The sequence below is a fragment of the Lepidochelys olivacea genome (genome assembly GCF_965140295.1).
Source record: "Lepidochelys olivacea isolate rLepOli2 genome assembly, chromosome: 13".
NCBI lineage: Eukaryota > Metazoa > Chordata > Testudines > Cheloniidae > Lepidochelys > Lepidochelys olivacea.
The window spans coordinates 5813149-6079609 of NC_140423.1; the positions used below are offsets into that span (position 1 = coordinate 5813149).

Here is a 266461-nt window from a genome sequence, read left to right on the forward strand (position 1 = left end):
CGAAGTGCTTGCTGCTGAAGCTTCATTGCTCTGACCTGCAAACAAGCTACGTTATCGCTAGCTCTGGTATGTCTACTCAAGCTCCAATCATACCACATGATTGGAGTATAGACATACCCTCAGATTCCTCCTCTCCAACATCAGGTGCTTATTTGTCTTTGTCTTAATAAACTAGCACTCCTGTGTACATCTAACAAGAGTAGGGCAAGCTACAGAGGAACTACACCAGGATCATGCCATCAGATAATCTTTAATTTTACTTAATACCACCACTCAGCTCAACTCTTATTTCTAGAAGTTATCACACTCAGCCTAGAATAAGTAGACGTTTCAGCCAGAAAAAGAACAGGTTAAATTCTGATTTTGTCAGCTATAATAGCGTCCGGAAGATTCTTGCTAAGAAGCTGAATACCACTGACTTTAACTGCCAAGTTCTGTATTCCCCCCGCCCCCCCCCCCCCAGCTTTTAATTCAAAGTAGAATCCTGACAATGAGACGTGCTAATAGAATTAGTCTTCAGCTACACACTGTGCAGCTGGGCTTGTTAGCTCAGTAGCTGTTGCTACATTCTTATCAGAACCACCTAAAAGACTATTAATCAAGAATGGCTGCCCTCCCTGTATGGATCTCAGAAATGTAATTAGACTCCAGTAAAAATGGGAATTCATGTTGAAAAGAGGCAAGAATAATGCGAGGTGATTCTGAACTCATAGATATTGAGCTGAATCATCAAATCCGTGCCCACTGATATCAGAAAGAGTTTTGCCTGAGCAAGGCCTGAGTAAAAACGGAGACAATCCTTCAAGACTTTCCGCAGTGCCTCCTTTAACATGGTAGTTAATATTAAGTGTCAGGTGCTCAGCTAGTGTAAACTGAGGTAGTTCTGTTGACTTCAATAGAGCTATGCTGATCTATACAAGCTAAGGATCTGGCCCTAAATATTTAAAGGAACAGGACTGTTCACCAGATAAAATAATACTGCCGTTGAAAAGACATTGTGATGCATGATTTATGGCTTTAGATTTGTTTGTTCAGCACAACACTACTGTGTTGCCATGCCTTAGATCTGTGTTTAAGTGTAATTTCATTCTTTGGGGATCTACATTCAAACACTTGCTACGCTGTGATTGCTGCTTATCATGTTGTCTCGTAGTTTCTTTGTTTGTTGCATTTGCCTATTGCCTCCTAGCTTATACTTAGACTGTAAGCTCTTTGGGACAAGGATTATCTCTCTGTTTGAATATTGCTGAGCACAGTGGGGTTCTGGTCGATATCTACGGCCTCAAGGCACTATTGCAGGAATCGGCAACCTTTGGCACGCGGCCCACCAAGGAAATCCGCTGGCCGGCCGGGACAGTTTGTTTACCTGCCGCGTCCACAGGTTCGGCGGATCGCAGCTCTCATTGGCCGCAGTTCGCCGTGCCAGGCCAATCGGGGCTGCGGGAAGCAGTGTGGACCGAGGGATGTGACCCTTATGTACTTGAATAGTCCTTACTCAGAGGTGCTCAAACTAGGGTGCTGAAGGTGCTGTCACACCCCCTGGCTTGAACTGGTTTCCATCATATCCAGGGTTTACAGTTTGGTTCAATAGCTCTCAGCACCCCCACTATACAGATTGTTCCAACATCCCTGTCTTTACTCCCAGGAGTCGTCCTAGTGACTTCAGCAGGACTCTTTGTAGCGGTAGGGACAGGATGCAGACCAGCTTGGCTGACTACAATGGAACCACTTGTGTAAGGATTACTTGCACGAGTAAAGGAAAGGGATTGGGTCCTGGTTTGTGCTTATTCACTCCCTTAATATCAATGTCTGCACTAAGAAAAGGAGGACTTGTGGCACCTTAGAGACTAACCCATTTATTTGAGCATGAGCTTTCGTGAGCTACAGCTCACTTCATCCGATGTAGCTCACGAAAGCTTATGCTCAAATAAATGGGTTAGTCTCTAAGGTGCCACAAGTCCTCCTTTTCTTTTTGCGAATACAGACTAACACGGCTGTTACTCTGAAAAATGTCTGCACTGATGGTGACACCTTGTGGTAAATTTCCAACAAAATAAATACTCTGATTTAAGAGTATCACTCGGCCATCTTTATTTAGCTCTGGACTGGTGCTTTGGAAAGACCTGTTTTTTCCAGTGTCAGAAGCTGACAGGACTATTTAAAAGCTGGGAAGAGAGGGAAGGCTTCCTGGATGCACATGCAAACAACACAGACAAAGGATTTCATTAACACTGTACTGCGACCATAACTCACGAATAACAAAGCCCCAAGTGAGCTATAAGGATGCAGGCAAGGTCTTTTTAAAGTGCGTGGAAGGATGTATCTGAAAGAATCATCAGTTTTAGAAGCATGAAGTCAGAAACGTATATAAAATTCAACATTCTGGCCTCTTAAATGGTGTTTTTAAAGTGATAGTAGCAGTCTTTGCTTGTGATTATCTTTTTTCAATAACTGCATAATAAACATACTAAAGTACATGTGCTGTAGCCTGTGAGGAATATTTGGGAACGGGTCAAAAAGAGCCACAATTCCAAAGGAAGGTGTAATGAGTGGACCCCAAAAATGCAGCTTTTTCACTGGGGAAAAGAACAACACATGAATATACAAAGCAAATAATTGACATAGATGATGCTTAAAATTCAATGTCGTAAAGGCCTATAACAGGATCTATAACAATGCACAGACATGCAGGGCTCTTTTGTTAGCCCTGTCTGTTAGCCCCTGAGTGTGTTCTCTGAGCCAGGTTCACAGCATGGACCTTGGGAGTTAATATTGCTTCATGCCTGAAGTGCAGTAAATAACATGTTTCCTTTGGAAATAAACTTGCTGTTCAGTCTGGCTCCTCCCCATGGCCATGCTGCCCACTCTTGCCTGCACAGTCTAACGACCTTACAGCTCATTTGTAGAGGGGAAATTAGGCGATGACCTGAAGGCGGTGAGTATCCTACTTAGTTGTCTTCACACTACATGTTGCCCTGGCTGAATTTCAGTGGTTTTGCTCCCCTCCACATTGTGCAGCAACTTACCTGGCATGCTGATGAAAGGCTGAGAGAAATAGGTAAATAAACCCAGGAGTGTTCCCAGATGGGGTCTCCAAACTCTTTCTGATTCTCCCTGTGCTGCCATAAGAAGAAGCAAACCATCTTATCAGGATAAACCTCTTTCTCTAGCTCAGTGAGTCATGGACTCCGCTGGGGGGCACAGTGGTAGGTAAATATCAATCTTTGCATGTCCACATTGTGACATGTCATTCCATATTCTTTATGAATATATGCTTATATGAATATGACATAACTGAGATATACTTTATGCAAGATAACTCATGTGAGATATCATTGGAAAGGTTATGATTTACTGAATGTGATTATCCTATTTGTACGCCTGTATCATTTCTGTATCTGAAATTAGGAATAATTGATGATGTATCTGTATTTCAACTATGCTTCTTTGGGTGACGCCCACTGCCAATACTTCAGGTACAACAATGGAAAAGCCAGACAGGGTGGATGGCCCATCAACAAGGACAATGGACTCCTAAAGAGCTTAGTCTTCCTATGAACCCTGTGGGTCAGCCTGTGAAGAATGGCTACAGGGGCCCTACAGAGGCAGGTGGTCTTGTCACCTGATACTAAAACATTACCTGGGACTTCTTGTAACTTTCCACTATAAGGGAAGGGGAGTCAAACTAGGAAACAAAGGACTCCCACCTTATGCAAATCCTATTTAAGAGTGGGGAGTGAGGAAATCCAGGTCGTCAGTTCTCCCGTGTTACCCCATGCAAGATGACTGCTAGAAACAACTAAGACTGAACAGGGGGAAAGAACTGGACCCAGGCTGGAAGGGCGTCTGGCCTGTGAAGATTATTAGAACCACATTTAGGGTGAGAACTCACATGTAACCAGTTTCTTTAGTGTATTAAGCCTAGTTTGGGTGCTCTGTTTTATTTTCTTAGTAATCAGCCCTGTTCTGTCTGCTACCTCCCTAACTACTTAAAATACACCTGTTATCGTTAATACATTTATTTCTGGTTTATAATACAACCCCGTTTAGGTGCTTTCTAACTGGGAGGGCGAGAAATTGTGCATACCCTCTTCCACATTGAGAGAAGAGGTGAATATAACATATCTTTGGGTCTGTACTCCAAGGGAGTGGACATCTGAGTGCTGGAGCAAGTCCCTTAAACTGAGTTGTCCAAGAGCTGATCTGCAGCTGGGTGTGGCTCTGCCTGTGTGTGTGTTAGAGGAGATTTTAAGAGCCTGGCTCAGCAAGACAGGTTAAAGGGGGCCCATGCTGGCAGAACAGCTACACTGGGGTCCAACCCGTCACACACATGAGTTCCACTCTGTCTACATCTCAAGTTCTCAAAACACCAAAAATGTTTTTATGAGACATTTCTACCCAAATGAAAAAAAAAGTGAAATTTTCTGTGAAAAATAATTGGCATTTTTCACCCAGCTCTAGTGGGGAGGGAAACAAAGGTTCAGAAAGGTGAAATCATTAGATCATTCATTAGCTGGTCACTAATCGTAAATGAAAGAAGCTTGGTATCTGATTAATGTTTACAGGTTTCGACTGCATTGCCCCTCTTCTTGAAAGCAGCCACTAGTAAACACAAAGAGGCAGCGCACAACCCCTGTGTGCTATTTTGGTTGAATCAGCAACCAGGAGTTTCACTGTTCGCAGTACACAAATAGTCCCATTCTCTCAGGCAGCTGTCTTCTGTGAAATGAAAGTGCAGACATCTACAGTATTACCCTGTGCATATTCACACAGGATCTGCTGTTATAATGATAATGAAGGCAGCTAGGATAATCATCTTAAAGCATAAATACATCCCAGATGCTGACTCACTTTCTCTTGTTCAAATCTCACTTTTGGGAGGTATTTCTTTTTGCATGCCGCTTCCAGTGCGGGTTTGTTGTGTCTGGAAGTAGCAATATTATTCTTTTTTGGTACAGGTCTCCAAGCTGCTTAAATCAATGTGTGTCTTTTCCAGACGCTGTAGTCCCTCCAAGTACAGATTGTAATTAGTTGCAGTAGCAAATATGATCAAGGCCAGTTCAGACAATGCTGCCACAGCTGCAGCCTCAGAGGTCGCTCAGGTCAGTTTATGCTAGTGTGATGTCAACTGCTCGTGTTCCAGTATGGGTCACTTTGTGTTGACGGAGAAATGAAGGGGGATAGAGTCCCCAGGGGAATCAGGATATTTCCTACGCAGATCACCATCCCTCACTTTTAACAGGAAACCTCTATATTCTATTCCCTATTTAGCTCCACAAACCTGGTCTACTTATTCCCTCCTCCGTTGGCTCAAAAAACCATACTTACCCAGCCTAACCAATCTTCATTACATTGTTCATGGCAAGTGGAAAGGAAAAGGCACACATGCATTGACTCTTGCCCTGTGAAGGCAAACAGACAACTGACAAAGTCCTATTTGCTGGAGGTTCCAGAGTAGTTTCAACTGGTCCTAAATAAGGCCTTTAGCTCCAGCAGGGATGAATTTGGCCCATAACATCCAGTAATGCTATGGTTTAGTCCCACTCCTATTCAATAAGCCTCAAAAATCTCTTTAGAAATTCTAGACCTTCCACTATCTTTATTATTCTTATTTATAAAGCGGGGTTTATGGCCAAGAAACTTGAGTAGCTGCTGGTAAATTTGGTAAATTGAAACCTGCCTGCCAGTGGTACTACACTGCACAAGTATCCAGAAAGGCTATGCAGGAAACACACAAAACCAACTGAAAGCCCCTATTCAGTGGCAGAACAGTGTGGGCAGAGATTAACTCCACGGACATGAATCACAAACAAACCATAGGGCTCCTGTTAGCACCGGCTATGCGAGCCATTCCAGAAACGCCTGGGGATGAACTTTCAGCATAGCAGGCTTGGCTCAGTTTAGCCACACAATCGTTTTTTATCACCATGTTTGCTAATTTTATTACCCCAAATTGCCATAGATGGGCCCCAGCCAACGTGCACATGGGGCAGCCCCTCAGACTGAAACTCAGCTGCAGCCGAGACCTGAGCAACTAGCCCTCATGCTGGCTGGATGGCTGCCTCCAGCTTCAAGGGGGCAATGCAGTTCAGCAGCCAATGCCCAGCAAGCACCACGCTAAACGGAGCTGGGCAGGGCAGTGTTGCCAACTCTGGTAATTTTATCATGATTTTATGATTTTATCATACCTAAACTTAATTTCCCCAATACTAATTTCTCCCTACTGTTACTCACACCTTCTTGTCAACCGTCTTCTAATGGGCCACTCTCTTACCACTTCGAAAGTTATTTTTCCTCCCTTGGTATCCTGCTGTTAATTGATTTATCTCATTAGACTGACCTCACACTTGGTCAAGCAACCCCCATCCTTTCATGTATTTATACCTGCTCCTGTATTTTCACTCCATGCATCTGATGAAGTGGGTTCTAACCCACGAAAGCTTATGCCCAAATAAATTGGTTAGTCTGCAAGGTGCCACAAGGACTCCTCATTATTTTCATCATGAGTCTGGTGATCTTCGATGTTTGCCTTGCAGCCTCAGTTCCTGCAGTCACGTGTCTCAAGGCTTCGTTTTGTTTTTTTTTAATGTAAGATTCTTTCCAGGCCTGGTCATTGCAGAGAAAAAACTTGAACCCGTGACCCAGGTGCAGCCTAAAATCTCTAAAACCAGAGCGCAAACAAAATGAACCCCAGAAGTTCTAATTTTTTTTATTATTATTTTTTTTAAAAAATCTCTTGATTTTTTAAGCCACGCTTGTGCCTTTTGAGGTGTGTTGTGGTGGCAGAGTGCTGTGCTGGGGGCAGCCGTGCCCAAATCACTGTTAAGAGGGCCCAGCAGAGTTGGGATCTGTGTTCCCTATATTTTGGGTGGCGCAGGGACAGGTGATGGATGAATCTCTGTGTGTGTGTGCAGCTCCCACTAAGGCCCTGCTAGGGCCCTTTCTACTAATGCAGTAACCCCAGAGCTATTGGTCCGTCTGTCACAGGCCCTTAGCCTCCCCCCCCCCCAACTCCTCAGTGAGACACTCCCACACGGGACTCCCCCTTTCTGGAGTGGTACATTCCCACACCTGTCACCCCACGCTGGCACCTCCGCGCTCCGTTCCCCATCACGGTGCTACAATGGTATATGCCATTTCCCCAATCCGTCGTCCCCGCGGTGGGCGCGCCGTTGGTCTGCTCCGCGACTGCGCAGTGGCGCTGCCCGGGGGCTCTCAGCTGGGTGAGTGTTTACAGCTGCCCGCCGGAGCCCGAGGGCTGAGGAGAGCCGGGCCGGTGTGGGAGGGGGCTGAGGAACCGCTGCCCCGGCGCCCAGGTAGAGCCCCTCCCCCACCCCGCCTGCTCCGCCGGCCTGAAGCGGCCGCTCTCGTTGGACCGAGCGCTGCAGGCCCCCAACCGCCCTGGCCTCACGGGGGCCCCTCCCCCCCTCAGGCCCCGGGTGGGGGAGGGGAGGCCGGAGCCCCCAGCCCCTTGCTGGGGGAGGGAGCGGGATGGAGACCCCCCCCCGATACTCGGCGGTTCCCTCTCAGTGGGGCAGGCCCCCAGAGGCCTCAGTAATGGTGGAGCCACCCCTCCCCCCCCCCAGCGCCCTCTAATGACACGGCCCTGCGCACCTCGCCAACGACCCTATAATGGTACGGGGGGGAGGGCTGCTGGGGTTCCCTGCACAATGTGGGAGGCCCCCCCAGGATAACCTGGCAACCCCCCTGCTCCCCCCCCCCCCATATAGTGTCTCTTCAGTGCTGAGTCTGGCTGCTGAGTTGATCTCTGCTTATTTAAATTGCAATCCTGAGCTGTGGAGTAGTGGAGCAGGGGCACAGGGCTGTGGGTACGAGGGAGGGCGATGCAGAGCAGTATTTATTACACACACGCACCAGTGACCCGCATGGGGTCTTGTAGTGGAAGTAACAATGGGGGGGCAGAGTGAGTGTTTTGGGGAGGGTTGTGGGAGGATCAGTGAGAGGGGCGTAACTCAGTCTGACTTTAGCTACCTTTTAAAAAAGCGTGCTGTGGAGTCTGTGGCAGTTGTCAAAAAAGCTGAGTTTACCTCTCTTGTGTTTCTTTGTGAGCTTACTAACAGTGCATTTAACTCTATTTGCTTTGTAATAAATCATTAAAATATCATTGTTTGTTCCTGGAATATGAACGTAGCTTCTCACATTGTAAGCTCTTCTTTTTCTCAGAAGAGGTGAGCATGGCACCATATAAATAGCGGGTGGCGTAACCATTCCTGGAGTGTACACAACTCAGTAACTACGCTGTTCTGATAGTGATCATAATTGTGGCATGCACACTCCAGAGTAACGGCCAGACCTGTAACACTGTGATCTGTAGAGAAGTCTGTACTCTGCACAAGAACTGCAAACGAGTGCAACTAAAGTATTAAAAGATGCGGGGGAGTACCTTTGATTATAGCTATCAGTTTAGGAAAACAAATGTGTAATTATTGGAAAAGAGAAGTTTCAATGGGGTATGTTTTAAAATTCTGCATATAAAGCAGATGTTTTCCATAAAATGAAGACCAGTCTGTGCTACAGAAATAACCGTTTCAAAGTCTCATTGACACTACCAGTATAACTTAGAGGACCCTGTTACAACTTGGTTGTCCGCTGTCTGGGTTACAAAATGACTGTTGCTTGTAGTGTGGATGAGAACCGTTGATGTCCCTACAACTAGGCTAAAGCCTGGTCAGAGGACAACAATGTCTTATGTCAAGTTTCAGAGTAGCAGCCGTGTTAGTCTGTATTCGCAAAAAGAAAAGGAGTACTTGTGGCACCTTAGAGACTAACAAATTTATTTGAGCATAAGCTTTCGTGAGCTACAGCTCAGAATTGAGCTGTAGCTCACGAAAGCTTATGCTCAAATAAATTTGTTAGTCTCTAAGGTGCCACAAGTACTCCTTTTCTTTATGTCTTATGTGAGACTTGTGATTTCATGATGGTTTTTAGTGTATACTGGACCGTAAAGCCACGGTTGTGGTGCTTGTGTGCACAGGAAGGAAAAACGAAGTTTGTTTAACCTTGTCAGGGAGCCACAGCAGAGCCCTGGTAGGGCCAAAACCATACTTCACAATTGTATTTAAACATGGAGATTTTAATAGTGTGAAGAGGATCTGAATGGAGGGAAGGAGATAAACATACTCAAGAAAATAGTGTGCACAAACAAACATCAAGAAAAACAAGGTCTTAAGGGATGGAAGGAATTTTCTACATTTAGTAATTAATCTGTGAAGAATACTACCCAAAGGCACCAACCAAACTATAATCAAGCAATCACAAGAAATTGATAGGTATTTAAGAAAAAAACAAAATTGCAGGATAAGACCGGCTGATGTACATATTCTAGATTCTGGGCACTCTCACTAGCAATATAGTGTAATGGTGTTTGTTTTTTTTAAACTGATGAAAAAGGGATGGTGGACAATTCTTATTACCTGCCAATGGGGGAAAATATCCAAGACACTATTAATGGATTACTATACTTGGAGGCATACATTTATTAAACAGACTAAAGGTCCTTCCTAAGAACTTGATGGAGGTTCATCATGCCTCGTCTGTTCACAGACAGGACGGTACGCTCTGAGAATACATATGTTGAGATTTTCTTGCTGCAATTTCTTCTTTATTTCTTTTGAAACTGGTAAAGTATATAAATTTTCTCTTGCTGAATGTATAGAACAATTTAGCTGTGGGCAGATCTACTGAATCTAGAAAACAACACTAAAGCTACTGCTTCTGCAGTTATTGTTAGCACAGCATAGCAAAGCACTGCAAATAAAAATTCGCATTGTACTTTCTGGAATGGAACTTTTTAGTGGGTGGGAAACAACTAGATTAATTTGGAATTATAAATGAAGTGCTTTCCCTCTGTAACTCATTCTTTAAAAGATGAAGATGTACTTTATGAACTGTCTCTCCTAAATAGAGAGTAAGTGGTTTGCTTTCTTTTCCCAGAATGAACTGTGAGTCTGTAAAAGTGACATCAGCAGTGTCATTATTTTGTAAGGGCTGGATGGGGTTGAAATAGTTTCTGAGGGGGATGATCTTTCTAAACTCTTAGAAGAGACCATGAGAAATTGCACTCACTTCTGAGGAAATTTCTTTCCAACAGTTGCTCTCTATTCTATTGCATTCTCCACTGAAGGTGATGCTTGGAGCTGCAGAAGCTTGAGCCACAGGAAAGTATGTATTCTACTGAGGAGGTGGTGGATACATTTAAAAAAAAAAAAAGATAATCAAGGGGCACAGGCAGAAGTGGAGGAAAAAAAAATGTATGTCCTTGGATTTAGAATCCTGTTATGTTTTCTTTCACCCTTCACTGCAGGCAATTTGGGAGGCTCCCTGTTTCTTTTTTCTGCCTGTTTCTTTTGAAGTCTATTAATCCCCTTCTGGTGTTCTTGCAAACAGAGTCTGGATGTTCCTTGAATTTTGGCAAACACAGGCCATGTTTTTATGACTTATTTTTTATTATTATTGCTTGGACTCCATAGTGGAAAAGGGACAATGAATGGAGTGGAGTGCCCCAAGGGTCGGTCCTGGGGCCAGTTTTGTTCAATATCTTCATTAATGATCTGGAGGATGGTGTGGATCGCACCCTCAGCAAGTTAGCAGATGACACTAACCTGGGAGGAGAGGTAGATATGCTGGAGGGTAGGGATAGGATACAGAGGGACCTAGACAAATTAGAGGATTGAGCCAAAAGAAATCTGATGAGGTTCAACAAGGACAAGTGCAGAGTCCTGCACTTAGGACGGAAGAATCCCATGCACCGCTACAAACTAGGGACCGAATGGCTAGGCAGCAGTTCTGCAGAAAAGGACCTAGGGGTTACAGTGGACGAGAAGCTGGATATGGGTCAACAGTGTGCCCTTGTTGCCAAGAAGGCCAATGGCACTTTGGGCTGTATACGTTGGGGCATTGCCAGCAGATCGAGGGAGGTGATCGTTCCCCTCTATTCAACATTGGTGAGGCCTCATCTGGAGTACTGTGTCCAGTTTTGGGCCCCACACTGCAAGAAGGATGTGAAAAAATTGGAAAACGTCCAGCAGAGGGCAACAAAAATGATTAGGGGACTGGAACACATGACTTATGAGGAGAGGCTGAGGGAAGTGGGATTGTTTAGTCTGCGGAAGAGAAGAATGAGGGGGGATTTGATAGCTGCTTTCAACTACCTGAAAGGGGGTTCCAAAGAGGATGGCTCTAGACTGTTCTCAGTGGTAGCAGATGACAGAACAAGGAGTAATGGTCTCAAGTTGCAGTGGGGAAGGTTTAGGTTGGATATTAGGAAAAACTTTTTCACTAGGAGGGTGGTGAAACACTGGAATGCGTTACCTAGGGACGTGGTGGAATCTCCTTCCTTCGAAGTTTTTAAGGTCAGGTTTGACAAAGCCCTGGCTGGGATGATTTAGTTGGGGATTGGTCCTGCTTTCAGCAGGGGGTTGGACTAGATGACCTCCTGCGGTCCCTTTCAACCCTGATATTCTATGAATGGGAACCAGAATCTATAATCTTATTTAGCAGTTCAAGGGTGGTGCACTGGAGGAGAATATTATACAACTAAAAATGTGAATATTATGACCTTCCTACCCCCCTCCCCAAAACATGTATGTAATTCTGAAACTCCAGGTACATGATTTTGTTTTTAATATTTTAAGTCAGCTTTTGAGTATATGTTCTGTTCTAGTGTTTTTACATTGATATCTTTGCAAAGAAGTTGTCTTATTGTTATGACTTTAAGTTGTTTTATGTTTAACAGCCTTAGCGCTTATAATGATGTTACATGTCTTCTGTTGCTCATCTTCCCCCACCCCAATTGAGTTTTAGAACTTGCTAAAAATTGTTGAAGAAGATGGGAGGTGCAGTGAGTGCAGGAGAAGATAATGATGAATTAATTGATAACCTGAAAGAAGCGCAGTATATCCGGACAGAGCTGGTGGAGCAGGCATTCCGTGCCATTGATCGAGCAGACTACTATCTTGATGATTTTAAGGACAATGCTTACAAAGACCTGGCGTGGAAACATGGAAATTTTCATCTCTCTGCACCGTGCATTTACTCAGAGGTGATGGAAGCTTTGGATCTACAGCCGGGACTGTCGTTCTTGAATCTGGGCAGTGGCACCGGTTACCTGAGTTCTATGGTCGGACTCATCTTGGGTAAATAACTTTGTCATGTTAATTACTGATTAAATTATCATCTGTTTTCATGATCGTAGGAAATATTCCTCAGTTTAATTTCAAGATTTTAAATTCGGTCTAAGTGCAGATAAAGAATATGTTAATCAGATTTGGCCAATTAAGCAGGATTCAGGGGAACCTAGTGATGACTCAGAACAGACACTGATGCAGTGCACAGCTGATTGTCATGGCCTCCTACTGGCATGAGTCTAGGCTTGCTGGGCCCTCACTTGAGGGGAAGATCAAGATGTCAGGAGTGGAGAGAGACGAGTTTGTGTGGGATGGTGATTGAGTTTGACCAGGGAGAGCCCTGAATCTTTAGATCTATGACCCATTTATTCTTAATCCCCTGCAACCAGCCTGAAATACATTTAAAAGATCTAATTGTGATTTATTCCAGTGTAAGATCAGTACCTGGTATCTAGTTCTAGTTACTTCCCGAGTGCAAGCAAGGAGATGCTTCAAAATACAATTTAGCAAATAGTCTTATGTCTTAATATAAGAACAGTGGCGGTGGTTGCCCACAGTTAGCAACTTTCTTTTTCCCTTACCTTCCTCCAGACAAACACACAGGAGTAAATGTGTAAGTAGAATAGCTCTTCCAGGATGTAAAAGCGTGGCTGATCATACAGAGTTAAATATATGAAAATGCAGGAAATCACCCCTCAATCTCATGGTGGTAATAATCACTCTGTGTGGAGAAGTGTCAAAATAAATTTCAAACTGCATTGATCCTAGTGAAATGCAAAGTCAGTGTTTACACACTGCTTCTGACTTCCAGTACAGCTTCTAATAGCAGGAGGGTCCCCATTACCCTCCTGCCTGTGGGTCAGAAATTTTAATTGTTTAAATGTTTGTGTCATCAGAGCTGAGACTTAGTCCCACTTCTAGTGAGCGGGCATGAAGCTGGAACTTGTTTATTGGTTTGCAACAAGCTTTGACAAAACTAATTAGAATATGAACACTTATAACTTTAGGTGCCTTTGAACTATTTCTCCCTTAAAATGAGCAAGCCTGTCTCATATCAAAATAATAGAGGGGTTTGTGTAGCCCTAGTTATAATGTAAATATGGCTATTGTCTTCAGTGCTTAATAACAGGACTCCTAAACTGTGCATAACTGTAATTCTGCAACAATTTCCTTTCAGATATTTGAAGGCAAATTGCCATATTATGTATTTTTCTTTGTTATACATGATCATGTTATGTAAAGTCACATGATATAACTGCATTGAACTTGTTATGACATTAAACAAGGATTCGGTTTATCAAAATATGTAGGGACTGTTCTGTTTCTAATTCAGAGGAGTCAGTCTTCAAAACAAAAGTAATCAAACAAAGATTAATTCCCTAAACTGTTAGAATCTTCTGAAAGCTGTGGTACTTCCTCTCTTGTCCTCTGGTAGAATTTAGACTCTCAGCACTTCAGAAGAACCAGAATATTGCTAATCAATATTGCCTCTGTAGTAACTTCTGGAATGCAAATGTGTTATAAGCCCTGTTCAGATTCCTGTAATGTTCAAGTTCTTTCAGGTGTAACAGAGAATAATAAATCTTACTCGTGGCATACTAAGTAAGTGTCTTTCCCTTGTTTTTATGGAACTCAGCTGCACTCTTAGTATTACTCTAATATATTAAAGTTACAGTTCAAAGGGATGTTTCCAACTTATTAACCATGTTTAGTCTGAAATTTTTTACCTATTTGTTACTAGTAACATCTAAGATTATTATAACTGAAAAGTAAAACATAAACATCTTTTTAATTTTGTGGGAATTGTTGCATTTGGCAACACATCTTGTGGTGTTTTTAAGCCAACCCGCTTTCCCTTGTTGAAAAGACCCTTATAAATATGCTAATACGAGCAGAAAAATCCTTCTAAAACATTTTAAAAGACTTTATTTAAAAAAAAAAAAGTTCAGGATGTATCTTTTAAGGGTTGTTCTGTCAGAAGCTTGAACTTTTATATATTGCTCAATTAAAAATAATTCAAGCACTGTTCCTGTAATAGTAGTGAGTCTGATTTCTAGAGCTAGCTAAAATTGCCATGTGAACTGTAACTCTTGCCAATTTTTGATTTTTGGTCACTTCCCATAGCAATAATCTTTAGTGATTTACAGTGGATTCTTTGTGTTCTATAGCAGTGGTACATCTGAAACATCAGCATTCCTGCCTCACCATTTTCTGTGTAAGTAGGAGCACCCTGGTCACAAAAGGTTGCTGTACATCAAGGCATTAGCCATCGCTAGTAGTAAATGGTCCTGCACTTCTAAGTGCAGACCTCAAAACAAACATTTTAAATTGTAGAAACATTCTTAAGAAGTAGTTTATCTGAAACACATTGAGAAAGTAACAGGGATCAGTTGTGCTTAGCTTTATCCAGTTGCCCTTAAAACCATTTTCTTTGCACTCTTTAAACTTGCAGGTCCTTTTGGTGTTAACCATGGTGTGGAGCTTCATTCTGATGTTATAGAGTATGCAAAGCAGAAATTGGACTTCTTCATCAGAACAAGTGACAGCTTTGACAAGTAAGAGTAGAGAACACCTGTAGCATCCTACTTCATGATTTTGAATTTAATAATTACTACTACAAAACTACTAGCTGTTTGGGTAGCTCTCCCTATTCCCACACAAGAACTGCAGATTTAAGGGTGATTTTAGGACACTAGCTCCTTAGGCTTGCTGAGCTGCAGTGTGTGACGACGTTCTAAGCTGATGGGTATGTGGGAGGAGAGATGTTAAGAAATTTTTGCTATGTTGTTGTACTCTTAGCTGTTCTAATGCCACACCAGTTGAAAGAAGCCAAAATTGGGTATTAGCAATAAGATTTAATTACAGCCAATATATTTGAGGCTGCAAATGGTGATGGTCATCTATCTAAAAAATTATATTTGTAACCTCTCAGCCTGAATCCCACCAAAGAGTGTAAAGTAATTTCCATGCTGCTTTAATAGAGTTTTATTGGAAGAAAAACTTTATTGGTTAAAATGTGAAACTATTTTTACGATGACTAAAGCAAGATGACTATAACCAGAAGTTACCTTAGCAATACGAGTTGTAGCTGTCATATTTTTGGATTTATTTTGCAATTTATTTGTGGGAAGTGCTTCTGATCACCTGGCACTGTCACAATGCTAGAATGAATAAAATGGGTACAGCAGTCTTTAAACAAGAAGAGCTGAACTGCAGCCACTTCACCAGTCACTATACTGAGACGCTGATGGTTAAGTAGGGAAGAGGTAACCCCCCCCTTAGCATGCAGTCTTTTGTTGTAAGCAGAGAGGTAAGAGTACCTGTGAATAGGCAACCAGTCCCCTTCATTACTAAAATAAATAAGCCTATCGTTATTGTTCTCGTGCCATCTCACTTTACAGAAATGCAATAACTGTAGCTAAATGGCAAAGACCAACGTAAGTAGAAAGTTTCATATCTAGAGACCTGTTTGAAAAAAATCAGTGACACTGCAGTGCAAGTACAAAAGGAGTGGTGGGGGCTACAGTATTAAAGATGAGATCCTTGCCCATCTGTGGTAGATAGAAACTGGTATATCTCATTTAAACTATATCAAAAAGAATAGGTGGTCTAGTGTCTCATCAAAATCTTTTTAATAAAACTCTCCTAATAGCCAAGTCTCTGTACAAACTACTGATGAGTTGATAACAGTGCAGCAATTATGTTGGCAAACAAATTGGCCAATAATTCATTGTTTGTAAAATGCTTTGGGATACCTGGAGTAAGAAAAATAGTATAGAAAACTACATTGCTCTACAGCTGACCAATTTGTACTTCAGAGATTAATACGGTCATAGATAAGAAGAAAGTCTTCGTTTTTTAAATGTTTTTGAGTATAAATACAGGTATGTGAAAAGGGGAAAATAGCTGCTAGGATATATGGCATAAACACAGGTAAGGACTATTAGCCAGTTGTTACAAACATATCATGTTGCTGCACTTCTTGAAGTCTTTTGCTTTTGTAATACTAATACCATATTTTAGTAGGCTGCCTCTTTCCAAGGGCCTCAGGTGGTATGTGGATATCTTGGTACAACTGTATATTTTAATCGCAGTTAACTCACGCAAATAACTCAAAAAAATTAATAGCGATTAAAAAAAATTAACCATGATTAATCGCCGTTTTAATTGCACTGTTAAACAATAGAATACCATTGAAATGTATTAAATATTTTTGGATGTTTTTCTACATTTTCAAATATATTGATTTCAATTACAACACAGTATCCAAAATAGACAATGCTCACTTTATATTGGTTTAGATTACAAATATTTGCACTATAAAAGTGGCAAACAAAAGAAATAGTATTTTTTCAGTTTCTCATACAAGTACTCTAGTGCAATCTCTTTATCGTGAAAGTGCAATTTACAAATGTAGATTTTTTTTTGTTACGTAACTGCACTCCATAACAAAACAATGTAAACTTTAGAGCCTATAAGTCCACTCAGTCCTACTTCTTGTTCAGCCAATCGCTAAGACAGACAAGTTTGTTTACATTTACGGGAGATGATGCTGCCTGCTTCTTGGTTACAATGTCACCTGAAAGTGACAACAGGCGTTCTCATGGCACTTTTGTAGCCAGCATTGCAAGGTCTTTACATGCCAGATATGCTAAACATTCATATGACCCTTCATGCTTCAGCCACTGATTCCAGAGGACATGCTTCCGTGCTGATTATGCTCGTTAAAAAAAAATGCATTAATTAAATTTGTGACTGAACTCCTTGGGGGAGAATTGTATGTCCTCTACTCTGTTTTACCCGCATTCTGCCATATATTTCATGTTGTAGCAGTCTCGGATGATGACCCAGCACATGTTCATTTTAAGAACACTTTCACTGCACATTTGACAAAACGCAAAGAGGGTACCAGTGTGAGATTTCTAAAGATAGCTATACCATGTGACCCACGGTTTAAGAATCTGAAGTGCCTTCCAAAATCTGAGAAGGACGCAGTGTACAGCATGCTTTCAGAAGTCTTAAAAGAGCAACAGTCTGATGCGGAAACTACAGAACCCGAACCACCAAAAAGGAAAATCCGTCTTCTGCTGTTGGCACTGACTGACTCGGATGATAAAAATAAACATGCGTCGGTCCACACTACTTTGGATGGTTATCGAGCGGAACCATCATCAGCATGGGCGCATGTCCTCTGGAATGGTGGTTGAAGCATGAAGGGACGTCTGAATCTTTAGTGCATCTGGCACATAAATATCTTGCGACGCTGACTACAACAGTGCCATGCGAACGCCTGTTCTCACTTTCAGGTGATATTGTAAACAAGAAGTGGGCAGCATTGACTCCTGCAAATGTAAACAAACTTGTTTGAGCGATTGGCTGAACAAGAAATAGGACTGGGTGGACTTGTAGGCTCTAAAGTTTTATGTTTTGTTTTTGAATGCAGTTATTTTTTTGTACATAATTCTACATTTGTAAGTTAAACTTTCATGATAAAGAGATTGCACTACTGTACTTAGGTGAATTGAAAAATACTGTTTCTTTTGTTTTTTACAGTGCAAATATTTGTAATCAAAAGTAAATATAAATGAGCACTGTACCCTTTGTGTTCTGTGTTGTAAGTGAAATCAATATATTTGAAAACTATTTAAATAAATGGTATCCTATTATTGTTTAACAGTGCGATTAATCGTGATTAATTTTTTAAATCATTTGACAGTTCTAATATTTTACCATTATTGCTGCATCAAATTTAGGGATTATTATAGTCTTCATGAATTCTGGCTATTCTGCAAAAACAGAAATTAGCATAAAATTATTTCTTTTCTCTTTAAATTATATCAGAAGTACTGTATTGCATGAATTTTTGTCTAAACTATGAATTCGTGGTGTAATCCTGGCTCAATTGAAATTGACGATAAAATTCCCATTGACTTCAATGGAGGCAGCATCTCACTCTTAGTGTTGAAAACCATTTAGCAGTTTATGGGAAAGATTATGGAAAACTAAGCCAAAGACATTCTAGTTCAGTCTTAAAAGGGCTTAGAGTTCAAATTGTACTTGTAATATTTATGCAAAGATATTGTAACTGGGCCCACAAATTGGGTAATTGTATGACAAATCCCCAATCCTGATAATTTGTGTAAGCAGTTATTCAGTGTGTGTGTTCAGATTATGTACCTAAGATCTTTGGAAAATCTCATGTATGAGTAATTTCAGAATCACTCTAGTCTGGAGGGCCTCAAATTGTGGCCCTTTGTGGTAGTCTGTAGAATGAAACTTTTTGAGATCCAGGAAATTGGGGGTTGGGAGGGGAAATGGCCAATGAAATTTCTTTTCTTATCAAGTATGTAGTGTTATAATTGGACTTCTTCTTTTTCAGATTTGAATTCTGTGAGCCCTCCTTTGTTACTGGCAATTGTTTAGAGATCTCTCCAGATTCTACTCAGTATGACCGTGTTTACTGTGGTGCTGGGGTACAGAAAGAACATGAGGACTACATGAAGAGTCTGCTGAAAGTTGGGGGAATTCTCGTCATGCCACTCGAGGAAAAGGTTGAGTGCCTCTTAAACTAGGATTTGATTTCTTTATTCTTATTTAGCCTATAGGTGCAGTTCACTACCTTCCTTATAGGTAACTATTCGGCATATCAGCTCTTACACTAAGTGTTTACTAGGAATAAAGAGAGCAATTTCCAGAAACTGAACTATACGTGTCTTAATTATGTTACAAAGTATGCATACTTCTACCAGACCCTCTTCAGGTGTTTTGTATTTAACTTTTTAGTGAATTGTGAGAGGTACTCCCAAGTTAGTTTAACGCTTCATTTTTGTACTTCTTCAAGAATGCTTCTGTCAAAATTTGTTGAAGTGAGGTACCATACCACACTTTGCTTTCCAGTGGTAAATTAGACAGTCCATAAAAAGTTTTTCATAGTAAGTACGTGGAAAAGGAAGATAGTGGTGCAGGGTTCGGTTGAGTTGTAGCTATGTGAATCTTACATCTCTTGATATCTTTCATTTGAGGCTAGGAGAGGGAGAAAATACTGAATTAATAATTTGATTTCAAATTAGCTTGAATTTCTGATTGTAAACTACTTCATAAATAGACTTGCAAGTATATAGTGCAGTGTCTTGTTATATTTATTGCAACCAGAAAATAATTTTTAAATTATAAGTCAAGAATACTTACTGCTTGATCATTTCTTTAAGTGTTTAAGAGTCAACTTCACAAACTGTCCTCTAAAGAGGCATCCAAAATACCGACATTCATGAGTGCCAGTGAGCACTTTGTCCCCACAAATTGGGTAATTTCTGTGTATATGAAAATACAAATACACCTAACTTGTATATATAAATATTACAGATATTAGGAAAGTCCTTTTGAAAATTTGAACCAAGGAGGTAAAGATTAGCTAAAACTTTCCTTCACTATTAAAGAAACAAAAAGATTTTCTGCAAGAACAAATCTGGGTTTAGTTGGGTTTTTTGGAATTTCTTTTTCTACTTATCCCATACATTGTTGAAGTGTTCTCTAGCAGGAAATTTTGTTCAGGGTTCCAGATACAGCCAGTGAGAATTGGGCAAGAAAAAGTGGCAGCTTACTTTGCCAAACAGGAAGCATTCAAAATAGTTGCAAGTCATAGGTTAAATAAACAGCAGAGTCCAACAGCCTTTAGCAAAAACTGCAACTGATATAAAAAGAGCTTTCTAGGCCTACCCTCTTTATATTGTGGAAAACTAGCAAGACAGTTATTAGACTACTGTTTCCTTATCAGTGTGCTTCAGCCTTCTTTGTGGCAGCAACACTCTATGGACTCTACTTTTCCTAGGATTGTGGTGCTGTTATTTACTGGCCCAACAGGCCGGATACCAATTTTTCTAATGGTCTGCCATTTTTAATGGTATGCCACAGGTCACGGTTGATTTCAAAATCTGAATAACCATGCCCGAGCTTTCTAAACAAATATATCTTCATAATTCTGGCGTCTCTTGCAAGTAAAGATTTATTGTTTCAAGGAACTGCTTGGTTTAGGATTGGAAGTGACATATGGAGCCTTTCATCTCAAAGTACAGTAGTTAGTTTCGGTCAGCAGCTCACAGAAATTATTACCATTCAGAGGCTCTTAGGTCACCTACAATATGTAAAATTAATTGGTGATCCCATTCACACAGCAAAACCCACCAATATTATTTGCAATAACTTTCTCTCAGCCAAGGAATGAATGTCTATTGAAGATTGAATTACCCTCGGAACTCTGAGGCAGCCCCTATAGTTCAGAATGGGGAGAAACTGGGAGGGCAGTGTGATGAAATCTGGTATTGCCACTGCACATGTTCTGTGTTTAGACAACTTTGTCCATTAGGGCTGTAAATCTGGTTCTCTTCATGAATTCTATATTCACTCTTTAAAGAGAGAATTATGATGAACCTGTGTATTACTTGGCTTTTCACCTTGTCGCCACTAATTCTCTGTATTTCAAACACTTTGCCTGAAATCCAAAAGGCAAACAGTAGATTGTTCATTCTCGGCATAAAAAATTAACTATAGATAACTGATTTCTACTGTTTACATAGTAGACAGCACTTTCTCTCTTTGATACAGCTGACGAAGATAACACGCACTGGTCCTGCTGCCTGGGAAACCAAGAAGATCCTTGCTGTTTCTTTTGCTCCTCTGATTCAACCTATTCATGCAGATTCAGGGAAATCGAGACTTGTTCACTTGCGTAAGTATAAATGTTTATAGATATGCTTGCTCTTCTTTCTGCGGTCCCTTTGGCTGTTAGTTTCACCTTGATCCAAGCATGATACTCATACACAGCGGAAGTACAGCTTCCTTCTTTTGGAGAAAACTACTCAAGACGTTTCATTCTTTTGACAGTTGTCCAGTTTTGTCCATCCTATGCTGCATACAGGTTTCCAGTATTTGAAGAGGTGTGGTATTAGGAAAGCAAGTTGAAAAAACAAATCCAGAAATGTTAGTGTCTGCTCTGTGAAATTGAAAGTGCGTATCTTTGTATTTTAAAATAATCTGCCTGCATTTTCAGTTTCCTGTTTGTCAGACTGTACTGGCTTGCCCATGTGGATCCATACATGGATTCTTATAGTATTAAGGGAATATATTACAAAGTGAAAAATGCACACAGCATTTGTTTCAGTTGTGACATTTATCAATTTATATCAATAGCATGGCTATGCAGAGTTTCCTTCAAACATGATACCCTTCCGGAGGGGAGTTGCATTATTTTTATTTGTATTGCAGGTAGTGCCCAGTGGTCCCAATCTAGATTGAGGCTCCATTGTGCAAGGTCCTGTACAAACACATAAGAACACAGGGTCCCTGCCCTCAAGAAATTACTACTTAATCTGTTTCTATTCTTCTTTGGTATCTGTTTATCACACTGTACAGAGCATATTAACTGTCCATCTGAGTATACCTTGCATATTGTGTCCACTATGAGGAAGCCTGCAAGTATTTCCTACTTTATTTTTCCCCTTCTTTGCTTAGAAGAATGTCTGTAAGTGTTTGTAATCCAAACAGAGTTTTCAATTTAATTTGATGCTTCTCAGTGCAGGGATAGATGTATGCAAATACAGGTTTTATTTATATTACGCGAGAGACATGGAATTGTGCAGTAGTGACTGTTGCGCACCTTGGATTGGCTGAATAGTGCTGCACAAAAGCATGTAGACTCCTCTAAACCAGTGGTTCTCAACATTTCCAGACTACTATACCCCTTTCAGGAGTCTGATTTGTCTTGCGTACCCCCAAGCTTCACCTCACTTAAAAATTACTTGCTTACAAGAGCAGACCTAAAAATACATTTTTAACCATATCATTATAAAATCAATTGGAATATAAACATTGTACTTACATTGCAGTGTGTAGGCTATAGATCAGTATAAACAAGTTATTGTCTGTATGAAATTTTAGTTTGTACTGACTTCGCTAGTGCTTTTTATGTAGGCTGTTGTAAAACTAGGCAAATATCTAGATGAGTTGATGTAGTCCTGGAAGACCTCTGTATACCACCAGGGCTACACATACTCCTGGTTTGAGAACTGCTGCTCTAAACCACTGAAGAGGGTTGGTATGTACCCTATATAATACACAGTCACATGCTTCTAACTCCTTCTATCCACAGATCTTGAAACAGGTTTCATATGCTAATGATGTTAGCCTACACCTTTTGAAGTAGATAAGTATTGATGAGGAAACTGACAAAAGTTAAGTGATTTGCCCAAAGTCTCAAAATTAATCAGCAGCAGAGCTGGGAGTGGAATCCAGATCTACTCATTCTGTTTTGCGCATTGAGGACTGTTTCCACACTACTGAGAAGTCCGGAAACAAACTCCTCCACTTTATTGTACAGTTTGAATTGCAAAGTCTTAAGATTTAAAACTTAAAACACGGTTGCATAAAATAGTTCATTTGAGTATAAAATACCAAAATTCTATTTTAAATATTATATTTAATGTCTGCTGATTTGTGTTTTGTGCACAGTGGGTTTGTGCGTTTGAACTTTTTCTCTCAACTCCTTCTCTCAGTGATCAGATTACAGGAGAAGTGCATAATACAACATGTTTTTTAGGGAAAAACATTAACTTTATCCGAGCTGACAGAGTTTGAAATAAAGTTGGGTTTTTTTTATAAACATAACAGGGAATTAAAATAGTTATCCTCACTCCATTTCAGACAACTTTTCAGCCTGTGCTGCCAGTTTTTTTGCTTCCATACCTGTTCATATTTTTGTTCTGTGTTATAGCACCAATAAGTGTCCGCAGCCTACAGGATCTGGCTCGCATTGCCATCCGAGGAACTATTAAAAGGATAATACATCAAGAAACAATGAGCAAAAATGGAAATGGTCTGAAAAACCCTCCAAGGTTTAAACGAAGACGTGTTCGCCGTCGTCGCATGGAAACCATTGTCTTCTTGGATAAAGAAGTCTTTGCCAGTCGTATCTCAAACCCCTCAGATGATAACAACAACTGTGAGGAGATTGAGGAGGAGAGGAGAGAAGAGGAGGAAAAGTGTATCTCTGAACTGAAGCCAGATCCCCCTGTAAACTTTCTGAGAGAGAAGGTCTTGAGTCTGCCTTTGCCTGATCCCCTGAAATATTACCTGCTTTATTACAGAGAAAAATAAGTATCTTGTTCATAGAAAGCAGAAAGGTAGACATAAAAATAAAATACTTCTTAGGGCTTGACAAATGTGTACCACTTGCTTGCCTGTTAACATGACCACACATGGCAGTAGGCTGGCTAGCTGGGGAATGTGGCTGCTGTATTCTTAAACATCATAGCTTTTTTTAAGTTTCCTCTCCTTCTTGGTTGTATGCTATAGTTTTATCCTGCAGCAGTGTTCCCTTTTAAAAAGCAAGCTGATGAGGTGCTCAGTTGCTTAGAGAGAGAAGGATATCATTCCCTGAAAACTAACTACATAGAGATGTCTATTGAAATCTCTTGGCTGCACTTTCACCAAATTGCAGTTTTAAATATTCTTAGGCAGTGCTCTAAAGACTTCATTGTCCATGCTGTCCTACTAACTTTGACACAAATGGAGTACACATTTAGTTTCATTTTTAAACAGAGATACTGGTAAAAATCTGACCTGGTAAACCTTGTTTGTTCCAGTAATCTGCAAAAACACACAAACGTACGAAATCAGACTTTGATAGTACTTTGAGGTATCCAGGTTTTGAACACTGAAGCAAAGCACTGGCCACCTTTCAATTGGTGGGTCTCAGGTTAGCTATAAACCTTACATTTTTTTAAATTTTGGGGGGAGAGGAATGTTTGGCAGGGAGTTGGTGTTTCCTTCACAGAAAACAGCTTGTTTTGTAAAATCCAGTCTGAGGTGAGATGCAAGCTACGTAAGGTTTTAAAAAAAATAAATAAGGAGAGCAAATTTAACTTAGAGTTGCTAAACTGATCAGCTGACTTTCAAAGATTGCTAGGGCGATCAGGTTTGTGGCTGTTTCCTCTGGCACCACTTATAAAGTAATTCAGAAAAAATGGGTGGGAAAAGGACAAACCTAGCAAGGGGTTAATCTAAGACTGGCGCTGATAGTGCAATCAACAGACCTGATATGAGTTAATGTGTGACTGCTGTGCTGGACATAGTGTAAGGCAGGTAGTCTCAGGCATTCCTAGCCTGAACTAAAGGAAGTAGCCAGTGTCCTGGGAAATGAACCAAACTTTGTTTCTCAGAGGTTACACAGGGAAGTGGAAACAGTCTAGGAAGCCAAAGTGAGTGGTTATGCTACTGACACATAATGCTTAAGTGCCCTGTTTGGGGCTATGCTGTAGCAAGGAGACTGCAATGCTGTTCACGTATACCTTGTCCTTGTAGATGAGCAGGAACTAGATTTACAGCCTTACTAGTTCATTTAATTTTTGTTAGTTTCTTTAAGTAGCTTGTGTAGAAAGACTTCATAACCTGCAATTTCATGGAATATAAATTCTAATCTTTATTCTCAAGTCTTCCTGTAATGATGGTAGGAGGAGATTTATATTCATGTGTTGAGGGGAAGATTGCTTGATTATTTTGGCCTGTTTGAAAAATCTGTGTACAATATTGGGGGCTAGAAGGAAACAATTGAGGCTGCATTGATTTGGATCACTCAAAGGCTAACTAAATAATAACCCTATCAGTAGATAATCCAGCGATGTTAGAAGGGTATTTCCTCATCAGTTGCAGTTGGTGGGCTTGATCTTGATCTCATTTGTATGGTCTCCTTAACTTGCTAAGAGGAGTGAATGAAGTTTGTCTTGCCAAAATACATTAACCTGGACTTTGTTACATGGTACTGAATCACACAATTTGCATTGACCGAGTTGTGTGTTTTAAATCTTGTGCAACATTTTGAAAATGTAGGAATTAGTCTAAAATGTCTAAGCAATGCTTTTATGCTCGCTCCCTTTTTAAAAGTCTCCAAATACCCACTCTGTACTTGTGACAACTAACGTCTTTTTCTATAAAATACGATGTATGGATGACCAATAAAATCCCTATGAACTGCATTTTTTGTGACCTCCGAGGATATTATTTTTAACTGTTAAACATTCGTGTTCCATGTTTGTAATTGATATATGCCTTTCTCTCCAGCGGCATGACAATTCCTCACCCTTCGAGCAGCCTCTTTATTTGGGCTACTAAGTCCCCCTCCTATTTATTAATTGCAGGCCTTTCCACAGATACCGTTTAGAAGTCTCTTATTTTTAAAATGGTCAATAACAACTTGAAGTGGATATTTATATGAATAATCCTATTTGTTGCTTCTGTTACTTTATCTTTGCATTTGGCACTGTTTGATGTTTTTTCCTGTAACTATAAAAGATATTTTGTCAGATTTTCACCAGATTTGCCTTTTTTATTACATTTGCTAGATTTTGTAGGGCTCTTTAAGATGCATAAAAAATATTTTTCCTGTGTATGCCTGAATACAGTAAGTAAATACACAAGCAGTTTGGGTTCTAAGTTGTCGGTGTCCCATTGTCACAATGAAAAACATGGTAGAAAGTCTATGTGTAATATAACTGTGAAATAGTGTAGTTTATAGCCTGTAAATAAAGGGGACTTGTAAATATGATTTTCCCTGTGCACAAGCACTTGCACTGTAGTTTAGTACAGTAGATTTGTGTGTTTACTAGATTAACTGTAGCATACTGTTTTTTTGTATAGTCTATAAATTTTATGGAAATATTACCTGCTTTTCTGATGACTATTTTTGTTTTCCAGATAGTCAGCATTTTAAATGTCATGTGACTTCTTTGTAGATTTTGATAGAATAGTAAGTACATAAGGAAACAAGCTTCAAACTGTTGAAATCTTAAGTATGCAAGTTGAAAAATAAGTGTGTAAAGCAATTTTTATTGTCATTTCTAATCTCATGAGGCATGCAAAAATGTCAAGCAATTGAAAACAAATTTTATTAAAATGAGTGTTTCTATATCAATAAATGCAGTAATGACTTTTTAGCCTTGCTTCTGCATCATGTTGTGTTAAGAATACTTTTCAAAAATAGGTATTATCAAACCTGCAGGAAGAAATTTCTGTTCTTAGAAAAGACAATTCTTAATGCGAAGCAATTGTGTAGTTTACATTGATTTCATCTTAACTTGGAACATCATCTTCCAAAAGCAGCCCAATTGGTGATGCGCAAACCAGTAGCTAATGGAATAGTGGAAGATATGGTTGGCAGATAGGAGGGACATGGAATTGGTATTGGTTTAATAGTACAGCAATATATACTGGCAAGCCAGTTCCCTTAGCGAGATCTTTAAAATGTGAACTTAATGGTTACCATTCAGGGCTTCTGTCTCATTCATACTGTGAAAACTCCTTTTCAGCTTCAGCTGAAATTGAAAACTAATCTTAATGCAGCAAGAAGAGTCAACTGCAAGTATTCTTCATTAGCAATAGCTATATCTATTGACCCTTATCCTGCAATATGGTGTTGTATAGATTTTCATCTTCATATCTTCTGGGTTAGTCCAGACGTGTGTGGGTGTGGGTGTGGGTAACATATCCTTCTCCGAATCAAAACAGTAGGGTAATATGTAAATATACAACTAATCCCTTCCATTTCCATCCACTGCTTTCTAGAAAAACTCTTGATACTTTGAGAAGGGATGAATGTGCCACGTTCCACCTAAGGAGACCAATGTAATTATTATTTGTGTCACTGAATTAATTAAAAAAGAAAGGGTCCTGTTTTAAAAGACTGTCATTAACAGGTAGGAAGAGTTTCTGATAAGCACCTGTTGGTTACAAGTAACTGATATTTGCCATTTAGCCTACTGTATGTATATTAACTTTAAAACTTGCTATCAATAGGAGTGTTTTTATGGTAGTTGCATTTACAATATATCCCAAATCTACATTTGACTAGAGCCCATGAAAAATATTTCAAAAGGCATTGGAGGGAATCTTTTAACAACTTGCATGTGCTTTAACTCTGCTTCTTCACTATGAAACATTGTCATCCAGGTAAAAAATGCATGCTATCACAGCTCCCTGGAAAGTGTCAGACTCCACCAAGATGTTCTTAGTAAGGTGGAATTTTTGTTCCCTTCTGTTGAGTGAAAGTGTCTCTGGCTTAAAAACGCTCTTCTTTTTCTTTTTCAAAATTGTAGCGCTATGTCATTGGATGACAATTGAATATCTATTTGTGGATATTTATCTATACACACTGTCTCAAAGCTGTTCCTTTTTGTGGTGTCTCATGTTACAAAACAACAAGTACAGTATTTCATAATGTCCCGTGGAGTAAGTGTATATTGTCTGAATTCAGAGTAGAGCTTCATGAACAATGTTTTATGTTCTAGTTTGTTGCTCTGCCATTGTATCTGTTCTGGTCTCTGTGAGGCATTTAGGTGTGTGTAACCATATACTGATTAGACTGAAGTTTTGTAAGTAACTTCCATAATTAAACCAGAAAAGCTATGTTCAAATATCTATAGAATCTATTTAACTTTCCAAGCTTCAAAGTTCATTGGTAATACCTGAAACTCCACTCAACCCAGAAAGATGCTCAGGATTTTGCCCTGGCCATGGTGCTTGACCCAGAATTCTCAAACTATTCCTTAATGTGGACTATATCTTAATCGAGATTGTCTCATGTAAATCTTTGATTCCATTCATGATCCAGAGGACACGTTCTCTCTCATTGGCAATTGAATAACATCCAATCGCCATATTTGGGGTCAGGAAGGAATTTTCCTCCAGGGCAGATTGAAAGAGGCCCTGGAGGTTTTTCGCCTTTCTTTGTAGCATGGGGCGCGGGTCACTTTCTGGAGAATTCTCTTCTCCTTGAAGTCTTTAAACCATAATTTGAGGACTTCAATAGCTCAGACATAGGTGAGATGTTTATCGCAGGAGTGGGTGGGTGAGACTCTGTGGCCTGCATTGCGCAGGAGGTCAGACTAGATGATCATAATGGTCCCTTCTGACCTTAATATCTATGAATCCCCATGGAATGGAACGTATAGAGCTATACCATTCTCTTGTTATGTACCTGCAACTGCTGTTGATATTCATTTGAGTTGTGTTTGCTGCTCGAGGTAACCAATAGTATATAAAATCAACCAATGTCTTGGGAATCTGATAATACTCAGGCTCAGCTGGGCTAAGGTCAGAATGTTTCAGGCTTACCCATTGATTTTTGATTTCCTTTGAGACCTTGAGGCAGACCCTTAATATCATTTGAACATACTTCTTGTGGTTTAATTTCTTGTCTTATGGTACAGTACTATTAAACACGTATAGGAAAAATATGGGCCTTTTTCCGAGGTCTTGGTATGACTTAGTGGTTTGTGTGTAATATGAATTACAGTGTACCCTTTAAATGCACGTTAATAATAGTATGTGTCTGCATGCCATGGATTTATAAGAGCCAATGTTGCAGTAATTATGGTTATGAAAAACAAATGCAAACATGCACAGTAGCTACTCCCTTACCAGGCTTTTATAACTGTATGTAGACGATTGTATGTAGTGGGCCTAGTTCACACTTTCTGACTGATAGGACTGTAAAATTTGTAATTAACAAAAATAAGTGTTAACTGGGGGGGGGGGGTTAAATCTCTCAAAACACGACCTTCTCTGTGAAAACCTGATCTGAGTGATATTATTGGGTGCTAATATAATAAATAATAGTTGACAAACAAAAAGTAATGTTGTTATTCTTATACTGTTGGTAAACTTGTTTTCCTCTTCAGATTTTGATTTTAATTTGTTAAAATATAACTCTCATATATTAACAAGAGAGCTGGGCTCATCTCACTTATTTAAAGATGCTGCATCCCTGCCTATTTATTGATGTCAAAACCTATTGATGGATTCCTTTAGAATTCTCAAAGTTTTGGTTTTTCATTCCTCATTGTTTTTTGAGATGGCATAGGATTATATAGTGATTTATAGTCACAATAGCTGATTTCTTCTCTTGATATCCCCAAAATAATTTTCATTGTTTACAAGAAATAATGTAAAATATTAATTTGAAATCAGATCTTTACTGCAGAATGTACTTAACACAGACTAGTAGGTGCGAAAATTATTTTTTCCCTTATAACCTCTCCTGCTTTGGTCTTTGTAGATGAAATCAATTTATAAATAAAGTGCCTATAGATTTTTGATAATTACATAATTCTTTTTGTTTTTCCCCCCCCTCTAATTTTATTTTAAAAAAGAGCAATATATTACATGACTGATTTGTAGGTATAGTAATTATTTTTGCAATAAATATTGTTTATGAAACTAACTAATTTCACAGTTGGTTACATACAATAACAATCATGTATTGTGTCAAGACAATATGAATGGGAGCTCAGAGACATAAAAGGCCACATTTTTTTGTGCTTGTAAATTATTGTTGCATAAATTGGTTGTACATTTAGGACCTGATCCTGCAAACGCATCCAATGAGACAACTTGGGCATGAATGGAATAATGCCAGTACTTTAGGCATTTGGAGACTCAAGCCTTCGTTTTACATGTTCAAAAACTCCCCAGCTCTGGTAGCTGGATGTCTAACTGCTGCTTAACATGTGCAACCTATTCTGCTAGCAAATGTGGTGATTCAAAATCTGTGCTCTTGGGACTGAATTTTCAAAGGGTGACTGAAAATGTGCCTGCACTGTTTCTGGATAGTTGTCTTTGTGGAGTATGCAGAAGCCAGTATTTGTGTGCCTGTTTTTGGCAGACCCTTGCAATTGTTATCCATTCAAATTGTTCAAATGCAAAGGTTAATGTCTTGTGGGAGGAGAAGAGAGAGAAGTCCTCAATCTAAGCACAGTAAATTATATATACCACTGATTTCAAAATCTCTTTATATGGAAGATGGGTTTGGGCCATTATTGGGCGTGGAGTACAAATATGTGCATTAACTCTCTTCTGTCACTCCCAGCAGCTGTTAAGTTTCAAACCTTGTTTCCAGGACTGCACAGTTATTTTGAATATCATTTGATGCTGAGGGACAAACAGGTAAATTTAAATACATAAACAAAAGGGAGCTATGCTGGCTAGTGTTCCATACTAGAGACCTCAACAGCAACCTGTTTTCCAAACAGAAAAGACAAAATGAGTAGGAGAAGATACCAGTTTCAAACGTCAACTTCATTTTCAAATGAAGGTTGACTTTTTTTTTTAAAGTAACTGTATGAATAGAATCTTCCTATTCAGAACTGTTCCCTGTGTGTATAGTTGTCATATCTGCTGACTTTATTAATGGTCAGTTCTGCAGATGATAGCAACTGGGTGGACTGGTATGTTTGCATATTATCTATTATAGGATCAAGGCCCAAAATACGTTGTTACCCAAGCCAAGGCAGCTATAGGGAAATTGCACTGAATTCTAGTCTGGCTTTCACATTAGCAATGGAATTCATTAAACTTTGATTGCAATGTCTTTGGGAGATATGTGAGCCAGGAAAATTTATTCATAAATGATCTGGAAAAAGGGATAAACAGGTGGCAAAGTTTGCAGACAATCCAAAATTACTCAAGATAGTTAAGTCCAAAGTTGACTGTGAAGAGTTACAGAGAGATCTCATAAAACTGGGTGACTGGGCAACAAAATGACAGATGAACTTCAGTGTTGATAAATTTAGGGTTGCCAATTTTGATTGGACATATTCCTGGAAGTTTCATCACATGACATCTTTAAAGTCTAATTGAGACTTCAGGGCAATCCTGGAGGGTTGGCAACGCTATGATAAATGCAAATACATGTTGGAATACATAATGCCAACATTGTATACAAAATAACTGGGTCTAAATTAGCTGTTACCACTCAAGAAATATCTTGGAGCCATCGTGGATAGTTGTCCGAAAACATCCGCTCAATGTGCAGTGGTAGACAGAAAAGCTAACAATGTTAGGAACCATGAGGAAAAAGATGATAATAGAAAATGGCATAATGCCACTCTATAAATCCATGGTATGCCCACACTTTGAATTCTGCATGCAGTTCTGGTCACCCCATCTAAAAAAAGAGGTATTAGAGTCAGAAAACTTACAGAGAAGGGTAACAGAAATTATTAGGGATATGGAACAGCTGCCATGTGAGGAGAGTTTAAAAGACTAGGACTATTCATCTTAGAAAAGAGATGACTAACGGGGGGGAGGGATTATGATAGAGATCTATAGAATTATTAATGGTGTGGAGAAAGCAGAGGAAGAACTGTCATTTACCCCTTCATGTAACACAAGAACCTGGGGTCACCCAATGAAATTAATAATCAGTTGATTTAAAACAAGCATAAGGAAGTACTTCATACAATGCGCAGTCAACTTGTGGAACTCACTAATAGGGGATGCGTGAAGGCCAAAAGTATAACTGAATTAAAAAAGAATTGGATAAGTTCATGGAGGATAGGTCCATCAATGGCTGCTATTTGCATCCTGGGAACTACAGGCCAGTCAGCCTCACTTCAGTCCCTGGAAAAATCATGGAGCAGGTCCTCAAAGAATCAATCCTGAAGCACTTGCATGAGAGGAAAGTGATCAGGAACAGCCAGCATGGATTCACCAAGGGAAGGTCATGCCTGACTAATCTAATTGCCTTTTATGATGAGATTACTGGTTCTGTGGATGAAGGGAAAGCAGTGGATGTATTGTTTCTTGACTTTAGCAGAGCTTTTGACACGGTCTCCCACAGTATTCTTGTCAGCAAGTTAAGGAAGTATGGGCTGGATGAATGCACTACAAGGTGGGTAGAAAGCTGGCTAGATTGTCGGGCTCAATGGGTAGTGATCAATGGCTCCATATCTAGTTGGCAGCCGGTATCAAGTGGAGTACCCCAAGGGTCGGTCCTGGGGCCAGTTTTGTTCAATATCTTCATAAATGATCTGGAGGATGGTGTGCATTGCACTCTCAGCAAATTTGCGGATGATACTAAACTGGGAGGAGTGGTAGATACGCTGGAGGGGAGGGATAGGATACAGAAGGACCTAGACAAATTAGAGGATTGGGCCAAAAGAAATCTGATGAGGTTCAATAAGGATAAGTGCAGGGTCCTGCACTTAGGACGGAAGAACCCAATGCACGGCTACAGACTAGGGACCGAATGGCTAGGCAGCAGTTCTGCGGAAAAGGACCTAGGGGTGACAGTGGACGAGAAGCTGGATATGAGTCAGCAGTGTGCCCTTGCTGCCAAGAAGGCCAATGGCATTTTGGGATGTATAAGTAGGGGCATAGCGAGCAGATCGAGGGACGTGATCATTCCCCTCTATTCGACATTGGTGAGGCCTCATCTGGAGTACTGTGTCCAGTTTTGGGCCCCACACTTCAAGAAGGATGTGGATAAATTGGAGAGAGTCCAGCGAAGGGCAACAAAAATGATTAGGGGACTGGAACACATGAGTTATGAGGAGAGGCTGAGGGAGCTGGGATTGTTTAGCCTGCAAAAGAGAAGAATGAGGGGGGATTTGATAGCTGCTTTCAACTACCTGAAAGGGGGTTCCAAAGAGGATGGCTCTAGACTGTTCTCAATGGTAGCAGATGACAGAACGAGGAGTAATGGTCTCAAGTTGCAGTGGGGGAGGTTTAGATTGGATATTAGGAAAAACTTTTTCACTAAGAGGGTGGTGAAACACTGGAATGCGTTACCTAGGGAGGTGGTAGAATCTCCTTCCTTAGAGGTTTTTAAGGTCAGGCTTGACAAAGCCCTGGCTGGGATGATTTAACTGGGAATTGGTCCTGCTTCGAGCAGGGGGTTGGACTAGATGACCTTCTGGGGTCCCTTCCAACCCTGATATTCTATGATTCTATTAGCTATGATGGTCAGGGATGCAAACCCAGAGATGCTCTGCATGTCCCTAAACTCCATCCCAGCTTCTGGCAGTCAGAACAACAAGGAATGGATCATTCAATAATTACCCTGTCCTATTCATTCCCTCCTGAAGCATCTGGCACCGGTCACTGTCAGAAGACAGGAGGGCTAGATGGACCATCGGTTTGACCCAGTATGGCCATTCTTACTTTCTTTTTAAAAAAATACAGTTTGACTTTAAGGTTCCGAGCTCATAGCTGATAGAAAAACCATATTGCATCTTCAAACTGAAGAAATTTGATCTGGAAGATACAGACAAATGTGGGACATTTCATGGCCTTTTTACAGTAATTTTTCAGAGTAGAACTGCACCTAAGTTCTTGTTATAATGCTATACTGCTCCAACAGATTTCAGTCTGATTGGAAAGAGGAGCTGTGGAGTCCCCACAGAAAGTGTCAGAAGAATACATGCCATTCATGGCTGCAAGACTTCAATCAAAATCTTGTTGCCTTATTTTGTAAATACCCAGACAGGAAGGAACTGAATTTAACTCGTTTCAATTAGAACTTCAAGTTGTCATTAAGCTGAGGCTCTCTGCTCTTTGGATGCTAGCAGTTTGAATTACAGGAAGACTGAAGTGGGTATTTTTTAGCCTTTCACAGTATGTAATCACGAGGGATTTTTGTTGGCCACTAGAGGTCACTCTGTTCATAACCAAGAATCAAGTCTACGGAGTAAAGGTGGGAAGACTTCCAACAAATTTGCCTAGTTTTCAGACTGGTGCCAATGTAAACAGACAGAAAACTGCTTGAAGGTTAGACCAGAAACCTGGTGTACAATGTCTCTCTTTTCTGGCTGGGAAGTGAATGACTTTTAACATCAACTATAAGATTACCACCTAAAAGATTTGGTCATATGTAATGCAGCAGCCGCAAACTATTACAGTACGGTTGGTTCATTGTACCTCCCCGAAAAGAATTACAAATAGTGTGTATGTGTCTGGGGGGAATTATTTTGGTAACGTATTCTGGAATATAGTATCTAAACTCTGGTTTGGGAGGTCATTAAGGGAAAATGGCTTTAAAAAAAAAAAAGGCAAGTCGGCAAAAAACCACAAATTTAAAATGCTCAAATAATATAAAAGGCTTGGGGGCCAAAGAGAACCACAAAAAGCAAGGAAATACAGGATGAAGGCTAAAATTCCATTAACTCATTCTGGAATGCTTACACTGTACAATATATGTTTGTAGCCTAATGTTGAGAGAATCTGTTCTGGCTGGTTTCAGAGTAACAGCCGTGTTAGTCTGTATTCGCAAAAAGAAAAGGAGTACTTGTGGCACCTTAGAGACTAACCAATTTATTAGAGCATAAGCTTTCGTGAGCTACAGCTCACTTCATCAGATGCATATCGTGGAAACTGCAGCAGACTTTATATATACACAGAGAATATGAACCAATACCTCCTCCCACCCCACTGTCCTGCTGGTAATAGCTTATCTAAAGTGATCATCAGGTGGGCCATTTCCAGCACAAATCCAGGTTTTCTCACCCTCCACCCCCCCACACAAATTCACTCTCCTGCTGGTGATAGCCCATCCAAAGTGACAACTCTTTACACAATGTGCATGACAATCAAGTTGGGCTATTTCCTGCACAAATCCAGGTTTTCTCACATCCCCCCCCACCCCCATACACACACAAACTCACTCTCCTGCTGGTAATAGCTCATCCAAACTGACCACTCTTCAAGTTAAAATCCAAGTTAAACCAGAACATCGGGGGGGGGGGGGTAGGAAAAAACAAGAGGAAACAGGCTACCTTGCATAATGACTTAGCCACTCCAAGTCTCTATTTAAGCCTAAATTAATAGTATCCAATTTGCAAATGAATTCCAATTCAGCAGTTTCTCGCTGGAGTCTGGATTTGAAGTTTTTTTGTTTTAAGATAGCGACCTTCATGTCTGTGATTGCGTGACCAGAGAGATTGAAGTGTTCTCCGACTGGTTTATGAATGTTATAATTCTTGACATCTGATTTGTGTCCATTTATTCTTTTACGTAGAGACTGTCCAGTTTGACCAATGTACATGGCAGAGGGGCATTGCTGGCACATGATGGCATATATCACATTGGTGGATGTGCAGGTGAACGAGCCTCTGATAGTGTGGCTGATGTGATTAGGCCCTGTGATGGTGTCCCCTGAATAGATATGTGGGCCACCTGGATTTGTGCTGGAAATGGCCCACCTGATGATCACTTTAGATAAGCTATTACCAGCAGGACAGTGGGGTGGGAGGAGGTATTGGTTCATATTCTCTGTGTATATATAAAGTCTGCTGCAGTTTCCACGATATGCATCTGATGAAGTGAGCTGTAGCTCACGAAAGCTTATGCTCTAATAAATTGGTTAGTCTCTAAGGTGCCACAAGTACTCCTTTTCTTTTTGTTCTGGCTGGAACGCCATCCTCCGTTCCTAGTTTCCTGGGTTTTGAAGATTTAAATCAGACTCTTGTTAATTATGTTGTTGTCATTTTAATTGTATTTTACTGTTTACAAGGTGGAAACAATTACTGACTTAAAAAGAACTTTCAGTTGATCCCACAGACAGAGAAGCCTGGAAATTTGCCATGTTCAGTGTTCCTGAAATAGCCCTATCCACTAATGAACTTTCATGCTCAATACACAAATTTAAAACTGCACATCACTTTTAAAAATTATTATGAAACTTCCAGACTCAAAGTTTAAGCTTTTTATAAAAGGCTGGATGTCCAGTATGGAGAACCATTAAGTCTTCCCTTCACTTCTGAATTTTCTCATACAATGCAAAGCATGGGCGCAGGGGGTTGAATTTCCATAATTTAGATAGTATCACTATTTCCAACTCTGGGTTCCTTGTTTGTTTTACTATATACAATAAATAAAAGGAAATTTTAAAAAATGCCTTTATCCATAATTCATATTTTTCTACATGTAGGGCATGGCATCCCATCAACAAAGCATTCTGTTAGTTGATCAAATTAGTCCATATTGCAACAATCCGAGAATCCTAGAAATGAGAGATGAGAATTACTAGTTAGGTCATTTAGTCCATTTCATTCTTGCCTTTCTAGTCTGTGCTGGATTGCTCCTGATAGTACTCTTTATCTGCAGGTTATTTATCTTATTTAGCCACTAACTGTACAGAACAAACCCACCCCTATCTTTAGCTGAATATTGCTGACTTATTTGTAGCACCATATGAAATTGGGGACCCGTTGCACTGTACTCATGATGCTGTGGCTACGCTTTATTTTTAGCGTGCCAACTCAGAGGTCAGAACTAGCGCAGTCTCCTCGAGCTGGAATTTACATCTCCAGCTTGAAGTGTAGACCTACCCTAAGAGACAGAGGGCTTGGCTACACTTGCGAGTTAGAGTGCATTAAAGGAGCCCCGGGTGCACTAGTTCACTGCCCATCCACGCTGGCAAGGCACGTAGAGTGCTCTGACTATGTGGCTAGAGTGCTCCTGGTACTCCACCTCGGCGAGCGCCGCGGCATCAGCGTGGACGCCCTGGTCTGTTAGTGCGCTCTGATCGGCCTCCAGAAATGTCCCACAATGCCTGTTCTAGCCACTCTGGTCATCACTTTGAACTCTACTGCCCTGCTCTCAGGTGACCAACCATCAGACCTGCCATTTAAATTCCCTGGGAATTTTGAAAATCCCCTTTCTGTTTGCTCAGCCAGGGGTGGAGTGCTGTCAGCAAATCTTTCCAGGTGACCATGCCTCCCTGTGCCAGGAGATCCCCAGTATGGAGCAATGACGAGCTGCTGGACTTCATCAGTGTTTGAGGGGAGGAAGCTGTCCTGTGCCAGCTGCACTCCAGCCACAGGAATTATGATATCTTTGGGCAGATATCAAGGGCCATGCTGGAAAGAGGCCATGACCGGGACGCACTGCAGTACAGGGTTAAAGTGAAGGAGCTGCAGAATGCTTACTGCAAAGCCTGTGAGGCAAACAGCCACTCCGGTGCTGCCCCTGCGACCTGCCGTTTCTACAAAGAGCTGGATGCAGTACTTGGGGGTGACCCCACCTCCACTCAAAGTACCACCAGGGTCACTTCAGAGCGCAGTTCAACAAGGCAGGAGGAGGAGCAAAGCGGGAGTGAGGGTACTGAGGCAGAGGAAGACACCCTGGCATCCCTAGATACATACAGTCAGGAGCTGTTCTCAAGCCAGAATGAAGGTAGCCACTCACGGCAGCTGGTGCTTGGGAAAGGACAAACACCAGAGGAGGTTCCCGGTAAGCAGCTTTTATTTTGGGAAGGAAGTTATTCGGTGCGGGCTCTTGGGGTGAGGAGGGTTAGGGCCACATGCATGCCTAGATGCGGAATAGGGCGTTGATGTGCTCTCTCACATCGCAGTAATCGGCCTCAGTGATCTCTTCAAAGGTCTCATCCAGAACTTGGGCAATGCGCTTGCGCAGGTTTCTCGGGAGAGCCACTGTGTTCCTTGTCGCAGTAAGGCTAACTTGTCTGCACCATTGTGCCGTGAGGGGCAGGGAGACCATTGCTGCACACAGGCTAGCTGCAGATGGGCCAGGGCGGAAGCCGCACTGCAGTAGAAGACCCTCCCCTGTTTCCCAGGCCACCCTCAGCAATGAGATATCTTCCAGGATGAACTCCTGTGGAAAATGTGGGGACTGTGTTCAGTATAGGGGGCCCCTGCTGCTGTTCGCTCTCCCCAAGGCACAGAAACCCAGAGGACAGCCGTGAAACAATCAGTCACGCTTGACCCTGTGCTTACTCACCATTTTGGGGCTCCCATGGGTTATGTGCACTCGGTTTGGGACGGGCAAATTATGTTGTTGTGTAGACTGTGCTTACCCTTAAATACAGGGGAATCATTGCTCTGTCTGGTGTGAACAATGCTGCCTCTGTTAAGTGTTGCATTTTGCCTTTACAGATGCAACCTTGAGATCTCAGCAGTCTGTGTTATCACCGGCCGAAAGACTCCAATGAATCAGAAAGCGGCCACATAGAAGCAAGGAAGATGTTGCATGAAGTAATGCAGCATTCCAGTAATGAAAATCAAAAAGTGCAGGAGTGGCGGGACAGTGAAAGGAGGATCCGCCAGCAAAATGAGGAGCGCCGACACAAAAGCGCAGTGCTCCGGCAGCAAAGCACGGATCGACTGATAAGCATCATGGAGCACCAAGTGGACTTGACGCAGGTGCTCATAGCCATGCAGGCGGAGCACTACCGTGCCTGTCCCCCCTGCAGCCCTTGTCCCCAAACTCTTTCCCTTGGGCCCCCATGTCACCTCCAACCCACTTTCCCCGACATCCGGGTTCTTACCGCCACCAGCTGCCTCCAACACCTGTAGTTTCACCACCCAGCCCTGAAAACTACAACCCTTACCCACTGCACTCAATCCCCATCGCCATGCAGTATAGCCACCCTGAGGTGCAGCACTCATTGCACAGCACTCCAGACAGGACATACGCAAATCTGTGATTGTATCATTCCCCACCCCACCCCCTTGACCTTTCTGTTTCCCAATGTTTCCCAAGCAGTTGTTTCTTTTCAATAAATGGGTTTTTTGGCTTTGAAAACATTCTTTCTTTTATTTTATGCAATAATACCTTAGCCCAGGAAAGAAACAGGTACTGCACGTCAGCGTAGCAAACACAGATTCCTACTAACATTGGAACTACTGCACTTCACTCCTGTGCAGGACACCAGATGTTACTGGTGGCTTTCAGCCTCAAATTGTTCCCTCAAGGCATCCCTAATCCTTGCAGCCCCGCGTTGGGCCCCTCTAATAGCCCTCCTCTCTGGCTGTTCAAATTCAGCTTCCAGGTGTTGAACCTCCGAGTTCCATGCCTGAGTGAATTGTTCACTCTTCCCTTCACAAATGTTATGGAGGATACAGCACGCGGATATAACTGTGGGGATGCTGTCATTGGCCAGGTACAGCTTCCCATACAGAGAGCGCCAGTGGCCCTTTAAACAACGAAAAGCACACTCCACAGTCATTCTGCACTGGCTCAGCCTGTTGTTGAACCACTCTTTGCTTCTGTCAAGGCTCCCTGTGTAGGGTTTCATTAGCCATGGCTTTAAAGGGCAAGCAGGGTCTCCAAGGATCTCAATTGGCATTTTGACTTCCCGTATGGTGATCTTCTGGTCTGGGAAAAAAGTCTCGGCTTGCAGCTTCCTGAACAGGCTAGTGTTCCTAAAGATGCATGCTTCATGCACCTTTCCAGGCCAGCCTGCATTAATGTCAATGAAATGCCCACTGTGATGCACAAGATCCTGGAGAATCATAGACAAATACCCCTTCCGATTAACGTACTAGGAAGCTAGGTAAGCTGGTGCCAGAATTGGAATGTGTGTGCCATCTATCGCCCCTCTGCAGTTAGGGAAACCCATTGTGGATGGCTTTGCACAAATGTCATGCATGTTACCCAGAGTCACGGTTCTTCTGAGTGGGATGCGATTAATGGCCCTGCAAACTTGCATCAACAGTCGACTTTCCCACTCCAAACTGGTTAGCAACCGATCGGTAGCTGTCTGGAGTTGCAAGCTTCCAGATTGCAATAGCCACCCACTTCGCCGCCGTCAGGGCAGCTGTCAATCTTGTGTCCTTGCACCGCAGGGTGGGGGCAAGCTCTTCACACAGTCCCATGAAAGTGGCTTTTCTCATCCGGAAGTTCTGCAGCCACTGCTTGTCATCCCAGACTTGCATGACAATGTGATTCCACCACTCAGTGCTTGTTTCCTGAGCCCAAAAGTGGCATTCTACAGGGGTGAGCATGTCTGTGTATGCCACAAGCAAACTCGTGTCATATGCGTTACTCGAGTCGATATCGTCGGAGCCCTCACTGTCACTTTGGATCATAAGGAATAACTCGACTGCCAAACATGAGGTGCAGGTGAGACTCATCAGCATACTCCTCAGCAGTTCGGGCTCCATTCCCGCAGACCGAAAGGGAAGACAGAGCGCGCAGTACAAAAAACGTTGAAAGATGGCGCCAAATGTGGATGGAAGCACAGGGATTGCTGGGATGCGAACCGATGCATCACGGGGCGTTGGGACAAGACCCAGAATGCCCCGCACCCGCTTCCCACAAGTCATAGTGCCAGAATGGGAAGAGGTGCTCTGTGGGATAGCTGCCCACAATGCACCGCTCCCATTGCCGCTGCAAGTGCTGCAAATGTGGCCATGCCAGTGAGCTTGTTCCTGTCAGTGTGGACAGACTGCAGCGCTTTCCCTACAGCCCTCTCCAAAGGTGGGTTTAACTCAAAGTGCTCTACATCTGCAAGTGTAGCCATGCCCAGAGATTAATAAGTGACTTTCCCAAGGTCAGGTAGAATAAGTAAAACTCAGCTCTCCTGAGTCCTGGGCCAGTGCTTTAACCACAAAGCCATCCTTTCTTTCGCCTCTACAAAGCTGACTTTACCAATGTCAGAGAGCTGTTATTTGCACTTTTAAACAAATGTAGAAATATGCCAAAGAGGAACATGAGGAGTTAATTTCCTATTCCAGCTGGGAGCCAAGGCGGGAATAAGTCAAAATCAATTGTGGGTGACTGTGTACAAACTTTTAAATGAGGGTGGGGGAGCAGTGTGATCTCAAAAATGTACATTATGGCAGAGGGGGTGGAAGGTTACACTGTCAAACTGCCTTAATTTAATTGAAAACACATGCTGATGAGTCCCCTCCTCCTGGACCTCAAGGCTGGGAAACTTTTGTCAGCTCCCTGCAGTTCAGAATCAGGGAAAGTACACTCCAGCAAACACAATGCTGGTCAAATCTGCAGTTGTTCCCGGCTTCTTGCTTTTTCTTCTCTTGCCTGATTTCTCCTGCTCCTGTCCTAGCCGCTGCTTGTGCTTTAGGACTACAGTAAGATGCATGCATCTGATGCTGGAAAACATCCCTGAAGTCCCACCTCAGACAAACATATTGTAAGTAGCTGATTTCATTTTCCTGGTTATTTTGCATGATCAGCCTTTGAGGAGAGGAAAGAAAAGTTATGCTTTCTACGCCTTGCTTTTTCTGCAGGAATGCCTGTGTTGCAAAAGCCTCACCTCTTCAGAGACTGTCTCACTTAGCATCAGTTAATGATCTTTAACTGGACACCTACAGGAAACTAAAAAACAACTAAGATCACAAGAAAACAATGACTTTTGAGTCTCCAAAGATAATCCCTAAACAGAGTTTGTTTAAAGGAAGATGATAGATCACCTTTTACTATTGGAGAGACAGCTTTGGGGAAATGGGAGAACACTGGGTGTTTTAGTTTTGTGTATGCAAAGAGATGGTGGTTTTGTTTCTTGCTTATAAATGCAACTCCATTCCCTTATCTACTCTTCCTGTAGGTTCTTACTTTCCAGACCCAACTGGGGGAAGGGAGAGGGGAAGAACTGAAGGTTTATTTGGGGTGCCAAACAATAGTGACAAACCTTATACATTCTTAAAAATCCACTGGATTGGTAGTATTTTTTTTTTTTTGGAAGGTGGGGTTACAGTGGGGAAGACTATGCATTGTTGGTTGTCTATTTCAATGGAAGATCTGAGTAACAAAAAGAGAGGGATTTCATGTAGCATTTTGGGGCCAATCTGGGACTTCTGTAGAACTTCTGGTAATAGATCTGGAAGAGCAAACTTCCTATGCTTTTAAGGAATGGTAAATCCTAAAACTGCAGAATGGCTTTAAGACCTATCTGGCCCATTCCAAAGTACCTTTACACATGTTATCCAGACATGATTTCTTGGTTTGGAGGAGTTGGGCAGTGTCAAAAGCAGACAGGAATTGTTAAAGATGTATAAATAGTTTCGTTCTCAGTTGAGTTGCTGTTGATTATGGAATTTGTTCAAAATTAACTAGCTGAGGATCGCTTCCATATGACTCTAATGGATCAAATTCTGATCTCAGCTGGGATGTCTGTCTTAGCTTTTTCTCCCTAAAATTTTTCCACTGTTGTTACTAGTGCAGCTTTTCTGTTGGCAACAATGGGAACACTGCAGGAGACAGTCTGGCATTTTAACTACTATGGCATCTTCCTGCTCTGAGAGCAGTTAGATAACACAGTGGTTCAAATGCTAACCGTTCACACTGCTGCTTCTCCTGGGCTACCACTGGTACTCTTTGCATGTCTAAAAGTTCGGAAAATGTAGTTATTTGGGTTAATGTGAAAGGCAAAGGTAGCAAACTACCGAGATCTGAATGGGATTATTCGGGGTTGGGCCCAGATGTCAAATTAAATAAGAGCCATCACATTTTGATGTATATTCCTGCACTGCGTTTAATATTTCAGACACTTTCTTAGGAAGATTTGTGGCTCATTCTAGTCTAATTTTGGTCCACCTAATTAAAAGCAAGGCTCATACTGATAAATCTTTATGGATCACCTGAGCCAAGTTAAATATTCTCTGTTGTTCATAGATCACTGCAAAGATATACAAATAGAAAAGGTTTCAGAGCAGCAGCTGTGTTAGTCTGTACTCACAAAAAGAAAAGGAGGACTTGTGGCACCTTAGAGACTAACACATTTATTTGCGCATAAGCTTTCATGAGCTACAGCTCACTTCATCGGATGCATGCAGTGGAAAATACAGTGGGGAGATTTATATACATAGAGAACATGAAACAATGGGTGTTATCATACACACTGTAAGGAGAGTGATCACTTAAGGTGAGCTATTACCAGCAGGAGAGCCCGGGGCGGGCGGGGGGAGAGGGAACCTTTTGTAGTGATAATCAAGGTGGGCCATTTCCAGCAGTTAACAGGAACATCTGAGGAACAGTCTCTACGTAAAAGAATAAATGGACACAAATCAGACGTCAAGAATTACAACATTCAAAAACCAGTTGGAGAACACTCCAATCTCTTTGGTCACTCGATTACAGACCTAAAAGTTGCAATTCTTCAACAAAAAAACTTCAAAAACAGACTCCAATGAGAGACTGCTGAATTGGAGTTAATTTGCAAACTGGATACAATTAACTTAGGCTTGAATAAAAATTGGGAGTGGATGGGTCATTACACAAAGTTAAACTATTTCCCCATGTTTATTCCATGTTTCCCCATGTTTATTCCCCCTCCCTACCCCCCACTGTTCCTCAGACTTTCTTGTCAACTGCTGGAAATGGCCCACCTTGATTATCACTACAAAAGGTTTCCCCTCCCGTCCCGTCCCCCCCCGCCCGCTTTCCCCATCCCGCCCGCTCTCCTGCTGGTAATAGCTTACCTTAAGTGATCACTCTCCTTACCGTGTGTATGGTAACACCCATTGTTTCATGTTCTATATGTATATAAATCTCCCCACTGTATTTTCCACTGCATGCATCCGATGAAGTGAGCTGTAGCTCACGAAAGCTTATGCTCAAATACATTTGTTGGTCTCTAAGGTGCCACAAGTCCTCCTTTTTCTTTTTACAAATAAAAAACACACTGTGGCTTTGGCTGTCCTGGGGATTTTATAATCTAATTGAAATAAATAGTCCTAAGAGACAGCTTTCTGTTTTATCTGTTATAAAAATGTTTAATAATTCACATGCTGTTTAAAAGTTGCCAACGATCAAAAGGTACATCTTAAAAACGCCAACTGTTCCAGATTTTTATGACACAGTCGTACTTCTTCCTCTCAGGAGACGGCACGCTGCATCTGTGTGAGCATCCAGAGGTCTAGCAAACTTAAGATCCAGGTCATGAAGTTCTTATTTTGAGTAAAAAATATGGAATTATGGTCCTATCTCATAAGAGTCATCATTTGATATGAACAGAATGTACTGGTACAAGATACAAATACATACACCCAGATCCTGGGCCCCAACTCTGTCTGTGCTGCTATAAAATTGAAAGCAGCTGCAAGTCCCCAGATGGGCATTCCTCTGATGGAGGCAGTGATGGGTGGTGTAGAGCCAGTGTAGCTGGCTCCAGTGGCTCTCTCTCTCGAGCACCCAGGATTGGGAAGGGGGAGGAATTGTGGCCAGCCCAGACTGTGCTGCAGCAATCTCCTGCTACAGGATGGCCCTTGGGGGTGGGGGCTGTAGCCAGCTGGTGTAACTTAGAGCAGTCCTAAGCCTGATCTAGGTGATCCCAGGACTGGCTTAAACCATCCCTAAGCTGTTAATGGCTCCTTTTGATTCTCATTCCCTGCAGCTGGATGCAGCTGAGGATCTGGCCCCATGTCTGGTTTTAGCAATGGAATATTTATCCTTGGTAATGAAGTCTGTTCATTTTATTCTGAGTATGGAACATGATGGCAGTAATGGCTACATGTGTACAGATAAGTAAGCTATAAAAATGCATGATGTATAACTGCAAATGTATTTTGGCTGCCGTCCATTCCACTGGAACAGGATTTGCCAGATGTGATTTGTTGGTTACCGCTGGGACTAAGGCAGTTCATTTAGCCAACAGCCCAAAGAAGGCAACAGCTGTGAAACATACACTCTGAAAATTTCAATAGGTCTTTAACCTCCAAAGCCATTTGTTTTGTAGCATGACATTTCCAACCATAAACTCTGAAACATGTTGGTATGGGGAGAAGCCACCAGTGGGAAGAAGCTCCCTGTAGTGGAGGCTAATGGATTCCAATCATGTTATACATGGATTATTCTCCTTTGCATTATACATAGATCTACTTCTGAGTTATGGGCTAACTAAACTTAACTCCGGGTACAAGAAAAGAACATGCAGCACCTGTGACCTGAACTCATTGCTGGCATGAATTGAAGATGACCCGGTCAGTCCACCTCCCTTTCGCTGAGTTTGTCACGGATTATGCATTTTCTGTCTGTCCAATCTGACAAATTTTGCCTTCCCTCGCTGTTTTGCAGCATTGTCGGGGTTCCCTCCCCATTCTGAATTCTGGGGTACCCGCATGAAAGACCCCCTGAGCTTATTTCTACCAGCTTAGGTTAAAAACTTCCCCAAGGCACAAATCCTTCCTTGTCCTTGGAGGGTACTGCTGCCACCACCAAGTGAGCTGGACAAAGATTCAGGAAAAGGATCATTTGGAGTTCCTGTTTCCCCAAAATATCCCCCCAATCCCCTTCACCCTCTTTCCTGGGGAGGCTTGAGAATCATATACCAACCAAATAGGTAAACAAGTTGAGCACAGATAGGACACTAAAAACCCAATCATGTTCTTAAAAACAGAACTTTATTATAAAGAAAAAAGTAAAAGAAGCGCCTCTGTAAAATCAGGATGGAAGGTAATTTTACAGGGTAATAAGATTTAAAACACAGAGGATTCCCCTCTAGGCAAAACTTCAAAGTTACAAAAAAGAGGAATAAACCTCCCTCTTAGCATAGGGAAAATTCACAAGCTAAAACAGAAGATAATCTAATGCATTTCCTTGCTATTACTTACAATTTCTGTAATTTTAGATATATCATTTCAGTAGAAGCTGGATTACTTGCTTGGTCTCTCTGTCTCGAGAGGGAACAAACGGAGAGCGCAAACAAAACCTCCCCCTCCCCAGATTTGAAAGTATCTTCTTTCCCCATTGGTCCTTCTGGACAGGTGCCAACTAGGTTAATGGAACTGATTAAACCCTTACAAGTAAGTGATTCTGTACCTCTGGCCAGGAGGGATTTGATGTTACTGCATATATAAAGTTGCTATCTTTCCCTTTATATGTATGACAAGCATACTGTCTCAGCTGCTGTTCTCCTCCCCAGACATGGCTACATTTAGTGGGCAAATCATGTATGTATTTAGTTTGTGAAACTCTGTGGGATCACTGGGGATAAAAGCTGTGATATAAAAATGCAGCATATTAGCCTTAAGAAACCATACTGAGCAAATGTGTTCTTGTTGGAAGTGCTTCTCCCTTCACGTTGTTTCTACCCACTTGCCCAAAATTTCTGTTTTACAGGTGAACTGGGGGGAAGGTGGGGAAATTGAGCAGTTAACTTCCTCTCTGTGTTAAACATATATGTGTAATGTACCAACAGTTATCTCTTTCCAGTTCATCCTCTTTATTTAGGCTATGTAAATAGCCCTCAGAATTAAACCCTTTCATGTTGGTCAGAATATTCTCTCTGAAAACCTCAGTTTATCGAAAGGAAAATAGGAAAGATTTTGAATAATCACCCTTTTCCCTATTTGGGGAGCACTTCTGCATCTTTCAAATGAAATGGAAAATCTTCCCAGTGATGAAGGTCCCAAGATGCTCTTTGTAAGGGCAGTGGTTACCAAATTCTAACTTGGGTACTTGTATTCTGCCTCACTACTCCACCTCTGCCCTGCAATTCCAGCAGAATCTTCTTTCCTCTTGCTGTCCAGAAACGAAGCATCAAATTTCTGTGCGCTGTTTATACAGCTGCCGCATTTCCTCAAAGAGGTGGCAGTGGTACAGTAGTGGGTGGGTGACGTGAACCCATCATCTTTCTCTAAGCAAATGCCTCTATTCGCATGTGTGCGCATACGCAGAGTAAAGATCTATGGGCTGTGGCTCAAAACAAGCTGAACAGATGCAACTAATGAATCAATATAGAGGCATGCTGCAGCGATTTGTCTTAGACTGAGAAAGTCTGTCTCCTTGTTGGACACGTTGATGGGGATAAATTTACCTTTGTGCTTCTGAAACTTCCTTTTGTTGTTCCTGGATCAGAGTCGGTGCGTGTTTTCATGAGCTCAGGAGGAGGGGAGAGCTGTCTTTATTTGATCTGGGCAATGTCTGAACAGTCAACATATGGGCAAGATCCAATGCATTGAGGGAGCCCTGCTGCTTGCTGACAAGAATCCCAAGAAGGGATTAATTAATTAATCTGGTTTAATTAGGATCAGATTGTAATCTCCTCCCTGCAAAAGAGAGCCCCTTGCTGCTGTTCTCACTTAATAGTTCAAATTATCTGGGATTGCTTGGGTCAGCAGTTGGCCGTGTAATTTGCCAATTTGAAAATCTGTCTCAGGGCCAAATATTTATTCTTCAGACATCTTTTCTCCTCCCCATTCTAGGCACCACCAATGAAATTGTGGCTCTCTTGCCAAAGGTGCAATCAACAGAAGTGTTGGGTTAAGAGTAGGCTTTATGCACTAGCCCACCTCAGGTTCCCAAATGATGATTCACATAGTCTTCATGCATTTAGCCATGGAAGGAGCAATGCAAAGGGAAATCCGCACACTATCACAGGTGGGAATAAACAGAGAGGCACTCAATTTGCAAACCAGCAGAGGAATCATCTGCTTTCCTTGTACATAATAGGCCTATCCTCATTCTGTCTCTGTGGCATCTGTCCACCCCCAAAATAATTGGGGAGATCTCATACATTATTTGCTGTATTAGTGTTTTATGTGGATAAAATTCAGGGCGCGATGCAAATAATTTCTTCATCTGCTGTCACTAGAGGTAGGCCTGAACTGTAACCCCCAAATCTGATCGCACAGATGGGCTCTGGGCAATTTCAAATTTGGGTCTATGCTTCATTCCTCGGGCATATCTCTACTTATCACATTATGGGGCAGTATCACTTGATTTGGTCTGACATGCTGTAAACCAAGTCAGATCCCGATCTAATTTCCATAAGCCAAAACCCAATTGAAGTTTTTGTGCCATAGCTATGTAGCATGCCTCACAGTTAACTAGCACATCTGCTAGTTAAAAGGCACTGGAAAATGTAGGGTTCTCCCTACTGGAACCTTCTGAATGTTCCTGGCTATTGGCCTCCACTCTTAAATACTCTGTATAATGTCAAGTGTCTCCTGTGATGCTAGAAAAATGTATTTCCAGGAAACAGGGTTCAATATAAATAGCCAGATCCTCAGATGGTGTAAACCAGTGTGATCCATTGATGTGAATGGAGCAATGCAAATTTGCACCAGCTGAAAATCTGGGCCATGATGCATATGGCATCCTTAGGAAAAACTCTGTACTAGAGATTGTTCTATTAACCATGTTAGAGCTGCACTGCAGCCGTGTGGTGAGTAGCTGAGTGGGTCTTTCAAGGGTGAATTGTGCTGTGGAGACACCGTGCTTTTATGCAGATTCATCATAAATCACTGAAGTACGACATAAATTAAAAATATCAAGTTGTCTTTATTCAAATGAGGACAAGAGGACTCCATTATCCTTAGCACCACTGGCTGTATCTCAGATGTGTTCAGTCTAGGGTGCTGAAGACAAAGGCAAGCCGAAGTGTTAATGGTATGAAAGGGAAATGACATACATTTTTAGTTACTACTGAACGAGCTCCTAGAAATTCTGTGTTGTGCGCGAAACTGAGTGTGGTGGTTATGGCCTGAAATGCCATCTTCTGTTTTAATGGCTGCCATCTCATCACACCAACATCCACAGACTGGGGCCAGATTTTCAAACGAGTACTGCATATTGGCTGCTGAGTTATGAAATTCTTGTCCTAAGTGTCACAATGGGAGCTGCTGGGAGAATCTGGCCTCAATTGAGGGTGCTGAGCACAGAAAATCTGGTGCTGAGCAATTTGGAAAGACTGGCCTCAGGAATGGCTCTGGATTTTAATTAAAGTGTTACCAGAATTCCCCTCTCTCTCTGTGTAACCTTAAAGTTAACCAGTCCAGCAGTAAATACAGAAAAGAAGAACAGCTGGCTCTATAGCGCAAGGCTGTCAACACTGGCTCTATTTGATTTTTCCTGCATTTTCATCCTTAAGTGTAATCTGGTTTACTGATACTTGCTAACCAAAAATATGTCCCCTTGTCTCACAGGCCTGATCTACACAAGAAAGTTGCACCTGCCTAACCTCAATCTGTTCTTAAGTTGATTTAGATACACTGGTTCAAACCCCAGCATGGACACTTATTTTGGTGTGAGGGCCTTATTCTGGTTTGGCATAAAGAGATTCTTAATTGACTTAAACTAAACCACGTTAATCCTGGTGTAAACCAGAATGAGTACCCATGCACCCATCTTACTGAATGGGTTTAGATTAGCCCTGTTCGGTAAACCAGTGCAACTCGGCAAGGCCTTGGATACTTAGGGTGTGTCTACATCAAAAGCTGTGCACAGGACAGCCTGCTCAAGCTAGCTTGAATCCAGTTGAGATAGGCCAAGTTGCAGTGCAGGTTCAGGTTAGCAAGCCAAATATGTACCCAAGGTTCACGTTGGGCTTGTTCCACCTACAGCAGGGGTCTCAAACTCAATTTACCTTAGGGCCGGTGACAGTCCTCAAATCCTCCCAGCGGGCCAATAACGTCGCTGAGGATGGTGTTCAGAAAAGAAAATAGAAAAGGAGGACTTGTGGCACCTTAGAGACCACAAGTCCTCCTTTTCTTTTTGCGAATACAGACTAACACGGCTGTTACTCAGAAAAGAAAATGTTTATATTGTATCTTTTATTTTGAATTTCTGAGACATAATAAAACTGTCTTACAACTTTATACAGTTCTTCGCCTGTCAGAGTTTTGAGTGTTTGCCAGACACCTGACAACACTTCGGTTCTGTCGGTTTGTGGATGTTTGGCCTCAGTGAAGTTGAAACCTTCAGGATTGCAGCGAGGTGGGCGTCAGAGAGCTGTGTTCGGGATTTTGACTTGTTTATATTCATTGTGGAAAAAAGTGATGCTGTCTCCGTGGCTGACTCTGCCAGGCAACTAGGGATGGTATCTCTGCCCCTCTCCCCCAGCCAATGGGAGCTGCCGGGGGGCGGGGGGGGGCACCTGCAGTCGACATTGCCGGCAGTGTGTCTGCATGCGTCTCTCCTCCGTTTGCGGGCCGCAGATGGCCCATGGGCTGGGACTTTGAGACCCCTGGCCTACAGTGACTTCACTAATACCATGGTGTGAGCTAGCTGGATTCAAGCTTGCTCAGGTAGACTAGCCTGTGCTTAGCTTTCACTGTGCAGAGGTATCCTTAGAGGGACAGGTCCTTAGCTGGTATAAATGTTCATAGCACTAATGAATGTTAATTAAGATCTCTTCAATGCTGAGTAAAGTTCAGCCCTGTGCAGAGGGGCAGCATAAGGACTATACAACAGGTAGGTCTTGTTGAAATGGTACTTTAACTGCATTTGAATCCAATGGAGTCCACAGGTACTTAGCCCCTTGGATAGTCAGGCCCTAGGTATCTCAAATTGGGCCACCCCACAATTAGCAGCCATTTTGGAAAACACAGCTGTTAACCTCCCTGTGCCTCAGTTTCCCTAGCTGTAAAGCAGGGATAGCAATGTCCATCCACCATTGTAAATAACTCTGAACTCTAGAGATAAAAGTGAACTGCTGCTATTTATCAGAGGTGTGCAAGTGGCAGCTTGAGCTGAGAAGCCAAGAACCGAATGAATCGTGAAGACTCCGTTTTTCTCTGGCCTAGCTTGTTTTCCCTTCGTGGCAGGACTAATGCCCACTGGCAGGTCAGTGCAAGCCGCACTGCTGTTGCTGTTGTCCTGGGGGTTAATGGAAGAAGTCAGTATCCAGGGTCATCACTCTGCCTCTTTCTACCACCAGGAAGTTCATTTAAAAGCAGTGCTTAATTGACCCCTTCCCCAAGGAACGTAGGGGATAACCCCCATGTCCTAGCCATTAACTCGGTTGGTAAAACAGCCTCTACTGTCATGTCTCTGTTCATAATATATGGGCAGCTGACATCTGCTCAGCCAGTTCTGGCGTGAATGGTCCCAGAACTACCAAAATCTAATCCATTGCTGTGTAAAGCACCTTGTGAGTGAAAGATGTTACATTAAAGTAAATTAGTGCTAGCAATAATTTCTGTGGCATTGCAATATTCTTTCAATAAATGACTTGCAGTTGATTGCTTGCCGAGGTAACATAGTGATGTGCATGTGTCAATGCATAAATTGGCTAAATACAAATGAAAACTGATTCCAGAAGCCACTGATTGCTTTGTATGCTCTCACTGATTGCTTTGCATGCTCCCATTGTTAATGATTCAGCATACTGATTTAGGGAAGGGTTATTCTGCTAACAGCTGACAGGGTCAGAAACACTACAACAAAATTCCCCAGGGTGGACTGTTACTATCTGATTTCGAATCCCCTTGTTATCATGCACCATTCTTCATGCTTCCCCTGGGTGAACTTCACTGGGGAAGGTGTGGTGATATTTCTATGGCAAATGCTAGATTATGCACGTATTTCAGCCCAGTCTCCCTGCCCTAACTACAGCCCTTTACAGTAGTAGAGGCAAAATTTGCCATAGCACATTGGACAATCAAAGGCGCCAAATGGATGCACATTCCCTGTAGAATTGTTTCTACTTGTTTACTTAGCTCTTATTTTATTATCCAATAAGCAGTCAAAATATAATATTTCAGGGTCCAAGTCAGTGCAGTTACACAGAGAGCTCTTTAAGTTTGCCACAATGGATTCTGCTAATTCTAAATGAAATGGAACTAACTGAAAATGCAGAACGGGAGAAGCCTTTGAGTCCCTGCAGCATTTTGGAGCTAATTGGAAACGGTGACTGCATGAGACTATTCAGCAAGATTTGACCATTTTAGGGCCAAAATGTTGGCCCTGAACTTTAATAAGAGTGTCCGCAAACCTGTGTGCATGCCTGTATACACCGGCGTGTGCAGCTCCATGTCCGGCAATGTGTTTGCAAGGACAGTGCATGCGCACATGCAGGAGTCTGTGCCTGCAAATCTAGGGTTTCATGTGAGCTCCGCTATGCACCTGCAGCTGGAAACTTGGCCTCAGTGCCCATGTGGAAATACCAAATCCTTGTTATGAGTCCATAAAAATACAGACCCACCTGCATTCTGGCAACTAGGGGCAAAGTTTATACTTTAGTTAGGTTTGCCCAAGTTGCATGCGCAGTTACCACATTTTGTGCATGCAAGTTAGGTAATTGCACAGCTAACCACTAGCAATCAGAGCAATAGTGTGTTACAAACTAGTGCAACTGATCACTTGACTCCTTTCAAAATGTGGCCTCTATGTATCAGGTTCTTAAGAATGAAAGTGGAGTTCATAAATCTAGGGAGGCTCAGACTGCCTCAGCAAACAGTGGTAGCCACTCTATCATCCCAGAATGGATTCTTCATCTGATGTAGTTTCTCAAGCTCCTTTAGGCCTGACATGCTGAGGTCTAAAGCACCAGGACAGCTAATGATCTTTGTTGCTAATGGATAATCTTGCTCTCAGATGTACGCTGACTGATATTCTCTCACTTTCAGGGATTTACGCTTCAATCGCATCAAAGAGATTCAACCTGGAGCCTTCAGGAGACTGCAGAACCTCAACACACTGTAAGTTGTCCCCATCTTAAAAGGCGCCCAATTGTAGTGTGGTCGTGGTACAGAGAATGGAAGGAATCAGAAACATGAGACCACCTTGGTTTTGCAAGGTAACACTCACTTATAGAAATTAAAGGATTTATTCGAACACTGCAAGTAACAACTCCAGCATGTGCAGTCACCACTTAATTTCCTCCTCGCCCCCATGAACCAAGACAGCAACATAATATCAAAACCAAGATAACTTAGCATGAAAATAAAGATGCAGGTCCACCTGTTGGTGGAGGTGCTGTCTGCACTGATCATTACGGGAACCAAATGGGTAGTTCACTGCCAATGTGACAGGCACCATTCTCTGGGTTGCGGGAGCTTAGGCATATAATGGACTAAAGATGTTTGGGTTAGATAATGAGTATGTGCCATAAGTCTAACTGCTATATGAATGCATTGGCCGCTCCCTCTAATGGCTTAGCGAATATATCCGTCCTGTGGGTTTGTTCAGCTGTGCCTGGAGCTGTCGGATGCAACTAAATTCTCTGCATAAAATTTTGCCCCCAGTCCAACCTAGGCAACGTTTCTTACCGTTTTCAGTGAAACCTGGAATTTTATGACTTCTATTTGAGCAGTGAAACCCTTTTCTCATGGGGCATCCTGCCAGCTGCCTAGGACGTGTACGGCCAGTAGAGCTTAGAGAAGCCCCTAAGGACAGTTTTGGCCTTGGCTGACCCAGGAGCAGATGAACAGAGCAGTGGCTTAAAGCTATCTTTTTTCCCCCTTGCCTGCCTCAGCCACATAGCTGATGCCTAGGACACCCTGTGCACACACCATGCTTGGGTGGTCACCCTCCCGTTCCTCTGTGCGATATTCTGTAACTGTGGTGTGCGATGAAGAAGCAATGTCTACATATTCTTTGCCTTCACTACCTGCACCAGAATGCGTTCTGCCGAGCTGCTGGTGCTCACTCCAACTCTAGCGTTCCCCTTTGCTCTTCCTGTGTCGGTGGGAATTCAAGCAGACCACAATCCCTTCACTGTATTCTTACCTCTGAGCCAGGATAGACCTTGTTCCTTTCTATCAGTCAGGATAGACCTTGGACTGATCTTAATTTGGTTTGGGGGGGCCTTTATTGTAACAGAGCATGTTTTGCATAGGAGAGATCTCTGGTTCCTATTAATAATTTGACCTTTTGTACTTGCAGCATCATTCTGGGGCTTGCTAATTTATAACATTCAGGAAGGGGGACTCCATATTCTTTGGCCTCTGACAATGCCCATCGGTTTATTACAGCCTGCAGCAAGATTTGCTACTGAACCATCCGCGAACAACTTCCCCCCCTCCCCCCATACTTGAATTAAAGGAAATTATAGAAGCCTTTGTTGTAGTTGTACCGAATACCAGAAGGAACGCTCCAAGTGCGTTTTTTCGGAATGACTTTGTGGCCAGGTTTTTGTGTTCTTGGACCTAAACTTAAAAAGAGAACCTCAGTCAGATTCCCAGTCTGGCTCTTGAGAAGCCTAAAGTCTCCAGTCTAGAGAACAGGGTAGTGAAAGGATTGTGGCAGGAAGACCCATGTGATAAGGATTTCAGTCTAGTTTGTGAGTGGAGGCTGCTTGTGTTCTTAGTGTCTGGTGTCTTTATCAGAAAGAACCACTTCAATTTTGATTACCTAAAAAAACAGGGTTTCCCTTGGTTTGTTCCTCTTTCACTGGAGCCAGCTGGCCAAACCACATGCATTCTGCAGAAACCTTCCTCTAGAGGTTCTGAGCAGGAGCAAACCAGGTGGAAAGGAAAGAGGTTTTCAGCCAGCCTCGGATTACGGGCATCAACCAACTCTCATGATTTTATTGTGAGTCTCGCAACTGGTACTTGCATCTTTCCTACAGCCCCATCTTGTAGATTCAAGGGATTATTGCCTGAGAATCCAGGTCTCTCGTTTCTACGATTCTATGAATCTCGGCTTTTTTTTTTTTTTAAAGTTTCTATTCTCATGGTTGCATAAATAATCTGGAACCCATGAAAGAAATGTATTTCTGATTGTAGTGTGGCCTTTGGAAATTCCCTTAACCTCTCTCTACCTTAGTTTCCTCATCTGCAAAGTGGGGACAGGAATTGCCATTTAAGTACCACTCACTGTGTTGTGGAGGATTCGTAAATGTGAAGTGCCCTACAAGTGCTAGGAAGCTTTTAGTGTGGGCAGTCTTGGCTAGAAACAAGTCCTCAAATCCTTCATCCGACCCCTCCTCCCACAGAGAGTAACACTGGTAGAATCCTGAGAGGATTTCAGTCCAGGGGAGGCAGGCAGGGTAGCAGCAGGAGTGTGTGTGTGTGGTTGTATAAGGACGTGGGATATGGCTGCAGGCACCAATGGTCACCCTCCACCTTGGAAGGTGAGATGACCGCACTGCAGAGGATGAGCTGCAGCCTGCACCTTACAGTGGGCCCTGGGTTCGCTTGCTGGCATAGAATCATAGAATATCAGGGTTGGAAGGGACCCCAGAAGGTCATCTAGTCCAACCCCCTGCTCGAAGTAGGACCAATTCCCAGTTAAATCATCCCAGCCAGGGCTTTGTCAAGCCTGACCTTAAAAACCTCTAAGGAAGGAGATTCTACCACCTCCCTAGGTAACGCATTCCAGTGTTTCACCACCCTCTTAGTGAAAAAGTTTTTCCTAATATCCAATCTAAACCTTCCCCACTGCAACTTGAGACCATTACTCCTCGTTCTGTCATCTGCTACCATTGAGAACAGTCTAGAGCCATCCTCTTTGGAACCCCCTTTCAGGTAGTTGAAAGCAGCTATCAAATCCCCCCTCATTCTTCTCTTTTGCAGGCTAAACAATCCCAGCTCCCTCAGCCTCTCCTCATAAGTCATGTGTTCCAGTCCCCTAATCATTTTTGTTGCCCTTCGCTGGACTCTCTCCAATTTATCCACATCCTTCTTGAAGTGTGGGGCCCAAAACTGGACACAGTACTCCAGATGAGGCCTCACCAATGTCGAATAGAGGGGAACGATCACGTCCCTCGATCTGCTCGCTATGCCCCTACTTATACATCCCAAAATGCCATTGGTCTTCTTGGCAACAAGGGCACACTGCTGACTCATATCCAGCTTCTCGTCCACTGTCACCCCTAGGTCCTTTTCCGCAGAACTGCTGCCTAGCCATTCGGTCCCTAGTCTGTAGCCGTGCATTGGGTTCTTCCGTCCTAAGTGCAGGACCCTGCACTTATCCTTATTGAACCTCATCAGATTTCTTTTGGCCCAATCCTCCAATTTGTCTAGGTCTTTCTGTATCCTATCCCTCCCCTCCAGCGTATCTACCACTCCTCCCAGTTTAGTATCATCCGCAAATTTGCTGAGAGTGCAATCCACACCATCCTCCAGATCATTTATGAAGATATTGAACAAAACCGGCCCCAGGACCGACCCTTGGGGCACTCCACTTGATACCGGCTGCCAACTAGATATGGAGCCATTGATCACTACCCGTTGAGCCCGACAATCTAGCCAGCTTTCTACCCACCTTGTAGTGCATTCATCCAGCCCATACTTCCTTAACTTGCTGACAAGAATACTGTGGGAGACCGTGTCAAAAGCTCTGCTAAAGTCAAGAAACAATACATCCACTGCTTTCCCTTCATCCACATGTTATGGAAAGTTTTTAAATAAAAATTGCTGAGTTGTTTAATACAAGCTCCCATTGCTGTAATGCAAAGAACAGTGTCTGGCTATCATTTCCCCCTGAGGTGGAAATGGTGGATTTTGATTTGAGTAAGTCTTGTGTATATTACTTAGAAGACATAGGCCAGACCAAAAACCTGGGATCCCAGCACTTGGACAAAATTTGGATCAGGGTCCAGGTTTTCCAGCCTAGCTTTAACTCTCTAATGAGCCAAACCAAAAGCCCTGGATTCAAACAGCCCCTTCAAACTTCCTCCAAAATTTGGACTGATGGTTAGGGCTTTCTCCCATCTTTACTGTAAATAAATTGTTACGTTACTGGACTGGGACTCAGTCTGGTAGCGGGGGCCCCCATGTGCAGTGTACTGTGTAAACACGCACTGAGAGAAAGTCCCTGTCCCCAAAGAGCTAAGTCTATGCAGACAAGGAATGGGAAGAGACACCGAGAGTTCACCAAGGGCCACAAGGCAGGTCACTAGCAGAATCAGGAATACAGCCCAACTTTCCTGACTCCCAGTCCAATCTCCTAGCCGCTGGACCACTGAGCTCAGTTCACTTGGGGTGACATTGACTTCAATGGAGCCAAGATTTCACTATTAATCTCACTCTGCCTCAATCCTTACCTTGTAAAAGGGGGATAATCTGATTCCTTTCTCCAGCCCGTTGTCTTATCTATACAGATGGTAAACTTTTGGGGCCAGGGACTGCATCTGCACTGCAGCCAGCACAATGGGGCCTCAGTCCTGGTTGGACTCTGTAGGCACCGCTGTAATACAAATACAAAATAACGAGAGACTGTAATTTTTTATTCCTATGTGCTGAGTGCTCTGTGCTAAGCAAGAGAAGTTGTTCTTTCTTGTTCCAGTTCAATTGCACTCAGTACAAAGTATTGTCTAGAGGCTGCTTTCGCTTAATTGAGTCATCTTGTTTATACTTTAATATAAGATCTTCTGTTATCTAGCCCAACCAAGAAGCCTGCTGTACATAGGATGAGGGAGATCCTGGCAAGATAAGACAGTTACATAGCATGTGTTTGCTCTATTTTTCTGATTGAGGCAATCTGCCACATGCTTCCTCCCTTTGAGGAGCATTGGGAGCTAGTATGTTTGGAATTAACATGATGCAATAATTAAATATTTATATATCCTAGGACTTTGTCCAAAGGCCAGAAAGTCAATGGATAGACTCCTGTTCACTGAAGTGGGCTTGGAACAGGTTCCTAGAGTATCCATAATTGTGGGTGGGTAGAGAGAGCGCAATGTATCAGCAGTATCTCTGAATGAACAGTGATAGGGAAGAGGCTATGCTGGTACCATGTAGCTATTGTACCCAGGCCTGTTCCTAATGGGAACTGGACCTGAGTAGCTGGCTCAGGTTTCTGGGCTCTTAATAGCCCTGGATGGGTGGATCAATTGTGCGAATGACAGGGTTGGAGGAAGTGAGCTCTGATAGCCAGAGCCAAACACAGTGCAAGGTCACATCCCACCTTACGCAGAGCTCGGTTGTACTGAGTTCTGCCCTGCGCTGTTCCAGTCCTTGGCCTTACCAAGAAGAGCCTGCATTGCTTGGAGCCAGCCTAGGTACTGTGGAAGCTTCTTCTATTCAGTTCTACCAGCGTGCCAGATTTCAGTGCTTTGTGGAGAATACTGGTAATCCAGCCCTGTGCTTGAGGACCTGTAATGGGGCACCAGTTAATTTCACACCCATCACATGACACTACTTGTGAGCTACCCACAGTAGCTCTCAATGCTGTACTATTATTCTTTGGAGCATCTAGAATCCCAATTAATGTCTGGGGCCCACATTGTAGAGTCCCCTAATGAAATGGCAGTCCCTGGTCCAAAGAGCTTATAGTCTGGCAAAAGACAGCAGCTGGTTACAGCAAACAGGTGTGGGAAGGACAAGGGGGCACTGGAACAATTATAATTAGAGTATTAAGCAGTGGTCACAGGAGGCTTTATGGTGACATGCGATATTGCCACAATAACTTGTCCTGATGGGTTGGGCAACAGAGCTGTGTGCCACCCTTCAGCGGTGGAATAGACCATGTGCTGTACGTGCCCATCTAGCTCCGGCACATCATACGTTCCAGCAACTTTGTCTGCTCTGCTCTCAGGCCAACTAAAACTTCAACCCCCCCCCCCCCGCCCCCCAGGCATGGCTGTGGGTCATTCTCTCGCTTCCCTCCCTTTCACAGTTTTAAAATTAAATTGCAGCTGAATTTAATCCTCCTGGAAGTGAGGGACTCATAATTCTAGCTAGAAATCAGGCAATGTGTGGGCAGGCGCTATTAGGATGATGTATTGATTTTTATATAGCACCTTTCAGAAGGTCACATACAATGTGCTTGTGGATCCCATGCAATAACCAGTGCACTTTCTGTACTGCTGAAATTCAGCTACATCTGTGCTGATATGGGGCAGCTGTGATACTAGGCCAGCAATAAAATGCAGCAATGAAAAGGACAGGAAACAAAGAGGTAATACCTATCCAATTAAAGTGACTGGTAAATTAAGGTAGGTAAAATGTAATTGCTAAAGCTATTACTTGTCTAGAACACCAGGACCGATATTCCTAATCTTGCAAATAGCACCTTGGGATATGTAAGTACCACGAGCAATCAGGAGAAAAGGCCAACATAGATCTACATGGTGAATTCATGTCATTTTGCAAGGGGCTCAGATAGGGCAAGGAGGGTGGAATGAATGCCTAGATAGAGACAGAGAGACCTTAGACAGACAGGTGTGCATCTTATCACAAAGCCACGCAGACTTTTTCCACACAATCCTGCCAATACACCTCAATCTAGGTGTGATGAGCTCCCTGCTCTTCCAGCCCTGGAGCTGTCCCGAGTAAAGAAAACAACTCATTCCAAATTAGGTCATGGTTTTGCGATGTGGACAGATGTTTGGCAGGAAGCAAAATGAGACAGCCAAGCTACTTTCAGAGGGACAATCTGCAGGCTGGCAGGCCTAAAATTGGAAAACACACCTCCTCTTTCCTTTGGTAGGCTTGCGTGCAGATCTGCTCTACCTGCCTGACCAGCTACTTGTGACTAGACAGGGCAGTGAAATGTACAAGAATTCTGCTGTTCCAGTCCCTGATTCCTTGGGTTCTCCTTCAGGCGCCGATAAATGAGGACATGTGGTCCAGCCCAGATGGAGAGGGCTAGGATGGCTGAACTGGTCCTCTTATCTTTTTGATTGGTAGCAGCCTCTCAGCTACCTCCTACTGATAAAAGGTTGCTCACCGGGGCAAACTTTTTAGAAACACGTTAGTGATAAAATATCAGGCATTAAGTGAAAGTGCTGCTAGGTAGGCTCCCAAATGAATTTTCCTTGGCTTAGGGAAAGAAGATAATGATTTCTCTGCCCTCTAGGCAGCACGACTCTGTGTGCATGTACGGGTACGTGTACACACACACACTTTTGCACTGGGGTGCCGATGTAACTGATTGCCAGAGCTGGGAAAAGCTACTGTAGCCAAAAGAAATATGAGCAAGCCCTGGAACTGCACATGCGAGTTTCTCTCTGGGACAACCTTACAGCTCACTGCTTCCTATCAAACAGAGGAATGGACTTGCAAATTTCGCCCACTAAAATACACACTGTGGCCATCTGAAGCAGCAGAAAATGACTAACCAGACCGAGTGGAGAGTAGCTGACCAGCACCTTCACCAGCATCCAGGTAGCACTAAGGGGGAAAGCGTTCAGATGGGAAAAATAAACCCAGGCCAGCAACAGATCCAACAACTTACTGAGGAAGGGGCCCATCCATGTTTCAGCTGCTTCCAGGGTCTTCCTCTGTCTGCCCAGTCGCTTGGAACAAGTTGCAAGCTAAAAGGGGCCTTCATTTCTCTTCGCTGAAGTGCGGGCTGGGATAAATATTTCTTGAATCCAACAGCTGGTTTTCAGGTTACGCACCCAACACAGGAGCATAGTGTGTGTCGTGTCTCCCTCTAGTGGCTGGTCCACCTGAGAGGTTTAAGGGTGGCATTGCTACCAAAGACAGGTGTTACTACTTTAGTTCAAGTGGCAGAGACCCCTACTTTTAGTGTTGCCAATCCGAGGTTCGGAGTCCGCTGGCATCCCATGTGGATGGTGCAGAGGAGTGACTGACTTTGCGGACTGACACTGGCCTTTGACCATAAAACCCACTATATGGCCGTTTTCCCCATCACGCTGCAACAGCCGTGCCTTCCTCTGGCTGCAATGGAATTTCCCAGGTTTATATAAATTAATGGAAACAGACTTCTTGAAACAAAGAAACAAACAAAGTCGGGGTGGGAGTTTAGTAGATCAGAGCTCTGTGTTACCTAGGCACCCTTACAAAAGTGTGTCTTAAAAATATACAACAACATTTGACAGGAGGTTTTCAGGAAAGCATTTAAGCACATGCTTAAAACCAGTTGAAGTTCTGTGCTGGGGCTTTAGGCAGGAAGAATGGCATACATGCAGTAAAATCAAGGTGTAGTAATTACGTTGTTGATTCAGCTATTGTGTCCTGGGACTACAGGATAAGAATTTTGGTGGAGGCTTACAAAGGGCAATTAGGTGCCTAATTCCCTTTGAAAGCCAATGGGAGTTGGGTGACTAGCTCCTGTTCCTGCCCCTTCATGACACTAAAGAATTTGGGATTGCCACCATTCCAGATTGGTATGCACAGGTCTGATATTTAACCAAACTGTAACCTATCCTGCTATAGGACTAGCCTGACAGTAAAGCAGAGCGAGAATCTTTTGGGGTTGACATTAAACTAGAACTGGGTGCAATTTTTCGTACAAAACTTTTTTTGGGGGGGGGGAGCAAAAACTGCAGATTTGGTGACATACAAATGTTTCCCGTATTTGTGTCAGTTTCACTGGATTGTTCAGCTGGGAAAAAATGTGAAACAAATTCTAAAAAGAATTGAAATGTGTTGACGTTTTTGAAACAAACTGTTTTGATTTTTCAGATTGTTTCAACACGTTGTTTTGCTTCAATCCTATTTTTAAAAAATCAAAACCATTTAAAAATGGTTGTAATCAAAACAAACCATTTCCATTTTTGTTGAATTGAAATGTTTTGTTCAACCTGAAATGAAAAAGAATGGATTTCCTTTTCAATTTTTTTCAGAATTGCTGGTGAAGAGGAAAATCAGATATTTGCACAGTTCTAATTGTAACATCCTGTGGTGGTGGTCAGGTTGCAACTTGCCACAGAGAATGGGAGACCAGGAGCCAACAGCCCTACACAGTTTGGGTGTTTGTCATTTATTTAGTCTGTTTCCTGCAGCAAAACTGAAAGAAGCTGTGGAATTTGCTGATGGCTTGTTACAGGGCAAATTTTTGCCCCATGCATCTTTATGGGTTTTGAAGTCACAAAGAAAATGACTTTTTTTTAAAAAAACCCATCCCCTGTGAGATTTGTTCTGGATTTTTGATTCTTGCTAATGTTCTTGATGCAAACATTCTCAAGGGTTTGAGGATGGGTCATGGTCCATGTGCAGGAGTCCTGAGCATGCAGTGCAAGGCCCAGAGGCTATGTGAGCTGGAGAATTAAATCCTGCTTCCCCACTGTTAAATAAATACATAAAAACAGCCTTCCTGTAGGCTGGCAGAGGAAGGGCAGCAGATTGTGTGGTGAAGTCTCCGCTTTACGTTTCTTTCCAGGCAGGGCGGCTGTGGAATATCGGAGCTGACATTTGTAAACCCTCCCTGCTAAGGAAACCTTTGTACTCAGAATCTAACAGGGAGTGAGACAAGGAGGTGGGCTTTGAAACTGCCACGAAAGGAGCACACTGCAAACGTACTGAGGGTCTTTTGGGGCTTCTAAACAGCCTGGGCTGAAGTAAGATTTCCCTGCTGGCTCCAGCCTCTTGCTTTCTTTCCCTGAAGCAGGAGGTTTGATAAACTGCAGTGCTTTAAAAGAAACAAATCCAAGTTAGACTATTGAAAGGCTGCAAGCATAATATGCTCCTAGAAACCCTGTCTAGTGTTCTCGGTAGGGTCCTGCAGTGGCAAAGAAAGATTATCCTAAGTTTTCCACCTTGGTAAGCTTTTAGGTCCTGTCGGCTAGCTGGAACTCTTCCAGCCCCGGCTCTTCTGGTCTCTGTTGCATGGCCCATGCTGATCGTTAATGAACTTGAGTCAATACAGAGCCATTCAGCCTCGCGATCTCTGCCTTGCGGTGATGAGCTTGTGGACGGAGTTCTCCCTAACACAGCACAATGAGTCTTGAGGGTCTCCCCCTCCCTCCTCCCCGTGCCCCTTTCAGTAACCAGTGCCAGTGTCAGGAAGTTACTACCCCTCACCTACACTAGCCTTTCACCACAGAAGATCCAGGACTGCACTGCGGTTAGGTTTAAAGTTAATGCGTTTGATCGCACCTTAGCTCTTAGGCTCTAGAAGTGTCCGTGCCACCCCTCCCTTATATCCTTAACCCTCCCGCCTCGACAAGCCACTACGTGCCACATCCAGGATGACTCGGAAATCAAAGGATTGGGGTGCAGACCCAGTTCTGCTGTGCTGGTTCTGCTGCTCTGCCATGCCCTCAGCCTCCCATCCTCCCACTCACTTCACCCACATGCCCCAGCCAGCTGGCACACTGCTCCTCTGCTGGATGCGGCCCACACACAACTGCAGCTCCTCCCCTTGGCCAAGGCAGCTGCAGCTGCTAGACAGATGCAGGGCAGCCATTCATTCAGGACCCCCTGCACTCTGAGGCCTGCTCAGTCTGCCTCTGCAAAAAGGCACCTGGAAAAGCCCTGCACCCTAAGTCCAGGCCTCATAGACCTGCTGGATAGAATAGTCACAGCTGGTAAGCCTCAGAATCATTGCCACGTTTGCAGCTCATGACTAAGGTGCATTGACAGCTGGGCCTTGAGCTGGAATAACAAGGAAGCTGAAGACGATGCAACAGAGAGCTGTATGTGAGAGGTTTCTGCAATTCCCACAGACCGTGCCCGTGGGTACGTCTTTACTTCAGCGTTAGCCCAGGTGATCAGCACCAAGTCTGAGCACCTGGGTTAGCCTAGCCCGGGTGTGAGAAAAGCCCCTACCCACGTTATTTTGTCCTCAGTGGTGCTGCGCTCACTCGTGTGTGTTGCTGGGATGTCTGGGGGCATATCCCAGGGTTCTGTGCATTGCAAGTCAACTGAGCCACTCTGAGTCTTTCCCAGTGAATTGTGTGAGACCTTGTCTGTTTTTCTAGGCACATAGGGAATGGCGGGAAGGCACTGGAGGATGATCAGCACTTGAGAGGTTTAGCCTGCATCCTCACTGGGAAGTAGGTGGGTTACCAGCCACAGTGAAAGTGGCCCCGGGGTCTAACCCTCAGCATGGCCGGGCCAGCTAGTCCACATTGAAAGCACCTCCAAACATGGGTGAGGGGTTTTGTGTGTGGATGGGAGTGGGGGGAGTTAGAGGCAACACCCAAGTAAGAGCCTGGATTAACTGTGCAGTGACAGCACACCCTGTAAGGACTGGGAGTTTGCTAACAAAAGGAACATTGGGTATGTAGTCAGTGCTTAGAAGCTATGGTCCAGAGAATCCTAGGGTAGATGCATAGAGCGGAATGAGAAGTGGGCAAACACCTCTGGGCAAATGGCAAACTTTTGCTTTTTGCCAGGTTTTCCAACAGGCAAATAAAAATATTCCCCACTTTGTGGAAGGTGGTGACCCTCGGCCAGTGTTCCAGCATAGTGTCACAGGGCTCTGTGCTGTGTCACAGGGCACTGCCACCTGCTGGATGCAATGCAAAACTGAAGACTTGTGCTCATCAGAGCAGGTTGTAAGAGCTTGTGTTGCAGAGAGGTTCACCTCGGATCATGGATTAATTCTCCCGAGGAGGATCATGCTCTGCCTGACTCAGTCCCTTTGCTTTTTCAGTTGCACATATGCGGCTTCTGCGCTTTCTGCTCCAAACTGTTGCAAGCTGATCATGGTAGTTAGTTTCCTTTCGCTCCAGAGATGGCTGCGTTTCCAAAGTGAGCAACACCTAGTGTTTGCGTCTATGTTGACAAATTTAAAACCCACTTGTGCATTTCATCAAGAAAGATTGCTGCTCTAATGAGAGCTGATATGCTTATATACATGTATAAGTAGGGGCATAGCGAGCAGATCGAGGGACGTGATCGTTCCCCTCTATTCGACATTGGTGAGGCCTCATCTGGAGTACTGTGTCCAGTTTTGGGCCCCACACTTCAAGAAGGATGTGGATAAATTGGAGAGAGTCCAGCGAAGGGCAACAAAAATGATTAGGGGACTGGAACACATGAGTTATGAGGAGAGGCTGAGGGAGCTGGGATTGTTTAGTCTGCAGAAGAGAAGAATGAGGGGGGATTTGATAGCTGCTTTCAACTACCTGAAAGGGGGTTCCAAAGAGGATGGCTCTAGACTGTTCTCAGTGGTAGCAGATGATAGAACGAGGAGTAATGGTCTCAAGTTGCAGTGGGGAAGGTTTAGATTGGATATTAGGAAAAACTTTTTCACTAAGAGGGTGGTGAAACACTGGAATGCGTTACCTAGGGAGGTGGTAGAATCTCCTTCCTTAGAGGTTTTTAAGGTCAGGCTTGACAAAGCCCTGGCTGGGATGATTTAACTGGGAATTGGTCCTGCTTTGAGCAGGGGGTTGGACTAGATGACCCTCTGGGGTCCCTTCCAACCCTGATATTCTATGATTCTATGTAAGATACAGTATGTCATTTCATACCTATTGGGGAGAACGTGCTTTATTCTTCATATGTAACACAGCATTTGAATCCCTGTTTTAAGGACTGAACTCGGGGCATCCCTAACAGGCACCACAGCTGGCACGTCCATAATCATCCTTTGAATGTCAACAGTGCGCTTGGTTCTGCATAAAAACTCAGAAGCAGACACTGTTCCAGCCCCGAAGAGCATATAATCTGGCCCCACTCCTGGAAGTGATTCCATCCAAATGGACCCTTTCACCCATGTGGAACCTCTTAAAGTCTTCCTGCTTATAGGCCACGAGTGAGCAAAGCACCTAGGCATTAGCTTAAAGTTAAGCACGTATTTAAATCCCATTGAAGTCGATGGGACATAAGCGTATGTCTAACGTTAAGCATGTTCTGTGCTTTGTGGAACTGGGGCTAAAGTCACATGCAGGATTGGAGCCCGCATGTATAGACATTAGGGTGGGGAGGTTCCAAAGGCAGAGATGGGAGTTAAGTGCCCAATTCCTATTGAGTTGTCAATGAAAATTGGGTGGCTTTGTGCCTTTGACTAGCTTCCTCTATGTTCCCAGTTCCCTGGCCATCTAGCTAACCTTTGCTGTTAGGCTTCTGGTCCATTAAATTAACTAAATGTGATGTGCCAGACACACCATTCCCCACACATAAATTCCAGCTAGCAGGCATGTGCCACTTCTTCCTTGCTCAGCTGTCTAAAGTTACACCTGGTGAGCTCCCTATCACTGCTCTCCTAATTCATATCAGAGCTTAATTCTCTGGAGCTCTCAACAAGAATCCAACCATGATGTGTGTCAGATGCTCCAGCACGGTTGGTCCTGTCCCTTCCCCATGACACACTTACCCCCTTCCCCTGTGGGACGCGAGATGGCTCGGGTTGTGTTTACCTATTTCCCATTACGGAGTCGCAAGGTTGGGAGGAAAATCTTACGTCAATGGAATGTCATTGCCAGTGCAGCTTTATTCCTGGGGGAGGAGGGGACAGAAAACTTAATTCTTCTTCTCTTCCACAAAATACAGGCAATTAATCAGGAGTTGTTTAGATGGGAATTCACTGAAGTCAGCCGGAGATCTACCACAGCGTGAGGTCACAATAGGTGGTGTGGAGACTAATAAGTCCCAAGTGTTTTGGATGCCTGATGGAAAGTCTGTATTTGCACATATGAGAGGTTAACTTCCCTGCTTTTGCTCCTCTCAATCCTGTTTTGGTGAAATGTGTTTGCTATGGCCCTGGCTGAGTCTCCTTTAGAGGATGATCACCAGCCGGTTGTATTGGACTCAACCTTCAGATCCCCGTGTTATCAAGATAATTGGCACATTCCTGGGATGTAAACTTTCTGTCTGGCTCTCCTCCTTGGGATGTGGGGCCCCCAGTCCAAAAGCCTTCTGGCCCCAGACCAGTGCTGAGCGTTCCAAGCTACCCACCCAGTTTATGTATGCTCTCCCCAGAGTTCACACCGTGGGCACTCTGTATTACAGAGCTTTGGGAACATGCAACATTATTTGTACAGTAGCAGGCGTTTGTGAAGGGCATAGACTCTATTGCTTTAAAATAGGCTTTTGGATTTCAGAATAAAAGGTGTTTGGGGGATGAGTTAGAGGAACCAGAGGGTTCTATCTTGAATTATCTAGCCATTTGAGGTACTACATAGTACTATTCCTGGTTTCAGAGTAACAGCCGTGTTAGTCTGTATTCGCAAAAAGAAAAGGAGTACTTGTGGCACCTTAGAGACTAACCAATTTATTTGAGCATAAGCTTTCGTGAGCTACAGCTCACTTCCTCAGATGCATATCGTGGAAACTGCAGCAGACTTTATATATACACAGAGAATATGAAACAATACCTCCTCCCTAGTACTATTCCTGTAACCAAAGAACGTTGGTCTACTGAGAGCTGATTAACTCAATCCCCAGAATGTTTGTTTCTTTTTCTTGTTTGGAAACTCTCCATTCCAGACCATTTTATCAGCAAGAAGGAATTTCTGACGGTACATTGAAATAACTTTTAAATGCAGTTGCAACTTCTCCAACTTTCTTACAAGTACTTACAACAATTGAGGCTGTTCTGGGGTGATGCTTTTTATACCATTATTTTAAATTGATTTTCTCCCCTCCAATGTGCCCACAGCTTATTTACTATAAAGGAGAGGGGGAAAAGAGAATAAAAAGGGCAAGTAATATTAAGCGTAGCCCATGGCTTGCCAAATGGAAAGAGAGAAGTAACCACGTTAAATCCAAATTCACTATTTTCCCATCATCGAATAGCGATAATATTGTAAATTCTACAAAATAGAAAGAAATGAATCATTTAAAGTAGCTTTTCAGTTGTGCTCAGCAAATGTGCTCAACAAAATTTCAGATGCAAAGCATAAAAGAAATTTGATTTTAAATATTCTTGTTAACAGTTATGGGCCTGATTGATTGGTCCTTGTGCACCCAAAACCCCCAAAGAAATTTTGTAGGAATAGGACCTATGTCACTGAGGATACAATTTAGATATTTGGGGCCAGATCCTCAGCTGGTGGAAACTGGCATAGCACCATTTATGATCTGGCCCTTTCTTAATAAGATATTAAACAAATAAACTTTCTGATACTTTTTATTTCATTTCCTTTCCCACAGGGGGTCACTGAGGCACACACAGTTAACTATTTTCCTTTTATCGAATCCTGTCTCCTCTAGAACATTTACTTACATATGCTTGTCTGCAAACTTTTTAGTTTCAGCTTGTTCGTACAAGATTCCTGCCCCCATGGAAATTGGTGGGAGTTTGGGAGTTTTGTAATTGACTTCAGTGGGGAACAGGATCGATCCTTTAGGTCCCATCTTGGCAAACCATCAATGGCCTGGATCTTGCAAGTTGTTCTACATGGATGGACTCCCTCCCTGGTTAGGAGGTCCACTGCCTTGCAGCGCGCTGCCCTGCTTAGAAACGGCTGTATCTTTTGGATCTGAAATTAACAAAACAAAACCAAGAATCCTGGCCTTGCTCCATCCAGTTTGTATTTTCAGGGGATATTGCAATGTGTAACCAACTAAGGACCAATAGAACTGTAGTTATTTTTATTCCCTGTCTCTAATGTGCTTGGATCAGCATTGGCTGCTCAGCAGATTACGTTGTATTTTATAAATTGTCTGCAAATAACCTCACTTTTGAGTACGTTCCAGGGCACATTGGAAGTGTGAGAGTTGGGGTCAGGCCCCTCCATGCATTAGGGAGGCCTGTGGCAAAAATCAGATATTTCTGCTTCTGATTGATTTTTAAACTCTCCACAGATTTTTGTGCATTAAACAATGGGGCAACAGGAACACGGATACATTGGTGTCATGTATGGTTTGCATTTACAGAGGGGGTTATTTTGCTTTGATCGAGGCAAGGGACTGGCTCAGTACAGTCAGCCAAATAGCTGTCTGGCTGAAATGGGGTAGGTTGAGGTTTTAAACAGCAGCAGAGTTTGGAAATGCAGAGGTTTTCACTCTGAAATCAGCTGCTGAAGTCATTCCAGTTCCAATCACATTGTTACATTTGTGCCTAGAGACCCAGCCAAGGTCAGGGTCCCATGGTACTAGGGGCTGTACAAAACACAGCACGAGACAGGCCCTGCCCCTACTACCTGGTGGTTACCTGGCAGCCTGCATGAAATGACTTGTTGATGTCCGCTGTAGTGGACAGGTGTCCACCTCCCTAGCAATGACATCACAGTTGTCGCTAGCTGGCCGCCTGTCTGGCATTCTCTGAACTGAGGCCAAGGATTGAATAGCCACAGGCCACCAACCTGCCTTCTTCCCGCCGGAGCTGATCCCTCCTGCTCAGGATTCAGCCCACTGGCAGGGAAAGATTGGGAAGATGCTCTGCTGCTGCCCTGTGCTGAACTTATTCTGTGGGTAAATAGACAACATTATTCTCCTGGGCTGCTTGGACACTTTGTGCCGGCACCCAAGTGTTCAGTCAGCCGAGAAGCTAATTGCTCTGTGTTTAGGAGCTGTTTCCGCTTTCAGCGTGGCTGGCTGTTGGCGCGGAGTAGGCTGGTCCAAGGATTTGACGTCACTCTGCATCCTGATGGGGGAAAGCAGGCTGTGCATCCGTGGCCATGCCAGCTGTGGGGAGATCTCTTCGAGTATCTGCCTGCATTAATCTTTTCTATCTGTCTGTCCATCCCCCTAGCTACCTGCCTATTTATCTGTTGATGTTTTTAGCATGTGATATCTGGGCAGCTCCCAAGAGACGACAGGCTGGATTTCCATGTAAAGTAGAGGTGCAAGTCCATTGACTGTCCATAATATTTGTGCTCCGAAGTCATAGGTGCTATTAAGAACCCCCCCTTCAGACCCTGAATTCCCAATAGACCGGCAGTTTAATTTTTTTCCGGCATTCCCTCTGGCAGTTGGGGCCATGTTTTTATTTTCCCAATGTATTTCTAAACTCTTGTTCTGCTCTTTCCACTCCTACTATTCCTTACCCTCTCTCTTTCGCCTTCACTGCTTTTCCTATCTCTACCGCCTTTGCAGTTGTGAACTGTCTCTGTCAGAGAAGTGAGTTTTCTACTTCCTTGGGAAGGCTGCGAGATTTGCGGTCATTCTAGCCTTCCCCCGCAATGGTGCCAGACCTTGCTCCTGTTGCGGAGAAAGCTCTACGTCAGACTCTGGAAAGTTAGACCCTGGAAGGTGGTGTCGTCGTCATCATCGAGAGAGCGGTTCTGTAACTTGCTCAGGGTCAGTTCCATGCAGATCCTGGAAAATTCGGACCAAGACTTTGAATATAATCCAGTAAAGTCTATGGTGAGCCAAAACTGTGGAAAAAGCGGCATTCTCTTCTACACCATCAGAAAAGCAGCTCTCTGCAATGAAGGAGCTCCCAGCAGGTAGTTCCACTGCTCACCCTCTTTTCCACTTCTATCCACACCATGCAGGGCAGCACTTTCCAAAATAAACTTCTCAGCCTGTGACATTTGCAGTCTGAGCCGTTGTGCCGTAAACCTCACGTAGCCTGCAGCTGCTGTGAAATGTGCCGGGCCCTAAACACCAACTGAATGCATCAGAAGGAGCAGTGCAGTCCAGCAGCCCAGATGAGTGGTTCCCATCTTGTGTTCAAGAGTGACTTACAAATAGGCCTGGAAGGGTGAGATTTGTGTCGGTAAATGTTTTTCACCGCGCGCACACACTGATGGGAAAAATATTTCCTTTGATGATACTTGAAATCTTACAAGTAAGAAAAATGCTGCTTGAGAATTTCTTAGAGTTTGTTTTAAGGATATTTACTTCATATGTTTTGACAGGTGATGTTGAGAATTTGTGTATTGATGGTTATAAAGCTTTAACTTTTTGAACCTCATCTACTGTCACTAAATAATTATTGTGTGCCACCCTGTTTTCTGATGCACTCCCATCCCCCTAATTTCTTGCAACTGTGAAAAATTGGAAAAAATCCTTAAAAACCAACATTATAAAAAAAAAAATTAAATTCTACCAAAACTACTTATAAACTATTTAGTTTAACTGAGGTTGCTTTTGTCTTGACTGATTGCTGATCAGATTTGCATACCAATTAGATGCGCGGTTGCTGTGACAGCACACCCAAATTGGTTAACTGTGCAAACAAATATACCTTTTTGGTCACTGGTGCATGCAATCTTTCATTTGCCTGGATAATCATAGAAATTGCATGTGCAAATCAGATGTGCATTTGCATGGGCAATGACCTCTGTAGCTTTTGTATTAAAATCTGACTCCATGCTCACCAGAAAGAAAATATGAATAGCCTCATATGTCAGGACGATGTTCTTTACTTTTCATTTTTATATGTTTACCCTTAAATTGTTTAGATCACAGAACAATTTGTTGCCATTTTATAATTATTTTTAACCTATGAAATGGTGTTTTATTTTGCTCTGTGATTTGTGCTCTTATGCCCTATCAAAGCTTGTCCTACTGGAAGACTCACCGTCTAGTATTAATTAACATCAAGGATTGGGAGAGTGTCTCATAAAAACCACAACACTGCAATTCATTTTTAAAAATTAGGACAACTTGATGCCTGAATGAAAATAACTGCAAGGGGCGCTAGCAGGGGAGGGCCCTGAGTTACTACGGAGAATTCTTTCCCAGGTGTCTGCCTGGCAGGTCTTGCCCACATGCTCAGGGTCTAACTCATTCCATATTTGGGGTCAGGAAAATATTTTCCCCAGGGTCAGATTGGCAGAGACCCTTGGGGGGTTTTGCCTTCCTCTGCAGCATGGGGCCTGGGTCACTTGCAGGTTTAAACTAGTGTAAATGGTGAATTCTCTGTAACTTGAAGTCTTTAAACCATGATTTGAGGACTTCAGTAACTCAGCCAGAGGTTAGGGGTCTGTAACATGAGTGCGTCAGGGAGGTTCTGTGGCTTGCGATGTGCAGGAGGTCAGACTAGATGATCACGATGGTCCCTTCTGACTTTAAAGTCTATGAGTCTAAGTGAAGGTAACGATATGCCATTGGGGGTTCAGTTTACCTACGGCCTGCGCTGAGAGTTCTTAATGTATCTGTACACTACAGCTGCTACCCCGGCACAGCTATGGCACTGTAGCGTAGACGCGTCATACGTTGGGATTTTTCTGTTGACGTAAGTAATCCACCCACCTGTCCAAGACGTCGTCGCTAGGTCGATGGAAGAATTCTTCCATCGACCTAGCCACGTCTACACAGGGGGTTAATGGACCTAACAAAGTTTCACAAGCCATGACATTTTTCACAGCCCTGAGCCATGTGGCTAGGTCAATCCAATTTTTAAACGTAAGCCAAGGCCTTCGGAGGCACCTGGGGACAGGCTGTAATCTGTAGTGGGGCAGCTACTGCAATTGCACAAGCTTTGGGCCTATCTGCATTCAGAAGTTGAATTGGTGTAACTATGTCAGGGGAGTGGGTTTTGTTTTTGTTTTCACCCATACAGCTAGACCGTACAAGTGTGGTTGCAGTTATACAGTGTAAAGGTGCACTTAGACTGGCATGGCGATTCCCTTTCCTGTATGGGAATAACTAGAGTAGCATAAAGCACCTTTATGCCAATATAACGGCATTAGAGGGGAAGTACTGGTCTAATTATACAGCCATAACTACTTTATACTATAGACAAGGCCTTAGTTACTACACTCTACAACTAAGACTCCTCAACAGATATCTGGGCTGTCGTCAGAAACTTTACACGTCTCGGGTGTATTGCATTCACGTGTGTTTGTTTTTTCCTTCTGGTTTTGAACAGGCTGCTGAACAATAATTTGATCAAACAAATTGCAAGAAGGTCCTTTGAAGCTCTGCAGAACTTGAAATATCTGTGAGTTGACCCCTCTAAATCCTATAACATCCAATAGCTTCTATAACTCTGCTAGTCAAGTGCATACTTTGTGTGGCCAGATCTTCTAGATGGCACTGGCATAAGTATATCCCAGCTCGTTTCCAATGAGAATGCTCCAGCTGGGTCCAGCTTTATAGCTCTTTTCTTCATAATTTAAATACAGCAACATCCAATTATCCTAATGCTTCACATTTCTCTGTTCTCCTCTCTCCCCAAAGCTACCTGTACAAAAATGAAATTCAGAGTATCCAGCAACATGCCTTCAAGGGTCTCCAGTCTCTGGAACAGCTGTAAGTACAAAAGAGCTCTGTTTGCTGCTTGGGAATATGATTCCCTTTAGAAACCCTCACTAAGACACCTCTGAACTGCTACACATGGCACTTAAGACTGTGATGACAGGACTTCAGGAAGGGTTGGTCCTTCCACACTGACTGGTCAATGCTGAAGACTGTTCTTATTTTCATTCAGTTGCCCATGGCCCCAAGGGATATTCCAGCAGCTGGAGATCCCTGTAGTGTAGGAATGCTCTGGCCATGTTTCCCTTTCCCTCCTTGTCCCTAAACAGTTTCCTCGTGCTGAGAGGTGATGGGGAAGTGTGGGAGCCACTAGAAGACCTTTATCCTAAGTGGGGCAGATCTTTACAGAGCAAGGCCCAGTATCTGGCCCTTTGTTTGAATTTTGGGGATAGGCTCAGTTTTTCTTTTATCCAATCCAGCTCATCTATTGCTGGAAGTGAATGTGTGAAGCGAACAGGCAGCTGGGAAAGTTGAGTATCTATAGCAATTGTCAATATTGTGATGTTTGCATGCATAAAATTTCTGCTGAAGTCCAACTTTGAGGTACCATAGAAAGTCTTTCAGACCATGCCTCCTGGGATGCCCCAGGACGAAGGGAGCCTACATTCTGCCTAGCCACTGGATCCTGGAACAATGATGTTTCAGCATTCTGTAATGATGCCCTCTCTGGCCATAGTTAATTGCTCTGTTTGTCAGCTAGAGCAATTTTTCTTTCCAACTGTCAGCACTTCACGGCCAAAGTGGTATAAGAAAATCAAGGGGTAAAGCATCCTCGCAAGTTGGGATGGCTTTGTGCATGCACACGGGGGATGGGGATCATAAAAAATCCCTGAGGTGGGTGCGCGTGCGCCCATGCACAGTGAGGAATTGTGAGCATGGAAGGCAGGAGGACAGAAAGTACTTGAACATGCTGGTGGCTGCAGCCAATGGTGAGTCCTTTCTGCCTTGTGCATCATCACCAGCAGCCAAGGTACTGGAGCTGGAACATAACTGGCTGCTTTGCTGTATGAGGAACAATAGGATTCAACTTGCTCTCTGCAGTGCTGACAGTATCCAATATATCTGATACCTTTTCCTCATCAACAAGCTCCTCAGAAAGGTTGAGAAGAATCCTGGGGAGCAGATACTGTCCGTGCTGTAGTGTAAGGCCTCTTTTTAGAGATGCACTTCTGGCCACAACCACATTTTAACAATGAACAAACCAGATTTGATGTCAGAGGGATAAAATCCCCCATCTGTTTCCAATCCCTGAAACAGGCTTTTCTCCAAGCAAATTGGCCTTGCTCAAATCCATCCCAAAAGCCAACTTTTCAAGTAAAACTAAAACCTGTTTGATGGACAGTATCAGCTGCTTTCCTCTGGAGAAATAAAAGCACGCAACTGAGACTTATTAAAACACACTCCAGGCTATAGAATCTGAGTCATGGTGATTTGGTCTTTATTCTGATAGCCAATCTTCTATCATGATTCATTCCATTATGAATGGGACAGCTGCATTCTGGCTTATGCAATCGTTTCTCAAACCAGTTGGATGCAACTGGTGGAACATAGACTTGTAGAGTTATCGGGGTCACCGCTGGAGCTATACTTGGGTGACGTAAGGGGAGGAGGCTACTCCTGCCACTTTGATATTTAGGTATTTTTCCTAATAATTTCAGAACAATGCTTAGGTTGTGGGTTGATGTAACAGCTCGTGGGCGGGGAGGGGGTGGAACCTTGATTATCCCTGTCTCTGTTCGTTTGTTGTCATGCGCTCCTTCATCCCATCCATGCAAAACGCTCCATTAAAACCCTGTACCATTGGATGGCAGGTGTGACTTGGAATGTTAGTGGAGCCGAGAACATCAGCCCAGAATTAGTACGTTTTGGCAGAGCTGGGTTGCTCGTGTTAAGCACAGGTCAAACTTTTGCCACTCCATTGGACCACCCCCGCTAGGGAAACCCTTCCTCGGTGCCACGTAAGGATCGGTTGTCCCCACTTCCACTGTCATTGTTTGACAGGTTTAAAGTAGAATCAGTGGTGGATTCTCTGTAACTTGAAGTTTTTAAACCATGATTTGTTACCTTCAGTAACTTAGCCAGAGGTCATGGGTCTATTACAGGAGTGGGTGGGTGAGGTTCTGTGGCCTGTGATGTGCAGGAAAGCAGACTAGAGGGTCACAATGATCCCTTATTGCCTTAAAGTCTATGAGACGGCTATCTTAACTATGGTGGGGTGTATAATCCCCCATCAGCAGGGAAGGGGTTAAGGAGCTGCTTTGGGCTGGAGTAGCTGCAAGTCATGCCAGGGATGCAAGAGGAGTTTAAAAGGTGGAAGCTCCACTCAATAGGAGGCAGCCCAGGAAGGGAGCAGGCTGTTAAGCTTCCCCGCTCCCCAGAAGATGCCTGAGGGCATGCGGAACCTCTGCCCTCACAAATAGGGAGCACAGACTCCCTGAGCTAAAAGGGGGAAGAGATTTTTATCCCGTGACTTGCGCTGAAGACCCAGCGGACTCTTTGGTCCCCCCATTCAGGGCCCCTTTGAGGAAAGAGGTCGATCTCCTGGCTAGCACGGCCTCCAGGTTTTTCTTTTTCTTTCTCTTTGCCCTTTTGTTTAACTTTGACTTTGGGTTGTTTGTTCATTTCGCTGGAGACCCCACAAGGGGGGGAGAGAGCCAGAAAATCTCAGCTGGAGGGCTGAGAGCCCACTGCCCCAAAATCACCGCAGAACCCTTCCATTAGGCAGGCTGGACTTATGCGAGTGCACTTTCCAAGTAACATCCAAACCGGGCGCTCTGAGGAGGACAGATCCTTGACACCAACCTTGTGTCTTCAGGGTGTTGGGGAGCACCTGTGTAAGGCTACTTCTCCCCTTCCCCCAGTCTTCCAAAGGACCGCCCCATACAGATGCTAGGGAATGCTTTAGGCAGCAGGAGGGAGGTGAGGAAAGCCCTGCGCTGTTGCAGCCACTAGCTCCAGTGACCGCTTCAGAAGAACCACATAAAGCTCAGCTTAAGTTAATAGGGTCTCCCACTGAAGCTATGGTACAGTAAGTTGGTGGCGGTGTTTCTAGGGCTAAGGGAAGAGCTTTGAAAGTCTGGCCTATGGGGTTTTTTATTGTTCAGTATGGCAGAAGAGTTGACGGCTGACAGAAGTTTCTTGGAATGAATCGATAGGGCATGATTTCCCAACCCGGGCTGGTTTTGCACATGCAAATTGCAGATACAAATGTGAAGACCGTCTTCTGAAAATCTGCCCTGGACTGTGCACTGGCTGATTGACTGGTGGACATTTGTCTGGACTCGTAAGTCAGTTTTTATAACACCGTCCCTTGTGCTTTTCTTTTTGTGCCAGTTACCTTCATTTCAACACCCTGGAAGCCTTGGAGCCAGAAACCTTTAGTGACCTGCCCAAACTGGAAAGATTGTAAGTGAAGAGGAAGGGGGACTCCCTTGCTCACAACACTCTTGACTTCTCATGGTGTGGCCCTTTGGAAGAGTTTCCATCTTGGGTGATGGGCAGGAAAGTTTCTGGAGCTTTAATTCAGGATCTGATTTCTTCTGCTTCATTGCCATGGAGCAAAGCCGGGCCTCTAAAATTAAGGGAGACCTGGAAATGAGTTTCCTCAAATCAGAAGACTTTAGGTCCTTGCAAAGCACAAAGGTTGGTGAGAATATTAGGGGCTCTTCCCAGGATGTATTCTGTGCATTCTGACACACACAACGGGCCCTGTAACTGGCCAAGCCGTATTAGAATTCTGTTCCTGTTCACTTCTTTTCAGGTCAACATTAGTCAACTCTTGGCACCAGTGCTGGAACGGGGTGGGGGGAAGGCAAGGGGCCATGCTCCCCCACACATGGGCATAGTTTGGAGGGGCGAGGAGGGAGGCTTTGCCCCCCACACTGCAAGCCTTGGGCAGGCTCAGAGCAGTGCCAGCAGGGGCTGCACTTCCCGGTGGGGGAGCTGATCACGGTGCTGCAGGTGCCAGAGAGCGGCTGGTGGGAAGGGCAGGAGGAGGACAGGCTGCGCGGCTGGTTCCCAGTGAGCTGCATGCAGCTGCTGGAGGTAGGAGACCGGCTGCACCAAGTGCTGGGGAGAGGGGGGCGCAGGGGTCTAGGTCCATGAGGGAGTGCAGGTTAGGAGAAAAGGGGGCTCAGGAGAGATTAAGGGAAGGGGTGCAGGAATTTGCCTTGTCCCCTCCCCCCCGCCCCCCCCACTTCTACAAAGGTTCTGGTGCCCTTGACTCTTGGGCAGTTTGCATGAGAAAATGAGGGGGAAATGCAGTCAGAGAAAAAGATAACAAGAAAAATGTGTGTAATGCCCTGGAATGGCTAGAGAACTAAAGCTTTTCTTTCCTACTCCCCAGTACTACTTAAAGGAACAACATCGTAGCCAGAACAAGTCAAGTGGAGGTTCACATTCCACATTCAGTTCAACAAGCCCTCTCTGCACTGGCAAATAAATGTGCTTTACATCCACAAACACTAGAAAGAGGCCCTGAGAAAAAGCCAGGATTCAAACATCCCTAAACTTGAGGATAATTAGGATCTGGATCAAGAGGTTCTAGCTGATCTTTGTAACTCAACAAACTAAAACGGATCTAAATTTCAGAGAAGTTAAAACTTGGAATTTAAACTTCAAATCCAAATTGTGAGGCATGGCTGAACTCTAGGGCACCCATGCATGCATCTCACATGCTAGGCTGCCTGTGTCTTCCTCTCCTGTTCCATTGGTTAATACAGTGAGTTACTCACTATCATCTGTCAATTTTCCTTTGTTCAGAATTTTAGATACGACTGCAGACCCTCCCAGTAATCTTAGACTAATTATTCCATCTTGCTCCCCCCTCATGCATACTGGTGTAACTAACTTCCTGTTTTTCTAAGAACCAGGAGTTTTGAACCATATGTCTCAGAACCCAGAGCTGAGCTTTGGTTTTATCTAGAAATAGGCCAATGGTCTGGTTATGGATCTGCACTAGATTTAGGATAGTGTTTGGGTTCAAGGTCCTGTTGATTCTAGGATCAGGTTTGGGTTTAGATTTTTAAGGGCACTGGGCTAATATGAGATGTCTGCCTCCTTGAATTGACATCTTATAGTAATGGCTGCTCTCACGAAATTTCAGCAGTATCTGAATCCATGCTCAAAATAAGTCCCTTCTTGTTTTAGGTCTGAGCTAGAACCAAAATGCTAGGGATGGGTCCAAGGCTAGAGATTCAATCTCTTCCTCCCTGCCCCTTGCAGAATTTGAAGTGGTTTTGATTTAAGAATCTGGTTTGGGGCTTTTTTATTTCAAATCCTGAGTCACTGTTTCCAATCCATATTCAGCATTTGATGTTGTATATTGCATTGTGTTCACTAGCAAATTAACAATATCCCTATAGCCCCTAGAGAGTATCAAAGTATCATATACACACACACTCACTCACTCTAAATTCTGCACATCAGCAAAGTTCTGGTGACCACCCTTAACATTTAAAGTGAGCCTTGACCTGGGACGTTATCTGTATAGTGTAGAACTCTGTGTAACACTTTGGCACTCTTTGGCACTCTGTGTAACACTTTGGCACTCTTGATATCCCCATTGCAGATTCTTGCACAACAACAAAATTTCCAGAATTCAGCCAGGAACCTTCTCTCAACTGGAATCCCTCAAACGGCTGTAAGTGGACGACATTGCCAGCAAAGAACAATTGTTTTGTCTTTTATCACACGGCCAGGACCTAGAGACCAATTGGACTGGCTGGCAAAGGTTCCAGTTAATGTAGTTCTGGGACAACTGTTATGTCTAGTACACTGTTGTGGCAGCCACACACAAGAGAAGACTTAACCAGACTTAGTGGTTTCTTCACGTTGGTGACTGAAATTGCTGTAATGCCTTCTGCACAATGCTGCAGCTGAGGGTCCCTCTTAGGGCTCAGTCCTACAAGGTGCTCAGTACCCTCCACTCCCATAGCGTGGTTGAGCTCATCCAAATCCCACTGAAGTCAATGAAATGACTCTGCTTGTTAGCCATCTTGGATTCCTTAGATCGATACACACAGTGAAAGGAGAAATACAGCGGTAAGAGAAGTCTTTTAGTATTTTTTTATAGGGACTTGGGGTATAGCCTTGTGCTTCACTACACAGCCAAGGAGCATGGTTATCTTGCAACAAACACAAAGCTTATCATGTGGGATTCTTCACTTAACCTGGCTTTCTCCAGGTTTTCTCTTTCTTTCACTTAAAAATCCATCGGACCTTAAAGCTGTTTGTTGTTATGATCTTAGGAAATGAGCAGGGTGAAAAGTTTTGTGCACAAATCATGGGGTTCTGCCATAATTGAAAAATCTGCGGTAGGATCATGTTTCCCCATTCCGCTGCAGCCTTCTCTACATTTGCTGCACACAGAAAAAACTCCTTCTCATGTTGCATCGTAATAATTAATTAATTGTAAGAAGTTGTAAAATGTTGCCCAAGAGTCAAGGATGAGTGAGATGTTTGCAAAACGTGCTTACATGGTGTGAATTTTTGTACTATCAAATATTGGTTTAATGAAGCATTGTACCCTTTTTCATTTTTCTTATGCAATTTTCACAAAGTGAAACCCAAGAACCTTCCACAGCTGAACTTCCAAAAGGGAAAGTGGTATAGTGTAAAGTTTTCTTCGGTGTCCGTTAGCCCTGCACCTAGAATTGACCCTAGTAATGAAATCTGCAGGGAAGAAAGGACAGGATGAACTCAGATACCATTACTCCCATCTCCCAAAGGTGGGGCATGGGTTATAGAGATGAAAACTCCTCTCCAGTCATGGCAGCATATGCTATACAGCATCTAGCATTGGGGGTACCAAGCAACTGATCCAAAGCATGTTAAAATCAATGGGAATCTTTCCACTGGCTTCAGTGGGCATTGGCTTAGACCTAAGAACCGGAACGTTAGATTGGTAATGTTATTCCCTATATAGTAATCTGAAATTTTATACCTCTGCGCTCCTTTGTATGGGCACGATACACAACCACAAACTGTGTAGATGTAAAAATGTGTCCATAACATTTGTGCTTGTGTTCCCACAAATGAATTGTGGACACCAATATTGGTAGCTGGACAGTTAGTGAACTGAATTTCTAGTTTCAGGCCAGATAAAATAGCTGCATAATAGGCAATGGTGCATATTCTAACTATCCAGGTATAATTTGGAACGAATAAGCAGGGAGAGCTAAAACAGGATTTCTACCTTCAGCAGTTAATAGTAGAACTGAACAAAAACTGGAATTTCCATCCTGCGGGAAATTTTGATATTTCAACATTTGTTTTTATCCCAAATCGAGAGAGACAGTTAAAATTAGATCTGGTTGGAAAAACTGCCAGGGAACCCTTTTCCATTCGAAAATGCAGTTCAGTCAAAATCAAAATGCTTCAAGAAATAGTGTCAATTTTGCGGCTGATTCATTTCAGGGAAGAAAACAGGAGGGAAAGTCTTAAAATGTCGAAACGCCCCATTTTGACATTTTGGAATGAAACGTTTAAATTTTTTATTTTGAATATAGAGAGAGATTTGAATGAAGTTTTGAATCAACTTTTGATTTTGAATGTTGTTTATTTTAGATTGTATTCTATGTGATAACATAAAATAAAGTAGAAATCTTAACTAATTATTTTGATCTATCCAAAATATTTTTTCAGAGTTTTCTTTTGCAGAGAATTTCTAGATTTTTGGCTGAATTGGAATGAAAACAAATTTTGAAATCACAAAATCCTGAAAGAAACAAAATTTCCATCTTCTGCATAGCTCTAGGTGAAATATTAAAATTTTTCACGGAATGAGAAGTTCTGAAATATTTTAGTTTTGAAAATGCCAAAATGAAATATTTTGGCATTACCAACCAAAATGAAACACTTTGACACTTCAACTTTCATTTTGATTTGTTGAACTGACCCGAAACAAGATGTTTCAGATCACTTCAACATTATGCTGTATTTCCCTATGGTTGTGCATTTCCTCTTGGGGGTTGTAGTTTAATTTGCTTGATGACCCATTCTCCCCTGTGAGTCAAGCACCCTGGCTCGACTACATCTGCCATGATGCACCACACTGTTCAATTAGAGGGGACGTTGGATTGCATCATGGGAGATGGATTCTGGTCAGGGAGTCCAGCCCGTAGGACAGAATGAGGGTCTGAACTACAACTCCCATGAGGCAATGTGCCACAATAAGGCTCCAGTTTAGCATTCAGTTGACTTGAAATGAAACATTTTAGGTCAGTACAACAAACCGAAACATTTTGATTTGGGTCGAACCAGCTCTAATTCATGGTGTCATTGAACCAATGTGTATTTATCAGAAGCACTGATAAATTGGGGGCCAGATTTCCAAAAGAGCTCAGCCCTCAACAGCTGCCATTTTAGGCACCTATACAATAGGGAGCTGTTGGATGCCAATAACTTCTGAAAATCTGCCCACTTCAGTTAGGTCCCTGGGCGGGAGCTGTGAGCTCTTTTCAGAATCTGGCTGTGAGTCTATTTCGTAGTGTAGCCCAAACCGTTGTGTATGTTTGGGAAGGGGCTGGGAGATTAAATAACTTTTCTTTGATCTATGTCTCACAGACGGCTGGACTCCAATGCCTTGCTCTGTGACTGTGACTTGATGTGGCTGGCCGAACTGCTGAAGAAATATTCTGAACAGGGCAATATTCAAACAGCTGCCACCTGTGAGAATCCAAGGGAATTACAGGGCCGGTCCATCACCACCTTGACAACCCAAGAATTTAACTGTGGTGAGCATGCTTTTATTATTAAATCTATTCACCCAGTGATGCTCAGTTCTGAAGTCAGTGGGATTGCACCGGTGTAAACAAGAAAGGGGGTTGACTCAGCATCTGTGTTTTTTTTCTCCCTATGGTCCTGCTTTGCATCCACTTCCACTGCTGAAATGAGAGAGGACTAATGAGGTCAAGTGACTTGATCAAAGTAACATACTGGTGGTTGACAGCACACCTAGAATTTATGCCCAGGACCCTTCTGGCCACTACTCCTTTTCTCTAGCCATTAGACAACACTGCCCAGGTCAGTTAGTTTCCAGCACCAGTGCTGCAAGTAGGAAGATGGAGACTGGTGCTGTCAGCTTCCCAGGTCAATAGACCATTCACTTAAGCTAAAAGAGCACCTCGACTGCAGTCAGTGTTTCTTTGCATATGGACATCAGTAGAGGCGTCCGTAACCTTAGTTAAATACTCTGTCATAGGTACTGTATCAACTGAGCAATAAGATGTATGACATGAGTGTTCCATCGGGCATGTCTCTTTCACTGTAATAGTGATAGGTCCCGATTCAGCAAGGTACCTAAGCACATGTAGGATGACCAGATAGCAAGTGTGAAAAATCGGGACGGGCTGAAGGGTAATAGGAGCCCCCATAAAAAAAGCCCCAAATATCGGGACTGTCCCTATAAAATCAGGACATCTGGTCACCCTAAGCACATGAGCAGCCCCACTGGTTTCAGTGGGACTCCTCATGGGCTTAAAGTTGGACACAAGCTTATGTACCATGCTGAATCAGGGTCAAAGGCTCCAGAGCACGTGCTTCAATTCATCCCTATTCAGCAAAACAAGAACTGAAGCATGTTTAACTCCCATTGAAGTCCACAAGACGTGAGCATGTGTTTTGCTGAGTAGGGATGGACTGCTGCATTGGGGTCATAGTGTGTAAGCCCATTTTGTAATATAAGGGGTAAGGCCTAGGATATTGTACCCATATTTTCAGCCACTGGGTCAGAATTGGCCTGGGATTGCTTGGGGGGGGGGGGTGTGACTTATTCATCTCTAGGCTTGGTCTAATTAGGCTTTAACTTCATCCTACCCTGGAGTTCCCCAACACATGTATGTTAGGTCAGTATACACTACCTTATACAAATGCCTGGCAGTTACAAGAGTTGAATTGGCCTATGGTTTCCCCAGAGTTCTGTTCACTCATGCTAGGCTACATCTCACAATACCTTCCAATAGTACTACCCAGCACTTCGCATACGCAGATAAGAAACTTGTCAAAGTCAAGGTACATTCGTTTTATGGCTTAGTACAAGCTGGGAAGGTGCTTTCACGGACCGACACCTGGAATGCTAGCATCCAAAACAAAAATAAGGAAGGGGCAGAACAACAAGTTAAGGAACGGAGACAAACTGAGGGGTTGGATTTTAGTGACCTGTAAAGAGTTTTGTAACTTGTTAAATCATGGTATAAATACTCCAAGCTGAAATGTGTAACTGTGAGACCACAGCTTCTGTAAAAAGTGAATGTATGTAACCACGCTGCATGAGACGCTTCCTGGAGACTGGTGGTATATGCAGGGGTGAAAGCAACTGAAAGGACTTACTGGTACGTCGGAGTCCTGAGCAGGGGGCATGGCCTCAACCGGAAGAGGCAGGGCCTTTTTATACCCTGGCCCTTTAAATCGCCAGCCTGGGGAAGCTGGTCCAGTACGCAGTACCGTACTGGCTTACTTTCACCTCTGATCGTAAAGAATCTTTTTCCTGTACTATGTTCTTACTGGCTTTTAGCATAAACCTGACTAATGCTGGTTATGATACGTCATAATGAACCAACGTGTGGTCAAGCAATTGACTATACAATTTATCAACACTAGAGTGGGTTTTGGTAAATGGTGTTTTTCAGAGAAGCCTCGCATCACCACCGAGCCCCATGATGCTGACGTCAAGTTGGGAAACACAGTTTATTTCACCTGCAGGGCAGAAGGAAACCCAAAGCCAGAAATCATCTGGCTACACAACAAGTGAGTCGCGCACATAGGCCCTGTGGGAGTGGCTGCTTCCATCAAGTGGCAAACTCCTCAGTTACTGCCTGTGATTACAGGAGTCATTTCACAAAAATTAGAAATGCATGTTTCATTAATCGTATTTACCTTCATTTTAGTAGCACTCTCCAATGAGCCTGTCAATAAAGTGCTGTCTTCGTCTCCATTTGAAATGTCTTCCCAGGGTTGATACTTGCCCATAAATGTACTCTGCAGGCTGAAAGAAGTGGTCTCTCAAAACATTTTATTCGCCTTTTGGTGTGCTTGGCGCCACCATGTTTGTGATATATTAGCCACTAAACTGCTGTCTCCTGTACTTGGTTTGTCCATGGAAGAGTCAGCCTTAGAAAGGGGAATTATTGTGCTCTATTGTGGTGCAGAGGCTGCAGTGGAACGTGGCAGGGAAGGGGTTAACACGCCATCCTGCCAGTGCAGACACCGCTGCTGCATGATGATATCAGGTCCTGAAAAGTCACAGGGAAATGCCTGATGACAAAACGTTTGAGGCTTGAGCAGTTGTTCATTCTTCATGTTAAAGTCTTCCTTGCTTTCCTTTGCTTCTCTTTCATGGGAATGTGGGCGAGCGAATAGGATGCTCTTAAAAATAAAACCCAAATGATGAATGTTAGCATCCCTGCTGACACTCTGCAGGCAGTTTCACTCCAGTGCAAATTTTTGTGGCTAAGTTATATTGCTCTCAGAAGAGGGTTTTGTGATGGAAATGCTGGCAAGCTCCCACTCAGGGCAGTGCGAATGGGATCACACTAATATATGTTCACCACACTGGAAACCACTATAACCGGGCAGTCACACTGGACAAGGGGAATTAATAAATGCTCATCAGGCATGTTGTTCTGCCTGGCAGATCCATCTATATTTTGGGGAGAGAAATTTCCTCTCCTCCTTTAGTCTTCTGCTGCCCTCCAAGGTTCCATCATGCTAGGACAAATGATATCCAACAGGGTGACCTCCTAACGCCGGCTGGGCTCCAAGAGTTGCAGCTGAATGTTGGGAGAGAAAAAAATACTTCACAGCTCTCAGGTCCTGGAATGGAATTCCCCTGTTTTATTAGGAACCCACAGTGAATTTATACCTAGCTCTTCTCCTACCAAAGAACCTCCAGCCCTGCTGAAATGAAGTTGGCTTTGCATAAAGCTTTAGGGATGATTCCATCATGGCTACTGCTTGCATAACTTGATGCTATTTTATATGTGCTTTCACATATATGTGTTATATGTTTTATATGTGTTTTAATCTCTCTGCTATAAAAAGATTCCTACTCTTACACTAAACCTCCTAAAAAACAAACTTCATTCTACAGCTGGGTGAACTTTACCCAAGTGCAATTTTTAATTTTTTTTCCAAAACTTTGAACCTTGTGAAAAAATACTTTTTCTTAATCATTTTCACTTTTTTCCCTATTTCTCAACAGCTTATAGTGCTGATGGACATTTTTTTCCAAATTTTGAAATTTAAATGAACTTTTTTTATTTTAAATTTTGAAAAAAGGAAGTTTCAACAAAATATTCACAAAATGTTTTGTTTTTTTTTAAAGCAGCTCAGTCTAATATATTGAATACCATAAAACCTGTCACTTCTCCCTAAGCAAGCAGGGTTTCTGATGGGATCGCTACTAAGAGTTAGCAAGTTAGATGTTATTCTAGCTGCTTAACTGCTATGCTGCATGTTTCAATTTTCAAGGACATTCCTGTCTACAGAGACAGGCAACCATTTAGTAGTCATTTTAGGGCAGACTGTCAGGGGAGACTTTACTTTTGTTCTTTCTTCCTTTATAGTTCTCTTTGCCTGCAATAAAGATTCCCCTGACTGAAAGTATCTGTGTATATCGGGGTGGAGAAGCAGTGCTAAAAATCATTTAGATGGTTTTATTGGATCCATTGGTATAATGATATATTTACTTGCAGTATATTATTCACCTGCTGAATATATCTCTGTTTTGAGTTCCAGATAGTGTGTGGTTCTTAGTGAACAAGGGAGAGAAAGCTGGAACTCAAGCTGAGAGGAAGCTTGAATGTTTCTGCCTGTAGTTGTTTTCTGTATAAAAGGAATACTAGCTATGATTCCATATAATGACGGTGGAAAAATATTTGCTGTCAATTATGGGGAGCTAAAAAATAATTTGAAGAGACACGCACCTAATATTATGCATGCAATAAATAAGTAAATCGTTTGATGATGATGAATAGGGGGAAATGGTAGCGTTTTTCCTCTGTCCCTGCAAACTCAGCCTCTTTGTGCCTGGCTATGCTTTTCAGTAATGAAATTGACATGAAAGACGATGGGCGCCTTAACTTGCTGCAAGATGGAACCCTGATGATCCAAAACACCAAAGAATCCGACAAAGGCGTCTACCAGTGCATGGCCAAGAACATAGCCGGAGAGGTCAAGACACAGGAAGTAGTTCTGCGCTACTTTGGCACTCCATGTAATTGAGCCTTAAAGACTTCTCGATGGTCCAGATTATGGAAGGGAGCCAGTCAGATTAAGCCCTTCCTTTATTTATGTACGCTTTGGCGAGTGGCTTCACACGTGGTGCTTTGAAGGCTCCTAGCCAGCTGGAGGGGTGTTATGGAGCAAAGGGAGGGCTGGTACCGGTGAAGCCATCATTCTATGAATCCACCAGCCATCCCAGCCCCTCAGAAAATGAACATAGCACATGAAGGCTACTGCTGCTCTGAGCAGCTAGGGACAGGTTCTGCTCCTGCTCCAGAACCTTCAGAAAGAAGGGCCTCCTCTCTGTAACCCTAATACAGCCCCCTGGATTGTTTCCTCAGGCTGTGCAGGAATGAGGATTTGCCCCAAGGACTCGGCTTGTGTAGCAGAGAGAGTCGGGAGGCCCCTATAATTCATTGAGTAAAAGTCCCTGGATTTGTGCTGTTACATTAATTATCTGATGATGTTTATATCTAGTAGCCCCCGTGGTGTGCTAGGCACTTTCCAGACAGGAGTCAGGGCTGAAGTACATCTTCTGGAGGCAGAGTCCTGAGTCCAGAGAGAGAAGGGGACTAGAGGAGGGGAAGTTTTAAGGGAGGTAATTGAAGGTGGTAAATAGGTATTGAGAATTGCAGGCTTAAGAGTATAACAGTACGGAAGGGGAGGACAAACATCCCGGGAAAGAGGATCTGCACAGTCTCCAGGGACGGGCAGAGCATGGAAGCAGAAGAATCATAGGTTTGGAGTAAGCCAGGCGTGGGGAGGTTTGTAGGGCAACATGGTTTTGTGGATGACAAAAGCAACAGGGAAAGGGAGAGTGGAGGAGAGCGATATCGCAGCCAAGTCAGTGGAGATGCAGAGTGGTAGAGGAGTCCTTCATCTTGCCGGTTTGGAGGTCATGGAAGGGCGGGGTGGAGGGAGGCATGATGACACCAAGCAGACTCTGAACACATTTGAAATGCATTCTGGGTCAAGTCCCACTTTTCAGTGGCAGATTTGTTCTAATTTACCAGTGAAGCTTGCTTTGCCCCATTCTGGAGAGGCCTGCGCAGGAGAGGGCAGCAAGGCCGCTTGTGTCTGAAATGTGTCCCTTGCTTTCAGCCAAGCCCAGTTTCGTGATCCAACCCCAGAACACGGAAGTGCTGGTTGGGCAAAGCGTCACCTTGGAGTGTGGGGTCTCTGGGCACCCACCCCCGCACGTCATCTGGACTTTGGGCACAGGCTCACCACTCCCGAGCGATTCCCACGTTGCCATCACCAGCTCGGGAGGGCTGTACATCCAAAACGTCACCTTCTTGGACCAGGGCCAGTACAACTGCAATGCCAGCAACTCAGAAGGCTCCATCCAGGCTACGGCAAACATTATAGTGCAAGGTGAGGGACTCTATGACATTTGCTGGTGTTAAGCACTCAACTGCTTATCAGGCTGCTAAACCCAGTGTACTGGGCCCTGTTCCGCTCTCAGTGGCTATTCCTGTGTGGCTGGGTTTGGTTTTCTCCTGCTGCTGTGCCATTGTCTTCTCCCCTCAGATACTCCCAGGTTCCTGGTCATTCCCACTGATCAGACTGTGACTGAGGGGCAAAGCGTGGATTTCTCCTGCACTGCTGAAGGCCGTCCTCCACCTGTTATCACCTGGACAAGAGCAGGTACTCCCCCAGTGTTACTTTCTCCTGTAAATACCCACCAGGCCTGGACGATGATAGCTAGGCTACTGCTCTGGGGCATTCTGCGGCCGATGGCGAGTTATCACCCAGCTGAGCTGAAGGTTTCTCACCCCGGTGAGATGTCGGATCCTGCGACATCCTTTGGGCTGGTGGTTGGTCTGGGATTGAGGTGGATGAGTATTGCGTGGCTGTTCCCACCACTCACTGGGGCTCGCTGCAACTCTAATAAACGTTTGTTATACTACATGAAATACCCAGGTTCTGATTCACCCTCTCAGCTGCTTCAGGAGTGGCGTTAACATGGTCCCGCTTTGTCCCTCCAGTGATTGGAAGGCCAAGAGGGCATGACACAGTCCTATAGTCTCTGTCAAGGACATGAAGGATTCTGGTGGGAGGCTGATGTGAGAGTACCAGGAGCTTAAGGCAGTCACTGAAATTCTTCCTTAGGGGTCGAAAGAGGCTATTTGGTTTCTATATCCTGTAAATACCAGTGAGGTCAGTTGCTTCCGTTCAAATGAATTTCCTTTACCTTTGATGGATTAACTGCTGACCTCAGGGCTGTAGCCCTGACTCCACTCTCTAAAGAGCGATTGTGCTGGGCTGAGCCTACAGGGCCGGCATCTAGCGGGCATTTGGGGGTGAGTGAGTGGCTACTGTGGCAGGTGGGCTCTGCTAGGCAGCCAGGGGTGAGTGCAGGAGACACTGGTCAGAAGCAGCTCTCCCCCTGGCATTCTCCTCGTCCAGCGCAGCATGGATCAGCACATGGCACAGCCCCGGGGGCAAGGCCAGCCCTGGCCCCAGCCTATCCTGCAGGGTGCTCCCCTGGGCCCACCAGGGCTCCTGCAGCTCACTGTTGGGGCAGACCGTCCCCAGTCGCAAGTCGCCCCCACAGCGTCAGCCCCTCCCCTCGCTGGGAGCTGGCCTGACCCACCCGTCTCCTCCACCAAGCCGGGACACTGCGCAGGCCAACGAAGCCACAAGCAGGGAGCAGAGCCCACCTGGCAGGTGCATGCCTCTTACCCTGCCCAGGCACCAGCACCCTCTTGGCCACGACACCCCACAGCAGTTGCCCACATTGCCCACCTGTAAGGCTGGCCCTGACTACATTACATCATCCAGGATAACATTAAGAATCAGGAAAAGAACAGAGATTCTTAAGCCCCTATACATTCCTAAGTAGAACTGTCAGAAGGAAGGAGGGATTTGGAGACTGCATTTCCTTCACTCCCTTTTCATCATAAAGTCCTTGGCAATGCTGAACCGCAGCCTGTTCCAGACACTCACCTGGTTTGAGAGAGTAGGGGGCTGGACAGCCGTGGCTCATTGGTGTCACCGCACTCCAGCTTTTGGTCATCACTGGGTTCTTTCTAATGGGAGAGGGTAATAGAGGAGAGAACTTGCCTCTGACGCCTCCCTGGGGTTTCTTTTTTTGCTTTTGAAAACTGACCTTGGGTGAACTTTGAAGTTCTATGATGGTTCTCAGCACGGCTCCTCAGCACTGACCCCATGTAACCGTGTCTGGGCCAGGAGCCAGTTATCCCTGGCCCAGGGGCCCTCCAGCTTTCCTGACGCTCCACAAGCCATAATGAATTGTTCTGAGCTGGGAAGAATTCCCTGCCGGCACTGTGGCTTCCACAGCAGCAGACCAGCCATCAAGCCAGCTGAGATCTCCTTAACCGGCATGTTCTCCATTTCCTTTAACCCTTTCCTTGTTGCTGCCCGTGTTCCAGGAGCAGCTTTCCTGTAGGATGGATGTTGAATGGGGTGCTGTGCATGAATGGACTTGGTAGGCTGTCCAGCAATGAAAAGGTTAAATAAATACCACTTTAGTGGCTGACCTCCTGTATAACACAGGGCACAGGACTTCCCCCGAATTAACTCCTGTTTGAACTACTGCCGACCTCTTACAAAAACATCCCATCTTGATTGTGGGGAGTCCACCACATCTCTGGGTAAGTTGTTCCCGTGGACATGCGAAGAGCAGCCCAGGATAAAGAGGTCTGGTGGAGCCTTGTTCGTGCCCTAAATGACGCCTGACCGCACAGAAAGGGTTCATGTTCAGACTAAGTTCATAATCATCCATAAAGCAAATTAGGGATGACACCGAGGTAGAAGCAGCAGCTCTTCTTGACCTTGGCTGGAAAGGTGATGATTATGCTTCAGGGCATCAATAGCAGGGGTCGGGATTTTTAGAGTGGGAATGGGCAGACTCCAGACACACTCTCAACCACCCTCAATGAATGGAATAGTAACAAACAGCTTCACTAATACATCATTCTGCTGTCGCAATCAGGTGGGCCATTGCCAAATGACCGGAGGCACAGTATCCTCTCCACCGGCACCCTGCGCATCATGAGGGTTGCCCTGCATGACCAAGGCCAGTATGAATGCCATGCCATCAGTGCCATCGGAGTCAAGAGCCTCCCGGTGCAGCTTTGGGTGACACCTCGAGGTACACCAATGCAGGCCAGTGTGTGTGGGAAATACTAGCTGGCAAATGGATTGCATTCACTTTACAGTATGTTGAGTTTGACGCTATCTGTTGAGGAAGGCAACTGCCTGAATTCCTGTGGGATGGATTTCTCTTTGCCTTGGGAGCAGAGGGACCATAGCAAAGTTCCTTTAGAGGATGGGGGAAATACACAAGTCCAGATTCTGAGCCAATGTAAATCGGCATCGTCCCTTTGAAGTCAGTGAAGCTGCCCAGTTTACATCAGATCAAAACTCACCTGACATGGAGAGTACCTGGGAGAGAGGGACTACACACCAGTCCTCATCTAGTTGGTGAGTGTTAGTTTTCATGCTCCTCATGGATCTTTCACTGAGTGGTGCCCTTCCAAAACCTATATTTAAATGCTGAAAAATACATTCAGGCTGTGACATTTTCAAAGGAGCATAATGGAATGAGAATTGGGCATCGAACTGCTTTAGACTCCTTTGGAAATCCCAGCAGAAATCTTTCATTTGGCTTGATGTTTTCTGGTATTTCAGCAACAACCAAAACTGAAACCTTGCATTGTTTAGTTTTTAAAAATTAGCTCTGGGTTCATTTTTTGGTAAAAGTTTTCAGTTTTTGAAAACTAAATTTTTTTAAACCATCCTCTTTATGATTTTGGTTTTTTCAACAAGGGGGGAAAATAGTATTTTTATAGGATACTTTGAAAAATGACAATTTTGATATTTTCTGTGAAAAATAATTGTCTTTTTTTCCTAGCAGCTCTAATTCTGGCCCTCTGTATAAGTGGTACATCTTATTGAGAAATCATTGTTCTGAACACTAACTGCCGGGCCAAATTTCATCCCAAATTTAGATTTTCCTGAAATTTGAGCTTTTACAAAAGATAAGAACAACAGAAATATTTCCAAAAATTTTTTTTTTAAATTCTTATGGAAACAATCTTCTTAAACAAAAAACATGGCCCACAGGGTTTGCCCACCAAACACTGCAGCATTGTGCCCCTGGTGAGACTGGGGGCAGGTCTACGTTATAGGGTTAAATCAACCTAAGTTATTCAACTCCAGCTACGTGAATAATGGAGCTGGAGTTGACGTACCATAGGTCAATTTATTGTGGTGTCTACACCGCCCTGGGTCGACGGGAGAAACTGTCCCGTCAACTTACCTTACGCTTCTCGTTCCGGTGGAGTACCGGAGTCGACAGGAGAGCAATCTGTGGTCCATTTAGCGGGTCTTCTCTAGACCCGCTAAATCAACCCCTAGTGGATCGATCGCCACAGCCTTGATCCAGGGTAAGTGTAGACATACCCTGGGGAAATTAAACTGAATAAAATCACATGAGAAACTGACTAGCTTCTGTAAATTCATAGATTCGAGTTTCTCTCCTGCATAACATGGACCAGAGAACCTAACTCAGTAATTTCTGCATCAAGTCCACAATTACTGCTTGAGGTAGAGCAGATCATTTAGAAAGAGATTCAGTCTTGATTTAAAAACGCCAGGTGATGGAGAAATCCACCATGTAATTGTCTGAGCTGAGAGAAATACAAACAGCAGCAGAAGATGAACAATGAAATTTAAATGAGAGAGGGTTGTTACTAACAGAGACAAGGAAAACAGATGATATTTTAACTTGACAATGTCCCTTTAAAAGTTGTTTGAGACAGCAGCAGGTGTCTGGGAGCCTTATTATCACTCACTGGTGAGATGTTAGGTTTCAGAGTAGCAGCTGTGTTAGTCTGTATCCGCAGAAAGAAAAGGAGGACTTTGGTGAGTTGTTACGAACTCAAACCTCTCACAATTGCCCCTAACGAAGACATTTCTTGTATTTTTTCCTCTGTTTCTTCACACTAAACAGTGATCCCTGTGTTTCTTCACCCACCACAAGATGTGATAGCTGAGACTGGGCAGGATGTTGTGATCACCTGTGCTGCCCAAGGAGATCCACGACCCACCATCACCTGGGCCAAAGTAAGAGAACTTGGAATTCCGCAGTCACCCTGTACCCAGCTGATAATCCCCACACAGCAGTGTTCCCGATACTGTCTCATTAGTAGAGCAGAGTGAATAATTGATTTTTCGGTTCAGTGGCTGAGCCAAAAATACCTGAAACAAATTCGGTCAGTTTCAAACTGAAACTGAATTTGTTGTTCTTTTTTCTGAAAGGAAAAACTTGCATTTGGGTAGAAAAGAAACATTTCTGATGTTGATTCGAATCAACGTTTCAAAACTAAATGTTGAGTCAAAATGACAGTTTGAAAATAGTTTGTTTTTTATTTTTTTTCAAAACGAACCATTTCGACACTTCCCAAATTTTTGTTTTCGGTTGGTTGTGGGGTTCGGCTTCACCAAATTCTTCACCAAATTTGACTGGAATTCATGAATAATTTCAGTGCCCCCCCAAAATGCATTTTTCTGTGAATTTACTGTTAATAAACAAAAATTCAGTCAGCTCTAGTCATTACCTAATGCTGTCATGGTATTAAATAAGTTTGCGTAGTAAATATGGGAGAAGATAAATTTGATGGAAAATAAGGTTTTGAGGAACTAAATTTTCCCAACAGGATTTTTATATGTCAAATAGCTGGGTCTTTAGCAATATGGATTGTCCTTTCCATTTTAACAGCCTCCACTTACCCAACCTGTGACTTGAGTGATCCCTGACACTCCCAAAGACGGGATATTTTAGTACAGTACAAATTGTCCTTGTGTTCAGGGGTCTCCACTGGTGGGAGCGGGCTGCATCACTAATACATTACACTTCTACTTGGCTCTGGGTCTGACGTGGAAGAGCTGTGCTACTAAGGCAATGCTACAGAGAGGCTGGAGCCTGGCAGCGGTGAAAAAGAGGTTAAATTTTAATTAGATTGGGAGTTCTCTTGGACACAGACTGTCTTCGTTAAGCCTCTGCTGAGTTTCAGTGAATCCTGGGAGGAGAGAAAAAGAAGGGATAGCTGTAGCAGTTCAGTTCAAATAGGAACTGAAACTTTATTATTTGTATTATTATTGTTATTTTATTTTATTACTATTTATTATTGCTGTTGTATTACGGTAGGACTTGGGAACCACAATAAAGATTAGTACCCATAGTGTTAGGAGCTGTACAGAATTCTATGGGTCTGACTCTTCTCATTTAGGGCTTGTCTACATATGGAGCTATTCAGGAGCAGTTATTTCTGAATAACTCTATGTGTGGGCCCTCTACTCTGGAATAAGGGCGCCTTGTTCTTGTTTAGCTTAATGCACGTGAAACTTTGTTGACTTCAATGTGTTTAGTCCAGAGTTACACCAGTGTAAATGAGAGAAGAATCAGGTCTTACATATCCCTTGGCTTCAGCTGGAAAACCAAGAAGAGACACCACAATCCAAAGAGAAGGGCTGCTCCAACTTTTGTGATTCTATCGCTAGTCTCACAGTATTTGACGTTTTACTTCTTTGTAAACTACTTTCAGATCGGAGGATGACAAGCACTATACAACAGCTATGTATTTATTTATTTATTACCCCAACTCCTGGAGACAAGCAACTGCATGAGACTCTCGTTTTCATTTATTCTTTAAAATAAGTTGCTAGCCTTTATGGTTGCAAAGAAAAGATTGAACGTGTGACCTGAAGGCTCAAAACTCAGAAGGCAAAGAACAAAACCCATAAATTTATTTTTTAGATCTCATGATTTTATCCCAGTCTCATGACTTCTGGGTGCCTGACTCAAGATGTTTGAATGTTTGGAGTTCTTAATACTGGAAATGTCTCACACCTCCCACCCCCCCACCCAAGACCACGATGGTCTGAGATCTCATGAAAGAGCCTGTTCCTCTAGAGGTTCAGAAAAACCTCTAAATTTTGATTCCTCAGCTGAACCAAACCTGTTGAGACTTAACCCTTGCTCTTCTCAACTTTTAATGTCTGTATTACAGCATAACGATCCCAGCTTCCTGCCTCTAAGCTAGTATGGAATCTGGAGGAGAAAGTAATACGTGAAATGAATGAATGTATATGGATTGTAAGAACAGCCATACGGGGTCAGACCAAAGGTCCACTTGGTCCAGTATCCTGTCTTTTCACAGTGGCTAATTCCAGCTGCTTCAGAGGGAATGAACAGAACGGCAATTATTGCGTGATCCATCCACTGTCATCCAGTCCCCGCTTCTGGCTGTCAGAGGCTTAGGGACACCCAGAGGATGGGGTTGCGTCCCTGACCATCTTGGCTAATAGCCATTGATGGACCTGTCTTCTATGAACTTATCTAGTTCTCATTTGAACCCAGTTATACTTTTGGCCTTCACAACATCCCCTGACAGTGATTTCCACAAGTTGACTGTGCACTGTCTGAAGATGTACTCCCTTAGTTATGTTTGGTTTAAACCTACTGCCTGTTAATTTCATTGAGTGACTCCTGGTTTGTGTGTTATATGAAGAGGTAAATAACACTTCCTAATGCACTTCCTCCACACCAGGCATGATTTGATAGACCTCTATCCTATCCCCCCTCAGTCATCTCTTTTGCAAACTGAACAGTCCCGGTCTTTTTCATCTCTTCTCAGATGGAAGCTGTTCCAGCTCCCTAATCATTTTTTTGCCCTTCTCTGTACCTTGTCCAACTCTAACATTACTTTTTTGAGATGAGGCAACCAGAACTGCACACAGGATTCAAGGTGTGGGCGTACCGTGGATTTATGTATTGGCAGTATGATTTTATGTATTTTTTTTTATTGATCCCTTTCCTAACATTCTCTTAGCTTTTTTGACTGCCGCTGCACATTGAGTGGATGTTTTCAGAGAACTATCCACGATGACTCCAAAGTCTCTTTTTTGAGTGGTGGTAACTAATTTAGACCCCATATTTTTGTGTGTATAGTTAGGATTGTTTTCCAATGTGCATTACTTTGCATTTATCAACACTGAATTTCATCTGCCATTTTGTTGCCTAGTCACCCAGTTTTGCGAAATCCCTTTGTAGCTCTTTGCAGTCAGCTTTGGACTTAACTATCTTGAGTAGTTGTGTATCGTCTGCAGATTTTACCACCTCACTGCTTACCCTGTTTTCCAGATGACTTACGAATATGTTAAACAGTTTTGGCCCCACTACAGATCCCTGGGGGACACCACTATTTACCTCTCTCCAGTCTGAAAGCTGACTATTTATTTGTACCCTTTGTTTTCTATTCTTTGACCAGTTACTAATCCATAGGACCTTCCCTCTTACGCCATGATGACTTACTTTGCTTAAGAGCCCATGGTGTGGGACCTTGTCAAAGGCTTTCTGAAAGTCCAGCTATACTAGATCCCCTGGATCGCTCTTGTCCACATACTTGTTGATTCCCCCAAACAATTCTAATAAATTAGTGAGGCATGATTTCCCTTTATAAAAGCCATGTTGACTCTTCAACATCACGTTCATCTATGTGTTTGAGAATTCTGTTCATTACTACAGTTTCAACCATTTTACCTGGTGCTGAAGTTAGGCCTGTAGTTGCCAGGATTGCCTCTGGAATCTTTTTTAGAAATCGGCGTTACATTAGCTACTCTCCGGTCATCTAGTATCTAGGCTGATTTAAGCGACAGGTTGCATATCATAGTTAGTAGTTTTGCAATTTCATATCGGAGTTCCTTCAGAACTATACAACAGATGTTTGGAAGCAGAGGGAGGTGGGAAGCCGGACAAGAGTGTAACTAGCCAAAAGAATTGCTGGGGGTGGGGTGAAAAGGACTGATACTGCTTTCAGATACCTTTTCTGTGTTGCACAGAGATCTCCTGACATCTGCTGGCCATGTTGATGAATGACAGCTGTGTTTGTTTCCTAAATAGAACAGAGTCTAGGCTGAGGGATTATCTCTGAAACATCTTCCTGTCTTTTGCTCATGCCGCAGGAGGGTATTCAGATCACAGAGAGCGGCAAGTTCCATGTAAGTCAAGATGGGACCCTTTCCATTCGAGACCTGGGAGTGGCTGATCAGGGCAGATATGAGTGTATAGCCAGGAATACCTTTGGATTCACGTCCAGCACCATGCAGCTGACCATCACTGGTACAGTGTCCCTTGGCTTTATCTTTGCAATGTTCTCTCTTTCTCTTGCTCTACTTACATATTTCCTGTGTGGATGCCTGTACTTTTAGAGAACAGTTGTGTCGCTCTGTTCACTTCCTTATGGGCAGGTCATTCAGACATCCAGGCCTTGCAAAGGGTGGGCGAATGAGAATAGCTCTGCCAATAGAATGACAAGTTTTTAAACGCTTGCTTATAACCCTAATCCATTGGGGAAGGAAGGCATTCTCCATTTTTCACACTACTGCTCTGGGTAAGAAGGAAGGAGAAGCAGGGATTGTAACAAAGAGCCGCCAGAGAGGTAACACTCATCTGTCAGTCAGCCCGCAGGTCAAGCGTCACGGTGGTAACCCTTGGAGGGAAGGGAAGAATCGAGGAGGCAAAAATTAGAAGCAAAGCAAGGGCGGTTTAAAAGCATTTCTCCAGCATGCGGGGGTGAATAACGTGCATAGCCAATCATTTATTTAGCCCCCTTCTCTGTGCATGAATTGACTGTGAGGCGTTTAGGATGCTGTCTAACTTCTTTGTTTTTTGAAATTACTCACAGGATAATTAATGTGATTTGTCCGTGGTTGGTAGCTTGTTTCCCAACAGTGCACATTGCATGTCAGTCCCCAATGTCAATATCCAAATTTGAGCTGGGTTGATTATCTTTGGTGTGACGTGTTGGCCACAAGGTATTGTCTAGTTCTTGAGTGGGTGGGGGGAACGCTTAGGGTATATCTGATTCTGCACAGCTATCAGGAGGTGCTTTGATCTAGCTAGTCCCACTAAAACCAGCACTGAAGCTGTGGCAGCATGGGCTAGCCATTCGAATACATATCCAGTATTTTTGAGCAAGCTAACTAGATTAAAGCTAGCTCAGGTATGTCTACACATGGTACAATCACACCTCCCGATTGCAGTGTAGACATACCCTTAGAATCAGGTTTCTGAAGTGCATACTCCTGTGTATGTTAAGAAAAACTCACTCTTGCCATGAATGTACCTGTCAGTTCACAGATCTTCTAAAGAACATGTTAACGTGAAAGTGGGGCAACTACAGCTGAAGCAAATTCAGATACCTTATGCAAGTGAATGTTCACAGACCAAAATCTCCCAAGGGCATGTTGTCATCCTGCGGTGTGGTCTCTTGTATGCTGGTGCAGTGATTTCAGTTCATAACTATCCTGCAAACTGAGAGACAAACCTACCCCAAATTGTTTATGATGGCACACGACAATGAAGTTCTATGTTTTAGTGGACACTGATGCACAAAAGCCTCACCAAGTTCTCTCAGGGTTGGAAAACCAAAGTAAAATGAAGTCATTTAATTTCCTCATTCTCTCTTGATTCCTTGAAAGCCACGGACGTTGTTCGGAGTGGTGACACCTTTGTAGCCACATCAATACAGGAAGCCATCAGCAGTGTGGACCATGCTATCAATTCAACGCGCACTGAGCTATTTAGCAAGTAAGCCTGCCTGGGGATAAGATCTGAGCTGCAGAAGTGACAGCAGATGGAGATCAGAAATATATTGAGTTGGAGATGCTCTGAAAGCATGTATTATACCTCATTGCTATTATTCCGTCTCAGGTTTCGGGTGACCCAAGTTAATAAACATAGACTCCTCTATAGCAGGGTAAAAATCATAATGGGGAGACCCGTTTGACTGTAGAATTTTTACAAAGGAACCCCTTGAGACTATTTTGTAGGCGACCGTACAACTGGAAGAGGAATGGAACTGTAATCTTGAGCTGTTCAGAGACTGAGCACACATGGAAATAAAGGGACAGCACAGTCAGTATATAAATGCAGATGACTTAGTTCAGTGTGTGGCAGTGGAGAAGGCCAAGAAATATATATCTGAACTTTTTTCTGGATAAAAAGTGGCTTTAGATTAAATTGAAATTTCAGAAACAATTCATTTTAATTGAACATTTTGGGGTTTTCATAGGAAAAACCAAAAAAATTGGGCCTTAAACCAAAATGTTATGGCGTTTAGGTGCCAAAAACTGAAACACATTTTTGAAAGTATGAATAATTATGAAAATGTTCATCAAATTTTGTCATGGGGGGGCAGGGGCGGGGTGGAATCCTTTCCTGATCAGCTCTAGGAAGCAGAGAAGTTGGATCACTAACATGAATACTTGTTGGGATATGTCTCCTGCATAGGTCTAGACTGTGACCCAGGGTGCCTGAAACATCTTGTTAACATCAGGGAAATATTCATTTCAGTAATCAAGGATCCCTTGTAGCCCACTTTTAATTTTCTGAAACAGGCGACCCAAAACTCCCAATGACTTGCTGGCACTCTTCCGTTACCCCCGGGACCCTTACACCATCGAAACAGCCCGGGCTGGCGAGATCTTTGAAAGAACCTTACAACTGATCCAAGACCATGTCCAGCAGGGATTGATCGTGGACATGAATGGCACGGGTATGACAGGTTATTACTGATCCGACAGTAGAACATCAGGAAATTCACAGGGAGAATAAAGTTAAAAAACAGCAACGCCAGACTGTTGCAAGGTGGGAAATCAGAACATTGTACTAAAAGTTCAAAACACTTAAATATCAGTAAGAGCCTATCCAGGATCCAACACCAGTGGTTAACTCTGCCCCTTATCCTGACCATCATCTTCCATCCAACTTTCAACTATAGGCATGAACAGCATAGAATGCCCTGTAAAGTGGAAAGCGTAGCCCAGTGGCTAAGGCCTGGGTTCACTTCCCCACTCTACCACAGACTTCTGGAGTGACCTAGGGCAAGTCACTTAGGCCTGGTCTACACCTGAAACTTAGGTCGGCCTAGCTACACGTCTCAGGGCTGTGAAAAATTCACCCTCCTGAGAGACGTAGTTAAGTTGACCTAAGCCCCGGTGTAGACACTGCTAGATGAATGGCAGAATTCTTCCATCAGCCTAGCTACCGTCTATGAAGGGGGTGGATTTACTACAGCAATGGAAAAACCCCTTCCATTGCTGGAGCAAGTGTTTAGACAGAAGCGGAGTAGCTGCAGTTATGCTGCTGTTTGTAGCGCTTATGGTGTAGACACCGCTCCGGTCTGTCTCCGTGTCTCGGTTCCTCATTTGTCAAGTGGCGATAATGCCTTCCCACTCCACAAGGCTGCTCTGAGGATACCGACGTTAAAGGTTGTGAGGTGCTCACCTGGGAGCCATCTAATGACTATAAACACATAAAAACAAACCAAATGTACTAGAGCCTGGAACCCAGGCCCAGACACCACACCCTCTTTGTAATGTTTGTGCCAAACCCTGCCTCCGTCCACCACTCCATGATAGGGCCAGTACCTCATTATTCTGCATTCACCCTCCCATAATCACAGGCCCTACATTCCACATCAAATTGGCCTCTTCCAGCCCTCATGTGAGGTGGCAGGGTGTGTCTCTACGATGGCCATGCTCTAATGTGTTCCTTTGGGGTTCCCTCACAGGCTACCGCTACAATGACCTGGTCTCCCCTCACTACCTGAACGTGATCGCCAACCTGTCTGGCTGCTCTGCCCACCGCCGCACGCCCAACTGCTCTGACATCTGTTTTCACAAGCAGTACAGGACCCACGATGGCTCTTGTAACAATCTCCAGCATCCCATGTGGGGTGCGTCCCTCACAGCCTTCCAGCGCCTCCTCAAGCCGGCCTACCAGAATGGCTTTAACCTGCCACGGGGCTTCTCTTTGGCGGAAGACTCCAGGGAGCTGCCCCTGCCGCTGCCTCGTCTCGTCTCCACAGCCATGATAGGGACAGAAACCATCACCTCCGATGACCAGTTCACTCACATGCTCATGCAGTGGGGCCAGTTTCTGGACCACGACATGGACCAGACGGTGGCAGCCATCAGCATGTCACGGTTCTCGGACGGGGCACCCTGCAGCGAGGTGTGCACCAATGACCCTCCGTGCTTCTCGGTCGTGATCCCGAAGAATGACCCCCGGGTGAGGAATGGGCGCTGCATGTTCTTTGTCCGCTCCAGCCCAGTGTGCGGCAGTGGGATGACCTCCCTGCTGATGAACTCAGTCTATGCCAGGGAACAGATCAACCACCTGACCTCTTACATCGATGCTTCCAATGTCTACGGCAGCACAGAGCAGGAGTCTAAGGAGCTGAGGGACCTGAGTAGCCAGAGAGGGCTGCTGAAACAAGGGCAGGTGGTGCCCAGCTCGGGGAAACGCCTCCTCCCATTTGCAGTGGGACCACCCACCGAGTGTATGCGGGATGAGAACGAGAGCCCCGTGCTGTGCTTCCTGGCAGGGGATCACCGCGCCAACGAGCAGCTGGGCCTCACAGCCATGCACACCCTCTGGTTCCGGGAGCACAACCGGCTTGCCACTGAGCTGCAGGCCCTGAATCCCCACTGGGATGGGGACACACTCTACCATGAGGCGCGCAAAATGGTGGGCGCCCAGATGCAGCACATCACCTACGCACACTGGCTCCCCAAGATCCTCGGGGAAGCTGGCATGAAGGTGCTGGGTGAATACAAAGGCTATGACCCCAACGTCAATGCTGGAATCCTCAATGCCTTTGCCACGGCTGCGTTCCGGTTCGGACACACGCTGATCAACCCCGTCCTGTATCGGCTGAATGAAACCTTCCAGCCCATTCGCCAAGGCCACGTCCCCCTCCACAAGGCCTTCTTCTCCCCTTTCAGGATTACCCAGGAAGGAGGGATTGATCCTCTCCTCCGTGGTCTGTTTGGGGTCCCTGGGAAAATGCGGGTCCCCTCCGAGCTCCTGAACATGGAACTGACTGAGAAGCTCTTCTCCATGGCACACTCTGTCTCACTGGATCTAGCAGCAATCAACATCCAGAGGGGAAGGGACCACGGCATCCCCCCATACAATGACTTTAGGGTCTTCTGCAACCTCACGTCGGCACAGGAGTTTGAAGACCTCCGGAACGAGATCAAAAACCTGGAGATCAGAGAAAAGCTCAGGAGGTACTGTGGTTTGGACCATGAGATCAGTCTATCAGTGGTATTGCCTCCCCTAGCACCTATCAGCTGATCTGCTCTACGGCGATGGGGTTCAGAAGCCAGGGTGATGGCCGTGGTATAACAACTAGAATGCCTGGAGATTTCCAAGCGAGCAATCCCTTCTCAACCTCTAGTATTGTATCAGGGGATTGGTATGTTACTCTTTGGGTTTCAATCTGAGTCCCTAGTAGCTATTTTCCAAGAGGACTAAATTGCCTGTTGTCTGTCTTGGTTACTACTCCTTATTGCTGAGGTAGGCCCTCTCTTCTGTCGTCTAGGTAGTTCACAGCAGTTACTGTCCAAATGTTGCCCAGATGAGCTCCTTGCACCCAGATTCCTTTTCAAATGAAGCAAAACTCCAGCTGAGATCACTTTCCGCCCTCTGATAATCTTTTCCTTTTGCCTCTCACTGTGCAGTTTATATGGGACTACCAAAAACATTGACCTGTTTCCAGCACTGATGGTGGAAGATCTTGTCCCTGGGACCAGAGTTGGACCAACACTGATGTGCCTGCTAGCAACGCAGTTCCGAAGACTCAGAGATGGGGATAGGTAGCATCACCTCTGGTCAAACCAAAACCCCCAGTATTCTGCTTGGGGAGATCACTCCTCCTGGGGGGACAGGGAAGGAGCAATTCCTGATTTCCCCTGGGTTCAAAGGCTGTGATGGTTCTTTGGGTGGGGGAATAAGGAGATAGGGCAGGCTCTGTTCTCCTCCCTTCTGTGTATCTGCTCAAGGACTTATGGCAGTACAGGCATCTTATCTTGCTCTTAGTTAAAGATTAATTCACATGGGCTTCATTGGTATTTTCAAGGTTCTTAAGTTATGTCATCTGCTGTCTCTGAAGTGGAAATGCTAGAAAAGTATAGGTGTGGGACAGGGTTGGGAGCTTAATTCTGAGCGAATTTACTGCATGTGATGTCAGATGTGACACCAATCGCTCTGGTTACCTACAGAAAGAATGCAGGAAGGAGCTGTGTGAGCCAGGGCATCGCAATCCTAACCACTACACTATAGCTATTACCGTTCTGAGCTTGTCTTGGGATGGAACTGGTTATACTATGTACCCCGTAGAGAGGGGAAGGGTCAAACTTGAGTAGTCACCTTTGAAGGCCTGTGAGACCCTCAGACTCAAGTCCACTTAAACCACAAATTAAACTCAGGTCCTGAAATGCAAATACTTGTGCCCTCCTCCACCTGGCCTGGCCTTTCCCCCCCAATTTTGGCTTCTCTTCACCCAGCATTACTGCTTGTTAACCTCAGTGACACCATGGATTGCAATTCCCTGTAGGTTTTGGTACAGGAATCCTGGAGTCTTCACCCCAGCCCAGGTGACTCAGATAAAGCAGACGTCGCTGGCTCGCATCATCTGCGACAACAGTGACCATGTCCAACAGCTCCAGAGGGATGTGTTCCGGGTGGCATCCTACCCCCAAGGCATGGTCAACTGCGAGGAGATCCCAGCAGTCGATCTCCGCATGTGGCAGGACTGCTGCGAAGGTGGGCGCAGTGCTGCTGTTGTGCCGATCGGCATGTGGGTTCTGGTTGGGATGCTCTCTCTCTCTCTAAAAGAGATACAAGGGGTGGTTTTATTATCTACACAACTCCTCTGCAGCAGTAAGTCACAGCTCATTCTCGGGTCTCCTGCTGTTGGAGTGATCACCTGGGACCTTTTGAAGGAGCAAACTTGGGTCTGTCATCTCCATAGGGAAGGATGCAGAAGATGCCCTGAATAAATTGTATGTCCTTGAAAAATCCATTGGCCAGACTCTTTATTAAGTTAACTTATGCCTCAACCTGGGCACCCCTCCTTGCTGGTGCAGCTGTGCCCCTGCCAAGCCCTGTACCCCGGCAGGTCCACCCCCCTCCAGCATGTCAGGGGAGGGGAGAGGGCATGGTGAAGCCACACTCAATGACCTCAACCCTCCGCTGGCACCAGTGGCTGCAGTTCTAAGTGGCAGTGGGGGCCGGCGCTCAGAATCGGGGAATGGAGCTGGCGCCCCTGATGCTCTCGCCCCTACGTTGAATGGTGCTCCAGCCCGGGGGAGGTTCTTGCTCCGTGTGCAGTGGAACGCACCAACTCAGAACTGCTTGATGTAATTGTTATAGCTGCATGTAGGATGATGAAGGCTTATGCTGAGTGGGGAGATTGGAGGGGGAAATTCAAGCAAAAGGGCAGGACTTCCCAACAGAGCATCGCTCCAAAGTCTCTTTTCCCTTCCTCCAGACTGCAGAACAAGAGGGCAGTTCCATGCTCTTTCTCAGCAATTCCGGAGCAAGAGGTCTCCTGGCTTCAGCTACCCAGAAGAAAACCCTTCTAAGCACAACCCTGCCATCCCCAGGTGCAGTGCCTCTACGTTTTTCACCTTCCCTTTCTCTACTGTCACAAAGTTTGTCATTTTTTGTGTGCGCGTGCATGTGATCATTTGAAATCTGCCAACCTGAGCTGAGGACTAGAGTGCAGGGATATTTGCAAAATATACAAGACTCTTTATACATGACTGAATAAACTGTTCTGTGTATGTAGAGTGCTGGATTCTGCTAAGATCAGAGCTATGGTGCTGTTTAAGGAACTATGATATTGCACAAATACAAACTCTGAGCCTGATCCAAAGCCCACTGGAGATGGTAGGAGTCTTTCCGTTGATTTTAATGAGCATTGAATCATAGAATATCAGGGTTGGAAGGGACCTTAGGAGGTCATCTACTCCAACCCCCTGCTCAAAGCAGGACCAATCCCCAACTAAATCATACCAGCCAGGGCTTTGTCAAGCCTGACCTTAAAAACTTCTAAGGAAGGAGATTCCACCACCTCCCTAGGTAACGCATTCCAGTGCTTCACCACCCTCCTAGTGAAAAAGTTTTTCCTAATATCCAACCTAAACCTCCCCCACTGCAACTTGAGACCATTACTCCTTGTTCTGTCATCTGCTACCACTGAGAACAGTCTAGATCCATCCTCTCTGGAACCCCCTTTCAGGTAGTTGAAGGCAGCTATCAAATCCCCCCTCATTCTTCTCTTCCGCAGACTAAACAATCCCAGTTCCCTCAGCCTCTCCTCATAAGTCATGTGTTCCAGTCCCCTAATCATTTTTGTTGCCCTCCGCTGGACATTTTCCAATTTTTCCACATCCTTCTTGTAGTGTGGGGCCCAAAACTGGACACAGTACTCCAGATGAGGCCTCACCAATGTCGAATAGAGGGGAACGATCATGTTCCTCGATCTGCTGGCAATGCCCCTATTTATACAGCCCAAAATGCCATTGGCCTTCTTGGCAACAAGGGCACACTGTTGACCCATATCCAACTTCTCGTCCACTGTAACCCCTAGGTTCTTTTCTGCAGAACTGCTGCCTAGCCATTCAGTCCCTAGTCTGTAGCGGTGCATGGGATTGCTGGGTGAGAGCCCAGTGAAAACAAGAGAGAATGAACATTGTAGGGGCAGATTTTCAAAATCTCAGGAGCCTAAGGCCACTCGTGCAAAAAAAACCTGCCAGTGCACCTCTAATCAGTATGTAGACTCACTAAAGTGTAAGGTGGGGGTTTGCACTCAGTCGTGGTATGTGCCTGTACAAATTAGGCAAACAGTTGCATGGATGTTTCACCAGTGACTCTTGGCTCTTGAACCATTGAGAATCTGGCCCTTAAACTCCTTTTGATTTAGAAAAGCAGAAACGTGAAACACAGAACCTGAATGTACAGCCAGGGTCACGCTTTTAAATACCTGCATAGCCAGGAAATTCAAGAGTGAACATTTTCACAACAGCCTTCACTTTCTCTGCCACTACTTATAGAAATGAAGAGCCTTCCCACGACCGTTCCTCCCAGCGGGACCTTGAGTCTTTTGTGGCTGACCTAGAAAAGACTGTCTCTTTCCTACGGAAACAGGTAGGACTTCATAATGCACCGGGGCTCTTCCCCTCACCCACCTGTGAATAGGATGTAGAGCCCTGTATAAAGCTGCCAGGTGTAGTGTGTGTGGCTTGTTCCCTCCCGCAGAAGTGGGAATGACTGAGCAGAGGGAACTAGGGGTAGTCACAGGAGCTTGAGGGCAGAGAGAGGAGGGGAAGGGCAGGGCTGGTAGGAGACTCTTTCTGGGTAAAGATTACTTTTGGGGGTTCTCAGGGGAACAGACTCCGTCCCAGAGCCTGGAGGTCCAGCCTTGCATCTTCCATGAGCCTGTCTGGCCTTCTGAAATGCCTCCAGAATGGGACCCATTCTCAGCATCCCTCTGCATGCATCTGCTTCAGCTGAGACCCAGCAGTGCAGAAGCATGTCCAAATTGCACTCAGCCGTGGGAACAAAACATTAACCGGCCACCTCCTAATCTCAGGGTGCACTCAAGTTTGGGGAGTGCAGGCTGCAGAATGTTGGGTGGGGAGAGGAGCTTGGAGAATTCCCCACCGGGGAGCTGGTGCTATCTTTGTCTTGCTGTCCCAGGTCAACATATTAGAAGGTCAGCTGAGGTGGTGGCATAGAAGCACTAATGAATATAGACGGTGGAAGAAGACTGGAGAGAAATGGAGAAAAAGATGATGACCCCATCTGCTAACGTGAGGTCAGAGCATGTCAGCTGGGCCACCAGCATGGGAGAGGGTGCAGGGAAGGATAGACAGATTGGTACCAGACTGCTGATTATTATTATTACTATTTATTTGTATTATCATAGCACCTAGGAGCCCTAGACATGGCCCGGGACCCCACTGTAGTAGGCCCTAAAGAATTTACAATTGAAGTACTGTAAATGGATTTAATTTACCCACAAATAATGCCCCCAAAAGGGTCTCCAGAAGGCCATGTGGGGATCTCGGGTCACAGACCAGGGTGGACAGAGGGACTCTTGTATATACCTTGTACAGCTGTGTTCCCCTGTAACTCAACAATAGCTGTAGATGGCTGTTGGCCTGTGGACTACTGCTCCTTCTCATGTTAGCAGCCTTGCTAGCTATCCTTGCTGTACCCCAAAGCCATGTGCCCTCCATCCAGTGTGCTCCCTTCATAAGGAGTGGGGCCTGGTGGGAAGCAGCATGAGCTCACTTAACTATTGTTCGCCTAAGGAAAGCACAGTGGAGATTCTCACACCTTGGAAGGAGATTAAAAATGGCCCAGCTGGCAGTACACTCAGTTTAAGAGGCAGGACCTGTGACGTGACCAGACCAGACCAATCCAATCCAAAAGCAAGTATCACAAACAGGAAGCCCCTACTCTGTGCGGTGGTGCCGCCCATCAACCGCTCTAGGGCCAAAGGCAGGCAGATTGCACACCTGTGCAGCGCGTCCCCAGGAGCTGTCCTCTGCGGAGAGTCAATGTTTGGGAACCCTATTTGGAAAGAATGAGTTTTAAGCTAGCTCACATCATTTACAGCAGAGGCTGGAAAGCTCGGTTCCCGAAGAGCGATGGTGGAGGACAGAAGGGGTAGCTTATACATTAGAGGGCTCTGGAGCCTCTTGGTTGTATTTGATAGGTGCTGTTACGCTGCTGTTTGCATTGCAATAACATCTAGATGCCCCAGCCCCTTGGTGCTAGGTGCTGTACAGACATGTAACAAGGAGATGATTCCTGCCCCCAAGGCGCTTACAATCCACCCGGTTTCTCTTCCTCCTCTCTAGGTTATTTCAGGTGATCTGTACACTTCACACTGCTCACCTCTCAGCCAATCTTCTCCACCCCAAGAGGGCCCCAACATGATGGCCAGTGAGAACAACGTTCCATCCAGTCTGACTCCTCCTGTACCACTCCACCCCAGGGCAGCTGTGCTTCCCCTGGTACCTGACTCTTCGCACTGACAGCTTAGAGCCCCTGAACCGTCTGCCCCCCTCCGCCGCAGGAGAAAGGTGTTCCTCTCAGCCTGCAAACCTCTGCACTGCCCTATTTTAGGCAAGCAGACCATGTGCTCCTAGGATCCTGCTTTTCACTAGCAGAGCCCTCGCTCAGAAAGCGGAGACAAGTTAAAACTGCTTCAGTGCCTTCATCCTGTACGCTTTCCTCCTCCCGCTGCATATCACACCGCCACATTGGCTTTTGCAGCAGGTATTCCTAGGGCACCCAACCCCCTTGGGAACATTGCGCACCTAGCAACACTTCGCCCAGACAAGCCGTCTCAGACAGCAGGGTCAGCAAGGATTTGGAAAATCTGATCTCACATGTTTAAATTAAAAAAAGAAAAAATTCTCTTATGTAATTGAGCAAACAAGAGCTTCCGGGACTGTGAAGCACTGCTGGCATGGCCTACAGTTAACACAAGCAGTGACCAGAAAACCCCCCATCCATTGGAAATATTCCTCCCATCCTGGGCCTAGAGTCTGGTGCACGGGAATGCTGTACTGGAAACAGAAGGGAGGTCAGCTTACCCTTGATGCTTTACTCCCTCCGTCATTTTAAAACTAGTGGAATCTCCCCCAATTAAATCTCTGCGAGTGAATCTACCTTTTCATGCCCCGTGGTCAGAAACTTTTCTTTCGCTCTGGACGGCGCTCTCCAAGCTTCTACCTTTATGCGTTTTAGCTGGGGGGATGGTTTCCATTCGTCTTTACCCTCCTAAGGATTTCAGCTGGAAGATGTATTTACAGTGTAAATGTAACAGGACCTGACACACAACCTCAGATAATTAAATGCAATAGCCCTCTAGTTAAAAGCCAGGAGCGGCTGTGTTCCATCAGTTAGCTATTTGGAGAATACTGTGTGCGGTAGTTGACACATGAATGAATGTAAAGTGTTGCTTGTATTTATTATTCCCAGGTGCTCCACAGCTAAACAAGAAATATGTAATCAGCTTTTGGGGTCTACTTTGGAGGTGCTTTTCAGTGGTGCTATAATTTATACCCAGGTGACTCCAGGGCAGCCTAAAACTTGTCAGTCACAGGCAGATAGTTTTTGCTAAGAACATACCTGAGTCCTTAGTTGTTCTCTGTTCTTCCCATCGTTCCTTTCTTTTTCCCACCCTATATCCTCCCCTTTCCCACAGTACAAGGATCATAAACTTTTCCAGACATGCTTGTTCTTTTTTCTTCTTTTCAGGCCTGTTACTGAATCGAAGGGACCCAAAGCCTGTGATGCCCCTGCTAGGACTTGGAAGTTATTAGGAAAATAAAATGATGCTAGAAAAGGGGTGTGGCTGATGAGATTTTATCAACTATTTCTTGGTGTGCCAAGGTGGGTGAGGTGATGTCTTTTATTGGACCAGAGGATGGTCCAATAAAAGATACTGGCTCGCACACCTTGTCTCTCTCATATCCTGGGACTGGCAGGGCTACAGCGACCCTGAATACATAGTTCTGTGGGACTGCAGCCCTCGTTAAAAAGAGCAAGGGACACATGTGCCGATACCAACTGTCCAGCTTAAATGCCTAAAGAAGCCAGGGCCATGGTGGATTTTTCTCTCGATGCACATGGTTAAGGAGGGTGGGGGCGTGTGGCGAGCGTAGTGGGAACAGCAGAGTTGTCGGAGGTGTTTTACACACATTCCAGTGGGCAACGAGGAACTTGCTGTCTCTTTCCCCTACAAGTTGGAACCCCTGCTTCCCCCCCTTCTTTGATGCCTGCTTGTATGCTAGAAGTAAGAAAAGCACCACTTGGGGAAACTCCCTAAGCAGGAAATCCTCTCTCCAGTGCCCGGTGCTCATGCAGATGGTGCGCGCTGGGCAGGCTGATGGGCAGCCATCAGTGGACCCTCTCAGGCCAGGTAGGGCACATTTGTTTTGCTTCTTCCTTGTAGGTGGGGAGTGGAGAAAGGGAGAAAGGTGAGGTGGCAAAGTTTACAGACGATACTAAACTGCTCAAGATAGTTAAGACCAAAGCAGAGTGTGAAGAACTTCAAAAGGATCTCATCAAACTAAGGGACTGGGCAACAAAATGGCAAATGAAATTTTAATGTAGATAAATATAAAGTAATGCACATTGGAAAAAATAACCCCAACCATACATACAATATGATGGGGGCTAATTTAGCTACAACTAGTCAAGAGAAAGATCTTGGAGTCATCATGGATAGTTCTCTGAAGACGTCCACGCAGTGTGCAGCGGCAGTCAAAAAAGCAAACAGGATGTTAGGAATCATTAAAAAAGAGGATAGAGAATAAGACGGAGAATATCTTATTGCCCTTATATAAAACTATGGTATGCCCACGTCTTGAATACTGTGTACAGATGTGGTCCCCTCATCTCAAAAAAGATATACTGGCATTAGGAAAGGTTCAGAAAAGGGCAACTAAAATGATTAGGGGTTTGGAATAGGTCCAAAATGAGGAGAGATTAAAGAGGCTAGGACTTTTCAGCTTGGAAAAAAGGAGACTAAGGGGGGATATGACAGAGGTATATAAAATCAGGAGTGGTGTAGAGAAAGTGAATAAGGAAAAGTTATTTACTTGTTCCCATAATGTAAGAACTAGGGGCCACCAAATGAAATTAATGGGTAGCAGGTTTAAAACAAATAAAAGGACGTTCTTCTTCACTCAGCGCACAGTCAACCTGTGGAACTCCTTGCCTGAGGAGGTTGTGAAGGCTAGGACTATAACAGGGCTTAAAAGAGAACTGGACAAATTCATGGAGATTAAGTCCATTAATGGCTATTAGCCAGGATGGGTAAGGAATGGTGTCCCTAGCCTCTGTTTGTCAGAGGGTGGAGATGGATGGCAGGAAAGAGATCACTAGATCATTACCTGTTAGGTTTATTCCCTCTGGGGCACCCGGCATTGGCCACTGTCGGTGAACAGGATGCTGGGCTGGATGGACCTTTGGTCTGACCTGGTGTGGCCATTCTTATGTTCGGCATATATTCATGATTACAGACCCACCAGTCCATCCTTCCCCACAACTCCTATGCAGCAGCCTGGAATGGTTCTTCATGGAGCCCAGATCCGTGGTAGATGGGGAGAGGACACAAATTGGTTTGCACTTATGGCTCTCTGAGCCTTCGGGGTGGGGCAAGATGCCCCTAAAATCTGATCAAGTTTTGGGGCAGGCAGTTTGGGTATTGTCAGAATCCTGGGGAGCACGCAGGGATGCTGACATCGAGCCATGGGATTTGCACATGTTGGTTTGCTACCCTGTGTCGCCTCTTCGTGGTGTTTTCTGGACTCCTACAGCTGCCTTCTGTGGCGGCTGTGAAATGGGAATTACCTGTCTGTCTGTACGACAGGAAACCCAGTGTGCTTTACTAATGTGGCACCTTGAGACACTGTGTTCCCGCCAAAAGCAAATTTACCAGCCAAATGAACTCGCGTGTGAATTTTTGCACTCAACATCACTGGAGTTACAACTTTCATAAAACTGTGTGTGTGTGTGAGCGAGAGAGAGAGTGTGTGTTCGTTCAGTGCTCATGAGCATTTATCCTGAGGAAAGCTGATAGCGCTCTACTCCGATCCCATCCCAGGTCACTTAGGAACCCGTTGGCCCCACTTTGAGCAGCCCTGTGGACTCTGGAACAACAGTTCATGGATTCCCAGGGCAGAAGGCACCGTTGTGATAAGTGTATAACACCGGCCAGAGACCTGCCCCAAAGCAATTCTCAGAACAGATCTTAGAAAAATATCCAAGCCAGCACTTGGCAGCTTCAGAATAAGTCAGCGAGTGGAAGTGGGATTTACTGCATCAGGGAATGGAGGATTGGCTACCTAAGGGGTGTGAAGTTTAAGGAATGTAACTTTATAATATATCCAGGTGAGTAGATGGCTCTCGTGACCACAGGATCTAAATGGCTCCTGTGAGTTAAAAGATGCAAAACCACGACAGATGCAATTCCTAGAGCCAAACTCAAATGAAAAGAAAAATTGAGATCCAGATGAAAGAGAGAGGTTTTCAGCTAAATTTATAATGGTCTGAATTTTGTTACTGAAGTGGCCTTAAGTCAACCACTTAAGTGATCTAGTTTTGCCACTTAGTTGAAAATTGCACCTTAGGCAGTCCAGATTCACCACTTAGGTGCTGTGGTCCTCTTAAGTAGAACTCTTAAATAGCTGAGACCACTTAAATGGCATAATTATTCAATAAACCTCTGATCAAACCATTACAATATATCTCTTCCTCTCTATTTTTTTTTAAACCACTTCTTTCAAACAAATAATTTGCATCCTGAAAACGAACCAGTGTCAGCCATGGAATTCCAGAGACAATTATAGCTAGGTTTCAATTCAATTTTTATTTTTTTATAATTCCTATGGATAATATCGATGTTTATTTTTAAACATTTTTTCTGATTTTTATCAATTTAGATTTTCACACTTCTGGGAAATTATGCAGGGGGCAGACAATAATTATTTAATTGCCAGTAGACGTTGAGATTCAAAAAGTTACAGCTTTATAACTATTCAAACGCAAGGTTAACATTTCACGTCAAAATATACAATGTAAATATCTTTAAATCAAGCTCTAAGTTCTCCAGCAGCGTTTTTTCTTACTTTGCCTAGCAGTGAATTTCGGTCATCGATGGAAATATTTGTTTGTTGGTTTGTGTGTGTACGGTGAAATTGACATCTACCACTATTGACCAGTCCTATCCTTCCCATCCTAACGAAGGCAGCGGAGGACAAATAAGAGGCACAAAAGCTAGAATGCAGGGAGAGCTGATCTCCTGTCGAGAGACATGTAAATCTCACTTCCATGGAAACTCCATGCAAACGTCAGCCCATTTCAGCTGGGACTTTTCACATTACATAGCAAACCTGAGGCCACATAAACGGTAAACTCCGGACAAGAAATGCAATAAACCTCTCCCTTTTATTCAACAGTCTATGGATTGCACCCACAAAAGAGCTCCAGTTTAAAACAAAAAGCAAGGCAGTTGCAGTACAGGGGGAGTTAGAGTGCTCCAGACAGGTAAAGCCAGATGTCAGAACCTGCCCAGGAGGAGGGCTGTAAGTGCCGAGCAAAAAAAATATTTGAGGCAAAAATCCAGACCACTCCAGCTGAAAACCTCCCCCTCTTACATTCTCTCACTTGCTGTCTCTGGAACTCCTGTTTTTAACTCTAGCACATTTATAATATAATAATTTATATGAGATAATTTATCTGAAAGATCCTGCACAAGATAGAGGGAGATTATTTCTCTGAGATTTACCACTTGTACGTACGAGTCCTTCCTACCTACCAGAGATTTCTGTTTGTCAGTAACTGGTAACTACCAGAACATATTTTTGGTTAATTTCTAGTTCAAAAGATTCCCTTGCTTCTTAAAGTGTAAACAGAGTTGACTAATGAAGCAAACTCCAGGTGTGATTGTAAGGCCAGATGTGTGTGCAGGTCTGAGCCTATGGCTCCAGCCAGCAACGAGTTACACCTGATCTTCTCGTTTCACTTTCAGAAGTAGGAAGTTCTCAGCTAAAGACAGCACAGGTGCCTGTTTCAGCACTGAGCTGGCATCACACGCCCCTGAGCGTTGATTCGAACAGATGATGTGCAGAGCTCAGGACTAAAGACATGGGACCAAAAGTCCCTGCTCTGCTGTGGAGAAATGCTATAGCATAGCGGCCTCACGCTTGGACACAGCTTTGTTGGGAACAGGGATGGAACAACATGTCAGGAAGCGCTTGACCTTCCTGACCTCCTTGTGGAACAAACTCTGGCCAAACACCGTCTCTGCTGATAGGCCCTCACAGGGGGATTTTGAGCCTGATCCTGTCCCCCTGCGGCCAGACCTAGAGCCGGATCCTGTCCTCCCCAGCTCCTCTCTCTTTAGTGCGCTGTATGATTTCAGAGCCAGGAGTGCAGAGGAGCTGAGCGTCAGCCGAGGAGATAAACTCTGTGTCCTCAAAGAAGAGGGGGAATATGTCTTAGCCAGGAGGCTTTCGGGGGAACCAGCGCTGGGCTACGTCCCTGCTAATTACGTGGCAAGGATCAACAAGGAAACCTCCCATCAGCTGTAAGTACCAGCTCTTCACTGTGGCTTGTGTGGGGATAATCTTTTGTAAATGAAGCACAAAGCAGGGGGAAACTTGGCAAGCTGGATCTCCCGGCACCAGTGCTATATATTGATCTAAGGCCTGGCAGAACTGAAAGCTAGGGACAAAGAACAAACACTGGGCCTGCTGCCTCTACATTGAGGCTGTCCCCGATCAGCTTGAACTGTAGCATTGTCTTGTCTCTCTTTTATTTGTAATTTGCATTTGGTATTGTCAGTAGTCAGGGCCTACGGCACACCACGGTTATTGGGCTGCGAGTGGAACTGGCGCATCGCACAGTTCCAGGCCAAACAGAGAGATGTCTGAGCTGTTTGTTCTGTTTGTACAGCACCTAGCACAACGGGGTCCTGCTCCAAGCTGGGGGCTCCTTGGTGCTCCGGTAATACAAACAATAATGATCCCTGGCAGGTGGCTGCCAAGGGCCTGCTCCACTCGCAGGTTCTGTACTGGTGATGCTGTGTCGGTTAGGGTGTGATTATTTTCTTTTAACTGAAATAGTGATGCTGGTAAAACCCCCAGCCTGGACACATTGATACCAGTCTGAAGGGGTCTTGTCCCAGGTATAGCTGTTCCCCTTCCTGTTTGAGAATACACTGTGCCAGGATACATCACCTTTCCAGTGGTATAGCTGCCCTTTAGACAAGGGGGGTTAGACTGGTTTGATTAAAGCAATGCGAGGTGTGTGTAGACAAGGCTTTTAATCCCTCTTTGTGCTGCATCAGTCCCCCAAACCGCTGCTGGTCCTCTTCTCCCAGACTGCGGTGTGGGATGAGGCTAAGTAGACAGCTGTGGCAAGCTTGGCAGAGGGAGGCAGCTGCCCTGCTGAACCCCCGAGCCCCACCAGACAAAACCCCTGTTTCGGCACAGCCGTGGGCCAGTCGAGTTCTCCAGCTCCAGCACCGGCCCAAGGGGAGGGTGTTGTGGAGCTCCAGCAGCAAGCTGCTCTGGCAAACCACTCCCCCACCCTGCCAACAACTCCCCAGCAACACCTTCACAGCTGCTGATTTTAAGGTTAGAACATTAACCTCTTCCTGCCCAGTGCGTGAGTGAAAGGCAGCATTTCTTTCCCCACTCACAATGATCCAGGTCCGACGTGCTTTGTGAAGCACACCTGAGACACTTCCGTTCTGCCAGTATCAGGCCCATGAGTCAGTCAGTACCATTAGCATATTACACACACGCTGGAAGCAAGCATTGCGAAAACTCCGAGTGAAGTCCCAGGAAAAGTTTCTCCTCTGGTCTTTCTAGTCTACTCAAGTGGCAGCTGAGCTCTTACTTATCTTCCTGAATATGGAGTCAAAGGGGTGGAATGTGGGTGACAGCATCCGATACACACTACAGTCAGTTTTCAAAGTGAAACCACTTTGCATTTTAAAATAAATAGGGTTCCGTTCCATCTGTCCGTCTCACTGAGATCAGATAGACAGGACACCGACCAAAAAAATGGTGGTGGGGTACGACCAGAATACAGGGTTTTCAGCACTGATGAATTCGTTTCTTTTCGTCAGGTTCCAGGTAGGGCTGGATTGAAAAATACAAGAAAAAATGGATTTTTGGGGAGGGTTTTCATCAAAATGAAAAAAATTGTGTAGATCAAAGGGATCAGCAGTTTCTCAACAAACTGGTTTTGCCATTTTTGAATTGTTTTCCCTAATTTCTTTTTTTTTTTTTTTGTCCAGACAAAAAATCTGGCCACCAGATTCAATCTGAATTCACAGGTAGGGTCGGTCACCCCAAACCTGCATTTTTTCAGTGACTTTAGTATTTGCCAAAAAATAAAAATTCCCCTAACTCTCCACACAACCCCATCCAAGCCCTAGTAGCAATGGCAGGGTGGGCATTGTACCAGTAGCCATCAGTACATCCCGATGCCTGTCAGATGCCAGGGGCATGACACTTGTGTAGTCCTGACCCTCATCCACTGATTGGGGCTGGGTCAGTCTTTACCAGCACACCTGTGTTTCACACCTGTATTACAGGTGGCACATGAAGTAAAGGAACCCACCTTTTCTTGCTGGTGGGATCAAACCTCAGTGTAGATCAGGAGTGACCATGTTCGTGGTCGTGCTTGTCTAGAGCATAAACCCACAGTGCAGTTTAGCTGTTATGACTGGCAACGCACCAGGACAGCAGCAGGCAGGTTCAGGCAAAGCTTCGTTGACAAATTCATTCATGGGCCCCGTGAAGAGAGTAGCTGAATTAGAATAATTCCAGGAGAGGAGTAAAAGTCATTAGTACTCCTAGGTGGAGGAAATTGATCCTTAACCTGTGGAGCGTGCTTGGCTTTGTTGATGCTATGTATTCCTCACTTTCTTGCCTCACCAATTCATAGTTCCTTTAATAATCTGCAGCCAGCAATAATCTGTGTGGCAGAGAGAAATTAGTGGGGCGTATGCACCAGCGTCCCGATTTCTGAAAAGCGGCTTCTGAGTTTGTTACCAAATAGTCTCGTGAGTGCAGTTTTGCAGGAGCAAAGAATCTGATCTCACGGAGTCACCCAAATCACTGGCTGCACCCCCACAGCACCTGGTAGAGTGGGACTTTCAGAAGCAGTAACCTAGCTCAGTGGTCTTCAAAGTTTTTGGATCGCGCACGCCCCAGTGCCACCGAAGAAAGGAAAGGGGAAGACCTGCCGTAGGCGTGCTGCCGAACAAAAAAGGAGGCAAGACCTGCCCCAGGTGTGCTGCTGGAGGGGAAGACCTGCTGCAGGCGAAGAAAAAAAACAGCGGAGTGCTGTCAGGTGGCACTCCTCCTGCCACGCACCCCCTGGAATCCTATGGTGCCCCCCCGGGGTACACGCACCCCACTTTGGAGACCACTGACCTAGCTCACTGAAATCCAGTGGCAAAACTCCGCGTCTCCATGGCAGAAGCCTTGTGCCGCCGCTGAATGCTTTTTGGGACTCCCACCTACGTATCCACGTATTCTCAAATACGCCTGCAATTGTTTGCACCCTACCACCTGCCCCTAGTTATCTGGGGGTGCAAGACTGATGCCTGAGTTGAGGCCCATATATAGGGCCCGACCAAATTCACGGTCCAATTTGGTCAGTTTCACGATCATAGGATTTTTAAAATCCTACATTTTATGATCTCAGCTATTTAAATCTGAAAGTTCACAGCATCATAATTTTAGGGGTCCTGACCCAAAAAGGAGTTCGGGGGGGCGGGGCTTGCAAGGTTATTGGGAGGGGTGGGGATTGTGGTACTGCTAACCTTACTTCTGCGCTTGCTGCTGGTGGCGGGGCTGGGCCGCCGGAGAGCAGCGGCTGCTGGCCGGGAGCCCAGCTCTGAAGGCAGAGTCACCGCCAGCAGCAGGGCAGAAGTGAGGATGGCCTGGTATGGTCTGGCCACCCTTCCTGCTGCTGGAGGGGCACTGCCTTCACAGCTGGGCACCTGGCCACTAGCTGCCGCTCTCTGGCCACCAGCCGCTGCTCTCCAGCCACGAGCTGCCTGCTCCCCGCAGCGTGTTCACTCCGCACCCTCCTGTGCAGCCGGGCAGTGGGTTGTCTTCACCTGAGGCCTGCCGGTGATGCTGTGATTCTGCTCCCATTGCAGGTGGGGGTCTTGAGGGCACCGCCTGGCCCCAGGCCTGGCAACCTAGATTCATTTTTCATTTACTGGGTGTATGTGTGCTTGCAGCTTGCCCAGAACCGTCACGCTAGGTGAAGAGACGAGAGTAGGGACTATGCTAACAGCCTGGGGGGGAAGCAGCTTTCCTCAGCTAGCCGGGTGTATTGCAAGTGAGCCGGTTGCGGGGGAGCGAGGCGAAGAGCCTGTCAGATCCACACCACATCAGTGCTTGTAGCTGAGGCAAATAATCCCTTTCCATCTCCCTTCTGCGCAGTTACACCAACCCTGAGCCCCAGGACAGGCTCAACCTGTCTTCCCCCCTGCCCCTCCCAACAAGAACAAACAAGAACAAGAAACGCCAGCTGTGCCTTGGGCTGAGTATACGACGCTGCTGGATGGATCAAGTCCCTGGTAAATGCAGGCTCAGGGGCGCCATTCACCCAACACCCTCTGGGAGCCTCTCCCAGTGCCTGCGTGGGGGTGTGCAGAGATACTAACAGACCCTTTCACTGCTCAACCCTTTGTAACAAACACCAGTTCAGCTTTCTGCAGCAATGGCCTCTAGTACCCTGGCAACCGCCTTTACTCATGTATTGCCTGGGAAGCGATGACCTCTGACCCTTTCCCAGATGATTTTTAACAATAGATTTGCACAAATTATAGGAGTAGAGGAGTTGGAGGGGGAGGACGGAGCCGGGATCCACTTGCATCCATCAGAACGCCTGACCAGCAGGATTTTAGGAGCAGTGCAGTTTAGGTTAGTACTTACATTGTAAACTCCTTGGGGCAGGAACCGTCTCTTTCTGGGTTTGTACAGTGCCTAGCACAATGAAGCCCTGCTGCACAATGAAGCCCTGCTTCACAACTAGCGTTCAGAGGCACTATGGTAATACAAATAAATGATGTAATAATTAGAAGAGTGGTGAGAAGAGACACGTGATATTGTTCCTGGCCCCCTGAACCCTTACCCACACTGAATGGCCACGTATACATTTGCGCATACACATTTTAGTACCCATGTGTGTTAAGATGGGATAGTCCTGGTTGGAGACAAGGCTGGCTCTGGGCAGGGACTGTGCAAAACGCCCCTTGTGTGGTGTTTAGTGAGCCCTCCACACTGAAGGAGTTTGCAAGAGTTCTGCTGCATTCTGTGTCCAATTGCAATTGGCTCTGCCTGTAACAATGAGCTTCCTGGAGCCCTGCCTGCACTGTGTCTGGGAAGCTCAGCCCTTAAAGGTCCTGTCCCCAATAGCACACCTAGCACAGCTCTGCCCACAGCACCTCACACCTGACCTGCAGCCCTGCCTTGCTATTCCAATCTTCGATCTCCTTTGGTTAGAGACTGACGATTGTACGGCATTTTGCCAAGCACAAAGGGTAGTTTTGTGACGGGCAAATAGAGGAAAGACCACCGGCACATTTTCACTTGTGACCTAATCCATATTTGAACCTGGATTTTCTAGAACTGAAGGGCAAATAAGTGCCTTATTTTAGGTGCTACCAAACCCTTCTAATTCTTCCTGCTTCCTTAACTGCTGAATTAAGATCAAAATGCCCGGTATCTTTGGTGGAGTTAAGTGTTTACAGCAGACGCCATTGGTTCTAAAGATCTGCTCTTATCTGGGGCAAAGTGCCGGGCTTTCCTGTACTCTCCTCTGGAGTCCAAAGAATGAAGGAAATAGTTTGGCATTAACAAGCTGTGATACCAGATAACAAAAGGCCCCGGTGAAACTGAGCAAATCATTCAGCAGCCTCTGAGCGCAAAGGTTAGCGATGACATCAGAGGGTGTGATTGTTTGTGGTGCGATTGTTTGCGGGTGCTCCTGTCTCTGCACTGTAAATCAGCTCTTCTGCTGCCCATGAGGCAGTTGCACAAACACAAATAGTGATAACCACAGGTAGTGTGGGCTGGAACCCAAGAACCAGCATCTCTGCTATTCCAGCTCGGTGGGGACATGGGGAGAACATCTGGCATCCTGATCTTCTGTTCAACCCTGCCACTGGGGGGGTTGGATACAAGCAGTTTCTGGCCAACCCTCAGCACTGACACTGGGGACTGGGGTTTCTGCTCCCTTTGTGCCACATGAGACATACAAAGCCTCTGCAGAGGGCAGGGAATGAATGTAACATGGTTGATACCCAAGGGGAAGGAAGCTGTGTGGGAGACATTAGGAAAACAGTGTGTGCATCTGATGTGACTAGCCGGGGAGCGACATTATAAATTAAGAAATTGACATCAACGGGCAGTTCCTTCAATACTGGGGCGCATGCCTCCACAATGGGGGTGGGTGAAGCTAGCAAACTGCACTGCTGGCTTGTACATATGCAGCCACAATGTACATTACTGAACTGAAATGGACATCAAAGGGCAGCTCCTTGAGTACCGCTGAGCATGAGCACTGTAAACTAGCAAACCTTGTCTCTGGCTTTCATGTGGGCATCCCTCGCACCAGGCGGTCCGTGGGCTAAGCAGGGCTGGGTTACAGATGATGAGGTCTTTTCAAAACAAAGGAAATGGTTGGTTGGACTCCGCATCCAGCCCCACGTCCATGCTCACATGAGTTATGTTATGCACCAATATAACCCACTAAACGCCATTCCTAAGAAAGGCCAGATCACACCGCTTCAGCAACACCCAAACAAGTGGTAAATAGGCAAATTAACCCTGCCCGCGGGTGAGGGAAAGTCACTTTGCCCTCTTCACATCTAGGGGGAGCCGGAGACCTTCTGTTCCCTGCAGGCCTCCTCGAACCTGGGCTGATACATGCAAAGGCTGGTCTGTGCCTGTGCATTGTGCATTAACCTAGCCCATGCAGGTCGTTCCTGCTGCAGCAGACAGCTCTTCTTCTAGGAAAAGAAGGAAAAGGTGCATTTCTCTCTTTTGCACCCTGGGCACTGGCCACCCCATTTTTTACTTGCTAGTATTCAGGGGGCTGGAGTTTTTTTGCAGCAAGTCTTTTATTATCTGCCTCAGGAGGTTTTACTGGTGCCCATCACTCCCGTATCACACCACCTTCTGCATAAAACACAGCAGTGCCGATGAGCCCCCCTGGGCCAGACCCTCAGCTGGCGTCAATCAGCATAGCTCTGTCGAAGTCCGTGCAGAGCTGCTGATTGACCCCAGCTGAGGACCTGACCCTCCGTCGCTTGTCCCCTGGCGCATGCTATGGCTAAACGGAGCCAGCTGCAGCCACATGGTGCAGAGCCCAGCTCGGTTCACGCTGCCCATTTCGGGGCATTATTGGGCTTTACTCTGACTCCTCCCGTCTCAATGCCTCTCGGGGCCCGGGTGCAGCAAGGGTCTGTCCTGGGGGCTCAGTCGCTCTGATCGGCCATTTGTCTTTCTTGCAGCTGGTACTTCAGTGGAGTCAGTCGAAATGAGGCCCAGCAGCTCCTTCTCTCACCGCCCAATCAACACGGCTCCTTCCTCATCCGCGACAGCGAGAGTAGCCGGGGGGAGTATTCTCTGTCAGGTAACCCCCAGCGCTCTGCAAAGTCCGGCCCTGCTGCTGTCTGTGGCTCATTTCTGCCCTCGTGCCACAAAGGGGGCTCAGTGCTGCCCAGGAGCAGAGGGTGGCACAGCTGGTGGGGAAGGGAAATGAAGATGGTTGTGAGCCACCTTGCCACCTACCTCCATCCTGGGGGCCTGCCAGAGGCCAAATTCACCCCTGGCATAATTTAGAGCCGTCTCAAGGCACTTTTTAGGTTCCTTTCTCTCTTGGTCGCCCTTCCCTGGGCTATGGCAGCCCCAGGTGTAGATTTGGCAAGATGAGGGGAAAGGGAAGTGATCAGCATGTACCACATGCAAGTGGGAGAAGCCCCTGGGTGAAGGAACATTCTGCCTGTGGAGCTGGGCTCACCAACAAGCAGGAAAGAGCAGGGATGTGTTTAGTGGTTTATAGCATCCTATTAAGATGGCTTCACTTCAGCTCTGAAAAGGGACAGAAAGCCACTCCAATGGCCATTGAACGCCCTGCGTATCTATGCAAATATTGAGCGCTGAATCACTGTGGGAAAGCAAAGTACAATGCTCTCATTCAGGGATATGAAAGCCATAAACAATTTACAGCTTCATAAGACAGCTTCATAGTCCTTAGCCGCGGGGTTTATTTCCAGTGGATTGTTCTATTGATCTGTGGATTATATAAAAAAAGAAATTCCGGCTTTAAGCTATCAGGGCCTGATTCAGGTCTCATTTACAGTGATGTAAATTCATAGATTTTTAATGCATCACTTAGTCTGACCTTTGGCATGACACAAGATGAAGACCCTCACCCCAGTAATTTCTGCATCACGCCCGTAAACTCTGTTTGCAAACTAGCATACAGTGATATTCAGTCTTGATTGAAAGACTTCAGGTGATTGGAGATCGCACCACGTCCCTGGGTAAATTGTTCCAATGGTTAATTACCCTCCCTGTTAAAAATTTACCTCCAGTCTGAATTTGTCTAGCTTTAGCTACCAATCATTGGATCTCGTTGGCCTTGGTCTGCTAGATAAAGAGCTGTCTACTATCAAATCTCTGCCATGTGTTAGTATTTAGAGACCATTTATAGACCAAGTCACCTGTTAACCACCTCTTGGACAAACTATCTAGGCTGAACTTCTTTAGTATGGAAGTCAGTGTTGTTACACTGGTGTAAATGAGAGCCAAACTGAGGCCAGAGCCAGCAATGCTCAAGTGGGGACTAGTGCTGGTTGCATGGGTCACTGAACTCTGTTTCAATTTCTCCTTTGGTTTTTCTCTTGCAGTCCGTAATCATGCTAAAGTCAGTCATTTCCGGATCTGTAAGGAGCCCGACGGAGGTCTGTACATACAAAAGGGACACACTTTCCCCAACATGGAGGAACTGCTCACCTTTTACACCATAAACTGGAAAGTTGTACAGAGCCCCTTGTTACAGCCCTGCATCCCTAAGGTCTGTGTACACAACACTAGCGTCAACTAGTTTCTTTCACTCTTACACTCATCTTAAACCTGATGCTCACTATTTGCTTGCTGGCCTTGGCCGTTTTCTTTCTTCGTTATTTCATTTTAGTCTTGTAACTTGTTCTGTGATTGTGATGGGGTAGGGAGCAGGTGATTTGCTAGGGGATATGGTGGCCATTAGAACAGAGGCATTCTGAAGGACAATGCAGGCAGTTTCTTGTAGAACTGGTTGCATTCTTTTTGTTTTGGAGCCAAAAAAAAAAATGAATCCAAAAACTATAAACATTCTCCAGTGGGAGAAATGGGGCCAGAATGAAAAAAAAAAATCCGTGTTCATTCTGCCAACAGAAATAAAAAAGTCTTTCAGTGAAAAAATGTTGAAAATGAAAAACGTTTTTTTCAGCATTTTTTCACAGAAATGTGTCCATAATTTTTTGAGCAGCTCAACTTTCGACACTTTATTAAATGAAAGGTTTAAGTGTCCTTTTAATATAGCTGCCCTCTTATCCATCCATCAGCCTCTTTGCTTTCAGGCTCTGCTGTGTTAATTATAAGGTTAAGGAGTCTCTCTTGTTCTGCGGCTTTTATCTGGTTTCCCTTTCTTCAAGTTGAATTGCACAGGGCTTTCTCAAATGCTTACTCCATATTCAAGGCCATCTTTAAGGTCATTGGTTCCAATTCAGAGTGAAAAAGAATTTGAAATGTAGGAACTTCCTCTGGAACAGAAACTCCAAGTTTCAACCAGCTCTACCGAGAAGTTTAATTTGCAGGGGACAGAGACCAGTTTCCTATAGCTTCACTGAGCACCCTCTTATCATACAAATCAATATTAATGGTGCAGATGGGATGGTCTCTCTGTGATCTGAGCGGCTGCTTCCTGCTACATACCCCTTCCAGCAGCTTCTCTGCCTTCACGCTTCCTGTGAGACCTAACTGCCTCCCGAGAGAAACCAGAGCCCTTAGTATCCCTTGAGCCTTTGTAGTTCCTGGTCCTAAAATGGTGGTAGATCCTGCAGTCTCAAAGTTCTGTTCTCATGGACATCTCTGGCTCCCAAATGTGGCCAGTGCTCCAAAGGCAGTAGCCACGGCAAAGGATTCTGGGACACACCTGAGGGTCAGAAGTGCACACGTAACAGAGGAGAATCAGGATGAAGAGGTGCTGTTTGGGACTGGACTGGATGCTGACTTCGGTTGCTTTCTCATCCTATGCCCAAGTCTGCCCTGGTTCATAAAGCTGCCTCTACCTGACTAGCTGGATGGCATAGGCCTGAAATGAAATGTTCTGTGTCTCTATATGTTTAATACAGACACCTCCGGTGAGAGATGCATGGGAACGGCCCCGTTCAGAATTCACCCTCGGGAGGAAACTGGGGGAAGGATACTTCGGAGAGGTGTGGGAAGGATTGTGGAAGAACATGGTCCCAGTTGCCATCAAAATCATAAAACAAGGTGCGTGGACGCGAAGGCAGGGAACATTAACCATGTGCCACCTTGTCTCTTTCACTCACTGCCATGAAAGATCTCTCCAGTCTGTTTCATTTCCCCCTTGATCACCCAACATTTCATGTAAACAATCAGACTAAATAAACTAACTTCGATAGGACTTCCTGCCTGGCTTAGTCGGGCAACCCTAGCTCAGTAAGGCTACTTGCCTGGAAGCGAGGTGCATGCCAAAGCATCCACACGTCTGCACGCACCCATTCGAAAATCTGGTCCTATCTACGTTGAGGCCTTTACAAAATGGCTTCCTCCCCCCTTACCCCCCATCACTCTGGAGGCCTCATGGTAAGACACTGCACTGTTGTGTGGAACAGGGGCTCTCAACCTTTCCAGAGTACTGTCCCCCTTTCAGGAGTTTGATTTGTCTTGTGTACCCCAAGTTTCACCTCACTTAAAAACTCCTTGCTTACAAAATCAGACATAGAAATACAAAAATGTCAGAGCACACTAGTACTGAACAATTGCTGACTTCTCATTTTTACCATATATTATCAAATAAATCAATTGGAATATAAACATTGTACTTACATTTCAGTGTATCGTATATAGAGCAGTATAAACAAGTCCTTGTCTGTAAGGAATTTTAGTTTGTACTGACTTTGCTAGTGCTGTTTATGTAGCCTGTTGTAAACCTAGGCAAATATCTAGATGCCTTGATGTACCCCCTGGAAGACCTCTGAGTCCCCCCAGGGGTAGGCTTACCCCAGGTTGAGAACCACTAGTGTGGAAGGCCCTTCTGCACTCAGCAGCTACCTGAAAATGGCATCTCAATCCTAACGAGAACAACCTCAATAAATGTTATTGTTAATGAGCTGCAAGGGGGTGGGGTGCATGAGCCGTGAGAGCCGCAGAGTGGGGGCGGGGCTGGAAAGCTCCCGCAGCCACATGGAGAAAGGCAGGGATGAACGTAGCGAGAAACGCACTCACCCTGGAAACGTCTCGGCTTCCTCCACAGCTGACATGAAGGCAGAAGACTTCACCAAAGAGATTCAGAACCTGAAGCGGCTGAAGCACGAGAGGCTGATCCAGCTCCATGCGGTCTGCTCTGTGGGTGAGCCCCTGTACATCGTCACCGAACTCATGAGGAAAGGCAACCTGGAGAGCTACCTCAGCGGTCAGTACCACCCGGCCCTGAATGCCAAGCGCTGCGCAGGGAGTCATAGAATCATAGACTATCAGGGTTGGAAGGGACCTCAGGAGGTCATCTACTCCAACCCCCTGCTCAAAGCAGGACCAATCCCCAATTTTTGCCCCAGATCCCTAAATGGCCCCCTCAAGGATTGAACTCACAACCCTGGGTTTAACAGGCCAATGCTCAAACCACTGAGCTCTCCCTCCCACCATGTGACAGTACCACTCTTGGAACTCGAGTCTCCCAGCACTCAAGAGCAGCTCGAAGGGACGGCAGGGCCCAGGCGGCTGCCTCCGCCCTGCCCAAATTAAACCGGTGACAACGCGCTGCCGTCAAAGAGGCAGCCCGCCGAGCTCTGCTCTCATTTACGTTGGGGCGAAGGCAGGGCGGCTCCACCCCAGTCGGAGCAATTCCATGCTTACCCCAGTGTAACTGAAAGCAGAATTCAGCCCCGGGCAACGCGCTGCCGTCAAAGAGGCAGCCCGCCGAGCTCTGCTCTCATTTACGTTGGGGCGAAGGCAGGGCGGCTCCACCCCAGTCGGAGCAATTCCATGCTTACCCCAGTGTAACTGAAAGCAGAATTCAGCCCCGGGTACATTCTAATTCACCATACGTCGGCCAGGGACAATTCGCCATTTTTAATTTTAAACCTCTTACAGAAGCCCTCACCCCTACCACCGGTAACTATGCAATGGGCCTCTTTGCAGAAAAGTCTCAGCACCCAGATCTGAATGTAAGGCCTGGTCTTCACACCGTTTTTTGTGCTGGTATAACTCACTTGGTCGGGTGTGATTGTTTTACTGAAATATATATACTAGACTAATACCTCATGTGGGTTATATCCGTATAATGCTGTCTTTTTCCAGTACAGTTTATTCCCCTTCCTTTATGGAGGGCGGTAGTGCTCGGACTATACCGATGTAGTGAAAACAGTACAATTTGTGTATGTCGACAAGGCATAGGCTTCCTCAAAGCTCCTGCAGGTTTGAACTCCTGCCGTCGCTTGACGCCCCTCTCTAAGAAGAGTTGCCGTGGCACATTGAGACATTTGCGCAGTCCGAATGGCGTGCTGCTTCGTTGTTCACCGACTCCAAAGGAGGTGGTTTCACCGGGGGACTGGGAGAGTGAGTTTTCAGCTCCCCAGCCTGCTCGGCCACAACCTCTGTTGGAAGCGAATTGCCAAAACTTGTCCCTTGGGCATTGGCGTCTGAAACAGATAAAAAGGCAAGTCTCCTGTTGCCATCTTGATGAGTCAGCCCTGAAACTGCACGAAGAACATGCCTGTAGTGTTTATTTCTCTCATTCTTTTCTTTCGTTCCCCCAACCAGGAAATAGTTGTTAGGGAAACAAGTCACACAGCTCCCAGCTGGGACCTCTTCTTTACTAGGTAACATCCTCCATTGACTAATGGGGCCTCCTTTGGGGCTATGGATCCCGCAGGACTCATTATCCAAGGAGCAACAACTCCCAAGTAGGATGGGTTCTGAAACACAACTCCCAGCCAAGAGTTAGACTCCATGGCTCATACTCCTAACAGTGGCTCATACTCCTACCATACTCCTTATGAGGACCACCTTCCTCACTGCAACAGAGCTCACAGGGGTCCAATGCCTGCCAAGCACTGAAACACACGCTTAACTTTACAGACATGGAAGTCAAGGGGAACCTGCATGTGCTCAAAGTTAAGCGTGTGTGTGAGTGCTTTGCAGAAGTGGGGGCTGAATAACAAAGGCTGCACACGTTCATAACGTGTTTATTTTATCAGTTCCTAGCAGCAGGTCTCTTTCCTAGCAAGGATGTACTGATTCCATAACGTGCTCTGTGAGGGTTTTAATGGATCAGCCTAAAACAGAAAGTGATTTTGGTCCTTCGATCGCTGGTTTAACAGGTCTGGAAGGGAGGGCTCTGAGCACACTCCACCTGATGAGCATTGCTTGTCAGGTGGCCGATGGGATGACGTACCTTGAAGAACAGCATATCGTTCACAGGGACTTGGCCGCTAGGAACATCCTTGTGGGAGACAACCTCACCTGCAAAATCGCCGATTTTGGACTCGCCAGGCTCCTCAAGGTTGGTCTGCTGGAAGCTGTTGGTCCCTTTGCCTTGCTTATTTCCACATTCCCTTCCCTGTCCCCAAGGGGCTCCCAGTTTCAAAGCCCCAATTCACACTGGAACCTGTGAGCCCCACCCTTGAAGCTTTTACAAGGTGGCACCATCCTACCAGCGGGTTAGACTTAGATACAGCTGATTAACTGGCTGGAGGGGTTGCCTTTGAATGCCACAGAACAGACAACTCCACCTCTCCCCAAACACTGACTTTTCTGCCTGCCTAGAGGATGAGAAACTAGCACCAGGGATCCAGGCTTGGCTGTCCCAGGTTGACAATCCCGAGAGCTACAGCTAGACCGAGGTACTGAAACATGGTCTCCAGTTACATCGCGTGTGGCAGGACACAATCAGTGTCGGCCCTGAAACGAGTGCACCGTTGGAGAGAGGGAGCTGTGGGGCTAGTAAGGGTTACTTGAGATAGCAGCTTAGGCTTCTCCTGCCCCCGTGCCTGTGAGAGAGGGGATATTGTGTTTGTTATTTCCCCTTTGCTCATGGCCTATCTCCTGCTGCTTTTTAGGACGATATTTATTCCACCAGCGGCAGCACCAAAATCCCAGTGAAGTGGACAGCACCAGAAGTAGCAAACTACCACACCTACTCACTGAAATCTGACGTTTGGTCCTATGGGATCCTGCTCTATGAAGTCTTCACGTATGGGCAGACCCCGTATGAAGGTAAGATGCCCACCCTTCCCCCTCCTCTTTACCAGCTGTGCTGCCTTTCGAGGGATACTGTGCCACACTCTTTCAGAGAATGTCCTTCAGGGCGCGTCTACACAAGAAAAGCGCCTGTGGTCGCAACTCTCGGAACCCAGGTCAACTGATTCGGGCTCGCACTGTGGGGCTAAGCGTAGACATTCGGGCTGGAGCCCAGGCTCTGAAACCTGCCGAGGGGGGAGAGACTTGCAGCTCCGACCTGAGCCCTAATATCTATCCAGCTATTTTCAGCCCTGTGGCACAAGCACTTCCAGCCTGAGTCAATTGCCCCAGATTGAGACTTGGTGCCGCGGATTGGTTTGGTTTTTTGCAGTGTAGATGTACCCTCGTTGTGCTCCCCTTACACAAGGCTGCTGTCCTCTGGCTCCCCACCTCACCGACATCCAGCAGATAGCCCTGATGAAACGTGTGCTTCTCCCACCCCACCATCCAGTCTTCCTGCCAGGAAAGGAGGCTTTCAGCACAGTGCATGGAGCCGCTACGGCACAGCCAGGAGGCAGCCTTGATAGTTGCTTGACACAGGTTTCACTACACATGGGAGGTGCGCTTGATGAGGGATCGAATGGTGATGGAGAAGCCGTTCCATACCGGCCGGCTAGACTCTTCACAGCCACCCTGAGCCATTTGGGGGGATAAACTCCACAACGTGATGGTGAATAGGGTCATTGGAGTTTATTGTTTCCTTACAGGAATGACAAACCAAGAAACCATACAGCAAATCAGCATGGGCTACCGCCTGCCCCGGCCAAGCACTTGCCCTCCTGAGATCTATATCGTCATGCTGGAGTGTTGGAAGGGTAATGCTGAGGAACGACCCACCTTCCTCGCTCTGAGAGAGAAACTCTGCTCGATTTACAGACGGGCGCACAATTTGCTCTCCTGATGGAAACGGCCCTATGCCTCACCCCCGTGATTATTTGGGGCTCCATTTCCCACTGCTGGAGGTATCCATTCCATTGACTAACCTGTGCAGGGCTTGAGTCCGGCAGGCATTCTTGTATTGCACATTTCAGATGAAGATACACAAGGCCCTCTCCTTAGGAGGGACAGAAAACCGTGCTCCATTTTGGAGACTTTTAGCCTCCTTGCTATGGTCTGGCTGTGCCCTCCTCAAGAGGACTATTCATTATAGATGCGGTACAGCAAAGATGTCACCTTGGGTATAAGAAGTTCTTAATCTGAACAGTACAGCAGGATTTCACAAGCTACCCGCTGCGTTGAAAGTGAAGTTTCCCGTTTACTTTGTCTGTGTAAACTACTGATTGCTATGGATTTATTCATGATGTGTGTCTGATTTATTTATTGATCAATGCATGTAAACCCACTCAGTTTTCAGAGCGCATGCGGACAATGTAACTCTTCAGAGTACTTGCTAGTATCAGTGGCAGAATCAGACCTGACCATGTTGTAGTTCACAGCAAGAAAAAGCCATGTAAAGCCCTGTTTCCTCATTGGGATTCAGAGACATCCAGGCATCCCACATATGGGCAGCATTTGGGTCTTAGATCTGCCTGGACTTCTCCCTCTATGCCTGGAACTGCCAATTACCACTCCCCCCATTCCCCACAATTCGGACCCACTCAGATATAATTGTATTCCTGTAACCATCATCCTTCCTGACCCCTCCTGGTGTATATTATTAAGCTCTCATTTGTCTGTCATATTCCTCATTTAGACTGTAAGCTCTGCAGCAGAGGGACCTGGCTTCTCGATGTTCCCCAACTGTGAAACAATAAATCATCATCATCATGGTTAATTCATACTCCAGGGAGAGCTGAGCCCTGAGCTCCCTGTCTTTTAGCACCACTTAGTGGCTGCCTGAAGCATGACATTCTTTTTATTTGTTAAATGCAAACGTTAACTGTACATTTTCTGCCTCTTTAAATACAAGTATTTTAACCAACTTTCTCTGGTTTTCTCATCAAAGTATTGGAGGAGGCTCTGTGAAGCTATTGGAAGGTTCCCAAGAGGATCTAGGAAAGGGTCCTCTTAAAAAATAAAAACACATCAACCATGTGTATATCCATCTCTTACCCTACTTCCTGTCTTGTGTATTGGGATAGTTTGCACTTGTGCCTTTAATAATGATGCTTTAAAAAAACTGCCGACTGTCTGGAACTCTTTTTCCCCTTGACTCGCTTCCCATGGGATTGTACCTACCAACTCCCTGCGTTTGCTAAACTCTGCCTTCTTGAAGTCCATTGTCATTATGCTGCTCTTTTCCCTCCTACCGTTTCTTAGAAGCAAAAACTCTATCAACTTTGTGATCACTTTCATCCAAGCCTCAAATTCTCAACTATTTCCTCCCTACTTGTCAGAATCCAGGAGAGAACAGCCTCTCCCCTGGTTGCTTTCTCCACCTTCTGTAATAGAAAGTTGCCTCCAGGGCATTCGGAGAACTGGTTGGATGGGCCCTGTTGTATTATTTTCCCAACAGATGTCTGGGTAGCTGAAGTCTCCCATCACCACCAAGTGTTCTGCTTTGGGTGATTTTGTTAGTTGTTTTTAAAAAGCCACATTCACTTCTTCTTCCTGGTTAGGTGGTCTGTAGTCGAAACCTACCATGACATCAACCTTGTTCTAACCCCATTTAGCCTTCCCCATCCATAGCCTTTCAACAGGTCTGCCTCCCATTTCTAGCTTCATCTCAGAAGGAAAGATAGTAAATATGGTAAGAGCCCACCATGGCTTAACTAGGAGATCGTCAATGACCTGAAACTCAAAAAACAGTCATACAAAAAGTAGAAACCAGGTCAAATTACTCAAGCTGAATATAAAAAACAAAAACAACGCTGGCATATAGGGACAAAATTAAAAAGGCCATGGCACAAAATAAGCTAGGGATATAAAGAGTAACAAGAAAACATCTTACAAATACATTAGAAGCTAGAGGAGGACCACTAAGGACAGAATAGGGCCGTTACTCAATGAGGAGGAAAAGACAATAACAGAAAATGCAGCAATGACCAAAGTGTTAAATGCCTTTTTTGTTTCAGTTTTCACCAAAAAAAATTAGCAGTGATTGCACCACTAAATAGTGAATATCAGTGTAAATAAGTAGGATCCAAGGCTAAAACAGGGAAAGAACACAGTAAGAATTACTTAGACATGTTAGATGTCTTCAAGTCGGCGGGGCCAGACAAAATACACCCTATAAGACTTACAGTACTGGCTGAAGTATCTCTGAGCCATTAGTGATTATCTCTGAGAACTCGTGAAGAACGAGAGAGATCCCAGAGGACCGAAAAAGGGCAAATGTAGTCCCTATCTATGAAAAGAAGGATAAGGTCAACCCACAGAAATATAGAACAGTCAAGTATCAGGGGGTAACCAGGTTAGTCAGTATCCACAAAAACAACAAAGAGTCTGGTGGCACCTTAAAGACCAAAAGATTGATTTGGGCATAAGCTTTTCATGCATCTGAAGAAGTGGGTTTTTTACCCACAAAAGCTTATGCCCAAATACATCTGTTAGTCTTTAAGGTGCCACCAAACTCCTTGTTGTTTTTATAGATCAGTCAGTTTAACTTCGGTACCCAGAAAGATAATGGGAGCAAATCATCAAACACTTTGTAAGCACCTAGAAGATAATAAGGTGACAGTAACAGTCAACATGGATTTGTCAAGAACAAATCATGTCAAACCAACCTAATATCCTTCTTTGGCAGGGTAACAAGCCTTATGAATGGGGGAAACAGTAGCTGTGATATACCTCAACTTTAGTAAGACTTTGGATACAGTCTCACATGACCTTCTCATAAGCAAACCAAGGAAATATAGCCTAGACAAACCTACTATAAGGTGGGTGCACAACTGGCTGGAAAATCATACTCAAAGAGGAGTTATCAATGGTTCACAGTCCAGCTGGAAGGCCATATCGATGGGGGTCCCGCAGGGATTTGTCTGGAGCCTGGTTCTATTCAATATCTTCATAAATGATTTGGATAATGGCACGGGGAGTACACTTATAAAGTTTGTGGATGAAACCACCCTGGGAGGAGTTGCAAGTGCTTTGCTTTGGAAGCCAGGATTAGAATTAAAAATTACTTCCCTGTGCCTCGGTTTCCCCTATTGCTGGACTGTGAACCATTGATAACTCCTCTTTGAGTATGATTTTCCAGCCAGTTGTGCACCCATCTTATGTAGGTTTGTCTAGGCTACGTATTTTGAGATCTGCAGGTGAAAAGCCCTGTATGGACCCCGTCCAGAACCCAGCAAAGTCAACAGGAAGTATTCCATTGACTTCAACGAGAATTGGATCAGGCCCCATAAGAGGCACAGGGTAGGGGGATCGGACCGTACATACAGCTGAGTGGCTTTATGAGGCAGTTATTACATATGGCACATAACGGTGCAAGGCAATATCCTCCTGGCCTCTGTTTTGGGGCATGAGAGAGACATTGACTACAGCTCCCTGCCCCAAAACAGAGGCCAGGATATTGCTTTACACCCTTATGTGGCATGTGTAATAACTGCCTTTTTAACATGCGTGAAATCCTCAGGCTAACTCAAGAATCGCCACTAACCCTCTAAAATTCCATTTTATTCCCTATTCCCCTCCCCTTCTCCTCTTTCCCCATTTTCTCTCTCTTCCCTTTCCTCCCTGTTTAACCTCCTTGACCCTCATCTCTCTCTATAAATTCCTCTCCCTCTCTTGTCTTCTAGCATCTCTGTTTCCCCCCTTTCTCTCCCCTTCCCCTCTCCCATATAGCAGCCTACAGCTGGGTGAAATTCACTCATGGGACGGCTACGCTGCAATCAAGGGGTGTGCTTGCAATCTAGCTAGCTTGGGGACCAATGGCAATGAAGCCATGACAACACGGCTAGCCACCCAAATGATACCTAAGGTCCCAGGTGGGCTTGTATAGCCCGGGGTGAAGTCCGTCCTGCCACAGCATCACTGCTATCTGTATGTGAGTGAGTTAAAGTAAAGGTAGGCCCTGTATGTCTGCACATGGCAATCACACCTCCCAATTGCAGTGCAGACGTACCCTAAAGTGAAACCTCATCGGTCACGCATGGCCCCTCCGCCTCTGGCCTTTAGCTAGGCAGCCCTGCTTGCTTCACAGGATTGGTGCCTTGCACCCACCTGAAACCTAGCAGTAATTCACTTGGCTTCCTTCTGTCCTTTTGTTGCCAAAAGAGGCGTGGCTTAAGGGCAGGGCTGCAATTTAGCTATAAAGAACATGATGTGCAGAGGGCGTTTTGCAAAGTCTGCTCCTGGCAGGTACCATCTGACCTGCCTCTGGTGAGATGAGTTGGCAGAGTTACACAGACACCTTTGGAAGGCAGCAGGAGACAAGCATTCCAGGGCTGCTCGGCACAGCTGTTTAAAGAGCTCATGGCTGGAAAACTATGAGAACCTCGTTGACCTTGGCTCTGCTGCGGGGAAACCTAACTTCTGCCATAATTCAGCTCCTCCACCCGGCAGCATGAATTCCAGGCTTGGAGCCAGTCCTCTGTACACCAGCCTCTGGGACTTTGATGCCAGGACACGGACAGAAATCAGCTTCCGGGCAGGAGACCTATTCCAGGTCATCAGGCAAGAAGGAGAATGGTGGTGGGCCAAGAAAGTCGATGGCTCGAACAGGATCCTAGCTGAAGGTTATGTTCCTTACAATTATTTAGCTGAGCAGGAGACAATGGAGGCAGAACCGTAAGTAAAACCCCGCTGGGGTCAGGAATCGTAACCACTGTTTAATGCTGGAAGATCAGAGGGCTTTGCACTTGTTAGCCAAATGGCAGTTTAGCCAAGCCAAGCAGTTTGGTGTCAGTGTCTGAACCTGATCCATAGATTCTCACTTGTTTCTCTAGAGGAAACTACCGCCCTTTTACAAAGGGTTAGGTTACAATGAAACTCCGGGGCAGCATCCCACAAGGCAAGGCCCAAGAGAACCTATGTCTGACACCCATATGCCCAGCACTGGATGACAAGGACAGCCTCTGGACAGGGAAGTAGGGAGGACTAGCTATCTAGGGCCTGAGTCATGGGCATGCTCTGGCTGCCTTTGTGCCATGCCAGTGACCCAGATCAGGCATAACCTTAGGTCAACAAGCTTCATTTATGGCTGTTTTGCCTCACCAATGTGGTGCAAAGCAGGGGAAGGGTCCTGGGAAGCCTGAACCCCTACTCTTTGGCTGTGAATCCCAGAGAGACAATGCAACAATCCCAAAAGAAGTCATAGATGCAGAAAGAGACTGAACCTTCCTTAGCTTGGGGGATGTGTTTAGGGAGCGGGGGGTAGGGTCCTGTCCACTGAAGCAGGTTCTTTGTGATTTGGGGGATGCAGAACAGCAACACAGCGAAGTCTCTCGCTGGCCATGGAGTTGTTACAATAGAGCTAGCTAGGTTGATGCAGAGATCCTCGTGTGTGCTGATGCTCTAGAGAGACTCCATTTCAACACAAGTTTATTTTCTCTCCTCCTCCAGCTGGTTTTTTGGGCAGATCTCGCGTTCTGAGACTTTACAGAGACTGCTGTCGGATAAGAACAAGACCGGGGCCTTTCTAATCCGAATCAGTGAGAAAAAAGATGCTGAATACGTGCTTTCAGGTAAGTCAAGCTATTTCTCTCCCTCCTTCTGACCCACCCTCTGTAACAAGACACCAGCCCTTTTGCTTAGACCTCTGAATACGGAATTTCCTTTTCTGGACTATTGAGCAATTTCACAGGAGCCAGCCATGCTAAAGAGACACTATCCATTTTTTTGAATTGGCTAAATTGGAAGAACCTTCCCCTTTTGGATAGAGTGCCCTTTCATTCAATGGTATGTCTTGATTTCTTTCTTTAATTCCTTTGTAATAAGTAAGGGGTTTTTTTTCTGCTCCACCTGTTCCTATTAATAAGGCATTTTCCTGTGAAATTGTTTAGCTTGTTACTCCAGGGAATCGGTGAAACTGACCATAAACAAAACTTTGTCAGATGCTGAAAATACACTAATGCTTCTTCCACCCATTTCTTTCACAGCTAGCGAGCTGGGTAGATACAAACATTTTGGAAAGAAGTGTTCTCAGCAGGCTGGCGTGTCTCTTTAAGAAACCACATGTGACCACTTTCCATTCCATAGTGTAGAAATCACATACTTATTCCCCTCCTCCATCCCAGATCACACGCATTGCAAGTTGTTCCTTTGAGCCAACTGCTCGGACTGCTGCTAGAAATGGGGATTCTGAGCCTCTCTGTTACAGGAAGACAGCAGTAAAGTTTACAGCGTGCAATTCCTATGGTTAATCTCCTGCGGCTGCACGAAGCCTCAGGACAATACCTACCAGGAAACAGAGCAAAAATAACCCAGATGTTTGCCAGGAATGAGTGATTTAAGTTAAGGGCAGGGCCTTAAATGTAAACATGTATTTAAACCTAAAAAAACTCCCATAGTTCCCGCTGAAATCGGGCCGGCTTGTGAGTTCCAGGAAGACTTGTGGCAGAGCATGTGTCTAACAGAGGTGTACATTGAGTCAGTGTGCAGCAGGGAACAAGGATCAGAAACACAAGATAAGAGGACACTGGATTCTGCTCTGTAAGCATTGGCAGTGTTTGAAGGGAACTGACCCACTAAAATTCCTGAATGCAGTGCTAGTCATCACTAATACACATTCTCGTTGGCTAAATATTTGGTTTATTTCCGTACCCGGAGTGAGCAAGGTGCTTTATAGCCACTGGTGTGTTTATAGCCACAGAGGTGTTCTCTGTCTCCAGGGATTACAATCGCCATTACACCAAGGGCCTTATTTCCAAAGGGGCTGAGCACCCACAACTCTGGAGTCAATGAGAGCGACAGATTGTTCAGCACCTCTGACAGCCGGGCCTTAAGTTAAAGCAAATTGGTGATTTTAGTGAGGGATCACCACATTCGATTCTGAAACCCAGGTATAGGAGGTAGGCAGACCCTGAACAAATCCAAACCTTTCCCCCACCAGTGACAGGTGTGTGAGGAATGACTTCTTGCCTCCTGGCATGCTGTCAGTTACTGGCACAGGAAGGTAGCAACACATTTAATGACTGTTTTGCATTGTGTGCTCCTTCTGCCTCTCCTCCTTGATTTCACAGTTCGGGATGACTCAATTGTGAGGCACTACAAGATCTGGCAGAACCCCCAGGGGAACCTCTACATGAACGTGGTGTTCTCCTTCCCTGATCTGCGCAGCCTGGTGGAGCATTACAAAGCGAAGACCCTCTCCCACGGCCTGAGACTGACCATCCCCTGCTGGAAGGTAAATCTGAGCCAGCCAAGAACTGCCAGGATGATGCTTGTGGTGGGAACGTTAGTTGGTGAGTGGGTCAGGATATGGCAGGGCAAGCTTGATGTCTTCTTGCATGCAGGCCTGGAGGTCAGATGGGTTCAGTACAGGGGTGACTGCGTGAAATACTATGGCTTGTGTTACACAGGAGGTCAGATGGGCTCGATCACAGGGTGAAATTCTCTGGTTTGTGTTGTTCAGGAGATCTTAAAATCTATTAGTTAGACCAGGGGACTTGAAATCAGAAGACCTGGATGCTATTCCTGACTCTGTCACTGACTCTCTGACTTTGGGCAAGTCCTGAAACCTACCTGTGCCTCAGTTTCCCAATATGTAACATGAGGAGAATAATACCCACTTTTGTGGAATCATTAGGAGGCAGATGCCATCTAAGCACCGAGGGCCAGATTTCAAAGGTATTTAAGTGCCTGGAGATGCAGATAAGCACATAGTAGAGTTTTCAAGAGCTGGTAAACAGGTTAAGCCCCTAACTCCCATTGAAATGAATAGAAGTTAGATGCCTAATCTGTTTAGGCATTTTTGAAAATCCCTCTAGGCACTTACCTGCATCTTCAGGTGAGTAAATACCTTTGCAGATCTGGCCCTAAGTATTCTTATTGTTAGGTGATATGTGCGTTGGCACATTTATACCATGAGAGAGATACCATGGTCTAGATCCTGCCATGAGTGCAGGGGACTGGACTAGATGACCTCTCGAGGGCCTTCCAGTGGTATAATTCTATGACTTCAGGAACTCAGCCAGAGGTTATGAGTCTATTATAGGAGTGGGTGAGGTTCCGTGGCCTGCGATGTGCAGGAGGTCAGACTAGATGATCACACTGGTCCCATCCGACCTTAAAGTCTATGAGTCTATAAGAGAATGATTAAAGAATTGGTTAACATGCCTTATAGTGATAAACTCTAGGAGCTCCATCTGTTTACCTTAACAAAGAGAAGGCTAAGGGATGGCTTGATCACACTCTGTACGTACCAGCATGGGGAACAAAACTTTGACAATGGGCTCTTCAGTCTAGCAGGCAAAGGTATAACGAGCTATTGGCTGGCCGTTGAAGTTAGACAAATTCAGATTGTAAATAAATCATCATCATTTTTTTTTTTTTACCAGTGGGACACCTTACCACGGACTGTCGTGGAGTCCCCATCACTGGCCAGTTTAAAATCCAGATTGGATGTTTTTCTAAAAAAATATGCTCTTGTTCAAACAGAAATTAATTCAGGGAAAACCCATGCCCTTTCTTATCCAGGAGATCACGCTTGTTAATCACAGTGGTCCTCTCTGGCCTTATAAATCTGCGAATGAGTAAATAAATCAGCCCCCAACACAGAAATGCACACTTAGTGTCAACCGAACACTGCCCTCTAGTGACTGCACGTATATTATATGCTCCTGGGGGAATTCTGCCCCACTGCGCACACGCAGAATTCATATCCTCTGCAGATTTTTTTGCTTCCCCACAGAAAAATGGAGAACCAAAGAAATCTGCGGGGGACACATGCCCCTTCCCAGGCAGCCCGGATATCTCTCTTCGAGCACCTGGAGCAATTGGTGGAGATCACTGCTGGGGGTGCGGGGCTGGGCGTGTGTGGGGAGACATCAATCACCGCCAGGCGGACGGGGCTGGGTGTGCGTGTGACTGAATGAGCGCGAGAGGCTATTGCAGCACTCCCCACATGGAGGGATAGAGCTTCAGGTTGTTTGGAGGTAGGTTCAAGGCAGGCTTTATCCCCTCAAGAAGAGCAGAAAATGTAGCAGCCTGCCTGCTTAGTTATTAATGTTCCTACTGTTGTTATTGAATTGTTCCCATTCTTAATCAATTCCCCCAGCAGCATAAAACAGGTGTAAAAGTTGTAAGGCTCCATTACATTGCCAGGGTGGTGTAAAGGCACTTTATTGTAAATGACAGGAAGGGAATCCTCAGCTAGGAAAGATCTATGTGGTTTCTTGCTTTTTTCCGCTGCTGTAGTGGCACAATGGGATTAGATTACAGCTCAGAATCTATTTTATTTACCTATTTTAAAAAAAGACTTTGAGGGCAAATAAAACATTTGTCAAGCAGTCAATAAAATATCAAGACAGTCAGACCTAAGCACTTCCCGAAGTAGCCAGCCAGGTCCAGATGAAGTTACCAAAGAGATATTCATTCTTATGCATGACGTGAATGGCTTTCACATCCTCACCGAAAACAGCTATGCCAGCTTCTCATGCTCAAGAATTCCCTGCAAAACTGCATACGGAGGGGGACAAATTATTTTACGCGTCCTGCAATCTTGTTCTCAATCATGACCGACGGTCTGTAATTTGTTGATTATTTTGCCTTAAAAAAAAACCCCAAACTGAAGGAAGATACGGCTTACGAGGAAGACAGAAAAAAGTACACTGAAAAACAAAACACAGGTGGAGAAAGAATGTGTGGAGGTGAGTGGAAAATATCAGAAAATGTTATAATACAGAAAAATAAGATAAGTAGCTTAGAAAAGCTATACTGATGGGGTCTCTTCACTTGCTCGGAGATCTGGAATTGACAGCTCTGGTTTTAAACTTTTTTTAAGTGATGACTGTGGTCAGTCTTCTGTTGATGATAACACACTTTACACTGTCACTTTTGCACTTTCACGTGATGTTCTACAGTCGATTGTAATTTAATAATGCACTTTTGTTATTGAGTGCAAGTCTCCTTGAATAGAGGCATAAGCCAAATAACTGAATATTACAATATATATGTAATCATGTGATCATTTACTATACTATAAATCTAAATTAAAATCTAGACATTAGGAACTAAATATAATGTGAATAAATGTATTAATCTAAGATTAAAAACGTTTCATGGATAGTAAACACTGGTGCTCACTCAAGACTCACCTAACTTCTCTACTTTCAGATTTGTATAGCACGAGTGAAGACACTAGCAGGTGCCAACATCCCTATGTCAAAGATGGACCACCCACTTGTGGGACAATTTCTTGACAGCAGGGTCTAGAATGGTGGTGCAATTCCTGATAGGACACAACTGACTGAGTCATACTCACCTGAAGTGTACCTCAAAGGAAAGGAAAACTTAAAACTGAAGCTTAAAGACAAGAAAATCGCTATTATCTTTGATGAATGTTGTGATGATGAGGCAAGATCAGTTCTGTATGTACTGTTTACACCATTACAACCTGCTTGCCGTGGGCATGTTAACTCTCTTTTGATGGATAAAATGTTTTCAGATGCTGTTAATCAGTCAGCTGTTTCACAGGCTGTAGTCAAAGCAGGAAATGAGTACCAGCTTGATTATGAAAATGTTTTAGTAATAGATACTGACAATGTGAGTTACATGAAAAAGGCATCTGATTCTGTGTTTTCTACACTGTTTCCAAATACTGTGCATATCACCTGTTTAGCACGTATTGTTAATTTAATTGGTGAATCATTTAGAAAGCCTTTTCAGCTGGTTGAGACATATGTAAAGTGCTTTGAAAACATGTTCTATAACTCTGGTAGTAGGAAAGTGAGGTACCTCCATTTCATGAACCAGAAACTACAAGAGGAGTCTCCAGATGCAAAAGCATCCATGCCTTGTAGCCCGGGTAGAACACACTGGAACATCTGGTTCCATGAAGTTCAATATCACTCTAAGAACTTTCAGTTCTACAAAGAGTTCTTCAGCGAAGAGAGCAACAGCATCTCGTCAGTTTCTGTGCAAACTATTCAGAAAATGCTGAATGACCCAACTAAATATGTGTTATTGAAAGTACAGATCACTTTTCTAGCACAGAAAGATGAACAAAGTCTGTTTAAATCTGGCATTTGAGAGCAGGAAGGATTGCACTATTAAAGCATTTGACCTTCTGGAAGAACAGCAGATATATTTCAGTTCACATCTAGAGCTCCCTTGAGAAAGCACCTCAGAGTTTTTCAAATTTAGGGAAAACTTATCTCCTGTTGAAAGACTAGCCTTTCTAGATCTCTTTAAAGAGGCAGTCCATGAAGCTTCTCAAAAGCTTAACAAATATTTGTCCTTTGGACAACCAGGTCTGAATTTTCTGAAGGCTTGTAGGTTATTTGATCCTCATTGTGTTTATATCTTGCCAGTACACTGTGTGAGTATTTTCAAGCAATACGTGGTTTTTCTGAGGTACCTGAACAGGAGCTAAAACTGTACAAGGAAAAGATCGTGCTTGAAGCTATTCAAAGTAAACCTATTTTTGTAGACCTCCAAGTGTTTTTTGCTGTCGGTGAAAGAGAGGATTCCAAATATTGCCAAATTGACCCTGAATTGCATAAATGCTGTCTCAAACCCTGCAGATGCAAAAAGAAGTTTTTCACTGTACAATTTGATCCTTTCAGCAAGAAGGAAATCACTAAGTGAGAAAAACTTGAAGGCTCTTTGTTTTCTGTACTGTAATGTAAATAAAAATACCGGATTATAATGAAATGCAGGACAATGATTAGCAAAATTGAATGACTTTCATGTGTGAAAGTCTGAGCAATTTAAAATGACATTCTACATTATTTTTATGTTGCTGTTTGGTGATCTGTAATGTAATTTAAATGAAAGTCCAGAATTATAAGTGGAATGCAGGATATTGGTTACCAAGTATTTGCAACGTAACTTTCATGTGTTTAGGTAATGCTGGATTGTTGTGACTTTTTTCTGTATTGCAGTTTAAATAAATTACTAAAATAATTGAAACTGGCATGATTATGTTGCGTTATTTTGACAAATAAAATATGCAGAATTTTGCAGAATTTTTAATTTTTGGTGCAGAATTTTTAATTTTTTGGCGCAGAATTCCCCCAGGAATAAAATTATACAAGTTCTTTCAATGCTGTATATACATCCTATTAGTCACTACCCATTTTGTAAGATCAGCAACTATAGAAATCAAATTTGCTTGGCAAAAATAGATCCCTGGTGTAAATATTGAAGTCAGGGGAGTTACCCTCAGAATTATGTTGGCAAATTAATGCATAAAAATATCAAGAAATGGCAAAGGAGACTGAAGGAGCAAGGTATCAGGATAGCATCTCAGCTTGGCAGGTGGTTTGGGTGTATATTGGAGCTTTGTGGGGGTGGAAGATAGATGCAGACCCCCAGATACCACTTGTATATCATATGACTAAGGAAGCATGTAGCATCTCTTATGCTCACCCAGTGACATGGAAATAGCAGCTGATATGTAGACCATTCCTTAACACCTTCACTGCTGCCTGTGCACACATGCCTCACTATAACAGAAGAAGGATGCAATGAAGAAGCCTTGTCTCGCAAATAGGACACCTGTACAGAAGCCAGCCAAGCCACCAGCTTTTGCTTCATAGATATTCATATTGGAAACCTTGAGATTTGGCAACAAAAAAATCATAGATTTAACCCTAGGGGGGAAATCATTTCCAATTGTGACTATGTCACATAGGCTGCAGTTAGGAACTTGGCCTGGAGTGCACCTTTGCTCTCTAGATAGTGAAGTCTCATTTGTTTTTGGAATTAAAAAAAAAAACACTTTTCCTTGGTGAAGTGGCATGGGGTTTATGCTTGTAGACACTGCCTTTCATGTTGCAAAAGAGAAAGTAAAGAAAGAGAAGGTGGCATTTTTGCAAGTGGAGAAACGTGTGTTGCCTGCCCCCAAATGGTCTAATTTGTCTAGGTGCTTACATGGCTTCCCTCAATGTGGTCTGCAAAACATCTCCATGGTATCTGAGCTCCTCCATGGTAATGACACATTGGAGGAGCACAGTATTCTGGAACATCTTGGTGTCAACTGAGTGGTGTAGAGCGAATGGGATTGTACATCCTTTCTCTGGATGTATAATCCCATTGATCACCCTGATCGATCGGTTCATCAGCCCTCGCAGAGAGCACCGATCACAACAGAGAGCACCGATTCATGTTGTTCTAGCCAGTCCTTCAGCCACCTGCTGGCCAGGCTGTCAGTGGCAGATGTATATCTCCATTATTTCCCCCGATGGACTTTCTCAGGCTGAAACAGTATAAAGTTGTTTTGTTGTTGTTTAATCTAGCAAGAACAAGAGCCCCTGCCTCACTGGGATGAATGGGAAAGACCCAAAGAAGAATTCAGTCTGGTCAAGAAGCTGGGAGCTGGATACTTTGGAGAGGTCTATGAAGGATACTGGAAAAACAAGGTCAAAGTTGCAATTAAAACAATCCCCAAAGGTGACAGCTTTTCTTCTGGAGGAATGTTTGTATTCTTTATCTAGAGAGGGTAGCAGTGGCTTGTCTTCTCTCTGCTGCTTCAGCTTCCCCCACTGTCTGGCTAGTCTCAACCCCTGGCCAAACCAAAACTCTACCCTTTTCAGGATAATGAGAGTCCATTGACAACAAACAGCTGTTCTAACGCAAGTCTAAGCCTTCACCCCCAGTCCAGTGGTTCTGACGCAGCCCTCTCCTGAACAAAGAACATACCCCTCCCATGGTTCCAGAGCCTTGCCTGCTTCTTTGGCCTTTTTCCTGGATCTTTCTCAGACTGCTTCCCACAGCCCCTCCTAGCCTCCTTCCCTGATTTCCTCTCAGCAAAGACCCCAGTCACTGCGGCAGCAGGCCTCTCCTACCTGTCAACAGAAGATTATTATAGGCAGGAGATTGGAAAAAAGAGAATTTATATTCCTGCTCCCTTTCCCAGCATTTTTTTCTCTAGCCTATAATTGCAAGGGTGCCTCCAGGAACTACAACTCCCAGAATGCCTTGTTGCATGGGTAGGGTTGTATCACTGTAGACATGCGTTCCACTCTGATAGAAGATCATCAGTCGTTGTTGCTGGGTTTTTTTAAGGGCAGTGAAGAAATGCAAAGTATTTGTAACCACTGTGGTTATGGTGCAAACTCACCCCCACCCCTGAGGTTTGCCTTTATCCTTGACTTATATAATAACAAAGCCCTTGGCAGGCCTGTATCTAGAACATGAACTGTAGCCCCAACTCCATTCTGAGCAGGCTTTTCCTAGGGTTTCTCTCTGAAAGGCCTTCCTCCTGCTTTGTCTGGCTCCAAAAAATCTACCCTAAGTTCAAACCCAGCCAGGTCTATGGATTTTAGTGTGTTAGCCTGCATCTTGATGAGTATTGAGAGACCTTTTCACTTGTGTTAAGCTAATTGAGCCAACGTTATTGAAAAACCACTTCCTTTGTGCCCATCGGGACATGGCTTTGTAGTCCTGAGTGGGAGATAATAGGTCCCACTTGGTCCAGCTGCCAAAATGAGTCACTAAAGTCCCATGGCTCCATGCAGGGTCCTAAAGCTGATACCAACGTTGGCCATTTTGCCATACTGGGTATGGTGGGTCCCGCGCTTTTCGTGGCAGGGGGTGCTTGGACACCACCCCTTGCCCTCTTGGGGAGCTGAGGGCCCCGCTAGTGGCCCGGGAAGGTGGTAGAGGAGAGAAGCGGGGAAGGGGTCTGGGCTTGCTCCTCACTTTGAGCCCCAGCCCCTCTCAACCTCTGTGGGTTTCTTACCCTCTTCCCCTTTGGGTAGGGTTACCCTCAGTCCTTGACACTCGGGGAGGGAGTCTCCCTGCCCTCCCTTCCTCCAGTTCTCTGGTCTTTTAATTCTCAGCAACACACCTCCAAACTCCAGCCCTCTCTCCTTCCTCACACCACCCTGTCTGCCTGAAGCAGGTTTTTTTTAATTAGGTTCCTGACAGGGCCTTGATTGGCTACAGGTTCTCCAATTAACCTGTAGTAAGCTTCCCTACTCTACAGGGAACCATCCTTAATTAGCCTAGGGCTTATGCCTGCCCACTTCCCAGACCCCAGTAAGATCACTCTCCCACTGCTCCTGGGCCCTGCTGCATCACACCAGTCACCGTATTGGTATGCTGAGAGGTACGGGTGACTGAATGGGTCACAAACCTCTTTGAGATGGGAGCGAATGCACCCTTCAATTAACACAACTCTCAGGATAAGTTAAGCACAGGCGTCTCCCTTAAGACAACGGGGGGGCGGGGAGGGGAAAGAGGTTGTGAACTCACTCAGGGAGTTTTAAACTGGGTGGGCAGAGTAGAGGGGCTTTTGATTGAGGTGTGAGTGTGAAGGGAGAACGCACAGAAACTAAGACCACATAGAAGAGAGAGCAGCTGAGGCAAAAATCCAGAAAGCCAGGCAGTAGCCTGTGAGCACAATGTGACCCTGGAAAAGCTAGAGAGAGAGCTTTTGAGACTGGTGTTGGCTAAAAAGGCTTGGGGCTGTAAGCTAAGACACCTCTCCTTTTGTTCTTGACTTCTCCTGCATTCGGAGAAGCAGGACTTTGGGCTTTGTACTTTGGACTATTTCCTTATAAATAAATAAGACTGCATCAAAGAAAATGCCAGACTCCATCAATTTCTGTTTCCAACTGGAACATCCTCACGGCCCCGAAATTTGACTAGCTGCTTAGGTCGAAAAGGGGCAACAGTATTAACACTATCACCTCAAGAGTAACACCAGAGACTAGCTCTGTGAAAAGCCCCATTTTAGGATTCCGCATCTCTCATCTACAAAGGGGTGTTAGTGGAACAATTTCTTTGTCCAAGTATTCTAAGTTGTTTTATGATGGACATGAATGCCCATGTCTCCATATCTCTTAGGTTTCTGCCAGTAGCCTTGGAAGAGGTAATTCAATGTTAAGATCTCTATTAAAGCACCTCATTCCTTTCCATTCTCTTTTCTTACACGGGTCCTTTGCAGCTGACCTGACGTACCAGGCCACTTTTAAGAATGAAACTGAGGTAATGAAGAATCTGAGGCACAAGCACATCCTCTCCCTCTATGCCATATCTTCTGTTGGAGACCCTGTCTACATCATCACCGAGCTCATGCTCAAAGGAAACCTACTAGATTTTCTCCGAGGTAAGGCAGAGTAGTGGTGTTCCCAGATGACTTCAAGCCATGGTGAGTGGAGAAAGAGGTTTGATCTTCAAGCCACCCTCTCCCTTCTTCCATAACTTACAGCAATGATACAAGCTGAGGTTAAAAAGAGGGCACTAGAGGATGGATCATAAAAACTAGAGGATGATCTCCCGGAAGGAGCTATCTCTGGAACAAGTATGACTGATCTAGTAGTAGGTGAAGCCAATGGCAGCTCTGGTTGTTCAGGTAGTAGCTGTCTCATGTAGGGCTCCCAACAACGGAAGCCTCCAAAGTAATTGGTGTCCATTTTTTTAAATGGTGGTCTAGTCTCTTAGGAACCACAGATACCTCAAGGATTAAGCAGGTAGAAAGTGACCCAGCTTTCACTTTTTGAAACCACCTAAATGTCTTAAGAAGCTACGTCTCTCATTGGACTCCTAAGGTTCAGATTTTCAAAGGTATTTTAGGTCCCTATACCCATGGGAGTTAGGCACCTAAATACCTTTGAGGGTCAGAGCCTAAGTCACTTTTAAAAAAGAAATTTAGGGTCCTAAGTGACTTTGTTGCTTTTGAAAATTTTAGCCCAAGACAGTTGTGGCGGGACGATACTAAACCCATGTCAGTGATTACCTTATACTTTTCGATGGCGGAGATCATTTAATTGTGGGGAAAAGTCAGAGGCACAATTTCATCCTTGCTCTCCATCCATCATTGGTTTTAACAACAGCAGGGATGGAATTGATTCACTAAGTTCAGTGATGTCAACTTTTGTCATCCAAGGAAATGCAATACAGAGATCTATTGTGTTGGAGCAGGAGGTGTTTCCAGAGATATTTTGATTTTTTCCCCCAATCTTTGGATACATTTACATTGTTGGGAGAATAAATAGTTAAAATTTACGCTGATAGGAAAAAAAACAGTAAAAATTTGCTGATTTTTTTTCAATATTTTTCCTATTGTTTTTATCAAAGCTGGAAATTTTGTCTAAATTTCAAAATTTGAAAAATGTCAAGTTAAAATCTCTTAAAATTGAATATGTTCATGTCTTTGGAATTCTTCTTTCTATCTTTCTTTCTCACATGCTTCAACTTGTCAAATACAAAACCGAGCCTATTTTATCAGATGACGGAAGAGGTATTAGATCTACTGCTCTACCTCTGGAACTCTCTCTGGAACTTTTTGACTGAAATTAAATTTAACACATGAGCATGCTCTTACCCCTTTGTGACTTCTACACAGGTTTCCATGACCAGCTAAGATCTTGCTTTGCCTTTTTACCACAGTGTGCCTTCCACCATCCAGAGCTATTTTCCTGTCTTTGATCTACATGACCACTGGAGCTAGATAATAATAGAAGGATCTTTCATTCACTTTTTATCAGAGTCAGAAGGAGAGCATCTGCACACGACTGACCTGGTTGACATGGCATCCCAGGTGGCTGATGGAATGTGCTACTTAGAGTCTCAGAATTTTGTTCACCGAGATTTAGCTGCTAGAAATATTCTTGTTGGAGATAACAACATCTGCAAAGTGGGTGACTTTGGCCTGGCCAGGCTTATTAAGGTATTGTAAATCAACTCAGGGCTGACAACGGTTGGTTTGGAAGGGGGAAGTAAGGAAATGTGATTGCTGGACCCTGATGAATCCCTCAGTGAGTTTATGATAACATAATTGTGTGGGAGGGATAGCTCAGTGGTTTGAGCATTGGCCTGCTAAACCCAGGGTTGTGAGTTCAATCCTTGAGGGGACCATTTAGGGTTCTGGGACAAAAATTGGGGGATTGGTCCTGCTTTGAGCAGGGGGTTGGACTAGATGACTTCCTGAGGTTTCTTCCAGCCCTGGTATTCTATGATTCTATAACAATGAGCCATAATCTGCTCACAGTTACCCCCATGCAACCTGCAGATGGATTTACTCCATGGCACTCTGAATACATTCCCCTCTGAGTAATGTTAAAATGTGGCTAACTTTGGACACACAAATTAATGGAGCAATAGGCACATTTGCAAAGGAATTCTCTCAGGGCCTGATTCTGCAATCCATTCTCATGTAGGATTGTGTTTACTCATGTGAGTAACTCTATTCAACTCAGGCAGTGACAAGAGGTGAGGAAGGATTGTAGAATAAAGCTGGTTGGAATGGATCCAATGATCAGTAGATGGGAGAAGCTTTCCACAGCAGGTGCTGCTCAATCCCGAAACAACATTGATGACGAATACACTAAAGATCCCTTACGGCCAAATCCCTCCCAGTTTTCTGTGGTTGCAGAAGGCCTGGGAGCTGCTGAACCAGTATGGTTGCTCTGGTCAAGAGTTGGGGGGAAGGATATGGAGACAATGTGGGATGTGAAGCCATCCCGTCGAGGCTCCCTGCCCAGTAGCACATAGAGAAAAGGCCAGGGATGGAATCTCGGGGGCTGGGGAGGGGGGGAGAGAATGAGAGAGTCATGGAATATTATTCTGGGCTGACATGGACTGCGCAGAGGAGCTCCACAACTTGTGGGGGAGGGTGATTCCTCTTTTTCTGCTTTGCCTAGTTTTTCAGACTGGTCTCATGCCTGGTCCTTGGAGAGCAATTAGCCAGTCTCACCTGCTGTGAAATCCCAGTTTTGTTTCTTGCAGTCCAAACCAAATGGCACAGATTTTTGACATCTGGAGGGAGCAGAGCCCTGCTTCCAGGAGCTGTATCTACCTCTCCTTTTAATCACAAATCCTTTGTGTTTGCAGGATGATGTGTACTTGTCTGACTCCCACAATATCCCCTATAAATGGACAGCCCCTGAGGCCATTTCCCACGGACGCTATTCCATCAAGTCCGATGTTTGGTCTTTTGGGATCCTTCTGTATGAAATTATCACCTATGGACAGATTCCATACCCAGGTATTGTGCCTTATGCTGTGTGCAACTCCTCGCCATTCAGCTTAATTTCACAGAGTATTGTGGAAAGCACCTGCTTTGTGTTTGGTTTGGAGCCCAAGGTAGAGTCATCGGCAAGAAGCCATGATGACTGGAGCTGTGCAAATAATGGATTTTTCAGGTCCCTGGCTATTCCAAAAAAGGGAAGAAAATTGTTTTGATTTTGAGCATTTTGGAAAAGTTTTTAATTTTTTTAAAATAACATAATTAAAGGAAATTTTGAAACAAAAAGACATTTCAAATGTGAAGACTGATACATTTCATTTGGAATTTTCTAAATGAAACATTTTGGTTCTTTTGGCATTTTTTAAAAGTTGTTTTCGAACAGAAACTATTTGATGAAACTGACCTGAATGCACATGGTTCAATGTTACCAAATCTGCATTCTTCACTGAAAATAAATCTCAAAAAATTTCACCCAGCTCTTGTGCTGACAAGATGCACACGTTACAGGCATCAAAGCTTAGGAAAACACTCTTCTTCTGAATGCATCACAGTATAAAGCAAGGTTAAAGTCTCCTTTCTGCCCTCAGTTACACCAGCATATTTCCCGTTGACTTCCCGTTGACTTGAGTGTAACTGAGAGCAGAATTGAGCATGGCAATTTATATTGCAGCCACTTTCCCAAGTGCATACAAATATGCTTCAAGGAGGAATAGTGGCACTTACCCCCAAAGATACTGGATTCTGGTTGTTATTCTGGCTGCACTTGGGTGACTGAAGACCCCCTGCAGTTATGCTTCTAATACACTTTTTCTTCTTTATTTGTAGGTATGAGTAACAGCGAAGTTTGCAAAAAAGTCCAAACAGGTTTCAAGATGTCCTGCCCACCAAAGTGCCCACCCATGCTCTATGAAACCATGCACAAGTGCTGGCAGCTCAGTCCAGATCAGAGGCCTGACTTCCAGCACCTCAAAGGAAAACTCCACAGTTTCTCATACTACGAGAACCCAGAGTGATAGCCGCACAGAGGAGCCCTTCTTTTACTGTTTCCTTTCACCTCTTTTTAAGCCTGACATTTCTGTTATAAAGACTTCTGGATATGAAACCAATAGCTCCCTGGCCTCTGAAACAAGTACACGCTGTAGGTCGGATATCTGCAGGCTTTTCCTAGATCATTTTCTGAAGAATAGGGATTCTGTACTAAGGATACATGCTTAAAGAACAGGAACAGCTGCTTCCAGAGAAGATGAATCTATTTCAGAAGCTAGGACTCATGTCACTTGTTTTCAATCATTTCACACAAAAAATCTGAAGAAAGACCAGCAAAACCATTTGGAGTTGATTCTCTCCCCCTAAGAGACAATATATTCCTTCTGTCCGCCTTGCAAATTCATTTCAAGACTTCCTGCTGACCAGACCATTGTATAATTATGTCTGATCCATAGACGCGATGGTGTTCTGTAAGACTGAATTTTTGCAGTAATGTTAGAATGTGTAAATGATTAGCAAAATATATGGCAATAATCTACATGTCCTAGGGGAGCCTTTATCGGACTCCACTGTGAGGAATAACAGAATGATCAGCTGCACAAGACTCCAGGGTCTTGGAAAGGGAGCAGTGGGAATCTCTTTACATTAGTCTACCCACCTTTTCCAATAGAGAACACCTGATTCCATTCAAAATATGCTGTAGGTGGCCCATGCATTGAACTGCAACTTTGGATTCCGTTGCTTTGCTTCAATACAAATTGTTATACGCTGACTGCTGCGCTGGATGGGGTCACTGCATGCTGCCACTGTTCAAAAAGTACATCACGATGACCATTAATATATAATGCATTGTGCATCCAATTCTGCACCACACATTGGGTGCAATCCAGGATATATATTTTAGAGTAATGAGGGTTAGTCCCAAATCCATTATGTTCCCTTTCAATCCATTTTTTTATTTGCTTCACTCCACATTATGCATGTATTTTAATTATCTCAAATCACCAGCTGGGCGGGGGATGGGACTGCATAGTCCTAGCCCAAAGTCCAGGTAAATGCTTGCACGAAAAGCTCCCAAGCATCAAACTCAGACTGTGGTGAACCAGCAGAGGGAAAGTTCTGCATCGAGACATCTTCCACCAGGAGTGCCCAGCCCTGCTTTCAGTTCTCCGGCTTCTGAATGGAAGGATTGTCACCCTGAACATCTCAGCTGGCCTGTACAGGATTCCAAGTGCAGACTATGGAGAGGAGAATGAACGGTTGAGGTGGAAGATGCTGGGATGTAATGCTACACCCTGAGTAGCGAAGAGTCAGAGCGAGACTTTCTGGGGCTAGCTAAAATAATGGCATTCAGGTTTATTAGGAAGAAGCGGATATATGGCATTGGAAGGGATATAAACGCTCATGCCCCAGGGCATAACTCCACCTCTAATTAGCGGGGCTGAGGAGGAAGTACTTTCCTCATAGGCAGGTTATCCCAAGACTGTGTATTGCAGGGTACCTTACACACTGAGACAGCTGGTGCTGGCCACTGTCAGACACAGGATATTGGACTAGATGGCCCTTCGGCTTGGTCTAGTTTGTCACTTACTATGTTCCCATGGAAGGCCAATGGGGAAAATACCGTCCCCTGCTTAACATATAAAGCAATCTAAGTTACTTCTGTGAGGAGCCACTGGGCGTGAAGGGGCAATCACTACAAAGTGAGCGCCCTTAGGGAGGGAATGAGCAGAATTAGGTGGATAAGATGTTGGCAGGGGAGTCGAAAGAACCAGTTTCAAACTTTGGTCACCTAGGGGAATTAGAATCGGCTGGAGTCAGAGTTTATTCATGGCCTAGCAGGGGGGCCGCTCCCCAGCAGGAATAAGTGATGTGGATGAGGTTTGAGTATCACATCCACTATAATAATAACAGGTTTCAGAGTAACAGCCGTGTTAGTCTGTATTCGCAAAAAGAAAAGGAGGACTTGTGGCACCTTAGAGACCAACCAATTTATTTGAGCATGAGCTTTCATGAGCTGCAGCTCACTTCATCGGATGCATACCATGGAAACTGCAGCATGCATTATATAGGCACAGAGATCATGAAACAATACCTCCTCCCATCCCACTGTCCTGCTGGTAATAGCTTATCTAAAGTGATCATCAAGTTGGGCCATTTCCAGCACAAATCCAGGTTTTCTCACCCTCCACCGCCCCACACACAAACTCACTCTCCTGCTGGTAATAGCCCATCCAAAGTGACAACTCTCTTCACAATGTGCATGATAATCAAGGTGGGCCATTTCCTGCACAAATCCACCTTGATTATCATGCACATTGTGAAGAGAGTTGTCACTTTGGATGGGCTATTACCAGCAGGAGAGTGAGTTTGTGTGTGGGGGGTGGAGGGTGAGAAAACCTGGATTTGTGCTGGAAATGGCCCAACTTGATGATCACTTTAGATAAGCTATTACCAGCAGGACAGTGGGGTGGGAGGAGGTATTGTTTCATGATCTCTTGTGCGTATATAATGTCTGCTGCAGTTTCCATGGTATGCATCCGATGAAGTGAGCAGTAGCTCACGAAAGCTCATGCTCAAATAAATTGGTTAGTCTCTAAGGTGCCACAAGTCCTCCTTTTCTTTTTATAATAATAATATGATAATAAGACAGTATGCATCCGATGAAGTGAGCTGTAGCTCACGAAAGCTTATGCTCAAATAAATTGGTTAGTCTCTAAGGCGCCACAAGTACTCCTTTTCTTTTTGCATCCACTATAATGGCAATCATTAGAGGGCTGCCCACTTCATTGCTTCTGTAAGCCAAGCTCATGGCTTCCACCGAGGGCTCCTTGCAACCCTCCATTCCTCCCCCTTCCCCCACAAGATTTGTGTGTGCCACCCTCCCATCCCCCTTTATTTCAGGGAATAACTGTAACCCTTCCCCCATCCCTCCCTCATTCCAGGGGCTCTGTGTCCTCCCTGTTCCCGCCAACCCCCATATCAGGATCCCCTGCTATCCCCACTTTCACCCATTCCCTCCTCTCTCCCATGCCAGGGGTTCTATGTCCCCCCTATTCCCATCTACCCCTTCCAGAGGCTTTGGGGGGCATGCCACCCCTTGAGTCCTGGGGTTCTATGTCCCACTACCCCCCCAACTACCCCAATTCCAGGCGTTCTGCATGCCTCACCCATTCCTGGGGTTCTGCTGTGTTCCTCCATTCCCCACCTCCCTCCCATTCCAGGGCCTCTGTGTGCTCCCCTTCCTCCCAGAGGCTCTGTGGGGACCCCATTCCACCCTCCCACCCCATTCCTGGGTTTCTGTTTCTCCCCTTCCCCCCATTCTGGGGGCTTTTCATGGGGTCCCCTCCATTCCCTGCATGTCTTCATCTGTATGTCCACCCCATTGCCCTCTATGCTAGGGGCACACTGTGCACCCCCATTCCCTCCTCCATGGTAGTGGCTCTGTGTGTCTCTCCCAGTCCCATACCCCTCATGGAGCAGGCTGGGAGGCAGCTGGGAGGAGGGTGGAAGGAGCTCCTCGCCCTCTGGCTCTCCTTGCTGGCCGAGCATCTGACCCACAGCTCTGAGGCGGCTCAGCCTAGCGAGCAAAGAGCAACCAGCTTTTCTGGCTTTGCAATTCTCACCAAAAATCCAGCCCGTTCAGCCCACTGACGGCTAGAACGTTCCTGGAAATTTTGAAATTGATCCACTGGGGTGTTCAAAAGTGATTGTGTCACATCCGGGCAAAGCTAGAAATGCTGTCACATTACATAAAGACCCTCTCTGGTCTTGGCCAAGAATCAGAGGTGATTGGCAAATCATAACTTTTTCACCCTCCAGAATGTCACAATACAGTTTAGGCAACCGCAATGACTGTGAATGGTAGGAATCAGTTGGTGTCCTCCTGGTTCCCCTTCCATCCCAGTTGCTTTCCACATTGTTTGCAAGTTCAAGTTCCAGGTCTCAGTCCTTGTTTTCAATGACCTGGGCCCCAGCATACCTAAAAGAGCCTAAAACCCCGAGATGAGGCCTGTGCTCAAAAACCCTGCTCCTCACACACAGAGGAATTTTCTATCACAAAGGTAACAGCTCGTCTGTTCAGGAGATGGAGCTTTCTTGAGGGGTCAGAACTCACCACCTTCCACGCCACACGCAAGGCATGCTTCTTTGACCTCCTTTCTCTAACGTAAACTCAGAGCAGCATGTACAGATAAACAAAGAAGCCACCCTACAGAAACACGACTCGGCACACCCAGTTCTCCCCCTGGCGAGACGCCGAGATACCACACGGGTACCGATGTGTAGGCATGTTGCTTAATGCCCAACCAGCGAGTGTTCCGCTGTTATGGTGATGAGTGATAAGACGCTACACCAAAGGTGGGCAAACTGCGGCCCGCGGGCCACATCCGCCCCGCGGGACCGTCCTGCCTGGCCCCTGAGCTCCCGGCCTGGGAGGCTGTCCCCCCTCGCCTGCAGCCATGCCGCTACGCGGTGCAATGCTCTGGGTGGCGGGGCTGCAGACCCTGGCCCGACCCAGTGCTGTGTGCTGAGCGGCTGCCTGTCCTGGTGCAGCCGCGCTGCCAGCCTCCGGTGCTCCGGACAGTGCGGTAAGGGGCCAGGGAGCAGGGGCAGGGGGTTGGATAGAGGGCAGGGGAGTTCGGGGGTGGTCAGGGGCGTGGATAGGGGTCGGGGAGGTCAGAGGGCGGAAAACAGGGGGGGCTGAATGGGGGCAGGGGTCCTGGGGGGGGCAGTCAGGAAGGAGTGCAGGGGTTGAATAGGGTGGTGGGGGGCAGTTAGGGGCAGGGGGCAGTTAGGGGCAAGGGGTCCGGGGCGGTCAGGCAGAAGGGGTGGTTGGATGGGGCAGGGGTCCGGGTGGGCAGTTGGGGGGGGGTTGGATGAGGCGGCGGGGGGCAGTTAGGGGCGGGGGATCCAGGGGTGGTCAGGGGACTGAGAGCAAGGAGGGTGGATGGGGAAGGGGTCCCCGGGGGGGCTGTCAGGGAACAGGGGCAGTTGGATGGGGCAGGAGTCCGGGGGGGGGCAAGAAGCGGGGGGTCAGATAGGGGGCAGGGGCCAGGACCCAGCCATGCCTGGCTGTTTGGGGAGGCACAGCCTCCCCTCACAGGCCCTCCATACAATTTCAGAAACCCGATGCGGCCCTCAGGCCAAAAAGTTTGCCCGCCCCTGCACAACACAGAATTCTGCATTTTCTGTCCACTGATTTCCCTTCTTTTTCTTTCTGCCACCAGATGGCTGCAGACTGCCCCGTACAAAGATTGTCTGGGCGTGACGCGCTTTGTCTGTCTGGCTCAGGAACAAAGAAACATGTCTCTGCACAGTCGCTACCCTGGAAAAAGGCAACCCTGGCAGTTTGTAATTTGAACCCCCGGGGTCCTGGTGACCAGGGGCGGCTCTGGCCGGCTTGGCTTGCTCCTTGGCAGGAGCATTAGTGTATTCCTGTTTAATGTAAACGATCTGTGGGTTGCTGGGCCGGTTTCCCTTGTTTTCTCGGTCGGTCGCTGTGCACCCAGGCAAACAGTTGTAATGCATCACATGACACTCCCTTGTTAGCAAAAACACACCCAGGCAAGCACTGGAGAGGTGAAGTGGAACAAGCAATGTCATGCAAGATCGCTCTAAGCATAGCAGGGGCTGGAGAGAGTTCAGCCGAGGTCTCTGCGAACCAGCTGCCCCAGAGGAGCGTGGGTCAGTTCACAGGGGGGATGGCTATGCGCAGTATGAAAGCTTGCACTGTGCTGACAGCTGTGGGGCATGTCGGTCTGGACCTCGTTTTCCATTCATTTGTATTGCCAACACTAAGCATTCAAAAACCATGAGCCAGCCCCCCTCCCCCCCAAATCATGTGATTGACTTAAAAATCATAAGCTCTTAAAGCAAGGGTACCAGAATGGCAGTGGCGGGGGCGGGGGTGGGGGGGGACAAGGGGCTATGGCCCTCATACATTTGAAAGTGAACAGCCCTGACCCATCCACTTTTCACCATGTGTCAGGCCCTCTGCCCCCCTCTTCCCCCAAGCCTCCCCCTGCCCACCAGGCTGGAAGCTGGAGCCTGGCCCAGGAAAGAGTGGCTTGGGGAGCCCAGGCCGCTGTGGAGAGCCTTGAACCCTCCACCTGCCTTTGGCAGGAGGTCTGGGAGGGCGGGGGGGCAGGTCAGGGGCTGCTCTTGGGCCCCCCCACCCCTGGCAGGTGGAAGGGCCCCTGTTAGGGTAGCCAACTTTCTAACTGCACAAAGAGGAACACTGTGGTCCCCCCCCTGCCCCGCCCCCGCTCACTCCATCCCCTCTTGCTCCATCGCTCGCTCTCCCCCACCCTCACTCACTTTCACCAGGCTGGGATAGGGGGTTAGGGTGCAGGAGGAGGTACTGGGCTGAGGCCAAGGGGTTCAGAGTGCAGGCGGGGGCTCAGGGCTGTGGCAGGTGGCTGGGGAGTGGGGTGCGGGCTCCAGGAGGGCGTTTGGGTGTGGGAGGGGGACTCAGGGGGGCGGGAGGGGCTATGGGGGGCGGGCTGAGGCCAAGGGGTTCAGAGTGCAGGCGGGGGCTCAGGGCTGTGGCAGGTGGCTGGGGTGTGGGGTGCGGGCTCCAGAAGGGCGTTTGGGTGTGGGAGGGGGACTCAGGGGGGCGGGAGGGACTATGGGGGGCGGGCTGAGGCCAAGGGGTTCAGAGTGCAGGCGGGGGCTCAGGGCTGTGGCAGGTGGCTGGGGTGTGGGGTGCGGGCTCCAGGAGGGCGTTTGGGTGGGGGAGGGGGACTCAGGGGGGCGGGAGGGGCTATGGGGTGCAGGCTGAGGCCGGTCTCTGGCAACAGTAAAGCAGACAAAAGATGCAGGGTGGGCATATCAGGGAGTGTTTCTGGGATGAACAGTGGGAATGGAAAAACTATGACCATAAATGAGCGTTTGTGTCTTTTTCTTTTAAGGTTTGCTTGGATTTAGTAGTGTCAGCATGCTCAAAGTCAGACAGGCCCCTACCATGTCATCTAGTCTGACCTGTGTCTCACAGGCCACCAATGGCACCCGCACACCAAGCCCAACAGTGGAGGGGGAGCCCCCTGGAAGGGAAAAGCAAATAAAAGGCATTAATGCACTTTCCTAGCAAATGCGAAGCGAGCAAGAGCCTAAGAGAAACAGAGCCTGAGATTCAGCGAGAGCCCTGCAGAATTCCCCTGTCTTCTCCTTGGGCATTGTTGACACACAGTTTTCATAAGCATTGCTGTGACAGCCCTTGTTCCCTTAACAACCATTCACGAGCAAGCACGGTATCGCGCAAGTTTAGAGCCACAGGAAAGACGGCGTCCAAGTTGTCCTGAAAGGACCTTTATTGAGAGGGGTTTGGGTTTTGTACACTGTGGTTTGCAGAAGGAGGGTTGAGCTGTAGCAGCTGAAAAGCAGCCGGTGTGAAATGCAGCCTTGCTTCCTGGCGGGGGTGGGCTTTTATTCTGTGATGAGCTGTGATTTTGGAAAGGAGAGGCTCACTGCTCCTCTCCCAGCAGGGTGACCAGACAGGCAAGTGTGAAAAATAAGGATGGAGGTTGGGGGGGTAATAGGCACTTATATAAGACAAAGCCCCAAATTTCGGGACTGTCCCTATAAAATCGAGACAGCTGGTCACCTGATCCCCCAGGCCCTTCTACCTGTGCATTTCAAGTGCTACAAAGTGACACTAAATGAGTCTGGCAGCATGGCCGCATCCTCTGCCAGCCAGGCTCCTGGATCCCTTTATGCTAAGTGCATTTCGTAGCGGCAGCTGACGTGCAGAGTCAGCGTCTGTTGGCAGAGAACAGGAGGTGCCAGGGGCATGAGCGGGGCATGGCTTTGAATGGATTGTGTTTTAAGATGGCTAAATGGAAATGCCTACATCTAGGAACAAAGAATGCAGGCCATGCTTCCAGGATGGGGGGGAAGGGGAGGGCGCTAGCCTGGGAAGCAGTGACGCTGAGAAAGAGTTGGGGGGTTGGGGGTAATCAGCTGAATGTGAGCTCCCACTGCGATGCTATGACCAAAAGCACAAATGCAGTCCTGGGACGCACAGACAGGGGGATCCTGAATAGGAGTGGAGAGGTTATTAAGAATTATTTGGGGGCAGGTCTCTGGCCTGTGTTATACAAGAGGTCAGACAAGAGGCTCCCTCCTGGCCTTGCAATCCATGAATCCCAGACTCATTAACCCAAAGCCTCCACTGCATGGGGCCACGTTAGCTGATCCCAGACACCAAACAGAAAGGGGCTGCATGTTTATTGAGTCCTGGCCCGCAGTTCAGCTTTCAAACCCAAACTGACCCAGTAGGACCGTTCCTTGCAGTAGATTGTGCCTCGTACATGCAGCAAGAGCGAGGTGTTTCCATCAGGCTTCCTGCCCCTCTGGCATCTGGGACCCTGTATGGTGGGTGGGGGGGAGGGCCGAGGGGGGTGTCAGCAAGGCCCTACCGGTCTAAGCATGCCAATTCTGGAAGCCACACGAGAGAGGAAGGCATACAAAACCCAGTCCCTGCCCCCCCCCGCCCCCGATATCAGGACAAAAGGAAGGAGAAGCACGCGCGGTGCAATTCTCTCTGGGAGCTGGGCCAGAGCAGAAGATCTCAGGCATGATCTCCCCTTTCTACAACTAGTGTGGGGAAAAGGAGTGCAGCTCCAGACGATAAGATCAATGGGCTAGGTCAGACTGGATGCTCAGAAATGCCCTTTAAAATCTAAGATTCTTTGAACTCCTGATTCAGGATTGTTATGAATCCATCCTTGAAGCTGACAGACATGCTAGTTGTCTTCCATTCTGGCTAGATGAAGGAACATATACCCCTGTTTGTGATAGCTGAAACGATAGACGTCAGCACCCAAATCACAGACCAGCATGGCAAAGCTGGAATAGAAGCTGTGCCCTGTGGTCTGAGTTTCCCTGGGGATCTCACTGCAAACACAGGGGGGCTGGTTATTGTTTGGTGGAGCTGTGTGTGTCTGTGTGAGTCAGAAACAACCAGAAGGAGAAAATAAATGAAGCTGTTCATAGCGTGGCCCTGAGAAAAAGCCTTGAGAGGATTTTTTGGGCAGAGTGCTGGCTGAAAAGAGACTTGGAGTTGTGAGCAAAGACACTGCTACCTTTTTGCCTAATGCCTACTGTGTTCAGGGAAACAGGACTTTCTGAACAAGCTTTTAAATAAACAGGATTGCATCAATGAAATACTTGACTCTATCATCAGTTTCTCCTCCTAACAGAAACAACCCCTCGAATATCCACTCGGGCTAAAAAAGGGTATATTCTCCACCTTTCAGACATGGGACTGGCAGCAGGTAGGAGAGGAGTGAAACTCATGGCCTATCTTGATATCAGCATAGGAGGGACAGTCAACCTCACTGACCCATCCCCTCCATACCAGCTTCCAGCCCAGAACATTATATGGTCAACCTGTAGCCATGTGCTTAAGCTTTAAGACTGCTTCCTTCCTTATGGTTTTCTGGTGGTAGTCGGGAGTAGGAGAGACACTGCCAAGACATAGTGGTGGTGGAGGTGAGCGGGCACCAAAGACCCGTCTCTCACCCACTTGGGTGCTGTATATTAGAATGAAAGGCTCCCCATGGTGAAGGGGAATCAGAGGGCAGGTGTTTTCCCCCTTCTACACTAAACTGTGGGTAAAATTCACCCCATGCAGTGCACCCTTTCCTAAGCAGGCTCTATACGGTGTGATGGAACCTCAGCACCGGGGTGGATTTCACCCAGGAACAGTAGATAGCTTGGATTAGTGGGGACAGCCGTGGTATTGAGGAAAGGTTGCGGACCCAGGCCAAATCCCTGTTGTATAGCTCGCCAAGGTACCTGGCTTGGCACAGTCTGTGATGGGCTATGCCTTGAGGGTCCAGCTGGAAGCAGCACAGAAAAGAGGGGCCTTGTTACTCTCTGACCTTAGGGAGAGAAACTCCCTCAGCCAATGTGCCCGCGGAGAGTTCAGTGGTTTTCAGCCTGCAGCTCCCTACCGGCTGGCAGTGTATGCAGGTGCTTGGGAAAATCAGTTTGTATATAAGGTTCTAAAACAATCAACGAGGGCCCTTTCCCTCCAGTATACAGGCCAACAACTACTCAACCCTTGAGTGCTTCCGCCACAGACCCATGGACTCACCTCAGCTATAGGAGCCAGCAGTGGCCATTCCAGCTTGCACCAAGGGATGCTTGGAGTAAAAACCGTCTGTGACGTTTTGGGGATCCCCCAGAGCAGTGAGGGGTTTGCTCACCACCTGCCCTGTGACCTTGGGATGCCTGAATGCCGCAGATCCCTTACACCAGTGGCCAGCCCACTAGCACAAGGTCTCATCCTGGCTTCCACTGGCCTAGTTACTCCTCACAGGGTGACATCAGCCATTCTTTGAGTCCTGAGTCTCTCCAGATTTGTCCTTCACGAGTTCTTAACTACCAGACATGCAAACTTTTCCCCTCTGGTTTGTCACCCCCAAAAGGTGTGAAATCATCCCTCTCCCCCCAGCTATCAGCTCACTTTGGCCCCCACATGCCACACAGTTTGTACGACAGAGACATGCTTGTTTAGTAGAAAATCCACAAATTCAGAAAGGAAATAATACGGGAGAGCAAACAGATACTAGTTATATAGTGAGTGAACAACAAGATGCTACTTCAGGCTTTACACTGCTCTATTAGCTAAAACCCCGCCTCTAATACAAGTTACCTGTTGCTTTTGAACAGCTTCCCAGCGTATGCCTTAGCCATGGGGGGTGCGGGATCCAGCATCCACAGACAACCTCCCACTTCAAACCCCTTCCATTTTAAAAGAGATGGCATGTTCCAGCCACCCCATTTCCTGCTCTCGCTATATCCCCAAACTGAGACGTCTAGGAGAGGTGCCAGCTATATTCCCCTGTGTAAAGGAAATCCCCAGATGGCTGCCTACAATCTGGTTCAAAGATATGGCCTGGTGCACTGAAATTTATCAGGTGACAGTGCATCACAGCCCTGTTAAGGGGTGGCCCATTGTTTTCCCCTTAATCTAGGACTGATGCTGGCAAAAATAATATCAAATGGCTATAAAAATTTAATCCAAAACCTTGGACAAGCTTTTACTCTCCCCCTACCCCCCCACCCCCCAGCTAGTTCAGTCAAGTGCCCAACAAGGAACTGATGGGGGGGGAAGTCATGTTAATGAGCTGAGACCACTGTCTGAAATCCATTTTGGGGGGCAGGGGCAGATGGAAGAACAAATACACAAAGCCTCACTTCAGCTGTACCATGCGTCACTATCTACCTGCAGTCACTTACTATGGGATCTGGTCCCAGCTGGCTCTTCTCTCCACCCCGCCAATGCCAAAATTGCCATGCAATGTGACAGGAGGCTTTGTCTGAATCAGGTTCTTATGACTCAGCAACTGCCAATGTGTGATCATTAATGGGCCTCTTTGCTCTGCTGTTCATGACCGTCAATTTGTATTTCCTTTTTCAGTGGCCAAGTAGTGTAAAAATTGAAGCAAAAACAGAATAAGATCTAGGCTGATAGAAATGCCGCTCCCCTCTCTGCATCTACCCCTCTGCCCCCTTGGTTCAAAACCAGAATGGCACCTGGCAAATGTTAATGGTTCCTAGTCACTAACCCATGAGGAACCCCAAGATTTGCTTAGACAACCTTGCTGGCAGGAAGAGGGGCAGTGGTGGAAAAAAGGAAATGAATCCAGGCTTCCCAGCACCCTAGCAGCTCTCACCTTGGCTCATTTTCCATTCAGCAGAAAGGATCGCTCACAGACACCACACAATTGTGACTAAAGGCTTGGCTGCATGCAGAGCCAGTAACTGTATCAACTTGAGAGCCCTGAATCAGCCCCTGGCTTTACTTCCCTTCCCTCAGAGAGTTAAACAAATAGAGTCACCTGCTTTCTGCCTTTAGAAAGGATCGTTTATAAGGTGGGGCTAAATCCTAAAGCCTTTGCTCAGTATTTATTTAGTCCTTCCTCAGTCAAAATGTCAAAGGGGCCAATAATAGTGACTATCTGGGCTCTTTCCATCTGCAAAGTGCTAAACACACATGAATTAATTACTTAGGTCAAAACGGCAACAACTGATAGACATGCAGGAAGTGAAACAAAGTTTCAGACAAGCCTCTCCCTTGGGTGATTTATATGTGTTTGCAAGAATCTCTTATTTAATGTGTTAGGATCTGTGTCTGCCTCTACTTGAAGGTCACAATGATTTTGCCATTGCTTTCAACAGAAGCAAGATCTAACCCCTCATAATCCAGAGGGCCCCAGGCTCCCAGGGTGTTGATTAGCGTGAGAAGCTGGCTCTATATTTGCTCCCAGAGCTGAGATGAACCAGCCTGTGAAATTCAAAGACAAACAGAGCACAGCAAGGTCCCCAAAACTGCAGGGGCCCAAGTCCCTCACGTGCTGCACTTGTTCCTAAGGAACGGAGTACTTGTGGCACCTTAGAGACTAACGTGCCAGCAATGCCCCTCTGCCGTGTACATTGGCCAAACTGGACAGTTGCTATGTAAAAGAATAAATTAACACAAATCAGACGTCAAGAATTATAACATTCAAAAACCAGTCGGAGAACACTTCAATCTCTTTGGTCACTTGATTGGGGGAGGGATAGTTCACTGCTTTGAGCATTGGCCTGCTACACCCAGGGTTGTAAGTTCAGTCCTTGAGGGGGGCCATTTAGGTATCTGGGGCAAAAATTGGGGATTGGTCCTGCTTTGAGCAGGGGGTTGGACAAGATGATCTCCTGAGGTCCCTTCCAACCCTGATATTCTATGATTATATGATTACAAACCTAAAAGTGGCAATTCTTCAACAAAAAAACTTCAGAAACAGACTTCAACGAGAGACTGCTGCATTGGAATTAATTTGCAAACTGGACACAATTAACTTAGGCTTGAATAAAGACTGGGAGTGGATGTGTCATTACACAAAGTAAAACTATTTTGCTATGTTTATTTCCGTTCCCCCCCCCCCCCCCCCACACACACACACACTGTTCCTGTCAACTACTGGAAATGGCCCACCTTGATTATCACTACAAAAGGTTTCCCCCCACCCCCTTGCTGGTAATAGCTCACCTTACCTGATCACCCTCATTACAGTCTGTATGGTAACACCCATTGTTTCATGTTCTCTGTGTATATAAAATCTCCCCACTGCATTTTCCACTGCATGCATCCGATGAAGTGAGCTGTAGCTCACGAAAGCTGATGCTCAAATCAATTGGTTAGTCTCTCAGGTGCCACAAGTCCTCCTGTTCTTTTTGCGGACACAGACTGACAGGGCTGCTGCTCTGAAACCTGTTCCTAAGGGTGGCCCTAGCTGCCCTCTTTGAAAATGAAGGGCAGCTGCTGCCTCCAGTGGAGAGATGCAAAGGGGACACTTGTCTCGTTTCACATGCAGGTGAGGGGGACATCTGGAGGTCTCCAGATGTGGATGGGACTCAAGTGTTTCCTGTTGTTAGAGCATCAGTAGAGTCAACCTCAGAGGATCCTGTGCCACCTTCAGGCTGTGGGGAGCGCTGCATGTGGGGTGGGGATGGAAGAGAACAGAAAGGGTTATTTGGGAACACGTGATCTGCCTGTAAAGGGTAAGACTGCTAGACAAGCATTTCTTGTTGCCTAAGATGTGCACTCAACATCCCAGAGCTGAAAGAAGAACACAGGAAGACAGTTTTCGGGGATTTCACTGTCACAGCGCAGATCAGAAGAGCAGAGCACATACTCAAAGGCAGATCTTTGCTTCCTGTTTAGGTTGTCCTGGAGATGTCTCATCTACACTGACAGGCACAATCAATCTGGTGACAACAAGTGGCCATACATCTAAGAGCAATATTCTGTGTTTATTCAGAAATGTATTCAGAGCCACAGAGTTGAAAATTGCTTTAGAAAAGTGGGCAAGCCTAATCATCCAGGGGAAACTGAGGCACACAGCCATAAAGTGAGTGTTCCCGTTGTATGCAATGGGATTGAGAACACTGCCTTAAAGACTGGTTGTTATTATTGTTCTCCCAGGACACTAGAACTTATATTCAGCAGCCAGTTTTCCATAGAGCTGTGATACATATATTTTCTAATTAGATGCAAAGTGACACAGTAAATCAGTGGCTCTTCCAGAAATAGGACCCAGACATCTTCTGGCTCCTTGGAGAAAAGCCCTAGAGAATATAACTTTTCTTGAGATTTTTTAAGCCATCCAATAGAATACTATAAGCCTCTGTGAGATTTTTTTAAGGCTTTCAGAATGATTTCTATCAAATTCTATTAGTTTCATACCCATTAAACTCAAAGGATCTTTTTCATAAGGGTTTGCTCTAACCGTTAGGCTACAGAGCCTCATAGGGTATCCCTGCATTGCAAGAAACTTTCTCTGCACCTCCATAGCGGCAGTGACCCCAGGTCAACTGACTCAGGCTGATGCTATGAGGCTAAAACCAGCAGGGCAGATATCCTGCCTTAGCCACAAGGCCAGCCTTCCCCGCTGCTACATGAAAGAGGTTTGGCGTTTTCCTTCCTGACAAATGATATTACTGGTTATTTCAACTGGTTAGAATGCTTTCAACTCAATGACTTTGGCTGAAATACGCTGTTTTGTCATAACAGAAACATTTCATAGAGATGGATCGATTTCAGCAACGTTTTTGATGGGAAGATTTCTGAGGTTCAGGGTGGACTCCGTGGTCACGTCTGAGCAGAGAGAGCAAGAACCTGAACTGAGCACCTGACCTTTCTGATCCCAAAATGGCCATTTTGACAAAAATCTGTTTCACAAAAACGGTCAAACGGTTGGGTTGTTTTTTTTTCATTCCAGTGAGGAAGAAAACCAAATTTTGAAACCATGAAAACCTTGCAAAATGGATTGTTGTCTTCGGGCCAGCTCTACTGGTTATTTTGGCCTCCTTTCCAGGAAAACTCCTTATTTATTCAGTAACAGTTTTGGGAGGCACATGGTCAATGAGGCGAAACACCCAAGAGGGGAAAGATTGCCGGCAGATTGCATCACGGTGCTGCTGTGCATAAGCAAAGCCTCCCTGCACAGTCTTGGAAGCACTCCCTGTCCCTTCCAGAAGTGGGTCTGCTCTACAGCCCCCTTATTAAAACAAACACATCAGCGCTGACAAACTTAGTACCGCAATGTAACTGGATCCCTGCAAGTCATTCCCCTTTCCCCACAGCAGCTGTTCCCCTGACATCCCGAAGGCGTAATCCCAGTGCAGAGGATCCCAGCAGTCCTTGCCTGTCTCTCTCCCCCTGCTCCACTGCATGCCTGCCCCTCTCCCCCTGCCTGCTCCCCAAGGAAGCCATCTGCTCGCCCACATGGAAAAGTGGGCTAAAGGTCAGCCAAGCAGGAAGGGGAGAGGAGTCAGACCAGGTTTCATTTTGTTTGCATTTCTCTCCGCATTAGGAGTCTGGATTGTCACTTGGCGGGGGGGTGTGTCTTTTATCATCTATTGCTAGGAACCTGATATAAACTCACCCGGTAATATCAACAGCCACGGCCGTCCACAACAAACAAGAAACCACAGCAGACCTGCTTGCGGCCCGCTCCAAAGCCGGTTGAAGTCAATGGGAGCCTTGCACAGAGGGAGAGAGGAAAGCTGGTTTTGACGTTCCAGCCCCTCCCTGGGAGTGGGAAGGATTTGGGGGCATGTGTTTCAGCAAGATGCCTACGGCCTTGCTCATCACGTCCACAAATTTCCCTCGCTGCCTTTGCCACAGCTCAGGAGAGCCCCAGGCTTAGTCTCAGCTTGCCCGGCAGCCGGGGCGGCTGGAGGAGTACTCTCTTGGAGCTAGGGCATGTGATGATGATGCAGAAAGCTGGCAGCGCGACTGGATTTTAAATAAGGGAAAAATCGTCAAGCCTAACCCTGGGCCTTTTCTGCTTTGCATTGTTCACATTAAAGCTGACCTTATTTTGCTCCCAATTCCTTCCTGCTCCCACCCCCACGAGACAGCACCAAACTGCGCTGAGGGGCAAGTCCTGATCCTGGTGACAGTCCAGAGTTACTCCTGGGAGAGTGGCCCCAATCTGTGACTGAGACCAAGGAGCATCTGATGCACCCTGGCGGGGGGTGTGTGTGTGTGTGTGTGTGCGTGCAAAACTGGTTTTGACCAATCTATGCTTTGGGCCGACTGGGAGCTGCTCTAGCTTGCACCAGCTGCCAATGGCTCAGGGGTCTGTTACAGTAGCACAGGGCAGCTCTAGCCATGTCCCCTGGCCTCCCACTCAGCCACCTACCGCTGCCACAGGGAGGTGGATGGTTTAGGAGCTAGCGCCTGGCCTGCCCCTTCACTGGATGAGAGACTCAAGCCTGCTTTGCATCAGAGGGGAGGCTTGAAGTGGCCAGAAGAAAATCTCCAGTCCCTCTGAGCAAGCCACAGAGAAAGAACATGCAGGTTTCTGGTTTAAAAGCTCAGTAATCATGTGTGGGACTGGAGTCATTGAGCCCTTTCCTGAGGGCAGCAAAAGCAACATGTAACAAGGTTAGAATGGTTTAAGCAGCTGTAGAAACTCAGCCCTCACTCCATTGCCTTGGCACAGGGCTCTGGGAAAATAAACCCAGGGAACACCTACAGCCATATTTACCCAGGGTGAGACTACGAGCACGGGGTGCTGTCAGTATGGGCATTGGTTCGCAAAGCTGAGAACCACAAATACAATGTTCTGAACTGCCCTTAATTCAGGTTACCTGTGCCCTGTGGGTATAATTTTCACACAGGACTGGGGCTTAGTCTTTGCAAGCAGGGAACCCTTCACGGAAGGTTACGTTTTTTTAGAGCACATTGCTCTGTCTGCCAGCCAGCCATTCCAAGAGGGTTCAGACAGTCAGCAGAGTCCCTCATCCACGGTTTGATCCAAGTGATCAGCTTCTGCAAGGTGCTCAGCATCTTTGGCTCCTATTATTTCTGATCCCAGGAGTTGCTGAGCACCTGCTGCTCCTACTGGCCCCCATGGGAGCTGCAAGGGGTCAGCTCCTCACAGGATCAGCCCCACAAGGGCTGGACTTGTGAGGCACGGGGCATAAAATCATGGTGGTCTATATCAGCTGTTTCCTGAGGCTGAAGGGAAATGTTCTCCTATAGGGCACGGTATAATCACTGCCACTTCCTCCAAGAACATGGATAACTCTTTTAATAGGGTTTGTTTCAACCCAAACTAGAAATCGATTAAATTCAGCATGATGTTTCATGCATTAGGCACAGCCCTCTTGCAGGTAAAATGTCTGTCTTCCATAGGCGGATCAGTCCCTGCAAGGAAGTTACGGCATAACCCAAACTCCTCCTAAATGACTGGTGGGGGGAAGAGAGAGAAAAGAGTTAATTTGAATGGCTAGTTCATCAGCAGCTGCAGACACGCCACTTAAATATGGACATAATGAAGGCTATGTCTGTGTAATACTGTAAACTAATCTAGTCTGAGCAGGGATATCCTGCTGTTTGCCACCATAACAACGAAGCCAGCACTCAATACCATACAGTCAAGAAGGGAAAGTAGCTGGCATTCACTGGCTTTTTCAATTTGCTTTGCAGGTCAGGCACAGCAAATTTATGAACTGGATGATATGATGGGTTGGACTCTGACCCAGGAGGTTCCTTCCAGTCCTGTGTTCCTACAGGCTGAATGTGCAGGTCTGGCAATTACCAAGTGACAACCCCTCCCTCAGCTTATTTGGAAATGGAGAAACACTGATGGGAAATTATTAATGCACAGCACATGTGGAACCCCCCCCCCCCAAATTCACTACTTGGAACAGAACTCCAATTTGGCCTAGATCCTCAGCTGTGCACAATATTTGCTGGCAACAGAGATTAGGAGGAAAAGGGGAGTGGGGGAGAGGGCTGCAAAGGAGCCAATTGTGACTCCTTGGTCCTGCTCCTGAATTCATACTGGCCCTGGTCATAAGCTTGCTCAGAGCAGCCTCAGGTGATGTGAAAGTCTGTAAAGAGAATGGTTGGGTATTGCTCTGGCCACCATTTTCCACTGATTCCAGACTGATCGAGGAAGTAATTTTATTTTCCCCTCAAACACTTTAAGAATGTCTGGAGCCCATTAAATGCAGAGTGAATGGGCCAATGCAGCAGTTACACACTTCCCTGTCAAACACATTCTTATGAAACACACACCTGATTGCCTTCTACTTTACAAAACTCAGGAACTGACCTGAATTTTCACTCCCTCCTATCCCAACAGAGTATTGATTTATTGGGTTAAGTCACTAGCACTATTCACATCAGTGGAGGATCTGACACAGTGTGCACTTCCACTTAAACGTTTATTTCTAAATCTTTTTAATAAAGGCTTCATGTCCTTCCACAAAGAGCAGCATTCCTCTGTGAAGAATAAGCCTGAATAGTAAGATATGAGAATAAACCCTGTTGAATATGCCATCTCTTTCTAACCCCTCAGCCTTTCTGTAACTAAGCACTTGTGGGATTGTCTAGGATTAGCCACATTAAAGGGTCATTTTTTTCCTCGTTGAAAATGCAAAACCAGGAAGTCAGACCAGATTTAGTTAGAAAAGCATCAGCCCTTTATGTTTCAACTGGGTCTTGATAAGGAGTATGTAATTTTTAAGGAAAGATTTGTGTTCCAAAACAGAGAGAAAAAAATAAGCACTTGTTGGTAACTATTCTAGGCGTACTGTGGATTACACAATGGTTCTAGCGTAAAACAAGCCCGTTTGGACACCTTATCCCGTATATTAGCGAATCAGTAATCAGCTATTTTCATACACAAGCCATGTGAAGGTCCGACTGCTGGTTTCTCTTCTTTTCTCCACTTGCTTACAGTAGTTGAGGTTTTGGCTTTTACTCGCACACACTTTCCACTAAGACATTTGCCCAAACAGACTAAGGCAACCCTGCATCACGGAACTGTTCTGAAGTCATTTCCAGCAAGGAACTGAGCAAAGACACTTCCCCATACACTTTGACCGTCCTGATAGCATTAGTCATAGATTAGTTTAAGGTTTTGTTTATAACCTATATTTTGCTTTGACTGTAGACCAGTTAATCCTGCCTCAGCATGAGGAGTGCACTAGTCCTGCCTTCCTTGAGATTGATTACAGCGGTAACTTTGAGATTCTAAGAGACTGAGAAATGTTTATTTGGGGTAGGTAGCTGAGCAAGACATTTCCACAGCTTGTATTTTCCCCAAAAAAGTCATTGAGCTGTGACTTTTTGGCCCATCAACAAGTTGATTGCTTTCACTTATAATAGAACCATGTGAGCTGGTTTGGCTCAGAATTCTGGGAGAGGTTGCCAAATTAGTTTAAAAACTGCCAGTAAGCCTTTTTATAGCTCAGAATGTCTTCCTGTTCTAACTAGGGATAGAAATAACTGCTTGCAGAGAAAATTGGTGCCATTAGAACGTGAGTATTCAGTCCCAAAGGGGCCTGCACAAACCTGGTTTCCAAAGCTGTGCACCCAATTGGCATGCAAGCTTGACTGAATTGTAGAGGCAGACAAGTGATTGGCTATGTTGCACAGAAATAGTTTGACATTAGCTGTCTAACAAGAGCAGACAGAAGTATTTGAAAGTTAGGTCTTAAATGCAGATTTTTTTAAAAAATAAATAAAAAAAGCTTTTCTGTAAAATTTAAACCAACTGATTGTTTCCAACCAAGGAGTTGATAAGATTGGTCTGTGCTATATGACCTTAAGATCTGTGCTTGAGACAGTAGACTTGGCCCATGCATTGCATGGCCTAAATCGCTACAGTGCCCAGCCCCTCATTTGCTCTGAAAACACTGTACTAGACAGACAATTAGGGAATGCTGCCGTAGGATCAACTTCCATGCTCCTCCTCAACTGGACCCCTTATGATAAAGGCAGACTAAGCAGGACAGCTGTTAGAAGTTATCTGAAGACAACAAAAACAAAATTCCTATTAATGTAGGTCAAGCGCTTTGGTTCTAGGGCATTTGTAACATACAATCTTTACATTCTAGGCAAGTGCTAACATCTCTTGCTGGAGCAGTGATATGCACAGCTGCTGATGGAACAAGCCTTTTGTTATTTGCCTGGAAGGTAGGCACTAAAAGAAAGGCCATTTTAAGAAAGCATGGGCTTATGGCTCCATGCACGTAGTATATGATAGATGCAGCCTGTCAAGCAACTAAGCAACCTTTCATTGCATTTCAGCCTGCATTTGGGTGTTGATACACACATCCATAACTGCAGAGGTCAGTCTTCATTTTAATTGTTGCAGAAGGGGTAGTTTCCTTTTTGAAGTGCTTGTTTACTGAGATCCTCCAGTACCTGCATTAAGAACTGGGTGCTTGAAAGCCAGAAGGGCTATTTGGCCTCCAGCCGAGACTCAAAAGGTAGCAGCAGAAAACCTAAGTGAATTTTACAACAGGGCTTTAACCTCTCTCTACTGGCAATGGGTCAGATGCTGAGAACAGGCTACTGATAGAACCAAATGATCAGGAAATTATTCTGTTCTTTGCCTCATCATGACTGAATAGGAAGAAAAAGCTTCACATTCCCTCAATACAATTAAGTGAGCTTGAGAAGTGACTGGAGTACATCATGCTACCCCCTGCTCAGATGGCAGGGCCTTCATCTTCACCTACCTATGCCTTGTGCAAAGCAAGTGATGTTCTATGCCAGGTACACCTGGAGGGATGGCTACCATCTGGAAAAAGGACAACCCAGTGACATGACTGGCCACTAAGGAAGGCTGCAGAGCTACCTGCCCGTTCTGATGAGAAACAGTGAAGGGGTTTCAAAGCCTTAATTGAGCATGTTCACAATTCCAGGGAAGAGACTGCACTTTCAGGGGGTTGCTTAAGGGCTGCAGTTTGTCAAGCACGCTGTCTATCTGTAAGTAGCCATAGTTATGAGAGAATTCCCCTCCTTATCACCAAGATTTAAGGGAAACTGAGCTAAGGTGAAATTCCATTTAGTATGAAGCCAGGAGATTTGTCCCCATGTTCAGGTCCCTGTCTGATGTGTGAAACACTCCCAGGCATGATGATAGCAGCAGCCCCTCTAGGCCAGAGCAGTAGCACCCAGCAAAGGGCAGAGCTCATACTGGAAAGAAAAAACATTAAAGCCACACAGCATTTAAAAGGCTGCTTAAGTTTATTAGTTTCATTGAACAAGTAAACAAAAAGCGTTACCAAGGCTGTATGGAAAGAATGCAGTCAAGTTAATGAAACAGTACTAAGGCAGTGTAGAGTTTGGGTTTTTTTTTGTTTTTTAAAAACCTACATCTAAATACTTAACGCAGCCTGTCTACTCTATGGGGAGGGGGAGTGGAAAATGGGCTCTGACTCCTAGCATTTGGATCAGAAGCAGCAACCAGGCAGGCAGCAGGAAGATGTGCCAGCCTGTTCACGCAGATGGCCCAGCGCTTTGTTTGCTGGGCTCACTGGCGTGGCGCTTCCTCATTACTTCCTGAGCCAGGCCACAAGTGATCACGCCGTTGGCCACCTGGAAAGTTCCTGAACTGGAAGACAAGAGAGACACAGGGTGAGGGAAAACGAGAGAAACAAACCATCTTTGACACAGCTGCCTCGGATACAAGGCTGGTGAATTGCAGCTCCCTGCTCTCATTAGAGCTCCTCGTACGTTCCTACTGCAGTGATTCCAGGACAGACTTCTAGTGAGATTCTTGGAGTCCAGAGAGATGGTTGAAGCACCCAAACTCAGCCATCACTGCTCCAGATTGGGCAGCACTTCCTGACTACAGTGAGCACCATCTGCAACAAAGAGCTGTGCTAGCTGACAACAGGGTCTTATTGGTAGCAACAGCTCCATTGTTTATTGGCTAAGGGAGCTGGAGCTATTCCCCTGCTCCCTTGACTTGCTAGATCCACAGGGCCACATGCAACCATGTGTGCGCACAAACGAGTTAATCCACATCTGCACCTGCTGTTTCTACTGCCGCTGCAAGGACACTTTCCTTGAGGGCCCTTTTATTGTACCAATTTTCAATGGCTACAAAGGAAAAATAAATCTTTTCCTCCTCTGCAACTTGTAGTAGAATTCAGCAGACAGAGAAGGACTTTATTCGGGACATGCAGTGTTATTGTAGCTGAGAAACTAGCTTGTCTCTCTCACCAACAGCCGTTGGTCCCTCACTCACCTTGTCATTGGGTTCATGATGGCTTTTACACACAAAGCCAGTTTAGTTCAAACAAGCCATTAGCTTCCCCTGCTCCACCCAGTTAAACAGATGTTCCACCTTCCACAACATCTGAAGAGACAGGCCCAGATCACCATGGAAGTTAGGCACCTGAGGAGGATATGGGCCTCAGAGTTTTTAGGTCTAGTATCTCCTCATAATAATGGGCGACAGTGCTACCGTTCCTCAGCTACAGGGATTCCTTTTGCTGCTGTTAGCTCTTTGCTGCAGGCTGGATCGTGAAGATTCAAAGCACTGCAGGAGAGACTAACTGGAAAGTATTCTAGATATGCAGTGCAGAATGCAACGAAGCAGAATTATAAGACGTTACAGTTTGCATTCCTCCACAACAGTCCTCCCTTGTCCTCGCCATTCCAATATTCCAAGCCACCCTTCAAGCTTCTTAGTTTATCTCCATTACCATATTCCGAGTGAGCGAAAACGAATGACCACTTACTTCTCTGGGGATTCCGACACAGTTGTCATGACAGGATGGGTTGGCTTTCCAAAGAAGAAGCTAGCCCACCAGTGACCGGGGTCAGACTTAGGAAGACCTGAAAAGCAAACATACTTATGAAATAGGACAGCTAGGTACAGCAGAAATAGGTACTTCCCTGATTACCATGGTGGTCTTGCTACACATGCAAGCAAGAGGGCAAATTAAGAAGCTGGCACTCTGCAGTGGTGCCTCACGAGGGAGTAGAAGCCAGCTACTACAACTTCAGTTCTCTTCTATGCAGAGGCTCTATAGGGATTTTTCGGCCATTATAACCCATGGATAATGTACTTCGTGAGCACGCAGAACGTTTTTGAAGCTACACTGATGCTCTGAAGAGCTATGGAGAAGGTAGCTAGTTTTGTATTAAAACCGCGTGTTTTGAGCGCAAGAGGCCCCCTCCGCAGGGGGCTGGGGCAGAGAGAGTCCAGGCTGTAGGAGAGGGGCTTACCCGGATGGTGAGGAATAACCTCCCCAGAGTATTCAGCACTTCCACAGGAGCTGCTGCTGGAAGAGGAACCCAGACGCCCTGCGAACGAGATTGCATCCCGTCAGGCCAACACTCCCCTCTGCCAACATCAGATCTCCTGCTGTAATGAACATCCCCGCTGCAGTTAGTACATGGTTTGCCATTAACGATGAAGTATCTGCCACATTACTGCTTCTTAGGCGCAGGTACCAGTTTCCATACCAGCTAATTTCCTGTTCTGAGGATCAGCTGGTATGCGCCAGTCTTTTAATGGCATCCACCCTAGACAGTAAAAGCATGTCTGAAGGACATGTTAATCTGCCATCACACATTTGGAGATATTTTTAAGTGCTCCTTTACGAGATTTCCTGGCATGGTGTTTTAAGAATAGATTCTCTCACACCCAAAGGACAAAGAATAACCTCAAACAGGTTTCTCAGCAAACTAGGTAATTACAAGCAGCAGCAGGTTAATGCCACAGGTTGGAACAAAGGTGGTGCTACGTGGACATAATCTTCCATAACAAATTTTCCAAATGGTTTGTAACTCTCACTCGGCAAGTGGAGACAAGTAACCGAGCTTAAACCATGCTCACTTTCTTGCAAGACTGCAGTAATCCTTGTGTAGGATTCTTGGTCATGGAGGGTGGGGGAAGGTTTTGGTTTGATGCACATTGGGAGTCTCCTCTTCTAGTGTGGGTGAGACAGAGGCCTGGTCTATGCCTAAAATTTAGGTCAACCCAGCTAAGTTTGCTCAGAGCTGTGAGAAATGTTGCCCCCTGAGCACCGTGGTTAGGTCAACCTAATCCCCAGTACAGACACAGCTAGGTCAATGGATGGATTCTTCCATCACCTGAGCTACTGCCCCGGAGAGGCATTACCTACATGGAAGGGTTTTTCCTGTCAACCAATGCGGGAAGCATCTACCCTATGGCACTACAGCTGCCATAGCCTAGACATTTCTGCATGGGAGGAACTTGCCTGACATACGGTAAGTCACAGCAGTTGCCACTTGGCCAAAAGGAGCTTGCTGGAGAGCAACAACGATCTGAACATAGAGGGTGCTTTATGAGACAATTTCCCCTTCTCCATCCTGCATCTCTAACAGGAGTGTGGGGAGAAGACCACAAGGTACACTGGAATTGGAAAAGTTTCAGGAAAGGACAAGAAAAAATGATTAGGGGGAATGGAATGGCTTCCATCTGAGGAGAAATGATTAAGACTGGGATTTTTTAGCTTGGAAAAGATACAACTAAGGGGGGATATGATAGAGGTCTATACAATTGTGACTGGTGTCGAGAAAGTAAATAAGGAAGTGTTATCTACTCCCTCATAACACAAGAACTAGAGGCCACCAAATGAAGTTGATAGGCAGTAGGTTTAAACAAAAAAAGGAAGGTTTTTTTGCACAATGCAGAGTCAACCTGTGGAACTCCTTGCCGGAGGATGTTGTGAAGGCCAAGACTACACTAGGGTTCAAATGAGAACCAGATAAATTCATGGCTAATAGCCATTGATGGACCTATTCTCCAGGATCAGTGTTCCCTCTCATTTTTACCACCCATGTGCGGAATGAATTTTGTTATGTGCACCAATATGGAGGTGATGTGTCATACATCACCTTCATATTGGTGCACATAACAAAATGCATGTGGTGGGGGTGGGGCTCTTGTGAGAGGGGGCTCAGGGCTGGGGCAGAGGGGTTTGGAGTGCAGGAGGGTCCAGGGCTACTGTGGGGAGAGAGAGGACTCCCCCAGCGCTATCTCCCCACAGCAGCACCTGGGTGGGGGTGGGGAGAAGAGGCACCTGTCCCTGCTGCAGGAGCTCTGGGGCTGGGGCTGCTGGATAGGTGCCCCTCCCCCAGCCCCAGCACAGCAGGCCTGCACCTTGGGCTGGCCCTGGCCACACCTGGGTCCAGGCCGCTCTAGCCATGCTGCCCCGGCCCTGATCTGGCTGGGGCTGGGGCCAGGCTGCAGGGTGAGTTGGGGCTGGGGGAAGGGGTGCCCCTCCCCCAGCAGGTCCCCGGTTGGGTTCCCTAAGCGCCTAGGCTGCTGCATGGCCATGTGGCTTACAGGGAACTTAGGCCAGGATGGGCAGGGATGGTGTCCCTAGCCTCTGTTTGCCAGAAGCTGGGAATGGATCATTTGATGATTACCTGTTCATTCTGGAGCACCTGGCACTGGCCACGTTGGACGACAGGATACTGGGCTAGACGGACCTTTGGTCTGACCCAGCATGGCTGGTCTCATGTTCTTAATCCTCAGCTGGTGCTGTTTGGTAAAGCTTTATGGGCAGTGGAGCTATGGTAGCTCAGACCACCTGAGGATCTGGCCCTGTACTATAGGCTCATGTGGGCAGGCTGTACTTTTCTATTTACTTTGTCTTTTGCAGAAGTGCTTACTTTACACAGCGTTTAGCTAGTCACCCCCCACCCTACTGCTCCCAGGAGCTTTAAGGTAACTCTAGAGGCAGCCACTTTCAAGAAGAGGAAAATAGCCCTTAAACCACGCATTGAGAACTTATTGTTCCTTTGTTTGTATGGTAGGTCATATGGTTGAGTACAGAGGATGCTGGCACAGTTAAGGGAGTGTGGCTTGTTATCTCCCTGCTGAGTAAATAAGACTCACCCCCATTCTTGGCTCTTAGCCTCTTTTCAACAAAAATGCTGCAGTGTCAGGCATTTTTTTTGCATGAACAAAAAGGTGTCTTTGTTTAGCGCCTGGATGGTTCATGTTTATTTCAGGAATGCCATGACGTAGCCACTGGTGGCTACTTCTAAATTAATCCACACTTCGGGTCCTATAAGGAGTTCTGTTGGTGATTCTTTGAAAGGAACAATCGAGAGAAATGGTACATTTGCTATGTATTGAGAAAGGATGCAGAAGCCGATGGCTTTAGCATAGGCATACAGTAAGCAAGAATAGGAGATTTTATCTGAAGCACAGTTCAAGCTGGCATTTCAGGGAGTTCAGATGCTCAAATCCCATTGAAATTCAGTGAGGGATGAGCACCCAACTCCTTTAGGGTCCTCTTTAACTTGCATTTCCAAGGAGCCTATAAATACACTGTGGTTGGAAAGCAAACTTGACTGTTTTTGAGCAGTTCTACATGGGCATTACAAACTTCAACCAAGATAAGAGGAGAGTTCAGCAACTTATCTTCGCAAGACCCACTCCACAGAAAAAGGTTTGAACTAGATCGCTCTATTCCCCACCCACCAACACGAGTGTCTGCAGTCCGGTTTGTGAGCACTCCATTTTGCACCCATTAAAGGACAGCGTAGCAGTTCTTACTTCTGTAGTAGTCATGGGTTGCCACAAGTGAGCCGCTTGATGGGATTGCTGCCATGTTACTTGATCTTAGTTCTTGTACAGATATCAACCCTGCAAGACAAAGGAGTGAGCCTTCAGAATATGGGGAGTGTCCATGACCACATACCAGACATGCCAAACCCACACAAAAAAAAGTGCGGAAATTGGGCTTGTTTTTGGCTTAATTGGCTTGTGAGTTGCTTGTTGGCTAGTTTTTGGCTTAGCTTATTGCTTCATTTATTTATTTTTGATTGGCTCCCAGCCAGCAGGGGCAAGGCAGGAAGAGAGTCAGGGCTGCACAGCAGGCCCACCACTGTCCCAGACTGCACACTGGAGGGGAGGGCGAGGGGGGAGATCTAGTCACAGTGTTGGGGTTCATAAGGAGTGGCTTGGTTTGGCTTTGTTTTGAAATGGGATTAGCTTGATTTTTGGCTTATTGTGAAAGTCAGGGTGTTTATTTACCATGTGAAAGCTGGCAACTGCGCATACCTGCAGAGAGCAAACAAATGTGACACAAGACTCAAAGTACCTTCTATTACCATCCTCAAGAAGCCTAAACCATGGGATAACCCAACATGCAAACAAGGAGGAAATAAGAAAAAATAAACCCGCATGCTACATGAGACATCATTCAGGCTGGTTTCAGAGTAACAGCCGTGTTAGTCTGTATTTGCAAAAGGAAAAGGAGTACTTGTGGCACCTTAAAGACCAACCAATTTATTTGAACATAAGCTTTCGTGAGCTACAGCTCAAATAAATTGGTTAGTCTAAGATCATTCAGGCTGTTCCTTGATTACTGCAATAGATTCAGGATCTCAACTGTCACTTAAATTCCTAATGTACATGCAGGATTTGAGTAAGTTTATCTTGCAACATTTCTGACAGTGTGCTAGTTAGAATTCACTGTTGATGTTCTGCTTTCTTGGGTCTTCAGATTGTATTAAGGGTAATTGTTTTCCTCTGTATGCAGTACATACCTATAGCCCATATCACCGTGGACTAATACTTTTAGCTACTAAAGTATAGTCTTAAACAGAAGCTCTTCAATGAGTCACAGGAGGAACCACCATGAGCACAACTTTTCCATTCAAAATGAGACCATCCTTGCTAGTACATATTACCATGACTGTGAACACAGGGGCTGGAACTAGGGGTGATCACACACACAAAGTCCTGGCCCCTTGCCCTGAAGAGCTAATGAAGTATGTGTGAATGACACAAGAGGGAGGTTGAGGAACACAACAATGGTGTCATGATCTGTTTTGTTTTCATCCCTATCCTTTGTATATTAGTAGCAGAAATGCTTGTGCACTCATTCAACTAGACACTATGTGACTCATAGCAAATCACAGTCAGACATCACTGCTCTAACAGTGGACATCTGCAGATCAGCTCATTGTTTAACTTCTAACATGTGAAGAAATTACCCTACACAAGATGTCCTTTAACAGAAGGACAAAGCTCATGGATAAATTACTTGTTGATAGTTCTCTCCCCTACAAATTAGTAGATAGGACTTTCCAATAATCATGTTTTTGAAAAATGCTACAATACATTTAATGTTTGGACAAGCTGTGAAAGCAAGCTACAGTCGCATCTCCAGAGCGGTCACCACCCAGACAAATTTCATACAGAACAGATGGCAGTATGGTGTATGTCCGTCTCCTCAGCCAAGTAGATGTGTTTACAAACACTTACAGAAATAAACGCAGGAAAAATGGCTCACTTGAAATCACTCCCATCCTTCCAAATCAGTACACCCCACACAATGGTACAGAGATAAAGCATTGGGACCGGACTCATGGGATCTTGGTTCAGTTTCTAGCTCTACCACAGACTTCTGGGTAACCTCAGGTGAGTCACTGTGCCTCAATTTCTCATCTGTAAAACGGGGACAGTATTTCCTTTATCCCATTTATTTACATTGCAAGCTCTGAGGCAGGGACACGTGCAGCATCCAGCATAGTGGGGCTTCCACTCCCTGTTGTAACCTGGAGGGGCTACTTTATTAAAAAAATTAATTTTATGGTGCTCAGTTTCCACTGCTCTTCCTCATCCGACACACGCAGCCAGGATATCATAAGCAGAAATAATGAAGGAAACAAACATGCCCATTTACTTCAATCACTCAGAGTTCTCTGCACCATCTCCAAAGGGACAGTTTACTCCTTCCTGTAAACAGAACAGTCAGCTAATTATAAGCAGCCCCTCTTAATATAGGCTACTATTCACCATTAGCCGTGAAAAACAGGGTGTGAAAGTATTAATGTAGCTGGACTACAGGCATATACTCTGGACACAATGTCCGCACTGCCGACATCAGACTTCTGCTGACCTGAGAGTAAAGTACAGCTGGCTGGGGAAAAGAAGTTTTTTGATCAAAGCTCCAGCCAGCTCTAGAGAGTGGTAGAAAGTTAGAGCCGAAGGCAGACCATGGCCCTCAAAGAGCATTGGGTAGTTATCAAAACATCCTGTACGTGCTGATGAGTGCTACTTAGAAAAGACAAAGCTGCCATCCAAAGTTAGCTAGGGTGTGGCAGCCTTTCCTTCCAGATGTGCACTTTGGAAGGGACACATCTGGCAAACCAGGCTACCGCAACAGTGTCACTTGTAAGCCACAGCCCACTGGCTTAATGGAGCGTTTCTACACAGTCACATTACACCTCTTCCTCACACACTAATGTAGCATCTGTCTGTTTCCAGGCAAAAGTCAAGGAGTTTTTCAATCTGGCTACCTAAGGAACTACCGCTTCCTATTTGCGGCGTCATGGCTGCTAAGATGCAGTCCCCAGACATGGAGACCTGGAGGCAAAATGTTCCCAGATGATCCCCCACTGTGGAAGCCCTCACTGTTCAGGCAAGCCAGAGGTAGAGTTCGTTAGTCTTCCAGGCAGAGTACAAGACACTCCTTCCTTTGGCCAACACACTGTCTGTTCACTTTTCGGTTTAACAAATTACTGGGGAAGCACAGTGCAAATAGGTTTCAGAGTGTTAGCCCTGTTAGTCTTTATCAGCAAAAACAAAAACATCAAGGATCTACAAACTATCCTGAAGGACAATCCCTCACTCACTAATCTGGGGAGACAGGCCAGTCCTAGTTTACAGACAGCCCCCCAACCTGAAGCAAATACTCACCAGCAACCACACACCACACAACAAAAACACTAACCCAGGAACCTATCCCTTACAACAAACCCCGTTGCCAGCTCTGTCTGCATATCTATTCAAGGGACATCAGCTACACCATCAGGGACTCGTTCACTTGCACATCAACCGATGTGATATATGCCATCCTGTGCCAGCAATGCCCCTCTGCCATGTACATTGGCCAAACCAGACAGTCTTTATGCAAAAGAATAAATGGACACATATCAGATGTCAAGAATTAGAACATTCAAAAACAAGTTGGTGAACACCTCAACCTCCCTGGACAATCAGACTTAAAAGTGGCAATGCTTCAACAAAAAAAAAAAAATCTTCAGAACAGACTCCAATGAGAAACTGCAAATTAAATTCCAGTTCTGCAAACTAGACACCATCAGATTAGGCCTGAATAAAGACTGGGAGTGGATGAGTCACTACAAGAACTAATTTTCCCCTACTGTTACTCACACCTTCTTATGAACTGTTTGAAATGAGCCACCCTGATTACCACTAAAGTGATTTTTCGTCCTGTTGATAATAGCCCACTTTAATTGAATTGTCTTGGACACCCCCCCCCCCAACTTGGTAAGGCAACTCCCATCTTCTCATGTACTGTTACATATATCTTCCCACTCTATTTTCCACTCCATGCATCTGATGAAGTGGGTTTTAGCCCACGAAAGCTTATGCCCAAATAAATTTGTTAGTCTCTAAGGTGCCACTAGTACTCCTCATTTGTTTTTTACAGTGTGAATAGTTATCTAATGTTGAAGTGAGCATGTAGAATACAGAAGAGGAGCAGACATGAGGGACAGGTTATGAACTAGTAAGCTGGTCTGGCCTAGTAACAGCTCTGAGGAATTTAGTACTCTTCATGGCAATAGAGCTACAGAAGCAGGGAGCCTTGGGAGAGACCTCATGTCCTAACAAACAGGACCACTGACAAGGACCAACTATTCCCAACCAATCAGAGTCTCTATAATCCACCACCTTTCAATGGAGGGAAGAATGAATTGAGGGGCAGGGCTTAATTTTGACCTTCAGCTACTAAAGCAAGAGATTACTGAAATGGTAGCTGTGTATTATATAAAACTGGTCATGCTCCATCTTGCTACTAAATACATATCTTTGTATTTCCACGTCCCTCACCTTACCATAGTATCTAAACACCTCATGGCCTTCAGTGTGTTTGTCCTCACATCATCTCTGTGAAAAAGGAAGTGTTATCCCCTATATACAGATGGGGAACGGAAGCACAGATTAAGTGACTTGCCCAGGGTCACCTAGGAGACCTGTGGCAGAACAGGTAATTTAGCCTGGGATTTGGAAGACCCATGTTCGTGCTCTCTCTCAGCATCTTAGGATGCTGAAAGGGGATGAGAAGAGAGCTCATTTGTGTAGCAAACAACTCACCTGATCACTACAGGTGTATGGGCAAATGGCTTTTCACATTCTTCACCATTTACTCACCACATGTGAAAAGGCAGATTTATGCCAATCTCAATTTTGAAAAAAGCAAAACCAGATGTACGAACATGACCAGTATGAAAGAACCAACCAGAACCTCAACTGCCAATGAAGGGTGCTGCCTCAAATTGGAGGTTAAAGTTTATATTATTTCCTATTCTGCTTTTAATAGACTCCATTAAAAACAAATCACATCCTAATTTCAGCCAGATGCAGGTCACTTCATGTCCCACATTTTAAGCAGCACCCATAATATGATGAAGGTGCAGGGTCTTCAGGTCAGAGTTTATTGAGAGAGAAAAAAACTAAGAATTTAGCAGACAAGGACAAACCAAAATAGTGTAAAGCCACACTCAAGCCTCTGATAGGCAGAGTAACATACTGACAGATTTATTTCTCATATAGGCATTTCTGTGGCAGGAGCACATGTGCTTAGAACTTGTCCTTAATCTCTAGTGTTTGAAAAGGTAGTTTCTGCTTTTAGTCACTCCACTCAAAACAGTGCTTCCCAAACTGTGGGCGCTACATCAGCTTGATATTTTCTATCAGTTTATTTCACAATAATTTAAGAAGATGGTACGTGAACCAATAAAGAATCTCTATTGCAAGCTTATAAAAACACACTTAATAAAGTTATCAGCATTCAGGCATGTTGCTGCATGAAAGCAATTCTGCAGACAGATGGGATTGATTTTCTCTGGTGTAGCCAGTGCACCAGGCTATGGACAGTAAGTGCCTCATCAGAATTCACTTTCATTCTGTGATCAAGAATGACTGAAATTCCTCTGGTTTGATGGAAAGGGTAATAGCTGCATAATAACTGGCATAAGCGCCTCTACTACACATGTGGGGTGTCTAACATTTTTAGAAAGCTGTGTGGGTTGTGGGGGGAAGGGAGTCAGAGACTAGGATTATGTAAACTGAAGGAAAATCATTAAAACATGTTGCTTGATTTACAGGGCGGGAGGAAGTGGCCATGTCTTTTGTCTCTCCTCTCCCTTTTAGAGAATTCTTTACTTGCCTGCAGCTGAGGGTGGGGAACTCCGCGAGAACACACAAGCTGAAAAAACCAGACTGAACTGGCTCGCAGCAACCCACAGAGAGCCCCATCCCATCCCCCTAGCCTCGCTTCTAGTCCTGTACTTTGCTACAGGCATGATCTTGATTCCACCAGCTTGCTCAGCACGTCTCAAGTCTTGTTGGGGGGGAGGGGAGGGAGCGGTAGAGGGGAAAAGCATGTCAAGGATTTGGGGGGGTGGAGGGGTGTCCGGATGTTCAGTCTCATATCCTAGGATCAGGACCGACTCTAGGCACCAGCAAAGCAAGCATGTGCTTGGGGCCACACAATCCAGGATAACAAAGCCATGCACCGAGCAGGGGAGCAATGCCCCCTCTCAGCTCTACGGTCTGCCAAGGGGAGCTGCGGTAACACCACCAGAGCAAAGCGGTGTCCGGAGGCTGCACAGCAACTGGTTTGGGTTGAAAGATTCCCTAGTCGTGTGCGAGGGAAACCAGAAGACAAAGACAGATCAGCAGACCCTGCACTTGGGGGGTGGGGTGTTTAAGCGTCCTCTCCGGAAAGGAAACAGTTGCCAACATCCTGAACGAACTCAGGGCAATTCTCCCTAGGGTGCCCGCAGTTCTGACCGACTGGTGCCAGCCCAGGTGAGCCATGGAACGTCGGGACACGGGCCCCGGAACGTCGGGACACGGGCCCCGACCCAGATACTAGTAACAAGTAAACTCCACCCTTGTCACTTACAATGCAACAGACAAAGCCACCGGAAGCCCACTTCGCTCCTGTTTCGGGGAGTCTCGGGGAAACCCTCCCCCCCCTTTAGCGTAAAATCTTCACCCACAGCCCCTTGCCCCGCACCTAGACGGTCTGTAAGGGGGTGAGCTGGAAAGGCCCTGTCAATCCTGGGACAGTTTCACCGAGGGAGATGGCGTCTTTCGTTACAACGCAGAGCAAAAGGGACCGGGGCGGGGGGGGGGCAGAAATCCCTCCAAATGAGGGGAGCGCACTTAGAGTCTTTAAAAAGGGAGATCGGGGGCCAGCAAGGCTTGGCAGGGTGTCTGGAAGCGGAGAAAACACAGCAGTCAGCCCTTCCCCACATCAACACAATACTCGGTTTAACAAAGCGGCAGTCGCACAGATCGCTTGATCTACAGTCACCCGCCACCCCTCTTGGAGGCGTCCCTAGTTCACCCCACCGACCACTTGCTCAAAGTTTTCCCTTCGCGCAGCTACTCTCGGAAGCCCCAGCCCTACTGGTGTGGGTTTTTTTTGGGGGGGGGGGAGAGAGATGCTGTTGTTTTACCTTGTTTCTTTTCAGCGCTGCTCCCAGCAGCGCCCTCACGGCTTGCGATCACAGGTGGCGAGGCTCAGGGGAGTAAACGCTAGGCTACAGAACCCATTTGCAAAGGAGATACTGGGAGTGCACTCCACGTCCACAAAACACGGCCAGGGTCTCAGGGATTTCAGAGGCAGCGTGGCCGCAGCAAGGGTTTATATAGCCCGGAGCCCGGGGCTCGTCACCGCTTGTGTACGCGCTGGGAACGCCCCCAATGGGAGGGCAGAAGGGAGGGAGGGAGGGAGGGAGCCAGGAGGTTTCCACCCCCTAACTTGAGGGTAAGGGCCCTCTGGGTTTAGAGGCTGCTGGGACGTGTTGTCGGCCCCACGGTCTATTGCACAAACTCTCGGTGTTGTTCGGTGCCTTGTGCACATTGCAAATCCCGCGTTCACACTGCTGGAGCAAGCAGGAAAAGGGAGTGAAATGATTCGGAGGGGGTCACCTTGCGGATCAAAACCTGCCTCCTGTTGGAAAAATAACAGGCAACATTTTGGAGACAGCCATGCCCCTACCCCGGGAGTCAATTATAATAATGATTAAATTAATAGGGGGAAATCACCCTGGATGCAACTCTGCTTAAGTGAAGGGTGTTACACCCAGGGATGAATCTGGCTTATTAATGGTAGGTTTCAGAGTAGCAGCTGTTAGTCTGAACAAATTTGTTTCTCTCTAAGGTCCCACAAGTACTCCTGTTCTTTTCAGTTTATTAATGTAATTAGAAATGTAATATTTTGTTTTGTTCTGGCTTTTACACTCATCCATGTAAATAAATTAATACAAAATGTAAGGATTAGAAAGGGGAAATTGAGGTCCTTGCAATGAGTTTAGGGGTTCACCTGCCCAGATCTCCCTGCAGGATTGGGAGCATATGCCTCAATCCTACAAATGCTTTGGTTAATGTAATCTCCTATATGACCCCTTATCACCATAGTATCTGAGGACCTCAGAATCATTAATGGATTTTATTCCCACAACATCCCTTTGAGGTAGGAGGCTATCATCTCTGTTGTACAGATGTGGAACTGAGTGACAGGCCTGAGGTTACACAGGAAGGCTATGGCTGATGGTGACCCAAGACCTGAACAGGGCTACCAGTCTGGTTCCCTATCCACTAGTCCACACTTATGTTATATGCACTCAAGCCACTACATAACTTTACTCAGGTGACTAGTTCCATAGCTGTAAGTGGGACTACTCACGTAGTTAAGTTATGAATGTTCTTCAGCATTTGCAGGTTCGAGTCCATATACAGTAAAGCATAAATGCAATTCCATACTATGACGTAAATCAACACAGCAAAGCAATTGCTTATTTCAAGTCTCTGATCCTGCAGCCCTCACAGAATATTCCCATTCGGTGGGACTTTGGGTTATGGAAAGACAGCAAGATATGAATGCCCATCAACTCTTTCTTACAAAAGTGAAGGAAGCATCTGGGATTAGGTATATATTTGTTTCTCACTTTAGTGTTGTTGAGCCAAGAGTGAAGAACTGACTGAAGCATAGTACAGGATGTTCCTGGGCAAAAAGAAAGCAAAGGACCTTTCTCTGGCAATTTAAACTCCCTTTGAAACAAAGATTCAGTCCATCATAATAACATCTGGGTAAATTCAACAAAACAGCACAAGTTGTGCTTAAAGGCCCAGATTTTGCACTCTTCTCTTCATGGGCTCACCTGTGTGGATCGAACTGCAATATCAGTAACAAAAGAAGCAATCTTTCACTTTGTCATCTCTCGGTATGCAGCACACTAATTATTTTTAAAGGACACTTTCTAGGGGACATATCCTGTCAAAACTCCTCATTGAAATCTGCCTAGAAGTCAGTGACAATACATGAATTTGGGTCTTTTTCATATTTTCCGTGCGAGGTCTGGCAGAATCAGCAAGGGATTAGGAATTAGAAAGTCCTGAATTCTACTCTGACCTCAGTTTACCCATCAATTAAATAGGGATAATAAAACTGACCTATCTTCCAGGGATGTTGTGAGGGATTAGTTAAATACTGTAATGGACTTTGAATATAGAAATGCTAAACACATGACTGTTTAAATAATCCTTTGGTAGCTTTATATGCAAATGTATTTTTAGCCAGTTATGTTTTGTTTTTCTGCATCACATATACACATGTACAAGTCAAGCCAGTACCTATAAAAAGGCAGGTTTCAGAGTAACAGCCGTGTTAGTCTGTATTCACAAAAAGAAAAGGAGGACTTGTGGCACCTTAGAGACTAACCAATTTATTTGAGCATGAGCTTTCGTGAGCTACAGCTCACTTCATCGGATGCATGCCGTGGAAGGCAGTGTGTCCTGGGATTACATTACTTCAGTCTCAGAAAGAGTCACTTGTGGTGAAATTCATGCAGCAGAGGCCTCAAGGTCGTGGAACGGCCATGGTTTTGCTGCTTGGGGAGTGGGTGGATGCAGTTCTGGTACACAGGGGAGCACCACACACTTGCACACTGTAGAGCAGGTCTCCGAATAGGGGGGATAAAGAGGGCTCGGAGGCAGGTTGTGGGAGAGGTATGGGAAAGCCAGTGGGTCCTCCATTACACGGCCCTAGTGGGAGAGTCATTGTGGGCACTTCCAGATGAGGGACTAGAGTAGCAATAATAGATGGCTAGTGGGATTGGGGGTGAGAACCCCATGCAGCTTCCCACCTGTCACAGCTTGAGGGGGAGTCAGGGCCCTGCACCCCCACTTCCTGCAATTCACCGTGACTCTCAGCCAGACAGTAGAAGAGAAGGTTTATTAGAGACAACAGGTTTCAGAGTAACAGCCGTGTTAGTCTGTATTCGCAAAAAGAAAAGGAGTACTTGTGGCACCTTAGAGACTAACCAATTTATTTGAGCATGAGCTTTCATGAGCTACAGCTCACTTCATCGGATGCATGCCGTGGAAACTGCAGCAGACTTTAGTCTCTAAGGTTAGTCTCTAAGGTGCCACAAGTACTCCTTTTCTTTTAGAGACAACAGGAACACAGTCCAAACCAGAGCTTGTAGGCACAGACAGGACCCCTCAGTCAGGTCCCTCTAGGGGGGCAGGGAGCTTAGATCCCAACCCTGAGGCTCCCTCCTCTTCCCCAGGCAACTCCAAAACTGAAACCCCCTCCAGCCGTCTCACCCAGCCTCCTCTCAGCTCCTCCTCCAGCCTTTGTCCAGTTTCCGGGAGCAGAAGGTGTCACCTGGCCCCAACCCCCCTCCTGGCTCAGGTTACAGGCTCAGGTATCTTCCCTCAAGGGAAGTTTCCCATCCCCAATGCATCCCCAATCCCTGTGAAACTCTCCCGCAACACTTCCAGGTCAATACTCCCCACTCCCAGCTGCATCACACCACCACAAGGCCTTTCTATGCAGGCTGAGTGTGTTGGGGGTGGAGAAAGGGAATTTTACTGTTTACTAGGAGTGAAACTCAGGCATTTAAAATCCAGAACAGAAGTCGGGAATCAGAGAGAAACCCCAGCCAATTCCTATCTACCGTGAGCCTCTTCTTCTCCTGCAGCTGTTTTCATTCAGCGCTGTGCTTTTCACCCAGGCCGTCTCCAAATTCCATATTGGGTGTGAAAGGCAATGCTGAATCTGGCAGCTGGCTTTTGTCCCTACTCGGCATTGTGAATATTCAGGAGATAAAGCCTTTCATGCAACTTAATGTACTTGGCAAACACATCAGAATAAACCAACTCTGCAGAGCTGATTGGAGCAGCTGGCCTCTGATCTCTGTCATAGTCACCAGGACGTGAAGGCGTACATTAATAAAGCTCTAAATGAATTATAAAGGAACACTATCTGTTTCCCCTCCCCCCACTCAAAATACAGTGTACCATTTCCTTTACTCCTAACTTCTTAGAAGTCTACAAATGGATATATTTCCTCTTCTGAGTTTTACCTTTACTATCTGGCACACCTTGTTATTTGCCAAACAGGAAAGTTACATCTCAAGAGGCACACACAACCACTGAACTGTGTGGGTGCTTGAGAATGGAGTAACTCTCCACTTCCTTGTGTTTGTACCAGCATTTCTAATGATTAGGTTGCAGGAAAACTCGGGGAATAGTTTTGATTAGGCTCTGGCTGCCTCAGAGCTAGGGGATCATAAGAGCATCAAACTTTGTTTTTTGTGTAGTGCCTACAAGAACTATGACTGTTGTTTCTTTATGTTAATTGGTGGGAGGGAGTTGTTTGTTGTTAAACTGGTGATTTAAAAAAAAACAGGGCTGGATACTGGCCACAGACAGCAAGTGGAGAAATCTCTTGGTCAAAGGGAACTTCCCACTGGCATAAAGCTGGTAGAGTGGGCTTCTCCACCAGCCAAACCCATCCTGGCATTGGGGCATATCGGAGGAGGGAAAGGATCTGGTCTCCTACATGGATCATTTACTGGACTAAGGTCCTATATAGACTATACACCTGTGGCATATGTTTCAGCAGCAGCATAGGCTGCTCTAACTAACACTGGGACTGGGGCCTGCACTGGTCCACAGGATCAGAGAGCCAGAGGCAGCTCCCTAACATTCTCTCCACTTGTGTGCCATGAGCAGAGCTCAGGTGCAGGGGAAAATCTGGCCCATAATATTTAGAAACTGGAGATCATTTCTGATCAGTGCACAAGCCACGTAACCAGGGTGCATGACAGGGAGAATTGCATCAATGTGTGGGGTCAAAATCTCCTGCCACATCTCCTCGACTGCGGCTACTTCAACCTTAGGGACAGCAATATGAGTTTACAGTGATGCTCCACGAGCACCAGCATGACATTTCACACTGCCTGCAGCTTACTGTGGAAAACAGAATATACACGGCTACCATGTCATGTTTGATATGCTGGGTTTGTGTGACTCATACATGAACTGTAACAAAAACAACTCCCTTCCTACCTTACATTCCATGCACACATGAAGCACATCCAAAAATCTCTCTTCCTTACAAAACAATGTTGCCAACTCTTGCAATATCATCATGAGTCTGGCAACAGAACATAAACACATAAGAACGGCCACACTGGGTCAGACCAATGGTCCATCTAGCCCAGTATCCTGTCTTCCAACAGTGGCCAATGCCCAGATACTTCAGAGGGAATGAACAGAACAGGTAATCATCAAGTGATCCATCCCCTGGTGCTTTTCTTAAAGCCCCAACTCCTGGAGTCATGAGCTTGTGTAAGAATCTCTGCTTTCATTAAAACAACAACAAAACAAAAGTTCTAGTCCTCCAGTTGCAAAGAAAAGCTTGGGAACATGCCCAAAGCACATCCTAAAAGCTCAGAAACTGTGAGGCAAACAGAAAGAACCACAGATGTATATCTTTGATCTCATGATTTTAAAGCCAATCTTAGGATTTTTGAATGCTTGGTGTTGGCAATGCTCAAAACGTATCTTTCCTTTCTGCATGGGCATTGGAAAACTTGGAGCATTTTCATATGCACTTATGTCGTTTTATCAGCCTGTTGTAAATACTCCATTCGGAAAGGAAACAATAGCCCTGTACATCATTCCTTTGGGAAGACAGTGCAATAGCCTGGTGAAATACTGCAGACATGTTGCATTGTCTCTTGCAGCATATGGAAAAATCACCTCCCTCTCCCTAACGAACACAACCTGCTGGGAAGGCCACTAAAGAAGTCAACATTTCCCAACAGCTCGTACACCCTAGAGTCTGAGCTTAGACCAGGAAATAACTAGTACAAAGCATCTGTGCCAAAGAGCAATGGGCCTTTTCATTGGTAGCAGCGTTATCCCTTCTCTGTAACCAGTGTATTGCCTTCAGAGAGTTGCTGCACACGATTATGTGCGTTCCCAGTTTGGGTCCTGTTGGTGCCTAAGCGCCTGTTTGCACGCATAATAATGGAGGCCAGTGCCAGGAAATGTGGCCCAAACAGAGCAGCAACAAAATAAGAGGCTTTTTCCTGAAGTCCAGGATATTTATCCAAACTTGTCCAGTGAACTTGTGAGGCCAGACTGTCCATGGTCACCACTGTGCCATTGCACAAGGGGAAGAGTGCACAGGGAGCATCTTATCTGCACTTCCCCATGTTCCCAGAGCAAGGGGCCAAGGACAATTGCACCACCTGTGCTGTGGAGAGTGCAGGGATGGCCCCCTTCCATGTTCCCTCCCCGGCCCCCGGGGGGGCAGGCATGATCTCCAAGGTGATGGATAGGTGGCTAAGGGGATGTAAGGGCATGACCCCACTGATGCTCACTGTTGCTGAACTTAAATGTTCAAAAATCATGAGTCAGCCCCCTCCCAATCATGAGAGCAGCTTAAACATCATGAGACTTTACACACACACCCCTCACTATATTGATTCTTTTTGTTTCCCTTCTGGTTTCTGAGTCTTTGAAAGGCATTTGGGCCATGTTTTCTGAGTGTCCCCCTGCAACCACAAGGGCTAGAAACTTACTCTTCTTTAAAAAAAAAAAAAAGAGAAGAAAGCAAGCTGAGAGTCCCATTGGAATCACTTGGGTCCAGCGCTTTAAATAATGCATTAAATATGGAGAGGTCAGCAACAAAATCCCAAGAGCTGGCAGCACTGTATTCTCTGCACTGACCCACAGGGAGGGAGTGGGAGGACGAGGGGGCCAGGCGCCATCCCCCAAAAAGGCTCAGGGATTTCAGGGAGGGACAGTGCTTCCCTGAGGGACGACCTTTTCCTGAGCTGCTGCAGGGCAGTGTGGATTTCAGGGCCATGAAGTAAGAGGCCCTTTGAGCATTTCCTATGACTACTTCTGTTCCTAGAGACTGCCTTTTAGGAGAGCTCAGTGGACACTGGAATGGTGTCAGCTCTTTTCTGGCAACGGCCAGGGGTACCACGGGCAGTATGAGGGGCCTGTAGCCCAGGCAACAGCCACATGATGACCTGAGATGCAGCTCATTCCAGGATGCTGCCCTGTCTCCAGGAGCCCGGTGCTCTATGCAGAGAATGGTACTGCAGAGCGCACTCCTATTAGTACTAAACAGGTGGTAGGAGGAAGGGAAATGAACCTCATGGGGTCCATTTTCAGCCAGGTCTCCACCCAGCTCACCCTTGTGCAGGTGCAAAATTGCGGGGGGGGAAGGGGAGTAGTGCACCTGGGACCCAAAGCTGGGGAGGTTCTGCTGGTCCACAATGGCTGGGGCAGCGTGTATGTGCACCCTGATGGCCCAAAGCACTCCCTAGCCCCCAGACATTGCCTGAAGGTTTTACCACTCAAAATAGGTCAGCTAAAGAAGCTGCTGCTTTTCCTTTAAGGAGATGACACCCCCTGGTGGAGCAGGAGTGGAATGTTCCACACAGAGAACAACGATAACCTAGCTCCTCCTCCCGACCCAGCTGAGGTGCCGCCAGTCCTGTTGGAATCAGATTGCTCCAGAGCACCGAGCAATAGAGGCGGCTGGGAAAGAGGTAGCACTGGCTATTGATTAACCTTTCAGTGCAGAGGAAACTCATAGTTAGTTGCTCTGCTAAAGCTATAGGGCCTGATGCTGCACTTGTTAAACCCAATGGGACCAAGTCAGGGCCTTAGTGAACTCAAGAGGCCCAATTGTGTCACCTTTTCACACTCTGACTAGTACCTTTCAATGAAAGGCTGTAACCTATACTGAAAAATGATCCCTCACTCTCACAGATCTTGGGAAACAGACTAGTCCTCACTTACAGACAGCCCCCCAACCTGAAGCAAATACTCACCAGCAACCACACACCACACAACAAAAACACTAACCCAGGAACCTATCCTTGCAACAAAGCCCGATGCCAACTCTGTCCACATATTTATTCAAGTGACACCATCATAGGACCTAATCACATTAGCCACGCCATCAGGGGCTCGTTCACCTGCACATCTACCAATGTGATATATGCCATCCTGTGCCAGCAATGCCCCTCTGCCATGTACATTGGCCAAACCAGACAGTCTCTACGCAAAAGAATAAATGGACACAAATCTGACATCAGGAATCATAACATTCAAAAACCGGTAGGAGAACACTTCAACCTCTCTGGCCACGCAGTAAAAGGTTTAAGGGTGGCAATTTTGCAACAGAAAAACTTCAAAAACAGACTCCAGTGAGAAACTGCTGAGCTTGAATTAATATGCAAACTAGATACCATTAACTTGGGTTTGAATAGAGACTAAGAGTGGCTGGGTCATTACACATATTGAATCTATTTCCCTAAGTTAAGTATCCTCACACCTTCTTGTCAACTGTCTAAATGGGCCATCTTGATTATCACTACAAGAGTTTTTTTCTCCTGCTGACAGTAGCTCATCTTAATTAATTAGCCTCTTACAGTTTGTATGGCAACTTCCACCTTCTCTGTATGTATATATATAACTTCTTACTATATGTTCCATTCTATGCATCTGATGAAGTGGGCTGTAGCCCACGAAAGCTTATGCTCTAATAAATTGGTTAGTCTCTAAGGTGCCACAAGTACTGCTGTTCTTTTTGCTGATACAGACTAACACGGCTGCTCTCTGAAACCTCCAATGACTATACTTCACAGATTCTACTCCAGAGAGCTAGTTTTTTGCCCCTCTCCTCATGCTAAATAGGACCATACTTGGAGCACAGAGCCGTTGCACTTGCAAGTGACTTCAGGTAAGTTTCGCGAGGGAGGATTTTGTCCATATGTCTTTTGTCTTATTCATAAAAATAATCAATGAAACATCCAATGAAAGAGAACCTCATTGTGAGGATAATAATGAGTTTGAAGGGAGAAGGGGTGTCAGGCCTTATGGTTTCAAAACAAAAGACCATCCAAATGCCCAGTAGAAGGAATTGGAAAGGTTTGATGTTAGTGTTTGAGAAGCAAAAACAATGGTGTGAGTTGGTTCACGTTCCAGGTAAGTATCTGGAGTTGAGCAGCGGGGAAAACTATCTGGGGCGGATCTTCAGCTGGTCTGACTTGGAGCTCACTGAGACTGGCGCTCTGCCAATTCACACCAGCTGAGGACCTACCCCAACGTCTCTGAAATTTCCCACAGTTCAGACAGAGCATCTCCGAGATACGCTCAAATGTCAATCAGCTGTAGCCCGCTGTGGGGAGCTGCTGCCACCTATGGATAAATATTAGTCTTAACCTTCTTTCCCAAATGCCATTCTAGCTCTATTACTTTATTTGAAGGCTGCTCTATCAAGACCCCTTCTAGTATCAGGGGGATCGTAGCAGGAATAACCATGGGCCTGAAAATAAGCAGATCTTCACGTCTCTGGAAGCAGAAGCAGACATGGTGTAAAAATGCAAGAGCAGAAGAATTCGAAATGGCCTATTCATTAAAGCAGCTTCCAACATTCCAAGCTGAAAAATATACCTCTAAGGAAAATGACACCAACAGACACTAATAGACTTAGTCTGCCAAATGTAGCTGTAATGTTGCAAAACCACAAAAACGGAGTGCAAAACATAATTGAATATTATAGCAGTTGACTCCTTCACTGCTGCTAGGCTATGGGCTACCAATGTCTAATCAGGTGAGTAGAGTATTAGCATGAGGAAGGCAGCCCTGCTGTGTATTTTCAGGACGCTGGCAGCAAACGGGCATCCTAAAACCATTTGAAGAGGGGCATCTAGATAGAAGTGGACAGGATTTTGGAGAGGTTATGTTGCCACTACACCTTTGCAAGGTTCACTAATTCACACTGTTTCTGGAACATTGTTTAATTGTGGAACTGGTGGGTCACAAGAACACTTTTCACAGTTTATGCACATCAGAAGCAGGCTGCAAAGTGCTCTTCATGGAAAACTTCACAGGAAAAGGTATTAACAATTAACCACACTTCATGGGGCCTATGGATGGGACCTTAATCTAAGGGCTACATGTGCCTTTAGGCACAGCTCTAAGCAGTAAGATGCACCACACCAGAAGTTGAGATAATCCTACAAAGAGGTGAGATATAAAAAATAGCAAAACCCCTTAAAGAGTTAAACCTGTTGTCTACACAGATTTGTGTTGTTCCTGCACTGAAAGCTGTCTCATTCGAGCACTGAAATGGTCTTAAATGTGTCCTCCTTGACAGAAGAATATGGGATAGATATTCAGAATAGCGGCCTGCAGAATATGCATGCAGAATTAGAATCATAGAATCATAGAATATCAGGGTTGGAAGGGACCTCAGGAGGTCATCTAGTCCAACCCCTTGCTCAAAAGCAGGACCAATCCCCAATTAAATCATCCCAGCCAGGGCTTTGTCAAGCCTGACCTTAAAAACTTCTAAGGAAGGAGATTACACCACCTCCCTAGGCAACGCATTCCAGTGTTTCACCACCCTCCTAGTGAAAAAGTTTTTCCTAATATCCAACCTAAACCTCCCCCACTGCAACTTGAGACCATTACTCCTTGTCCTGTCCTCTTCCACCACTGAGAATAGTCTAGAACCATCCTCTCTGGAACCACCTCTCAGGTAGTTGAAAGCAGCTATCAAATCCCCCCTCATTCTTCTCTTCTGCAGACTAAACAATCCCAGTTCCCTCAGCCTCTCCTCATAAGTCATGTGTTCCAGACCCCTTAATTAATTAATGTGATTGCATGCTCTGTCATTGTAATATAAAGCACAAAGTTTTTACCACAGCCATTTTCACTGCCCCTTTCAGGGGGTCATGAGTGGCTCTGTGAATCCCACATGTATTTTGCGTTTGCAGTTCTAGTCTAGAAGTCTACTGTCAGGGCCAAATTTTCAAAGGGTTTGTTTAAATTTCACCTGCAACAATTGCCTGTGTACCTTTAGTGAGGGCAAGAGTCTGATTTGCATAGGCAAATAAGCACAGGTACGTGTAAAGAAGATAAAGATAATTACATACCTAACTACTTGATTTCAATATACACGATGTTCCTTTCGTTTTGGGGCTGCAGTTAAGAGAGACAATGTGTTCTAGAACTGGGAGTCAACAACCTGTGTTCTGGTCCTTACTCATCCAGTGGCTCAGTGTGTGACTTGGTCAAGTTACTTAGTGAATCTGAGGTACAAATATCTGTAAAATGGGAATAATAATATGTAGTCAGCTTTGTAAAGTTCTTTGAGCTGTATGGATGAATACAAGTGCTAAGTATAATAATGAGGCTGAGTAGTAAGACTAGTTATAACTAAGGAAGCTTTATGTAAATTAGGTCTGAAGAGTTAGCTCATAATTTTGCCAGCCATAACTTTGATCTGTCTATTCCCTTAGCCAGCCTTCCTTTCAAAGTCTTTTGTAAAGGAAAATGCAGAGACAGGAATTGCTTGTAGCACATCTTTAATCAAAAAAGCACCGTGTTCTTCTTGGCAAACTCGCAAATGGTCTTGTAGAGGCAGGATGCTCTCAGGACATCTCTCATCTCAGCAAACCACTGATCATATTGACTAACTCATCTGGCCCTCTGGCAGGATCAGTGGTCACCAGATAGAATTTTAACACATTTGGATGAATAGAAAATATATTGCATCAAATTAATCACTAGTGTGACACCATTGGCTTTACTAGGGGTTACTCAGGGATGAATTTTGGCTCATCCATTTCACTGACCTGTACTTCTAACAGATCAGTGTTGTAGTGATCTCCCTTTGAATGCCCTAAAAGTTTATTCTTTTTTTTTAACCCGGTCGTTCCTTTAGTAGGTCTTCAGTTGAGGTGGTTAGAAGATATGTCCAGCCAGAGTTCTTTTAACTCAGCACCCATGGATTCATAAACAAAGCCTTGGCTTTTGCCAACTCACATATGTGCACAGCTGCCAAATAAAATCTAATGCAGTTTCCTGATAGTACTGGACATTTACTGTTGTATAAACAATCCATCCTGATAGATGTCAAACATGCTGTAAACAGAATTGAGGCAGTACTGCATTGATATATCCCATTCTCTCTCCAACTTGACCTACTTCAGGAATCAAGAGGGGACTCTATCCTCTTCTGAGTGTGGGGTAAGAGTTACCTGAGGAGCTTACATTGGCAGTATCGGGCATTATGCACACAGCTCCCCTGTGCTTCAAGAATGTCCCTAACAAAATGAATTTTCACATCTCTCTGTTATCCTCCTCTCCTCGAATTAAAAAGATTGCACTGGATATAGAAACATCTGCGTTTGCTGCTTCTTGGATTGATACCGCATCCGATTGTACCGTGCAACTTTATTCTGTACGGCCTCTTTCACATCAAGTGTATCTCAAAAGGCTTTAGGGAGTTAAGGAATAAGGTAGCAATATAATAATAGCAAAGGAAGCGAGAAATTAAGGAGACAAGCATTAGATTTTCAGAGGAGATCTGAATATAGGTGAAGAGTTGTTCTATTTTGCTATGGGAAGTCTGCTCTGAATGGCAGAAGCTGCAGAGGAGAAGGTAATTGGCACCAACAGAGTTGTGAGTATCTGATAAACTAGGCAGTGCTAGATGAGCAAATGGAGCAGGGTGGGGAATAGAGAGAAAGACAGAGGCAAGCACCATTAGGTGGGGAGGCTAGAGGCTGGAAGGGCAATTTTGAATTGCATCTTGAAATGATGGGGGAGTCAATGGAGTTGCAAGACAGGAGTATTATGGTTATGTTTTAAGGGGGCTGTAGTAGAGATAGTCATTTGGTCAATTGCACATCCCTGGGGAAATCAGGGAGCCATCTGTCAAACCCAACTCATCCATCATACAGTTTTGACCACCTCACTTGCACTCCGGCCACCATCCCCATTGTTTTCCCTGGGATTTAGTCTAACATCCCAAACCCCTGCCTTAAAAAAATCAACCTGCTACTAAAAAAAAGGGGTCTTTCTTTCTCCCACATGTGAATTTTCCCACTTTCTCCTCCCCACTCCCTGGAAAAAAAATATGCTGGCCTGAGGTTCAAGATGGGCAATATTCAGCCCTACACCCATGTCATTTTAAGGCTTGATATCACCTGGCTCTCTGGGCTCTGGAGTTTTATACCACTGGCAAGGGAAGATTCCCAATAGACCACACAGCATTTCCTTCTAGGCCTCGAAGGGTCCAAGCGATTTAAAAATGTGACATTTTAATATCTGAAAAAGTTATTTTAGGTCATTTTTTGAGGTGTTCACATCCACTGGTTTTATTTTCTCCCTCCCTAGTGGCTGACTTTGTAAGCAGAGGAGTATGAGAAACATACCCAATGCATTTGTTAAAAACCCATTCCCTAAAGAGATATCGACCACAGGTTTCTATAAAGCAAGTGGTGCAGGGAATATGCAATGGCCTGGGTGGTATGAAGCCGGGATTGCTGCTCAGCCGAGGTGAGCTCTATCATGCAGCCATCACAAACGCATGCCAATAAAGCTTTTATGCCCCTCCGTGTCATCATGCGTTCCCAGCTTCTGTCATCCTATGGGTCAGATTCTCTGTTGAGACACAAAGAGACCAGGAAGGACCTGGATCCAGCCAGCTAAGAATTGCCCCAGCATGGGGAAGCCATTGGCCAGCACAGAGCTAAAATAGCCACCCTCCTGAGCCACCACCATCCCAGCAGCTCCAGCACGGTAGGCATATATAGGGGACATATCTGGCACACGCTATGCTCTGGTTATGCCCCAGCTGGCATATGGGGACTGTTGCGAGCTAATGTAATATAGAGCAGACCCCAGGCTGCTCCACTTACATGGCGCTCCTGAGTGGTGCAGATCTAGACTGAGAATCAGGGAGCTGGCTCCCTGACAGCCCCCACTTCCCGCTATGCTGAATTTGGGCTTATCCGTTTATCCATGGATTGATCATACACACAGATGTTGTACGCCTCCTCCCCCCTCCGCCATAGATTCTTTAACAGCAATGGCAGATTAAAGCAGGATCATCTAGGTCACCTAACCAGATGCTGGCATCTTTAGGGGTTTTTCCCAGCCCCCACATAGCTGTGGATTTCACTCTTCAGGTTTCAGGCAGCACTGTCCGGACAGCCTTCTCATGGAATATTTTCCTCCCCCTTAAATCCTTTGTCCGTTTCAGCATAAGCCCTCCCACCAGGGAGTCTAGCCATCCATCAGTGGAAGATGTCTAGCCATCATCCCTCCCTGGTTCTGAGCATTACAGGACTTCCTTAGGAGCACAGCTCAGCACAGCAAGGGCCTCATATCCTTCAGGGGCTGCACAGGTGAATTCTCTACTCAGATGCTGCTTTGCTGGTCAGATACACAGAGCTCTATTTTTAGACAGTCAGTGAAAACCCTTCCTCTCTGCTGTCCGCAGCCACAAAGGAAAGGATGGGCACTTGGGCAGGTGGAATTTAAACAAGGAAAGGCCCCCCACACACACTCAGTGTGTTGGAGCGGCAGATCGAGGATCCCCACCTCCCCAGAGTCTGTAAGAGCCGCTGATGTAAAACGCAGGCGCATCCGTTCCATGAATGTGGTACTTGGCGTGTATGCCGATTGTTGATGCTACACAGCATCACCATGGCAACCAGCTTCTGCCTTCGTTGCTCTCTCTTCTCTAGGAACCGCCTGTGGGGAGCTGGATTGAAGTTGCATGGTCCCCTGGTTGTCTCAGGTGGGCTGCTGACATCTCAGCCCAGAAGGCGTTTGCTTGCTGAGGGCTTTTGAGTGTCATAAATTGCCAGCATTTCATGAGAGCGGAGCAGGCATCACTCACCCTCCATGTCTGCCCTTCGGGGTGGTAATTTGGTGTCTAGAGACAGAATTTTTTTCTCTTCCCCCTGGAAAAGGGACAGAGTAAACCCAGGCTCCTGCTGTGCTAAGATGATGATGATAATGACAAACAATAGGTTAAAGAGTCAATGAGTCTCTGCTGGCAAACCTGTTTCAGGGAAGCCAAGGATCTGTCTCCTACCGACTCTCTCCCATCAATGAATTCCTCTGTTTTCTGTGCCGTGTGCTAAGGAGCATGTAAGAGAGCGGTCTCCTGTCTGAATACAGATGAGCAGTCTCTTGTTGAGAGATCAGCACCAGTCCCGCCAGGGCATCTCCATCCTTAAAACTCCCAGCATGGATGTGATTCTCTACCCTACTGTCCTGAAGCTCATTCTGATTTTACAAACCTTTGCATTGCTTTGCTGCCAAGGCCTACAGAATTCTGGGCCCTGAGGGATGGAAGAGGTTTAGAAAGATCTGCCAAAGCTCCCAAAGGCTTCGATTCTCCTTGGATGATACAGAACCAATTTACTCAAGTCTCTCTCCCTTCCCCAAGGGGATTCATTGAATCAGTGTACGGATTGCATCATCTGCACTGCCTTTTAAACCACATGTTCCTGCTGCAGTGGATGAGGGTGGTGAACACCCTGTCCTCCCTAGAAACATTTATTTTTTAACGACACCAACTGCTAAGTCCTCAAAACACCACCTCTTCCCCCCGGTGTGATCTTTGTGTGGTAAATGATGAAGGGATTATTCAAGCCACCCAACTTCCATTGAAAGAAGAGCAAATAATCCCCAGAAACGCACTGGCTGCCTGGAGCATTCAACTTGTTATTAGAAAATGGAAGTTATTAAAATGAAAAGGTCATTACTTCTACATACACATAGAGACAACCTCACTGGCAGCCAACCAGAGAGCGGCATTCGTATCCAGTGTTCTTGAGACATTTCATGATAAAGTTTAATTTTAGCTGGATTTGCTTGTAGATTACATTGTCCTGTGAAAGCACAAGCATTGCCTGGAGACAGAAGGAGATGAAATTCTTGCTGCGCCTTCCTCCACTCCTCTGACTGAACCAGGGAAGGCAGTTCCAAAAGACTGAGAATATATGGAGTGATAAAGCATACTTCAAATCATCTGGTGGGATTTTACGTCTACTTTATCCTAAATGATTAAACCTGCTTGCTGTGCATACACTGAACATCCCCTCTCACCCCAACTCTTCTCTCTGTCTCCTGTCCACCTATCCTTTGTGTCTCTTCTCTTCTGCCCTTAAGGGCCAGGTTATGGTCAGCCCCTGTCCTGTTGTACAAGAAGGAAGGGGACTCCTGTCCTTGTGCTCCTGCAGCCACTGGCCTCTCCAAAAAGGCCAGAGGAGGTAGGGCCATGTCCTTGCCCCTTCTCAGCCTCATCAGCAGAGCTGGTGAGCTCTGCAAGTTAGCATGTGTTACACAGTCCTGTGGCGTTGCATAACACTGCCTTGAGTTCTCCCTGGGGTGGGGCTGCTCTACAGTGCCCTCTACAGGCCTTAATGGCATGAGACGTGATGGTCCAAGCTCAGGAACTGGACTCTGAGCACATATTCCTGCTAGCCTGATCCCAGGGGAAATTATATTTACAGTGAGTGCTTCTCAAATGGATCTGTTTAGGAAGAGAAATGTTCCCCTTCCTTGCTTCTCAGCAATGGTGTTAATCCTTTCATGTCTTCTTGGGCAGTGGGTTCTATAGGACACCCTTTGAGATGGATGGCACCACCAGGACATAGGAGTCATGTCCATCGGCACTGGAGAGGTACAATCCTCAGCCCTTTGTTCAGCAGAGAAAGCGGGTGCATCATTGAATGTACTGGTAGAGGACCCAAGATCTGCTAACATAGTGACCTCTGCAGAGCCCCAGGGTCAGGGCCAAAGTATGTAATGTTTTATACTGCCCTCTGGAGGAAGAAGATCAGACCTGCCCAAGTGTATGTGGCCTGTGACTGGCCTAGAGAAGGTGGAAACTCTAATGCTCCCTCAGTTAACAGAGACGATCCTTTAGCTCCTAAGGGAAAGTCCTTTGTCTTTGGAGCTAGCAGTCCAGAGTCCTGCCCCCAATGACGCCAGTTTATTGGTTTTCTTTAAAAAAAAAACTTTTCATTAAGGCAAAGTTACAATGAAAAATGTAACATACTATATCGTGTATTACTTATTCAGGATCAGGTTAATATTCAAAGAACCGGGCTAATGATTCTGGCTTGCTGGCTGGGAAGCCCTCCTCCTTTGATTATGCTTGAAAGGGTGACTAAATTTCTAAATACCTGTCCTCTTTTTGGCACTTCTGTTGTGTGCATACTTGGGGTGAAAGCTTTTCCATTACAAGGACTGTCCATATTTTATTATACCACAACACCATAGGAGGAGAAGTCACACAATGTGCAATTCAAAGTCTTGCTGCTAACAATAATAAATAGATAAATACATAAAAAAATTATTGTTCTGTTTAAAATGCAGATCCTTTTACTGGACCGTTAAGTAAGCAGGTCAGGGGATCTCTAGGAAGTTGGCATTTTGTCATAAGTTGAATTCCTTGATAATTTCCATCCAAAATCGTCTGGTTCTTGGACATAACCACCATATATGCAAGTATGTTCCTTTACCTGAAACCCCTCCAATGGAGCACCTCCCTAGTAGCCAAAATATGGATCTTAACTGGAGTCAAATGCCATCTCTACAATAATTTATACAATTTTTTTGTATGAGCTATACAAATTGAAGATGTATATCCTCTTTCCCATGTAGAAACCCACTCATCCAGACCTTTCTCCAAATCTCTGTACTATATTTTCATCAGGGTTGTTTTCTTAAAATCTTTTTCAGTCAAAATTGTATATATATCTTAGAAATTCAACCTTCTGTTCCACCTGGCTCCTGGATCAACTCCTGAAATGCGGTTAAAGATCTAGAGGTCTAAAGTTTCAGATGGGGGCCTAAAAACATGCAAAAAGCTGTCCCAAGAGCACTCCTGTAATAAGAAGGATTGAATATTTATGCTGTCTCCAGAAGGGCTGCTCCATGACATGAATGAAACCACGTTGGGTTGTAAACCTGCGTGAGGCCTGCACCAAGCACTGAATATTGTCTCTGCTGGAGGAATCACACACTGTGTTTTATTCAGGTGTATCCTCTTTTACAGAGATGTCATTATCCTCACTCTTGTCATGCGCTCTTTGCTTTGTCAATGACTGGCCTGCACGCCTTTCAGAAACAATGAATGGGGGGTCGGGTACTAGCTAATGGGGTACAGTAGTACCCAATCTATGTACTTGGCATCACAGCAGTATCCCTGCGCTGAACAGAGATGGCATGTGCTGAAGTGCACAGGAGTTATAACTGGCAGTATAACTGTCGGCGAAGAAGAGTTGGCATTGGATATAGAGTCCAGCTGGCTGGGCTGCTGGCGTTTTTTAAGATCTTGTTTTCACGTCAGAAGTTTATTTTTAAATTCCTGGCTCAAGTTTGCTGGTATCAACAGCATGCAATGATTTCAGCCATTCAAAATATTCCATAATTCTCCCCTCCTTTTCTCCCTTTCTCTGTTTGCCCCTCATTTCACCCCCCACTCCCTCCATACTGAAATGCCTGTACAAACTGAAATGGTTTGGAAGAGTTGTTGGACTGGCCTCTTAAAGGGCTTTATGAACCCTCCACCTGTTTGGTATGAATTGGACACTCCCACCCGTTTACCATACAACACTATTTCCATTTGCTGGATTATTGATGATCCATCATTATTCATTTAGCTCTAATACATTTATTATTTACTACTTGTTCAGTGCAGTACAAGACACAAAATAAAGGCAGTCCTTGCCCCAAAGAGCTTATAATCTAAAAGACAGACCATTAGAAGGACATGCACTGGGAAATCAATAGAAGGGAGAACAGAGATCATCCTCATCATTATTATGATAATTATTTATGTAACCCTTCTGCCAGGCCAAGTTGATAGCAGCAAGGGCCGGATTCAGTACACAGGGGTTCCCTCTCATCAAGGCAAATGCAAAACTGGCTCGAGCCCCCACCCAGTGACCTGGGAAAATCTTACACACCCTGTGGGTGCCTCAAAGAGGCAATACTTCCCCTCTCGCAAGCACAGAGTCTCGGTGTAGCAGAGAATCTTTAATAACATGAGGTAAACGACATCAGCATTAAATTGGGGAAACACCACAACTAGTGTTCATTAACCAAACCATGAGTAAAAACCCACCCCAGCAAATTGGGCCACATCCTTTCCCTCAGGTTCTTGAGTCCCAGAACCCAAATGTCTCTTGAGTCCAGCAATCCACAAATCACCCAAAGTCCAAAAAGTCCAGCCCCAGAGTTCAAAAGTTCATCTGCAGAGTGTTACTGCCCAGTCTGGCTAAAATGTGCCTGTGTGTGGGGGAAAGAGGTAAGGGGCACCTTACGTGTCCTGAAGCTGACTGCCCCACAGGGCTCGGCTCTGCTCCGCTCCGCCCTGCCCCGTCCCACCCCACCATCTCACGAATGGTTCCACTCTGCACAGCTCGCTGTCTTACGAACAGCTCCGCTCTGCACAGCTCGCCGTCTCATGAACGCTCCGCCAGGCTATCCATGAACAGCATCACTGCACTCTAGATCTTCCGGCTCCCCACTACTTGACACAGTGCTCAGTGATTTCAGCTCTCAGTGGTTTCAGCTCATAGTAGTGGGAGCCTTAGTGCTGGTGCACCATAAGGCCAAAGTCAGTTCAGCACAGTACCTGTAGCAAGACTCTTAATAGACCCAAAATTAACTCTGACATTCCACAGTGGAGAGAGACAGAGGTGCAATTGGCGTTTCAGGCCCACACCACCAGGTACTAATACCTGTCTCAAGCCTCTCTCCATTCACAGAGTTTTGGAACCCATGACCCTTGCCTAGCGAGTGCTTCTTAGTTGATGGTGAGTCCCTCCATCATAACAAAAGGCCAAGTACAGTTCCAAGCACAGTTCCCATAATCAGGGTAATAACAATTTATTCTTCCTGCCCCAATAACAGAGACACTGGGGTCCCACAGCAGCCAAAGTGACCACTTGGGCAGCTATGGCCTCATTCTAGGTGGGGTGGGTGTGCCTATGCAAATGAGATCGGCCCCTGAAGTTCTTTTCCACAACTTGCCACACCTCACCACCAGATGTCAGGGTGGAGCTCATCCTGACTCTGCTTACATTTAATTATAAATTCACTTTGGGTATGTCTACACTACGGAATAAGGTCGAATTTATAGAAGTCGGTTTTTTAGAAATCGGTTTTATATATTCGAGTGTGTGTGTCCCCACAGAAAATGCTCTAAGTGCATTAAGTGCATTAACTCGGCGGAGCGCTTCCACAGTACCGAGGCTAGAGTCGACTTCCGGAGCGTTGCACTGTGGGTAGCTATCCCACAGTTCCCGCAGTCTCCGCTGCCCATTGGAATTCTGGGTTGAGATCCCAATGCCTAATGGGGCTAAAACATTGTCGCGGGTGGTTCTGGGTACATATCGTCAGGCCCCCGTTCCCTCCCTCCCTCTGTGAAAGCAAGGGCAGACAATCATTTTGCGCCTTTTTTCCTGAGTTACCTGTGCAGACGCCATACCACGGCAAGCATGGAGCCCGCTCAGGTAACTGTCACCCTATGTCTCCTGGGTGCTGGCAGACGCGGTACGGCATTGCTACACAGTAGCAGCAACCCCTTGCCTTGTGGCAGCAGACGGTACAGTACGACTGGTAGCCGTCATCGTCATGTCTGAGGTGCTCCTGGTCGCCTCTGTGAGGTCGATCAGGAGCGCCTGGGCAGACATGGGCACAGGGACTAAATTTGGAGTGACTTGACCAGGTCATTCTCTTTAGTCCTGCAGTCAGTCCTATTGAACCATCTTATGGTGAGCGGGCAGGCGATACGGACTGCTAGCAGTCGTACTGTACCATCTTCTGCCGAGCAGCCATGAGATGTGGATGGCATGCAGTCCTTCTGCACCGTCTGCTGCCAGCCAAAGATGTAAAGGATAGATGGAGTGGGTCAAAACAAGAAATAGACCAGATTTGTTTTGTACTCATTTGCCTCCTCCCCTGTCTAGGGGACTCATTCCTCTAGGTCACACTGCAGTCACTCACAGAGAAGGTGCAGCGAGATAAATCTAGCCATGTATCAATCAGAGGCCAGGCTAACCTCCTTGTTCCAATAAGAATGATAACTTAGGTGCACCATTTCTTATTGGAACCCTCCGTGAAGTCCTGCTTGAAATACTCCTTGATGTAAAGACACCCACTTTGTTGATTTTAGCTCCCTGAAGCCAACCCTGAAAGCCCTGTCGTCAGTCGCCCCTCCCTCCGTCAGAGCAACGGCAGACAATCGTTCCGCGCCTTTTTTCTGTGCAGACGCCATACCAAGGCAAGCATGGAGGCCGCTCAGCTCACTTTGGCAATTAGGAGCGCATTAAACACCACACGCATTATCCAGCAGTATATGCAGCACCAGAACCTGGCAAAGCGATACCGGGCGAGGAGGCGACGTCAGCGCGGTCACGTGAGTGATCAGGACATGGACACAGATTTCTCTGAAAGCATGGGCCCTGCCAATGCATGCATCATGGTGCTAATGGGGCAGGTTCATGCTGTGGAACGCCGATTCTGGGCTCGGGAAACAAGCACAGACTGGTGGGACTGCATAGTGTTGCAGGTCTGGGACGATTCCCAGTGGCTGCGAAACTTTCGCATGCGTAAGGGCACTTTCATGGAACTTTGTGACTTGCTTTCCCCTGCCCTGAGGCGCATGAATACCAAGATGAGAGCAGCCCTCACAGTTGAGAAGCGAGCGGTGATAGCCCTATGGAAGCTTGCAACGCCAGACAGCTACCGGTCAGTTGGGAATCAATTTGGAGTGGGCAAATCTACTGTGGGGGCTGCTGTGATGCAAGTAGCCCACGCAATCAAAGATCTGCTGATATCAAGGGTAGTGACCCTGGGAAATGTGCAGGTCATAGTGGATGGCTTTGCTGCAATGGGATTCCCTAACTGTGGTGGGGCTATAGACGGAACCCATATCCCTATCTTGGCACCGGAGCACCAAGCCGCCGAGTACATAAACCGCAAGGGGTACTTTTCGATAGTGCTGCAAGCTCTGGTGGATCACAAGGGACATTTCACCAACATCAACGTGGGATGGCCGGGAAAGGTGCATGATGCTTGCATCTTCAGGACCTCTGGTCTGTTTCAAAAGCTGCAGGAAGGGACTTTATTCCCAGACCAGAAAATAACTGTTGGGGATGTTGAAATGCCTATATGTATCCTTGGGGACCCAGCCTACCCCTTAATGCCATGGTTCATGAAGCCGTACACAGGCAGCCTGGACAGTAGTCAGGAGCTGTTCAACTACAGGCTGAGCAAGTGCAGAATGGTGGTAGAATGTGCATTTGGACGTTTAAAGGCGCGCTGGCGCAGTTTACTGACTCGCTTAGACCTCAGTGAAACCAATATTCCCACTGTTATTACTGCTTGCTGTGTGCTCCACAATATCTGTGAGAGTAAGGGGGAGATGTTTATGGTGGGGTGGGAGGTTGAGGCAAATCGCCTGGCTGCTGGTTACGCGCAGCCAGACACCAGGGCGGTTAGAAGAGCACAGGAGGGCGCGGTACGCATCAGAGAAGCTTTGAAAATCAGTTTCTGGTTTAACTTGGATTTAAACTTGGAGAGTGGTCAGTTTGGATGAGCTATTACCAGCAGGAGAGTGAGTTTGTATGTATATGGGGGTGAGGGGGATGTGAGAAAACCTGGATTTGTGCTGGAAATGGCCCACCTTAATTATGCACATTGTAGGGAGAATGGTCACTTTGGATGAGCTATTACCAGCAGGAGAGTGAGTTTGTGTGTGTGGTTTTTGGGAGGGGGGTGAGGGGGTGAGAGAACCTGGATTTGTGCAGGAAATGGCCCAACTTTATTATCATGCACATTGTGTAAAGAGTTGTCACTTTGGATGGGCTATCACCAGCAGGAGAGTGAATTTGTGTGGGGGGGTGGAGGGTGAGAAAACCTGGATTTGTGCTGGAAATGGCCCACCTGATGATCACTTTAGATAAGCTATTACCAGCTGGACAGTGGGGTGGGAGGAGGTATTTTTTCATATTCTCTGTGTATATATAAAGTCTGCTACAGTTTCCACGACATGCATCCGATGAAGTGAGCTGTAGCTCACGAAAGCTCATGCTCAAATAAATTGGTTAGTCTCTAAGGTGCCACAAGTACTCCTTTTCTTTTTGCGAATACAGACTAACACGGCTGTTACTCTGAAAAGTTTCATGACTGGCCAGGCTACGGTGTGAAAGTTCTGTTTGTTTCTCCTTGATGAAACCCCCCGCTCCTTGGTTCACTCTACTTCCCTGTAAGCTAACCACCCGCCCCTCCTCCCTTCAATCACTGCTTGCAGAGGCAATAAAGTCATTGTTGCTTCACATTCATGCATTCTTTATTCATTCATCACACAAATAGGGGGATGACTACCAAGGTAGCCCAGGAGGGGTGGTGGAGGAGGGAAGGAAAATGCCACACAGCACTTTAAGCACAGCACTTTAAAAGTTTACAACTTTAAAATTTATTGAATGACAGCCTTCTCTTTTTTTGGGCAATCCTCTGTGGTGGAGTGGCTGGTTGGCCGGAGGCCCCCCCACCGCGTTCTTGGGCGTCTGGGTGTGGAGGCTATGGAACTTGGGGAGGAGGGCGGTTGGTTACAGAGGGGCAGCAGTGGCAGTCTTTGCTCCAGCTGCTTTTGCTGCAGCTCAACCATACACTGGAGCATACTGGTTTGGTCCTGCAGCAGCCTCAGCATTGAATCCTGCCTCCTCTCATCACGCTGCCGCCACATTTGAGCTTCAGCCCCGTCTTCAGCCCGCCACTTACTCTCTTCAGCCCGCCACCTCTCCTCCCGGTCATTTTGTGCTTTCCTGCACTCTGACATTATTTGCCTCCACGCATTCGTCTGTGCTCTGTCAGTGTGGGAGGACAGCATGAGCTCGGAGAACATTTCATCGCGAGTGCGTTTTTTTTTCTTTCTAAGCTTCACTAGCCTCTGGGAAGGAGAAGATCCTGTGATCATTGAAACACATGCAGCAGGTGGAGAAAAAAAAAGGGACAGCGGTATTTAAAAAGACACATTTTATAAAACAGTGGCTACACTCTTTCAGGGTAAACCTTGCTGTTAACATTACATACATAGCACATGTGCTTTCGTTACAAGGTCGCATTTTGCCTCCTCCCACCGCGTGACTACCCCCTCAACCTTCCCCCCTCCCTGTGACTAACAGCGGGGAACATTTCTGTTTAGCCACAGGCAAACAGCCCAGCAGGAATGGGCTCCTCTGAGTGTCCCCTGAAGAAAAGCACTCTATTTCAACCAGGTGACCATGAATTATATCTCATTCTCCTGAGGATAACACAGAGAGATAAAGAACGGATGTTGTTTGAATGCCAGCAAACATACACTGCAATGCTTTGTTCTACAATGATTCCCGAGTACGTGTTACTGGCCTGGAGTGGTAAAGTGTCCTACCATGAAGGACGCAATAAGGCTGCCCTCCCCAGAAACCTTTTGCAAAGGCTTTAGGACTACATCTAGGAGAACCGCAAATGCCAGGGCAAAGTAATCCTTTCACATGCTTGCTTTTAAACCATGTATAGTATTTTAAAAGGTACACTCACCAGAGGTCCCTTCTCCACCTGCTGGGTCCAGGAGGCAGCCTTGGGTGGGTTCGGGGGATACTGGCTCCAGGTCTAGGGTGAGAAACAGTTCCTGGCTGTCAGGAAAACCGGTTTCTCCGCTTGCTTGCTGTGAGCTATCTACAACCTCCTCCTCATCATCATCTTCTTCGTCCCCAAAACCTGCTTCCGTATTGCCTCCATCTCCATTGAAGGAGTCAAACAACACGGCTGGGGGTGTGGTGGCTGAACCCCCTAAAATGGCATGCAGCTCATCATAGAAGCGGCATGTTTGGGGCTCTGACCCAGAGCGGCTGTTCGCCTCTCTGGTTTTCTGGTAGGCTTGCCTCAGCTCCTTCAGTTTCACGCGGCACTGCTTCGGGTCCCTGTTATGGCCTCTGTCCTTCATGCCCTGGGAGATTTTGACAAAGGTTTTGGCATTTCGAAAACTGGAACGGAGTTCTGATAGCACGGATTCCTCTCCCCAAACAGTGATCAGATCCCGTACCTCCCGTTCGGTCCATGCTGGAGCTCTTTTGCAATTCTGGGACTCCATCATGGTCACCTGTGCTGATGAGCTCTGCATGGTCACCTGCAGCTTGCCACGCTGGCCAAACAGGAAATGAGATTCAAAAGTTCGCGGTTCTTTTCCTGTCTACCTGGCCAGTGCATCTGAGTTGAGAGTGCTGTCCAGAGCGGTCATAATGGAGCACTCTGGGATAGCTCCCGGAGGCCAATACCACCGAATTGTGTCCACAGTACCCCAAATTCAAGCCGGCAACGTCGATTTAAGCGCTAATCCACTTGTCAGGGGTGGAGTAAGGAAATCGATTTTAAGAGCCCTTTAAGTCGAAATAAAGAGCTTCATTGTGTGGACGGGTGCAGGTTTACATCGATTTAACGCTGCTAAATTCGACCTAACGTCCTAGTGTAGACCAGGGCTTTGTGTGGGCATCATTGAAGGCACGCAGACACTACAGTGAGGAGGATGGTATAGAGGCCTGGGTAGAATAGAGCAGAATGAAGAACTGAGCTTCTAGGAGAGAATTTTCATGAGGAGGATATAGTGGGTTGGAGCACTGGTCTAGGGATTTGTTATATTCTGTTTGTTCAGATGGGAATTACCTCAAACACACAGTGCATTTATCTACAGCAAACAGTAAATGCTGGTGTTTTTAATGGTGTCCATTAAAGAATTCCTTCTGGAGCCTGTCTGTGTCCGGTTGGGTTTTCCACAACTGAGGCTCAAGATTTCTTCCCTCCCAGTTTTTTTGCTACAGGTGATCAAAGATCCATGGAGATCTGCAGGAGGTACTAGGATTGGACCCTTCAGTGCCAGAGTGTCAATGGCTGTGGCTAATGAGCTTAGTAGATCTTCTACTCCAGTGGTTTTCAACTGTTTCTATCCTAGCACCTGTTTTTGCATTCCAGGATCATTTCATGTAATAAGGATCCCTGTCCCACTAAGATGGGAATCCTCGGGCTGAGAGTCCTTGTTCTATTCAATGGCCTCTCAATGTTCTAGTGAAGAGGAGTTACCTGCAAGGATGTTTTGGAAGTTGTCTGGCTCCATGAGCTTCCAAGGGTAGTTCATTGTGGTTGCTGTTTCTTGCCTGGAGACCAGGCGGGTACTGAGCTGAGCCTGGAGGGGTTGCTCAGTCCAGGATAGGATCTGGGTTGATGTTGTGTGTGTGTGTATTCCTCATAACCACATCCTTTCCAGTGATTCGGCTCAGGGCTAGACCTGCTCTGTATGTGACCAACTTTGTGTGTCACTAGCCAAGCTGAATATTGGGTTTAGGTGTATAATGCAATTTCAGTGTATTTTCTACCCCTTGCCAGCAATATTTTATGGTTAATACTCTCAAAACCAGTCCCTAATTATAATTTATCTAGAGGGGCTATAGTAACAAGAAGGCAAAGGCCTTTTAGCATCATGAATGACTATGCTACTCTTGAGCTGTCATAATGAGCGAGACATAGCATGCATAGAGTGAAACAGAATTTGTCCTTTCTGTAAGGTGGTGTACCTGGGAGGTAAGCATTCAGCATTTCATGATGAGGTATCAATATAACTCAGATGTGCGGGGAAGATGCTCTAGAGAGCAGCTACTACACAGCTTCTCATTCACCCTGCTCCCTGAGTTCTAGGGAGCCCCTTTCTGCACAGATCGGCATCAGTGGAGGCATTGTAGCATCTGGGACCAGTGGGAAGGATAGAGGAATAGCTACTGTCCCTACACATAGGCTTGGGGGGACTTGCAAGTGCCTATTGCTACCCTCCACGTTGAGTTGCAGAAGGTAGCATGAGGCCCTGCCTCTGGGCAGATCCTGGCACTGCAGGCATATGTTCTTTCGCTGCATCTCAATCCTCATGTATAGCACTCCAGATAGAATATGTCAGTCCCAGACTTTCCTTGACTGGAGACTGTAAGTTGTCTTGAATGATCCTGAACTGTGTGGTGATGGTTTTGTGATACAGATAAGTGCCCACTAGAGAGTACATGGAAACTAACAAAGTATTTTCCACTGAATGCATCCGATGAAGTGAGCTGTAGCTCACGAAAGCTTATGCTCAAATAAATTTGTTAGTCTCTAAGGTGCCACAAGTCCTCTTTTTCTTTTTGCAGATACAGACTAACACGGCTGCTACTCTGAAACCTAACAAAGTAGTGTCACCTGAGATCCAAATATGTTCTGAACGCAGGTATCTAGACGGGAAAAGCTAGAGCATTCACCCTGCTACTGGAAGTCATGGGATTTGTATTCCTGAACATTTAAATGTGTTTTTACAAAATCACTTTTCATAGAATCATAGAAATGTAGGGCTGGAAGGGACCTTGGGAGGTCATCTAGTCCAGCCCCCTGAACTGAGGCAGAAACAAGTAAACCTACACCATCCTTGACAAGTGTTTGTCTAACCTGTTTTTAGAAACCTCCAATGACGGGGATTCCACAACCTCCCTTGGAAGCCTATTCCAGAGTTTAAGTGTCCTTATAGTTAGAAAGTTTCAAACCTAAATCTCTCTTGCTGCAAATTAAGCTGATTGCTTCTTGTTCTACCTTCAGTGGGCATGGAAAACAATAGATCATCATCCTCTTTATAACAGCCGTTATCATATTTGAAGACTGTTATCAGGTCCCCAATCAGTATTCTTTTCTCAAGACTAAACATAGTTCTTTTAACATTTTCTCATAGGCTGGTTTCTAAAACTTTTATCATTTTTGTTGGTCTCCTCTGGACTCTCCAGTTTGTCCACATCTTTCTTAAAGTACAGTGCCCAAAACTGGACACAGTACTCTCACTGAGACCTCACCAGTACAGAGTAGAGCAGGACAATTACCTTCCCTCTCTGACATTCAACATTTCTCTTAATACACCCCAGAATGATATTAGTCTTTTTTTCAGCTGCATCACATTGGTGGCTTGTATTCAATTTGTGATCCACTATAACCCACATATCCTATTTGCTTACTGCCTAGCCAGTTATTCCCCATATTGTAGTTATGCATTTGATTTTTCCTTCCTCAGTGTAGTATTTTGCAATTGTCTCCATTGTACGGCTCTTGATCCAAAAGCTTTTACTCAAAAGCTGGGGGAAACCAGTCCCATTCTGGTGTGAAAATAGCCACAGCAAAGGAGTCAGACTGGGTTTCATTGTTAAAATAAGATGATTGCTATGCACCAGACTGCCCTGTCTTATGCCGTGTGGCTCCAGGTCAATGGGGCAGCATGGGTGTAACTGAGAGCAGAATTTGGTGATACAAACAACATATTAAAATTCAGACAACACTTTGCAGTGCAATGTGAGCAAATCCCCTAGTGACTCTCCTGCTTGAACTTGGCTGTGTGGGAACTGAATGATTATGTGCCACATTATTTTAAGTACAGTTTCTGATATACACGGTCCTTTACCCTTCTTCCCTGACAGTTGTAGGCCTTAAGCTGAGTAGGGGCAAACACTGAATTTAGCCTAACCTTGCTAGAGAAAGTAGAGGATAAAATGAGGGCTGTTATCTGCTCTCCTTTCCTGTCTGTCTTCTGGAGTGGTCCTGCATAGAGCATGGACATTGGACCCATTCACCCATGTGAGCTCCAGGATGGAACTTTCAGCCAGTGAAGATGAATCTATTAACAAACTTCAGATCATGTTCCATTTAGGGTTATTCCCTGGTTAGCTGGCATAAAGGAGTAAAAGAGGGCATAGAGTATGTCCCTGCAATACACAGGCAGCAAGGCACAGATGGTGGGAACAAAGGGGCTTCAGGTACACGCAAAACATACTTCTACTCAGACGAGAAAGTACGCCTGACATTTAGTTTATTCTTCCAGCTACTGCACATAATGGCAGAAATTCTGGTTCCATTTAAGTCAGTAGTTTTGCCATTGACTTAAGTGGGGTCAGGATTTCACTCAATGGGCCAAATTCATCACTGGCACTAAAGTCTACGGTGTTGTGTCCTCTTTACTCAGTTGTGTCTTTATTATAATCCCCATGAACAAACTATATAATTTACACTCACTGGGCCAAATTCAGACCAGATGTAACTCCATCAGGAGAACACTGGTCTGAATTGGGCCTTTTAAATCTTGCCTTAAAGGCATCTTTTCTGGTTTACATTTGAGTCTCACTGTGTTATATTTTATACAGGGAATGATACGTAAAAATAAATGGCCCCATCTCATATATAATTTTATGTTATATAGTACTAAAATATTATGTTTCTATTATATTTTAACTTGTATTCCATTAATATAACTCCTATTCAATAAATAATTGTAGGTTAGGACCACTGTAAGTTACCTGGTACCGATATTATTTAACCCTTTAATGAAACAGGTAAATGTGTCGGGTTCAGCTGGTAAAATGTGATATATTTGCTGTTATGTACTTAATTAATTGATTTATTATTATTTATTGTGCTAGCACCTAGGAGCTCCAGTCATGGACCAGGACCCCACGGTGCTAGGTGCTGTACAAAAACAGAACAAAAAGATGGGTCCATATCCTAAAAATCCTGCTTGGCTCATCCTTTGTTTAGGTCAAAACTAATGATCTTTTAACCTGTCATCTAGCTTTAGAAGATAGAAATCTCCTACATTAGTCTTACAATTGCGTGACTAAAATAAAACAAAGTCCGTAAATATTCTGGCAACCACATGGTATTTCTCAGGCATGTACAATATCAATTTACTGCACAAGAAGAGAGTACTTACGAGATATTTGTGCCATCAGAACCTCAACCACTTCTCATAGATTTATCATATCAAACAAAATGATGTTAATAAGCCTCTGATTCTTGGTAAATCAGTATGCACATCAGCTGAATCAGCATAGGGCATACATGCATATTTTGCTTTATTTGTTCATTTGTATATTTGCTGATAAACCATGGTGTTTCCTGCTGTAATAATGTATGTTGATGTCATTTTTAAATGACAGGTGTTGAATCTAATAATTAGACTTTTCACTGAAGGTCTGGGAGAGCTATAGAAGGATTTAATTATTCCCAAATCAGTTTTGTGAGCAAGATAATCATTAGCCCCATTTTAAGGATAGGCAAACTGAGGCACAGGGAAGTTAAGTGACTTGCCCAAAGTCACACAGCTAATCAATAGCAGAGACTGGGATAGACTCCAAGAGTCCTAACTCACAATCCCCTGCTTTAAATACTAGACACACTGACATTTGACAAATCCAAAATCTTATCCGTGCTGCCTGGGCAAGTTACCTAGGTCTCTCTGTGCCTCAGTTCCCCGTCTGTACAATGGGGACAATAGCACTTCCCTACCTCCCAGGGCTGTTGTGAGGATAAATACACTAAAGATTGTGAATTGCTTTGAGACCTACTGGTGAAAAGCGCTATATAAAAGAGCTAGGTATGATTATGATTATGATTATGGTCTCAAGTTGCAGTGGGGGAGGTTTAGATTGGATATTAGGAAAAACTTTTTCACTAAGAGGGTGGTGAAACACTGGAATGCGTTACCTAGGGAGGTGGTAGAATCTCCTTCCTTAGAGGTTTTTAAGGTCAGGCTTGACAAAGCCCTGGCTGGGATGATTTAACTGGGAATTGGCCCTGCTTTGAGCAGGGGGTTGGACTAGATGACCTTCTGGGGTCCCTTCCAACCCTGATATTCTATGATTCTATGATTATTATTACTTATAAGCCATGGTGAAACCCTGTTGTGCAAATCTAGAAAGAAGCCTTTTCTTTCCACTTCCAAACAGGCCAGGCAGACCTGAACATGCCTTTCCCTCTGTGAACATGCATCAGAGCTCCCAATGCCTCTCTATGCTAGTAGTTACAATTCTAGTTTTCCCTCCCTCTGAAGTATTCCATTGTAAAAGTCTCCCTATCCTACAGCATTTCTTTGCTGGTATCTACTGTCCCTGTCCTGCACACAGTTCCCTTCACCACTAACAAAATGTGGAGTGGTAGCTTTTAAGCCTACATCCTAGCCATTGAGGTGAATTTGCAATCTAATCAGGTCAGGCCAGCCTTGGTGTCTTCTCCAAAGTAATGGATGGACTAAAATGAGTTGGGAGAGGGACTGAATTGATAGCCTTGTGATTACTGCCAGAATTCAATTTGTAATGGCAATAGCCTCTCCTAGGTGGTGAATATCAATCACTGCTAATGCTTAACTAGGCCTTCAGCTCTAGGCAGCTCGCTATGTCCCACAGGCTTTGGGGGCAAATGCAGCCTGCTCTAAAAGGGCCCAGGGACATCCGTGTTTCAGCAATCCAGCCTGCAGCTACACCGGGGAATGATAAATGATGCCACACAAGAGCAACCCTCTCTTTCTTTTGTGAATTTAAGGTTTGCAAAGGGAGTCACGTTCAGAGCCAGAGAACAGGTCCAGCACAGAGGCCGGAAGTGAAAGCTTCCTTACATGGCCCCAGCCATGTGCCTCAATCCTGATTGGGGGGCTGGTGAGAAGTTCTCTCTCCAGGGCCCACTCAGCCCTCGGCCTCGCTGCTGCTGTTGTTATGGCTGGTTTCAGCAACGTGGATGCTTGTCCCCTACACTGTTCTGAGCCCATCAGCTCATATCACACGGGACACCCCGCATCCGGGAGCCCACCAGCTCGTATCACACGGGACACCCCGCAGCCTTCGGATGGTAGCAGCGGTCAGTCGCGGCTGACCTCAGCCAGCTGCCTAGTGCTGACAGTGCCACACGGTGCAAATATCCCCTCTAGGCCTGACTCTGCCCAGCCTGCGGCTGGACAGGACCTTGAGCCTCACATCTCCTGCCCACATCCCTCTGCTGCCCTATTGCAAGACACGTCCCTTGGATCCCTTCCTCTGACCCCTGTTCTCCTGCCATCCCGTTTTATCTTCCCCTCCTCCGCCCACTCCCCCAGCTCCTCATTCCCACTTCCCCTATCTCCTCCTCCATTCCCGCTTTCCCCTCTCTCCCCCTCGCCACATCTCCTAATTCCTCTCCATCTCCCCACTCCTCATTCCCTTCCCCCATCTCCCCCTCCTCCCATCTCCTCATTCCCCCTCCTGCCCCCTCTCTCTCCCCTTCTCATTCCCTTCCCTCTATCTCCCTGTCCTCCCCTCGCATTCCCCCTATCTCCCCCTCCCCCATCTCCTCATACCTCCTCCATCTCCCCCTCTTCCTCCCATTCCTGCTATCTCCCCTCCCCCATCCCCATCTTCTCCCCACTCCCGCTTCCCCCATCTCTCCCTCCCCACATTTCCTCATTCCCCCTCCTCTCCCCACTCCCCATCCCCCGCAGCTCCTCATTCCCTTCCCTCTCTCTCTCCCCCTTCTCCCCCCCATTTCCCCTCCATCTGCCCCTCCTCGTTCCCTTCCCTCTATCTCCCCGTCCTCCCCCTATCTCCCCACTCCCCCATCTCCTCATTCCCTTCCCCTATCTCCCCCTCCCCACCCCCTCCATCCCCTATCTCCCCCCCTCTCTAGTTCCTCCTCCCCACCCTCCCCTCCCCTCCCCGCTGTTCCCAGGCGCCCTCCCCCTCCGCCGGCCCCGCCCCGCTCGGTACCGCATTGCTGTAGCGCAGGGGGTCACTGCATTGCGCCGGCACCGGCAATAGGGGGACCCCCTCCCAGGGAGATAAAGCCGCCGGAGCCGAAGCTGGCAGCCTCTGCTGTCTGAGCCCGGCGCCGCCACCGGTAAGAGCGCCCAGCCGCCGCCGCTTGCTGCGGGAACCGGGCGCCCCGGGGCCGGCTCGAACCGGGGGCTACAGCGTCGGGGCGCGAGTTCGCGGCCGGGGCCGCCTGCAAAGTGGGGGGCTGCAGCCGCGGGTGGGAGGAGGAGGAGGAGGCGGCGGCGGCGGCGCTGCAGCGAGTGATGCCCGTGCAGCGATGAAGGGCGAGCCGTGGTCGCCGGCGATGGAGAATAAAAGGGGCTCAAAAAAGCGGGGCGACAGCCGGCCCGGAGCCGAGAGCAGGAGCCAGTCCTGTCTGGTCGAGGCATACGCCGCTCTTAAGCTGCTCGGTCGGGACAGTGTCATTGCGGCGGCTGGCGAGTGCGTCTCCTCTTCGCTCGCCACGCCAGGGTCTTTGCAGCGCGTGGGAACGGCTCCCAGGCTGGGGGTGGTCTGGGGGGGGGGGGGAGTGGGGAGAGAGAAGGAAATCAGGCCGGGGCAGCAGCGGCTGGGTTTGACCTTGTGGTGACACCCCCAAGGAAACGTAGGGAAGACATGCATACATTTGGGGCTTCGCAGATCGGTCGGAAAAGGTGGCCGGGTTGGAAAATTTTGGGTAGAAATCAGCATTTGGGGTGCTAAAAAGGGAATATTAGTCCCTAACTGCTTTGAACTAGCCCAGTCTGGGGCCAGCAGGGTTTAAAAATAACCCAGAGGGAGGGGCAGAGAAAGGGAGGCTGTGTCACCAGACTCCAGCAGGTGCTGTATGTAGAGGGGTTTGACCGTTCGCAGAGCTTGCCCAGAACTAGATGTTCCAGCCCAAGATGCCTGACCCTCCTCCCCACTTGAAAATAAAGGCACTTAGCATCTTTAACCCTGGAAAAAAAAGATGGTGGAGAGGTTTCTGAAACGATTGGAGGTTGCTTATCTTGAATGGGTTGCAGCTAGAGGATGTGGGATGCACAGACTTGAAAACGCTGCATTCATTTGTGTTGGCTTATAATGTGCATTAGCATAACTGATTTAATGATCTGAGCCAGGTCCATGAAGGGTGAAAAAAGTGGAGGGGTTTGCTCCCATCCTGGAAGGCTGCTCTCAGGGGCTATAACCGAGTGCATGATGGAATCTGTATTACACCAGCAAACTTTCCCTGAGCTCTTTTAACTTTAAGGGTGGATACAAGAAATTAGATTTTATTAGGCAACAACCTAGGCTCCTGTTCTGCACAGTTACTGTAGCAGGTGTAGCGTGCTACAGGGTCCTTTGAGATGCTGAGGCAGATAGCTGGATGTATTGCTTTTATACCTTCTTTTTATACCTCTTCTTCAATTTTCTCTTGATGCGTGGAAGAAAACACACTACTGCGTGCTCTGACGCCATTGCTGAGGTTCCTGCAAGCGCCCAGGTTGCTTCCAGTTCAGCTTTAGGGGGAGAGGGCTGAGCATGAGTTATTTTTGTCTGTTCCCTTTTGTGGGCACCATATTGTCATTCTAACCATGAGCTCTTGGGAGATTTCAGTCCATGGTGCAAACAGAAAGGAATTGAGTATCTTATAGGACCTCTATGGAGACAAGTCTAGGCAAGAATGGATGCCCGAGAGCTCCTCTGAGAGCAGAGCAGTGCATGAAATGGAGGCAGTGCCTAAAAATCACTGGAATCTTTGACAAAGAAGCACCAAGAATAAATCAGTAACAACCCCCTGTAAGTGAGACGGAGGGGAGAGCTGTTGGTTTGGCAGGGTTTCAAGGGTCTAACTAGGATGATATGTTTGGGGCCCTTATGACGTGTCACTTTGAACGAGCGGTCTCCTCCCCTATCTTTGGCTTCCTTGCAAAGGCTGAAAAGATGGCGACTTGCACGGGGCTTGGAAGGGTTTATACAGAATACAGAAATAGAAGATGAACGGGGTTAGCATCAGCCACAGCAACTCCAGAGGCAGGCGGGCCCCATCACTGCTACAAAAAAGGGAGGCGGACAGACAAACCTGACTATGTCTGGCCTACATCTCGCTTGCTGGGATCCGGGGAGAGAGAGTGCCTTAATTCAGGAGGCAAAAGGTAATATGTCTAAATAGCTAAACAGTATTGTCGTGGTCGTCAGACTCAGCCTGGGTGAAACTACTGGGAAGGTCTGTTTGCCGTGGGTCGTGTTGCTGTCAGACTCTTTTGATGTTCTTGTTTGTCTCTCCCAGCCTCCACAAAAAAAAACGCAGCTTTGCTTCTGCTCCTTTGCTAGCGTCGGCCCTTTCCAATATAACCCGAGAGGATGGGGAAGGAGAAGACACATATCAACATTGTCGTCATTGGACATGTGGACTCTGGGAAATCCACCACCACTGGGCACCTCATCTACAAATGCGGGGGCATTGACAAAAGGACCATTGAGAAATTTGAGAAGGAAGCTGCTGAGGTGAGACCTCGGACCCTTCCCGTGCCTTCCCCTTTGTCCCCTCCTCAGCAAGTGAGTGAGGGGCAAGCTCTGTAGATCATCAAATCCATCCTCTGCCAGTGCAGGATTGTTCCCTACATTTCCTCCATTCTTCCTGTGCCCCTCCTCAACCTTCCCTCTATTCCTCTGCCCTCCTTTGTTCCTATTCTCTCAATATCCCTTCACCTCAGGGCCATTCCAACTCTTCTGGTCTTGGTAAAAGAGGACATTTTGGCATTTGCACCCTGCACTCTGGGTCTTCTAGTTGGCTGTGGAATTCATTGCCACATTATATCAATGCGGGTAAGAGTCGAGCATGATTTGAAAGCCATATGGGAGATTTACAAGGATAACAAATTATAACGGTAAAGAATAAAGATTCTGGAAGCAAGATAAATGCTTGTGCTTTAGGACATAAGCCAACATCTAAATACTGGGAGCTAGAAGGAATTCTTCCTTAGGAAGAGATTATTCCATTGTTGCCTGCTCTAGGATTTCTTGCATTGTACTCTGAATCAGCTGGTATTGGCCATTGTTGGATACTAGATACTGGGCAAATGGTCTGATCCAGTCTGGTAAAACTGATTTACGTTCTTGGGTTTGGGCTCTTGTGTGTAGTTTTGACAGTAGCTGTCAAAGTAGAAAACCTGGTCTGAAATATGTGTACTTCATTTAATTGTATGATTTCTCTTTTATAAAGACAAAAATAATAGCAGAATAATAACAAATGCATTTATCTGGCTTTCAGCATAGTACATACAAACCAAAGCATATAACAAGGGCAAATACGTAGGAGGAAAAGGGAAGAAATACCATTGCAGAATGACATTTTTAAATTAAAAGAGCTCAGAACGTGGCAATGGTAAATTCTAGTGAAATGAACCATTAGGAGCCCTGATGCATTGTTTCAAAAGGGCTGTGGCCATCATAAATCTGTGTCTTTAATGCATATTTACTTCGATTTTTCTTTCTAAAATTCAATATGTGTAGTATACAAAAATGGCAGCATTCTTAGAGCTGCCAGTCTTGAATAGACATTTTGCTGATTGCCTCTTACCCCTTTGCATTTACGGAATAACACCCAGGATAAACCACCTTTTCCCTGTACCTTGTCGTCCGTTCCCTTTGCAGCTCTATCAGCAAGAGCTGCGTCCTGTGTCTAAACTCTGTTTCAAAATGGACTGTGCTGTTTTCGTAGATATTTTTGTCCTGTACCGATGAGTGAGACTCAGTATAATTAGGTTGTTCTAGATGTGACTGCAGCCACTTTAATTGAACGGACACTTTCACTGACTTGCCAGAATATGCAGGGGCTAGAAGCTGCTATTAATAGCCTATTGACTGAGCTTCCAGACTCCATTTTCTGATGCAGGGCTGTGGAGGGGTTTTTCTTTCACTAAGTTGCATTAGGAGGAAATGGAGGCCTGCATGAATAAAAAAACAAAACGACAACCACCACTGCTCCACCCACCCCCTCCCTTTCCCGGTCCTGTTGTATTTTTTAAAGGAGAAAAGATAAAAGGAGAGAATTATTTCACTAGAGCACAGAGGTTGTAGTAGCTTGGAAGGTTTCTTTATTCATTATTTTTGAGCTCAGAACATAACTGTCCTTGATGCTTAGCTTAATCGAGAAATATCAGGCGGTTTCTGGTATTTAACAGTGGAGTTATTGTGCAAAGCTAGATAATACAGGTTTTTTCCCACACCAGTTCTGAGTAATTGAATATACCCAGTGAAAGGGACCTGGGGGAGGGGGGGAATCTGTTTGTTAAATAAAGGCTCACATTTGTCCTCAAGCTATGCATGACATTGCAAATTTTAGTGTAATTCAGCACTTATGTGGAAGGACCAGGGCCCCCCCACCCCTTCTGGGGGGTGGGGTGAGGGATAAGCAAATAACCCTCTCTTTGATAATTCTCAAAGATCTGTTTTTCTGAGTGAGGAGGAACGTTGTGAGGTATCAAGAAGGCACAGTTGTATGTTGAAGGTATGGCCTACAGAGATGAGGGTAAGAACCATCCCAAATATGTTCAGACTAGATTCAAATCCCAGTCTGCTTTTCTGGGAAGATAGTTTGTCAGGCAGCATGGTTAAGCAAGCAGAGCAGTGGGCTGTGAGCCTAGAGACCTGGAGTCCCGTCTCTTAGCTCCACCTGTGACCTTCCTCACATTCTGCCTCTGTTTGTTCATCTATAAAATGGGGCTGTTGATACCATCTCTTGCAAAGCACTTTGTATGAAAAGTGCTATATCAGAACTATGTATTGTTAATCAATTCCACTAGCTAAAGCAGTTCCTCTGATATAGCCACACTATTTCAAAACGTAATTATTTGCAGTAAGACTAAGCCCTGTCCTTTTCCATTTGTAATAATGTGCTAGACAAATAAGTATGTAAGCTTGAAAAGGGTTAATCTGTTAGCACTTGCTCAGATCCTGATTATAATCTGTATTTCTTTTAGATTAGCTGTAAGGACACAGGGACTGCTTGGGATCTTTCTTTCTTTGTATAGCTTTTGCCAGTGCCACCAACCTATACCTAAGGACATGTGAGGATGCACCTTTAGAAATGCATGGAAACTCATTCCTATCTAATCAGAAGATGTAGGCTATGTTTGCTCGGCGTGGCTGTTTATTTCCATGTAGCAAGGAGAAGGTTTTTCAACCATTTTAGGACTATGCCCATCACCCTCAGTAGCCAGATGCAAAGTCATTCCCGATATAAATCTGTGTAAGAAGTCTGCACTCCATTAATAATTTGTACTCCACAAACCGTGCACAGGGGAAATCACATCACCACCTCTGGGATGGAACATGGCAGCTGTCTAATAGTCTTTCCATTGACTCTGATGGCAATGGACCGAACAGAACACAGTAGCAGAATATCCACAGTTAAATTAGAGAGGAGAAACTTTTATGCAGCAATATTAACGCTCATATCTCAGGACACAAGCAGCTACTAACAGCCTGTGGTTAGGAAGAAACTTCCACTGGGGATAGATCATCCATAATTGCCCCTTATGAAGTTTGTTGCACCTTTCTTTGAAGCATCTTGTACTGATTATTACTGTAAACAGGGTATTGGACTAGATGAATCTGCTATGGCATTTGCTATGTTCTTGAGAACCGCATAGGAAGTGGAGAAGCATGCCATGGCAAATGACCTAATGCTCTAGATAAGGTCTATTTTTTTCCCAATTTAGAATATTTCAGGTGTTTTTAAAGACTGGAATGTGTATGAGCATTAACACCTTTATTTCTGCAAGCATTGCCAGGCAACAGCCAAGTAAGTACAGCGCATCTCAGAGAGCCTATTGCAAGATAGTTTCCCCCATCCCACCCCTCTCTGAGGCTTCATTTTCATTGGTAGAAGGCTCACACTTGGGGAGGGATACACACAACTCCAATCCAGGAGGGGAAAGAGCAGCTCCCCCTACTGGTGTGAGTTCTGATCAAGATTTGTCATCAGAAAAGGCCAGAGCGAGGAAGATGGACCCAATACATGGCAAAACCTAACTTAGTGGCTTCCCCAGCTATATGAATGTGTAGATTGAGACATAAGGGGGAAGACACAGGTAGTGAACTAATATGTGGGGATAATCCTAAATTGACACGCAATACAACAAAGAAAACACGATTTTACTCATTAGCTTAAAAAAAAAAGATTTTACCTATGAGCAAGGCCTGTCACACCATGATGGTATTTACTTTGATTAGCCCCATGCAGCATTTTATGCATTGGATACTGCTGGCCATGACTTCATATTAGTCAGCAATATCCTAGCATAGTTTTTGCCCGGGAATTCATCCACCGCTTAACAACATCACATTGCTCTTTTAGGCAGCAGCCAACAATATCCCAGCATTTTATTGATTTAATCTATCCAGCATTATACTGTGGTGGTGGTCGTCATTTCAACTATTGGCTGGCTACACCGATGCCTGGGCTTCTGGACTGAGAAACAGCATTTTCAGTTAGCCAGCAATAGGGCCCAGTTTCACCTAATAGCCAGCAACATGGGGTCAGGGATTTTTCTAGTATTTACTATCATGTCCTGTTTGCCCAAAAGAAGAGCATATTTCCTTCAGTACAGATTAAGGACCTGGGCCTGCTGCCATTGAATTCAGTAGGGTTTTGTCGTTAATGTTTGCAACCAGCAACTCCCTAGTTGGGTATCTGAGCTTGTGAAGGCAGGTTACTGGGATACCACATCATCAGCTGACCCTGTTTCTGGGCTCAGGTTTCTTCTCATCAGGTGCTCTCCTCTTTTTTTTTAAAAAAAATATCACCTGCTAGATGGGGAAAGGCTCCTTTAAATATGCCTGGGTGCTGGACAAGCTGAAGGCTGAGCGCGAGCGTGGTATCACTATTGACATCTCCCTGTGGAAGTTTGAGACCACCAAGTACTACATCACCATCATTGATGCCCCGGGCCACAGAGACTTCATCAAGAACATGATCACAGGGACCTCACAGGTGAGAGCAAGGAGAGGAGGAGCAGAAGGACTTGAAAGTAAAAGTGTGCCCTGCTAGGGGGTGGCACCCGGGAAGGGGACAGGGCAGCTGGGTGACACCCTGGGGTGCAGGGGGGGATGGGTGGTGCCCATGCATATTTTTGAAACCCTAACTTGGGGGGGGGGGCGAGGGTTTTTTCTACCAGACTTCGTTTCAGAATCCAGCAGATGCAGATTGAAACAAACTTGAAGCTCTTTCATCTGTACATCACGCTGCACCGGTTTTTACAATCCGGAAACACCACACCCACAACCCTCCTCCCGTATTTGGAACGTTGCAGGGGCAGTAATGGCAGTGCAGCCCCAGCTGTAACTTAATGTTTCCTAGAGTTTAAGGCCAGAAGGACCAATAGATCGGACCTGTATATCACAGGCCATTAAATTTCATGCCGTTACCCCCATATTGGGCCCAGTAACTTCCTTCCCATGGTGGCAGTACAGTGTGCTGTAGAAACACCCACTGATAACCAATGTGCATGGGGCTGCTCTGTGTCTGGCAAGGCCCACCCACTAATCTCAAAGCCCCTCTGCCCCCCCCTTTGATTTCCTCCCAGTTTAAGCTAACTGTCCCTCCATGGCTGACAGCTGTTACAGAACCCTCTGCAGCCAGAGGGTGGGAAGGGGCAAGAGGAGAGGGAATCCCATGGTCCTAATTCAGGTCAGTAAAGTGCTTTAAAATCCTCGGATGAAGGTGCTAACGAAATGCAAAGTTTTATTAATTAACCCTCACTATGCTGCCAAGCGACGCATAATATCATTAGCCTTGTTTCAGAGGCAGATATGCTGGTAACAGTGACCAAGTAGCTTGCGTAGTATCCCAGAACAGGGTCAGCAACAGAGCGAAGGGCAGAACCCAGGAGTCCTGGCTCCCAATCCCCTGCTTGAGTCACCCCTCTATAATCAAATGGCCAATGGCATTTGAGAACATAGCATGGGCCCTGTACACTCTCCCCTTTTGGGGTGAGAATGGGCTGGGGTCTAGCAAAGTAGCGGGAGCAGCCTGGAAGCAGGAGTGGCATCATGATGTGTCCTCAGTTCCCGTGGCTGTTCAAAGTGCAAGGAGGAAAATTCTTAATCCCAGCTTCCCTCAGTTAGAAGCAGATGGGTTTGTGTATAGTTTTTGTTGTGGGGGGGGAAAGGCGTCATGAAATTTGGGGCTCCCAGTGAGGGAGGGCTTTTCCTTGACCTGCACCTCATGTTGCCACAGCCACCAGGCGGGACCTGACCATATAGCTGACAAGGCTAGAGGCCTCCTTTGAGACTTCTAGCAGCTACTCTTAAGATAGCCATTGGGGGGGTGGAGGTCTCTAGGTCAGTGCAGAATGGCCCTCCTCACTTGCCTTCCAGGAGGCTGGTGGTAGCTTTCCCCTTATCACCATCGGCTGCTGCCAGAACAGAGGCATGAAAGCAAGGTGGTAACTTTGAACCTGGGTCTCCCCATTCATTGGTGCATTGCACTAGCCCCAGAACTGTCGGTCTGAGCAAGCAACACCCCTGCAAAAACACCAGAACGCAGAAACCCTGGACTCCTGTTGGCCTGTCATGATGAATGCTCATTGGTGATGTAGACAGGAGGCATTGGACAGAGATACAGGGGCCCCTATTGAACACGAGCCAGCGGCAGTTCATTTTCGGGATGCTGCTGATACGCTGTCTGAGATGTAGAAGTGCAGACAGCTCAGGCTGTTTAGGAATAGCCACGGAGAGCGAGGGTTCAGGTGGTATTGGGGATGGGACCATTCACCGGTCTTTAGACTGGCCTGAGAAGGATGAATTCTACCATGCAAAGCGAGCAGCACCCCCTGAGCTAAACTGGACTGTGGTGCCATGGGAATCCCAGCCGTGGCACACCCCACCTTGCAGTCCCCCCCACAGGCCTGCTTCAGAGCAGCTGCAAACTCCTGCTGTGGTTGGCAGCTCTCCAGTTCAGGCCCTGGAGCTACTTTACTAGATCGCTGTGACAAAATATAGCCGTCGTTGCGGTCCACCTGCGAGTGGGAAATGTTGGCTGGCAACACTTTGTCACATGACATGAAATGCATGGCCTCTGTTGGACTAAATGGGACTTATCGGCGGCTTCTCGGTCTCCCATAGTGACCCAGTGCAGTTAAGACGAATTCTGCCTTGATCCCTAACACTTTAAATGTGCTCTAGCTTCTCCCATTCTGCTGCTTGGCCTACAGAACATGTCTGGGTCCCATTTTAGATGACCGGGATAGTTCCCTAGATTTCAGTGGGAGTTGGATGAGCCGTAAATGACAGTGGGGAGTTAAATAACCTATGTCCTGTGAAATTCATATCCTGATGCGCAGCTGGGGTCATGTACTGCCTTCTCTTGCAGGCAGCTTCAGTTGTAGTCCCTATATGTAGCTGAGGAGGGAATGTGGTCATGAGAGAACTCCTGCCTGGGAGAGGGGATAGATAATAGTATGCTGGGCTTGTGCACATGAGGTTTGATCCAAAGTCCATTGAGGTCCATTGGCTTCCATGGGCTTTAGATCCAACTCAGGTTGGATGGTCGTGAGCTGGGAACCAGGACAAATCACAAGACCAAGCTCAACTGGCAGTCTGGCATAGACAATTGGCACCCAAGAGTTGTGTGGGGTGAAGTTTCAATAGCACCTGCTCAGACATTGCCTGTCTCGAGAGACTTGGGAGTACTCCTTTTGGGCCTGTTAAAATCAGGGCCAATACTCACACTGATGTAATTAGGAGCAGTATTTAATCCTCAACAAGCACTGCGGAGAGAAGTGTTGGATAGGAGCAGGCTCACTCTATTCCAGTGTGCATTGGGCAGCCACCCACAAGCAACGAGAGATTGAAAGGGTCAATAGGGTCTGAGAAGTGGTTTGGGTTCCTAGGTGGCCCCCAGTCACTAGCAGGTGAGCACTGCACATGCATTAATGAATTTGCCCTCACAACACCCTTGTGAGGTAGGAAAGTATTATTAGCCCCATTTTACACATAGGGAACTGAGGCACAAAAGAATAAATGACTTGCTGAAGATCACCTGTGGCAAAAGCAGGACCATACCTTAAGTCTCAAGTACCAGGCTACGGCCTTCACCACAAGACCATCCTAGTACAATAGCGAATTTCCTAACAGGGCAGAGCTGGGTCAGCAGGATGGGAAAGAGGAGGCTTGCTTTCAAGATGAGGAAGCTGTTACTTATCACATAAGAATAGAGGGAGCACTCATGCAGGTTCCCTCCCTGACCTGGAGAGGTTCTGAACCTTCTCGCTCAAGAGGAACCAAGGACAAAGCAGCAGAGGACAGATCTCCTTTGGGCTGGCATCAACACCTAATCTGCTTTGTCTTTCTTGCTCCCAGGCTGACTGTGCCGTGCTGATTGTTGCCGCTGGCGTAGGTGAATTTGAAGCTGGCATCTCCAAGAATGGGCAGACCCGTGAGCATGCCCTCCTGGCCTACACACTGGGCGTCAAGCAGCTCATTGTGGGCATCAACAAGATGGATTCCACAGAGCCGCCATATAGCGAGAAACGTTACGATGAGATCGTCAAGGAGGTCAGCGCCTACATCAAGAAGATCGGCTACAACCCTGCCACGGTCCCCTTTGTGCCCATCTCTGGGTGGCATGGGGACAACATGCTGGAGCCATCTCCCAATGTAAGTGTGCGTGGGTGCGGTGCTAGATTTGCCACCTCAAAGCTGCTCAAATCCAGGCTGAGGTTGACCTTTGTGCTGTGCAAAATGCATGCAGATTGCACGCACCCCCATGCTGCAGAACTACCAGTGTTGCAAAAATAGATCTTTGTCCCACAGCTTTAATCAAGCTGACCAAATGTAAATGGGCCTAGTGTTCAGGGCCCTGATTATCATCCTGTGTTGGACTGATACCATGGCAGATAAGGGTAAACAGCTGCAGGAATTGGTTTGAGTAACTTCTCCTTAGGGATTTAATTTGAAGGCCTTTGGTTCCTAGTAACCAGATCCATCCAAAGTGGTTGTCAAACCCGGGGGGAGCATAACCTGTTTTCGTGCACTGTTTGTTCAGTGAAATAACACAAACTAGGTCATGCCCTTGGAATGGCTCCCTTTATTCAATCTAGTTTCTGCCTATCCGGCATTGGGAAATTCTCCCAGAAGTGTCTGTCAATACAGCAGCCACACATTGATTTTGTGTGGGTGTGTGAGACATTGATTCAGTGGGTGTGTGTGTATGCGTCTCTGGGTAAGTCTCTTTATTCAGGCAACCCAAGACTCTCTAAGAAGTTAGCCATGGAAGTGATGGTCCATCAGATCATCCAGGATTGTTCCCCACAGGACATTACCAAGGGTTATGCCCACTCTGCTTTTAAATGACCCAAAAAGTAGCGCTTCACCACTCCCCGTCTGAAACCATTCAGAGACCAACTGAGGAAGAATTTCCTGACATTAATTCTAAAAGTCCCTTTCTGTCTAAATTTTGTTCCCATTCCTCCTAGTGATATGCCATGTACTAGAGAATCCCTCTCCTTCCTCAGCAGGTACACCCTGGACATATTGCTACATTGTTCTCCTATTCCCACCTTAGCCCTCACTTCCCCAAGCTGTGCAGATTTAGCTCGTTCACTCTTCCTTCCTAAATCAGTCCTCCATCCCACTGATCTCCTCCGACCTGCTTTATCCATACCTTTCTGATGATGTGGTACCTAGAATGGAATGAGCTATTTCAGGGACGGTTTATCGTACCCGAAGCAGCTCCTTCCCCTATAAGGCATATGACCTAGCAGTGAGACAGTTCTGTCTGCTGCCACATGGCAGGGCCGCTTCTTGGTTTCCTCAGACATGCCCCAGGGCATGTCTTGAGGGCCACAGTTGTGTGGTTTTTTTTGGCTTGGCGAAATCAAAATATGAAAATTAACTTCACCTCCCCCTCTGCTCAGCTGAGATGGGAGGAGAAGAGACCTTGCCATTTCCCATGATAAAGAGAAAGAGCTAAGCTCTTAATCTTGCAACAGCTGTTCTCCAACAGGTGTGACAATAGGGCTTTGCCGGGACCTCCTGCAGTTGTCAGTACTCCTTTGCCAGACAGCCTGGCTCCTACTATAGTGACATTCATATAGTGAAGTATTTTTTGGTTGGAAAAAACTAACCAGAACCCAAGGGGAAGAAGGGTCCAGTGGTTAGGCTGGTGGCCTGGCCCCTGTAAGATCCAGGTTCAATTCCCTGGTCTGGCACAGACTCCCCAGGTTACCTTGGCCATGCCATTTAGCTTCTCTGTGGGTCTGTTCCCCACCTATAACAGGGTGGATAATAGCACTCTTTCCAAACAGGGTTGCTATGAAAATAAAGACCGAGGTACTCAGATACATTATCCCTTGGTTAAAGGAGGGCTGTGCTGTAATTATACCTAACAACGATGAAACTTTATTCAAACATCATTGAACCCCCATAGGACAAACTGGTCAAAAGACCAGGCTTAACTTAGAAGAAAATATTTTGTCCCCTAGACTTTAGAGGTTCTCTTCCTATGCTCCGTGAAGCTAGGGTAAGGTCTGTCTTGGTCACTATGAGGAAAGTACCAGGGTTCTTGACTACACTCAAGTTAGGCTTCCAAATGTCACCAGTTGCTGGGTTGGGAAGATGATATTGAGCAACCCTCCTATTAATAGGTTGGGCAGTGGAGGTGCAGAGTGAGGCTGTGGCGTGCAGGGAAATTTTTTTTTTAAACTTGTGAGTGAGCTGGCCCCATTCATCCTAATAGCATTTTCTAGACGCTACTCCTTGGTTGTGCAAAGCTTATGTGCAGAAATAGCTTTCCCATGCCAGACAGAGGCAGCTGTCTCTGGGGTGGGCGGCCGGCAGCTGTTTGAACAGCACATTAGAATGCCCCAGACAATCGAAATTGCAGCGGGAGCTTGGGTGGGTAGAATTTTAACACTCCTACGCTCATGAACACACCACAAGACCCTTAGCACTGGCTCAATCAGGCTGAGTAACGAGCTGTTGCAAGGTGCTGAGCGCTCTGGTCCAAAAAGCACTTAAGCCCATGCTGAATTTTAAGTGTATGAATAATGCCATTGACTTCAGTCTTGCTTGCTGGCTTTGTCGGATTGCAGCCCGTGACCACAGCAATTTGCAGGATCAGGCAAATGACCAGGACATCAGTCTTACATCTTACCCAAAAGATGAGACTAGCACCCCCTACCGCCACTTCTCCTAGGAGGGTTCTAGTGAGAAGCAGCATCTGCGTTTTTCCCCCCCCCCCTTACAGTAAAGTCTTTATTTTCACCCCCATTTTCTGGCTGGGTTCCATTAAAGCACAAGGTAGTCACATGCTCAGCAGCCCCTGTGGGATTAGAATTCCCAGAAACCGCTAGAACCCGTGGCAGCTTCGTTCTCCTCCATGCCATGTATTGGCCTCACCCAAATAAGAAAGGACACAGCCTGGCTACATTTGCTGCAGGAGATCTTTGTGAAACAGTCATTTTGGACTAGTCCCCAGTTGCTGCTTTGGAAGCAGTGCGTATATCGAAAGTAACAGACACTGGCCGGCAGAAGATTCTGTGCTACGCTCTCCATTGTCTTGGCACCCCGCTTCCATTAAGACCTTGTTTAACAGCTCATGCTGTCAGACAGACGCTTCTGGAACAGGCCAGTGGATTGCCTGCAGTTTAAGGGTTAAATATAATGCATTCCACTGAACCATCAATTCCTAGGCCTATGTTGATTATACACCATGGGGACCGATCTACAGCTCCCTGAAGTTATTAGAGAAATGTCCATGGATTTCAGTGGGCAGGCAAACTTGGCTTTTCCCTTCCCCTTGCAGCTTTCTGTTGCTTGGAAGCCTATTTCAGGGAAGGTGTCTCCACAGAGCAGAGGCCCTGTGGCTGGCAATCCAGTATCAGGCTCACCACTTGTGGGCCGAGCTGACAAGCAACAGGTCTCTTTAAAGATTGGTTCCCTGATACAAATTAAACACTGCCTTCAGGGCTGTAATGAAAGAGGCGCCAGGTCAGGCAGTGTCTCCCCACTCCCCTGTCCACCCCAGGGTCCTCTCCTTTAGAAATACCTTCGGAGCAGTTCTGCCGAATGAGCTGCTAAAGGATCTAGGGCTTCTTCCCTGAATTTCTGGGTGGGAGTGAGTGACTCCTGGGAAGGGCCCGTGATCACGCAGAGTCCTCAACTCAAGGCTGCCGGGCTATTGCTCTCTCCGTCCCAGTCAGTAGTTCCAACAAAGGCATGAAACTCAATCTGGAAACTGATGCCCGTTCTCTCTTGCACCGGCTGGAGGAGGAGGAGGCAGGTGCAGGGCTGGCTGCCAACCACTGCAGTTTTAACCTTTTCAGCCACACAGAAGGAGACGCTCTTCCATGCACAGTCACTTGCCAGAGCAGAGGGGGCTTGGGAGCAATGCCGTTTGCTGGAGAGGCTGAGCCATTTTAATCAACAGTAGCAGTCCTCTGCCTCTTCCTTAGTGTGGTTATTGTACCCTCTGTCTACCAGAGCCACAAAGGCCAAGCCCCTGCAGCCAGGAGGTCAGGTCTACCAGCCCCTTCTGGCCCTATAGACCCAGGCCACAAAGGGTGCAGCACAGAGAAATGCAGCTTGGCTGGTCTTGATTTCAGCTGCTCAGTCATCTCTTTTCAGCAAATTAAACTCCAGCCTGGGCACAGTCTCCAGTTAGCAGCTTTGTACCTGTATAGGCTCTAGCTTCTACGCTCTAGTTTTTAACACATCCCTGCCTGGACATTGCCCACCAGGAGTGGATTCCATTCTCACCTGCCAACCTTGGCCCTCAAATAAGGCCAAGTAAAAATGGGTGGGTGGGGGTGTGTGTGTAGATAGTGACAAAGTGCCAAACCTGTATTAGTGGGTCCTGCGCTTCCAGGCAGATTCAGTGGCCTCAGAAGCTCACCAAGACCCTCAATACGGCCTCCCTTTCCCAGTATAGCAGCAAGGGTCACCACTTATTGAGCTACTTTCATCACAGGCCAGTACAGAAGGTGGAATACCCAGTGTCTCTGTTGCTCCTTAGAGCTTGGTAGGCTCAGCTTGGCCTCCTGCCTGCCTGAGCCAAAGTCTGCTTCCCCTCTCAAAGGGATCTCTGTAGAGCATGGGGGAAGCAGAGAACCTGGGCCCACCCTCTAATCCAGGTTCCAGCCCAGGGACCCTAATGGTAGCAGCGGTTTTTCCCTTCACCAATGATGCTGCTTCAATTCCCTGGGCCGCTTCCCCATGGTCCCCTTTTCCCAAGCTTCACCCTTACCTCAGACTTCAGCAACGCTTCTCTCTAGAGAAGAGCTGGAAAGGAGAGCTTTTAAGCAGTATGAGTAGGACCTTAATTGGTTCCAGCTGTGTCCATTAGCCTAAGGGCCTTAACTAACCCTTTGCCAGTTAATTGAGGTCAGGTGCCCGCATTAGCCTAACGACCTTAATTGGTTAAATTGGCGTCAGGTGCCTTGATTGGCCTGGAGTAGCCTTTGTTTGGCTATCCAGGGAACAGGGACCTGCTCATTCTGAGGCTGATAGCTCCGCCCGCCCACTTCCTGGATCCCAATAGGACTACCCTTATATCCTTCTGGTCTGAGTCCGTCACAATATATATGGCTTGAATGCACAGGGGATGTGAGATGGAGCTATGCTTTGTCCTCATGGAGAGCAGTCAATGCTCCTTGCTGGTACCTCAGTGGGGGTTAGGTACCTGGAAGCAAGCAGAGGGGCCTGGTGGAACAGCAAGAGGCCCTCCAAGCGGAGATGGTGGGAGTCCTCATGCTGCATCCTTGAGAAGGCAGTGGAGGACTTGATAGAGTGTGAGCATTCCAGGATGAGTCACCCAAATTCTTTCCAGGGTCTCTCCCATGGTATAGCTCCTCCCATCCCATGCCTCTGCCTTGCCTGAATACATCTCTCCCAAGAGAGAGCCCCACAGCTGAGACTATTCATAAGGAGATCCAGGTTAGCTGACTTCAGAGCCAGGCCTGCATTGTGAGTGTTTCCCTGCCTGAAGGCACCGGGTGGGAAACATCACCTGGAGAGCCAGTTTCTCTGCTGCCTCACACTTGTGTTGCCATTGAGACCTGTGGGAAGAGGGTGTGAAATGGTTCTGGATCAGAGGGGCAGCATTGGATACCCCCAGCTGTATGTGACTGTGTCTGGCAGCAGAGAATCAAGCCCACGTCTATAGTGCATAGAGACAAGTGTGTCTGTGATGGGACGTGGACGGGGTGAAGATTGGGGAAAATAGGAGAGTTTCCTAAATCCGTCTCTGTTTGGATAAAGGGACATTTTGCTTGCTGATGGCTCCCAGTCCTAGCCCCTAGAGGAGTAGCTAATGGATTCTGATACTGAACTGCCTCCTAAATACCAGAAATGTTCTGGGCAGGAAACTCCAGAGGGGCTAGCAATGAGGGACCCAGGCAGAAATGTCCCTGTAGACAGTTCTGTGCTTTCTGGTGCCCCATGATCTACGGGGTGTTGTCACTGTCAGGGAGGAATGCAAATGTAGCATCTCCAGAGAGCATGTCAGTGATGGCAATGAAGGAGACTGTCCACCAGATGGTGATGTTGCCTCACACAGTCTCCGCCAAAGGTTTCTGTGGCCTGGGTGGCGCAAAGTCCCATGCTTTGATGCGGAGGAAGGTTCACTCATTTATTGGCCCTGAGGTGCTGAAAGGGCAGAGGCGCTGAGGAAAACCCACCTGCCTCCAGCAACCCTAGCAGGACCCCAAGGCAGCACCGCCAACCCGCAGGGTACAAAACTCACCTGGCAGCCCCCCACCCCAATTGTGCGATTGGCTTGGAAGTAATCCCTTTTTTATTTGCTTCTTGGTTTTGAGCCTTGAGGAGTCACTTTTTCAGGCTTTTCTGTGGAACAATCAGGGCTGGAAAGAATCAGGGGGGCGGGGGGCAGAGCCATCTTAGTCTGTATCTACAAAAACAACGAGGAGTCCGGTGGCACCTTAAAGACTAACCGATTTATTTGGGCATAAGCTTTTGTGGGTCAAAAACCCCACTTCAGATGCCTGGAGTGAAAATTACAGATGGAGGCATAAATATACTGACACAGGAAGAGAAGGGAGTTACCTCACAAGTGGAGAACCAGTGCTGGCAGGGCCAATTCAATCCGGGTGGATGTGGTCCACTCCCAATAACTGATGAGAAGGTGTCAATACCAAGAGAGGGAAAATTGCTTTTGTTGTGAGCCAGCCAGTCCCTATTCAAGCCCAAATTAATGGTGGTAAATTTGCAAATGAATTTTAGCTCTGCAGTTTCTTCTTGAAGTTTGTTTTTGAAGTTGTTGTTGTTGAAGGATGGCCACTTTTAAATCTGTTATTGAGTGTCCAGGGAGATTGAAGTGTTCTCCCACTGGCTTTTGTATGTTACCATTCCTGGTGTCTAACTTGCGTCCATGTATTGTTTTACGTAGGGACTGTCCAGTTTGGCCAATGTACAGGGCAGAGGGGCATTGCTGGCACACAATGGCATCTATCGCATTGGTAGATGTGCAGGTGGAATGAGCCCCTGATGGTGTGGTTCATGTGGCTGGGTCCTCTGGTGGTGTTGCTAGAGTAGATGTGGGCACAGAGTAGGCAACGGGGTTTGTTACAGGGATTGGTTCCTGGGTTAGTGTTTCTGTGGGGTGGTGTGTAGTTGCTGGAAACTTACTTAACAAAAACAAACCCTGCTGAGATTCTCATGGAATCATCTGACTCCAAGCACTGGGGCTTTGCGAAAAACGCCAGCTATCAGAGCTGGCAACACCACAGGGAGCCTGGTTCTTCTCTCACTTACCCCAGTGTAAATTAAAAGTAACATGAGGGGAAACTGGCATAGCAGGCCAAGATAGTGTGAAATATAGACTTAGTGCTTAGCTACAGTGCTTTAATATTTGTATTCCAGTAGCCCTAGGGACTCCAGTCAGGGATCAGAGCCCCATTTTACTTGGCACTATGAAAACCGAGAACAACAAGACAGTCCCTGCCCTGAAAAGCTACATCCTCAAAGCACTTTACAGACCTAAGACTGTTGGGAGGAGGGGACGCCCTCTTATGGATAGGGAACCTCTGACACAGAAGGTGCATCACACTAGAACATGGAGTGCCTGTAATATATCAAGAGTACAACTGGACCAGTGTACAGCGATAAGCATATGAAATGGAGCACTGTCTACACTAGGGCCTATGCTGTTGCTACCCTTGGTGGGGCTGCATCTCTGAGGGCCATTGCTATAACCTATTGGTACTAATTTTCGTAGTGTAGAGAAGTCCAGAGACGTTCACCAAGTTTTCAGTAGTCCTGAGCACAGGTGAAGTCAGTGGGGACTAGGAGTGCTCAGGACATCTGGGAATCAGGCCCCGTGTGGCATGCCCAAGTCAGCGGCAGAGGGGAATTGAATTTGGGAGCTCCGGGTGCCACTCTTGGCTCCCATCCACTAGAGCATCCTACCGCTAGTTTTATTTTACTAAGAGCTCCTGGGATGTGGCTGGGCTGACTTGGAGCAGCGTGGGTGGGGGTGTGGAGGGAAGGAAGGTGCCTGTTTGCTACCTTTGCACCTCCCAGATTCCAGAGCCTCCAGGAGACAGACCAGTCCCCAGTGTGAGCTAAAGCAGGCCAGGAATGGCTCCAGTTCACATCCTTCCTCCCCCGGCATGTCGTGCACTGAGCTCTGCAATGGGGAGCAGCGGAGGGCTGTTCGACTCGCCCAAAGCCATCAGGGAAGTGAGAGTGGAAGCTCCCAGAGACCTCCCAAGTGACAGGGGAAGCAAACTGCCAGCTGGCATGGCTTTGACATTCATATGGGTCAACACCCACCTAGAGTGGCCATTGGCTCTGAATCAGGAGCCTGTCACTAGACACCTCTCCAGAGTGGGTTGGATGAGGTCCTGGCAATGCAGCTCTGTGACTCCTTGTCCCCACTTCTCCTGTCTCTCTCCTTTGTGACTCCCAGCTGAGGGCATGGGCTCTTTTCTGAGGGCACTGGGCTCAGAGTCAGCAGGCCTGGGTCCATTCCTGGCTCTGCCGCTGAGCGGCTGGGTGACCTTGGGCAAATCACATCCCCTCTCCATGCCTCTGTTTCTCCTCTTACCTGTTGTCCCTTCAGATGGTAAGCTGTTTGGGGCACGGGCTGCCTCTCCCCATGTTTGTACAACGCCTGGCACAGTGGGGCTGATTTTGTTTGCTCCTGTAATGCAAATAATAAAATAACAGCCCTCTGCTTGCTACGCTAAAAAGTCCACTCTGCAGACGCTTTTCCTTAGGTGGCCAGTGGGAGATGCAGGGCTGTGCTGTCACCTCTGGAGGGTAGGAAGTCCAGCACTCAGAATGCACCGGGAGACCTGGGCTCCCCTCGCTGGGTTTTCCCGGTTACTCCTAGGGTCAGGGTTAAAGGAACCTGATGGTCACCTGTGTCACCGCTGTCTATTGGATGGACTGTGTCAGGCTTGCGCAAAGGTTCAGCTCCCTCTGCTGGCTGAGCTGAGGGTTGCTGCTGCAGCTCACCTGGAAGAGTTTTGTTTTCTAGAGCTGATGGTTGGGAATTCTGTCCCGCATTGTTGGGATTTCTGTCCTGCACAGTCGGCAGGTGGCCACGCTGTCTCTGTGTCAGTGGCCGCGGAGCCAAACGCGAAGGGAGGTCAGGGAATGTGCCGCTTGCTGCCAGAAGCCAGCCACAGTCTTGATTTGCATTGCAAACATGAGCTGGAGTTTCCTGGCATGGTGCCCACCACGGGTTGCTAGGATTTGGGACGATAATGGCATTCAAGTCTGGGGGGAGCTTAGCTGCAGTGCCCGGAGCAAGCTGCCAATTAAATCAGGCAGTTAAACAGTCAGACACCTGCTGCTTTGAGTGGACTCGTACTTTAGAGACTGGCAAGACTTGAAGGAATCTTAAACATTCAGCTCAGCGTCAGCCCACCCTGTCCTGAGGTCGCCTGTCTTGCTTTTCCTCCTCTCTTTAGCACTCCCTTCCATCTGTCTTTCTTTCTCCCTCTAACTTGAGAAACTTTCCTCTCAATGGCCCATCTCACCATTTTCTCCCTCTCTCCTCCCATGCATGCCCCTCTCTGGCCTTCTCTACACACTGGAGTTGCACAAGTTTAACTTTGTTTTAAACCAGTTCAGTGAGACCGAGCAGACCCCTGTGTGAATTCATTTTATTCAGTTTAAGAGTGACTTATCTTAACCCTGTTCCTGATCAGCAGACATCAGGTTGATATCAATTTTCAGAGGATCCGTGCAGACATTTGCTTTGGTTTAATGATGTCGATTTTAAGATGCACCCCTAGTTTAAGCCACTGTAACTCTGCCCGTAGATGAACTCGTTGCGTTTGTCACAAAATAGGGGACATCCCCTCCCTAGAGCGTCCAGCAGGCTGCAGGCTTGGATCTGCCCATAGCTGAGGTTTAGTGAGTCATCAGAGCAAAGGTGAATGGGGACAGATTTGTGGGTGGAGGGAACAGTGTATCCATGCATATCCCAGCATGCAAAGGGAATTAAAAGACCAGCATATGCACTGTCCCTCCCTCCCAGTAGGCTGTGTCACTGGATTACTTGTGCTAACATATGGTGTATGCTGCTCCTAATGAGGAGAGAATGGGGGCTGGGAGGCCTTGCTGGAGCAGATGGTGAATTAAGACAGGCAGATCTAGATTAACGCACGGGATGATATAGCAGAAGGATTGCTCCTTGCTAAATGAGTCAAACCAGATTAAGACTGGGTGAACAGGTCAGCAGGTGACTGCAACCCCAGCTCATATAAAGAGCTTTCTGCTCTCCTGGAGAGAAATGAGCCTCTCTGTGTGAAAACAGGGTTCAGATTCAGTGGCTGAATGGCTGCCCCATTATCAATGTGGATACGGGGCTTCTAGCATGCTCCTCTCCTGCTGGAACATTTCTAGGGGACTTTGGGTTTGAAAGGTTCTACTGCAGAGGACTGGCATGCTTCTGCCCCTTTTTGTTCTCTAGATGCCGTGGTTCAAAGGCTGGAAGGTAGAACGTAAGGAAGGAAATGCTAGTGGAGTGTCGCTGCTGGAAGCTCTGGATACCATCCTGCCTCCCACCCGCCCTACAGACAAACCTCTGCGTCTGCCCCTTCAGGACGTCTACAAGATCGGCGGTGAGCAAAGCTATTGCTGTCTTCCCTCCCTCAGCACAGCGCTCTCTGGTGGTTGGAGCAGAGACTTTTTTCCCCATAGTTGTCTGCATTTTCCAGATCTAATTGGGCTGTTAGTTGGACTTTGCAAACTCCACCCAAGATCAGACCTATAAGGGTTGGAGCAGAGGAAGCAAAAGGGAACACTGAGTTAGGACCGTTGCAAAGAGACCCATCATGGGCTAGTTTTACACGGCTGGAGATTTAGGGAGGCATTTGCAGAATGTTGCTTTTGGGGGCACAACCTGCACCCAGAATTAATTTTCTGAGCATGAATATCGTGGGTGAAAGATTGTGCCTGGAAACAGAGGTCTGCTGAAATTTGGTCTAAGGCCCAAAAGGAAATGCATGTTTATGATTCCTGGCAAAACTGTGCTAGAGGCCAGGATCAGGACAGCAAGGAGGCTCTGAGGTAGGTGCTGAGGCTTAGCTCTCGGTGGGGAAGGAAGTTTGCTCAGTGGCTGCTCGTGCTATGCCCTGGTGTCACCAGCACTGTCTGCCACACAAGCACTAAAATTCACTGAAGAAAGTCAGATCAGCAAGCCAATAGCCTGTGCCCTTGAGAGATCCTTCTCTGCCCTGTTGGCACCTGGTCCCCCCCCGCAGAGTCGGGAGCCTTCCAGTTGCCTGTGTCAATCAGTAACACCTCGTTAGCTAGCCTGTCCAGCAAACTGTGTGTGGGATATTTAAGCCAGACTGTCTCCTTTGCCCTGGTGAACTGATGTCTCAGTGGATATAAATATTTTGCAGGAGTCCCTCCTGCTTAGGGCACAAGGCAATGTCTGCTGAATCTCACACAATCAATTTACAGCCCCTCCCCTCACCCTTGCTAGGACTTGCTCAGTGTGGATGTCAGGCATGGATTGAATTTTGCTCCCCTGAAGCGCATTGCTGCGGCCTGGTCTTTTAATCATTAGCCTGCCACAGCAGATCACATGGTCATTAGTTAGTGGGTCCCAGTCAAGGGCACATGAGCAACAGATACAGAGGGTTTTCCCATGGAGTAAGACTAGTATTTGGCAGAAAATGATACCACAGGGAGTACAAGAGCAGACTCCAGGGAGAGGATGGATCCAGACAGGCTTCCTGGCCTCTTTGCAAGGTCCTTTCTCTTGGTGTTTCTTACGTAACTCATGGAGTTTTCCAAACTCTTGAGAGGGAGCAAGTTGGTAAAAGACCTCCCTTGGGTTAATACCCTCTCTCATTCTGTCACTCCCTGGAGCTAGGCGCTAATTCTGAGCAAGTATCAGGTGCGTTTTCAGGGCCAGTGTGAAAACGCTTAGCAATATTCAGGCCAGGAGATTGCTTTCCTGTCCCTATGAATTTAAATCAAGAGGCTTTACACGGGTGGAATGGAACAGCTTTCAGATGACATGGGGCTACACAGCTAGTCCTGGCTCTGAGGCCACTTCTTTGAGCTATAGAGGGTTTCTCAAAGCATTGAATGGGTATCATTTATCAGGCACAGAGCAAGGCATTGCTAGGGGCCCTGGTAGCTGATCTTGCCCGCCTTGGTTCTAGATTAGGCCGTAAATAAGCAAATAGTCCCACATCTTCCTCTGGTGTAAACTGACATAGCTTCACTGACCTCCGTGCTTTCCACAGCTGATGGTCTGGCCCACAGTCTCTGGGAATATGATAAGCTGACTGCTTTGTGCTCTGCTGTCTTCATGTCGCCGCCTCTCTCCTCCCCGGCAGGTATCGGCACCGTCCCAGTGGGCCGCGTGGAGACGGGGATCCTCCGGCCTGGCATGGTGGTGACTTTTGCCCCAGTGAACATCACCACTGAGGTGAAGTCGGTGGAGATGCACCACGAGGCTCTGAGCGAGGCCCTGCCAGGAGACAACGTTGGCTTCAACGTGAAGAACGTCTCCGTCAAAGACATCCGCCGTGGGAACGTCTGCGGGGACAGCAAGTCGGACCCGCCCCAGGAGGCAGCTCAGTTCACGTCTCAGGTCAGCAGCACGGAACGGTGACCAGGTAACGGGGGTCTGTAAGAGTCACGTCCATCAGCGCATGCATGGACAAGCTGGGGACTTTCTGGTCACAGGTACGGAACAAACCTGTGGCTTGCCTATTGGCACATCAGCTTGCTGGGATGGATAAGATCATCTCAAGAAGGGCTGCCCCAGGCTAGCAGAGAATATCACAGCCAGCTCGAGGTGAAGGCTTTATAATTATGTAGTGCCTTTCTCCCAGAAATATCCCAGAGCTCTTAACTACCTGGTGTTCAAGCTGTGTACCTGCACATATAAGAATCGCTTTCCCCGCTTCTGAAATGTAGCCACCTCTGGGGTAGAACACAGCAGCTGTTGAACAGTGCACAGCAACACTGCTAAGCTAAGGGTGAACTCTGAGAGCTGGTAATGAAAGTCAGTGTCTTCTTTTCACTGAGTGCCAGCCACTAGATGGCAGTATCTTTTTCACTCCCCTCCCCCACAACATATCGGGTACTTGAGCTGCGTGGGGTTTCCTTCACGGTTTTTGCCTCCACGTACCCTGGCGAGCTCCTTGTTCTGTGTTCCAGGTGATCATTCTGAACCATCCCGGCCAGATCAGCGCTGGCTACTCCCCTGTCATCGACTGCCACACTGCGCATATCGCTTGCAAGTTCGCCGAGCTGAAGGAGAAGATCGACCGACGCTCCGGCAAGAAGCTGGAGGACAACCCCAAATCCTTGAAATCCGGAGATGCTGCCATTGTGGAGATGATCCCTGGGAAGCCGATGTGTGTGGAGAGCTTCTCCCAGTACCCACCCCTTGGTGAGACAACAGGTTCATTGTTTACCTCCCGTTCCTACTACACATGCCCACAAAAGGGGGGCTTAAGGCTGGTTATTTCCCAGGCCGTGGTCAGTTGTTACTTCCCGGAAACCACGTGTCACATCAGGGTGAGGAGGTCCCTAACTGGAAAGGTCCTTGAGCTACTAAGAGTCTCTCGGAGTCCGATGACATAGCATTTATGATGCGGACTGTGAATTTTTTGGGTTCTCTAGTCTAAATCAAATCCTGGCAGCTAACCAAGCATGTCATCTGCGAACAGGCTACTGCACAAAGTGGGATGGATCTTTTTGGGGCAAGGAGCCCCAGCTCCTGCAAAGGGGGAATGTGTTAAAGCAGATCCCTTTGGATGCTGTCGTGCACCAAGGTGTATTTATGTGGCAATGCTTGAACTTGTACAGCACAACTCTCTAGTAACCTTTTAATAACGGGGTGATTACAAAATCTTCAGTTCACTGAGCAGCAGTGCGAAGGCTAGCTTGATAAATACCACTTTATTGAACACTTACCCTATTATTGGTACTTCTAAGCAAGGAATGAAGGTTATTCGGGAATTGTTGCTGGGCTAAATAATGTAAACTCATTGTTATTATGTCCCTTTCCCAATTGAGTGCCTGATTGGCAGCTCTGTAGCAACTTGCAGGCCTTGCTTCTTTGCCTAGAACAGAGTTTAGTGCACCTGCTCATACAGCTAATAGCAAGGTGCAATCTGTGCACACCTCACACAGCCGCACTAGAGTGTAGAGGGAGAATTGCATGTTGGGATCTGTAGTCTCAGCCAAATCTGAGAGGAGAGCAGCCGTGGGATCGCATTGCAGGACTCACGTGGCCCACATGCGTGGTGCTTAGTATCTGGAATTGATTGCAGAATGGACAGGAATATCAACTGTTTTTCTCAATTCATTGACGTTTGTTTGGCCAGTTCTCAATCAGCCACACCAAACCCTAAGGAAATAGGGTTACATGGAGCAAAGGAGGAACTGCATGAGGTCTGCGATAGGCACCTGCACCGAGGTCATGCTGTCCTTGACTTGCCCTTCCTTTCACTATATTTGCTCAGGAGATGCCTTAAGTTTTGAAGGGGTCTGAATTGGCCAAGCCTGGGGGATAGTGAAGGAGCTACTAGGTGAGGTTGTCTCTCAGAGTGAGAGGGAGGAGCTGGCAAACAAATCTCAGAGCACAGGGGGCATCTCTATGCAGCCCAGGGCTCCTTTGGAGGTGCAGGGCTCTGAATGAGGCATTAGCCTGGAACTGCCATCCTTACATATGAGGATCTCTTCATAGCCTCCCTGGGGGGCAGAGTGCAACACACCCAGTTCCTGCTGGTTGGAGGAACAAGATGCCTTGTCCCTCTAGGGCAGCCCACTGTCCCTCCTTACTGCAGGTCTATTTGTCTTAGGTACTTATCAGGCCCCCATTATGTGGTGTCTGAGCACCTCAGACATGTTAACAGACATACTCCCTGTGAGGTAAGCAGGACTATTGTCCCCATTTTACAGAGAGAAACAGAGGCCTGGAGATGTTTAGTGACTTGATCGTACACAAAATCTGTGTTAGAGCAGGGAATTGAATGCAGGTCTCCCCTGTCCTGGGCTAGTGCCTTAACCACTGAGCTATCCTTCCTCCTCTGTTCTAGTCTGACCACCGTCTGCCTGGTAAAGTCCGTTGCCTGCTCTGGGCATGGACTGGTCAGAAGGGGTCTCTAGGTCTAGTCTGAAATGGGACCCTACAAGTGTTTAGAGACAGCAACATGCTCCTGTTGTTCTCACACCATCTCCTTCCTCTCCATTTCCCTCCCCCCTGCAGGACGCTTTGCCGTGCGCGACATGCGGCAGACCGTGGCTGTCGGCGTCATCAAGAACGTGGAGAAGAAGAGCGGTGGTGCTGGCAAGGTCACCAAGTCGGCGCAGAAGGCCCAGAAGGCTGGCAAATGAATTGTAGGCTCCCCGTGCATTGCGCAGAAACCATCCCCGTCACCAGGATGCTGTCATCTTCTCCCTGAGGCGCATGTGTGCACATCAGCTTGTAAGAGTTTATATGTCAACGACTGGATGCTAACCATTAAGGTCCAGTGGAAATTCTTTAAAAGGAAAAGCATGTTCCAGCGTTTGTGAGGCTTCATGTTAATTTTACCAATAAACTGGTGCAACATCCACAGTGACAGTGTGTGTCCACGAGTGTGTGTCTGTTATTCCAATTGTACGGCTGGGCAACGAAGATCCCATTCCCAGAGCCTCAGAGATATTTAGGCACCTAATGCCCATTGATTTCAAATAATTGATTGTGACTTGCCCAGGGTCTCACGGGAAATCTGTAGCAGAGCAGGGATTTGAGCCCAGGACTCCCCAGGCCTAAGCAAGTCTTCTAACTGCTCGACAAACTTTGCTGGCCATCTTGAAAGGCAACAGCATCTGTGACACTGGCAATTCAGGCCCCCAGTGTCAGGCCCTGACCTAGCTCCCAGTCTGCTTTACGAGCAGAAGCACTTTATTATTTAAACCAGGGCTTGATTTTTGAAGGAGCCACTGGACTGGTGTTTGCATGCACACAACCCTGCACTTGTGTCTGCAGAGAGGAGATTGCTCACAGACAGTGGCTAGCTGCATCCAAGTAACTGCAAAATCATTGAAATGTAGGGCTGGAAGGGAACTTGGGACATCCCCAAGTCCAGCCTGCTGTACTGAGGCAGGACCAAGTAAACTTAGAACAGTGGCTCTCAGCCTTTCCAGCCAATGTACCCCTTTCAGGAATCTGATTTGTCTTGCGTACCCCCAGTTTCAGCTCACTTAAAACTGACTTGCTTACAAAATCAGACATCAAAAGACAAAAGTGTCATAGCATACTAGTACTGAACGATTGCTGACTTTCTCATTTTTAACCATATAATTATAAAATCAATGGGAATATAAATATTGTACTTCCATTGTGGTGTATAGTGTGTATAAAGCAGTATACAGAAGTCATTGTATGAAATTTAAGTTTGTATTGACTTCGCTAGTGCTTTTTATGTAGCCTGTTGTAAAACTAGGCAAATAGCTAGCTGAGTTGATGTACCTCCAGGAAGACCTCCGTGTACCTTAGGGGTACATGTACCCCTGGTTGAGAACCATGGACTTAGAACATCCCAGCCAGTTGTGTGTCCAACCTGTCCTTAAAAACCTACAACGATGGAGATTCCGTAACCTCATGTGGAAGCCTATTCCAGAGTTTAACTATCCTATAGTTTGAAAGCGTTTCCTAATATCTAACCTAAATCTCCCTTGCTGGAGATTAAGCCCATTACTTCTTGTCCTACCTTCAGTGGACATGGAGAACACTTGATCACCATTCCCTTATAACAGCCCTTAACAGATTTATAATCAGGTCCCGCCAAAGTTGTCTTTTCTCAAGACTCCGCATACCCAGTTTTTTTTAAATTTCCTCAGAGGTCAGATTTTTCTAAACCTGTCATAATTTTTGTTGCTCTCCTTTGGACTCTCTCCAGTTTATCCGCATCTTTGCTAAAGTGCAGTGCCCAAAACTGGACACTACTCCAGCCTGAGGCCCCATCAGCGCAGAGCAGGACAATGACCTCCCGTGTCTTACATACCACACTCCAGTTAATACAGCCCAGAATTAAATTAGCCTTTTTCGCAACAGCATCATATTGTTGACTCCTAGTCAATATGTGATCCACGATAACTCCCAGATCTTTTTTAGCAGTACTACCATCTAGCCAGTTATTTCCCATTTTGTAGTTTTGCATTTGATTTTTTCCTTCCTAGGTGAAGTACTTACACTTGTCTTTATTGAATTTCATCTGATTGATTTCAAACTGATTTCTCCAATTTGTCAAGGTCATCTTGAATTCAAATCCTCTCTTCCAAAGTGCTTGCAACCCCTTCCAGCTTTGTGTCAGCCATGAATTTTATAAGCATAATCTCCACTCCATTATCTAAGTCATTAATAAAAATATTGAAGAGTCAGAGACCAAGGAGTGACCCCTGTGGAACCCTACTAGATACGCCCATTGATAATTCCTCTCAGAGGATGGCCTTTCAACCAGTCTTGCACCCACCTTATAGTAATTTTCCCTAGACCACATTGCTCTAGTTTGCTTATGAGAATGTCATACGGGATTGTGTCAAAAGCCTTTCTAAAATCAAGAGATATCACGTCATGTCTAGCGCTTTCTCCCAACCACTAGGCCAGTAGCCTGTCAAAGACAGAAATTAAGTTGGTTTGGTGTGATTTGTTGGCTATTCCCTGTTATCCGCAAGGTGCTTACTAACTGATTGCTTCATCATTTGTTCCAGTATCTTTCCAGACATTGAAGTTAGACTGACTGGTCTATAATTCCCAGATCTTCTTTTGAAAGATGGTCCTAGGTTTGCCCTTCTCTGGTCTTCTGGGACATCACACGCCCTCCATGCATTCTTGAAGAGAAGTGCTTACGTAAATCCTGCCCTGCTGACTCAGCTGGGGTTAGTTAGGAGGCGCCTTTGTAAATCTCTCCCACTTTGAGACAGGCCAAATTTTCATGGACTGAATTGGGCTAAAATCATTCCTACGAGTAGCTCCATTGATTTACAGACCTAGTCTGGCTACAGTGAGACTTGACTGATTTCAGTGGCACTGCTCAGGGAAGGAGAGCAGGGTTTGGCCCAGTGAGAGTTTTTACCTGAGTAAGAGCCCCTCACCCCTTGGTCCATTATTATTGTAGCACGTTGGAGCCCTAGTTATGGTCCAGGGTGCTTGGCGCTGTACAAACCGACCAAAAAGACAGTCCCAACGGTTATGACTAATGTAGAAGCTGTTTATGTTCTGCACCATTTTATTGCCCTACCTAGCACGTAGACAGTCAGTCCCTGCACCGTGACACTTCACATGAACACTAAAGCTTGACTTAACATTTTTTTAAATGTTTCATTTGCCAAGAGAAAATAAGAGCTTGTCACATGCTTCCAGAAGGATGCTTAATAATAACCTTGCAATATTCTGGAGAAGCGGCCACAGCGTGTCTTGTCTGTGGGCACGAGGCACTTATTTGCAGAATGTCTGGCATGGGGGAAAATATCATGACACTCAAAACACCAACCCTGTCCAATGGCATCACAGGAACGAAGGGCTCAAGCTACGGAATTCCGATCTGGACACTGGGTCTGTTTGCCCCCAAATTCAGCGTGTTTTACGGTGGGATGTTGGTTTGGCCCATTTGTAAAATTCAGACCTGGAATCGGATTTTTTTTTTTTTTTGAACTCTCCAAAGGACAAGGGATGCTCGAATCCAGGGAGCTGGTTAAACCCAGCCGCTAGATTGATCATGGCTCACAGGCATGTGCAATGCAGGGGGACCCAGTGTAGCAAGAACATTAGGCGCATGTGGGTGGCACATTTACAGATGTGACACAGTGTCACTGAAGGTGTAAAATAAAAGGGAGCCGTTCTGATGCCAGGCAATAGGACTGGCTGGTGCTCGTCTGGACAAAGTATGAATCAGAACTGGTCTGCAGCCTTGTCAGGTTTAGGAAACCTCTGCAGAGAAGCGGTTGGCACTGACAGGGAAATATGCTTGTGGTTATTTTGGAGCTAGCATCTGACTGACACCAACAAATGGGCCCCTTTGGCCTGCCAGGGCTGATGCATGTGTGGGGAACGAAGTAGGAGGCATGCCAGAGAAACTGAATTCCAGCAAGGATTCTGGGAATCAGGTGCCCAGGACTGCACAGCCTGGGAACTAATTTAATAATGGGCCCTAAAATGGCACAGCTGCGTGGGGAAGCTTGCAGATCACCCACTAATATATTACTTGACCTCAGCCAGTGCTTGCAAAAGGGAGTGACTGAGAGCACTGGCTGAAGTCAAGTAATATATTAGTGGGTGATTTGCAAGCTTCCCAACGCAGCTGTGCCAGTGGACCTCCAACTTGATCTGCAACCCCCTGGGCAGTACCAGCTTGTACGTAAAGGTAATGTGGGCTCTCCAAATCCCTGTCTCTTAACAGGGGGGGCAAATCTATTCTCCGATTGGCTGGAACATGCAGTGAGCCAGATTTCTAAAAGGCATCCGCAATGACACCCTCAATATTAGCGGGCAAACCCAAGGATACGCACAAAAACCTGTATTTGAGCAAGCCAGCTGGGCACTTTGCCGTGCAATAATCCACTTGGTGCATCAAATATGGAGGGATGCACTTGTAAGCAGATGCTGAGGATGCATTTTCAGAGGCTTTGAAAAAATAGGCCAAATAATGCAGACTATCGCTATGCCATAACACTGTGCCTCTCTCTGCGACAGCATTGGTTGTCCCTCTAAGTACACACGCCATCTGATCTATTAGAAATCAAGCCACCAGAGCAGAACATCACAGGATCAGAGTAGCAGCCGTGTTAGCCTGTATTCGCAAAAAGAAAAGGAGGACTTGTGGCAATTTAGAGACTAACAGTGTCTCCTGGCTTTAAAAAGAAACATCAGTTTTCAATCTATTCCACTGGTATTAACTCTTACATTACAGTGAGAAAAGGTACGGATCTAGCAAAGAGAGACTGCCTGTGTATCCAGTTTGTTACCTCAGGCAAAATTCTCCCCAACATTAACAAAGGCTTTGCCTTGAGGGAGGACTTCCAGTAGCGTCACCCATTGAATTAGCTCCTCAGCACCGACAAGATGACTATGCTCCACCTGGTGGCTGTGTAGCCTTGATTTAAATTGAACTGATAGTTCTGTGTTAAAGCCCAGTGTGCCTAGTGAGGGAGACCAGCCTATGTTGCCACAGTTTTAAGATCCGCAGGCTGAGAGTCCTCCAGGGTGACTAGGCGTTCACAAAGAATGAATACAGCGACCGCACACGCAGTCACAAGAAAGAAACTGGGGCACCTACCATTGGCCACTGTCTGAGGACAGGATACTGGGCTTGATGTACCTTTGGTTCGACCCAGTATGGCCGTTCTTATGTTCTAAATTTTGTCTGTATTATAAGTTTCACCAAGCAGATAATCAGTGTTAAAATCACAAATACAGACCTGAACCCTGAGAGAGCCCATGTGACAGCCACTGCTGTATTCATACTCTCATATATCATAGTGTCGGATGGAGCTCTCAACAGGCTGTCATCGATAGAAGGGGGTGTTTCCTGATGGGGTTTTCCTGACTTGCTTGTTCCCTCTATAATGTTACCAGAGAACCCCTTTTAGCCGGTGTCATGACTGTGTCTATCACCTTACGCCTATGCACGAGGGTTCCAACCCCCTGTTCCTTATCTGTATTTCCATACCCCATAAAGGTTGGGGTGCCCTTCTTTTCATAGGTTGTTCTCTTAGTTTCCTTTATTCTTATTAGCATATCATTACCATCTAGGGAAACATGTTCCCATGGTAACCTGCAGTAAGAGCAAAACTTTCCACGATGTTACAGTCAGGTGTTGCAAGGTCTAGACAGGCACATTGTGGCGTGTTTTCCCAAACCTCACCTATTGGCACATTCTTTCCCGTAATCTTGTAACTTCACTGGTACAGGGTGATTCCTCGGTCACCTACTTATGTCAAGCCTCCTTATGCCTGAGGTCTATATGGCTAAGCTGAAATATTACAGGCCTTAGTACCTTGCTTCTACACATTCATCACTCATAAATACTTGTCACTTATACTCCTATGATCCTAGCCTAATTATAGCTATTCCTATACCTACACCATAAATCTATTCATTACATGTTGATTACATATGAAATAACATGAGTTAATCACAACAATAACACAATTAAATGATTAAAATGAACTAATTGGCTACAGCTGGAAGGGGCGAATGCTGTTTGCTTTCTGATAACAAGGCTTCAGATGCCAGAGAACTTTCCATGCATAGTTTTCTAATCTAGGCAATAAGCAGGCAGTGTCGATAGTGAGGTTTCTGTTTCCTTGAATATGTTCATTCAGAGGCCTGGATCTTAATGCTAAACACCATAATCTCCCCAAGTGCCTGCAGAGAAAGCATGCCCAGCCTGTCCATGGGTGAGAGGGCCTCCCCTGGCAGAGTCAGGTGCAGCACCCATGAAGTCCCATCCCACCTTCCCAGGTTAAGGAATGTCGCTGTGACAGGAGCCCTGGGAAAGGCAAAAAGGATGTTCACCCCACGTTCCCAGCACACAGACCTTAGCCAGGCCTGGGGAAAAGGAGTTTGGGCACACTTCAAATGTGGGCCTGAAAGCTTATTTTTTCTGTTCATTTCCTGGGAGATGGAGATGTGGCTAGCATCTTCTCCCACCAGCCACGCAGCTCTGGGGCTAGAGGAGCGTTTCCTGGTTAAAGACACATTGCACAGCCAATCGGAATAGCGTTCACAAGTGTTATTTTTGTTCTGAGAACCCAGGCCTTACTCGAAAGGATATGATCCCAAAAGCTGACATGCATAGGCGCTCGTGCCCTGCCTTCATCTGAACAGCTGATCAGGACTGTTTGAGTCCTCCAAGAGAGACAGAGACAGCTAATATTGTATTATAGGCGCTCCTACCTAAGTTCTGAGCCCCAGTGTCCTAAGTGCTGTCCATACACAGACAGTCCCTGCCCCTAAGAGCTTACAATAAGCTTAATTATAGTAAGAGACGTTCTTACCATTCACGTGTCCCCTGCCTTTTTTCTCCTTTGCACCAGATATAATTGCTTTCTTACAAGAAAAGTCATTCCCCACCGCCGAGGGGCTTACCATCTAAATAAACAACACAAGCCAAAAGCCCCACAGGAATAGAACCGGCGCCCAGTCTTGTTCCCAGACCATTAGACCTCACTGCTTCCCATGCAGTGAATAAACAACAGGGATGATACAACAGGTAACCGCATAAAGCAGCCCGTGAAGTAAGAAGACAGCATGGTGCTCCATGTCCAGTTAGGAAATAGCTCCACATCTCAGCTTTTTGGTTTTCCTTTGCTTTCTAGTTTTTAATATGTGAGTGTGCTGTGGATAACAAAGCTGCAATTCCATCCGGGATCTTAAGTGATTTTATAAACCACAAGAGTGAAGCTTAAGATGCCGGAGCCTCCACATGGAATTAATGCCTCAGTTTATGTTCATGTTCCGCTTTAGGCAGAGCTTGAAATGCTATTTCCCCATATGTATGTTTCTCTTGTCCCCTCATTCTTGTATTTCTATACCCCCTCCTGCCATCTTTCTGCTTCTCTTCTCTCCCCGCAGCCTCACATTTCATCTCCAAAGTCCTGTATATCTCCAAACCGTGCCGAAGAACATTGTCACTGTGTACCTGCCAGGCGTCCCTGTCTCAGCATTGACATCAGTCACTGAACAATAATGGGAACTGGGAAAATAATCACTTTTTCATAACCCTGTCACAAGCTTCGTGCTCCTTGCTTATGAAGGCACCAAAATTCCCTCTGTGCAATTAGAGCTGCAACATGGCCAAGCAGGAGAGTGTTATTCCGGCTGATTCAAATACATTGTAAGGTAGGGAAGATACATCATAAAGTTAATCAGCCCCAGAGGCATGGACGCCCCTCAGGAGAAGAGAATTGCACAGAATGACAAACAAGGAATGTTAAAATGAACAAACACTGGTATCTGAGGGTCCTCCCAGTGCTTTCCAATGATGGGGAAGCACTAGTATCCCCATTTTACATCTGGGAAAACTGAGGCACAGAGCATTTAAGGGCCTGATTTTCAGTGCTTCTGAGTGTTCATGACTCCCAAGATCAGACAGCAAGTCAGTGGCTCAGCTGGAAATAGAACAGGCCTGGGTAGAGCCTGTCTTACAATGCAAAGCAAAATGGAGCACCATTCCTGGGAGTCTGGAGTCCTGGCATTTAACTACTAGACAACACTGTCTCCCACGGAACTCCCACATGTAATGACAATTCCTAGTAACAACTAATCATGACAAGCAAACTATGCCCCCTAGTAAGTGGTGGGTGCCCAGTTTGTCTTTGTATGTGGTCACATGGGGGAAAAAAATCTGCAGCCGCGAGTCGCAGAGCCTAGGTCAACTGACGGAGGCTCACGCTCTGGGGCTAAAAATAGCCATGGAGACGTTCTGGCTTAGGCGGAAGCCTGGGCTCTGAAACCCAGCAAGGGGGGGAGGCGTCAGAGTCCAAGCTTCAGCCCCAGCTCAAACATCTACACTGCTATTTTTAGCCCCATAGTGTGAGCCCCATGAGCCCAAGTCAGTTGACCCAGGCTCTGAGACTCGCTACTGCATTTAAAATATATATATATAATATATATTTTTGCTGTGTAAACATCTATAAGGCCGACTTTCCAGATTGCTATTCACTTGTGACCCACTCATTGGGGTCCATCTGAGGGCCAAAATCTGCTCTGAGATGTCCGTGCAAGCAGAACACAAAGCAGGACAATTGCTGCAAACCAGGTCCCCACTCTTGCAAACTCTGTACGTGAAATGCTGGCTAGAGGAGCCCAGGCCATGGGCAGCTCACCAGGCAGAACTGAGCCCAGGGAAGGCTGCCAAAGACCAGGTGCCTGGCTGGCTGGATAGAGCAGCAGCAGGACCATGAAAAGGTCAGTGCAGGCAGCTGAGGCCAAGGGACTGAGCCAGGACTTGGCCAGACCAGGCAAGGGGTCCTGCTGGTCTGGTTGCAGACTGAGCCCAGGGATGGCTGCTGAAAAGGACACCAGCTGAGGGTACCAAGATGGGCTCCGGCTGGGTGGTTGAAGAAGGCAGTGCTTCGGGGAAGAAGCTTTAGGGCTACGGCCCTATACCAGGGCCATGATAAGAACTTGAGACTGTATACCCCAGAAGGGGGGACAGCGGGTGTGGCTTGGCCGGAGGGCTGAGCTGCCGAAGACCAGCCGAGAAGACCAGTGGCCGGGGGATACTCACGAGAGGCAGGGGCCACCCTGACGTAAGACCAAAAAAGAAAAGCAGGCTCACACCTGAGAGAAAGGGGGCCATCCAGGAGAGGTGGGTGCCCCCTGTTTAAAGAACTGTGTTTGCAGGCACTATCAGCCAGAGAAAAGGGGGCAAGCATGAGAGGCGGGTGCTGACCCCGTTACAGGCCTTGATTCAGTCTCTGATTTTGCTGCAACAATTAAGTAACTGGTGCATTTACCACAATCACTGGTGCCTATAAAACTACCTGGAAAACTGGAAGCTGTTTAAAGTCAGGCCCATGATATTCCAGACATACCTGCACCATTTCCAAATGAGATAAAAAGCTCCACTGGCCGACAGCTGAGATTTAAAGTGGTTGAATGTGCAAAGCTGGCAGACGTTAGTGTGTGCGTCTCTTCTTCATTCATCCACATTTGGATTTAGTAGCCTGTTGCATTGCGGGTCTTATCACCGTATTGGCACGTCTCAGCGCTGTGCATCCAAGGGCAGAATTTTGCCCTTGCTTTTGAATTTTTAGTTTGCATTTTCTACCCACTATTTTTCCTTATAAGTGACCCGAGAAAAGGGGGAAAATACATTTGTGGCCCTATTTTGTTTCTTTATGATAATTAAAGAATGTTTAAAAGGGCTGACTATTTTTTCAATCAAACTTTTTATACAGCTGAGATGCAGTGCTTGTTTGCCCTCTTTTTCTTGAAAGACTCTCTGGGTGATTGGACACCTAGTTTGAGATCACTAGTACCAAGGAAGTGAAACTGGAGCAGTTGAAAGAGGACAAGGATTTCTGGTAGACAATTGTTTTCTTTTGTTTTTTGTTTAATACTCATTTAACTCAAATGATGAACAAACAGTTGAGAGAAAAATAACGATTTAATTAAGAGCTGAGAAGGCTCCAACTCCACTTTACTGGTACTCCAGTGAGAACTCCAGCAAAATCAAGGAAGAACCAGAAGGTTTTCTTACAACAAAATCTCTCAGACCTTCTTTATAGATTAGAAAGAAACTAAGCAAGGCACCAACTCAGCACCCCCTTTGAAGGTCACTGTTATCAGTTCTTAAGCAAAGGCAAGTTTGACAATCCCAATTACGGTTCCACAGAAAGCTGCTAGAGAAACCGCAGATGATGCATTGGGAGCATTCTACCCGTGGTGGAGTAATTAACAATGTGGTTTCAGAGAAAGAGAAATTAAAAACTCTAAGGATTTGATCCAAAAGCGCTGATGACTCCTAGCTGGTTCTACGTAGTCAGCATGATTCTAATGCAATTTGTGCCTTAGAATTTGAGATGGGTCCTACATTGTGAATTTTTGATCTGGAATCAGAACTTCCTCAAAGTTCAGGTTTGGCCCAGCATAGGGACATGATGAGTGGAGAAATTCAGATCTGGATCCACTTGGGATTCACATCCCATTAGTGTTGGTTTGTCATGTTGAGTGAATTTCATGCAGAGCTCTTTGTTTTGTTTGCATCTCAAACTCAATTTCGTAGGGCTTCACATCAAAATTACACAAAAGCATGGACTGTTCCCAGACCAGAACCTTGGATCGGAACATCCCAAAATATAGTTCTCACCCAAATAGCAAGGTGTCTGTAAATCCAGATTTGGATCCACAGTTTATGGCTTGGACCCTTTCCAGCTTCCTGCAAAACCATAAATAGATCCAAGATCATTCCAGACTGGGTCAGGGTTTGTTGTTAACCTCTCAGTGAGCTGGGGCCAAGCTGAAAACTGGGAGACGGATTGTGAAAACGGGGAGAGTGCTCTGTGGCAAACATTGGATTTGGCACTGCTGGTTGCAGCTGAGGACACCTTTTAAAATTCCCAGGTTTCTGCAGAATCCTCGCCTTGAAATGGAAGGGTACTCTGGAGTCTCGGCTTTCTTTTTTTTAAAGTATGTTTTTACCCTTCATGCTGCACGGTTTAGGTGCAGCTTCCCACATAACATACAGGGCCTCGATTATATAGCAGGCTTGCTTTGATTCTGAAGGCTGGAGCTTACTATTAGAGTTAGAAGGCTGGGATGAGTTGAGCCAGTGAGAGAAGGGAATATTCTCTCATTGCACGGTTGAACATCCATAGTGGCATGGGACATTCCTAGGACAGTTATGTGTTTCTGGGACAGCACAGCCAAGCTCTCCCTGATCTTTTTCGGGGCTATTCAGGATGGATGCGGCTGTGTGAATCCTGCTGTCTTCTTTGCCCACATTGCATAGTGCATATATGTACGTTTCCTGTCTCAGTTGCAAACTTGGTCACTACTGCAATTCTCAGCATTAATCTCAGTGCTGCCACCTAGAACTCGCTTGCTGATCACAGCCAGGTGAAGGGTATTCTCCATGTATGTACAGCAAAGTAAAACAGCTCTCTCCAGTTTGCACGGCATCACGGATAGGCAGCTGCTCTGCATCTGTGACTGTAGAGAAATGATTCCAAGAAAAGTTACAGTGCTGCTTCTTACTGTGCCAGCCATGACTCATCCTCAACTCCACCATCTCTGGAGTTCTTCTTTCATGAGCCTGGACAAACGAACCGCAGATTATTTGGAACGACAGAGCTATCTACATTCTAGGATCCAAAACAAAACACTGGCTGCGTGCCACCCGATCTGTAACTGCTGGTGTATGGCTCTGGGCATCAGCAAGGAGAAAATGAATTAAATTAAAATATACCCAACCGTATGGTAGAAGCAGTGGTAGGAATAATAAGGAGGAGGATGTAGCTCCAAAAGCATGCAAAGTGCTTATTATATTTCCTTGAGCGAATGATAGTTTAAATTATGGGGAACACAGTTTGCAAACTTGAATATGTTGCATGAAATTCAATGCTTTGAAAAATTTTTAGAGCTCTGGTCATCATTACTAACTGTCAGGGTGGTTAAGCATTGGAATACATCGCCTAGGGAAGTTGTGGAATCTCCTTCATTAGAGATTTTTAAGAGCAGGCTAGACAAACACCTGTCAGGGATGGTCCAGATCAGTGGTTCTCAAACTAGGGCCGCTACTTGTTCAGGGAAAGCCCCGGTGGGCCGGGCAGGTTTGTTTACCTGCCACGTCCGCAGGTTCGGCCGATTGCAGCTCCCACTGGCTGCGGTTCACTGCTCCAGGACAATGTGGGCTTCAGGAAAGGTGGCCAGCCCCCATGGGCCTGGAGCGGTGAACCGCGGCCAGTGGGAGCCGCAATCGGCTGAACCTGTGGACGCGGCTGGTAAACAAACTGGCCCGGCCCGTCAGGGGCTTTCTCTGAACACGCGGCAGCCCTAGTTTGAGAACCACTGGTCTAGATAATACTTAGTCCTGCCATGAGTGCAGGGGACTGGACTGGATGACCTCTTGAGGTCCCTTCCAGTCCTATGATTCTACTTCTAAACCAGGGGCTGAGAGTTCAGAATCTGTCAGCTGAATCTGAGATATGAGAGTGAGAGAGAAGCTACAGCTGACAGCTTCTGAAGTCTGAGCTTCTGATCCAACTAGCTGTCTAGTGTGTATACCTATTTGCTTAAGGTGCTATTTTGGATCAGGGGAAGGGTGGTGTAGAGCCAAGACATATTGAACGTTTAAAATGCAGGCTGCTATTAAATATAATGACCAGATTTTCTTGTTATCACTTTGCCAGTTATTGCCAGAGATATTGATTTACTGACACAGTGTGGTCAAACTGAAACTTCAGCTCAGCTGTGACAAGGTCTACATGGAGACCGAGGGAGGATTTTATTTTTCAGTGACAGCGTATCCCCTCCTCCATATGCCCCAGCTTTTCAAAAGGCTGATTGCGGATGCCAGTAAGTGCAACTGCTGCCAGAATATTGTGGGCAGCTTCCCAAAACCTCCCAGGCTCGTGTGTGTGCGTTTGTGTGTGTTCTAGGGGGTATCTTATCATCATTGCACACGAAAGATCTAGAAGAAACACACTCAGCTGCTCTCTCAGCCCTTCTATTGACTCAGATTGATTCTTTGAGTTTAAAATTCACTATGAACTCGCAGTAAGAAATCGGGGATTGGCCCAAACCAACCACCCAACTCCAAGCACTTAGAAGTAGTAATAGCAGCGGTATTACTGGAGCAACCGGGACCCGGTTGCGCTAGGCGCTGTACAAACCCAGAACAAAAGACAGTTCCTGCCCCCGAAGAGCTGACAATCGAAGTATAAGACAAGAGACAACAGATGGACGGATGCAGCCAGATGGGAAGGTATAAGGAAACAGACTACACTGGTCAGCCTGACAGACTGTGGTCTCAGCCCACCAGCTGCCTAACCATTGCCAAGCTCTCCTACCCTTCAGAGAATTTAGGGTCTGGATCTTGATTTGAACCTCAGATCCACGTCTATCCCGAGGGGTCATGAATTCTCAAGGGGTCTCTCCTGCAGTCATTAGTCAGGGAAAACTCCTAACTGGCTTCAATAGCAGGTGAGCTGGAGTATTTACTGCGGGATTTGGCCAAAAGGAGGGAGGGAGGTGGCAGGGTAGTGCATCCACTGGCTAAACCCCCTTCGGACTGCTCATTCTGCAACCCTTTGGATGGAGAGAAGAGGAGTCACGCAGCTGTGGGAGTCAGGGAAAGATCCCTCTGCTGCTCCATGACCTTGGCTGGGGGATCAAGATGTTGGCTTTAGAATGTGCCAATTAAAATAAATGAACTAAACATTTACACACCGTGTGTATCTCTTTCTTCCGAAGAGGCTAACAGGCCCTGAGCACTCAGGTAATAACACAGCAATTAACCTTGGGATTTATTGGATCATCTTCCAGTCATTACCTAACTCTTTGGGACTGGTATTTACATAGTACGTGCCCTGGTTCGGGTGTTCTCTTCTTTAACAGAAGCTATTTAGAGCCAATGTGACCGCACACTGTGGGTGCGAACAAGGACATCACACCGTCAGCATACATGAAAGTGCCCCCTCCCCCCCCGGTCTGCTGATCCCCACACTCCACCTCTCTGCACCATCATTGCTCATTGCACCAAGTTAAGAATCTACTCTGATACCAGCTGGGCTGAGACCACAAATAGCCCAGATATCAGGGACAAGGGCAGCTGTTTACTAAGGCACCAGGCCCATGTCAAGATGACCAGCTTCTGAACGAACAGTACCAAGAGGACAGCGGCTCTGACGAAGAAGAGCAAAGCCTGACTGTCAGGTGCCACGAGATTGCCTGCAGCTGCTCCAGTCCTGCATGTTCCTTTCAGGCAAGGCTGGGGGTATGCAGCAGGAGGCAGGTGATGATGGCTAAAGGACACAAGGACGTGAGTGAATCAAACAACACAAACTTCTCTCAGTGTCCATCTCTCTAGATAGCGATGGAGAGGGAGTGCATAGACAGACAGACACGTGGATGGACAGTATGGGTGCGTGGAGATCAATAGATTGATCTATAGTGCTTTTGAGTTGTAGATCTCAAAGGGCTTTACATTATCAGTTTACATTTACAGTTCTTTGTCCCCTTTTTACAGATAGACAAATCTCGGATCCAGCTCTTGTTCTGCAAAGTGCACATGCTCACCCCCTGGATAATATGGGACTGGTGGAGTCCTTTGAGCTTCTACCCAGCAAAACAACTGAGCGGGTGCCAAGCAGAGGGTTGGCCATTCCCCTAATGCATTAGGTAATCTCTTCCTGGAAGGCTCTCTGACCTGGGGCCTGACCTATGGCAATGTCTTCTACATTGGGCGCTTGGCACTTAATTCTTTCAGTTCTCTCTGGGAAATTAGCAACTCCCACTCTCCACTCGCTTCCTCCCCCCCAACTCCCTACCTCAGCCTAATGCCCGGCCGTGCTTTAATAATTTAAACTAAGTTTCATTAATCTACTGTAGCTGATTGGCAGACTCAGCAGGCACTTTGGGCTTCTCTAAAAAATTCATAAGGAGTTTGACCGGCTGTGAAGGTATCTGTGCTGCAAATGCTGAGCTGGGTGAATCTGATCCACCTGCTGCCCTTCCATGGGTGGAGGCAGGTTCATGCAGAAGCAAGAGCAGCGAAATCCCCACCGGACCCAAGTCCGCCTCAGCAGAAAGCAGCCTTGTAACTCCCTGCAACTCTTCCCTCTGAAGGAGGTGGGTTACATTACCGGGGTGGCTGTTTCTCTGTGTAAAGATCGAGCAGTGGCTCTGAAGAGCTGGCAAGAGGAACTGCCTCCTTTGAAGACAAGGGCTGCGGGAGGGGCTCTGTGCCACAGTCCCAGAAAAGATCTCGGTCCAGCGGGGGGAAGTCAGATGTGCTGGGGATGGAGATGAAGGTGCTCCGGGATGGGTGACGATGAGGGAGCTGGGTGACTTCAGCTGTATGTGTCTCGTACCATTCCCCCACCGCAGGCTGAGCTCAGAGCCCAACATGCAGCCGACAGATTCCAGTCGCAGGGAGGTTCCCCAGACCTGCCCGTGTACTTTACAGCTCCTCCAGGTGTTCCTTGCTGAGCATTACTAGCCCATGTTCTGTCAAATGAGAGCCTCCTCGTGCTTCTTAACCAAAACCATCCCTTCCAACCGACTGAATATCTCAGCCACATTCAGCGTCCTTCAAGCCTGCAGCCTCAAAGCAAGCCTCTGTGAGGGCCGGATGGATGGAGAGCCCACCCCGCTTGGGGCCCAATCTTGTTCCCATGGAAGTCAGTGGAAATGTTGCTACTGATTTCTACGGGTGCTCCCTCTACCTGCCATGTGGGAAAACTGCAGAGAGGAACTAGCCAGAGGCTGCAGCTGGTAGGAGCAGAAGCAGCTGGAGAAGGAACCTCTGGATGTTTGGATAACTTCCTGCAGCGTGCGTGGACTTTCTCTGCCCTGTGCTGATCAGCTATTTGCTCCAGCCCTTGTGCTGCCACAGCTTGACTTTATACCTGCCTCTCTTACCCTCTTCTCCCCTGCCACCCCTTTCACCCCCCTTCCCTTCCCGTTTTGCTGCTCCCCTCTGAATTTAAACCTCCCCCAAAGACTCCTAGAACTAACATGCCAGTTGTCACACCATTGTTCACTCTGTTAGCGTGTTCTACCCCTTCCCCCTTCCTGTGTCTGGCTTCTCTCTTAGACTGTAAGTTCCTCAGGGCAGGGACTGTCGGTGACGCTATACAGAGCCCGGCACAGTGGGTAGGCCCTTAGGCTCTCCCAGAGTAAACATGACTAAGAATAACAATAGTGCCTCCCTGGGACATAGCTCTTATGACACGCTAGCAGGTCCTGCCTCCACTGACTAATGGAGCCTTCCACTGAACCACTCCTTGCGGCTATATGGCAGTGATAGGAGTGACAGTAACACAGCACGAGGCTGGTGTCTCAGAGACCTTTGAGGGGGTGGGCAGGCTTCACGGTCCAATCTCTTGGTCGTTTGGGCCGTGCTTCTCGATCGCCTTCTCTGGGTACGTCGGCACGGAGCTTCCCAGCCCAGGTCTGCAGACTCGGGCTTATGGGGCTCATGCTCGTGCTGTGAAAACAGGCAGTACAGTGGCGTGGCGGCTCGGGAGGGAGCTCAGTCTCTAAAGCCCACTCCCCTCTCGTGCAGTGCAGATGTACCCTCTGACGATGTTAGAGCACGCGGCAAGTGCCACCTAGCAAAGCATTTTCACTGGCTGGTAGTTTTCCAGATGGCCCCCAATTATGGGCAGTTATAGTCTTTGGCCGCAATGCCACAGCCTGCTGAGAGGATGCAATTCCAGCGATCTGTCAAAACATGTCAAGAGAATTTAAAAGAACGACAAAGGGGCTGGAAGTTAATACACTGGTTTGGTCCCAGCGGGAGGGAGGAGGGTACCTCAGGTATTTCACCGAAGCGGGGGGTAGGGGGGGAGGACCCTTTCTGAGGATTCCATAGGGCTGCATTGTGAGCTGGCCTACTTACGGCCCTGCACAGGCTGCCTGCCTCGTGGGTCCCAGCGTGAGGATGAGCCGCTACGGTGATGCTACCATCCCTGCGCACGTGCAAGCGGGCAGGGACGAGGGCGGGCAAGGGTGAGGAGTGGGCGGAGCTCATGCTGCCCCGCCCCACCAAAGCGCTGGGCTACACAAGTGAGCTGGTGCGTGGCGGGGCGTATAGTGCCTGAGGGAAGGGCTGGTGGGGCGTCCCTCCGTGAAGAATGACATCAAGGGAGAAGGGAGGCAGGAGGATGTTATGCTGCAGCAGGGCAGATTGCAAAGTCCCCGTCTAGCCCTTAGCCTGGAAGCGGTTGGGGGGGCCCTGTCTGGCCACCTCCATTGCTTGTGCAGCGCCTAGCACAAGAGGGTCCCGCTCCTGATAACAATATTCAGTGTGCAGTGCTGTTGTTAGCCATGCTGGTCCCAGGATGTGAGAGAGGCAAAGTGGGGGAGGTAGCCATTGTCTTGGACCAACTTCTGGTGGTGGACGGGACACAGAGCTCTCCCTCAGAATGCCCCTTTATTTTAAGTGGTCTCCGACCTCTAGCACGTGTGAACCCCTTATGCTTAACAATCTTGTATTTAGCCCAGACACCCTGGTTACCTTCCCCAGACCTGAAGAGGAGCTCTATGTTGCTTGAAAGCTGGTCCCTTCCACCAACAGACATTGGTCCAACAAAACTTATGACCTCACCTACCATATCTCAATACTATTTAGAGCTTTTCCAAAATTCTGTGGCCAGCCTCGGGCTGCAGCAGCTGAACCCAGCCGTTTGTTCCCTTCAGCCTTAGGGACTATCCACTCGTTTTTTAAGGAATGCTGAGGCCCCACATTTCAATGGTAACTTCTCTGAGTTGGGGAGGCCAGAGGCTACCGGCTTCGCGAGATCCTAAGGATGGCTCTGCCTCATTGAATGGATTACAGGATAGAGAGGAAGGAAAGAAGAAGAGCGATAGAGACAGACAGAGAAAAATCCAGTCAGAGCCTGTTGAGTCTGCCGAGTTGGACTCTCCAAAGCTCCTCCCTTTGCCTTTGTTACAGGCCCTTTAACAAAGTGCGTCTCCCACACTTGCTCGGAGAATGCCATCTCGAGTCAGCATCAGCACAGCAGCGGGGTGATCCCAGCCACGATTAGAAGCCATCTGCTGGGGATCATTCGTCTGAAATGTTTGAAATTGGGGAAGGCAAACTTTATACACCGCAGTGTTTCATAACCGGCTTAGGAGAGTCCAACTCTGCAGACTAGCGAACTGTAGGCACTGTGTACATTGCTGTGGGAGGATGAAACCGATGAGCTTGGCAGATGCTTTTTAGCTAATTTCTTTCTTTTTATTTCTGCATTGTGCGAGGGAATCTGATGCATGTCAGCGCTTAGGAAAGTAAAGAGCTAGTAGCACTGACCGGAGCTAGGTGCACTGATGAATTTCCTTCTCCGTCCGCTGTTTTGCTCTTGTGCTGTATTAGTAGGACGTTTGGGGATTCTGTTTGTATGAAGGAAAGAATGGAGTTGTATGGTATGGGGCCGTGGCTAGGAGGTATGTTAGCTTCCAAGTACTCTCCTATTAATAACCCGTAGTCCTCAACTTGAATGCCAGAGGTTCTCCGCTACTCTGGTATGCTTCTCTGGCCAGGGAGCCACAGGCCAGCGGGTGGGCACATTCCATGCTATGCTGAGTTGTTCAGAAAAGGGTCAGAGAATGGAGCAGGGCACTTGGAAGATGAAGGATTAAATGTCAAGCCAGAATACAGGTTCAGAGGAGCGGCCGTGTTAGTCTGTATCCGCAAAAAGAAAAGGAGGACTTGTGGCACCTTAGAGACTAACAAAATTTAACAAAGCCAGAATACCTGAGCCTGTAGGTGGCTTCTGGTACATAGAGGGTGAGAGGGAAGATAGCACATGGACAGTCCATAAGATACAGGGACAGGGAATGCTGGGAATGGCAGTGGAGTACTATCCAGGCTTGAACTGAGGTCCTGGTGCCTTTCCTACCATCACAGGGCAAGTGGGCATGGGGAAGTCACAGCTCAACCCACCCACCTCCCCATACTCTCCAGCTGAGCTCAAGGTCTACTCACCAACTGACAGGTCCATAGAATAATGTGACTGCCGTTATCTCGTGCGTGCTGCACTTTTCTGATAGCCCTGCTTTGTAGAATGTAATCTCTTTGGGGCAGGGGACTGTGTTTATGTTGCTGTGCCCAGATCATAGAATCATAGAATCATAGAATATCAGGGTTGGAAGGGACCCCAGAAGGTCATCTAGTCCAACCCCCTGCTCAAAGCAGGACCAATTCCCAGTCAAATCATCCCAGCCAGGGCCCTGCCAAGCCTGACCCCAAAAACCTCCAAGGAAGGAGACTCCACCACCCCCCTAGGCAACGCACTCCAGTGTTCCACCACCCTCCCAGTGAAAAAGTTTTTCCCAATATCCAATCTAAACCTCCCCCACTGCAACTTGAGACCATTACTCCTCGTTCTGTCATCTGCTACCATTGAGAACAGTCTAGAGCCATCCTCTTTGGAACCCCCTTTCAGGTAGTTGAAAGCAGCTATCAAATCCCCCCTCATTCTTCTCTTCTGCAGGCTAAACAATCCCAGCTCCCTCAGCCTCTCCTCATAACTCATGTGTTCCAGTCCCCTAATCATTTTTGTTGCCCTTCGCTGGACTCTCTCCAATTTATCCACATCCTTCTTGAAGTGTGGGGCCCAAAACTGGACACAGTACTCCAGATGAGGCCTCACCAATGTCGAATAGAGGGGAACGATCACGTCCCTCGATCTGCTCGCTATGCCCCTACTTATACATCCCAAAATGCCATTGGCCTTCTTGGCAACAAGGGCACACTGCTGACTCATATCCAGCTTCTCGTCCACTGTCACCCCTAGGTCCTTTTCTGCAGAACTGCTGCCTAGCCATTCGGTCCCTAGTCTGTAGCTGTGCATTGGGTTCTTCCGTCCTAAGTGCAGGACCCTGCACTTATCCTTATTGAACCTCATCAGATTCCTTTTGGCCCAATCTTCCAATTGGTCTAGGTCCTTCTGTATCCTATCCCTCCCCTCCAGCGTATCTACCACTCCTCCCAGTTTAGTATCATCCGCAAATTTGCTGAGAGTGCAATCCACACCATCCTCCAGATCATTTATGAAGATATTGAATAAAACCGGCCCCAGGACCGACCCTTGGGGCACTCCACTTGATACCGGCTGCCAACTAGACATGGAGCCATTGATCACTACCCGTTGAGCCCGACAATTTAGCCAGCTTTCTACCCACCTTATAGTGCATTCATCCAGCCCATACTTCCTTAACTTGCTGACAAGAATACTATGGGAGACCGTGTCAAAAGCTTTGCTAAAGTCAAGAAACAATACATCCACTGCTTTCCCTTCATCCACAGAACCAGTAATCTCATCATAAAAGGCGATTAGATTAGTCAGGCATGACCTTCCCTTGGTGAATCCATGCTGGCTGTTCCTGATCACTTTCCTCTCATGCAAGTGCTTCAGGATTGATTCTTTGAGGACCTGCTCCATGATTTTTCCAGGGACTGAGGTGAGGCTGACTGGCCTGTAGTTCCCAGGATCTTCCTTCTTCCCTTTTTTAAAGATTGGCACTACATTAGCCTTTTTCCAGTCATCCGGGACTTCCCCGGTTCGCCACGAGTTTTCAAAGATAATGGCCAGTGGCTCTGCAATCACAGCCGCCAATTCCTTCAGCACTCTCGGATGCAACTCGTCCGGCCCCATGGACTTGTGCACGTCCAGCTTTTCTAAATAGTCCCTAACCGCCTCTATCTCCACAGAGGGCTGGCCATCTCTTCCGCATTTTGTGATGCCCAGCGCAGCAGTCTGGGAGCTGACCTTGTTAGTGAAAACAGAGGCAAAAAAAGCATTGAGTACATTAAAAAAAGCATTGAGTACATCACCGCCAGCACTCATCTGATAGAGCAACAATAGTAATGACATGGAAGGGAGAGAGAAATGATCAATGGTGTTGATGCTCGCCAGTTTCAAGGACTCATTGTGGAATTTTCTCATGGGACAGATCGCTGTGAAGAACGGGCATATCCAGTGCAGCGGAGTAGGAGGCAGTTGTGATTAGACAGCATAGCGGTACCCCATTATAGCTGCTGCTACAGAAAGCAGTGCCGTTGTTATGCATTACGTACATAGCGTTTTCATGCACTAGGATATATCCTGTTGATGTCAGTCTGTGTGTGGACCATAGAAGAGAAATGTGGGGCTGGGGGCATGATTCAAAGGAGGGGGCAGAATCAGCATGCACACTGGAATAGGTAGCAGCCTCTGCAAACCGTACATTTGACAATGCAGATTGGGTAACTGAGCCAGTATTTGTTTGAGCAATCACTTGTTTTGTACGCCTAAAGAATATAAATTGCTGCTGTAGTGGTTTGCGCTGCAAAATTGCAAGAACAAAAAGGGAGATTGGGCTAAAGGGGGCCCTGCGAATTGGGACCATCCTGCAAAGAAAATTATATTCGATGAACGCAGAGTCAGCCCTTTTCACTGAGAACCAGACCTGTGGGCCAAATTCTGCAGGATGTTTGACAACAGCATGGGAGGTGCATGCACTCAGCACCTCTCAGAAATGCTCCGCACCTTGCAGGGGAATTACTGGCCCCATGAATATGGAATGACACCAGCACTGGAGCTGGGCATTATAGAGCTTGGCTGGCAGCATTCTCTCCTGCATGAGGCCAGAGTAAATTAATAAAGAAAACCATCACAATTCTCTGCATCTTCCTGCTCCCTGAATGAGAGGGTCCTGAGGGTCCAGTGAGGGGAAGGTCTGAAATAAACCCATAGGGAAAGCCCACTATAGGAATAAAACACAAATTGGCATCAAGTTGCAGGTAATTCCTTCAAAAGCCTGACTTCCCCGTGTGACATGTGGATAAGTAACTTGAACAGACATTCAAGGAATATGGCAACAATTGGAGACCACTCGCAGTACCTCTATTATTCCATATTTGTGGGGCCAGATGCAAAGGGGTGTAAACTGGCATCCTTTGTAATAAATGGAACCCATATACATGAGCTCTGGATCTGTCCTTTTGTCATGTCCCTACCTTCCTACTGGTATATTTGTATGGCTTTGTTCCCCCACAGGAATCCTGCATCCCTTTCTACCTGCCTTCCCACTATTCCAGCACTGTGCCAGTCAGTGACAGCTTTCAGCCAGATTCCTGCCCTGTCTCTCCAAACCCAGCATCAGACCCTGTCTGTGCCTCAGTTTCCCTACACCCATGTAAAACAGTTAGCTGACTCACTAGTCTGCTACATTAGTAATGCTTCCAACAGTGTCAGTATTTCCATCCCTTCCCTCAGGGATGCATTTATTGTTCAAATGCGAACACCGTTCATCACCAATCAAACCAGGTCCTGCACCTGGCCCCTCCTAAGACCTCAGCCTCTGTCTACATACCAGGGATCCCCAGCCAGGTCTTTCACTTAAGTGGTGTGGCAAGTCCCCTTCCAGGACCATTCCCTGACCCAGGGCTACAGTGAGGCTACTATCCTCCTGCAGGAACTTCCCTTGTCCCTGCAGTTCTGCACCCCATAAGTGAGCTACTTGTTGGCCTTTTAGCTCACAGACAAAAGCTAGTCCCAGCTCCCTTCAAGGGCCATCCCACCCTATGACACTGTTGCTGGGGCAATGCTGGGAACATGCTACTTTCCATGTGGAGTGACAGAATAAACACAAGAAATCCAATGTTTTAGGGGTGGGGGTGCCTGTTATGATGGTCTCTAACCCTGATCATCCAGATCTCAGTGAACTGCCAAGTTTGGCTCCCATTGAAGTCAGTGTGGTTGTTTTGCCACTGACTTCTTTGGGAGCAGAATCAGGTCATAAGATGGACCCAAACTTTGAGAGGCTTGCAGGGGTTAGCTCAGAGGCCCGACAAAACAAGATTTGATCCGCGACTATAACACCAAAAGGAAAAGGAGGACTTGTGGCACCTTAGAGATTAACCAATTTATTTGAGCGTAAGCTTTTGTGAGCTACAGCTCACTTCATCGGATGCATAAAGCGGAAAATACAATGAGGAGATTTATATACACACAGACCATGAAAAAAATGGGTATTTATCATACACATTGTAAGGAGAGTGATCACTTAAGATGAGCTATTACCAGCAGGAGAGTGGGGCGGGGGGAGAGAAAACCTTTTGAAGTGATAATCAAGGTGGGCCATTTCCAGCACATTTCCAGGAGTTAACAAGAACATCTGAGGAACAGTGTGTGTGTGTGTGTGGGGAGGGGAAATAAACAAGGGGAAATAGTTTCTATAACTATAATGCCATCCATCTACAGAGAAAGTAACCAATGAAAAGAAACTGGAGGGGGACAGCTAACTGGAACTGTTCAAATCCAATGAAGGCTAAAAGGCCGCTAACTAAATAAGGAGATGGCTGGGTTGAGGGGAAGCAGCATTCTTTTCAAGGGTGTCACATAAAAGTGCAGAGATAATACGCTGATCTGAACCCAGCCTATGTGCTGTTTGTGTCCCCGTGGGTGTAGAAACACAAGAAGGTCAATGGAAACGATGCGAGTGTTGCCCATGAGGACACAAAGTGTGACTAACGGAGCTAAATTTATAGAGTCTGGGAAAAGGAAGACTCAGGGTCACATGGGCTAAAAATACCTTCAAGGTAACAATATAAATGAAGGAAGGCAATTGTTCATGGCCTCAGAGGAAAGTAGGACAAGGAGCAATAGCTGGATGGTAAAGAAGGAAAAGTTTAAGCTAGAGATTAGGACAAAAAGTCCTTAACTGAGGGTAACTGGGCAGTGGAACAGGCTGTCAAGAGAGCCGGGCGAGCTACTAACACTGCAGCTGCTCAAGAACTGGTTAGATGAGGGGTGAATGAGGCAAGGGCTGATCCGGCACAAGAGACATCAGATTAGCTGCCACTGGGAGGGATGGGGTATGCGGTGGGGGGTCCCTTCTGGTTCTCTGGTGACATCGTCTGTAGGCTAGTCACATACAGTATTCAGGGAGAACTCCATCAAACGCACTGCACCCAACTGTAAGCCCAGCACCACAAACACCCCCCCGTTCTTGTTATTAAACACCCACTGCAAGGACATGTGGGATTTTTTAGCAGCAATATTTTGGGCTTCATTTTCATGGATGCCACAGCAGAGCGTGGCACTCCTGGGATGGTGGTCAGGGACGTAAGTGGCTCTCTATTGCCTTTCCCTCATCGTGAGTGCTGCTCGGATGGAAACCACGCCCTGGTATGAGCAACAGCATCTTCAGGGTTGCCCCAGCAACTTCCAAGGGATTGCTCTGCTGGCCAGGATCATATGCATCTTGCTCTGACTCTCCCCACCAGACAGATTCCTCAGATTGCCCCTGTCACACGGAAATCCTTGGCTGCTACAGGTGCAAAGAGCATTTAGGCAAGGATTGGGATTTGGCCCTTAGTGCCAAATTTACCCTGATGCAAGAGGGTTCAATCCTACTGACCTCAGTGGCATGCACGTGAATTTAGCCCTTAATATTTATGTTGGCAAATTAGCTAAGATAGTCATCGCTAACAATTGGATGCTACAGGAAGTTATCTGAGCTTATGGGCAGACAGCCAGACAATGTTTAGACCACAAAGACACGCACTTAATCTCTTTAACAAAAATCCAGCGTCATTTTGTTCTCTATTGTTCCCTATTTCACATGTTCAGTCAGGCAGCTATTACTTCAAACGACTTTATTGCTTAGCACAGACGACAACCCTGATTCTTAAGTCTGAGTGATTTTAACTTTATATTAAGAGGACAACCACAGTAAGGTTTCCATATGAGAAACGTGTCTCCACATGTCTCTCTCCTCTGCAGCATGTTCTACTGAAATGCAAAACAGCAGCTACTTTTGCAGCATGGAAGGAGACTTCTCCCAATTGAAAGAGACACATCCATTTGAAATCGAGTCAATCTTATTATTTATTATAGACTCCTTGACTTTAAGGCCAGAAGGGATCATCATGAATGTCTTTGTAGTCTGGTAGTACATAGGAGCCCCAGGCATGGTCCAGGAGTCCATTGTGCCAGGCACTGTGCAAACACGGAATAAAAAGATGGTCCCTGCCCCAAACAGCTTACAATGTAGTTTTAGGTTCTACATCTGTCCCTCAGCCCCCTGCTAATATATGGGTTTTACAATCACATTTTTCCTATTTTTAAAAACATTTTTCTCTGCCATGTTTTCATGTGACAGATCCAGACAAACAACAAGGGAATCTGAATTGCCAGCTGGTGATTAATAGATGAAATGTGAAACTGACTCGACACAAAGTGCTGACAAATGGCCAACGGGGAGGGGGGGAACAGAGGAAAAGTCTTTCATTTATAGTCATCTTAGGTATTACTCCTAACAGTAGCAGACAGAACATGTTTAGACGGAAGTGCTGCTGATGATTTATTTATCAGTACCATTATCCCAGGCACCGAACTTCCCTAGGTTCCTTTAAAAATCCTTGACTGTTTTTATTACAGTAATGCCCAGAGGTCCCAATCAGGGATCAGGACCTCCTGTGCCAGGAGCTGTACATATCTATAGGAAGCCATGGTCCCTGACCCAAACAGCTTACCATCTATTTTTTAAATTGCCAGTGTCCCATTAAAGCTGCAGTAAAAGGCATAATAAGCTGCATATACCACTCTACCCTCCTGTCCTTTTTATTTTTAATATGGAGGGAGATCTGTGCTCATGTTGTGGTTGAAGATGCCTGTCAAGAACAGGCTTTTGGCATGTGTCTTCCTCCAGTCCCTTTTTGAGGGTCACCGACTACTAGGGGACTTCTGGTGATTCTGCAGTTCGTCCCCCCCCGGACTTTGCACTTTTCCATCTTTTTGAGGTATCACACTCATTTGGTGGAGCCCACTCAGCTCTACAGGGGAAACGATCCCCTGGTTTTGCAGTCCTTCTGCCCTTCTACGGATTCCTATAAAGCCTAAGGTGCCAGGACAAGCCTTTAGGAAGTTTGTGAATGGTGTTTCAGACTATGGCATGGGACTATGGCAATGCACCTTTCATTAGCCTCATGTCTGCATCCAATACAAATTTCCAATTTGTTTTTTAATCCTCTCCCCAATTCGACAAATAGTGCCCAGATCTCCAATCCAATTTAAAGTTGTTCGGCCAATTTCTGCTGATCAGTGAAAGCCCATTCCCTTCTGACACAATTTACAGTGACGTTGACATTTTGATTCGTACCTCTCCTTTATACCATGACTTTTGTGCAATTGCATCCATGCCTATCCTTTCTATCTGACGAAGTACTGGCATTCACATTCCCTCAGGAATCCCAGATCCTGCTGCCCCTGGGTCCATCATTATTCTCACTTTCCCATCATTTACACTTACATTAACTCAACGTATGACCATCTTTTTCTGTGTTTGTACAGCGCCTAGCACAATTTGATCATGGTCCATGACTAGGGTCCTAGGCTGTTATACAAATAAATAATAACAAATATGTAGTCTTGGCACTAATTTTGATCTGCACCGTTACAGAGGTAACCTAAGCTCACAAACTGTTTCATCAAGAAGAGGCAAAAATCCCTGATACGGGCTCTTTCATAGTCCAATAGACAATTGGGTGGTTCATATTTGTTGTAGAGGATTTTCCTTTGTGGACTCAAACCCTAAAGCTATAGCTCTTTCGAGGATGAGTTCCTTCGTATGAACAGTGCTCTCTTTTAATGCAGGGTTTCTGGTCTCAAAACCAAAAATGATCTGATATTTGTTACACCTAATCATCAGCACTACTGATAGACAGGTTGAGAGAAAGACTCTGATAAAAATGACTGTGTTTCACCTATATAGTTATGGAGGCCTCAGGAGTGACCTCATAGTTCAGGTTTCAGAGTAGCAGCCATGTTAGTCTGTATTTGCAAAAAGAAAAGGAGTACTTGTGGCACCTTAGAGACTAACCAATTTATTTGAGCATAAGCTTTCGTGAGCTACAGCTCACTTCATCGGATGCACTCATAGTTCAGGTTGCACTGAGATCTGCATGTAAAACATGACTAAAACCCCCCTGTGTCATGCTTTAATGGTAGGACTTAGTCTCAAGATTTGGCACAATTAAATATTTTCTAACCTTTGTAGAGGAAATATTTTTAAATGCTGCTTTTTGGAAATCCTGCACTGTTTACCATAGATCTTTGGGTTCCTCTAGCTAAACTCTGCAAATGCCAAACTTCATGCACACAGGCACATTCTGAACATCTTAGATATAGGCCACATTTGAAATTAGATTAAAAAAAAGTAGTCATGTAATGTACAGCAGCCACGACAGCCTCTGTTAATCATCACAACACATCAGCATATAAGCAATCAACATGATTGGCCTTCAAGGGGTCCTGCTGCTTGTTCAGGATAAGTGTGTACATATATGTGGGTTGTGGGTGGTGAAAGGGAAGTAACTGAGCCTGGGAAGGGGGATGATGAGTGGAATGTTGATATGAACTATTTTCAAAACCAAAAGCTGGCCTCTTTGGCCCATCTCTAACCATATTTTCACACAAAATACTTTGTCAACTTTGCACCAAGTTGGCTAAACTGCATGTCCCAAGTTGAATTTTGGTTTTGCATGACCAAACCCAAGGAAAGCTCAGATCTGGGTACCAATTCATGCCAACCACTGCAGACTTGGACAAAAGGTTTGGTTTGGGCTAACTGCTAAATATAACAGTGCCGTCATTCTACATATTTCACCATATTTCACCTGTAATAAAAAGAAGGATTACCAAGAGGCAAATAATTAATTAAGACTAATTAATAAATAGTTGGTATATTAGTTAGTCTATATATTCCAACTATCTAGCAAGTCTGAAAGATCCATTTCACAGAATGGGCAACACCACACGATTCTTTTTAAAGCAATCAGTAATACTGAAAATAAGGGGCTGATTTAATATTTCTAGTTATTTGTTTGTGGGTCTTAACATCCTTGGAGCAGATCAAAGCCCATTCCCAGTGTGTCTTACACACGCCTAGTTAAACCACAGAGTTTTAACAAAACCTTTTGCT

General features: G+C 46.1%; 6 protein-coding genes across 14 annotated transcripts; 5 read left to right on the forward strand and 1 right to left on the reverse strand.

The window, feature by feature from the left end:
* The first annotated feature begins 7132 nt into the window (after positions 1-7132).
* On the forward strand, positions 7133-25171 carry PCMTD2 (protein-L-isoaspartate (D-aspartate) O-methyltransferase domain containing 2). 4 transcript variants are annotated; one of them, XM_084646278.1, is made up of 6 exons: positions 7133-7223; positions 11824-12155; positions 14599-14701; positions 18526-18697; positions 20748-20871; positions 22912-25171. In XM_084646278.1, the coding sequence occupies exons 2-6, from the start codon at positions 11849-11851 to the stop codon at positions 23292-23294; spliced, it is 1089 nt and encodes a 362-aa protein (XP_084502404.1). In that variant the 5' UTR covers positions 7133-7223; positions 11824-11848; the 3' UTR covers positions 23295-25171. The 4 variants fall into 4 exon arrangements, with proteins under 4 accessions (XP_084502404.1, XP_084502403.1, XP_084502405.1 ...); XM_084646277.1 differs by having other exon boundaries at positions 7190-7316; XM_084646279.1 differs by having other exon boundaries at positions 7200-7316; positions 11818-12155.
* Positions 25172-40683: 15512 nt separating this feature from the next.
* Positions 40684-110410, forward strand: LOC311530081 (peroxidasin homolog). 4 transcript variants are annotated; one of them, XR_014713927.1, is made up of 24 exons: positions 40684-40863; positions 52019-52090; positions 71682-71753; positions 71993-72064; positions 75404-75475; positions 77640-77711; positions 80636-80805; positions 82699-82816; positions 85114-85283; positions 86393-86665; positions 86822-86938; positions 89250-89408; positions 91272-91384; positions 95285-95441; positions 96803-96911; positions 97721-97878; positions 98896-100399; positions 100853-100987; positions 101728-101936; positions 102664-102778; positions 104231-104324; positions 104877-104994; positions 106046-106776; positions 107454-107533. XR_014713927.1 is itself a non-coding variant. In XM_084646430.1 (23 exons), the coding sequence occupies exons 1-22, from the start codon at positions 40700-40702 to the stop codon at positions 104970-104972; spliced, it is 4221 nt and encodes a 1406-aa protein (XP_084502556.1). In that variant the 5' UTR covers positions 40684-40699; the 3' UTR covers positions 104973-104994; positions 107454-110410. The 4 variants fall into 4 exon arrangements, 3 of the variants coding, with proteins under 3 accessions (XP_084502556.1, XP_084502555.1, XP_084502557.1); XM_084646430.1 differs by lacking the exon at positions 106046-106776 and having other exon boundaries at positions 107454-110410; XM_084646429.1 differs by having other exon boundaries at positions 106046-110408.
* Positions 110411-111934: 1524 nt separating this feature from the next.
* SRMS (src-related kinase lacking C-terminal regulatory tyrosine and N-terminal myristylation sites) lies at positions 111935-128242 on the forward strand (the record flags this gene model as incomplete). Of its 2 annotated transcripts, none has more annotated exons than XM_084646433.1 (8): positions 111935-112290; positions 119254-119375; positions 120655-120821; positions 122140-122281; positions 123288-123446; positions 125353-125534; positions 126091-126247; positions 126979-128242. In XM_084646433.1, 8 exons carry the CDS (start codon positions 111935-111937, stop codon positions 127170-127172), a joined length of 1479 nt encoding a protein of 492 aa, XP_084502559.1. In that variant the 3' UTR covers positions 127173-128242. The 2 variants fall into 2 exon arrangements, with proteins under 2 accessions (XP_084502559.1, XP_084502560.1); XM_084646434.1 differs by lacking the exon at positions 111935-112290 and adding an exon at positions 116432-116659.
* Positions 128243-131488: 3246 nt separating this feature from the next.
* PTK6 (protein tyrosine kinase 6) lies at positions 131489-149207 on the forward strand. Its single transcript, XM_084645693.1, has 8 exons — positions 131489-131944; positions 132719-132840; positions 134338-134501; positions 140557-140710; positions 143211-143372; positions 144754-144935; positions 146099-146252; positions 147060-149207. The coding sequence occupies exons 1-8, from the start codon at positions 131721-131723 to the stop codon at positions 147245-147247; spliced, it is 1350 nt and encodes a 449-aa protein (XP_084501819.1). The 5' UTR covers positions 131489-131720; the 3' UTR covers positions 147248-149207.
* A 19044-nt stretch (positions 149208-168251) lies between these two features.
* On the reverse strand, positions 168252-180703 carry PPDPF (pancreatic progenitor cell differentiation and proliferation factor). Its single transcript, XM_084645168.1, has 5 exons — positions 180523-180703; positions 173573-173662; positions 170263-170340; positions 169773-169869; positions 168252-168637 (listed from the first exon to the last, which is right to left on the reverse strand). Exons 2-5 carry the CDS (start codon positions 173625-173627, stop codon positions 168523-168525), a joined length of 345 nt encoding a protein of 114 aa, XP_084501294.1. The 5' UTR covers positions 173628-173662; positions 180523-180703; the 3' UTR covers positions 168252-168522.
* Positions 180704-212781: 32078 nt separating this feature from the next.
* Positions 212782-238892, forward strand: EEF1A2 (eukaryotic translation elongation factor 1 alpha 2). 2 transcript variants are annotated; one of them, XM_084645887.1, is made up of 8 exons: positions 212782-212938; positions 215149-215322; positions 219635-219814; positions 223183-223479; positions 233765-233915; positions 235650-235906; positions 236479-236713; positions 238538-238892. In XM_084645887.1, the coding sequence occupies exons 2-8, from the start codon at positions 215179-215181 to the stop codon at positions 238663-238665; spliced, it is 1392 nt and encodes a 463-aa protein (XP_084502013.1). In that variant the 5' UTR covers positions 212782-212938; positions 215149-215178; the 3' UTR covers positions 238666-238892. The 2 variants fall into 2 exon arrangements, with proteins under 2 accessions (XP_084502013.1, XP_084502012.1); XM_084645886.1 differs by having other exon boundaries at positions 212784-212938; positions 215105-215322.
* The last annotated feature ends 27569 nt before the right edge of the window (positions 238893-266461 follow it).

Coding starts and splice junctions, on each gene's coding strand:
- LOC311530081 (XM_084646430.1), top strand. CDS start 40,700: ATGCTGGTCAAATCTGCAGTTGTTCCCGGCTTCTTGCTTTTTCTTCTC. Junction 89,409..91,271: donor GCTTTGGGTGACACCTCGAG/GTACACCAATGC, acceptor CACACTAAACAG/TGATCCCTGTGTTTCTTCAC. Junction 91,385..95,284: donor CCACCATCACCTGGGCCAAA/GTAAGAGAACTT, acceptor CTCATGCCGCAG/GAGGGTATTCAGATCACAGA.
- PCMTD2 (XM_084646278.1), top strand. CDS start 11,849: ATGGGAGGTGCAGTGAGTGCAGGAGAAGATAATGATGAATTAATTGAT. Junction 12,156..14,598: donor TATGGTCGGACTCATCTTGG/GTAAATAACTTT, acceptor TTAAACTTGCAG/GTCCTTTTGGTGTTAACCAT. Junction 18,698..20,747: donor TCATGCCACTCGAGGAAAAG/GTTGAGTGCCTC, acceptor TCTTTGATACAG/CTGACGAAGATAACACGCAC.
- EEF1A2 (XM_084645887.1), top strand. CDS start 215,179: ATGGGGAAGGAGAAGACACATATCAACATTGTCGTCATTGGACATGTG. Junction 223,480..233,764: donor TGCTGGAGCCATCTCCCAAT/GTAAGTGTGCGT, acceptor TTTGTTCTCTAG/ATGCCGTGGTTCAAAGGCTG. Junction 233,916..235,649: donor GGACGTCTACAAGATCGGCG/GTGAGCAAAGCT, acceptor CCTCCCCGGCAG/GTATCGGCACCGTCCCAGTG.
- PPDPF (XM_084645168.1), bottom strand. CDS start 173,627: ATGGCAGCAATCCCATCAAGCGGCTCACTTGTGGCAACCCATGACTAC. Junction 169,870..170,262: donor GGTTATTCCTCACCATCCGG/GTAAGCCCCTCT, acceptor TTTGCTTTTCAG/GTCTTCCTAAGTCTGACCCC. Junction 168,638..169,772: donor GTGTCGGAATCCCCAGAGAA/GTAAGTGGTCAT, acceptor CTTGTCTTCCAG/TTCAGGAACTTTCCAGGTGG.
- PTK6 (XM_084645693.1), top strand. CDS start 131,721: ATGAATTCCAGGCTTGGAGCCAGTCCTCTGTACACCAGCCTCTGGGAC. Junction 131,945..132,718: donor GAGACAATGGAGGCAGAACC/GTAAGTAAAACC, acceptor CTCCTCCTCCAG/CTGGTTTTTTGGGCAGATCT. Junction 144,936..146,098: donor GCCTGGCCAGGCTTATTAAG/GTATTGTAAATC, acceptor TTGTGTTTGCAG/GATGATGTGTACTTGTCTGA.